Here is a 244,867-nt window from a genome sequence, read left to right on the forward strand (position 1 = left end):
TACCATGGGCTTGTTGAGTACTACGTTCTCGTCTGCTGCAGTCACACAGGGAAGAAGGTATCAGAGGCGGTGCGCAGACCAACAAATGGTGCAAATGATTGCTTTGGACATTTTTTGTGATCACATGACCCTGTTGGACATTGGTAATATAGAATACTGCAAGTCCAGTTTGTTGGTTCATTGGCGAGTCCTACAGTGGGGGAGCTCCATGGCCTCAGTTGTTGCACCCACCAAACGCTCATGATGTGGCCCCACCTGTGCAGCCGTCCAATGGACGAGATATCAGCAGTGGTTTGGGAGAGAGCGGAGGTGTGGCAGGTGCACTGGGGTCCATGCTGGGTTGGGGACTGGCCCCGAGCATTGGTGCTGCTCTCCAGTATTTGCTCGGTGGAAGAGAAGCTGGATTGCATTCACTGTGTGATGGGGAACTGCCGCGTACTTGTTCTTGCGGAAACGCAGCTCCAGGACAACGTCCCGTTCACCATCAATGTTCAGGGCATGCCTCTCAGAGACACGGGCTAATATTATTATTTCTTTTCTGTGACTGTGTGTGCTATCTTAACTACATGTGTTGTGTGCTGTGTGTGACTGTGTGCCCATTGCACCCGGAGAAAACTGGTTCATTCAGCTGTTACATATGTATGGTTAAATGGCAATTAACCTTGAGCTTGAAATTCAACTTCAACTTCCCACACTCTGTAATTAAAACAAACTTGACTTTTCTCTGTTCCAGTTCTCATGAAGGATACTTGATCTGACTTGTGAACATTTCTCTTTCCACAGATGCTGCCTGTATTGCTGCGTGTTTCCAGCGTTTACTGTTTCTATTTTAGATTTCCCATATCTGCAGATATTTTGATCTCCATCCACTCTTACGGGAACCCAGGCCACTAATGGTCTCAAGTGAAAGTAACCGGTTACAGCTCAACACCATAAACACCCACTCTATTTCACTGTACTCTTTCAACAAGTATCTTAGAACTCAGATACATAAACAATTAAAGCTTTCATTTCTTCACAAAGCTTTACTCATTGTTCTCTCTTGGGTCAAGTTGTTCTACAAATTTGGCAATTCATTTGCGAATGTTTCATCACCATACGAGGTGACATCATCAATGCGCTGTTAAATTAACAGTCCACTGATGACGTTTCTTCATATGATGCAAATGTTTGCAAGTGAATTACCAGGATTGGAGAACAATTCAACTCAACCATCAATCATACAAGCTATACATTTTCCAAATATATTTTCCTCTCTTTCCCAGCATCCATTCAACCGTAAACAAATGAAATTTCATAATGGTGTGGTGTAGACAATTTGCTAGCAACTCAACTTACTGTTTGATAGTGCCAACAATGTTTCTCAGTGTAACATATGTAGCTTAGAGGCCTTGGATTGACCTCAACTGGTTGTTATGCCAAATGCTGCTGTATCTGTCACTCTATTCAGCTCACTCATCTGCTCTGGCTCCCAATCAGCCAACACTAAGATTATCATTTATGTTTTCAATCCATCCCTAACTCACCTCTCCTTCTCTTGATCAACGTCCTCCAAGACCACACCTTCAGATCTCTGCCCCCTTCTAATCCTGCCCAATAACCCATCCTGTGTTCTATTGGCAGCCATACCTTCAGGTTCCAGGGCTTTCAACTCTGGAGTTCCCTCTCAAACACATCCTGTCTCATTTTGCTTTAAGATCCTTATTAAAACCAACCTTGGAGGCAATGTGTTTGGTTACCCGCCCAGATAACACCTTACATATTTTGATGTTGACTTAAGTCTAGTCATGCCTGGGGCATTTTACTAGTGTAAAGGTATCGTATTAAAATACTATTGTTATTTAAGACTTACTCTGTGATTTCATCTGCTTATACAGTATGTGGGCATGGGGTAGTCTCTGTGTAGTATCCGGGGTCAGTCTTTGCTCTGAGAACAGAACTGAAACATACAGTTCAGACATTAGTAGAAGCATTTTAACCTGTAAATAAAAGTACATTAACCAGGTTCAAGTTCATTGTTATGGCCATACATAGTACATATACATACATAGTATTATTGCCTTGCAGGATTTTACATACATAAATTAACCCGCATGAGCATTACATGATTGGATCTGACCCTTCCATTCACAGTCACCTTTCCCTTTCTCCACCATCTACTCAAGGATACTCTGCCCCACATTCCGCTCATAAATATCAACATTAGCTAAATTCATAGCATCAAAAATAGCCTAATATTTTTGGTCGCTCCCAGCACTGAAAAGGAAACCAGAATGGATCGGAAAGAAAAGATTACATTTACAACAGTGTGACTAAAGGTTAGGAAGGAAGCCATGTTTGAGCATAGACCTGACACCTTATCCAAGAACAACAGGAATTCTGCAGATGCTGGAAATTCAAGCAACATACATCAAAGTTGCTGGTGAACGCAGCAGGCCAAGCAGCGTCTATAGGAAGAGGCGCAGTCGACGTTTCAGGCCGAGACCCTTCGTCAGGACTAACTGAAGGAAGAGTGAGTAAGGGATTTGAAAGCTGGAGGGGGAGGGGGAGATGCAAAATGATAGGAGAAGACAGGAGGGGGAGGGATAGAGCCGAGAGCTGGACAGGTGATAGGCAAAAGGGGATACAAGAGGATCATGGGACAGGAGGCCTAGGGAGAAAGACAAGGGGGGGGTGACCCAGAGGATGGGCAAGATGTATATTCAGAGGGACAGAGGGAGAAAAAGGAGAGTGAGAGAAAGAATGTGTGCATAAAAAGGAGTAACAGCTGGGGTACGAGGGGGAGGTGGGGCCTAGCGGAAGTTAGAGAAGTCAATGTTCATGCCATCAGGTTGGAGGCTACCCAGACGGAATATAAGGTGTTGTTCCTCCAACCTGAGTGTGGCTTCATCTTTACAGTAGAGGAGGCCGTGGATAGACATGTCAGAATGGGAATAGGATGTGGAATTAAAATGTGTGGCCACTGGGAGATCCTGCTTTCTCTGGCGGACAGAGCGTAGATGTTCAGCAAAGCGGTCTCCCAGTCTGCGTCGGGTCTCACCAATATATAAAAGTCCACATCGGGAGCACCGGACGCAGTATATCACCCCAGTCGACTCACAGGTGAAGTGATGCCTCACCTGGAAGGACTGTTTGGGGCCCTGAATGGTGGTAAGGGAGGAAGTGTAAGGGCATGTGTAGCACTTGTTCCGCTTACACGGATAAGTGCCAGGAGGGAGATCAGTGGGGAGGGATGGGGGGGACGAATGGACAAGGGAGTTGTGTAGGGAGCGATCCCTGCGGAATGCAGAGAGAGGGGGGGAGGGAAAGATGTGCTTAGTGGTGGGATCCCTTTGGAGGTGGCGGAAGTTACGGAGAATAATATGTTGGACCCGGAGGCTGGTGGGGTGGTAGGTGAGGACCAGGGGAACCCTATTCCTAGTGGGGTGGTGGGAGGATGGAGTGAGAACAGATGTACGTGAAATGGAGGAGATGCGTTTAAGAGCAGAGTTGATAGTGGAGGAAGGGAAGCCCCTTTCTTTAAAAAATGAAGACATCTCCCTCGTCCTAGAATGAAAAGCCTCACCCTGAGAGCAGATGCGGCGGAGACGGAGGAATTGCGAGAAGGGGATGGCGTTTTTGCAAGAGACAGGGTGAGAAGAGGAATAGTCCAGATAGCTGTGAGAGTCAGTAGGCTTATAGTAGATATCAGTGGATAAGCTGTCTCCAGAGACAGAGACAGAAAGATCTAGAAAGGGGAGGGAGGTGTCGGAAATAGACCAGGTAAACTTGAGGGCAGGGTGAAAGTTGGAGGCAAAGTTAATAAAGTCAACGAGTTCTGCATGCGTGCAGGAAGCAGCGCCAATGCAGTCGTCGATATAGCGAAGGAAAAGTGGGGGACAGATACCAGAATAGGCACGGAACATAGATTGTTCCACAAACCCAACAAAAAGGCAGGCATAGCTAGGACCCATACGGGTGCCCATAGCTACACCTTTAGTTTGGAGGAAATGGGAGGAGCAAAAGGAGAAATTATTAAGAGTAAGGACTAATTCCGCTAGACGGAGCAGAGTGGTGGTAGAGGGGAACTGATTAGGTCTGGAATCCAAAAAGAAGCGTAGAGCTTTGAGACCTTCCTGATGGGGGATGGAAGTATATAAGGACTGGACATCCAAGAAGTAGTCAAGAAAATCGACAAAGAGATATGTTATCACAAATATATCAGGCTATCACAAAGTGCATCCAACTGGAAACTCAAGAATCTTTGGCATGTGGACAATGTGGCCACCAGTTTGCACACACAAATAGCAGTGCAAGCCCTGTTTTAATGATGCTGGTTCAGGAATAAATACTAGCAGGAAATATTGCCAGAGGATATGGTAACTTCACCCTGGAGGCTAGACTGGACCTTGGTTAATTAGACATGATCTCTTCCATCAGGGCTGTACTCCCTCATTCCAGAATCTAGATACTGTGTTTATTAGATCTGAAGTGAATCTTGAACACAAAACCTTTTAGACTGGAGATGATTGTGCCACCTATAGAGGTAAATTGATGAACTTCCCTGGTGATTAATAGTTAGTGTGCTTTTTATTGCCTCTTTTCTTTTTGTTATTCTGTGCCAGACAAGTGTTTTTAACAATCTCTCTAAACCTTGTTAGAGAAAGACCTAATGAAGATTTTAAACTATCGTAAACAACAGGAATTCTTCAGATGCTGGAAATTCAAGCAACGCACCTCAAAGTTGCTGGTGAATGCAGCAGGCCAGGCAGCATCTCTAGGAAGAGGTGCAGTCGACGTTTCAGGCCGAGACCCTTTGTCAGGACTAACTGAAGGAAGAGTGAGTAAGGGATTTGAAAGTTGGAGGGGGAGGGGGAGATCCAAAATGATTGGAGAAGATAGGAGGGGGAGGGATAGAGCCAAGAGCTGGACAGATGATAGGCAAAAGGGGATACGAGAGGATCATGGGACAGGAGGTCTTCCCAGACCTCCTGTCCCATGATCCTCTCGTATCCCCTTTTGCCTATCACCTGTCCAGCTCTTGATTTAAACTATCGTCATGCTTTTTGAATTGACAGTCTGGTCTAACAATAGCTTGCTCTGGTCCAGCCAAGGAAGCACACCAGCACCTCTAGTTCGTCAGAAGGCTAAGGAAAGTTGCCAAATGCTGATTGACCCTCAACAATTTTTTTACAGATGCATCATAGAAACCATCCTATCTGGATGCATTATAGCTTGGTACAGCAACTGAATGCATGAAATTATTGAGTTGTGGACGCAGCTCAGTCCATCACAAAAGCCACTATCCATCCATAGACTCTGTCTACACCCCTCTGCCTCAGGAAAGCAGCCAATATAATAAAAGACCCCTCCCTCCCTTGTCATCATTTCTCCCCCCCCCCCCAACTTCCATCAGGCAGAAAACATAAAAGCTTGAAAAAAATACATCTTCATGCTCAAGGACAGCTTCCATCTTACTGTTATAAATATCTTGAATGAACCACTTGTATGATAGAAACAAACTCTTCAGCTTATCATCTGTGATTGCCTACAGCACAATCATCCCATCCAACTCATCAATAAAGCTTCAAGACTTGGGCCTCAGCATCTTCCTTTGAAACTGGATTCTTGACTTCCTCATCAGCAGATCTCAATCAGTGAGGACTGGTAACAACATCTCCTCTTTGCTGACCATTAGCACAAGTGCACCTCAAGACTGTGTGCATAGCCTCCTGCTCTATTCTCTATATCAGAGGTCCCCAATCTCCGGGCCGTGGACCGATACATTGCGGCGAAGAATGCAGCGGTAGTCGGAACGCACCCAGCACATCTTTAAGAAGAAAGCCGAAATAAACAAGCTAATTAATTAGGTGCTGCCCGGCATGTAAATGTCAGCCCAGATTAGAGGGGATGCAATCAGCAATCGCCTCTGATCTGGGCCAACATTTACGTGCTGGGCGGCACCTAATTAATTAGCTTGTTTATTTCGGCTTTCTTCTTAAAGATGTGCTGGGTGCGTTCCGACTACCGCTGCATTCTTCGCAGCAATGTATCAGTCCGTGGCCCGGAGGTTGGGGACCTCTGCTCTATACACACATAACTTCGTGGCTAAGCACAGCTCCTATGCCATCCTCAAATTCGCTGGTGACATCTCTGTTGTTGGACGAATTACAGGTGGTGATGAGCCAGCTTTCCTGAGCAAGACAGGATGACTGCCCCATCACATAGATGATTGAATGAGATAGGATAACTGCCCCATCATACAGATGATTGAATGAGATAGGATAACTGCCCCATCGAAGAGCCCCATCATATAAGCTTTGCCATCTTTTCACGGCTACCATCATGCAGGAGGTAGAGCAAGGGTTCCTAGCCTGTTTTTATGCCATGAATCATTTGCCATTAAGCATTGAGTCTGTGGACCCCAGGTTGGGAACCCAAGGCAGCAAATCCTGAAGTCCCTCAACACTCGATTCAAGAACAGTTACTTCCCTTCAACCATTCAGTTCTTGAACCAACCAGCATAAACTAATCACTGGAGTTTAAATACATCATGATCAGTTTGCACTAAAGTGGACATTTTTGTTCTACTTGTGTTCTTTCTTATGAAAATAATGTATAATTTACATTTAATGTATGCTTTCTTGCCAGGGTCAACCCACGAAAAGCGGGAGGTCCTGACAACATCCCTGGACGTGTGTTCAAGGAATGTGCTGAAGCATTAGCAGATGTCCTGGCAGACATTTTCAACATCTCCCTTAGTCAAGCTATTGTCCCCAGATGCTTCAAAACCTCCACAATCATCCCTGTAGCAAGGAAAACCTGTCTGAATGATTACCGTCCCGTTGCCCTGACCCCCATAGTGATGAAATGTTTTGAACAGCTTGTCTAGCCTCATATCACAGCCAGCCTCCCCTCATCACTGGATCCTCTACAGTTTGCTTATCGTCCAAATCGCTCTGCGGAGGACGCAATGTCCACCACACTGCACACAGTTCTCTCTCACTTGGACAACAAAGACACTTATGCCAGAATCCTGTACATTGATTTCAGTTCAGCGTTCAATACCAGCATCCCACAGAGACTAGTGGAGAAACTGTCGCTGCTTGGCCTTAGCACTGCCATGTGTCTCTGGATTCTGGATTTCTTGACAGAGAGACCACAGTCAGTCCATGTTGGCAGGAACATCTCTGACTCCATCACACTGAGCACTGGATCCCCACAAGGCTGTGTGCTTAGCCCATTGCTGTTTACACTGCTAACACATGACTGTGCGGCCAGATTCAAGGAGAGAACCTGATCATTAAATTTGCAGATGATACCACAGTGGTGGGGCTCATCAGCAAGAATGATGAAACTATGTACAGGGAGGAGGTCAAACACCTAGAGAGCTGGTGCAGGGATAACAACTTGATGCTTAATGTCACCAAAACCAAGGAGATGATCGTCGATTTCAGACGGTCTCAGCCTGAGCACACATCCCTCAGCATCAGCGGCTCCACAGTGGAGAGAGTGGAAAACATCAAGTTCCTTGGGGTGCAGCTCTCAGACAATCTCACCTGGTCCAGGAACACCACTGGGATTGTGAAACGGGCCCAGCAGAGATTGCACTTTCTGAGGAAGCTTAAACAAGCATCACTCCCCACTAATATCTTAACTACATTCTACAGAGGCGTGGTTGAGAGTGTGCTGACATTTTGCATCACAACCTGGTACTCCAGCTGCAGTGCCGTCGACAAAAAAGCCTTGCAGAGGGTGGTTAGGGGAGCAGAGAAGTTTATTGGGGTCTCCCTACCTTCTGTCCAAGACCTCTTTCAGAGTTGATGCCTCCAGAAGACACAGTACATCATTAAAGACCCCTCACACCCTCTCCATGAGCTGTTTGTTCTTCTCCCATCAGGCAAACGTTACAGGAGCATCAAAACTAAAACCACAAGGCTACTAAACAGCTTCCTCCTACAGGCAGTCAGACGGCTAAATAGCTGCTCCACTTGACTCTGCTTTGGACACTTTCAACTTGCACTGGACACTTATAACTGATTTAACTGACATGTGGCTGTTGTGTTTTACTGTTCATTGTTATGTTTATTATTCAGTGTTGCGTTTCTTATGTTATGATTGCACTGCCCCTGAGAAACACTGTCTCATTCTGCCCTGCAGAGCTGATGTATGGTTAGAATGACAATAAAGTTTTTTAATCTTGAATCTTGAATGATGCCTGTGATGCTGCTGTAAGGAGGTTTTTCACTTATGCACATGACAATAATCTAAACTTCGATATAGCCTTGCACCTTATTGTCTACCTGTGCTGTACTTTTTAACTGTAACACTATATTCTGCATTCTGTTATTGTCTTGCCCTTGTACCACCTTAATGCACTTATCTTTTGAAATGATCTGTATGGATAGTATGCAAAACAAAGTTTTTTAACCATGTTTTAGTACATGTAACAATAATAACCCAATTGCCAATTCTAATTACTCCTCGTTAGCCGGGATCTACAACATTTTTACATTCATCGTTCCACTTCATCACTCTATCACTTGCTGCTTTGCCATTAGCTACCAACAAGTTCCTTCCCTGATTCTCTGCGCCCCCATTCTCTGTGGGATTTCGTGGCTCTGGAAGCAGGCAGACACGTGGTTGGTGCCTCTGTGGGGAATCGGTGCGTCGTGGGAGACAGAAGATCAAAAGCAGCACGTTGGCTGTGTGCCCAGAGACCCGAGTTCTTTGGGCACAGAGCTCAGAAAAGGCGACGCAACAGGCTTTTAACATTGGAAGTCAGCGAGTTGTTTGTTATGTCTCCCCTGTCGCTGTGAAACAGAGACACCTCTTTTTCCCTTATTAGGGGGAGAGAGGGAGCCCATGGTATGTCAAATTACCAGGTGACCGAGCAGTCTTTGGAGTACTGCAACTCTGTGTCTTTATTGATGTTTTGCTGCATGCTTGAGTGCTCGGTGGGGGGGCGCCAAAGCTTTCTTGCTAGTGGGGGAGGGGGGATCGTTGCTTTGCTGCTGCTTATGCGTGGAAGGGGGTAGCTGGAGGGGCTTTGGGGTTCTAACTTTTAACGGACATTCATTCCTTGGGGCACTCCACTTTTCGTGGCTGGTTGCGAAGAAAAATCATTTCAGGATGTATATTGTATACATTTCTCTGACATTACATGTACCTTTGAAACTTTGAAACCATTGCCTCTCTTCAGTCTTACCTCTTTGTCTAAACCTGAATTCTACCCTGTGGCTGTGAATCAAATTGACAAATCACTTGATGAGCTAAGGCTTGTTTTACTATGGGACAGGTGACACATAAAGTCAAGTTATTGTTAAAGTAAGGTGTTAGAGGGTGGGGAGTGTCTCCATTTATCAAGCTCCCTCTCAGGTGTATTAGCTTTCTGGCCGGGTGTCCATAAGAATCAGGGGTAGAAGGAAGCCATTTGGCCCATCATGCAAGTACTTTCTTTCTGAAATAGTGAACCAGTTAATCCTGCTCCCCGCTCTTTCAGCATTCAACCGTTTATCATTTACCCTCTACAAGTTCCTGTTTCAAGTAGTGTGTTCTAGATTATAAATACTCCACATATAAATTGAATTCTACTCTTCCCATTAGTTCTTATGCCAATCATGGTAAACTGGTAAAACAGTAGACTCTGGTTACTGGCCTTCCTGCTACTGGAACCCTATTCCCATTATCTTCTCCATCTAAAACCTCTGGAATACATCTGTCAAATCTCTTAACCCTCTCTGTTTTGCAGAGAAGAGTCTCACTTTCCCCGCATAACACTGTCCTAGTAAATTTTGTCTTAATGTAAAATTGGCCACAAGATTTCAACTAATAAACTGAGATTTCTGAAAGATTCTGGTAGTCTGTGGCAGATCACAGATCTTCCCTGCGGCAGAAGTAGCTACAATTTTCAAAACAATTACCAAAGTTAACAAATGTAGATCCATTAGTCACTGTTTCAGTATTGCTGGGAGTGCAGTACTGAGATTAGACCCTTGTTGGGATCATAGAACCAGCTTCATTCTTCTAGAAGTAGGAAAGTATAAACAAAGAACAACGGAACCAGATATGGATCTAAAGCCAGAGGGCAGAGATTTTGATTCCTTCACATAGATGAATGCAAGAGCTTCTGTCTCCAAACCTTATCACACTTCTGTTTAGATTGTCTACACTTAACATTTTTCTACATCACACTGAGGTGCCCCACTGTCTGTTCAAAGTGCCAAGAAAGAAGACCTTGTGTCAGGTGAAGCAGACGGTGCTGTTGCCTCATAGCTTCAGTGACCTGGGCTCAGCCCCAACCTCACGTGCTCAGTGTTGAGTTAGAGGTTCTACCTGTGATCACATAGGCTTCTTCCCTCATCCCAAAATCATGATGGCTGGCTGGTTCATGGTCCATTGTAAATTGTCCCTGGTGTGGTTCGGTGGTAGGAAATTGTGAGCAAGTTGATAGGCTGCTGAAAGAAAGTAAGTTACAGGTAAATCACATAGAACATGGAACGATATAACACAGGAACAGAGACTTCAACCTTTGAGCTCTGCCAAACTAACTAAGCCAATGACGCCTAATCCCTTCTGCCTGCATGTGGTCTATGACCTTTCTTTCTCTGTATATTCATGTGCCTAGTGCATTCCAGGCACCCAAAGTTTGCCCTGCACATCTCCTTTGAACTTATAAGCATGAGAAAATCAGTAGATGCTGGAATGCTGGAAATCCAGAGTGGCACAAACACAGTGCTGGAGGAACTCAGGTCAGACAGCATCTATGAAAATTAATAGATGGTTCATGGATCAGGGTTACCCTCTTTCTCATTAAATGTACGGTATGCTCCCTAGTATTAGATATTTTGACCCTGGGAAAATGATACCTGCCGTCTACCTATTCATAGAAACATAGAAACATAGAAAATAGGTGCAGGAGTAGGCCATTCGGCCCTTCGAGCCTGCACCGCCATTTATTATGATCATGGCTGATCATCCAACTCAGAACCCAGCCTTCCCTCCATACCCCCTGACCCCTGTAGCCACAAGGGCCATATCTAACTTCCTTTTAAACATAGCTAATGAACTGGCCTCAACAGTTTGCTGTGGCAGAGAATTCCACAGATTCACCACTCTCTGTGTGAAGAAGTTTTTCCTAACCTCGGTCCTAAAAGGCTTCCCCTCTATTCTCAAACTGTGACCCCTCGTTCCAGACCTCCCCAACATCGGGAACAATCTTCCCGCATCTAGCCTGTCCAATCCCTTTAGGATCTTATACGTTTCAATCAGATCCCCCCTCAATCTTCTAAATTCCAACGAGTACAAGCCCAGTTCATCCAGTCTTTCTTCATATGAAAGACCTGCCATCCCAGGAATCAATCTGGTGAACCTTCTTTGTACTCCCTCTATGGCAAAGATGTCTTTCCTCAGATTAGGGGACCAAAACTGCACACAATACTCCAGGTGTGGTCTCACCAAGGCCTTGTACAACTGCAGTAGTACCTCCCTGCTCCTGTACTCGAATCCTCTCGCTATAAATGCCAGCATACCGTTCGCCTTTTTCACCGCCTGCTGTACCTGCATGCCCACTTTCAATGACTGGTGTATAATGACACCCAGGTCTCGTTGCACCTCCCCTTTTCCTAATCGGCCACCATTCAGATAATAATCTGTTTTCCTATTTTTGCCACCAAAGTGGATAACTTCACATTTATCCACATTAAATTGCATCTGCCATGAGTTTGCCCACTCACCCAACCTATCCAAGTCACCCTGCATCCTCTTAGCATCCTCCTCACTGCTAACACTGCCACCCAGCTTCGTGTCATCCGCAAACTTGGAGATGCTGCATTTAATTCCCTCATTCAAGTCATTAATATATATTGTAAACAACTGGGGTCCCAGCACTGAGCCTTGCGGTACCCCACTAGTCACCGCCTGCCATTCTGAAAAGGTCCCGTTTATTCCCACTCTTTGCTTCCTGTCTGCTAACCAATTCTCCACCCACACCAATACCTTACCCCCAATACCATGTGCTTTAAGTTTGCACACTAATCTCCTGTGTGGGACCTTGTCAAAAGCCTTTTGAAAATCCAAATATACCACATCCACTGGTTCTCCCCTATCCACTCTACTAGTTACATCCTCAAAAAATTCTATGAGATTCGTCAGACATGATTTTCCTTTCACAAATCCATGCTGACTTTGTCCGATCATTTCACCGCTTTCCAAATGTGCTGTTATCACATCCTTGATAACTGACTCCAGCAGTTTCCCCACCACCGACGTTAGGCTAACCGGCCTATAATTCCCCGGTTTCTCTCTCCCTCCTTTTTTAAAAAGTGGGGTTACATTAGCCTCCCTCCAATCCTCAGGAACTAGTCCAGAATCTAACGAGTTTTGAAAAATTATCACTAATGCATCCACTATTTCTTGGGCCACTTCCTTAAGCACTCTGGGATGCAGACCATCTGGCCCTGGGGATTTATCTGCCTTCAATCCCTTCAATTTACCTAACACCACTTCCCTACTAACATGTATTTCGCTCAGTTCCTCCATCTCACTGGCCCCTCTGTCCCTTACTATTTCTGGAAGATTATTTATGTCCTCCTTAGTGAAGACAGAACCAAAGTAATTATTCAATTGGTCTGCCATGTCCTTGCTCCCCATAATCAATTCACCTGTTTCTGTTTGCAGGGGACCTACATTTGTCTTTATCAGTCTTTTCCTTTTTACATATCTATAAAAGCTTTTACAGTCCGTTTTTATGTTCTCTGCCAGTTTTCTCTCATAATCTTTTTTCCCCTTCCTAATTAAGCCCTTTGTCCTCCTCTGCTGAACTCTGAATTTCTCCCAGTCCTCAGGTGAGCCACTTTCTCTGGCTAATTTGTATGCTACTTCTTTGGAATTGATACTATCCCTAATTTCTCTTGTCCTCTCATAATTTTGTGAATTTCTTCTAGGTCTCCCCTAGGCCTCTGTCCCTCCAAATGAAACAACCCTAATTTGTCCAAACTCGTAGCACGTGCCCTCTCTTCCAGGCCTGCAGCCTCATAAACCTGTTCTGTAGCTGGTGGTGGTGGGGGGGGGGGGGCGCGGTTTAGCAGGGGAGGGAGAGGGATCAGAACTGAAGACAATACTCCGGAAGCAGCCTTAACAGAGTTTTTAAAAGCTGCAGTAACTTCCTGAAATGGTTCAACGAATAACGGCAAACATGCCATATGCTTTTTTTTAAACATCCTACAAACTGTGCAGCTAAACATCCTCTCATCTACCTTGCTCCCCGTGCCTATTGACTTGTATAGGCACTTTCAGGGAGTTATGGACATGGACCTCAAGATCCCTTTCTTCATTGAAGTGGAAAGAATGAGATTGAGAGCTAGCAGAGAGTCAATAGGCTGAACACTCCATCTCAGTCTATTAGAAATACAAGGTTATTTAATAATTATCATATTTTTACATCACATCATAAAGGCAAGGCACAGAAAATGAGTTTCTTTTTAGAGTATAACGTATACAAAAACTGATACAAACAGAACGAAACTATCACTCTAATTCTAGTAACCGAGCTAGAGGAATGATAATAAGAACATAAGATATAGATGCAGAATTAAGCCACTCAGCCATTGAGTCTGCTCTGCCATTCCATGATGGCTAATCTATTATCCATCTCAACCCCAGTCTCCTGACTTCAACTTGTAACCTTTGATACTCTTACTAATCAAGAATCTATCAACCTCTGCTTTAAATATGCCCAGATGACTTGATTTCCACAGCCATCTGTGGCAATGAATTTCAGAGATTCACCACCCCCGGGCAAAGAAATTCTATCTCATCTCTGTTCTAAATGAACATCCCTCTATTCTGAGGCTGTGCTCTTTGGTCCTAGACTCACCCAATATAGGGAGCATCCTCTCCACATCCACTCTGCATCGGACTTTCAACATTCAATAGGTTTCAATGAGACCCACCAGCCCCACAAATCATTCTTCTGAATTCCAGCAAGTACTGGCCCAGAGCCATTAAAGACTCCTCACATGTTAACCCTTTCAATCCCAAGATCATTCTCATGAACCTTCTCATGAACTAGCCCTCTCTGATAGACAGTATTCCACCCATAGCTTTAACATTTTTCACCATGGATGCTGTCTGACCTGCTGAGTATTTCCAGCAGTTTCAGACCAGCTGTGGTGTTTTACATCTTGCATTCGCAGGTCTCTATGTTTTTCTTTCCGCCTGTTCTCATTCACCTCCCCCAGGCAGATCAGTTGCAATTAATAACCGTTCACTGCTGTGCTCTCCCACATCACAAGTCTGCGCCGGCAACATTACCACTGTGACACAAACTTTTATTGAGTTCCTCTTAATTTCCAACATATCACAGAGATTCTGTTTTCCTCAGGAGGCTAAAGAAACTCAGTATGTCTCCGTTAACCCTCACTGATTTTCATAGATACCTCATAGGAAACATCCTCTCTGGAAGCATCACAGCTTGTTATTGCTCTGCCTGAGACCACAAGACACTGCAGAGAATTGTGGATGAAGCTCAGTACGTCACAGAAACCAGTCTCCCTTCCGTGGACTCGGTGTATACTTCTCCCTGCCCTGGTAAAGACATCACCCACCCCTGGACACTCTTATTCTCCTCCCTCCCATCAGGCAGAAGATACAAAAGCCTCAAAGCACGTCCCACCAGGCTCAAGGACACTTTCTATCCAGCTGTTATGAACTAATTTTGTGTGTGTTATAAACTAATGAAGGAAGAGGACCTTAGGAGGATAATGGCACCTAACTGAGACTCATTTGCTTGCACCTTCAGAAACAGCTCTATTTCCATCTTTACTATCTCTATTTTTTCCTTTCAGGGTTCTTTTGAAGACCCTGACCTGGAGTTACACACTGACTATGGTTCTTTGCGGGAATAGGATCTGCTCTTGGGGTTTCATAACTGGCTGTTATTCGGCATGCTGAGGGCTCGGCCTGAGAGCTCAGCTCGCCTTTGGAGAGCCGAGATCTCGTGGCTCTGGAGACAGGAGGATCAAAGGTTGGTATCTGGGCAGGAGATCGGTGTGTTGTGGGAGATGGAAGATCTAAAGCTGTGTGCTCAGAGACCCGAGATCTTTGGGCACAGAGCTCAGAAAAAGCGATGCATCGGATTTTTAACATCATAAACCAGTGAGTTGTTTGTTATGTTTCCCCTTCTCACTGTGAAATGGAGACATCTCTTTCTCCCTTATTAGGGAGAGAGAGAACCTGTGGTATGTCGAATACCGGGTTAATGAGCAGTCTTTCGAGTGCTGCAAGTCTGTATCTTTGCTGTTGCTTTGATCATGCTTGAGTGCTTGGTGGCGGGTGTTGATTTTTTTTTTGCCAGTGGGGGTAGGGGAGGGGAGGATCGTTGCTTGCTGCCACTTACACGCGGGGGGGCGGTCTTTGGGGTTCTAAGTCATTCATTCTTTGGGGGCACTCCTCTGTTTTCGTGGATGGTTGTGAAGAAAAAGCATTTCAGGATGTATATTGTACTGTATACATTTCTCTGACATTGAAGGTAGCTTTGACACCTTGAATGGTTCCATAATACAAGATAGACTCTTGACTTTATTATGGCGTTGCACATTATTGTCAGCCTGCACTGCATTTCTCCATAATTGTAACACTTTGTTCTGCTCTCTGTGATTATTTGTTTCTTGTACTCCTGATGTGATGAAATGTTTTGTGTGGCATGCATGTAGAACAACGTTTTTCACTGTTCCCTAGTACATGTGATGGTAATAAACCAATTTACCAATTTAATTTATTAATTTGCTCTCTACGCGTTCCCTTGAGTGCAATATGTTTGATTCCTAATATTTCCTCACTCTGATGAAAACTCATCTGGCCAAAACACTATCCCTGCTTCTCCCTCCATAGATTCTGCCCAACTTCCTGATTATTTGCAGTATTTTCTGTTTTTAGTACAGATTTGTACAATCTGACGGTTTTTTTTTGCTTTTCGAAATCTAGCAAATGGCTTAATTGAGGTGTTCGACATTGGGAAGGGCTTTGATGGAGGAAATAGGAAATTGCTTCCATCTGGGGGAATTTCAATAATCAGACGCAGCATAATTAAAAATATTTGGCCAACAAACAGGAGGGGAAATATGGCCCGGTAATGCTCTACCTGAAAGGCCAGTGAAAACGGAATTAATTTTAATTTCAGAAGGTTACAGAGAAAACTTCTTGCTGACTTGGAAAAGCAGTCAACATAATCAGAGACTCCTCTCACCCTAGACTTTTTCTACTCTCCCCCACTTCCGTCGGGCATAAGATACAAAAGCTTGAAACCCTTCACCACCAGGCTTAAAGCAAGCTTCTATCCCACTGTTAGAACAGACTTCCTGTGCTGTGCCATTAAGATGAACTTTTGACCCCTACAAGTTACCTCATTGTGGCCCTTGTACCTGCGCTTTGTGCCTGCACTGCCCTTTCTCTTTAACTGTAACACTTTATTCTACATTCTGCTTTTGCTTTTCCCTTGCACTACCTCAACATACCGACGTAGTGAAATGATCTATCTGGAATGGCAACAACCACATTTTTCACTGCGTCTCGCTATATGTGGCAATAATAGATCAGTTACCCACGAGACACGCAAATAACTCCAATAGGAAATTCTTTACTCATGGAGAGGTGAAAGGAGGGATCTCATTTCCACAGGGAGTGGTTCAGATAACAAAACAGATCCATTAAGGAGAAACAGGTAAACACAAGCGGGAGGGAAGAATGAAAGGATTATGCTGAAGAGGTGAGATGAAGTGAACAAAGAAAGACTTGCATTTAGCAGGGTGACGAAAGTGCTTTCCAGCCAATAAAACACATTTGAAGTACCGTTGCATTGCAGGGTGGGAGGAAGCACAGGTAGAACACAAACAGCAGCACAGACCACTGTCAATGAGTGACCTGTTGCTGTTCTGTTACAGCCGATGCAATTCCACTAAAATCATTCCAATTCTTTTAGTCTGTCCTGGCCTGGAGATAAATTATTGTAACTTCACTGACTCTCAGTCCTGGGTTCTTCTTCAGTAGGACTGTAACAGTTCAGGAAAGTAGCTCACTGCCACTGGTTGAAAGGCAATCAGGGAGCTGCAAAGGAGGCTGGGTAAGCTAGTAATGCCAATGCACTGTCAGAGAGTCATGGAGCACTGTAGCACAGAAACAGGCCCCACAGCCCTCCTAGTCCAGGTTGAACTATTATTCTGCCTCATCCAATCAACCATCCATGAACTTATCCACATTTTTTTTAGATGTTGAAATGAAACCCGCATCCATCACCTCTGACCATAAGACCATAAGATATAGGAGCAGAAGTAGGCCATTTGGCCCATTGAGTCTGCTCCGCCATTCAATCATGGGCTGATCCAATTCTTCCAGTCATCTGCACTCCCCTGCTTTCACCCCATACCCTTTGATGCCCTGGCTAATCAGGAGCTCTGCTGGCAGTTTATTCCACACTCCACTACTCTCTGAGTGAAAAGGCTTCCCTAATGTTCCCCTTAAATGTTTCACCTTTCACCCTTAACCCACGACCTCTAATTCCAGCATCACCCCACCTCAGTAGAAAAGAACCATATAATTATACCCTATCTATACCCTTCATAATTTGTATACCTCAGTCAAATCTCCCCCCTTCTCCTATTCTCCAGTGACTAAAGTCCTAACCTCTTCAGCCTTTCCATATAACTCAGGTCCTCAAGTCTCAGCAACATCCTTGTAAATTTTCTCTTCTCTCTTTCAATCATATGGATGTCTTTCCTGTAGGCAGGTGATCAAATCTGCACAAAATCCTCCAAATTAGGCCTCACCAACATCTCATACAACTTCAACATAACATCCCAATTTCTGTAACTCAGTACTTTGATTTGTGAAGGCCAATGTGCCAAAAGCTCTCTTGACAACCCTATTTACCTGCGACACCACTTTCAAGGAATTATGGATCTGTATTCCCAGATCCCTCTGTTTTATTGCACTCCTCAGTGCTCTACCACTCACTGAGTAAGTCCTACCCTGGTTTGTCCTCCCAAACTGTAACACCTCACACTTGTCTACATTAACTTGCATCTGTAGCGATGTGCTACACACAGCGCTAGAATAACCACACGGAGTCGGTGAGTTAGAGTTGTGATGAAAGAGCTTTATTCAAACTTCGCGGCCCGCTTTAAAGCCTTCCCGTTCCCGCCCTCCCTGGGCAGGACTACTGTGGGGAATGCATATTCCCAGACCCTTTCTGCGCGCGGGATTTTCCCCCTGCTGGTGAAGATGGCCTGGAGCCCTTTTTGCTGCCGGCCCTCTGCCTGCGCGCGCTGTTTCATGAGCCGGTTCGTGGGTGCCAGAAAGTGGGTCGCCACACATCTATCCTTTTTTCCAGCTGGTCCAGATCCCTCTGCAAACTCTGATAGCCTTCTTCGCTGTCTGCTACATTCTCTGAATAGGCTTGCTGTCAGTGAATAAAAATACTGTTACTCTTCTTCATCTGAAGCTATTGATGCAACTTTTCACTTTCCCAGCAGTAACATTAACACGTTGATGGTGATGCAAGCTTACAACTCAATATCTGTGTCTTTATCAATACCATCTACTGCCACATCACCTTCCCCCAGATGTTGAAGAAGCCCCCGCCTCTGCCAATATTCACCTCTAGACTGGCTTTCCTAATGCTGTCCTGTTTTTTAACTCTCCTTACAAACTTTATAAATGATCCAAGTATCTGCTGTCCATCACCAATACCTTTGCACACACTCGTTTCACGGCTCCCAGATGTATCGTGGAAAACTTTCTGACTGGTAGCATCATGGCCTGGTATGAAAACTCCAGTGCACAGGAAGGCAAGAGGCTACAGTGAAAGGCAAAATCAGTCAGTTCCATTACAGGTACAGCCCTTCCCACAATTTCCTGAGGCAATTCTCAGGAAAGCAGCATCCATCATCAGGGGCGTCCTCTCTTCTCAATGCTGGCATCAAGGAGGAGGTACAGGTATCTGGAGACCCACTCATCCAGATTCAGCCAGGATCAGAATCAGGATTATTACTTACAGCCTGTTACGCCACTGGCGTTTAGGGCAGCAATGAAGGTTCCTCCATCTCTGTCTGTACAGAAGGATTTCTTCATTGCTGTTTCTGGAACAAGTGTTTTTCGATCAGTCAGGGTTGTTAGCCCTGAGCTGAACCCCCGAACCTGGAGGACCGGTGGACCACTCTTAGTCTGGCCTCTATCCTTTAACCTGTTGGGCATGGGTGACCATGCCAAGAGCCAAAGCATAAAGCCCTGACTCCAGCCAACATAGCTCTCTGGGTCATTGAGGTACGCAAGCCTCCAAACCCTACGATGAGGTTGTGGTCCTTTAATATCACTGGAATATGCTGTGAAATGTGTTGTTATGTGGCTACAGTACATGGTAATAGATAATAATAAAATGGTGAATTACAGTAAATATATATGTGTTAAATTAAATAAGTGCAAAAAAAAGTAGTGAGGTAGTGTTAATGGTTCATTGTCCATTCAGAAATCTGATGAAAGAGGGGAAGAAGATGATTCTTCTACCCCGCTGCCATCAGGTTCACTAATTGCCTGAAAATCCCTAACGTTACCTCAGACTATGTATTCTCACTCTTAACCTTGCGCTAGAGTTGTTTTGTTTATTTTTCACATTTGTAGGTTATGTATAATTTATGTTAGTTTAAGTTTATGTTAATTTATGTTTATCTTCAGCTTGTAAAGTACTGTGCTATTGCTGCAAAATGTTAATGGCCTTTTGTGGCATTTACACGCCTATGAAGACAATAAAACTGAAGATAAATATTTGGCAGCTCTTGTTTTTTAAATAGAATGACTTTCAGCCCCTCTAGTCCATGCTGGGATTTGTCTATAACTCAGGCATGAAAGCAATTGAGTGAAAAAATATCACGAAAACAAGGACAGATTCAATTGCAGACACTCAGTTTGCATTTATCAGTGACAATGGTCCTAGATAAATACAAAAGTAAATCTGTTATGTCTCTAGCCGTATGGAGTAGTTACCTTATTTCTTCAGAAGTAATCTTACCATCTCTGAGACAAATTGAATTGAGTCATTTAAGTGGAACTAAATAACGACATGAGGGAGAAAGAAATAAAAATATATACTGATAATGTTCATGATCACCATTATGTGCTGTGTCATATGACATAGCCGACCATGGTCTTATGAACATGTTTGTTCTTGATAAATATTTCTACAGAAGTGGTTTGCCATTGCCTTCTTCTGAGCAGTGTCTTTACAAAGTGGGTGACCCTAAACATTATCAATACTCTTCAGAGTTGTCTGCCTGGTGTCCCTGGTTGCACCAGGACTTGTGATGTGCACCAGCTGCTCCCATGGTTTCATGTGACCTTGATCATGGGGTAGGGGGAGGGTGAAGGTTAGGCTGATGCTACACCTTGTCCAAAGGTGACCTGCAGGCTAGCAGAGGGAAGGAGCACCTTACAGCTCCTTTGGTAGAGACGTATTTCCACCCTGCCACCCTACTGATAATGTTACAAAGAATAAAAGAACATTATTGGCCTTTTATTACTGTAGTGCATTTCACATCTATTCATCTCTTACAGGATGTTTTGAGTAATTTCTGCAGGAATCCATACAGGGACCTGTGCTGTTTGTGATATATATAAATGACCCAAATGTAAATGTGGATGAGCAACACATACAAGATGCTGCAGGAACACAAAGCATAAGACAGCAACTACGGAGAGGAATAAACAGTTGAGGTTTCAGGCAAGACTCTTCATCAGAACTGGAATGTTGACTGTTTATTCTCCTGCATAGATACTGCCTGATATGGCAATTCCTCCAGTATTTTGTGTGCTGCTCAAGATTACCAGCGTCTGTAGAATCTCTTGTGTATACGAAAATGACGATGTATCGGTTAGTAAGTTTGTAAATGAAACAAAGATTGGTGGTGTTGTGGATAGTGTACAAGATTGCCAAAGGATGCATTAATTGCAGAAATGGGCAGAGAAATGGCCGACAGAGTTTAACGCATCCAAGTGTGAGGTGTTGCACTTTGGGAAAAGAAATGCAAAGGGACGTGATACTTAACTGTGTTGATGTACAGAGAGGAGTTGGGGTTCAAGTCTGTAGCTCCCTGAAAGTGGCTGCACAGGTTGATAGGGTAATAGAGAAGCATATGACGTGCTTGCTTTTATTAGTTGAGGCATTCAGTTGAAGAATCAGGAAGTTATGTTGCAACTTTATAAAACTCTTGTAATTCTGCATCTGGTGTACTGCACTCACTTATGGTCGCACCATTATAGGACGAATGTGGAGGCTTTAGTTAGGGTGCAGAAGAGGTTTACTAGAATACTACCTGAATTAGAGGGCTTGTGTTATAAAGGAATATCGGACAAACTAGTTTTATTTTTGTCTCTGGAATGGTGAGGGCTGAGGGGGAGACCTGATAGAAGTTTATGAGAGGAATAGACAGAGTAGGCAAACTGTTCTCTTTCCCCCAGGGTCAAAATGTCTCGTACAAGCAGGAATGAATTTAATGTGAGAGGGAGTAAGTTCAAAGGAGATGTGTGGGGCAATATTTTTACACAGAGATTGACGGGTGTCTGAATTGCACTGCAAGGAATGACTGTAGCGGCAAATTTGATGGAGTCTTTTAGGCACATGAAGGTGCAGAGAATGGAGGGATATGAACATTGTATGGGCAGAAGGGACTAGTTTGGTTGGGCATTTGATTACTAGTTTAATGAGTTTGGCACAACATTGTGAGCTGAAGGGCCTGTTCCTTTGCTGCTGGTCTATGTTCTACATTTTAGTTCACTGACAATGAAGGATTTTGGCAGTATGGGTATAGTTGTAGCGTGGGAAATGCAGTGGGCAACTTGATTAAAAGGTGAACTTGAGGACTAAGTAGATTGATGTTCTGTACAAGATCTCACGAGCCACAGGCACTAGTGGCTGCAGATGCTGGATACTGGAGCTAGAAACAGACGGCTGGAGGAGATTGGAATTGATGGATCAGAACGATGGTCAGCTTTTCCAGTTGAGACCATGCATCAGGACTTCCACAACCATAATATGATGATAAACAGATAACCTTTTTCTAATGAAGTTGAGTGAGGGGTTAATATTAACCAGGGTATGAAGGAGAATGTTACATTTTGCAACTTCAAAATATTACTTGTTGCCTGCATTGGGGAGCATGCCTCATAGGTTGAGTGAACTTGGCCTTTTTTCCTTGGAGCGACGGAGGATGAGAGGTGACCTGATAGTGGTGTATAAGATGATGAGAGGCATTAATTGTGTGGATAGTCAGAGGCTTTTTTCCAGGGCTGAAATGGTTGCCACAAGAGGACACAGATTTAAGGTGCTGGGGTAGGTACAGAGGAGAGGTCAGGGGTAAGTTTTTTTATTCAGAGAGTGGTGAGTGCATGGAATGGGCTGCCGGCAATGGTGGTGGAGGCAGATACGATAGGGTCTTTTAAGAGACTTTTGGATAGGTACATGGAGCTTAGTAAAATAGAGAGGTATAGGTAAGCCTAGTAATTCCTAAGGTAGGGATATGTTGGGCACAACTTTGTGGGCCGAAGGGCTTCTATTGTGCTGTAGGTTTTCTATGTTCTATGTTCTATTAAACTAATTCAAAGGAAGACACGGGAGTCCAGGAATGCGGGTCTAACTTTGTGTTTTACCTTAAGCGAGGCATGTACATATCTCATGGTAGCATCACGATGTATGCAATTCATGTATTTATACACATAACCCATAATGAATTATTTTAACAGCAAGAATGCTTAATCAACCTATATAGAGGTTGATTAATCAATCCTGGGATAATTTATTTGCATCTAAGAGAATAGAAAAAAATGTGTTGGTTTGTCACAACATTTCATTTGAAAGGCAACGCCTCGAACTGTTCAGTGTTGCGTCAGAACTGCACTAAGAGTATTGGCCTGACTTTTCGAGGTTTCGTTCTTTTTTAAACCCACAGTTTGGAATTTTATCCTTAGTTACTTGTGAAACATGTTATATATTTTTGCTTCCAGACTTTGATTCCATGACTGACAACTGCATCATAATTGTTGCAGTCAGTTTCTGGACATTAAGACAGGAAGCAGTGTGCAGTTAGTTCATTCACAGTAACACAGACAACACACAGGGCACATCCAGCTTCCTGTGTTTACTGCACTAAAGCTGCCTCATTACAGTGATGACAAAACTATCAACTGGGACATACCTGTGCAACAAGGGAGCTCGGCTTGCTTATATTCTGAAAAGAGACAAGGTCACTTGTAATGTATTTGTTGAGCATAGCTAACTTGATGGGTTGCTTTGAAGAAAAAACAATTTACATTACAGTATGCAAAGAGCTAAAAGAGGATGTACTATCTAATGTAAATTTTAAATGAACATTTTTATTTTTATTAAATGAAGAACGAACTCTTACACAAGGCAGTCATGAGAGAACATATTATTGACAAAGAACTGATTGCATAACTATCTTTAGCCCTGAACTTCAGTGTGTGCAGCAATCCTGTTGATAGTGCCAGAAAATGTTGTAATGGCACTTATTTCAATAATGTTTCTCATTTCACACGGTGCTATATGACACTTGTATAACATGAACAGGCTGTTTGGCCTAGTCAGGTAAATAGGCCAATGCTCCATCTCAGCCTCCTTCCACTCACTTACCCCAGTGATTGATCTATTTTTTTCTCACCTTAATATTTATCCATATTCCCCTTAAAAGGATTCACCTCAAACATTCCTTTGGCCAGTGGGCTCTACATCCTCACTATTCTTCCCTGAATTCCTTACTACTTGTAAACTTCTCTCCAAGTGGAAGCATTAGCTTAGTGGCATTACGTTGTGCCGGACTAGTTTTTCAATGCTGTGCCATTGAAAATGTATCTACCACGGTGAGACAGGTTAGCAACCAACTCAGGGCCATTGTATGTTGCTCTAGAAGTTTGGCTAGGCACTATTCTATTTAGTGAATTGATTCCTTGTGCAATGTTTGGGATCGCTGTGGAAATTAGAACAGATTGTACCAGTAGTGACTGTCATTGCATATTAGATCTACATAGAGCATTTCTAGGACTGAGACTTACCTTTTATTTTAGAACATAGAATAGTACAGCACAGTACAGGCCCTTCAGCCCACAATGTTGTGCCGACCCTCAAACTCTGCCTCCCATATAACCCCCCCACCTTAAATTCCTCCATATACCTGTCTAGTAGTCTCTTAAACTTCACGAGTGTATCTGCCTCCACCACTGACTCAGGCAGTGCATTCCACGCACCAACCACTCTCTGAGTAAAAAACCTTCCTCTAATATCCCCCTTGAACTTCCCACCCCTTACCTTAAAGCCATCTCCTCTTGTATTGAGCAGTGGTGCCCTGGGGAAGAGGCGCTGGCTATCCACTCTGTCTATTCCTCTTATTTTAGCTCTCCTGTTCTCCCCACCACAGTACTGGCGTCCTCGCTCAATGTCTTCTGCGCACCCCCCCCCAGCCCCAAGGTTTCCAGTTTGCTTTGAATCCAACACTCCAATTATCTGAATTCTCAACACACTAAATCTCCCAGCCTTCCAGTCCTCTTGGACTCCAAATATTCAAAACTCCCAAATCTCCCCACCATTCTTCAAAAGCTCCACCTCCTGATCCCCACAAAATCCCCTGATGCCCAATAGTCCCAGTATTTCTCTCCCCAATCCCCAACTGGCTCTCTCCAGCCAGCTATCTCTTCCTCGGAACCCTGATTGGTATGTGGCTACTACAAACATTTGCACTACAATTTTTAGCACCTGTATATACTACAGATCCCCTTGAAATTTTAAAGAGCTCCATTTGGTTATTCCTAAGGTTTCTCTATTCAGGAAGAGGACCTCCAGTCCATTTAGTCTTCCCTGATAGTTCCATTTTCTTAGTTCTGGTACCCTTCCCATGAATCATGCCTGTACATTTGCCATTGCCTCCTTGTCATCAGTATAAGATGGAAATTGGAATTCTGCACAGTGCACCAAATTGTGATTTGGTGAATGTTCTTTTCATGTTTTAACCTCTCCTAAAGCATTGAAAATATGAAGTTAACATCGGACACAGGTTTGTAAGAATGTAGGAAATTGGAACAGAAGTTGGCTGTAAGGTCCTTTGTACATGAACTGTTGTTTAGTAAGGTCAGGGTTGAGCCATTATCTCGAGTCCATTTTCCCACTAATGTCCAAATCCTTTGATAACCTTCATGTGGTGTACAACATCCTGTCAGTCACAGCCTTGAATATACTCACGTACAGGGTGTCCAAAGTTCCCTGGGTAGAGACTTATTCAGAGTTATGACTTTTCTCCTCACAAGAACTCAAGAAAATAGAAGCTGGAATGTGCTACTTGGCCCCAAAGCCTGCCTCAGTCATTACAATCATGGCTGATCTGCCTCAGACCTTCCCATCTGAATCCTAAATGGCCATCACCTTATCACAGGAATAACGTCATGGAGTCACAGAACACTAGAGTTCAGAAACAGGGCCTTCAGCCCATCTAGTCCATACAGAAATATTAATCTACCTAGTCCCATCGACCTGCACCCAGACCATAACTTTCCATCTCCCTCCCTCCCATCCATATACCGATCTAAATTCATCTTAAATGATGAAATTGAACCCACAGCCACCACTTCCAAAGGCAGTTTGTACCAGTCTCACCACCCTCTGAGTGAAGAAGTTCTCCTCATGTTCCCCTTAAACATTTCACCTTTCACCCTTAACCTATGACCTAGTCTCACCCAACCTCAATGGAAAAAGCTTGCTTGCATTTACCCTATAACCCCTCATAATTCTGTATATCTCAATCAAATTTACCCTAAGTCTCCTGTGCTCTAGTGAATAAAATCCTAACATATTCAACCTTTCCCTATAACTCAGATCCTCGAGTCCTGGCAACATCCTTGTAAATTTTCTCTGCACTCTTTCAATTGTATTTATACCTCAACATAGCATCCCAACTCCTGTATTCAATACATTGATTTATGAAGGCCAGTGTGCCAAAACCTTTCTTTATGAACCTACCTACCTGTGATGCCACTTTCAAGGAACTATGGACCTGTATTCCCACTTCCCTCTGTTCTATTGTAATCCTCAGTGTCCTACTGTTCACTGTACAAGTCCTACCCAGGTTTGTCCTCCCAAAATGCAAAACCTCACACTTGTCTGCATTAAATTCCATCTGTCATTTTTCAGTCCATTTTTCCAGCTGTGTAGATCCTGCTGCAAGCTTTGACAGTCTTACTTGCTGTCCACTACACCCCTAATCTTGGTGTCATCCACAAAATTGAAAATTAGAGTAAGAATCAGGTTTAATATCATTGGCATTTGTTGTGAAATATGTTGTTTTTGTTTCTTTGCTGGTCCATAATTATTACATTATCATCCAGATCATTGATATAGATGACAAACAAGAATGGACCCAGCACCAATCCCTTCGACACACCACTAGTCACAGGCCTCCAATCTCAGAGACAACCATCAACTACCACTCCCCGGCTTCTCCAGTGAAGCCAATGTCCAATCCAATTTACTGCCTCATCTTGAATGCCAAGTGACTGAATCTTCTTCACTAACCTCTGTCTAGCCTGAACAGGTAGGCAGCTCTCAGCCTCCACCCAGCAAACAGGAGTCACCTGCCACTCGCTTCCAACTCATCACCTGCAGCCTGTTTAAACCCAGCTCTCCACAGTCCTTTGTTCACCCATTGAACCAGCTAGCCTCAACCAGTTGCTCCCAGTCTTCAGTTACCTTGTTACCTTGTCATGTTAAGTATCTCTTCTCTCGTTTTGTGGCCCCTCATGGCCTGTTATTTTGCAGTTTATTAGAAATATGTTGTTTACTGTTAAATCGTCTCTGCTGCTTTGCTTTTGGGTCAAATCTCCTCTCCATTTCCTGTCAGGATGGGTGAACCAATGAATGCCCCAGCAGAGTATGCTCACCTAAAGGAAGTTGCCTGTTGACAGGAGCACACAATCCCAAAGTAGCAGTAAACTATTGACTATCCGCTCGCTCCTCTCAACTCCAAAAGATAAAGCTAATCAAAAGGAAAATAAGGGAACTGGAAGATAAGCCATGTAGTTCATTTTCACTTTAAATGAGGTGCATATGTATGATGTGGTGACATGATGTCGTATGCCATTTATGTACTTTTACATATAACCTGTAATGAATTATTTAAATAAAGAATGCTTAAATAACAATATATTTACAATATTACTTAAATATTGCTGAAATATTAAACACACAACACTCTTCCTTGCTTAGCTATAAACTCCAACTCAAACAGAATGCATTTCGACTTATATACCCAGTATACAATTCCACCTGTGAGTTGACTGGGGTGATATACTGCGTCCGGTGCTCCCGATGTGGCCTTTTATATATTGGTGAGACCCGACGCAGACTGGGAGACCGCTTTGCTGAACATCTACGCTCTGTCCGCCAGAGAAAGCAGGATCTCCCAGTGGCCACACATTTTAATTCCACATCCCATTCCCATTCTGACATGTCTATCCACGGCCTCCTCTACTGTAAAGATGAAGCCACACTCAGGTTGGAGGAACAACACCTTATATTCCGTCTGGGTAGCCTCCAACCTGATGGCATGAACATTGACTTCTCTAACTTCCGCTAGGCCCCACCTCCCCCTCGTACCCCATCTGTTACTCATTTTTATGCACACATTCTTTCTCTCACTCTCCTTTTTCTCCCTCTGTCCCTCTGAATATACATCTTGCCCATCCTCTGGGTCACCCCCCCCCCGTCTTTCTTCCTGGACCTCCTGTCCCATGATCCTCTCGTATCCCCTTTTGCCTATCACCTGTCCAGCTCTCGGCTCTATCCCTCCCCCTCCTGTCTTCTCCTATCATTTTGCATCTCCCCCTCCCCCTCCAGCTTTCAAATCCCTTACTCACTCTTCCTTCAGTTAGTCCTGACGAAGGGTCTCGGCCTGAAACGTCGACTGCGCCTCTTCCTATAGATGCTGCTTGGCCTGCTGCGTTCACCAGCAACTTTGATGTGTGTTGCTTGAATTTCCAGCATCTGCAGAATTCCTGTTGTTTGCATACAACTAATATATAGGCATTCACAACATAGTAGGTTTTAAACTGTCCCTTTCAGGCCTAAATATTTAATCCAGCAGGTCAGGAAGCATTTATGTAAAAGAGTGAACAGTTGATGCTTCGAGCTGAGATCCTTCATCAGGACTGTCCTTCATCAGGACTGGGCTTTGGTCTTTACTTCTACTTTTACAATCAGCTTTTTGTCTCCCACTTGAAGTTCATACAATAACCTTAATTTGAGCAAAACAGATTTTGCCGACAATTCATAATGTTACTTCTTTTCCTTCTCCTTCTTTCAAATATGGTCCTACTACCAAGCTGCAGGTGATTTGAACCCGTGATTTGCATTGTGATGGTGTGTTTTTGGCCCGATTGAGTGATCTGGCGCTTTGCTGTGTCCAAGGGAGTTCGGTGCAGTTGGAGTGGAATGTGCGGCCTGGAGACCTGGAAGTGGGATGCAAGCCCATGATCATCTCCACTGCTTCTGTCCAATTGAAACTTTGAGCAAGGCTGCAGTCAACGAGGACAAGAGTGGATTGCTTGTGGGTGTTCAGCTCTGTCTGCCTGCAATTAACTGGTCTTCCTCTTCCTCTCACTTGCTGCAGTCAGAGGAAAGTGCAGGTGTGTTGGGATCCACATTGTAAGGATTGATCGGCGAGGCTTGTGGCTGTGGACTTACTTTGGGAAACTTTGAGGCTCATGTTCCATGTGCTTCTATTTAATCTTTCTTTGCTGTTTTTGTGCGGTTTGATCAGGGTGATTGGTGTGCACTCGGGATGTTTTGACGAAGACTGGCTCTATAGTCTTCCGTCGACTGTCGGCTGTCAGCAGTTTAGTGTTGAACTGAACTAAACTAAATACTCCTGGTCTCCTGGTTTGTTTGACACTCTGTGTTGCTCACTGGCTTTTTGCTGCTTGTGCAATTTGTTCTCTTTTCGCGTGTTGGGTGTTTGCTGTTTCTATTGGACGGGTTCCACGGAGTTTCTTTGTTTTGTGGCTGCCTACAGGAGGAAAAATCGGAGTTGTATTCTGTATACATACTTTGATTATAAACCTACTTTGAATCATTGAATCTTTTGAGTAGATTCTGGTTCTTTATAATCACAAAAAGCCATATGCCTTCAACTTTCCTGAAGCTCCTTGAACTCTCTTCCAGCATAAAACCAAGCTACACTTCACAAGTAACATATCAGAGGCTTTCTCAGATATATTGCCTACAAAAAGCTCTTGTAGTCAGACAACTGCTGTCGTCACTTTCACGCTTCCTTTGAGCAGCATGGTCCTTACTTGGTCAAATATGCTTTCCAGCCAGAGGCACCTACACCTGTTTGCCCTCTGTTAGACAATGGTTCATGTTGTACAGCATGGAGGCGGTTGTGGCATTGTCCAGTATCTTTCTTAATTCACCTTCAGTTGACTCTGTTGAGGGGGATGTGGCATGCAAATGGTGGATGGCTCTCCAGTCAGGTTGTAGTTGGCTCAGCCAATCACACCCACACAATGATGGTTTTACCACATACAAGCCCAATGTGGCTTGTTGGTTGTTGTATTTCACTGTGACAAATGTTATTCCCACAGGAGTTATCTTTTCTCCAGTGTAAGTTCTTAGTTGGATATCAACTGGCTTCAGTTTAGTATCTTTGAAATGCCGTTCAAAGTCATTTTGTGGAATGACTGAAGCAGCTAAGCTAGTGTACAATTCCATTTCACTTCTTGTGTAAGCCATATTGCTTGTTTATTGTTGGTTTTCACATTTTAAATCTCAAAGAGTACACAGTCTTGTGTCACTCTCATCATTATCACATTTTTCATTTGTGCTTCTTTTTGAAAGTGCAACTTGACTTTTTAGCTTTTTCTCTTCTATGTGCAGTCCATTTATTTTTGTCTGCCTGACATGCTGTTTGTATGGGACCTACTTTGTTACATCTTCTGAAAGTTTTGCCTTTAAACATTCATTGGTCTGGTGTAAGTGAACCCCTGTAACAACAGTAACAGTAACAAGTTGTTCAGCCAGGCAGGCCTGCATTTAGACGTTGCAATTTTGTTCATGCTCACTTTAATTTCTGACTTCAACTTAATTGTGTTTCTGTTTGCTGTTTCCATTAATACAGCAATTTCAACTGTTCTTTTAAATGTAAGTTGTACTTCAGTTAGGAGCCATTTTGAATGCTTCCTTGTAAGATTCCACAAACTAAACGATCTGTAAATTAAGCCCATTATTAAACTGACAATGCTCAGACAATATTTTTTTTCAATTTAGCCATGTATTCTGAAAAAGACTCCCCTTCCTTTTCATTTCCCTTATGAAACCTAAAGTGTTCTGCAATCGAGAATGATTTAGGTTCTAAGTGCTCCTGCATTACTTTCATGATATCAACAAAGCTAATTTTGGCTGGTTTCTTTGGAGCAGTTACATTTCCAAGCAATCTGTATGCCTTTAAGCCCAAAGTACTCAGCTAAAAGCATTTGCTTCTCATTGGCTATTTCATTTGCTTCAAAATACTTCTCAGGTAGCTCATTATACATGAGCTAGTTATCCATTTTGTAATCAAACACATCAATCTTTCCAATGTAGCCAACCATTTCTGCTCTTTTTTTTATGATTATTATCATCTGGTGCTCACTGTTTATGAAACTGTGAACTCTTCCATTTTCTGCCTTTTTAAAACTCGATCATCTTCTCCTAAAGAAGCACGTGCAGTGCTGTTTTTTTCTTTACTGAAACATTTCTTGCTGTGTTGTTTTTTTAAAACTCGACCATTTCTTGCTGCGCTTTTTAAAAACTTGAAGATTTCACTGTACTTCCACAGGTAGGTAGTCGTCTCGGGTTTGCTTGTTGCCACTAAAAACATAAAACTTATTGAAAGGAAAATGAGGGAGCCAGGAGATAAGTGTGTACTTTGTTTTCACTTTAACTGGTGTGAGCATGTATGATGTGGTGACATATGCCATTTATATACTTTTACATATAATCCATAATGAATTACTTAAACAAAGAATGCTTAATCAACAACATATTTGCAATATTATTCAAATATTACCGAAATATTAGATATCCAACACAACCAACTCTTCTCAGTACAGTCCACCTCCTCCCTCAGAACCCAGTATTCTGGTGCCTGTTGTTGCATGAACAAAGCCATTGGAGAGAAGTAATGGTAGATATGAAGCAGTCTCTTTATTCGGCAAAATGAGACAGAGCAGGCATCATATTGGGACCCCTTTTGGAGGAAAAAGGCCTGCCTGGCCCAACGCTACACATTTTACATGCTAAAGATCAAAGGACAATTCCATATTTACAATGCGTCCACAATGCTTTCTTTGAACTACACCCAAACTTCATACCTCCCACTTCGCACCCACACAATAGATATTTGAATAAATTTTAATCAACATTGTATGGTCTTCGAATTAACTAGTTCATGATTCTTAGGAACCCATTGTTCTGAGCTGCATTTTAGATTTAATCCACTGTTCATACTCACATCTGAAGACTGGTGACTGAAGTCAGTTGCTGAAGTTATTTGCTATATGTGCTAACCCCAGAAATGTCCTAATAGTCCCTCCTCTTGGCCCTCCTGGACAAAAATAAATTTGCACCAGGATAGGTCAACCGTAGGGAAGATTTAGTCAAATAGGGCAGCTTGCCTCCCAATTACTCTATGTGCATCTACATCTACCTTCTCATCCCTAATGGCTATCTACAAGATGCTAAACAGACAGATTGTTCCAGAAATTTGAACAACAGCCTTTAAAAATGCATCTTGCTGGCCAATTGCAGCTTTGATCACATTCTTTATCTCCACCCCTTCATTCTCTGGTAGCTAAAACTCTCTCTTTCCAAGGACACCAGCAAGGTAAAAGTATCAGGCTCACAGGCCCTCTCATCGAAGGGGATAGGGTGGTCTCTATTTGAATGAACGCAAAGACCTCTCCCCAGTGGCACCCCTTTCCAATCTGTCCAGTCAATCGCTGGCCCAACTGTTGAATGGGGGACAGCTCATTTGTATTCACTCCCCATTCAGGTGACTGCCGTCAGACGTCGTGTGCAATCTTTCTCAGTCTGCCATGCTATCGAAATTGTGGAACCTGATGTCTCTGCTGTAACTTAAATCCCTCCCCACATCTATTTTCCCCCAATATCTTTTCTTTTCTGTGCTATTCAACTAATCATCTACTTTCAGCAACCAGCCTTCATTACAGAATACCATTACCATTACACTCTAACATGCTGTTCACAGGTTTCAGTCACACTCTCGATGTCCTCTGCTTTCACATTTGCTGTGGGGCTGTTTCCATCAACTGTGGTCGGGTCTGGTGTGGCCGGCTAGTGTTCATCTCTAAGGTTCTCTGTAATTACACGGTTATTGGGTACACTTGATCTCCCACTCTATCTGTGGGGGAAACAAGAAGACGAGTCGCCAACATGAGGAATTCTGCAGATGCTGGAAATTCAAGCAACACACGTCAAAGTTGCTGGTGAACGCAGCGGGCCAGGCAGCATCTCTAGGAAGAGGTACAGTCGACGATTTGGGCCGGGACCCTTCATCGTATGGTTTAACCTGGGTCCATGCTTCCATGGGATGCCTCGCCGAGTCTGCACATAGACACAAGTATCATTTGTCAAGAGTCCCATCTGTGGTCCTACCCATCTGGGAACAAACCTTGCCTTTTCAGGCAGCACCCTCAATATGACTTGGTCACCAGCTGTGGAAGGACAATCTCCTCTCCCCCCGGCTCTCTCTGATCAGCGATGTGCTGCTGTTGTTTTGCCTGGACCTTCAGTGCTTTACCTTGATTACAATGGTCCTTCGCATCACCATGTAACCTTACTGAATTGGCAGTTTCTGTGCACTTGTAATTTCTATTGCTTCTTGTTCTTCTGCTGCCATTTTAGCACCCGTGTCTGCCTCCTTCTTCTCTTTTTGCTCCTTACTATCCCCTTTCTGGTGAGCCTTTACTGTGATCACCTCAGTCAGCTGCACTAACAGCTCCTGACTGTGCTCAGCCCCTCCCCTTGGGACGTCCTGACATGATTCCCACACATCACCCATCTCCCCTCCCTGCTTGGAGCTGCTGTCTCTCTGTTGGCCAGGTTAGCTGCTCTGTGGCTCACACATGTTTGCTGTCCCTGTCTCGTCCATTTATTTCTCCTTTTCCTGAGTCTGATTGCACTAGCCTTACTCAGTGTGTCTGTCCCCAGGATAGTACCTTCATTGTCTGGGCAAGCTATACTCCCTCTATCTCAGGTACCTGGGGCTGACTTCTCTCTGCCCGCATTGTTGCACTTCCTGCACTGGTAATGTAAATCATCTCTCCAGTCATGGACAAGGGTAGATAAGTTAACGATAGTGACGATCCTGTGTCCACTAATATTTCACATTGCTGGCCTCCTAATAAACCTCTTGTGTACATCTGTGGATGACCACCACTGGCAACAGAGGCTGCCGTCAGCCATCTGTCTGACCTCATCAGCTCTAATACCTGGTCAGCAGCCAAATCGGAAAGGGAGGGTGCTGCTGTGGATTCCCCCTTCTGGTGAGTGATACTCACACCTTCCTCGGTTTCCAGGACGCTGCCTCCAACCCTGGCCTGAGAGGCCACAGCTGTAACAAATCATCTCCTTTACCCTCCCACATCTATTTCAGCATTTCCTTGCTACGTGCTCAGCTATTGGAACACCAAGCAAGTTCTCTGTGACAACACTGCAGCTATATTCACTACAGTCACTTTACAACTTCCCCTCCTCCTCCTCTGGTCTATCTCACTGACCCATGATACCATCGCAGAGTAGGTCAATCCCACCGCTATCCCCAGATCTAAAACTTCCTGGTTGGCTGAACTCAGGCCTTCCTTCTGCACTTTCAGGAAGACTGCGTCATCCCCCCGCCCCCGGAATATCCAACCCCGAATACTCCACATCTACTCAATATTTACATTCTGCATAATCTATGGCTGGCTCTTCAGCTCTCTGAATCACTGACATTATCGTTCCCCAGTTACTCTCACTTCCCCCCCACAGTCTCACTTCTCCTTTAAAAAAGTGATATCTCTCTTCATTGCTGGCATTCCCAATTATTGCCCATGTACCATTCTGCACTCCCTGGGACTTAGTGTCCCACATATCCCTCGGGCACTTCGCTTTTACCAACACATGGATATCTTTGGGGTGCATCTGGTGAATTTCAACCATTTCCTTAAGCTTATGTCTGAATTCTGCATTCCTGCAGGTGACCTTAAGTAAGGGCAACTCAGACAAAATGCTCTGCTTCTCCCCAAGGGCGAAGGTCATAATCAGGGTCAAGGGATCACTTGGGTCACCATGACGTAGCTTGACCTCAATAGGTGTGATCCTGACAGATATATCTGGGTAAAACGTCTCCCTGAAATATCTCCACACTGATTCCTATACAATGCAAAACATAATTGATGGATACAAGTTAAACAGTACACACTTCAAACTGTTGAGTATGTATTCCCCAACCTACCACCTTTATGCATCTAAACTCTTGATGCCTGCATCTGTTACAGCAGGGCACACATACTCGCAAACATGTATGCCAAAATACAGTTCCCGGAATGAGAATACACATCCCACTGGCGTCCCTTTGTAACCACCCTTTGCAACTGGAGGTCCCGTCTCACCAAATTAACCCACAAAGTTTAGTCTCTTACATAAACACTCATGTATGCACACACACAACTTTTATATCTGCCAATTCAGAACTCCATTGTGTTCATGGTTCATGGTACCTAGCGATCCTGTAGCCACTGACTCGAACATGTCCAAGTAAAAATACTTACCCACTGAGGTGGCTGAGATTGCTGGCTGCAGAAGGGGTCACAAAGGCAACCCGGATGAGACCCCAAATGTTGTCGTGTGAATGAGATCACTGGAGAGAAGTAATGGTAGATATGAAGCAGGCTCTTTATTCGACAAAATGAGACAGAATAGGCATCATAACGAGACCCCTTTTGGAGGAAGAAGGCCTGCCAGACCCAACACTACATGACCTTTTATATGCTAAAGATCAAAGGACAATTCCATATTTACAATGCATCCACAATGCTTTCTTTGAACTACACACAAGCTTCACACCTTCTGCTTCGCACCCACACCATAGACATCTGAATAAATTTTAATCAGCATTGTCTGGTCTTCCAAATAACTGTGTTCACATTCTGAGGAACCCATTGTTCTGGGCTGCATTTTAGATTTAATCCACTGTTCATATTCACATCTGAAGACTGGTGGCTGAAGTCAGTTGCTGAAGTTATTTGCTATATGTACTTACTCCCAAAAAAAATGCCAAACCCCCAAACAGTGTCCAAGTGCTTTGACAATCTCCAACCTGATGCTGCATGCCCCAACCATGGAATTCATGACTCTCAAGTGCTGGAATATGGTAGTGTTGCTGGCCCATTCCCATCACAGCCCCTCAATGTGCTTGAAAGACGAGAGCTGTATACCCCTGAGATGCCCACTGACCTCGAAAGTTTAATCACTCTGGCTCCCTGGATCATCAGCCAGAACCATAGTTCCATTCCTAGAACCATTTCAGTCCGCAGGACCCTGATCATCAATGCCTCCAAAACCCATGCACTTAGGTGGAGCTGTCGATCAGCCACACATCAAATGCCCACTGCATTGAGAAAACTGCATCACCAGGTAAAGACAAGGAGCCTTTTATCTGGTAGGCTCCCTCCAGCCTCTTGTTCCTGCACTGTAGCCGGACTCACTCTGTCTGTCCTCTTCCACACCCTGATGGCTCTATGCACACAGGGGCTCTGGTGAATACTGGCAGACCAGGCAAATTTCTGGATTGGAGTCTTTATGTCCAGCTTGGACTCCCTACTGAGACCATCTCTCGCCCTATATATATCGTGTCCATTGATGGTCTGGGCTGGTCAGAGCATGCACACGGCCTGTGCACATGAGCATTGGAGAGCACTGGGAATCCATTCAATTCCTTCTTGCAGACTCCTCTTATCCTGGGTTAGCCTGCCTCTCCAATCATGACCCTCACTTCGCATGGTCATCCAGTTCAGAGCTTGCAGGACCACCTGCTTGCAACTTCAGTTGACTTCACCCTGTAAATCTGTGGAGATGGAGAAAACTCCTTGACTTCACAAATTCCAACAGGAATATCAGGGACAGGGAAGCCAGTACCCTGCTGCCTCACAGACCACACAACTCTGCGATCGACCTCCTCCTGGCCACTTCACCCCTAGATCATCTGATCTTCCTCTCCCTTCCTGAGACCCCATGAATGACTACATCGCTGAAGTGCTACAGCCATGGCTTCGTTTGACCATCCCAGTCCCCAGCCGGTGCAGGATTCTTCTTTGTCAAAAAGAAAGATGGGGGTCTTTATCCCTGCATCGACTACCATGGGCTCACAAAATCACCATTAAGAACCGCTACCCTCTCCACCCGATGGACAGTGCATTCGAAACACTCTGCGCCACCCAGGTCTACACCAGACTGGATCTATGGAATGCGTACAACCTGACCTGCATCCACCAGAGGCATGAGTAGAAGACAGCATTCATAACACCCACTCGCCACTATTAATACTTGGTGATGCCTTTCAGACTTTCCAACAGTCCAGCTGTTTTCCAAGCCTTCAAGATGGAAAAGTGCCAGCTCCACACCCCAGCTATTTCCTTCCTGGGTTATGTCCTCTTACGCCAAGGCATAACCATGGACCCAGAGAGAGTGCTTCCCATTGATAAATGGCCCTGACTGCACTCCCTCAAAGAGCCATAGTGCTTCTTGGGCTTCTCTAACTTATACCACTGTCTTATCAGGAATGACAGCCAAGTTGCTGCTCCTCTCACCTCCCTTACCAATCACCTACCCCATGGATAACCTGGCCCACTGCCGTGAACCACGCTTTTGAGGAACTCGAGATACGCTTCATCACCGCTTCCTTTCTCCGCCACCCGAACCCCTCCAGACTTTTTGTGGTGGAGGTGGACTGTTTGCTGTGGACACTTGAAGCCATCATCTCCCATTGAGGACTGGACAGGAAGACACAACCCTGTGCCTTCTTCTCATGCAAGTTCAACTCTACACAGCATCATTATGGAGTAGGAGACAGGGAATTACTCACCATTAAATGGGCCTTGCAGGAGTGGCGGCATTGGCTGATGGGAAACGCTGAGTCCTTTCTGATGTGGACTAGCCACCAGTCCACACAACAGATTCGCCAACTCAATTCACGTCAGGCTCATTGGGCCATCTTCTTCAAGCAATTCAACTTCATCTCCTGCCAACCTGGCTGCAAGAGCACTAAGATGGATGCCCTGTGACAATAGATCAACCCAACTGAATCGGAGATTGCCCCTCAGTCCATCACTCCATCTTTGCAGATCCTCGCCCCAATCATCTGGGATCTTGAGAACCAGATCCACCAGGCCCTTACAGCATAAGCCTGCTCTGGTGACACACAAGCACATATGTGTGCCTACTGTTGCCAGGTTAACTGCCATTGGTGCCAAGCAAGACTATTCCAGCCTGAGCACCATGTCTGGTTGTCCACCCAAGATCTGCCCCTGTGCACCAGCTCCTGCAAGCTCTCACCACAGTTCATTGGTCCCTTCAAGATTACCCATCACATCAACCCAGCCACTTACCGTCTCCAGCTGCCACTGTCCCTCAGGATCATACCTACCTTCCACATGTCCTGCCTCAAGCCTGTTGTCCATTGACCACTCCACCAGCTGAGCTTGAACCTCCAGAACTAACGATGGTGGAAGGTGGTCCAGTGTACGCAGTTTACTGGTTGATGGAGTCACATCATCGAGGATAGAGTGTGCAGTACCTGTTCAACTGGGAAGGGTATGGCTGGAGGAGAGATGCTGGATGCCATCCAGTTTCTTCTTAGATCCATCACTCGAGGAGTTCCACCACACCTATCCAGGTCATTCTGGGCTATCAGGTGCTGGCATAGGAGAGGGGGGTCCTGTCAGTACTGCACAGGCAAGCAACTCTAGTCAACACCCAGCTAACAGGAGTCACCTGCCACTCGTTTCCAACTCATCGCCTGCGGCCTATTTAAACCCAGCTCTCATCCACAGTCCTTTTTTCACCCATTGAACCAGCTGGCCTCAACCAGTTGCTCCTAGTCTTCAGTTACCTTGTCACGTTAGGTATCTGTTCTCTCTTGTTTTGTGGTCCCTCATGACTTGTGATTTTGCAGTTTATTAGTGAAATATAGTTTACTGCTAAATTGTTTCCATTGCTCTGCTTTTGGATCAAGTCTACACTTCCTGCCAACCTCCCGTGTGGGACATATCAAAGACCTTGATAAGTCCATGTAGAGAACATCCATTGCCTTGCCTTCATCAACTTTTCTGGTAGCTTCCTTAAAAAACTCTATAGGGTTGGTCAGACATGACCTGGCATGTACAAAGTCATGCTGACTATCCCTAATCAGTCCCTGTCTATCCAAATACTTGTATCTCAGTCTGTTAGCGCACCTGCCAATAACTTACCCACTGCTGATATCAGGCTCTCTGGCCTATAATCTCTTGGCTTACTCGTAGAGCGTTTCTTGGTCAACGCAACATTAGTTATCCTCCAATCCTCCAGCACCTCACCTGCGACTAAGCATGTTTTAAATGTCTCTGCTCGGGCCTCTGCAATTTCTTCACTATCCTCCTACAGGATCCGAGGGAACACTTTGTCAGGCTCTGGAGATTTACCGATCCTAATTTTCCTCCAGACAGCAAGCACCCCTGCAGTAACCCATATACAGTCCATGAGCTCACTGCTGCTTTGACTCACTTGTATAGACTCTGTCTGTTTCCCGATTAAATGACAGATGCACAAATTTCATTTAAGATCTCTCCCATCTCTTTTGGTTCCTGCGTAGATAACTACTCTGATCTTCCAGAGGATCAATGGTGTCCCTTGCTATCCTTTTGCTCTTAATATAACTGTAGAAGCCCTTAGGATTCTCCTTCACCCTGTCTGCTAGAGCAACACCAAGCCTTATTTTAGCCCCCCAATTTCATTCTTAAATGTTCTCTTGCATTTCTTATATTCCTCAAGTATCTCATTTGCTCCTCCCTGCCTATACCTGCTATGCACCTCCATCTTTTTCCTAACCGGGGCTTCAATATCTCCCAAAAACCAAGTTCCCTGAACCTGTCATCTTTCTTTTTATTCTGAGAGGAACATTCAAGCCCTGTACTCTCAAACTCTTTTCAAGGCCCCCCACTTACCAAATGCACCTTTGCCAGAAAACGACCAGACCCAATCCACACTTGCCAGATCCTTTCAGATGCCATTAAAATTGGCCTTTCTCCAATTTAAAATCTCAACCCGATGAGCAGATTTACCCTTCTCCATAATTGTCTTGAAATTAGTTATGATCACTAACTAGATGCAAAGTTTTCCCTGCACTAACTTCTGTCACTTGCCCTGCCTCAATCCCTAATAGGTTATCAAGTATTAGAGTAAGTGTAAGCAGGCTTTTTCCACTGCGGTTGGGTGAGACTACAACTGGAGGTCATAGGTTAAGGGTGAAAAGTGAAATGTTTAAGGGGAACATAAGGGGGAATTTCTTCACTCAGAGGGTCATGAGAGTATGGAAGGAGCTGCCAATGCAAGTGGTAGATGTGAAGTTGATTTCAGCATTTAAGAGAAATTTGGATCGGTACATGGATGGGAAGGATACAGAGGGCTGTGGTCCAGGCTGGTGGGGCTAGGCAGATTAATGGTTTGGCACTGACCAGATGGGTCAAAGGGCATGTTTCTATGCTGTAGTGTTCTATTACTCTTTCTAACTGGGACCTCCATGCACTGATTAAGGAAACTTTTCTGAATACTGTTGACAAACTCTATCCCATACAGCTCTTTTACAGTATGGGAGTCCCAGTTAATATTGGAAAGTTAAAATCATTTACAATCATAACCTTATGTTTCTTATAACCATCTGCGATTTGTCTACAAATTTGCTGTTCTAAATCCCGCTGATTGGTGTGTGGTCTGCAATATAATCCCATTAATGTCGTCATCCCTTTCTAGTTGCTCAGTTCCACCCATACAGACTCAGTAGATGAACTCTCCAGTCCATCTCGTCTGAGCACATTTTCCCTGACTAATAATGACACTCCTACCCCTTTAATCCCTCCTGCTCTATCATGTGTGTCGTTTCCACGACATCTTCAAGGAGTGGTGCCTTAGGAAGGCAGCCTCCATTGTTAAGGGTCTCCACCACGCAGGGCATGCTCTCTTCTCATTGTTACCATCAAGAAGGAGGTACAAAAGTCTGAAGGCGCATACTCAGCGATTCAGGAACAGCTTCTTCCGCTCTGCCATCTGATTTCTGAATGGACATTGAACCTAGAAACACTGCCTCAGTACTTTTTTAATTTGTGTTTTTGCACTACTTATTTTAACTATCTAATAGACATATATATACCTACATTAATTCAGTTTCTTTCTCTATATTTATTTATCATGTATTTCATTGTACTGCTGCTGTAAAGTTAACAAATGTCATCACGTATGCCAGTGGTATCAAACCTTATTCTAATTCTGATGCCTAAAGCAATCGAACCCAGGAATATTGAGCTGCCAATCCAGCCCCTTCTGTAACCAAATCTCACTAACGCCTACAGTTTCATATTTCCACTGGTGATGATGCCCTAAGATCAACCGACAATACTCCTTGTATTCAAGTATACACAACTCAGAACTTTAGTCCCATCATGCTCAATCTTTTGATTCCTGACTTTGCATGTAGGCTTAACAACATCTTCCCCCACAACCACTGCCCTATCTGCTCTGGCACTCTGGTTCCCACCCCTCTGCAGCTCTAGTTTAAAAGCTCCTGTGCAGCACCAGCAAAGCTTCCTACAAGAATATTAGTTCCCCTCCAGTTCTGGAGCAAGCAGTCCCTTCTCTACAGGTCCCACCTTCCCTGGAAGAGAGCCCAATGATCCAAAAATCTGAAACTCTCCCTCCTACACCAACTCTTTAGCCAGGAATGAAATTGTACATAGCATAGGTAGATCACAAGCCTGGTGTTCCTGTCCTTTAACTTAGGATCTAACTTGCTGAACCCATGCAAGACTTCATCATCCTTCCTACCCATGTCATTGGTACCAACATGGACCATGGCCTCTAGCTGCTCACCCTCCCAATTAAGAACACTGTAGACTTGATCGGAGATGTCCCTGGCCTTGGTACCTGGAAGGCAACATACCATCTGGGAATCTCATTCTCATCTACAGAACCTCCCTTCTGTTTCCCTAATAAATGTATACCCTATCACTACGGCCCACTTCATCTGACCTGACCACTGTAATTTTCCTCTGCTAGGTCACCCCCAACAGTATCCAAAGCAGTATACTGCTGGTCTTCCATACAACCTTGACCAGGCCTGTGCCCTGGAAACCTTCCAAGGCACAAATCCATGGTCTCACAAGACTCACAGATGCCTATACGTGTTGTTGGCAGGAATGGCCACAGTGGTACACTGAACTCACTGCCTATGCCCTTTTCCCCTTCTGATGGTCAGCCAGTCACCTGTGGCCTGCACCTTATGTGTAACTACCTCCCTGTATGTCCTGTCGATCAAGCCCTCAGCCCCCCGAATGACCTGAAGTTCATCCAGCTCCGGTGCCAATTTCTTAACAGTCTGAAAGAAGCTGCAGCTGATGCACCTCCTGCAAGTGTAGTCGTCAGGGCCACTGGAGCTCTCCCTGCCTTCCCACCTTCCACAAAAGGAGCATTCCACTGTCCTGCCTGGCATCCCCACTGCTCTAACTGCGCAGTAAGAAAGAAGGAAATCTGATATCCAGTCCCAAGCTCTGCAGCTGCTCGAGCTCTACTTTACCAATTCCCTCTCAGTATACCATGTTGCAGTGCTGGGCCAAACGCAGTCTCTGGCACAATGCGTGGTGATCTCAGCTTGTGGTTTATCTGCTCAACAGCTGTGTTGCATCTCAAAACATTGTGCAGCTTCCGAATTGTATTCAGAAATATATTTCACACATGATGTCTTACAGCTTGATCATAATGGGGTTAGATTCAGATCTGATTAATTCATTGTCATATACCCAGGGTGCAAAGAAGTTCCGTGCTTGCATAATGTTCAGAGAATAAACAGGATTTGTGATAGTAATAAATGTAACATTAAATACAGCACAAAATTGTATCAATTGTTGTGCAAAAACAAATGGTAAAGTACAAATAATAGAATAACCAAAAGAGGTAGAATTAAGAGTCCAAGAAAGTCAAGTTCACTGTTATTTAATGACATACATGTATATAACCATATAATGTATTCAGAAACGAGATGTTTCTCCAAACCTGGGTGTAGCACCACTGGGAATGGGGTGTGAAAGTGGTGATAGCTTCAAAAGTCAGAGGGAAGATGCTGCCCTTTTGTCTGGTCAAATAGGCATTAAAGCTCCTGTATCTTCTCCTAGAAGGTAGAAGAGAGAAGAGGAAATGGCCGGGGTGGCAGGGATCTTTGATGATACTATTAGCCTTCTTGAAGCAATGCACTGAGGATCAAAATCAGAACCAGAATCAGATTTAGCATCACTGACGTGAAATTTGTTGTTTTGTGGCATCAGTGCAGTGCAAATACATAAATTTACAATAAATTACATAACTAAACAAATAGTGCAAATAAAGGAACGATCAGGGAGTGTTGATGGGTGATATGGACTATTCAGAAACCTGATTGAGAAGGGGAGGGAAGTGTTTCTGAATCGCTGTATTTGGTTTTTATAGTTGAGTTTCAGGAGAGGAAAAACACAGCTGGTGTTTGATCTATTGTGCAGAAACTCTAGTAAATGTTGGAAGATCAGCTTTCATGGCACAAAAATGGACTGGAAGAGTGAACAACTACCTGAAGTAATGTCAGGGAGTGAAAGAATCACCAACAACTCCACGTGTTACAATACTAACCGTTCTTCAAACATATTTAATGAGCCGTAAGGCACTTTGGAGCATCTGCAAAGGAATCTGGATACACTGAATAGAAATACAAGTCTTTCTAAGGGCTTTGTAGTCAATAATGTGTTGTAACAGATGTTACAGGGGGAATGTGTGCACAGCAAACAGCAAAAAGAATGATGACCAGTGTATGTTTTTATTGAAGCCCACTGAGGGATAAGTAGGTATCAGGCTCTGGTGAGAACTTTCTTGTTCTCCTTCTAAATGTTACCCTGTAAGTGGTACAGTAGAACCATTCGACGTCTCACCTGTATCGCAGCGAGACAATCCAACAGTGGGAGGCTGCATATTGTGCACAGGTGCCGGGGCAGGGATTTGAAACTCTGATCACTTGCCTTGGAGCTGGAGTGGTCATACGTTAGGCTGCAGAAATGTACTGATGGATTTCCTGGGATATGGAGATAGCAAAGGAAGAAGTAGCTTGGATATTAACAAGTCCAATGCCTAGAGGATTGAGTGCTGGCAGATGACTAGACATTGACACACTGAACAGAAACAATAAATATATTAAAGATGCCATGCAGCTCATTATTGATTTTGAAAAAGCAATCAGGTTGGACACAGAAGCACAACTAAGCTAACTGGCCCTTCCAGCCTCTCTGCTATTCAACAGAATGTAGCTGCTCTTACCTCAATGCCAATTTTGTGTCATGTCCCCATATCCCTTGACCTTACCAATAACAAAACATTCTGTCAATCTTGGTTGTGAATGGACACCATGTCAGAGCCTCCAATCCGTGTAGGGGTAGCGAATTACAAGATTCGCTGTCAGTCGAGTAAGGAAATTTCTCTTCATTTTGTTCCTATTTTGAGTCAATGAACCCCCAGTTCTGGATTCCTCAGCTAGGGGAAACATTGTCCCTGTATCTACCATTCTGAGCTTTCTAGGAATTTTAGAACATACTGTAGAACACAGAACAGTACAACACAGAAACAGAATCTTCAGCCCATGATGTGGTTCTAAACCAATTCAACTAGTAATTAAATGCCTAACCCCTTTTAGCTATAAAATGTCCACATTCCACCATTCTCTGTACATTCCTGGACCTATCTCATCTATAGTTTTATCTGTTTCACTGAAGTCAGCTCTCATTTTTGTAAATGTTGAAATAAACAATTTTCCCAATGCGGGCTTTTCATTGCTGTCCCTTCGTAGCAAGCACATCTTTTTATTAAGATCCAGAAGTGGTCTCACTAAGGCCTCATTTGAGACCTCTTTAATCCTGTAATCAAGCCTTCCAGTGAAAAAAAAAGCAGTTGGTACCACTGCCCAGCTCTTACCAAAATTCCTGCATTTATTAATTTGATGTCTTATTCCACTTTGCTAATGAAGATCCCTTTTGAAGTGGTATCCACTGCATCATCATGTAATATGTGCCAAGTCTGAATTTCCATTTGCAGAATAAATCCTACCTTACATTGTCTCGGGTTCTTTATGAAGTCCCCTGGGATTTTTTTCTCTGGTTTTTGGCAACAGTTTCTCCATGTTTGCTCCATCTGCTGCCCCACAAACTTACACACTTCCACCTAATTTCCTCTTGCCCTCTGCTGCTCTAAGTGAACTTGGCCTGTTTTGGGCTGAGATACGATTATTTGGCTCAAGACTCAAGTCTTTTGTCATTCAGGGTGAGTGTGGTCCCCACTATTAAAGTGGGTGCAGATAAATGTAGAGATCTTCCTCCTTCCCCAACCCATGCAAAGGTTTTAAGATTGCTTAGGATCTGCATGGTTTTAGTTGGGTATGTTTAGTTGGTTTAGTTGGGTTTAGTTGGCTTTAGTTATGGGTAGGTTTGTTGGATCAGTTGCTGTTTTACAATCTGACACTTTAAACAAGTCAAAGAATGTCAAAACCAGGAAAAAAGGACTTGCATTGCTATAGCACCCATTCAACTATCTCAAGAAATACTGGAGCACTGGCCAGCCAGAAGCCATAATTACTTTTTGACCTGCATTGATAATTGTTACTGTGGGGAACATAGTAATAAATCTACACATGGTTGGCAATGTGACTTGCTTCAGGGTTAAACATCAAACCTTGGCACTCACTGCTTGTTTGACATAGCAACACCAGACATTTATGCAAACACCTGAAATGGCAGGGAAGGGCTTCACCTGCTATTCTGGCAACATCTGCTTGAACTTTTGTGGGCAAGCCTTTAAAGTGGAATTTGAAACTGCCTTAGGGATAAGAGTATGGGCTACTGTGGGGGTAGCATTGCAGAGCTGTTAACTCACGGTCTGGAGATTTGGGTTCAATCCTGACCCCTGGAGCTGCCTGTGTGGACCCTGTACATTCTCCCCATGACCATGTGGTTTCTTCCCACACCCCAAAAATGTGCAGGTTGATAAGTTAATTAGCTGGAGGAAGCTGTTCCCATTTTATAGGTGATGGCAGGATGTACAGAAGCCTGATGTCTCAAATTACTAGGTTCCAGAACGGCTCCTTCCTTACAACCATCTATTTCTTGAACCAACCAGGACAACCCTAATCACTAGAGTTTAGCAACACTATGACCACAATGATCACTTCGCACTAAAATTGTGTTCTTTCCTGTAAAAATTGTGTGTAACTTATGTTATCTTATGAATCCTGCGTATATGATACTATGTCTCTGTGGTGCAGCTGCAAGTTAGTTTTTCTTTTGTTTTGTAATTTATTTTTTATTGGATTTCATCATCAAACATTTCCATAAGATGTATTTCAGATACTGTACATATATATCATATAATCATATTTGTCACAAATCTTCACATAATATTTATCTGAGGTATACACTTATAGAAAGGAGAGGAAAGAAAGAACAATGGAAAGAGGAAAACTATGTACAGAGTAGCCATTGCACCTGTGCATACATACACTTCTGTATATGACAATAAACTCAACTTTGACTTTGGCAGATTCTTGGGGGGGGCGGATTTGATGGAAATGTTGGGGGGGGGATTAAGAAGACTTACAGTAGGATTAGAGTAAATAGCTTGCTGATGGTTAGCACAAAATTGGTGAGATGAAAGGTCTTTTCCGTGCTTTATTATTCTTTGACAGCAGTAGTTAACCCTGGTGCATGGGTGACCAATAATTCCTACTGCATTCAGTTTGTACATATTTAGCACTGTTATGAGTTGGAGATTTTTAGTAACTAATTTATATGGATCTTCTTTCCCATCTGCCCCTGCTTTCCTGAAGGCATGTCCTGTTGCTACAAAACAGCTAAACAACTACCAGTAGTTCTGCCTCACCAGGTCAGTCACTGCTCATGTCTGGGCCTCTCTGTTGAGCACTGCCTTGCAATTGTGTCCCAGTCTGAATAGAACCCAATTCTATTTTTTAAAATTTGCCCACTGGAGTGACGATGCCTGAAGTCAGGAAGACTCTCATCTCCCTGCCCCCGCTCCTGTCCCCCATCCACTTCAAGTGCCCAGTGAGCATTTGGTGACCCCAGCTTAACACAGCCCAACAGCAAATGTGCGAGGGCATTTGATTGGTAAACTAATTTATTATTGTCAGATGTACTGCGGTACGGTGGAAAATTTTTGTTTTGCACACATTTCATCATATTGAGGTAGTGCAAGGAGGAAACAGTAACAGAATGCAGAATAAAGTGTTACAGTTACAGAGAAAATGCAGTGCAGGCAGACAATATGATGTATGACTATTACAAATTAGATTGTGTGGCCAAGGGTCTGTAGTCAAAGAAGGAACCATGCAGGATAGAAGCAGGCCCTTTGGGACAGCAAATCCACCCTCATCCAGGATGAAGGACACTGTTCTGTCACATTCCTGAAATGCGACTCGGAGATAGCAGAAAGGCTTTAAAAGGATGAATCACTCTGTAGGATATCCAGCCTCCAAGTCCTCTTGTACTCTCAGTCGTTACACTCAGTGGCCACTTTATTAGGTACACCAGCTCATTAATGCAAATATATAATCAGCTAATCATGTGGCAGCAACTCAGTGCATAACAGCATGGTCAAGAGGTTCAGTTATTGCACAGAACAAACAGCAGAATGGAGAAGAAATGGGATCTAAGTGGTATTGACTGTGCTAGACGGGGTAGTTTGACTGCTAATCTCCTGGGATTTTCACACACAACAGTCTCTAGACTTTACAGAGGATGGGGTGAAATACAAAAAACATCCAGTGAGTGGCAGTTCTGTGGGTGAAAATGCCTTGTTAATGAGAGAGGTCAGAGGAGAATGGCCAGACTGGTTTGAGTTCACAGGAAGGTGATGGTAACTCAAATAACCACACATTACAACAGTGGTGTGCAGAAGAGCATCTCTGAATGCACAACACATGGAACCTTTAAGTGGATGGGCTACAGCAGTGGAAGACCATGAACTTACACAGTGGCCACTTTATTAGGTACCTATTAAACTGGTCACTGGATGTAGGTAACTGTGCAGTTTCCGGTCAATGGCAATCTCCACAAGCTGGCAATGAGAAATTTGCAACACTACTGCTGTTGAATGCCAAGGCTGAGCGGTTAAACTTCCTTTAATTCATGTTGTCGTGGTCTAACACTTGTGCTAATTATTGGTGCATGTCCGAATTGTTGTTGAAATCTTACTACATGCTGCTATGAACTATTTCGTTAGCTGAGGGGGTGCATGATGAATTGAGCATTGCGTGATCATGAGTGAACTGCCTCACTTTTAACCCTACAAAGGTCGTTAATAACTGCTGAGGAGCTAGAATTTAGCCCGAGTATCTCCTACAATGATGTTCTGGGGCAGGGGTGACTGACCCTGAACAAACACTACCATTTTTCTTCATGTGACTCCAGTCTTTGGGGTGTTATCCCCCGGATGCCCAATGACAATTTTTATTAGGGCTCCTCGAATCTGTGATATGATGGAAATTGTCACTGGCTCTACCAGGTGGCACCAACTCATCAATAACTTGCTTAGGGATGCTCAATTTGAGTTTTGAACAAGAGCGGTTACTTTCACCTTACCCAAGGACCAAGCCTACAATGAGGTCTGGAACAAAGAGATCCTGGAGCTCTGACCAAGGATCAAAGATTGAAACTGTTCCACTTTCCGCAGATGCTGCTTGGCCTGCTGAGCTTTTTGAGCATTTTCTGTTTGTTTCAAAACCCCACATTGAGCATCAGTAAGAAAACCATTGATGAGTAATTGCTGCTTGACTGTACCATTGGTGACACTGTCCATCAGATTGTAGCTGTTTGACAGTGATTATCTGTATGTGATTTCTCCAGCTTTTTATGTACCAGATATGTTGCAGATCATTGGGTAGATGCCATGTCACTGTACTGAGACAGACTGGGCTAGGGTCTCAGCTGGTCTTAGTACGACACTTGAGATGTTGCCCGCTGCTTCAGCCATTGATCCATCGATCGCTCTGTTCTTTTCCCTGAGATCATGTGGCGGGAATGTCAGGAGGGAAGGGCAGGTAGTGTAGAAAGAAAAAGACAGAAAGGAAGCTAATCAGGAGGGTGAGGCTCTTTTGCCTTAGTCCGGGAGCAGAGGAAGAAAATTCTGGGAGAGGGAGAGACGGGCGTTGGGGGGCGGGGTTGTCAGAGAGCAAGAGACGGTCTGTGAGGGAGGGAAGAATGGGGGAGACGGATCACAACATGTTGAAGCAGACTGAAGGCATGACCCTTTATTTTTTAAGTTTAGTTCACCGGCTGTCAACTGCAGTACCTTGAGGTTCATTTATATTTAGTCACAGCCGTTCTCGAAATCTCCGGTCAGTCCCAGGGGTCACTGCTTCTGCAGAACATGAAAGATGCGCGGAGACCCGGCACCCGCCAGTGCGAGCGAGGTAAGATGAACAGGGGAAGAGGAGGTTGGCACAGCACATAAACACTATCGGGACCATACCGACCGAACGGCCGGCTTATCTGCAGCAACATTGCCCTACGGCGTCAAAAGACGAACAGCTTTCAAACTGTAACAGAATTAAGGGAAGGGGGCTGCGGCGTGAAAGGCGAGAGTGCAGAAGTGATTAAATGATAAAAAGCGAAGGTGGTGTAAAATAGCCCTCGGGCTCGGTTCTCCTGAAGCCCCTCTCGCGTTCTGTTAAACGCAGAGGTCGGACGCGGAAAAGAAAGCCTTCCAACGAAATCAGTGTGAATTTGCCGCACCCTGCATGATCATAGCAGGGCCAGTGAATGGTGCAGCTGGCTTCCACTGTATGAGCGCAGACTCCGCCTTGCTGTAAGTAGGTTGGCTCACTTCCAACTCACTAGAATCTTACACAAAGGGGAATCTACTGCCATCTCGCCCTGTCCGCAGTTTCGCCTCGGCGTGTGACTGAGTGTCTCTCCTCTTGTCTGTCTCCCTCTTCTCCCTTTAAACACTCCCCCCTTGTTTATCTCCCCGCACCTCCGCTCCTCTCCATCCCGAAAGATGTCGGCATGTTTTATGAATGAGCACTGGACTTGCCTTTGAGTCACCGCAGGAAGATCGAACAAGGAGAGCGAGAGAAGAATGCAAAGGAGCCACAGCCAGTGACCACCTGCCTACATCCAACCTGAGGATCTGCCTGCAGGTAAGTTAGAGGAAAGGGAACGTGGCCTTCTGACTGAATCCGGGGGCTGAAACTGCTCACCTGTTCTCTGCACCTTGCATTTTAGGTATAAAAATATATAACGAATCGCTGCTCGTATAACAAGAGTTGTCTAACGTGTAGGTGCATTGGTGATCTCCCGTGCAATTTGCAAACAGTCGAAGCGTCTTCCAAAAAATAACGCACTCAATGCAACCTCCGTGTAAGGGAGTGTGTCTAAAATGCTTGCTGTAGTCAAATGGCTGAGTTGGAGACCAGCTCTATACTGTATTTAAATAAAACATCGCCTTGGTAAGAAATGGGCATGTCCTTGCCACTTGATGTCCATAGTAAGACAGTTGTGGGTACCCTGCTTGTAGCGAAACTCTGCGTCCGTCCTTTCTCTGGAAAGTGAGAAATTTTATTGTGAAACGCCTGGATCTTGATATTTAGGGTTGTTCCCTAACCTCGGCGTCCTAACTTTCTAACCCTCTGGCGAACTGTGGTACCTGTGTTTGGGATGTTTTGGGGTCATGATTCAACAAGTAGGAGTGGATGAACGCCCTGGTTCCCTTCAACTTCTCTTCCACTGGCCTCGTTCAGTCATCGGGCATGGTGGGATTGTAGTCTGGGTCCATACGGCAGATCAGGAATTCCAGCCCTAACACGGCTGCTGGTGAATTTAAATTCAGCTAGCTAATTTGTAAAATATTTGGCAAACAAAGCTGGTATCGGCAACAGACGACCTCGATTGTGGCACGAACCCCCCTTCCTCCTCACTAAGCTTTAAAGAAGGAAATTTAGAATGTGCATTCATGCTAGAAATGTAGTTGACCCAAGCTACAACAATGTGGTTGATTCTTAACAGACCTTTGAAATGGCCTAAAGAAACTTATTTGGGTCAAGGGTGTTTGCAAGCGGAGAGCAAACACTCCACACAAAAAGAAACATTAACAATCAAATTGAAATGATCTACCCATTTTCATAATGGAGTGAAGTATGTTTTCAACATTGTCGACTTTCAACATTTCTTTCAGCTCTGTGATCTCTAGGTTTCTCCCAATTCTGAACTTCTGTGCATCCCCACTTTCCTGCCTAGCTTACTGGCCACTATGCTGTCAGACGCCAGGGCTGTAACCCCCCGACTATCTTTCGTTTTCAAAATGTACCTTAAAACTTTCCTCTTTATTGAGGCTGTTTGCTGTCGGCTATAGTTTCTCCCTCACAGAGGCTGGTGTCAAATCTTGTCTGATAACCACTCCTGTGGGGTCCTTGTCTTGCCCTGCTGTGGGGTCCTTGTCTTGCCCTGCTAGTGTAATATAAATGACTGTGTGCTGTGTAGCTCAGGGTTATTTTGATAATAGGCACATCTCATCACTTGCAGAATCCTGGGGTCGGAGAGATCAAGCATCACACTGGTGCTGATCCTAATTGCCATGGTTTTTTCCTATATGCTTTAAATATGTTTGAGATGAATGTTTGAAAGATAGAGGAATTGAGAGTTGTGAGGAGCTGGCACAGAAGAGGAGTTGAGGGCTGTGTGGATCAACTGTGATTGTATTGAATGATGAGGATGAGAGACCTGCTCGTGCTCCTGTTTTCTTGTGTGCTTGCCTATGGTCATTCTGCAAGGACAGACTGTGATGTTGCTGCATACCTGACAAATACTGAAGCTCAGTTATTGAGTGAGGTTTGCCAGCCCGGCCAAGATTTACTACCGTCCCCTGTTTCCCTTGAAATTGATGGTTTGCTAGGTTCTAATGAAGGATACTGAACCACATTGATTAGCCTGGAGGTCAGCCAGGATGGTTAAGGATAGCAAATGACTCTCCCTGAAGCACATTGTCGAGCCAAGTTTATTTTAATGGTGCCGAGGTAACCTCATGATCACCGGAGCTAGTGATGTGCCTTTAGTCTCCTTTTTATTCGCAGTCTGCATTTAAGTTACCCAGCTGTTGTAGTGGGATTTTATGAGATTAATTCTCTGACTTCCTGTGCTGTAAATGCACCTTTTCAACGTGACTTGAGGAAGACTGTCCTGTGCAGCACGTCTAGAAATAAATTGAAATGCAGGGAACACTGCCCAGGCAAATGGATAGAGTGCATAGGTGGAGGTGATTTGACTGCAAGTTTAATTAGCTTAATAGAAAAACCACAAAATACTACTGAAGTAAAAACAGAAAATACTGGAAGTACTCAGCAAATCTGGTAGTGACTGTGAAGGAATACAGATTTAGTGCGCCATTGACTTGAAACAGCAACTCTGTCAGCTGACTTATTCAGATTAATTTATTTATCATGTGTACATCGAAACATACAGTGAAATGCATTGTTTGTGTTCACAACCAACAAAACCTAACTATCTCTCTCTCTCTCTCTCTCTCTCTCTCTCTCTCTCTCTCTATATATATATATATATATATTGCATGCTCTCTCTCGCACACTCTCTCTCTTGCGCTCTCTTTCTCACTCTCTCTCAACCCAGGACAGGCCATCTCCAGGCCTCCAGCCTCCAGTGGACTCATGGGCTCACAGGTTTTAGGCCTTCAACTTCCCCAGTGGACTCACAGACCCAGGGCTATACCCATTGGGCCCTGACTTTTGATTGACCTTTGAACTTTGATATTGACCCCAGGACTCGCTGACGATGATGAGTGAGGACCCCAAAATCCAGGCATTGAACTCTGGATTCGCTGACGATTGGGCTCCAAATAGTAGGCCTTGAACTCCGATCTTGGAGACGCATGTATCTAGGCGAACACCATTCCTCAGAACACACACAAAATGCTGGAGGAACTCAGCAGGCCAGGCAGCATCTGTGGAAAAGAGTACAGTCGACCATTCCTCATGCCTTCAGCCCACACGGTACTCTGATTCAGGAACCCACTGACAGCCCGCTGACCTGGGGAGGCAACTAGCCTCTGTCCTCGATGGTCTGCCAGCCTATCATTCGAGCACAGATGTCCTTTGTCACATGTCCATGTCATTGGCTTTTGAATACAGAGTGGAGGTTTAGATCCTGTCCTGGCCTCAAATTCCCCCAAATACCTGTCCCTAAACCCTAATCTGACCCCCATCTCCTCTCTCTATCCCCAAATACCATCCGTATGATCCTAAAAAAAACACCTAAGCTTGAGCCATGACCTTGACGGACACCACAACTCAACGGCATCTTGCTCCTCTGTTCCCAGGACCAAAAGCATCTTCCCCCTCTCTATTCTTGTAGGAAGTTTCTCCACAATGTGCACTGCGATAAATCTGTACATTTCCTTACCTGTAGCTCTCTACTTAAATTCTGAAAAACTCTTTCAATATTGTCTCAGTGAAATATTAGCCCTTGACTATCATCTGTAGCTTATTTGGGAAAAGCAATTGTTTCAGGTAGGAGGAATATGTATTCAATTATCCAGTCCTGAAATTCAAAGACATATTAAAACAAAATCAATGCTGACACAGCAGTGCTGCACAATCAGATTTGCTGCCTTTTAGCTTTGTTCTGGTTTGTTAAGATTTAGAAGATGTCTTTGTTCTATCTCAACCATGCAGAAGAGTTATCCCTAACAATCCTCACCAATAATTACTCCTCACTATGATTAACTTGCTGCCTTTGGCAGCCTTTTGACTGTTGATTTCCAGCATTACTATGATGAATAACCTTCATTGGCTGCAAAGCAATCTCTGGATACCCTGAGGTTGGGAGAAGAGTTGTATACATGCAAGTCTTGTTTTTGCCCTTCTATTTTCATCTGGTAGAATGGAGTCATGCTCCCTGTAGACCAGGTTGTGAACGGCAACACTGTCAGAGGGTGCATGGTGATTTTAACCTTGATTTTGTTCATGGGCTCCACACACATGTGCTGAGGTTTCTGACAACATAGATCCCCTCTAAACCAATGGACAACTTGGATCTCTTCCCACATCTTGGGACTCCTCAATGACTAAATCCACCGTCTCCTTTAGGTGACAGTACAACCACAAGCTGATTGAGAAAAAGAGCATTTGGAAACCATAACATTGCACCTGTAGTCTAACAGGTGGTGACAAATCTCATTGTTTCAGAGGTATGGACAACCTATAGCTGGTCACCTCAGACCACCAGAAAGATGCCACTAATGCCACCTGCGTAAAACCCTCTGAATCCATTGAGAGCTTAAGTGATCCAGTGTCATGTCCTCCCCAGTCCAATCCCGCTAGCTTTGAGGATCTGAACCTGCTCGACAGATGGCAGTGGTTAGGCTGTAGGCTTGACAGCAGACACACGAAGTGCGCACCCTGAGTCTGAGCTTTGTTAGAGAACAACCTTTCTAAGATGGTGGAGAAAGTTACCTGGGGAGCATTCTCGGTCTTCACAGGGAAAATGCATCATTTTTGCCCACCCATTGGAACCTCTGTGAGGAATATCTGGGATGCTTGGCATTCCGACGTCCAAATAGCCCACTGTCCTGCCCCAGCAAGCACCGCTTGCCCAGCTGAAGGGGGAATGGTGGATCCCATGCAGTACTTCTCAGCCAGTTCAGAGCCTGAGAAAAAGGAGCAGAAGCAAGTCACCTGCACACCTGAAGAGGATGAAGGCACTGTAGATATATGGTGGCCAGCTTGCACTGAGTAAGATTCCACAGTCAGCAAGAGGCAATTGATTGGTGAAGTGTTTGAGGGATGGATCTTCACCCAGATGAATTCCTTTTTGTTGTCCTTTGAAACAGTGACGTCTACCTGGGAGAGCAGACAAGACCTTGGTTTAATGTTTTTGCTGAGAAGTAGATCTTTTGATGCAGCTCCTTCACTACTGAGCATGAGCTGGGCTTGGGATGGTGGTTGATCTTGTCACTTCAGTTCAGTCAGGTATGGCATCATTTAAGCATTGGTTCCAGCATGAATCTACTGCATCCTCTTCTTTCTTCTGTCCTCTTCTACAGTGGAATAATTACACTTTATTCCACTTTAAGAAGATAATCTACATCTAAACAGAGTACCATTTTTCGCAAATATTCCAGGAGCTCCATCAGTTAAAAATTGATGTACTCAGAGCTGGACATCATAGACAGTTAACCTTCCTTTAGTGATTCAGTTTCACTTCTGTTTACTGCATAACTTGTCTTCTGAAAATAACTTCTCTAATTTTACACTTAAAAAATTTATACTGTGCAAATATAGCCTTGTTTGTTGGCTAGCCTCCCAAAGCTGGATAGGTAGATTTAATTGCTCGTGGCTAGTTCAGGAACTAGGTCTGTCCTAGAGTATGTAGTGACAACTTTAATCAGTTTGCTTGTTGAAGAGGGATAATTACTATACAGTATTTAATGTACTATTGTAAAGCTATTTTACAAAAGGCAACTTAAATCTTTTTAAGCCTCTGTTGCATGAAATGGACAATGGAGCAAAATGTGCAAATTCACCTCATGCCTTCTGTTATTGGTCAACAGCTCGATTATTGTTTCTTCATCATATTCCAGGTTTCAGGAGCAGTCAAATCTCTGTCTTTTTATATCACAAGCTGAAATGTGATCATAACCAGAAAATCAGCATCAGTAAGCGAGAAATATTGGCCAGGTGATGGAAGAACAAGCATACTCTTTCAAAACAAGGAAGGAAAATCTCCTCGGGCGTTCGGTCATGTGCTCCACCTCATGTATGTGTGCGTATGCACACAGCTCTTCTCCCTGTCCCAAAACCCCCACACCTCACTTGCCTGCCATTTTTTGTGTCTGTCCTTGCAGAATTCTTCCCCATCTGTCTTAATTGGGAGTACAGGAATTGGTGTATGTCCACCTACTCTTCTGTCCTTGTCCCTACATTTAGGTAGTCAGTTTCTTATTTGTGTTCCCCTTGCCTCCCCCTTCCTCAATCTTTAAAAAAATTCAATCTGACTGTCACCTGGCTCCCAGTGCTCTTGACCTTGGTGGAGTGAGAGGGGTGGGAGTGCAGCGAGTGCCCATAATTTCTGCAACACTGTGAAGAAGCAGTGCTTACTGATTTTGCTCTCACGCAGCATTGCAATAGTGTCGTAATCATGCTGTCTGGTTCTGGAAGTAAGGGCAATGAAACAGTATGGGACAGAACAGCAGTGTAATGGCTACAGTACCGGCAACAGGGGTTCAATTCCCGCCACTGCCTGTAAGGACTTGTATGTTCTGCCAGTGACCGTGTGGGTTTCCTCCCACAGTCCAAAGATGTACTGGTTTGTAGGTTAAATGGTCATTGCAAATTGTCCTGTGATTAGGCTAGCGTTAAATTGGAGGATTGCTGGGCAGTGCGGCTTAAAGAGCCCGAAAGCCCTTTATCTCAGTAAATAAATAAATATTGCTTGGAGATGATTGTTGGCAATGATACATCAGTGTTCACTGCAGCATATGGCATTCCATAGTCTGTTGTTTTAATAGACATTAGCCTGTTGATTTAACAGTGTTAATGCCATGCAAATGTGTTAATTGATTACCAATTACCAAAAAAATTTTCGAAAAGGCGGCAAAAATACTTGGTACTTAAGCAAAATATGGCAGGGGTTGGAAATGCTGAATGACAGAGGACGTGCTGAAGTGATTTGCAAAGCCATTGTGAAGGAGTGAGATGCTGTTCTGCCTGCAAGTGTGATATTGAGCTTTCGTCATCTGTCACTCGAATTCTCCACTCTATCTCATACACTGTTTCAAAGAAACTGAATGTAAGCTGAGAGAACAAATTAAATCTAGTCGTATTTTACACTTGGCAATTGCAGATTCTACTTCCCAGATTCTATCCTACATCTAAATTCTACTTCCATCTGCATGTTTTTTCTATTAATTGTCCCATTGCCATCTTATTTCACCTGCACTATCATCCCTTGTATCATTTAACCTTTCCTGGTTGACATGCAAACATGCTCACCCCCTTGAGTGTGCTCCACCAAGCAGTAAAATGATGGCCAATCTAATTGCAACCTCACCCATACATTCCTGACGATGTACTCAGTGGATGTGCCCATGATAGAGCAGGCTAAGTCCATAGCGCTCTGTGCCCTCTTGTAACCCTGTGTATTAGTGACTCTAGACCAGGTAGTGATGCAGCCAGACAGAATGCTCTCACCATACGTCTGTAGAAACTTGTAAGACTAGTAGCAAGGTGTTGCAAGAGGATTATCAAGAACAATCTACCTCTGATGTCCGGTGCCCCATGTGAATACACCTGCAAGAAGTGCATCCATCTGCAGTTTCTAACAGACAATGTTAGGGAGTTGGAGCTGGAACTGGATGAAGTCTGGGTTATTCGGGAGGCTGAGGTGTTGATAGCACCTCTGCTTCTCGAATGAGCCTGGGTTCATCCTGTTCATCTAGGACATACGGGGAGGTGGTTGCACCCAAAGTGTAGGACACAGATAAATAGAAGACTGTCAGGAGGGGGAAAGGGGACAGGCAGCCAGACCAGAGTACCCTTGTGGCCATACCCCTCAGCAACAGGCATACTGCTTTGTATACTATTGGCGTGGGGAGGATGATCTAGCAGAGGAAACCCCAATGGACAGGTTCTCTGGCATTGAATCTGGCTCTGTGGCTCAGAAGGGAAGTGTGGAAAAGAGGCAAGCTGCAGTAATAGGTGATTAGTTGATTAGGGGACAGAAAGGAGGTTCTTTGGACAAGAATGAGATTCCTGGATGGCGTGTTGTCTTCTGGGTGACAGGGTCACGGACATCTCGGATGAAGTCCACAGCATTCTTAAGTGGGTGGGTGTGCAGCTGGAGGTCGTGGTCCACATTGGTACCAACGGCATGGCAAAGTGAGTTCAGGGTGCTAGGTGCTAAGTTAAAGGACAGGACCTCCAGGGTTGCTAAATGTGCCATGTGCGAGTAAGGCCAGAAATAGGAAGTTTAATACAAGGCTAAAGAGATGGCATGGGAGGAATGGCTTCAGATTTTTGCATCATTGCGTTTTCTTCCAGGGATGGTGGGACCTGTACGGAAGAGATGTTTTGCACCTGAACCGAAGGGGGACTACTATCCTAGTGGGAAGGTTTTCCAGTGTGGCCCGGTGGGGTGGGGTGGGGTGGGGGGTTTAAACTAGAGTTGCAGGGGGATGGGAACCAGAGCAACAGAACAAATAGTGAAGTGGTTTGAGAAAAAATGTTGTTAAGCCTACATACAAATTCAGGAATCAAAAGGTTGGCATGGTGGGACTAACGTTCTGAGCTGTGTATATTTCAAAGTAAGGAGTGTTGTAGGAAGGGTGGATGAGTTGAGGGCATGGATCAGCACGTAGAATTATGACATTGTAGGCATTAGAGAGACTTGGTTGCAGGAGGGTCGGGACTGGCAGCTCAATGTTCTAGAGTTCTATTGTCTTAGGCATGATAGAATGGGAAGGATTAAAGGGGGAGGGATGGCATTACGAGTCAGGAAAAATGTCACTGCAGTGCTCAGGCAGGACGGATTGGAGAGCTTGTATAGTGAAGCTTTATGGGTAGAACTGAAGAATAAGAAAGGTATGACCACATTATTGGGATTATATTATAGACCACCTAACAGTCCACAGAATTTGTAGAGAGGTCACATGCTGTTGCAAGAAACATAATGTTTTGATAGTAGGTGATTTTAACTTTTCACATGTTGAGTGGGGCTCCCATACTGTAAAAGGACTAGATGGGATAGAGTTTGTTAAATGTTTTCAGGGAAGTTTCCTTCATCAGTACGTGGAAGCCTCAATGAGAGAGCGTGCAATACTGGATCTGCTAATGGTGAATGAGACAGGGCAGGTGACAAAACTTTGTGTAGGGGAACACATTGCATCTAGTGACCATGATCCATTAGTTGCAAAGTAAATATACAAAAAGATAGGTCTGCTCCATGGGTTGAGATTCTAAGTTGGAAACAGGCCAAGAAAATAGGTTACAAACTGAATAAGTAATTTGCGTCATCTTCACTGAGGAAGACACTAGCAGTATGCTGGAAGTTCGAGGGTGTCAGGGAGCAGGAGTGGGTGCCGTTGCTATTACTAAGGAGAAGGTGCTTGGGAAACTGAAAGGTCTGAAGGTGGAGAAGTAACCTGGACCAGAGGGTCCTAAAAGAGGTAGCATTGGCTGATTGGCAGGAGGCAACGGGTGGGAATGAAGGGAGCCTTTTCTGGCTGGCTACCAGTGACGAGTGGTGTTCCACAGGGACCTGTGTTGGGACTGCTTCTTTTTACATTGTATGTCAATGATTTGGATGATGGAACTGTGGCTTTTTGGCCAAGTTTGTGGATGATACAAAGATGGGTGGAGGAGCAGGTAGTGTTGAGGAAACAGGGAGCTTGCTGTAGAACTGGACAGATTTGGAGAATGGTCAAAGAAGTGGGAATGGAATTCAGAGTTGGGAGTGTATGGTCATGTAGTTTGGTAGAAGGAATAAAAGTATAAACTATTCTAAAAAGAGAGAAATTTCAAAAATTCAAGGTGGAGAGGGACTTGGGAGTCCTCATGCAAAATTCCCTAAAGGTTAATTTGTAGGTTGAGTCAGTAGTGAGGAAGGCTAATGCAATGTTAGCATTCATTTTGAGAGGTCTGGAATGTAAAAGCAAGGATGAAGTGCTGAGGCTTTATAAGACATTGGTCAGACCACATTTGGAGTATTGTGAGCAGCCTTGAGCCCCTTATCTAAGATTAGATTTGATTATGAGGACACGCAGTCCTCTTTTATTGTCATTTAGTAATGCATGCATTAAGAAATGATACAATGTTCCTCCGGTGTGATATCACAGAAACACAAGACAGACCAAGACTGAAAAACTGATAAAAACCACATAATTATAACATATAGTTACAACAGTGCAACAATACCATAACTTGATGAAGAACAGGCCATGGGCATGGTAAAAAAAAGTTCAAAGTCTCTCGAAAATCCCATCATCTCACACAGACGGGAGAAGGAAGAAAACTCTCTTCCTACCATAAGCTTCCAGCGCCGCAAACTTGCTGATACAGCATCCTGGAAGCACCCGACCACAGTCCGACTCTGAGTCGTCCGAAAACTTCGAGCCTCCGACACCGAGCACCGAGCACCCTCTCTGCCGAGCACTTCGACCCCAGCCACGGCCGCCAGCAACAGGCAAAGCCGAGGATTCGGGGCCTTCCCTCCGGAGATTCTCGTTTGCACAGTAGCAGCGGCAGCGAACCGGGCATTTCAGAAGTTTCTCCAGATGTTCTTCCATGCTGAGATTGGAGAAGGTTCAGAGGAGGTTCACGAGAATAACTTCAGAAATGAAAGGCTCATCGTATGAGTAGCGATTGATGGGTCTGGGCCTTTACTCGCTCGAATTTAGAAGAATTGGTGGCTGGGGGGGAATCTTATTGAAGCCTGTCAAATGTTGAAAGGCATTGATTGAGTGCATGTGGAGAGTTTGTTTCCTATGGTGGGAAGTCTAGGACCAGAAGACACAGTCTCAGAATAGAGGGACATCTATTTAGAACAAAGATAAGGAGGAATTTCTTTTGCCAGAGTTGGGTGAATCTGTGGAATTCGTTGCCACAGGCAGCTGTGGAGGCCAAGTCTGTATGTATAGGCAGAGACTGATAGGTTCCTGATTAGTCAGGGCATGAAAAGTTACAGGGAGAAGGCAGCAGAATGGGATGTGAGGGAAATGGATCAGCCACGATGAGATGGTGGATCACTCTCAATGGGCTGAATAGCCTAATTCTGCTTCTATGTTTAAATATAAAAGGAATATTGTAAATGGTACTCTAGATCAGCAGTCCCCAACCACCGGGCCGCAAAGCATGTGCTACCGGGCCACGAGGAAATGATACGAGTCAGCTGCACCTTTTCCTCATTCCCTGTCACGCACTGTTGAACTTGACGATAGGGTTGCCAACTGTCCTGTATTTGCCGGGACATCCCGTATATTGGGCTAAATTGGTTTGTCCCATATGGGACCACCCTTGTCCCGTATTTCCCCCGCTAAGGTAGAGAATTCCTATGAAACCTTTTGTGCTGAAATGGCGTAAAATGAAGAAGCAATTACCATTAACTTATATGGGAAAAATTTTTGACCGTTCCCAGACTTAAAAAATAACCTACCAAATCATACCAAATAACACATAAAACCTAAAATAACACTAACATATAGTAAAAGCAGGAATGATATGATAAATACACAGCCTATATAAAGTAGAAATAATGTATGTACAGTATAGTCGGAAAGATTTAGCCAAAACTGATTTGTGGAAAAAAATCGGCACAACACTCATGCGCACACAGGTGCCTGCGCAAGGCTTCATGGTCATGGTAGTCTTCCTCAGGGTAAACACAAGTGTTCCGGGATTTGACTGCTACCTTATTTAGGAGTGAGAAAGTTGGCAACCCTAACTGTAAAAGTCATGTTGAGGTGAGTTTAACCCCACTTGAACACCACCCCCCCACCGCCGGGTCGGCCAGTCCGCAAGAATATTGTCAACCGCAGTGCAAAAAAGGTTGGGAACCCCTGCTCTAGATGTAGTGTTGCCAGTGTCTTTCATAACTTGAAGCAAAACATTCCTACCTTCGTATTCAATTGCCCAAACTGGACATCCCCTTGGTGTTCTTCTTCCCTGTCTACCCTTTATGCATCTTAAAATTTTCTGAAATGTCATCAGCCTAAAATGTTAACTCTGTTTCTCATTCCAGAGTTACTACCAGGCCTGCTGAGTATTTCTTACATTTTCTGATTCCCACGTTCTCTGAGGTAAATTAATTTTGGGGGTGAATGGTGCTCTATTGGAGTGGTGTTCTTTATTGAATAATTATGACATAGATGGATACAATTCAGCCACTGGGTTCATGCTGGCTCCCCACACTGTAATCCCAAGTGTCCTATTCTCCATCCATATTGCTATGTAGGCGTAACATCTTTGTAGTGTTTGTCTTTTCTCGTGTGACTGGTCGTCACAGTCTTTATGAGAAAATCAAATTGCATAATACTACACTAGGTGCAGGTAGGCCATCAGAAGTGCTAGGTATCAGAAGGAGGCAGTGAATAGAAAACACACCGTTCTACAGGTAAGTTTGTTTATTAAAAAAAGCAATATATATAAAATATAAACATGAGTAAGAACAATTTGAAATTCCAGAGGGGTCACATGGGGTCTTGGCATGGAGTAGACATGTGTCCCGGGAGCTGCGCCTACCTTCACCTTTTGCCTCACCCAAATAGCAGTTTTTAAGTTACTGAAGTGAGCTGTAACGAGCTGAACGAAATGACGAAGCCAGGTAAAGGGAAGAAACAAGAAAAGGGCGCAGGAGAAGAAGATTCTGGTGAGGGTTCCGCGAAGTTAGCGGGCCCAGGAGAAGCTAAAGCCAGTGCTGCTAGTGCCCCGGGCCCAACTACCATTGAAGAAGCCCTTGTGGTGGTAAACAAGCTGTACAGTTTGGTAGATGGGAGACGTGCAGAGCATAATAAGTCAATCATGAACCTAACAGTGGATCTAACCGAAGTCAGTAAGCGTGTTTCTTTAATGGAGGATGCCGCCAAATTGTACAACACAAATCGAAGAGTTGGAGAGGCGGCTTGAAAGCCAATATCCCAAAACACGCAGCTACAGGCTAAGGTGGATGACCTTGAAGCTCGGTCTTGCCGTCAAAACATTCGCATTTTCGGGGTTCAGGAGAAAGCCAAAAACAATGAGCCGACGGAATTTGTAGCCATGTTGCTCCAAAGTTGCTGGGGAAAGAACATTTCCACCAGCCAGTTAAGGTGGACTGTGCCCACCGGAACCTAGCACCTGTTAAAAATGGCAGGCCAAGAGCTATTATTGCGAGGCTACACCACCACCAGGTTAAAGAGTTGGTGCTACGGTTGTCCAGGGAGAGAGCTCTGCTGCTATATGACGGGCGTCTGGTGTTCATTTACCCGGATTTAACCTCGGCTACCATGAGGAAATGTCAGGATTTTCAGCACATTAAGGAGAAATGCAAAGCCAGGAAAATTAGGTGTGGATCCGGTATCCGGCGAGGTTTGTGGTTACAGTTAACAACATCACCATACATTCAGCACTGCAGCCATAGCGGAGAAGTTCCTGAGCCGAGAAGTTAAAGATTGGCATTCGGACACCGTATCAATCTAAAAACAGATTAACGCTGGGTTACTGGATTCGTCGTTGATAGACAGTGGCTTCATATGGAGTCTGTTTGTTATGTTCAGCGCATGAGGAACTGAAAAATAAGTTCACACTAAGATGTGGGTGAGGACTGATTGTTATTGTTTATTTTTATATTTCATGGTGTATTTGTGAAGAGGTGTTTCTCCCGTGTTTAGTGAGTAATGGGTAGTTATCTCACTATTCCAGGCCATGTGTTGGCTCTTGGATATAGCTTTGACTCTAGGTTAGGGGCATGGAAGTACTACTCCTGGTGTGTTTTTATTATTGGGAGGGTTTTTTGTGTGTCTTAAGGGGTTGTTACAGCACATCTGTTTGGTTAAGTTACAGTTTGTGTTATGCCACGACCATACAGCATATTTTTTTTTGGTTAAGTAGCAGATATGACATCTAATTCACATATGCACAGCATTGGTGAGACTAAACTTGTCAGCTGGAATGTACGGGGGATGAATAGTCCACTGAGGAGAGGGAAGGTGTATACACCTCTTCGTACACTCAAAGCTGATATTGTTTTCTCCAAGAAACGCGCATTAAGAAAACTGCAGCGAAAGTGCTTTGTCCCTCCTGGGCATCTCAGGTCTACCAGTCGAATTTTAGTACTAAAGCTAGAGGTGTTGCAATCCTAATTAAAAAAAACCATACCATTTATTCACACACAAACTATCACTGACCAGAGGGGCAGGTATGTAATAGGAAGTGGAATTTTAAGTTCTATACCATTGACACTAGTGAGTGTGTACGGGCCCAACTTTGATGATCTTGTTTTTTTTTCAGAACCTCTTTAAGGCCGTGCCTAATCTGTCTGACTCTAACATAATTGTAGGTGGAGACTTTAATTGCATCTTACACTCCCTCCTAGATAGACAACGTCCCCAAGTTTGTTCACTTAAAAATAGTGTAACACTTAATAATCTCATGCAATCGTATAACATAGTGGATATTTGGAGCTTTCTTAATCCCACGAAGAAGGATTTTTCATATTTCTCCGCAGTACATAAATCCTACTCTAGGATTGATTATTTTCTGTTAGATTCGAAATTGGTCTCATCAGTAGTTGGTTGCACTTACCATAATATACTTATATCGGATTATACTCCTGTCTCCCTTATACTCAAATTGAACCACAAAAGAGGTGAATATAGTTGGCGTTTAAATAATGCTTTGCTAAAGGATAAAGATTTGTCCTCTTATCTTTCAGATAAGATAGATCTATACTTAAGCACCAATGATATGGGCGGTGTTGATGATTCCACTCTTTGGGAGGCCATGAAGGCGGTTATTAGAGGTTGCATAATAGCATATGAGACAGCGGAAAAAAGAAGATTCAAGAAAAGGTTAACTGAAATAGATGATCAGTTGGCAAATCTGGAAGCTTCTTACAAAATAAACCAGAAAGCAGAAATACTTAATAAGATTACTGCCTTACGGTATGAGTATAATTCTATAATGTCCAAGAGCGTTTCAAAACTACTGAGACAAGTCAGACAGAGGTATTTTGAGCTTGGTGAAAAGCCCCATAAGTTATTAGCCTGTCAGTTAAGACAGATGCAGGCCTCCAGGGCCATACATCGTATAAAGGCGAAAGATGGCTTTTTATTGACAGACCCGGAAAAAATTAATAAGTGTTTTGCGGAGTTCTACGCTAATGTTTACCAATCACAAGGCGGTCTGGACATTGAAGCTATGGAAGCATTTTTTGACAATCTGAATCTGCCCACACTGTCAACAGATTCAGTAAATACACTTGATGCTGGTATAAGCCTAGAGGAGATCAAGAAGGTCAACTCTTCCCTCCCCAGTAATAAGGCAGCAGGTCCGGATGGTTTTAGCATGGAATTCTTCAAAGTATTTGGTCCAAAATTGTCACCTCTGCTCTCACAAATGTTGAATCTCTCTCGGATAGCTTCCAGATTGCCACCCACTTTATGTAAAGCTAATGTTTCTCTGATTCCAAAACCAGGCCGTGATCCTGAGGTGGTTTCATCATATCGCCCCATTTCACTGCTGCCCATTGAAACCAAAATTCTTGGGAAAGTCCTGGCCAATAGGTTAAAAGAATGCATTTGTTCTATTATTCATCCAGATCAAACTGGCTTTATGCCAGGTAGACATATGTATTTTAATTTGCATTGTCTTTTCAATATCTTATATACAAAACATGCTGAAGAGGCTGTAGTCATTTCATTAGATGTGCAGCGTGTGCTTGACCAAGTGGAATGGCCATATATGATGTTTGCACATAAGGAATTTGGATTTGGACCATCTTTCATTAAATGGATTGAGATAATTTATTCATACCCATCTGCTTCTATTATCACTAATCAGAATATTTCCTCCCCTTTTGCAATTCATCGTGAGACTCGTCAAGGCTGCCCCTTTCTCCGTTTTCATTTGCAGTTGTCATTGAGCCACTGGCTGTTAGCATCAGACAAGACCCTTTGATATCTCCCATTGATATGCATGGACATAAACATCACCTTTCGTTATACGCTGATGATGTCCTTTTATATATCTCCAGCCCACAAACATCAACACCCGCCCTTCTGACTCTAATTAATAACTTTGGTAGTTTCTCATGTTTCTCTATTAATTGGGATAAGAGTGAACTAATGCCAGTCACTGCAGTAGTTAATACAGCGTATTTACAGTCCATTCCCTTTAAAATAACATGATAATTTTTCCTATCTTAGTGTGACTATTACAAAAAACCCAGATAACCTTTTGCAAGTGAATTGACGAAACAAAGTTCAGCAGGTTAAATGCAATATTGACTTTTGGAAAACCCTTCCAATTTCTTTGGTGGGGAGGATTAACACAATCAAGATGATTGTACTGCCACGATTTCTTCATCTTTCAGTCAATTCCATGTTTTATTCTGTCATATTTTAAGCAATTGGATTCAAATATTATACCCTTCATTTGGAATTATAAAGCCATTAGAATTACTAAAAAACACTTGTCAAACCCCAAGGAAGCAGGTGGTTTTGCCCTACCGAACATTAAATTGTATTACTGGGCTGCCCATCTATCCATTCTTGCATGGCAGAAAAAAGGCCCACCCGCTACCTCAGACTCGTGCCCAGCATGGTTACTTATAGAGCGAGTGCCTTGTAAGAAGACTTCCTTACCAGTTCTCCTTAATAGCCCCACTGCAGTTAATAAGTCACATTTTAGTAACAGCTTCGTAGTTGGCAGCACTATAAGAATTTGGAAGCAGATTCAACTACACATTAAGGCCCCAAAAACTTATATTGACACTCTGATTTGTGACAATCATTCCTTTTTGCCTGGCCTGAATGATACTGTTTTTTTCTACCTGGAAGCAGAGAGGCATCTGTAGTGTAGGTGACCTATATATTAATGGAAACTTTGCCTCATTTGCGCAGTTACAAGCAGTTTACAATATCCTTGCATCTATCTTTTTAGATATTTACAAATTCGAGATTAGGTCAGGAAATATATACCTAACTTCGAAGTTTTAGGTATCCTATTTTTATCAGATCCTACATAATGGAGCTCGGATGAATACTGCAGGTCTTAAACAGGCATGGGTGGATGAATTGGGTATAGAACTGACAGAGGAGGTCTGGGATGAGTGTTTAAAGAGTATACATGATTGTTCGGTCAACGTCAGACACAGACTTATACAGTTTAAAACAATACATAGACTCCATTATTCCAAAGAAAAGTTGCACATTTTCTACCCTGATGTTTCACCAGTTCGTAATAGATGTAAATCTGTGAACAGTAACTTGTCACGTTCATTCTGGTCATGTTGTAAGCTTTATGCATACTGGAAAAGTATTTTTCACTGTTTCTCTGAGGATTTTGGGAAGCGGTGGGAACCAGACCTGCTCATAGTCATCCTTGGAGCAACAAGCTCCCTAACTTCAGCCAGTATGTAGGAAAAAATGGCTGTATTATTTGGAATGGTTATTGCTAAGAAGTTAATCCTGCAAATGTGGAAAATGGACTCTGTGCCTACGTACCATCTGTGGCTGAGAGAACTGGCAAATACTTTACATTTGGAGAGACTGAGACTGTGTAATGAGGACAGAGGGGACATCTGTGAAAGGATATGGGGCCCTATATTGGACTTCCTCACAGGGTGAGGACTGGGATTTTTTGGAGCGGTGCACCTCTGCTGTGTATGTTTACTTTTGCCTTTATAATTTTTCTCCCTTATGCTGCTCAATATTTAATTTGATTTTGTTATTGTTGTGGTTTTTGTGGATGTGCTGTTTTTTTGTGTTTTTTGTTTGTAATAAATAAAAATAAAAATATTTTCTAAAAAGATTTTAAAAATTCCAACATTGTGTCTTGGGTACCCAATTTCAGATATCAATTGAAAACCAAATTCATTTTTAGTTGGAATCAGTGGGGTTCATTAGAATAACCTTTATTACTCCAATTTCTTTAACTAATTGGATCTAGTGTTACTCCCTATTTAAAGGTTTATAGAATAACAATTGCCTTTCTATTTATCCCTAGTTAGTTAGGAAACTAATTGAATTCCTGTTTTTAAGTATTATGGTTAACTTCAATTTCAGTTCAGGTCGGTATGTATACAAATTCAAATTTAAATTAAAACATTATATATCTATACAGTTTAACTCCTTTCACAGCAATTCTCCAACGTCATAACTTTCAAAGTAAATCTCATTCAGTTACTTATCAAAGTCTTTGCAAAAACAATCAGTTCTTCCAGAAAATCAAATTCATGTCCTTCGAATGCAAAATAAACTTGTACATCCAATCGTATTAAATTTCCTACATGAAACGCTCTTGTTCTGTCGGCTGTGTAGGTCTAGGGAAGGCAATCTCCAGCCCCGCCAAATGTGTGAGATTGAGGTGCGAGCCCATCCTGAAACCCTCTGTTTGTGTGGATGCTGCGTGATTCGTTACGCTGTTACAAATCAGTACCACGAAACAACAGACTGTACACCTCATACAATTAAACGATTTAGCTTTATAATTCTTAATTTGACTAAAGGGTTAGTAAAGAAAACGCAAAAAAAGAAAAGGGCCCATTTTTATAAAAACAGTCTAATGTGCACAAGTTGGAGCTCACGCCGATCCTCCTTTGATCTCCTCCCGGGCCGAGTCGAATCCTACAACCTCTTCTCTCTGGAGAAGACGCCTTCACAAAAGACCCCAAGCCCAACCTTAGTGTCCCTCACCAGAGCATCCTCCCCTTAATCCGGCCATCCTAATTGGATGGAACACAGTTCTCCTATCTTCTATCTTCAGCTGTAACCCAAACAAGCAGCTCGCAGAGAACAGCACAAAAGATCAAATACAGAGCAGCATAACAGTCAAAAAAATGAAACAGGGCATTACATACATCTTGAAACATTTTGATCCTGCACTGGTTCTTCAGTCTTGGGTGGCTTGCCATCTTGTTTCTTGTTTTGTTGGATGAAATAGGGGTCATCCACGGAAAGTCAATTTACAATACTTACACAAAAAAAGCTGACCTGTATTCAACAGGATTACAATCTGTAAATTCTTCAACACATTCTATTTTCTATTTCAAAATACCCAAAATCACATTGTCAGTTCCAAGCATTTCTGAGTTACAACACTACTGAACGTATAATGAATATATTCAGAACAGTAAAAGTGTTTTAACTCACCAAATCCCTTGGTATGATTTAACAGAACTAATTCCTGGTTACACAGTAGAGATTTTGGACACTCATCTCAGCTGATATTGTCTCGCTATAGCTGCTGCTTGCTATAGCCGTAACTTCAATAAACCTTTTATCGCTATTGTCTTTCCTCCAGGGGTTTCACCCTGAGCTTTTCAAATAATTAGGATTAAGTTACTCACTATCAATTCCACTTTTAACAGCTTATGTCTTTAGTTTCTAATTGTTTGCTGCATTTCTCTCACTTGTCCACACCTACGCCAGCCACGTCTCATTCTCCAATAGCTTATTTTTCCCCAAGTTCTTTTTTTTTATAAATTTGGTAAATTTCATCAGTATATGAGTGGAGCTTTCTAACATTACATCTTTGGGTTTAATTAACCTGGGTTACACAGGACTGTAAGTTATTCTCTCTCACATGTCTGTCACCTCTTTTATGTCTCCTCTGATTCATTTGTCACTCATCTCTTTTACAGGTTAGTAGACAATAAACCAGCCAACTTATGTTTGGGATATGGGGAGAACCCTCATGGTACCTGAGGGAACTTGTAAACTCTGCGCAGAGTGCAACATAGACAAAATTCTGGAAGAACTCAGCAGGTCAGGCAGCATCCATGGAAATGAATAAACAGTCGATGGTTCGCGCCGAGACACTCCATCAGAACAAAAAAGGTGGGGGGGGGGGAGAGAAGGAGGATAGCCAGGAGGTATGAGAATATCTGCAGATACTGGAAGTCTAAGCAATACACACAAAATGCTGGAGGTACACAGCAGGCCAGGCAGCATCTATGGAAAAGAGTAAGCAAATGACATTTTGGCTGAGACCGTTCATCAGGACTGGAAAAAAAAAGATGAGAAGTCAGAGCAAGAAGTGGGGGGGAGGGGAGGAAGAAACTACAAGGTGGTAGGTGATGGGTGAAACTGGGAGGAGGGAGGGTGCAGTAAAGAGCTGGAAAGTTGATTAGTGAACAAAATAAAGGACTGGAGAAGGGGGAATCTTAAAGGAGAAGGTAGAAGATAATAGACAATAGGCAATAGGTGCAGTAGGCCATTTGGCCCTTTGAGCCAGTACCGCCATTCGCTGTGATCATGGCTGATCATCCACAATCAGTGCCCTGTTCCTGCCTTCTCCCCATATCCCTTGACTCCGCTATCTTTAACAGCTCTATCTAACTCTTTCTTGAAAGAATCCAGAGAATTGGCCTCCACTGCCTTCTTAGGCAGTGCATTCCACAGATCCACAACCCTCTGTGTGATAAGGTTTTTCCCCAACTCTGTTCTAAATGGTCTACCCCTTATTCTTAAAACTGTGGCCTCTGGTTCTGGACTCCCCCAGCATCGGGAACATGTTTCCTGCCTCTAGCGTGTCCAATCCCTTAATAATCTTATATGTTTCAATCAGATCCCCTCTCATCCTACTAAATTCCAGTGTATACCAGCCCAGTCGCTCCAATCTTTCAACATATGACTTCCCACCATCCCGGGAATTAACCCAGTGAACCTACGCTGCACTCCCTCCATAGCAAGAATGTCCTTCCTCAAATTTGGAGACCAAAAAGATGATGGAAGAAAGAGAAGGGGTGGGCAGATAAAGAAGAGAGGGAAATGGGAATGGGAATATGGTGAAGGGAGGAGGGACAATTACCGGATGTTTAAGAAATCTATGCTCATTCCATCAAGTTGGAGGCTACCGAGATGGAATATAAGGTGTTGCTCCTCCAACCTGAGTGTGGCCTCATCGTGGTAGTCGATGTGCTAAGTTTCTTGTGTTGCCATGGTCAAAACACCTAATTAGGATGTCCTGAGTTTGCAAAGCACAGATATAAATGTGTGCCTTTTGCACCTTCTGTAATCCAGCACATGGCTTTGTGATTGCTTCAGGTATGAGTAATACAAGGTGTCAGTTCAGAATGGGAGATGGCGTTGGGTTCCTGATGAAAACAACCAGGCCTTGTGAATTAGAGGTTCGAGGTTGGCAGCAGCAGGAGCAACTTGATAATTCCATTTTAATATTTTTTTATCCTGCCGGCTTCCTGCAGTGGCACATGTTGGCCATCATTTGTATTCTCCTGTTCCTGGGATGTAACCACTGCTGGGAAGGGCAGGATTTAATACCCATCCCTAACTGCCTTTGGGTAGGTGATGCTGTGCCTCTATATTGAACATCTACATACCATACTGGGCCTTGTCATTGGCTAGAAGGCCAGAAATGGGGCCTTCAGTTATAGGCCGGACTTGGCAAGGACAGTTTTTCTTTCTGGGGTGACCCATTTACTAGTTTCATAGTCATCGTTAATTAAACTAGAGCTTCAGCTCCAGATTATGTACTGAACTGCTGGGTCTCAACCCAGAATGTTGACCATCCCTTTCTCGTGACAGATGTTGCTTGACCTGATGGAGTAACTCATGCAATTTGCTTTTGCTCGAGATGTGAGCATCTGCACTTTCTTGTGACAATATAACTCACTGCTTCTTGTGCCAGTTGGTAAAGCTCCATCTTCCCCAGAAAACACTTTTGCAATTCGACACTGCCATCATAGAGAGTCTCCTCACATCAGCCATTACTGTCTGGTGTGGTGCAGCATCCTCTCACAAGTTACAACAGCTACACTCATCTGTCAGGTTAGCGGAAAAGGCCATTGGCTGCAGTACTTGTATGTGTTCAGGACAAAGAAGCAAGCAGCAAAAATCGAAAGTTCAAAGTAAATTTACTATTAAATTACATATAGGTCACCATATTCAATCCTGAGGTTTATTTTCTTGCAGTCATACTCAATTAATCCAATACTGTAACCGTAATAGAATCAATAAAAGACTACACCAATAATGTGGACATCCAGCATGCAAAAGAAAACAAACTGTATACATACAAAACAAAGAAAAAATGGAATAATAATAATAATAATAAATAAACAAACAATAAATATCGATGAAGAGTCCTTGAAAGTGTGTCCTTAGGTTGTGGGAACAGTTCAGTGATAGGGCAAATGAAATCGAATGAAGTTTCCCCTCTGGTTCATGAGCCTGATGGTTGAGGGGTGAACCTTGTGTTGTGAGTCCTGAGGCTCCTGTACCTCCTTCTTGATGGTAGCCTCAAGGGGGAAAAGAAAGCATTTTTGGACAGGAAAAATCATTGCCGGCACTCCCCACCTAGCAAGCTGCTTTTTCCAAATGCTCCCTTCTGGAAAACTCGAAGGCTATTAAAACAAAAACTTTATGCCAGATTACAAGTTTCTTCCCCCCAGGTAGTTAATGTGATCAACCTCCCTCTGTCTATTACTCCAGCACTGCACTGCATTTCTCTGTGGACACTTTAAACCATTTTTATAATGCTGTTTACATTGTAAATACATGCTGGTATTTATGTATTTATGCCCACTTTATACTTTTTATTCTTTATACTTGTTGAATGGTGCTTTTAGTTGTACACCATGCCCTGAGCAACACACCACAGCAAATTCCTAATACATGTAAGTGCATGTGGTGAATAAAGCTGTTTCTAGATCCTGACATTACAGACAGATTGCTTTGGCAGAGTTGCCCCGGTTATAACCAGTGAAAGACATAATTTAAAAACAAATTCGAAAAGTTTCCAGCAAAAACGCAAATGCTTGCAGAGGAGGATGAGTAAAGCAACATGGCAGAGCTGGGAAAATTTTACATCACTTTGTAAATGTCCCAAAACTTCAACTGCAATTTGCATGAATTATTTACCCAGCAAGGTCGCAATTATAAAATTCAGTTCACGCATGACAAGATTAATTGTGGTCATTATAAATTATTTTGAGTGTAGAGAGAGTGTATGCTTGTGAATTTTTTATTTTAATTAACTTGTGTAGATATAGCTAAGTAAATAAGTGTGATTAAAATTAAGCAAATAGAGGTTGTATTACAGCTTTTTTAAAGAGTCATTGTAAAATAATTATTTGTCTGGACTACCTATTGATATGTCAATAGTTTTGAACAGCTGGATAAGCAATAGTTTGATTCAGATGAGGCCAGTGAATGTATTGACTGCATGGTACTCCCTATGGGCACAATAAACTGCATCTCTGGTACTGGAGAATACTGAGGCTTGTTACAAGATCATTGTGTGTTCTTATGAGGGACCATCTTTCCATCTGCTGTTGGTTATCTGAGAAGCATTTGTTCTGTCTGTGTCGTTACACAATGTCGGCCTGATATTATGCTACAGAGGACCTGTCTTGCTTCTCTCAACCTCAGCAGTATCACTCAGTTCTGTCCCTGCCCATCTCACCTGCTGCTGAAACCCATTGTTGTCCCCAGTCCCGGGGCAGCCTCCCATGTTTGATCCTCTATATACTGGAGGTCTTCCAAAATTCTGCGGCACATCCCCCTCTTCTAAATCTCGCCACTCCTCACACTTGTTTGTGAAGACGTGGAGAACAGAAACTTTGGTCCAAATTTTAAATCTTAAGCCTTGTTTTCAAATCCCTCTGTGGCCTTATCCCATCCCTTGTTCTGTAATCTGCTCCAGCCCCTCATTACTCCAGAGATATTTGGGCTTCTATAACTTTGGGGTTTCCTCAAATGTACCTACTGCACCATTGGCAAATGTAGAGCTGCTAAAGCCCCAAGTTTTGGAATTCCCTCCTTTAAAACTTTTCCTTCAGACTAACTACAATGACCAAACTTCTGACCTGTTTTGCTTTTTTTTTTGGTGACAAATTTAGTTTGATGTGAAGGCTTTAGAAAGGGTGGAGGAGAAATATACCAGAGTGATTCCCAGTATGGATTGACTGGGGAAGCTGAGGTTGTTCTTCCTTGTTGTGAGGGTGTCTGTTAGAACATAGAATAGTACAGCACATTACAGGCCCTTCGGCCCACAATGTTGTACCAACCCTCAAACCCTGCCTCCCATATAACGCCCCACCTTCAATTCCTCCATATACCTGTCTAGTAGTCTCTTAAATTTCACTAGTGTATCTGCCTCCACCACTGACTCAGGCAGTGCATTCCACGCACCAGCCACTCTCTGAGTAAAAAACCTTCCTCTAATATCCCCCTTGAACTTCCCACACCTTACCTTAAAGCCATGTCCTCTTGTATTGAGCAGTGGTGCCCTGGGGAAGAGGCGCTGGCTGTCCACTCTATCTATTCCTCTTAATATCTTGTACACCTCTATCATGTCTCCTCTCATCCTCCTCCTCTCCAAAGAGTAAAGCCTTAGCTCCCTTAATCTCTAATCATAATCCATACTCTCTAAACCAGACAGCATCCTGGTAAATCTCCTCTGTACCCTTTCCAATGCTTCCACATCCTTCCTATAGTGAGGCGACCAGAACTGGACACAGTACTCCAAGTGTGGCCTAACCAGAGTTTTATAGAGCTGCATCATTACCTCGCAACTCTTAAACTCTATCCCTCGACTTATGAAAGCTAGCACCCCATAAGCTTTCTTAACTACCCTATCCACCTGTGAGGCAGCTTTCAGGGATCTGTGGACATGTACCCCCAGATCCCTCTGCTCCTCCACACTACCAAGTATCCTGCCATTTACTTTGTACTCTGCCTTGGAGTTTGTCCTTCCAAAGTGTACCACCTCACACTTCTCCGGGTTGAACTCCATCTGCCACTTCTCAGCCCACTTCTGCATCCTATCAATGTCTCTCTGCAATCTTTGACAATCCTCTACACAATCTACAACACCACCAACCTTTGTGTCATCTGCAAACTTGCCAACCCACCCTTCTACCCTCACATCCAGGTCGTTAATAAAAATCACGAAAAGTAGAGGTCCCAGAACAGATCCTTGTGGGACACCACTAGTCACAACCCGCCAATCTGAATGTACTCCCTCCACCACGACCCTCTGCCTTCTGCAGGCAAGCCAATTCTGAATCCACCTGGCCAAACTTCCCTGGATCCCATGCCTTCTGACTTTCTGAATAAGCCTACCGTGTGGAACCTTGTCAAATGCAGAATTTAAAAACACGTATGGTTTAGGCAGAGTTACTGGAGAGAAATTATTCCCATTAATAGAAGGACCAAGAACTAGTGAGATGGAATGTAGATCATAGAGTTATGGAGTGTGGAAACAAGCCTTCGGCCCAACTTATCCAAGTCAAACAAGCTGTCTTCCTGAGCTAGTCCAATTTGCCTGCATTTGGCCAGTGTCCCCATAAACATTTTCTATCCCCGTACCTGTCCAAATATCTTGTTCGCATTATAATTGTACCCACCTCTACCATTCGCCTTGCAGCTTGTTTTGTATACCCACCATCCTCTGTATGGGACAAAGTTAACCCTTAAATCTTTAACCTCTCACCTTAGTTTTAGACTCCATGTAAAGACTGACAATCCATCTTATCCAGGCCTGTTATTTCACTCCTCAGACTCCTTCACTTTGGGAAAAACAATCCCAGTTTATCCAATATCTCCTTATAGCTCAAGCCTTCTATTCTTGGCAATATCCTTGTGAATCCTTTCTGCACCTTCTTCAGCTTGGCTCAGGTGCTTGGCAAAAGTGATTTGAAAAAAGTATTTTTACACAACGTGTGATGGTATTGGGAACACTGTCCCCAAAGCCCTAAACTCATAAGAATATTTTAAGCCCTATTCAGTATAAGGTTCTATGGGTACCCTCATTATTAGGAGGTTATGTTGTAGCCACCTACTCCTCGAAGACTAGCTTACTCCCCTGTCTACTCTCTGCAGTGAGGTCTAGCTGCTTGAGTGGTGGGTTCTCCCTTCCTACCTAGAAGGAGATGCTTCCAACTAACTAAGTAGTTTTGACACAGTTTATTTTATTTTTAATGATGTGCGTTTACGTTTAGACCGACAATTTTTAACAGACATTTAAAACTCACAGAGGATTTTTGATTTATAAAATATTGCTAAATTACAAGAGAATTAAAAACTATAAAGGATTTCCAAACACAGATACAATTCTTACGAACTAAAAGAACATACCAACTGAGTTGCAGAACTGAAGGATGAAGAATGAATTTAGTTCTTTCTGTCGCCTCATCTTTCTGTCATTCCTAACAATCCTTATGCTTTCTAACATTTATACTCTTGTGCTACCAATTGAGATAATGTGAATGTGACGTTTTCTCAATACCCTGGCTGAGACTAAGTAATTCAGACAGAGGTCTAAAAGCTTAACGGGACACCCAAAATTAATGCTGTGAGGAATGGCCCTGTGAGTGCATAAATACCCCAACTATTGATTGATCTGCTATACCTGTGACCACGTTTGTTGTGTTAAGTATGAATATCAGATGGGTCTACAAACTTCCTTGAACTACATGACTTAGCCTGTGCATCTGGTTTGATGCAACTAACATACCTTATTGTCCAACGTTTGGCAGATACAGGTGAGAACATCTCATGGTCACTTCACTATGCAAACCATATCTCTGCAGGCAGTGCTGTTTGCTTGTAAAGCTGTCCTTTTAATTTTAGACTGATTATTGCTTGTGATTTACAGTAAGAACTGAAGACTTATTCTTCATTACAAGAAGCTTAGCAAGGACTATTGGTTAGAAGTTTAACTTTAGAAAGGTCATGCTTCTGTGCTGTAAAGCTAGAAACCTCTTGCACCCTTGAAACTGAAAATCCATCACAAATGATTGAGGTGCGGCATGCAATGGCATGTTGAGGAGACAACAACTGGCAGATGGCAGCAGAGAAAGGTTAGAAACTGCAGCCTAGCAACCAAGCTACTTTGTCAGTGGTTGAAAGAAAGCAGCTAAGGAGGAAAAAATGATTGAGAATTTGTAAAGAGACATAAGAGTAAGTGGAAGACGTCCTTGGAAAAACCTATGATAGATTTGTCCATGGACAGTGTTTTTAGATGAAGAATACCCTTTGCTTTGCAACAAGCTTGATGAAATTGAGTCATCAAGTGAAGCGGGAAGCTTCACAGAAACAGGTGGGTGATCTTCAGGCGATGCTTGAATGCTTGTCAGCTGAACAGAAGGGCTGGCACACAAGCAAGGTGGCCTTTCAGAGCAGGAAGTGAGAATGAAATCCATGCACCTGGGTCAAGCAGTGAAAGAGGAAAAACTGTTCAAGAAGCACTTTCAAGTCATGCCACTGACCAGAGGGGACGTGCAGCAAGGGAGATAACCCAGGGAGTGGTTCCAGAAGGTTATGTCTTATGAAGTTTCCACATAAATGTTGCTGGCTCTCTTTGATAACATTTGAGACTATCCCATGATGTTCTAATTGGTCCAGGTTCTCAGGGTGCTGCTTTTATTAAATGTAATCACTCGAGTGATAAGAATCCAATATTACTGTTGCTTCATTAGCATGCAGAGGCTCTGGGAGATCACAGAAGTGGTGTGAGAAGATGGATTATCTTGGCTTTAGACACTTACCTATATGTGCGCTATCACACGTACTCTACTCTCACATGTGTGCTATCTCGCTCATGCTAACATATTTATCTTGCATCCAGTCAGTGTCAGAATAATATTACAAGGTGTTTGGCGATGGCTAAGGGTAATTTGCAGTAATAATCATCTTGTTCTGCAGGAGAATCATTAATAATATGACTTGAACAAACACTGTCATCTTTTGTTTCTTAATGTTAACAATGCCGTTGCATTTGACATTGACTGGCTTTAAGAACTTTGTATTAACTACAGACAAATTGACAACAAACTCATTAATTTAATGCTGGCTTCTGTGTGAACACCAGTTCTCTCTGGTCTTGTCATGGGGATGTTATACCCACTGGGACACAGTGTCGGGGATCTAGCTACGCTCTATTAACATTCCATGAAAGACAAACTATGTGTAACAAATTCTCTGAGGCTGCAACTGGTACAGTGATGAAAGAAGAGCCTATGAACACAAGAACACAAGGTATAGGAGCACAGGTGTGGCCCTTCAAGCCTGCTTGCTCTGCCTTTCAGTTAGACCTTAGCTGCTCTGATTTTGGCTTTTTCTTCCTATTTCTCATAACCCTGTTTGGTTCCATCTTGAATATATTCAGTAATTCAACCTCCGCAGCTCTCCCGAGTCCTAAAGATTGATGGCTGAGAGAAGCTGTTCCACCTAATCTCCATTTTAACTGGGCTACCCCTTCCTCTGATACCATAGAACCCAACTCCAGATTCTCCCATGAAGCAGAAATATTTGTATTTATATTGCTGATTGGCATTTTACTTAAGGAGTTATTTGCTGTGTCAAATTACCCAACGCATGTGGGGTGGCAGAGTTTTGCATCAGGCTTGATCCTGCCCTCTGGTGCTGTCTGTGAGGAGTCTGGACATTTACTCAGTGACTGTACTTTCCCCTGGCTGCTCTGATTTCCCGCATCATCCCAAGAATGTACTAATTACCAGCTAAATTGGTCACTGTTAATTACTCCTAGCGTAGGTGGGTGACAGGAAATTTAGTGAGGAGGGACATTAGTGAGCTTGTTGGAAGCTGAATGAGAAATTGAAAATAAAAAAAATGCAGGTACTGGAAATCTGAAACAAGTATAGAAAATATTAGAGAGACCGTTGGTTATACAGCAACTGTGGAAAGTGATATGCCCCGGAATGTGCTGCCTGGAGTGGTAGTAGAGGTAAACATGATCGAGGGTTTTTAAAGAGGCTCTTAGATAGGCATATGAATTTGCAGAGAATAGAAGGATACAGACTTGCATAAGCAGACGAGATTAATTTAGTTATGCTTTTGATTACTAATTTCATTAGTTCAGCACAACATCATGGGCTGAAGGACCTGTTCTTGTGCTGTTCCATTCCACATTCTAGCTTTGAAATGGGGTAATGGGAATGGTAAGATTTCTCAGTTTTTTTAGTCCTCTTTCTCTTCCTAAAACAAAGTTATAGTATTAGGGGAGTCAGTCCCAAAGAGATTCATCATCAAATTCCCGAGATGCCGAGATGAGAGGCTTGTTCTACCAAGAGCGGCTAGACAGGACAGCTTTGTTCGGCCTCAGTGAAGGTATCTAAGTCGAATGCAGATAAAACTTTGAACAGCCAGTGAAACTGACACAGATGAGGAGCTGATACCACAATGTATCAGCCATGGTCATATTGATTATGGGGATTAAAGGGCCTGGTGGGCAACTCCTCCTATTTCTTTATCTTCTTTTCATAGATATGATGGGCTGAACGGCCTCCTTCCCTGTCATAAAAAGTTATGAGATCATTTGAATAAAAGATTCTCAGGATGTAAGAGGAAACTAGGGTCCCCCGAGGAAACACATTGGCAGAACATGCAGCTCTGAACAGACATCACCTGAGGTCAGGGTTGAGCCTAGGTCCTGAAAACTGTGAACCAGAGGCAATAATGAAAATAGGTTGAGTGAACTATGAGAATAGGTTGAGTGAACTATGAGAATAGGTTGAGTGAACTGTGAGAATAGATTGAGTGAACTCGGCCTTTTGAGTGAACTCGGAGCAACGGAGGATGAGAGGTGACCTGATAGAGGAGTACAACATAATGAGGGGCATTGATCATGTGGATAGTCAGAGGCTTTTTCCCAGGGCTGAAATGGCTAACATGAGAGGGCACAGTTTTAAGGTGCTTGGAAGTAGGTACAGAGGAGATGTCAGGGCTAAGTTTTTTACGCGGGGAGTGGAATGGGCTGCCGGCAATGGTGGTGGAGGCAGATACGATAGGGTCTTTTAAGAGACTCCTGGATAGATACATGGAGCTTAGAAAAATAGACGGCTATGGGTAACCCTAGGTAATTTCTAAGGTAAGGACATGTTCGGCACAGCTTTGTGGGCCGAAGGGCCTGTATTATGCTGTAGGTTTTCTATGTTTCTAATAACCACTGTGCAAGGTTGGCATACTGTAGATCAGGACTTGCACTAGTCTGAACCATAACTGTGTTTTTATAATGGGTCAGACGGATGATGGCACTAGCCTCATCCCCTTCACATTGAGATTGGCCAGCATTATTTGTGGACTCCAAAGAGTTAAATTACAAGGAGATATTACAGCAACTGGGAATTTAATTCCAGGAAGTATTGATAAAGTGGATAGAAACTAATTTTACTGGCTGGAAAGTCTTGGACTGTGGGGCAGAGTCTAAAAACTTGAACTGTGCTAGGAAGCTTATCTATGCATGGGGAGTGGTTGAAATTTGAAGCTCTTCCATAAATGGGATTCGACTCCAGTTAATTTTTAACTTGAGAGTGATAGCTTTTTATGAACCAGTGATCGCTGAGGACATGGGGCAAAGAAGGGGTATGTGGAGTTAGATCACTGAAACTTGGCTTTACCTCATTAAACTATATAACATTGTTGTGGAACTGAATTACCTCCTCCCACTTCCAAGTTCCCCACCTGAATGTAGCCCTGAGGGCTCGGAGCATGATTCTACTGTTACACCAGGGAGCTCTTCCACCTGTTTGACCTGTGGAATGCATTCATGAAACACAGCAGTAAATTGTGTAGGGTTCTGGCCTCAGAGCTGGAAACAAGTTACTGTACACATAACCTTTACTGAGACAGAAGAGTTGCACCATTCAGTTATGAGTTTCATTTCCTCTATTTTGAAAGAAAATCAACATTGAAAATTTACACAAGTACTATTTTAAAAAGATTTGTTGATTGTGCAATTAAATCTTGTTTTCAATTTGAATGTACTGTCTGAAAGGATAGTGTAAACAAAATCAGTAGTAATAAATTTCCAGTTCAAAAGACAATTGGATGAGTACTTGGCAATCAGAATCAGGTTTAATATACACATCAAAGTTGCTGGTGAACGCAGCAGGCCAAGCAGCATCTGTAGGAAGAGGTGCAGTCGACGTTTCAGGCCGAGACCCTTCGTCAGGACTAACTGAAGGAAGAGTGAGTAAGGGATTTGAAAGTTGGAGGGGGAGGGGGAGATCCAAAATGATAGGAGAAGACAGGAGGGGGAGGGATAGAGCCAAGAGCTGGACAGTTAGTCCTGACGAAGGGTCTCGGCCTGAAACGTCGACTGCATCTCTTCCTACAGATGCTGCTTGGCCTGCTGCGTTCACCAGCAACTTTGATGTGTGTTGCTTGAATTTCCAGCATCTGCAGAATTCCTGTTGTTCAGGTTTAATATCACTGGCATAAGTCATGAAATCTGTTGTAATTTGGCAGCAGTACATGCAACACATAATAAAAAACCCCTGTGAATTACAGTGTGTATATACACACAGAGAAACAGAGTTAACACTTCAGTTTGAAGACATTTCATCAGAACTGAAAAATAGACAAAAGAAGCCTGATAAGCTTTAGATGGGCTGGGAGAGATGGGACGTCTCTGACTGGGTAAAATCCAGTGACCATGGGGATACTGTATACTGTAAACAAGATTATCAGGTTAATGAGTGAATGGGAGCAAGGATGGAGACCCGAGAGACATGCAGGAATATGGAACAAAAATTAAACTGCTAAAGGCATGTGTGGAGGGAAATCTGTTGGTGTTTTGGGTTGAAACCCTTCATCAAAGGAATATAGACAGAGACACACCCTGCCTGTAGCCTCAGTTGTCTCCTCTCGGTTCTGATGAAGGGTCTCCAACCTGAAATGACAAATCTGTTTCTTTTCCCATAAATGCAGCATGACCTAATGAGTACTTTTAGCATTTTCAGAATCAGGTTTTATATCCCCGGTATATGTCGTGAAACTTGTTAATTTAGCAGCAGCAGTTCAATGCAATACGCGATAAATATAGAAAATAACTCAATTCCAGTAAGTATATATTTATATTAAACAGTTAGATTAAGAATAGTAGTGCAAAAACAGAAATCATTTTTAAAAAGTGAGGTCGTGTTCATGGGTTCAGTGTCCATTTAGGAATCAGATGGCAGAGGGGAAAGAGCTGTTCCTGAATCACTGAGTGTGTGCCTTCAGGCTTCTGCACCTCCTTCCTGATGGTAACAATGAGAAAAGGGCACGCCCTGGGTGCTGGGAATCCTTAATGATGGATACCGCTTTTCTGAGGCACCGCTCCTTGAAGATGTCTTGGATAACATGGAGGCTGGTACCCATGATAGAGCTGACTAATTTTACAACTTTCTGCAGCTTCTTTCAATCCTGTGCAGTAGCCCCCATACCAGTCATTGATGCAGCCCATCAGAACGCTCTCCACAGTACATCTGTAGAGGTTTTTGGTGTTTTAGGTGACAAACCAAATCTCAAACTCCTGATGAAAAATAGCCACTCCCTTGCCTTCTTTATATCTGCATCGATATGTTGGGACCAGGTTAGATCCTCAGAGATATTGACACCCAGGGTCATGAAATTGCTCACTCTCTCCACTTCTGATCCCTCTTTGAGGATTGGTTAATGTTCCCTCATCTCACCCTTTCTGAAGTCCACAATCGTGTCTTTTGTCTTACCGACGTTGAGTGCAAGGCTGTTTCTAGCTGGTATATCTCACTCCCGTATAACCTCTTGTCTCCATCTAAGATTCAGCCAACAATGGTTGTATCATCAGCAAATTTATAGAATGCATTTGAGCTAAGAGCCACACGGTCATGGGTATAGAAAGAGCAGAACAATGGGCTAAACACTCATCCCTGAGGTGCGCCAGTGGTGATCGTCAGCAAGAAGGAGACATTGTGCTCCTCTGGTGAGGAAGTCAAGGATCCAATTGCAGAGAGAGGTACATAAGCTCAGGTTATGTAGCTTTATGATCAGGATTGTGGAAATGATGGTGTTAAATGCTGAGCTACAATCAATGAATGGCATCCTGACATAGGTGTTTGTGTAGTCCAGGTGATCTGAGGCCGGGTGAAGAGCCATTGAGATCGCATTTTCTCTTACAATACACATCAAAGTTGCTGGTGAACGCAGCAGGCCAGGCAGCATCTCTAGGAAGAGGTACAGTCGACGTTTCGGGCCGAGACCCTTCGTTAGGACTAACTGAAGGAAGAGCTAGTAAGAGATTTGAAAGTGGGAGGGGGAAGGGGAGATCCAAAATGATAGGAGAAGACAGGAGGGGGAGCGATGGAGCCAAGAGCTGGACAGGTGATTGGCAAAAGGGATATGAGAGGATCATGGGACAGGAGGCCCAGGGAGAAGGAAAAGGGGGAGGGGGGAAAAAGCCCAGAGGATGGGCAAGGGGTATAATCAGAGGGAGAAAAAGAAGAGAGAGAAAAGGAATGTGTGTATATAAATAAATAATGGATGGGGTACGGGGGGGAGGTGGGGCATTAGCAGAAGTTTGAGAAGTCAATGTTCATGCCATCAGGTTGGAGGCTACCCAGACAGAATATAAGGTGTTGTTCCTCCAACCTGAGTGTGGCTTCATCTTTACAGTAGAGGAGCCCGTGGATAGACATGTCAGAATGGGAATGGGACGTGGAATTAAAACGTGTGGCCACTGGGAGATCCTGCTTTCTCTGGCGGACGGACCAGCCGACTCACAGGTGGTGTCGCCTCACCTGGAAGGACTGTCTGGGGCCCTGAATGGTGGTAAGGGAGGAAGTGTAAGGGCATGTGTAGCACTTGTTCCACTTACAAGGATAAGTGCCAGGAGGGAGATTGGTGGGGAGGGATGGTGGGGGGGACGAATGGACAGGCTGGGGTGATATACTGCATCCGGTGCTCCCGATGTGGCCTTCTATACATTGGCGAGACCCGACGCAGACTGGGAGATCGTTTCGCTGAACACCTACGCTCTGTCCGCCAGAGAAAGCAGGATCTCCCAGTGGCCACACGTTTTAATTCCATGTCCCATTCGTACCCTATCTGTTATTTATTTATATACACACATTCTTTCTCTCTCTCTCCTTTTTCTCCCTCTGTCCCTCTCATTATATCCTTTGCCCATCCTCTGGGTTTTTTCCCTCCTCCCCCTTTTCCTTCTCCCTGGACCTCCTGTCCCATGATCCTCTCATAACCCTTTTGCCAATCACCTGCCCAGCTCTTGGCTCCATCCCTCCCCCTCCTGTCTTCTCCTATCATTTTGGATCTCCCCCTCCCCCTCCCACTTTCAAATCTCTTACTAAATCTTCTTTCAGTTAGTCCTGACGAAGGGTCTCTGCCTGAAACGTCAACTGTACCTCTTCCTAGAGATGCTGCCTGGCCTGCTGCGTTCACCAGCAACTTTTATGTGCGTTGTTTGAAATTCCAGCATCTGCAGAATTCCTCGTGTTTGCATTTTCTCTTTTTCTGCAGTTTTCGTTTGTTTTCTTCACTTGCATAACCAGATATTTTAAGAAATATTAATGGAGGAACATTTGTGGTGGAAGGTGGTTAGGATCTCCATTGAATCAGCTGCTATAGGATTTTACATTCAGTACAGGTAGCTTTGGGAGGAGGACATATTACTCTCTACACAGAATTGAAAGTGGTGCATACTATCTAATGATAATGGTGGCTAAGGGATGATTATCTTTGCTGACTCAGAAGATTGAGAGTTCAACTATCTACCCAGAAACTTGTTCACAAAAATCTAGGCTTGTACTTCAAAGTAGAATTGGGCTCCATGCTGCTCTCTTTTAGATGAGCTGTTCCACCTGCTCTTCATTCAAATTCAAAAGAGCAAGAATAGGGAGTTTTCCCTAATGCCCCTACCAACACTTAAAACATCATTAAAGTAAATGATCTCATGATCTTACAGTGCTGGTTGTGAGATGTGTAGTACATAGGTTTTCTGTGCAGTTCCTACTTTGTAATAATGATCTATATTTCAGAGTAATTCATTTTTTTGTAAAGCCCTTTGGAACATTTAAAGGTACAAATGGTGTCTATTTTAATTATCTTTCACCCTTCAAACAACTGGGAAAATCTGTTTGAAAACTTAAAGCTTTAAGCCAACATTATGTCACCTACAAAGCCTGCCAGTTGCAGGACTGGATTCATCCTTAAACTTCCAACGTCAGTCTGAGAAAGGTGGGGGAGGAGAGGCTGTCTCCCATAGTGTAAACCCAGGGTGACAATGACAGTTGCCTGAAGATGTAAAATTCACCACTAAATCTAGAGGACTGCAATGAGCCTAGGTGGAAGATGAATTGCTTTTCCTCAAGCCTGCATTTGGCCTCATTGTTTTTCCTATTTTCATTTTGGATGTCCATCATCTGCAGATTTTATTTCCCTTCTGTGTAAGACTTATGTTCTTTTGCTTAAAATAAGATAATGTGCTGCACAATTTTAATCTTGCAGAAATTGCAGTAGATTGCAATTTCCAAAGTTGCACTGAATATTTTATGGAATTATTAAAGTATTTAAGGAAACTATTTGGCGTGTTGTATCTATACCAGATCTATGTTAGAACAATCCATCTCATCCCACTCTCTTGCCTTCTGCCCATTCCCCTGCAATGTTTACTCTTTGAGATATTCATGCAACTACCTTTTAAATACTACAATGGAATATACCTGCATTACTCACCTGACAATGCATTCCAAACCTTCACCATAAGCTGTCTTGAGGAATATTTCCCATGTCACTTTTAGTTCTTTCAATCCCTTTGACCTCTCTACTATTTTGTTCTCTATGTCCTTTATCATTTTGAATGCTTCTATTTGTATTCTTTGGTCTTCTCTCGTCTTTTCTCATAACTGAAGTCCCTTATCTCTGGAACCATTTTTGGTCAATTCCCTCTGGCCCCTCTCTAAAGCCTTTACCTCTTTCCTAAAGTGTGACACCTAGGTTTGGGTAGAATAGTACGTCCACAGCTAACTGGAGCTTTATAAATGTTCAGCATGACCTCCTTGCTCTTGCAATCCATGTCTCTATTTATAAAGCCAAGGATCCCTTTCTCAACTTGCCCTACCCCAATGCATTGGTACTCCCAGGTCTTTCTGTTTTATGTGCCTTTTAGAGCTGTGCGTTTTGGTCGACATTGCCTTTTTTCTATCTCTCTACTAACATTACATTTCTCAGCATTAAATATCATTTTCCCATTCTGTCACCTTATCCATATTCCCTTGAAATTTATATCATCCTCATAGTTCACTGCACCTTTAAATTTGTCATCTCCAAATTTGAAAATTATTGCCCATTCATTGAAATCCATATCATTGAAGTATATAATGAGAACCATTTCCAGCCTTGGGATCTCCACTGTACACTTCCCTCTGCTCTGATGAAGGACCTCCCACTGCTATTCTCTACTTCTTCTAACTGGACCCATCTTCCATCCATGCCATTACAATCTCTTTCATTTCATGGATTTCATCTTAGGCAGTGGTCCCCAACCACCAGGCCGCAAAGCATGTGCTACTGGGCCGTGAGGAAATGATATGAGTCAGCTTCACCTTCCTCATTCCCTGTCACGCACTGTTGAACTTGAACATAGGGTTGCCAACGGTCCCGTATTTGCTGAGACATCCCGTATATTGGGCTAAATTGGTTTGTCCCATACGGGACCGTACTTGTCCTGTATTTCCCCTGCTAAAGTAGAGCGTTCCTATGAAACCTTTTGTGCCGAAATGGTGTGAAGCAAAGAAGCAATTACCATTAATATATATGGGAAAAATTTTTGAGCGTTCCCAGACCCAAAAAATAACCTACCAAATCATACCAAATAACACATAAAACCTAAAATAACACGAACATATAGTAAAAGCAGGAATGATATGATAAATACACAGCCTATATAAAGTAGAAATAATGTATGTACAGTGTAGTTTCACTTAACAGAATTGGGAAGATAAAGCCAAAACTGATTATTAGAAAAAAAATCAGCACGTACATACATTCGCACACAGGTGCCCACGCAAGGCTTCATGGTCATGGTAGTCTTTCTCAGGGTAAACACAAATGTCCCGTATTTGACTGCTACTTTTGTCCCTTATTTGGGAGTGAGAATGTTGGCAACCCTACTTGAACACCACCCCACCCCCCCATTGGCTGGTCTGCAAGAATATTGTCAATATTAAACTGGTCCACGGTGCAATAAAGGTTGGGGACCTCTGATCTTAGTGACAAGCCTATTATGTAACAACTTATCCAGTGCTCTTTGGAAGTCCACGTATGCTACATCACCTGCATGAACTCTCTGGTATTTCGGCAAAATCTCTACAAAGGTTCGGCCTGCGTTTAGCAAAATCACATGGGCTTTTTCTAATCAATCCACACTCTTCCGAGTGACATTTACAGCACCTAAAAGAAATTTGGGCAGATACATGGATAGAAAAGACTTAGGTCAGGGGTTCCCAACCTTTTTATGCCATGGACTCTTACCATTAACCGAGGGGTCCGGGGACCCCAGGTTGGGAACCCCAGGTTTAGAGGGATATGGGCCAATGTAAGCAAATGGGACTAACTTAGATAGGCAATTTGGTTAGCATGGACGATTTCATTTTATTTTTGTAACTCTAAGTAGATGCTAATTCTGTCTCTGATTATTGTTTCTGGATCTCTTCCTACTATTGAGCTTAAACTGTGTTTATCAGTGATTATAGACCAGTCAAGTTAACATTTGTAATCTCCCTGTGTTCAGACACTGCCTCTGTATAGCAAGTTATGGTTAGTGTCTCAGTAATTTTTCTCACTTACTTACATTAGCAACCACGGTAAGAGCACCACAAGTGTGGTGGGACAGTGTTGCAGCAAGTAGTGCTTCTCTCCTGCCGTGATTCCAATTCAATCCTTACCTTGGATGCTGTCTGTATGGAATTTGCCTGTTCTACCTGTGACCCACGTGGTTTCTTTCTGTGTGCTCCAGTTTTAACCCCGCCTTGAAAAGACGTGCAGGTTGGTTGACCAGTGTAAATGCCGCTAGTGCTTAGCTATAAACAATCTGTAGGAATAGTTGGTTAAATATTTTATTGAAACAAATCCAAGGTTGATTAGATAGCCTCATGCAGATTGTAGGATGAATTATCTCACCATGCTGGTGAAAAAAAGGTATCTGGGTAGGAAGAGAGGAATTGCTGATGTTTCAGGCCGGAATCCTGCATCAGGACTGGGTGGTCAGGTGAGTGGTAGAATTCTGGGGCAGCCACGGGAATGAGAGGAGAATAAAATGGATATTTGTTGGTCAGCATAGACTTGATGGGCCAAAGGGCCTGTTTCTGTGCTGTATGGCTGTATGACACTATAAGGTTAATGGTGTGACTGAGAATACTCCTAGAAAATTGTAACTTTCCTTCAGTTATATACTGATTAAAGTTTCACGTACTGTATGTAGTATAGCATCTGGTTATTCAGTGAAGCATTATGGTTTTTTGGCCAGTTGTATTGGGAAATGCACTGAAAATCACACTGGGCCTGCCCTTCCCAGCAGTTTGGGGGGGTGGGGGGAAGAGTGCCAGATCCACAATGGAATTATGAGGCAGCCTTGCCCCTGGGATCAGACTCTGCCAATTTGTAGCTCCACTTATGCATAATTCATTGGGTGTTTCCCATCCATTTGTGTCATGACACTTCAGGCAATTAATCTGAGGCTACATGCACCCTGTTTCCACTGCTGATTATACATGAACTCAGTATTGTGTGCATGTGTGACTGCTGTAGTGCAGATGAAGCTGTTCATCATGAATTCTATTAACGCCTCCCCCCTGCCACTTTCCACATCGTGAAAGGAAGAAACTGCATTCAACAGAGACCTGTTTACCTGTATGGTGAGATATTTTGTCATACAATCTGCATGGGACTGTCTAATAATTTTTGGATTGTTATACTAAAATGTTCATTGAATCTCCCAGACACATTCAGGGGAAATGTGAAGCAACTAGACTGTGCTTTGAGTGGATTAGTAACACACTATTATACTGTACTCTTTATTTGCCTGTATGATCCTTCTTGGCATATCAAGTCTTTCCAATCTGTCCTATGAATTCCTATTATAATACGTGTAGAGCTTCCGGACTCTGGTATAAATTCTGCTGATCTTCATGTGGGGCGGCAGATGGGTTCTGCTTCCACTATTCTGACAGTGGACAGTCCTTGCCACTTCCTTAGAAGTTTGCAAAGGTTCATCATGACACCTACAACTTTGACAAACTTCTCTAGATGTTTGGTGGAGAGGTTATTGATTGTTTGCATCACGGCCCGGTATGGAGATACCAGTGTCCTTAAATGGAAATGCCTACAAAAAATAGTGGATATGGCCCAGTTCATGACAGATAAAGCCCTCCCCATCATTGAACACATCTACAAGGAGTCCTGTCGCGGGAAAGCGGCACTCATCTTCAAGGACCTCCACCACCCAGGCGGTGCTCTTTTCTTGCTGCTGCCATTAGGAAGAAGGTGCAGGAGTCTCAGGCTAACACACTACCAGGTTCAGGAACAGTAATTACCCCTCAATCATTAGCTTTTGGATCAGTCTGTTCCCACAACCTACAGACTCACTTTCAAGATCTCTTCATCTCATGTTCCCATTATTTATTGCTTATTTATTTCCTATTTGCAGCTTGTTGTCCTTTACACGTTGGCTGTTTGTCCATCGTGTTGGGTACAGTGTTTCATTGATTCTTTTGTGGTTTTTGGATTTACTGTGTAAACTGGCAAGAAAACAAATCTCAGGGTTGTGTGTGTTGACATGTATGTACTTTGATCATAAATTTACTTTGAATTTTGAGGTTTGCCAGTCTCCAGAGTAAGTGGTATTTGTGGATCATTTCCGTAATGAGTGAGTGAGTGAGTGTGTGTGTGTGTGTGTGTGTGTGAGTGAGTGTGTGTGTGTGTGTGTGTGTGTGTGTGTGTGTGTGTTGCTCATTAGTTTTTGATTCTCTTCAACTTTATATTTAGCGATATCTTTTAAGTGGCTGTAGATAATAAGAGGAGATTGGTGGTGAGAGAGAGTGTGGGCAGGCAATATAAAGACACTTTAGCAACGCACACAAAATGCCAGAGGAACTGAGCAAGTCAGGTAGCATCTGTGGACTGAAAAAGAAGCAGGAAAGTATAAAGGTGGGGGGAGGGGAAGGCAGCTAGCTGGAAGGTGATAGGTGAAGCCAGGAGGGTGGGAAATGTTAAGGGATAGAGAAGAAGGAATCTGATAGGAGAACAGAGTGGACCAGAGGATAAAGGGAAGGAAAAGGGGACCCAGGGAGAAGTAATAGGCAGGTGAGAAAGGTCCGAGTGGAGAACAGAGGAAGTCGGGGGGGGGGGGTGGAATTTGTTTACCAGAAGGAAAAATCGATATTCATGCCATCAGACTTTTATTCTATCATCTTTCTCCTTCCTTCTCAGGCCTTGGCCCGAAACGTCGACTGTTTATTCATTTCCATAAATGCTACCTGACTTGCTGAGTTACTCCAGCATTTAGTGTGTTGCCCTGGATTTCCTGCATCTGTAGAAGCTCTCGTGTTTATAAAGATCCTTTAACTAGGAGTTGTTCAGAATTTTAATTTTAAATATTGCAATTTTGCAATACAACTTCACTAAAATACAAACTGATCTTTCCTTCTCAAACTCATGCATTGACTTGGGACTCCTGAACTGAGAATTTGGCAAGTTGTAGGAGGCATGGCCAAGTATGTTTGTAGATGGGAGTATTTTAAACAGTCAAAGCCTTCCCCCTTGTACAACACAGCGGTAATAATTAAGTGCAACTTTCGACATAACTCTGACTTCAATCTTCACATCTGTAATTTTCCCAAAGCAGATTAAACAACTTCACTTAATTATATCCTGACTGTATTTTCTGGAACTTCCATGATGTGTGGAATTCATTTTCACATGAGGTTGTTAAATTGACCAACACTAAAGAGGGAACACGAGGAATTCTGCAGATGCTGGAAATTCAAGCAACACACATCTTTCAGGATGAGGCTTTTCATTCCAGGATGAGGGAGATGTCCTCCTTTTTTAAGGAAAGGGGCTTCCCTTCCTCCACCATCAACTCTGCTCTCAAACGCATCTCCCCCATTTCATGCACATCTGCTCTCACTCCATCCTCCCGTCACCCCACTAGGAATAGGGTTCCCCTGGTCCTCACCTACCACCCCACCAGCCTCTGGGTCCAACATATTATTGTCCGTAACTTCCACCACCTCCAATGGGATCCCACCACTAAGCACATCTTTCCCTCCCCCACCCTCTGCTTTCCGCAGGGATTGCTCCCTACGCGACTCCCTTGTCCATTGGTCCCCCCCCATCCCTCCCCACTGATCTCCCTCCTGGCACTTATCCTTGTAAGTGGAACAAGTGCTACACATGCCCTTACACTTCCTCCCTTACCACCATTCAGGGCCCCAGACAGTCCTTCCAGGTGAGGCGACGCTTCACCTGTGAGTCGGCTAGGGTGATATACTGCGTCCAGTGCTCCCGATGTGGCCTTCTATATATTGGCGAGACCCGACACGGACTGGGAGATCATTTTGCTGACACCTACGCTCTGTCCGCCAGAGAAAGCAGGATCTCCCAGTGGCCACACATTTTAATTCCACATCCCATTCCCATTCTGATATGTCTATCCACGGCCTCCTCTACTGTAAAGATGAAGCCACACTCAGATTGGAGGAACAACACCTTATATTCTGTCTGGGTAGCCTCCAACCTGATGGCATGAACATTGACTTCTCTAACTTCTGCTAATGCCCCACCTCCCCCTCGTACCCCATCCGTTATTTATTTATATACACACATTCTTTCTCTCTCTCTCCTTTTTCTCCCTCTGTCCCTCTGACTATACCCCTTGCCCATCCTCTGGGTTTTTCCCCCCTCCCCCTTTTCCTTCTCCCTGGGCCTCCCATCCCATGATCCTCTCATATCCCTTTTGCCAATCACCTGTCCAGCTCTTGGCTCCATCCCTCCCCCTCCTGTCTTCTCCTATCATTTCAGATCTGCCCCTCCCCCTCCCACTTTCAAATCTCTTACTAGCTCTTCCTTCAGTTAGTCCCAACGAAGGGTCTTGGCCCGAAACGTCGACTGTACCTCTTCCTAGAGATGCTGCCTGGCCTGCTGCGTTCACCAGCAACTAAAGAGGGAAGTTGGGTAAGTACATTAGTGAGAAAGGAATATTAAGATTTGCTGATGGGACTGCTGTGTGTGATCTATGACTGTTTGTCATTCTGGTTATGTCTTCACTTTGCCGATGGGCCTGCCATGTGTGATCTATGACTCTACTGCCAGGCTACAATTCCATTGGTCGACAATCTTGACCCAATTGCATGTAGTCTACACAAATCTTTGCTGGTATCAATAGATTATTTAGTTGTGGCGATGATTACAGTCCTCATCAGATGCCCAGACATTGTCATCCATAAAACCAGCTTGATTGTCTGCTACCAAGTCCTGTTCACTCATCAGCATGGCTCATAGTGACTTCTGGCTAAGCAACATCTTGACCTTAAGAAAAATCATCCTTATTTTCAAATCTCTGGCTTCTCGACATCTATCTAATCACATCCTGACCTGTATCTCTGTGCTTCTCCAGTTTTAGACAATAGACAATAGGTGCAGGAGTAGGCCATTCGGCCCTTCGAGCCAGCACCACCATTCACTGTGATCATGGCTGATCATCCACAATCAGTATCCAGTTCCTGTCTTATCCCCATAACCTTTGATTCTGCTATCTTTAAGAGCTCTATCCATCTCTTTTTTGAAAGCATCCAGAGACTTGGCCTCCACTGCCTTCTGGGGCAGAGTATTCCACATATCCACCACTCCCTGGGTGAAAAAGTTTTTCCTCAACTCCGTTCTAAATGGCCCACCCCTTATTCTCTTATCCTCTGGTTCTGGACTCCCCCAACATCAGGAACATGCTTCCTGCCTGCAGTGTGTCCAATCCCCTAATAATCTTATGTGTTTCAATAAGATCCCCTCTCAGCCTTCTAAATTCCAGAGTATACAAGCCCAGTCGCTCCAATCTTTCGACATGTGACAGTCCCGCCATTCCGGGAATTAACCTTGTGAACCTACGCTGCACTCCCTCAATAGCAAGAATATCCTTCCTCAAATTTGGAGACCAAAACTGCACACAGTACTCCAGGTGTGGTCTCACCAGGGCCCTGTACAGCTGCAGAAGGACCTCTTTGCTCTTATACTCAATTCCCCTTGTTATGAAGGCCAGCATGCCATTAACTTTTTTCACTGCCTGCTGTACTTGCATGCTTGCTTTCAGTGACTGATGTAAAAAGCGACTGATGTACAAGAACACCTAGCTCTCGTTGTGCTTCCCCTTTTCCTAACTTGACTCCATTTAGATAATAATCTGCCTTCCTGTTCTTACCACCAAAGTGGATAACCTCACATTTATCCACATTAAACTGCATCTGCCATGCATCTGCCCACTCACCCAGCCTGTCCAAGTCACCCTGCATTCTCATAACATCCTCCTCACATTTCACACTGCCTCCCAGCTTTGTGTCATCGGCAAATTTGCTAATGTTACTTTTAATTCCCTCATCTAAATCATTACTAAATCACTAAAACTAAATCATTTTTGCCTCTCTCATGTCCGCAGTTGCCAGTGCTTCACCATTGGTGATCATACCGGCAATTGCTAAACGGACGTGTTCTGGAATGGCTCCACTAAAACCTCTCTGTCTTTCTTCTTTCTCTTCTTTAAAGGTAGCTCTTAAAACTTCCTTCTATGCTGAAATTTTAATCAACTGCCTCCATATCTTTATCTATGGTGGGTTTTGGTTTAAAGGCTCCAGTAAGCATTGGTAGATATTTTACCAGGTTGATGGTGTTTTATTAAATTCTTATCGCAGTGATAACAGGTAAGTGCCAGTAGTATTCAGGGACAGGTACTACGGCCATTCTTCATCCGGGGTGCAGAGGTTAAATAAGGAGTGTGTGTTTTCCTCAGCTGAACTTGTCTTTTTAACTGAGTGGCACACTGGGGAGAAGGAGTGGCAAATGTGCCTGCGAAGAGGGCCAGTAAACCTGCGTGTCTGAAGCACAACACAGAGCTCAGCGACAACAGCATCTCCACTTGACCAACATGCGCAAAGTGCCGGAGGTACTCAGCAGGACAGCCAGCATCTATGGAGGGGAATAAAGGTTCTGGCTTCTGCCCTCTTTTTTTTCCAGTTCTGATGAAGGTTCTCGGCCAAAAATATTGACTATTTATTCTCCTCCATGGATGCTGCCTGACCTGCTGAGCTCCTTCAGTATCTTGTTCAAGATTTCCAGCATCTGCAGAATCTCTTGTGTTTAGATTAGATTAGATTAGATTCAACTTTATTGTCATTGTGCCGAGTACAGATACAAAGCCGATGAAATGCAGTTATCATCTAACCGGAAATGCAAAGAATAGTGTTATTTACAAAATAACTGCGAATAAAAAGTAAGTGCTACAGCACACAAATATAAAAGTACTGAGACAGTACAATAGGGATGCAATACTGCTTAGTGCTGTGATGAGAGGTTCAGCAGGGTCACAGCCTCAGGGAAGAAGCTCTTCCTGTGCCTGCTGGTGCGGGAGCAGAGGCTCCTGTAGCGCCTACTGGATGGGAGGAGAGTAAAAAGTCCATGGTTAGGGTGAGATGTATCCCTGATAATGCTTTTCGCCCTGCCCAGGCAGCGTTTATGGTAGATGTTCTCAATGGTGGGCAATTGGGTGCCGATATTCCGCTGGGCAGTTTTCACCGCAGGCTGGAGTGCTTTGTGGTCCGATATGGGACAATTACCATACCACACTGAGATGCAGTTGGTGAGTATGCTCTCAATGGTACAGCGGTAAAAGTTCATCAGTATCTTGGGACAGAGGTGAGCGTTCTTGATGCTCCACAGGAAATAAAGGTGCTGTTGCACCTTTTTGATCAGGATGGAGGAGTTCAGGGACCAGGTGAGATCCTCGGACATGTGGACACCAAGGAATTTGAAGCTTGATACACGCTCCACTACAGCTCCATTGATGTAGACGGGGACGTGAATGTGGCTCCTAGCATGCCTGAAATCCACAATGATCTCCTTGGTCTTCTGGGTGTTAAGGGCCAGGTTGTTGTCGGCACACCATGCGGCCAGGTGCTGGACCTTGTCCCTGTAAGCCGTCTCGTCATCCCCTCTGATCAGGCCAACCACCGTGGTGTCGTCTGCGAACTTGATTATGGAGATAGAACCATGTATAGGAACGCAGTCCTAGGTGAAAAGGGAGTACAGAAGAGGGCTCAGCACACAGCCTTGAGGCACGCCGGTTTTAGCATCTGTTTGGATTCCTTCTGAGGATTCTCCTAGATCTGACCTTTGACTTCTGTAAAAAAAACTTTCTTACCTGTTAAGAATTATGAAGGGTGTTGCTAAAACATATGGGTAAAAAGATATCTCCCACTGACAAAGAGGGCAGTCAGCAGAGGAGAGGAATTAAAGCATCATTGCAAAAGAACAAGAGATACGATGTGAGATCCTGGTGCACTGACTAGAGGAGCAATAGAGGAAGATTCAATATATATTTCTAGAAGAAAATTGGATGAATGTTTGGAAGAGTTGCAGGACCTTGAGGAGGTAAAATTATGGAGAACATTTTTCAAAGCCCTAGTGCAGACCTAATTCACTGAACAGCCTCTTATGCCATATCATTCTGTGAAATGGTTGCACACAATGGTGAGGCAATGTGGGGAAGTGGTTGCACTTCAGGTGAACACATTGCCAGAACAGTTCTGTGGAATTTCTGCCTGAAGGCAGAGCTGCCCGACTGGTGGAGCCCCAAACCAAAGTATAGCCCTTCCATCCGGAGCCTCTTTACGCAGCCATGACCCAAAGGAACATAATCGTTTGTGTTAGGATTGGGTGGAGTATCAAAAAGGAATTCCAGTGGCCTTGGGCCTGGGACAGGTTTGAATTAGCTAAGGTCAGCTCAGCGTGGAGTTGGATTGGCCTTGATTATTTTGGAACTGGGTCTAGTTTGGACAGGCCATGGTTAGTTCTGATTGGGTTTGGACTGGCCGTGGTTAGCTAAGTTTGGTTTAAACTGGCCTCAGTCAGCACAGATCAAATTGCATTGGCCACGGTCAGCTTGGACTCCTGTTGAGTTTAGCTCGGCTGGGGTCGGCCGGTAGTTTGTTTGGATTGTCCGAACTTGGACACGGGTTGGATTTGGTCAGATCATATTGAGGTCAGGTTTAATTTTACACCTGAGTGTCCGCTGTTGGCTGTGACGACAGTGCAGACACTTCGTGAATCCTCGCTGGTTCTAGCTGTTTGCCCCAGGTGCTTTGAACAAAAATTATTTAAATTCTGTGGGTGCTGTAGTGCAAATCAAACTCTTGTATCCAGATCGTTTGTGTCTGAGGCCTGTAACTAAACCACAGTGCTGCAACACTATGGGTCTTTACTGGGTGGAACATCTCCCGCATTTTGGACGCTTTTTCTCTCACAGTGGGTGGTGAATATCTAGAACGAGGTCTGTGGAGGCTGTTTCTGGAGGCATTTAAACAGAAAAGAGATACATGTTTTGAAAGATCAGGAAACAAGATAAGAGGCCGAACACTTAAAAATGAGATGTGGGAATATTTCTTCTCGGGAATTTTTTCCCACAAAAGCTTGTGCAGATCAGGTAATTTTTTAGATGTTCTGGCAATTGTATATGTAGGTATATGTAGGAAGCACAGAGGAAAAGCTGAAACCAGCATGGATCAGCCCCAATCATGTTGAGTAGCAGGCAGACTTGAGGAGGCTGTGACCTTCGCGCGTTCCTATTCTCTTGTGAGTGCTGCAGTCTGGCCCATTGAACCTGAGTTGACAATGCATTGTCCTTTGTGATCAGACTGTTTATCTAAATGATGTGCAGGAGTGTTCCCAGGGAATGGTTTATGGCAACTGTTTAGAAATAAGTATCTGTGATGTGGGTAAATGCAGTCCCAGAGCATATGGGTTGATCCCCGAGCATCTGGTCAAGTGCAGTGACCCCGTGCTTTACGTGAGAGTGCCAGAAGTTTGATAGGAGGTGGTGTTGGGATTTTCCGGTGTTATTGAAGTGGCCTGATCACCACAGACAGTAATAATGTTCTTTCTCTCATGCCTGCTAGTTGTATTATGCACATCATTCAAGATCTCTGGTTTCTGCCATGATTTAGAAACACAGAAACATAGAAAACCTACAGCACAATACAGGCCCTTTGGCCCACAAAGTTGTGCCAAACATGTCCCTACCTTAGAAATTACTAGGCTTACCTATGGCCCTCTATTTTACTAAGCTCCCCGTACCTATCTAAATGTCCCTTAAAAGACCCTATCATATCCGGCAGCCCATTCCACGCACTCACCACTCTCTGAGTAAAAACTTACCCCTGACATCTCCTCTGTACCTACTCCCCGGCACCTTAAACCTGTGTCATCCTGTGGCAACCATTTCAGTCCTGGGAAAAAGCCTGTGACTATCCATGCGATCAGTGCTGCTCATCATCTTATACATTTGCTGTCTATATGTGAAGAGTATATACATGTAAGGCCTTCATGGAATCTGTTCTCAGACTTCCATAGTGGCTGTATGAATCCCATTCGTGGCCATTTTATCTCCAGGCCTGGCTATATGTCTGACTCAGGAGAGTCTGCTGAAGGTGGAAATCTTGAGTAGTGCACAGGAAATGCTGGAGGATCGCAGCATTCCCTGTTATCCATCAAATCTGCACAGGCGGCATATATGGAAGGGAATAAACAGTTGACTCTCTGGGCTGAGACCCTTCATCAGGACAGGAAAGGAAGGAGGCAGAAAGCATAGAAGAAAGGGGGAGGAGTAGAAGCTGGCAGGTGATAGGTGAGACCAGGTGAGGGGGAAGTTGGGTAGGTGGGGGAGGAGGGAAATGATAGGTGGTAGAGGAAAGGAGCAGAAGGAGCAGGAATCTAATAGGGGAGGACAGTGGACCATGAGTAATGGAAGGAGGGGAAGCAGATGGACAGGTCATGTGGGGAGAGGTATGGACACCAGAGTGGGGAGAGGGAGGTGGGAAACAAAAAGGGTGTGGGGAGAAAAACAGAAGGGAGTGGCTACCAGAAGTTCGAGAAATTGTTGTTCATTTCATCAAATTGGAGACTTTCTGATCTCTTACCTTTTGCACTCCATGATAATTAGCACATTCCAAATTGGAGCTGGCAGTATTAATTCACATCTGTTCCCTGAGACCCTACAGCTACATCGGCCTATGGTCCTGTGATGTCTCCATTGCAAACTGCATCTTTCTTCCCCACTGCTCTTCCACATGCCCTCCATTCAATCACGTCTCCACTGACAGCCGTGTCTTCTGGTCCCTGGGCTCTGTGCTTTGGAATTCGCAGCATCAATTAATCTGCCTCTTTTCCCATCTCTTCTCCTTTAAGATGCTGCTTAAAACCTACAGTTTTTAAACAAACTCTTTGTCATTGGCCCTGATGTCACCTGTACCACTCAGAATAAGGAGGAGCAGAGGAACAGTTCCTCGTGTTCCATCTTGGGAGTCTACAAACCGAAGGCCTAAACACTGAATTCTCCTGTTTCGGGGAGTTGCTCCCCCTGAATTATTTTAATCTCTTGTTCTCCACTCAGTTCCTCATAACCTATCCCAGGCCCTATCGTCCTCTTTCCCTTCCTCTTCTTTCCTCTCCTGCTCCAATTTCCTTTCCTATCACACCTCCACCAGTCACCTTCTGGCCTCTGTTGCTTTTTCCACTCTTTCCTCTTCCATTTGCCAACCAACCTCCCTCACTTGGATCCACCTATTGTTTGCCAGAGCTTGCTTCACCGCTTTCCTCTGCCAGTTTATACTGTCTGTCTCTCCTCTGTTTCTCAATCCAGAGACATTTTTCCCAGGATGGAAATGGCTAATGCGAGGGGGCATGATCTTAAAGTGATTGGACGGAAGCATAGAGGGAACGTCAGGGGTAATTTTGTTTTAACACTGAGTGGTGGGTGAGCTGAACACACTGGCAGGGATGGTGGTAGAGGCAGATACATTAAGGACAATTAAGAGACTCTGAGATATTATCTGTAAGGGCCGCATGGGTTTCCTCCGGGTGCTCTGGTTTCCTCCCACAGTCCAAAGGCGTAGCAATTAGTAGGTTAATTGGTCTTTGTAAGTTGTCCCGTGATTATGAGAGGTTTAAATTGGGGTCTGGGTGGTGTTGTTCGAGGGCTGGAAGGGCCTATTCCACGGTGTATCTCAATAAAGATGGGCACATACTGTAGGTGATAGAAAAATGGAGGACTATATAGGAGAAACACACATCAAAGTTGCTGGTGAACGCAGCAGGCCAGGCAGCATCTCTAGGAAGAGGTACAGTCGACGTTTCAGGCCGAGACCCTTCGTCAGGGCTAACTGAAGGAAGAGTGAGTAAGAGATTTGAAAGTGGGAGGGGGAGGGGGAGATCCAAAATGATAGGAGAAGACAGGAGGGGGAGGGATGGAGCCAAGAGCTGGACAGGTGATTGGCAAAGGGGATATGAGAGGATCATGGGACAGGAGGTCCGGGAAGAAAGACAAGGGGGGAGGGACCCAGAGGATGGGCAAGGGGTATATTCAGAGGGACAGAGGGAGAAAAAGGAGAGTGAGAGAAAGAATGTATGTATAAAAATAAATAATGGATGGGGTACGAGGGGGAGGTGGGGCATTAGCGGAAGTTAGAGAAGTCGATGTTCATGCCATCAAGTTGGAGGCTACCCAGATGGAATATAAGGTGTTGTTCCTCCAACCTGAGTGTGGCTTCATCTTTACAGTAGAGGAGGCCGTGGATAGACATGTCAGAATGGGAATGGGATGTAGAATTAAAATGTGTGGCCACTGGGAGATTTACAGTAGAGGAGGCCGTGGATAGACATGTCAGAATGGGAATGGGATGTGGAATTAAAATGTGTGGCCACTAACATCGACTTCTCTAACTTCCGCTAACATCGACTTCTCTAACTTCCGCTAATGCCCCACCTCCCCCTCGTACCCCATCCGTTATTTATTTTTATACATATATTCTTTCTCTCACTTTCCTTTTTCTCCCTCTGTCCCTCTGACTATACCCCTTGCCCATCCTCTGGGTTCCCCCCCCCCCACTTTGTCTTTCTCCCCGGACCTCCTGTCCCATGATCCTCTCATATCCCTTTTGCCAATCACCTGTCCAGCTCTTGGCTCCATCCCTCCCCCTCCCGTCTTCTCCTGTCATTTTGGATCTCCCCCTCCCCCTCCCACTTTCAAATCTCTTACTAACTCTTCCTTCAGTTATTCCTAACGAAGGTTCTCAGCCTGAAACGTGTCCCTCTTCCTAGAGATGCTGCCTGGCCTGCTGCATTCACCAGCAACTTTGATGTGTGTTGCTTGAATTTCCAGCATCTGCAGAATTCCTGTTGTTTGCGACTATATAGGAGGGAAGGGTTAGATTGATCTTGGAGTATGTTGAAAGGTTGGCATGACATCGTGGGCCAAAGGGCCTGTACTCTGCTGTTACGTTCTGTGTAGTGTCAATCATCCATTTCCCTCCACGGATGCTCCCCTCCCCGCTTAGTTCCTCCAGCATTTTGTTTGTTGCTCCAATGTCTGCGGTCTCTTGCATCTTGAGAACGAAGGGCTTTCATTTCTTTAGTGCCTTCCCAGTGCCCTTCACACCCAGTGAACTGCTGTTGCTGTTCCGCCGGATTGTGCATAGCAATCTCCCAGATGATAACGACCAGGTAGGTTCAGATATTACATTTAATGAGGAATCAATATTGTTGGGATTTATTTGTAATAGTGACCCTGTTGGCAATCACCTGGTGTACTGCTTCCTTGTTACTGCACCTGGATTTTGAAATGCAGGAGGGTCCTGAACTCAGTTTTCAGACTCTGAGGCATAGGGTGACACACGCCTCTACAGCTCTGTGGGCTGACTCACTATTGACAAAGACTGGCATGCTAGTGGTGTGAATAGAGTGCGGTTGTTTAGAGTTGGACTGATGTAAAAATGTACAGTTTACATAAGATGTATTCAAGATGCATTGACTGCCAAGGAATTCTGACTTGCAGTAGCAGGTATGAAATAAGAGTGCTTCCGATGTGAGTTATGATCTGATTCACATTGGATTGTGTGGTATGTTGATTTGATGGAAAGGCATTACAATAGTGTTGCTACAGAGCTGGAGTTGTTCATTTTAAGATGTGTATTGGCTTGTTGCTGTTGTGTGGAGGTGCTGTGGGAATCTCAACAGAACCTAGCAGTTCTGATGCATAACTAGTCACTGTTGTAACCTAACACAATGTGCGGGCTGAATTACAAAAACCTGGTGTGGGGTGTAGTTTGCTACAAATACCAATTTCTTCAACTCTGTTGTCAGGTTTCTTGCCAGTTGGTGGTGTAGTGTCATCAGCACCTGACTTTGAGGTGGTTGGTCCTGAGTTCGAATCTGGCCAGCTCCTTGCACGCTTTCCATCGTGTTGGGTTGAGCGTCGAGCTAGCAACTTGGCTTTGTAAAATACAGTCAAATGCTACAGAAACGGCAGAAAGACGTGAAAAGAAACAACAACAATTGTCGTCCTTGCAGTGAACATCTTATCCTCCTTCCAATGTTCCCATACTTGTGAATTAATCATCCATTAAACTCACCATGCGTTATGTATAGTAACTGTAAAGCTATGTGTGCTTTTATTATAATATTTAATGTAGGGGAGATCAGGGCAAGGATTTGCTAAGGAGGTGTGTTGAGGAAAAAGCCATGGGCAGCACTGCATCTGTGTCTGTCTGCCTCTGTATCCATGTGTGTGCTAAACTGCTGGAGAAGGATTGGAAATCCAGTAATCTTGCACAGGGACCTGACTCTGTCATGACCGTGTGGTAACTGCCGTGCCACATCTATCCACAAAAACAAACTGATACAAGCATCCCCCACTCCTTAGAAATGGAGTGGAAAGAAGTCATCCTCAATCGCAAGGGACTGTGTGAGAAGAGGCGAATTTGTTAGTGACTACTCTTGTCTGAAGACTATTAAATAAAAGCATGTTGATTCCTTCAAAAAACTCGATGTGATTTTGTAAGTGTGCAGGTTTTTAGAAAAAAATTCTGTTTATTTCTCTTTCACATTCTCTCCTTTTAAATCATATTTCTTTTCCTCTTTATTTCTTTTTGTATCTCATTTATCTTTAATTCATTTTATTTCCTCCTTACTTTATTGACCCTGATATATCATTGGCTGTGGAGGTGGACTGTTGTTCCTACTGTTCACTGGCATCCAGATTTTGTTACCATCGCTGAATTTTTAGCCGCTCACAATCCCAGCAACTCTGTGGAAATTTTTTTAGTTGAACGACACAAAAACAAGTCAAGGAAGTCTCACCAGGAATTTGACAGAACAGTAAACTCTGGCCAATGTGTTTGAACTGATCTCCTGGCTGCTTTTGACAAAGAAAATGTTGCCCTTTACCACACCACACTTCATGTGAGCTGCAGGAGTGCGAAGGAGAGAGAGTGAGGTTGTTTAAATCATTGCGTATCCCCTGGTTGCGGCTGTAATGGCAGGGACAACCCTACAGATACCCTATTGTCTCTAGTGTGAAGTAAAATGGGAATTACTAGAGCAGTATTCCAGATCATGGAGTTAGATCCCAGGATCTGTGGCCTTTCTCAAACTGCCTGTTATCTGCCATCTGGATACAATTTTTCCCCCCATAAAACCTTGAGTTCCAACTGTACGCCTGTATGACAAGTAGTATACACAGGGGAACACACTCAAAATGCTGGAGGAACTCAGCAAGTCGGGCAGCATCTATGGAAGGGAATAAACAGTTAATGTTTCAGGCTGAGACCCTTCATCAGGACTGGAAAGGAAGGGGGCAGAAGCCATAATAAGAAGGTGGGGGATGGGAAGGAGTACAAGTTGTCAGACAATAGGTGAAATGAGGTGAGTGGGAAGGTGGGTGTGTTGGGGGGGGGAGGATGAAGTAAGAAACTGGGAGGGGATAGATGGAAGAGGTAAAGAACTGAAGAAGATGGAATTAATAGGAGAGGACAGTGGACAATGGAAGAAAAGGAAGGAGGAGGGGAATGAGAGGGAGGTGATGGGTAGATGAGGAGAAGAGATGGGATGAGAGGGTAAACAGAATGGGGAATGAAAAAAGAAAGGGGAGGGAGAGAAATTATCAGGAGTTAGAGAAATCAAAGTTCATGCCATCAGGTTGGAAGCTTGTCGGACAACATAGGAGGTGTTGCTTCTCCAACCTGAGTTTGGTCCCAGTTTGGTGAGTCTGAACGGGACATTGCTCGTATCCATTAGCTTGTGAATGACTGGAAGATGTAGATGTAATCAGTCAGAATGTTACGGTAAATTAATGCTTTTTTTAAAAAGACTGCAGATACTAGAAACCTAAAATAAAGAGTTTCGTCTGAGTTTGGTGTGTTTTGCAAAGTTCAATGAGCTGTATCTTCTGACATGCATTCTGTTTAAAGTACCCTTTAGTCCATCTGGGACACCAGTAGACAGACAGACAAACCTACAGTACCTGCAATGGTAAGAATCAAATGCCAGCCAGTCGTACACTCTGAGGAAAAGACAGTTACAAATGGTTCACTCTGATATTGTAATTCTTACTACTTTGTAAAAATATTCATGATCCTTTTGAATTCTAATTAGAAAAGTCTCACACATCGACACTTAATATATTGAACATTATGTAAGTTTAGCATTATATTTAATCAAATTGCTTATTCCCATCTGTAGATGCTGTCTGACCTGTTGAGCTCCTCCAGCACATTGTGTATATTGCTCTAGATCTCCAGCATTTACAATATCTCTTGTGTCCGAGCATCATAAAGTACTTGTTTTCTCTTTGTACATTTGCCTCTCTGGTCTTCTCTGGCTGTTTTAGCCCTTGTGGATTGTCATTACTTTTCCATCTTGTTTCACCTGAATGTCCTCTGATCTTTCCTTGTGCCTTCACATATCTCCTCTTTGCTTTGACGGCTCTTTGTGGTACAAGAACAAGTGCCTGGAGATGCTTTGCCAAAGCTCAAAGTTCAAAGTAAATTTATTATCGAAGTATGTTTATGTCGCCCTGTACTACCATGAGATTCATTTGCTTGCAGGCATTCACAGTAGAATAAAGGAATGCAATACAATCAATCAAAAACTACACGTGAAGACTGATGAACAACACAAAATGTACAAAATAAGACAAACTGTGCAAATGCAAAAAAAATTAAATAAGTAAATAAATAATACTGAGACCATGAGAAGTAGAGTCCTTGAAAATGAGTTCATAGGTTGTGTTCAGTGATCAGTTCAGTGTTGAGGTGAGTGAATCAATGCCAGTTCTCGAGCCTCATGGCTGAAGGGTAACAACAGTTCCTGAACCTGGTGGTGTGGGACCTAGGGTTCTTGTACCTCCTTCCTGATGGCAGGAGCAAGAAGATAGCATGACTTGGATGATAGATGCTGCTTTCTTGTGGCAGTACTCATTATAGATGTGCTCAATGGTGTTGAGGACTTTTCCTGTGATGGGCTGGGCTGTATTCACCACTTTTTATAGGCTTTTGCATTTGTGGGCATTGGTGTTTCCATGCCAGGCTGTGATGTAACTAGTCAGGATACTCTCCATTGTGCATCGATAGAAGTTTGTCAAGGTTTTTGATGACGTGCCAAATCTGCACAAACTTCTAAGAAAGTAGAGGCGTTGCCTTCTTTGAAATGACACCTGCATGTTGGTCCCAGGAAGGAACCTCTGATATGATAACACCAAGGAATTTAAAGTTACTGACCCTCCCCCTTCTCATGCCCTCATGAGGACTGGCTCATAGACCCCTGTTTTCTTCCTCAGTTTGCCTTTGCGAAGGAGGGAACAGACTGAAATTTTCAAGTCGATGATCTTTCCTCAAAGCTGGGAAACGCCTGGTAGACATTGCGATGTTTCACTGGTGGAGGATTCTCCTACAAAAGGACATTGTTATAAGGGGGCAGTCATTTAAGATGGAGGTGACCAGGTATCTCTTCTCACAGAGAGAGATGAATGTCTGCAGTTCTCTACTTCAGACAATTATAGCAACTAGATTAAATACATAACAACATACATCAAAGTTGCTGGTGAACGCAGCAGGCCAAGCAGCATCTATAGGAAGAGGCGCAGTCGACGTTTCAGGCCGAGACCCTTCGTCAGGACTAACTGAAGGAAGAGTGAGTAAGGGATTTGAAAGCTGGAGGGGGAGGGGGAGATCCAAAATGATAGGAGAAGACAAGAGGGGGAGGGATGGAGCCGAGAGCTGGACAGGTGATAGGCAGAAGGGGATACGAGAGGATCATGGGACAGGAGGTCCGGGAAGAAAGACAAGGGGGGGGGTGACCCAGAGGATGGGCAAGAGGTATATTCAGAGGGACAGAGGGAGAAAAAGGAGAGTGAGAGAAAGAATGTGTGCATAAAAATGAGTAACAGATGGGGTACGAGGGGGAGGTGGGGCCTTTAAATACATAACACTCCTCTCTGCTTACCATAAACTCCAACTGAATTGTCCCCATTCAGGCCTTCAGGCCTAAAGATTTAATCACTGTGGAAAATTTCTAACTCGTGGGATAACGTCTTTCCTGACCGGTGGGGGTATCACACTGCTTGGCAGGAGAGAGATGTGGCTGTGAAACACTCTCAGGTTATGGGGCCTCCTCTGGGGTGGTGGTAAGAGTTTACTCTGGGACTGCAGGAAGTGGTTCTGACAGCCCTGGACACCTTTCTTCTCTAACAATTGACTCTGTTCTCCTCAACTGCTTGATGTGTCATCCCCATATGACAGCAGATACAATCTCCACTGTGTAGGTGAGTGGTCCAGTTCTGTCCTTAATCTTTCCGAGCGCCCACTTTTGATCACCTCTGTAGTTCCTCGCCATCACTGCTTGTCCAACCTTCGAACCTCCTGTTTTGAGGAGTCCCCAGTTTGCCTCTGTTATTTTCCTGGATACTCCTTCTGAGATTGGGTTTGAGGAGATCCAAGCATGAGCACAAGGGACGACTGGGGAATGGCCCCTTCCTGAAGAGGCATGTGCTGCACTGTTTTTTTTCACTTGACCATTTCTTGCTGTCCCTTTTTGTAACTCAAGCATCACTGTGCACTTCAACAGTTCCGTTGTTGTCTCGGGTTCGTTTAAAACTTCTTTGTCACCACTGTTAAGTTTTGTAACTGCGAAACATAAAACTAACGGAAAGGAAAGCAAGGGAGTGCAGAATACATGTACGATAGTTTCACTTTTACTTTAGCAAGACACTGAAATATGACATGGTGGCATGATGACGTATACCATTCACGTACTTTTACATACAACCCCTAATGAATTTTGTAAACAACAAAGAATGTTTAATGAAACTATATGTTTACAATACCTTCTCAAATATTACAGAAATATTCAATGGACAACATAGATCACTGAAGATATTGAAAGAGGAGGGAAAGATCAGGGAATTAATATCCATAGGCAGTTGGCACAGTCAAGTCAAATCACTTTTTATTGTCATTTCAACCATAACTGCTGGTACAGGACATAGTGAAAATGAGACAACGTTTTCCAGGACTATGGTGCTACATGAAACAGTACAAAAACTACACTGAACTACATAAAGAAAAAACACAAAAACTACACTAGACTACAGACCTACCCAGGACTGCATAAAGTGCACAAAACAGTGCAGGCATTACAATAAATAATAAACAAAACAATATGCACAGTAGAGGGCAGTAGGTTGGTGTCAGTCCAGGCTCTGGGTATTGAGGAGTCTGATGGCTTGGGGAAAGAAACTGTTACATAGTCTGGTCGTGAGAGCCCGAATGTTTCGGTGCCTTTTGCCAGATGGCAGGAGGGAGAAGAGTTTGTATGAGGGGTGCGTGGGGTCCTTCATAATGCTGTTTGCTATGCGGATGTAGCGTGTGGTGTAAATATCTGTAATGGCGGGAAGAGAGACCCCAATGATCTTCTCAGCTGACCTCATTGTCCGCTGCAGGATCTTGTGATCCAAGACAGTACAATTTCCGAACCAGGCAGTGATGCAGCTGCTCAGGATGCTCTCAATACAACCTCTGTAGAATGTGGTGAGGATGGGGGGGGCAGTGGGAGATGGACTTTTCTCAGCCTTCGCAGAAAGCAGAGATGCTGCTGGGCTTTCTTTGCTATGGAGCTGGTGCTGAGGGACCCGGTGAGATTCTCCGCCAGGTGAACACCAAGAAATTTCGTGCTCTTAATGACCTCTACGGCGGAGTCGTCGATGTTCAGTGGAGAGTGATCGCTCCTGAAGTCAACAACCATATCTTTTGTTTTGTTTATATTCTGAGACAGGTTGTTGGCTCTGCACCAGTCTGTTAGCTGCTGCACCTCCTCTCTGTATGCTGACTCATCGTTCTTACTGATGAGACCCACCACGGTCGTGTCATTGGCGAACTTGATGATGTGGTTTGAGCTGTGTGTTGCAAAAGGCACAGAAGGGAAACTGAGGCCTTGGACAGGCCAGCCATGATTCTATTGAATGGTGAGGAACTAGGTAGCCAACTCTTGCTCTTATTTTCTTGAAGCAATAACAGAAATGCTACTTGCCCAGTTTTGTCATTTTAATCTCACCTGCCTTCCTTTCCTTCTTGCATCAAACCCTCCTCACACAAAGCAGAATCTGTTTAACATTCCACGTTGAAGGTCCTACGACAGAATTAAAGGAGCAAGTAGGTGTGGGCAGTAGAGAAGGTGGGGGAGGACAATTGTGGAAACAAAGGGAATGTCTGTAATAGTGTGAAATGATGTGACCATTGAATGAGTGGGCACTCCTTTGTCAGTGTAATGTTTATTCCTCCCATTCCCCACCCCTACTCCCCACCCTCACTAAGACCTACTAGCTTCCTCTTTCCACAATTGACTGTGTGCTCCTTCCACAGATACTACCCGATTGGCTGAGTTTTTCCACCATTTCTGTTTCTCTTTCAGATTCCAACACCTGCAGTTTGATTTGTTTTCCTGTGTTTTGTTTTGAGTGTGAGAAAGGTTTGCAGCAAGAAGAGAAAAGCAGAAGGAAAGGAAGGTAATATGGAAGGCAGTTGAGATAAAATGACAAAACCAGGGTGGGTATAGGACGGTGGAAAGAAACAAGAGATGTACAAACCAGCGACAGAACTACATCACTGGTTCCACATCCTTACCACCATTTGCACAAGAATGGGTTTTGCTTGTATTCCAGCACTTATTAATAGTAATCTTGGATTTGTGTTCCTGGCGAAGTTGTCTGTATGTGAAGCATGAGGAAAGAAGAATATGGATAAGAGTGAAATATGAGCTGATGGATTTCTCCACCTACTACCTCAGATTTTACTGAAGTATTTCAGGTTACATATATTTTCAGGCAAGAGTATTTCTACAGCATCTGTTATGACTTGAGCGCTGCCCCCAGTACGGCCTTGGACTGTGTTGGTTGTTAACATAAATGATACATTTCACTGTATGTTTCAATGTACACGTGATAAATAAATCTGAATCTGGATTACCATGCAAAGCGTTAAGATCTCTTGGGTCTTTTTCTAAGACAAGTCACTGGAGGCTGAGTGATTGCATTTGTCTAAATGCTCATCTCTACAGGTAGTGATGAAATTCATCCCGTGAGTGGTTTTCTTCAGCATGGAAAGTGTTAAATGAACTACATTGGAATCTAAAGCTAGATAGAATGTCTGCAACCTAGGCAGCAAGCAGCACTAATTGAAGCCAATTGACTGCTATATCCATGTGTGGGGTGAAGCCACCATCATTACTGACTGGTGGTTGTCTCCCCAGTTCATCACAAAAACCAACCACCCCTCCACTAACTCAGTCTACTCTTCTCGCTGCCTCAGGAAAGCAATCAATACAATCAAGGACCCGTCATTTGGTCATTCTCTCTTTCTCTCCTCTCCTGTCAGGCAGAAGGCATGCATGGCCAGGGTAAAGGACAGCTTCTGTCCCACTGTTATCAGACAGTTGAAGGCCCTCTCATGTGCTAAAATGAACTCTTGATCTCCAAATTTACAGTAAGCCAGCCGGTGGTGTGGTGGTATCAGCACCAGACTTCAAGGTGAATGCTCCTGGGTTCGAATCCAGCCGGCTCCTTGCAGGCTTTCCATCCGTGCGGGGTTGAGCGTTGAGGTAGCAAGTCAGCCTGGTAAAAAGACACAGCAAGGTTGCCGCCCGATGTGTCACAAGGCACAGAAAGAAACAACAACTAATTGACAGTACCTTGTGATGAGCATTGTACTTCATTTTCTCTGTAACTGTAACACTATATTCTGCATTGTTTTCTTTTCACCCCCTCAACATACTTGGGAATGACACGCTCTACCTGAATGGCATGCAAATGAAAGTTTCTCCGTCGTGTCTCAGTGACATTAATTATAAACAAAACCAAGAGTTCTATTCAAATGGGAGGTAGATTTTTAACGGGGCTGCATACGTCAGAAGTTGAATGTTCTGTTTGAGATTTAATCTGCACATATTGCACTGTGAACACAAGAAATTCTGGAAATGCAGGAAATCCAGCGTAACATATACAAAATGTTGGAGGAACTCAGCAGATCAGGCAGCATCTACGGAGAGGAATAAGCAGTTGAGGTTTTGGGTTGAGGCCCTTCATCAGGCATGATGAAGACGTTAGATCTTGTCACAAAATGTCTGCGCTGTATCCTGATGCGAAATTTCGATCCAAAATGTGGACAGTTCCTTCCCGCTTCATTGATGCTCCTTGACTGCTGAATTGCTCCAGCAGATTGGGAGTTGCTGCAGATTCCAACATCTGCAATCTCTTGTGTCTCCATCAAAACCTTACACACGTCACTATTATATCAATGTAGATAATGATCAAACTGTTGTTTCTTCCAGACTTGGACTTCTTGTGGTTGTCCTCTTGAATCCAGGTCTATGTAGTTCACTGCATCACAACATCCAATTAGCCACTTGTTTTCACAGGCTGTCAGGATATTTTCAATACAGCATTAATATTTTGAATAATTTGAATTCATCACCTTCACTCCCAATAGACTCACTTTAATTGTTTCTTTTCCATTGATAAATTACAGTATTGATCTGTAACCTCCAGGATGTATGACTTTTATCTTTTATTCACCCTTCCATATAAAAGGATTTAATCTCACAGGATTGGCTTTGCTCCACGAAGTACTTTATAACAAGGCCTTCTTTGTTTGTGATTCCTTCATCGATACATTTAAACTTGACTGTTCCAAGATCATGCCAGCCATTAAGTTTACCAGCCCTTGTAAATTTGATAACACCAAAAACTCTGCTGTCCAGGTCCCAAGTCCTCTTTCTCCCATCGCCTCATTGGCTTTTTGGCCTACACTGGATTTCAGTTTGGGAATGCCTTGATATTATAACAAAATATAATATTTCGGCTGTAACAAAACCCAATTTCCCTCGGGATCAATAAAGTATATCTATCTATCTATAATGTTTAATTTTCCTAACTCAGAATCCTCCATGTTACTCAGGCCACAGGGTACACTAATAAAAGCATACTGGTCATCTTTGATTTTATTGTCCCAAGCTCTGGAATTTCATCACTAAACTTCCCCATCTTTCTTTCTTAAAGGTTCTCCTTAAAACTTGTTCCTTTGACCCAAATTTTGGTTATCTGTCCTGACATGTACTCTGTAGCTATTTTATTAGGTACACCTGTACATTAATGCAAATATCTAATCAGCCAATCACGTGGCAGCAACTCAGTACATAAAAGGCGTGCAGGTATGGTCAAGTGGTTCAGTTGTTGTTCAGACCTAGCATCAGAAAGGGGAAGAAATGTGATCTAAGTGACTGTGCTTGCAGAGAGTGGCGTGAAAAACAAAAGAAAAGTCCAGTGAGCGGCAGTTCTGTGGGTGAAAACATCTTATCAATGAGAGAGGGGGAGGAGGAAGATGACCCAACTGGTTCAAGCTGACAGCAACTCAAATAACCACACATTACAACAGTGGTGTGCAGAAGATCACAGCACACAACATGTCGAGCCTTGAGGAGGGCGGCCAGCAGAAACCACATACACTGAGTGGCCACTTTATTAGGTATAGAAGATACCTAATCAGGTGGCCATTGAGTTAGTGTAGAGTAATTTAAGGTTGATCACACAGCTGTGAATTGCCTTGGGATGCAAAGACACCGAATGGATGACAGATGCTGTTGTGCCATCGATAATACACAACATCTCAGTAGAAGGTGTGAGATCAAACGTAGAAACACATTAGACTGGAATATTGGTGAAAACGAGAGCATTTAATCTCTCCAAATATTTTGATTGGGATTTACAGAGTTATAGCACACCTGGATTCAAATGAATTTATAGAAATGCACTCATTTTGAGGTTTGATAACATTTAAAGCCTTGGTTTCTATTGCAGGCTATAAAACCTAGATCAGACCTTTGTTATTGCATCAGTGCCTTGTACTAAGCCAACAGCAACATTTTTTTTGCTGGGAGGGGAATAAATGATACGAGGTAATTGGCAAATAAATAGGAAGGAAATTGGGAGCTTTTTTTTACTCAGGGAAATCATGATCTGAAATAATAAAATTGGCTGAAGCAGATTCAATTGAAAGTCTTAAGGGAGTTGGGTAATATTTTGGATAAAAGAATACTGTGCTATGCTGCTAGAACAAAGGAGAGATGGACTGCTCTGATGCTGAATACGTTGTATGTGTTGCACAGACAGAAAATGCTTTCTCTACAATACTTCTATTTGAAAATGGAACTTTAAATGGTTTGGTGAAATGGTCAGCTGAGCCCCTCCCATGATACAACCAAGTAACAAAGCCCCCACTGTTGAAATCCTAATGCATGCAGCCTCAGCTCTGCACTGAAACTGTGCTTGGAAATAAGGGACTGTGAGAGTGTCATTGGTACTGATACTGGTTTGTAGTTGTCACACTTTCCATGATACAGTGGAAAAACTTAGTTTTGTAAGCCATCCATACAGATCCTCTCAAAATGTAAGTATTTTGAGGGAGTACAAGCAGAAATCAACAAAAGAGTGCAGAATGGTGCTACATATAAAAAGAAAATGCACTGCAGGTGGACAATAAAGGTGCAAGAGCCATAACGAGGTAGATTCTGAGGTAGGAAGTTCGCCCTTACAAGGTACTTGTTCCAGTTTCATATCATTGGGATAGAAGCTCCCCTTGACCCTGGTGTCACAAGTTTTCAAATTGATCGACATTATTTTATGAAGGTGACGAGTTAATTTTCCCATTGATAGAATCTGGCCTGGTGGAACTTTAGAAAGTTGCCCCTATTCCTAATATTCCATGAGACTTCATTTTGGAAGGGGTGAGCTTTTTCTCCAGCATTTCCACTGATTATTTGATTTCAGGGAAGGTTCTGAGCGATGTCACATGGAAACTATTGCTATAGGGCAGGGGTGGCAAACCTACAGTATGCGTGCCCAGGATGGCCGACGAAAAAAATGTATTGGGATATGGTGTGCGGTGCATTTCATCAAATCTTTAAATCCTACCCATAATAAAAAGATGTGTAATGATTATCTTTACTGCCAAATGGAGCAGCAAGTTTCATTACAGCCTAAGAGCAATGAGATGTTCTCAGCGGCTTGATGCCAGCAAGAGTACACATGACATTGGGTGATACCTCTGAAATCCTCAGGGCTGGTGTACATATCAGTATTTGGACAGTGGATGTTTGGACCAGCTGATGTTGGCTTTGCTCTGCTTATATTTTTTCTTCTGTCGTTGTGAGTGAACACTGGATATTCAGTGATAATAAAGGTAAAAGCTGTATTTGGTCGCCATGAATATTTATTTTTCAATCATTTTTTAAAAGATTAATATTAATAATTTTGAACAGATTTCTAAAATGCTTGATTTCAATCAGTCTCGTATACTTTTATTAATTGTAAAACAATGAATGCATGTAAATAAGTAACAGGGCTCATCTTTTTCCCTCAGATTGTCCATAATTATTATTACTAATTCATTAATCAATAATAATCTCTGCTCAAAATTACCATTATGCACAAAATAACTTTTTCAGAATATTATTGCTAATTTGGACACACACACTCTCAAAAAGGATCGCCACCCCTGGAAAGCATGTCTAGAGTTTAATTATAGAGAATGATTTTTCATGACATGTAAGACGTACAATATATAATGACTGAGTAGGCAGTGTTTCTGTTGCCTGCGCTTGTTGGTTCAAACTCCACTTCAGGGATTTAAACGCATAGACCTTTTAGAGTCATAGAGTGTGGAAATGGGGTTCTTGGCCTACTGAATCTATGTTTACTCTAAACCCATTTTTTTAAAGTTCTTCCCACATTCCCATTACCCCCAGATTCCCACCTACACCTTAGGGGTCATTTGCAGAATAAAGAGTCGAGGTTTTGGGGTGAGACCCTTCATCAGGACTGGAAAGGAAGGGGGGAGAGGTATACAAGTTGGAGAGTGATAGGTGAAGCCAGGTGAGAGGGAAGGTAGGTGGATGGGGGAGGAGGGGATGAAGTGAGAAGATGCTCTTTACCCTTTCCACCTTAACAAGCTCCTGAACAGTCAGGTGTGGCTTACCCATTGAAAGAAATTTCTCACAGTACACCACATGCTCTGCACTGCTCCTGGATAACAGCACCTTGGTAAGTCAGAAAAACAGCTACCTTTTTTCCTTCAGGAATCTTCTCTTTTTTTATTAAGAGCAGAAGAAAATATTCTACTCTTGGACAAAATGTATCTCTAATCAATCTTTGCAATGCTGCTTGTGGGAATTTTCTGTGTACAAATTTCCTGCATTACACTAGTGACTACATTCATACCAATTTCTCCAGAGCAGTAGGGAATGGGTTGGGCATGAATCAGATTAGTACACTTTGGGAGTTTTCTTTCAATGATTATCGTTAGTTTGGCCAGTGTTGAGTATTTTCTGTTACACAGATAAAAATTCTAAGCAAACTGCAACAAGGACCTTAAATAATACCTGATCAGAATTGTGCTTTGCTTCCTGTTTAGAGTTTTTCTCTTTATTTTTCTCTCTCTCTCTTTCCATTGCTCCCTTTTTAAACACAAGGGAACCAATTATATGGCAAGGCATAATGACTGTTCTAGTTTTTTAACTGTCTCCATTATGCCCGCTCTTTGCTTCTTGTAATAGATTAACCATTACCCAAACAATGTCAAATAAGCAATGTTCGAGACCTACTTGTCTTCCCAGAAAGGGGCGTGCAGTTGAATTTTAACCTGTGCATTTTAACCTAGTGTGCAGCTGCGATCTACCTAACGTAGGAATCAGCTTTAATCAATGAGTACACACCAGTGTTAATTTGGGAGGCTCTTTTGGTGAATATGAAAGGTAACTGAGGGTGGAGTTGGCAGGGGTGTGGGTGGTTCCACTGGTCAGTGACTGGGGTTAGGGAGGGAGTAGTGTGGGTCTAACTGCATTAATTATTCTTCTCAATCTTTTTGAATAAGTGCAGTAAGTATTCAGGCGTTAGGATTAACCTTTGTACTCTGACCTGTTAACAGACTGACCTGAAAGCAGAATTTGCAAACATATTGAATGGTTTCTTTAATGTTTTTCAGCCTGTTTAGTATGGATCAAGGCTGGGGTATGCATGAGTAATGTCAGGAGTAATCTGCAAAATTGATTTGAAAGTAATATTGGCCATATTTGCCCCACCCAATGTATGACGATTTAAATTAATTGGGAAATGATACAAAGGTGAATTCCTTGTAAATGTGATACTGTAGGCTGTTCATTTTATGGAGGTTTAGCAATGTCTAAAATAGTGGCAGGAATTTCTTTTCTATTTAAAAAAAAACTCCAGTCCAAGGAATTTTCATTTTTGTTGTTAATCATTTCTTTAGTTTCTAAAATTGTGACTAAAGAGCAGGTCAGAGCTGGGCATCCTGAGCGTGTCCCTGTCTTCCTGAATCTGCACAATTTCACTGTTACAAGGGACAAGCCAGGAATATGATGGATAAGCTTCACTTGCCTATATGTCTGTAAAATAATGTCCATACAGGATAAAGTGACCTACTTAATTTGGACTCCAAACATTCATTTCCTCCATCAGTAGTGCTCAGTGGCAGTAGCATTTACAAAATATACTGCCGTTACTCACCACGGTGACACGACAGCATATTTCAATCTCGCCAATTCTTAATGACCACAAACTCTTAATGACTTGGACATTAAGAGTATCATGGCTTGCAGCGGGATCTGGATCAGCTGGAAAAATGGGCTGAAAAATGGCAGATGGAACTTAATGCAGACAAGTGCGAGATGTTGCACTTCGGTAGGACCAACCAAGGTAGGTCTTACACGGTGAACAGTAGGGCACTAAGAACAAAGGGATCTGCGAATACAGGTCCATAATGCACAGAAGGAATATGGAGCACTATGGTCCTGGTGCAGGTTGATGGGAGTAGGCAGTTTAAGTGGTTTGGCACAGACTAGATGGGCTGAAGGGCTTGTTTCTGTGCTGTACTCACCTATGGTTTATGAACACAAGAAAGGTTGCTTGCTCATCCATAGATTAACAAAAGAACCAGAGATGAAGAAATGAATCTTTTCTCACTCAGCAAGTTGTTATAATCCAGTACCCCATCTCTATTAGGATGATACACTGGCGACTTTTAAAGTACGATTAAATAAATTCTTGAAATGGAGACACTTCAGATGAATATAGGTCTACGGCAGTCAAATAGGATTAATTGCAGTGTTCTACGAAGAGGTAAGCACTAACATGACAGGCCAAGTTGGCAGCCTCTTGTGCAATATTGCGCTGTGATTATTATACCCTACCCCGTTGAAGCTGAAACTGATCAACCATTCCCCAGGACCTGAGAGGAAGTGAAGATCAATCAGAAAATATACTTCCTCATTTATTAATCTAATGCTAATAAATAATCTCATATCATTAAAATGCATGTGCCCTTTAATTTAGTACATTATAACTTGTTTATATGTGGTAGGTTGCTGAATCAAAACTATTTGACTATTCTTGCATTTTCATTCACTGATAGGAAAAGATGCTGATTGGTGACTTAAATTGGCCACTGTAAAATTGCCTCTAGAGTCTAGGTGAATGGTTGAATCTGTAGAAGGATGTAGCGGAACTTGAAAGGGATTATTATACTGTAGCTTGAAAGTTCAAAGTACATTTATTATCAAAGTATATAACCAGTGTACTTAGTGATATAATGATATAGGTCACCATGGAACCCGTTCAAAGAAAAACATCAGCCCCTCCCACCATGCTCAAAACAAAACAAATCACGTATGGCAACAAAAAAATGAGCGAAACGCAAAATCAAGAGGTGTATTTCAGTTCAGCTCAGTGTTCATTATCTGCAGGCCGCCCCAAATCAAAGATTGCCGAAAATAGGTAAATGGGTGATTGATGAATGGTGCAGACTTGGCGGGCCAAAGGGTTTTATCCCATGCTGTATCCTTCTCTGACCCTATGTTTGCAGTGTGCTTTCCACAATTTTACAATGAAGCAGCTGCATTTTCACTGTAATAAGACAATAATTGTAGCAGACAGGTTGTGCTCAGCAAGCTTTCACAAACTTTAAGATTCAAAATTCAAAATCCAAGTTTCAAAGTTATCTAGAAGTATAAAGTGAAATGCGTCATTTCCATTAGCAACGAACACACTCGAAGTTGTGAATGGGGCAGTCCACAAGTATTGCCACACATTCCGACGCCAACATGGCATGCCCACGATGCTTGTTAGAACAACACAGAAACACAGGAAGCAACAAACAACAAAACAACAGCAGGAAAAGCAAACCCCGATCAGCCTCCAGCGGACACAGATTCAGGCCTCCAGACACTGGGCTTTGACCACCCCAGTGGACTCACTGAGATTTGAAGACTCGGCTCCAGTCAACGGATCTCTACATCCCGACTTCCAGTTCGTCCTTGGGCCTTGATCCTTGGCATTGTTCCTAGGACATGCCGATTACCAAAGGCTGAGCCTCACAATCTGGGATCAGCAGTGGCAGGAACCTAAACATCAGGCATTGAACTCCAGCTTCAACGATTCATGAACCCAGGGAGTTATTGGAACTTGTTCCTCCTTCCCACATGGAACTCTGACTCTGGACCACCCCCCACCCCCCCGACAATTCACTGACCTGTGGGGGGAGAGTAGCCTTCGCCCAATCTCTGTGGGTCTGACATCCAAAATCCAACTACAGATGTCTTAACGTTCATGTTACACATCTTTGAAAACGGAGCAGAGACCTCTGGCCTGACCTCTAATCCCCCACTTCCATGTTCATAAAGTCCTTATCTGATCCCTAACTCTCCTCTCTGTCCCCAAAACAAATCTTAGAACCTAAAAAAAACAATTAAAAAATAACAATTAAGTAGTAGCTAAATCTCAGCTGTGACACAATGGATGTCACAGCTCGGCACCATCATGAACTATCCTTTTACGTATTTAATGCGAAAAGACCATGTAAACCAGTTTCAGATGTTGATTAAGGGGCTGAATGCTGGCTTGGATATTGGAGAGTACCCATGCTGTTTGGAGTGGTGATCGTGGAGTCCTTTGAGTCTTGCCAAAATAGCAGACACGACTTTGTTAAATGTTTAGAAATGCGGTTAATGGAGGCTGGGCTGTACTCATACAACACACACAAAATGCTGGAGGAACTCAGCAGGCCAGGCAGCATCAATGGAAAAAACTACAGTTGATGTGTCAGGCTGAGACCCTTCGGCAAGACAGGTCTTGGCCCGAAACATTGACTGTACTCTTCTCCATAGATGCTGCCTGGCCTGCTGAGTTCCTCCAGCATTTTGTGTGTGTTGCTTTGATTTCCAGCATCTGCAGATTTTCTCTTGTTTCTGGTGTACTCATTATTGTTTAATTGCCCTGAAGTGGGTTTACACCTCTTTACATCATAGGTTGGTTCTTGAGCCTGCTCCTTTATTCAGTAAGATCCTGACTGATTTTCTACATCCACACCATTTTCCTGCACTGTCCCCTTACCCTTTGTTTCTTCTGATGTCCAGCTATATACCGATCTCCTTTTGGAGCCCAATCAACGTCTATGACCTAGCAACACCTTCAAGGTACAAAGCAGCTCACAGGAGCAATCTTCCAACTAACTTTGACCCTATACTGAACAAAGTGGTATGAGGCCAGCTTAATCAAAAGCAAAGGTTTTATGGTTTGGCGAGAGATTTGGAGAGGCCTTGGCTGCTGAAAGTGGGTCAAATGATGCTGTTCTGGATCTTGGATTCTGGGATCCCTGCCGGGTGGATGGCTAGTAATGGGGGCACTGAGCATTTTCGGGCCTGGGGACTCAGTAGACTTGATGAGCCAAAGGGGGTAGGAAGTCAGCACTTGTGATTAGGACTGAAGCGCACGAGGGGTGGAACAGAACGTTAGGGTTTGGATGAACCTGGCAAGTCCGTGAATGGCTGTGCAGACAACAGAGTTTAGTGCAAAGATGTTTGCCATTAAAATTTGCCAGCAAGTCCGTAAAGCTTCCAGGTAATTCCTGTACAGGATCTTGACCTGAAACATTAAATTGAACCTTTTACCTCCAAAAATGCTGCTTGATTGGCTGAGTTCTTCCAGTTCTTTGTTCCAGATTCTCGCATCTGCAGTCTCTTTTGTCTGCATTTTAAGTTAGCCTGTGCAAAGTGAAGGATGGGAGCCTTAAAGTGCCTCCATGGGTGACAAGTAATGGTCTCAACAGTTTATAGGATACATAATCCCACCAATTTGTCGGGCTAATGATTACGTCAACTCACATAATTTTTGAGTGCTGCTATTTTTCACGAGCTGCCATCTGTTACTTGCTGTCATCCCTGTCCTCCTCCTCCTTAAATCAAGGTCAAAGAAAGAGAGGCATCTGTCACATCTTTCAGGGAGTCAGAGAATCCTTCATCATCAGTGAAGTCCCTTTGAAGGTTCACATAGCTGCAGTGTCAGAAATAAGGCAGAGAAAAGGAAATTGGGAGAATAATCGGAAAGTTTGTTACTGCAGATGCTGGAAATTGGATCAACAATCTGTTGGAAAAAACTCAGCTGGTTGAGCAGCACCTGTGGGAAGAAAAGAAATTTTGACATCAGGAAAGAAGTTTTTACTGAATAGGGCAGGGAAGAGCACTGCCCAGTTCCGAATGCTGGCTCTCCCCCGCATAGGACTGGGTTCCATTCCTCAGACCTGTTCATAACCCAAACAGTTTGCAGATCGGAAATGCAGCCACCTGGCTATAAACACAAGCAAGTCTGCAGATGCTGGAAATCCAAAGCAACAGGCACAAAACGCTGGAGGAACTCAGCAGGTCAGGCAGCATCCATTGACATGAGCAAACAGTCGGTGTTTCAGGGCAAGACTCTTCTTCAGGACTGAGAAGGGATGGGGAAAATGCCCCAATAAAAAAAGTGGGGGCAGGGGAAGGGGGCCAGCTAGAAGCTGATAGGTGAAGCCGGGTGGATGGAAAATGTGAAGGGCTGGGGAAGAAGGGATCTGATAGGAGAGGTGAGTCGACCATAGGAGAAAGAGAAGGATGAGGGGACCCAAAGGGGAGTGACAGGCAGCTGAGATGAGGTAAAAGGCCAGCGTGCGGAATAGAAGAGGGAAGGTTATTATATTTAAGCTAAAGCATTGGCCAGTCAGGGCAATGTATTGTTAAACAAGCGTGTTTAACCATTCAGATTTTTATGCAAGTTGCAATAATATTTTTTGTTGCAGTATTAACTGTATCCATACTCAATAACGTCTGTGTTCTGAATGGAAATGAAGAACTAGTTTGTCTCATTGGAGACACACGAGAGATCGCAGTTGCTGAGAATCTGGATCAACACACACACAAAGTGCTGGAGGAACTCAGCAGGACGAGCAGCATCTATTGAGAAAAATAAACAGTTGGCATTTCAGGGTGAGACCCGACGTCAGAACTGGCGCAAGATGGCAGTGGAGGAAAGTTACCAGGAAGGACATGTGGCTGTGGAAACGAATCTGGGTGAGCACATGGTTGAATAGCTGGAAATCACAGAGAGAGCACAGTGACGGAGGGTCTCACTGAACTCTCGTCAAAGAGAGGAGCACACCTTCTTCGGGGTAGTCCCAATCAAGATGCTCGGCTTGAAACTTCTGCCTGTTCATTTCCCTCCATTGATGCTGCCTGATATGCTGAGTTCCTGCAGTATTTTGTGTGTGAGTGCAGAATGTGTGCTCTAGTCCCAGTCGTGCACTGGAGCTGTCAGCCCAGCTCCCAGATTGCAGAAGATGCCTGCCGCAGTTGGCAAGTCCATGCCAGCAGGCTCTCAGACAGCAGCTTGTGTGTATGGGCTGTCTGTAGGATGGGGTGGGGCAATATAGCAGTCCGGAGGCAGAACTGAAAAATGCCATTTCCAACAGGCAACTGGGTCCTCGGCACGGATGCTCTGCCACTCACATACTCCTCACACACTCCCTCTGCCACTCACATACCCCTCACACACTCCCTCTGCCACTCACATACCCCTCACACACTCCCTCTGCCACTCACATACCCCTCACACACTCCCTCTGCCACTCACATACCCCTCACACACTCCCTCTGACACTCACATACCCCTCACACACTCCCTCTGACACTCACATACCCCTCACACACTCCCTCTGAAACTCACGTACCCCTCACACACTCCCTCTGACACTCACGTACCCCTCACACACTCCCTCTGACGCTCACGTACCCCTCACACACTCCCTCTGAAACTCACGTACCCCTCACACACTCCCTCTGCCACTCACATACCCCTCACACACTCCCTCTGACACTCACATACCCCTCACACACTCCCTCTGACACTCACATACCCCTCACACACTCCCTCTGAAACTCACGTACCCCTCACACACTCCCTCTGACGCTCACGTACCCCTCACACACTCCCTCTGACGCTCATGTACCCCTCACACACTCCCTCTGAAACTCACGTACCCCTCACACACTCCCTCTGACGCTCACGTACCCCTCACACACTCCCTCTGACGCTCACGTACCCCTCACACACTCCCTCTGACGCTCACGTACCCCTCACACTCTCCCTCTGACGCTCACGTACCCCGCACACAGTCCCTCTGACGCTCACGTACCCCTCACACACTCCCTCTGACGCTCACGTACCCCTCACACTCTCCCTCTGACGCTCACGTACCCCGCACACAGTCCCTCTGACGCTCACGTACCCCTCACACACTCCCTCTGACGCTCACGTACCCCTCACACACTCCCTCTGACGCTCACCTACCCCTCACACACTCCCTCTGACGCTCACGTACCCCTCACACACTCCCTCTGACGCTCACGTACTCCTCACACTCTCCCTCTGACACTCACATATTCCGCACACAGTCCCTCTGACACTCACATACTCCTCACACTCTCCCTCTGACACTCACGTATTCCGCACACACTCCCTCTGACACTCACGTACCCCTCACACACTCCCTCTGACACTCACATACTCCTCACACAGTCCCTCTGACACTCACATACTCCTCACACACTCCCTCTGACACTCACATATTCCACACACGGTCCCTCTGACACTCACATACTCCTCACATGGTCCCTCTGACACTCACATACTCCTCACACACTCCCTCTGACACTCACATATTCCACACACAGTCCCTCTGACACTCACATACTCCTCACACGGTCCCTCTGACACTCACATACTCCTCACACACTCCCTCTGACACTCACATACTCCTCACACGGTCCCTCTGATAGCCAAGCGCTCCCGACGTTCTGCCCTTCCACCAGCAAGCTCTGTCTCTCCAGCAGTAGACACTGCCTCAGCAGCTTTGCCTGAGCTGCCCTTCTGATATGGATGCGCCCTGCCAAATGTCACGAGCTCCCCTTGGCAATGTTCTCTTCGCACTCTCTCTGACAGTTTGACTGCCTTTCAGGACAAAGCTGGACTGCAAATGTGGTTAAATATAATTATCACTCACAGCCACCTGCTGAATGAGGTTTTGGAAATCTTCCTACATCCTATGCTCCTGCCCTCACCCCTCAGCACCCTGGTGAGGAGGCACAGGTGGGGCCTGGGGTTTACAGGTGTCACACTTCAGGACGTTGCTTGTTATCACAAGCCTGAGTAACAGCGATTAAAAATGTAATCGTTTCATTAGGTAGTGATGAGTTTTATGTTAATGACGAGATATTATTGAAGCACAAACTCAGCACCTGGCAAAGACACAGTGAGTGCCCTGGTGGAAACCTTCCTGGATGAGGTTCAATGACAGGGAGAACTGTGTGTATGTGGGGAGGGAAAGGTTTTGATTTGTAATTCAGGTAATTTCTGCATAATGTTTTAAGTCGAGTAGAACTCAATCTGAGAACAGGCTAAATTCTTAAAGTTGGATGTTAAGTGGAAAAATAAGTTGAAAACCATCATGGATTGCAACATGTGCAAATAGATCATCATAATAAAAACAAACTGTAGATAGGAATGACATAATTTACAGCAGCAGTTTATCTCCCGAAGATAAATCAGATTTCATAAATGAACAATAATGTATTGATTTGCTATTTCGTTCCACGTTTGTTTCTCTCTTGTGATATAGAACGTTTTGAGTTGACTGCAGTTTCCTGCCTCTTGATAAATCTGAATCATTCTGTGAGTTGTATACTTCATTCTGTAAATTTGATTCAGTCTTACATTGAAAAGTTTGTTAACTACAAGTTAAGTACATGAACAATTTAATTCAAATAAGGCTATTGCAGATCGTTTATTAATCATTAAGGACTTTGAGTGTATTGAACTTTGGTTAGACTGGATTTGGGGGTACACTTGAACTACTCTGCATGTTATAAAAAGGACTTAAGAGGACTTAAGGTGTAATGGCTTCTCAGAATAAGGCTAGAACTGAGTATTCAATCAAAATTCAATACATCTGATTCCAGTCTCTTCAAAGGAAACGGTGAAGAGGTGACCCAACAGAAGTCTTTAAAACTTGTGGAGAATCCAAAAAGAAGCCATGAGACCTCCAGTGGGGAATTCCAAAAGAGACATCATGACCATAATTTATAATATGATCCTGGGTGGAATTATTCAGACAAAGAGCTGAGACCTATTGAAAGGAAAGTAAGATAAACACGCAGGGAGAAACAAGTAAACTGTTGCCAGGGGTTGGAAGAACAGGTGTGAACCAGGCTTGTCTCCATATTGTAAATGCAATGTTCTAGACATGTGGTTGTATGGGCTGCTTTCTTTCAGTGCTACATAATTGAAAATTATTTTCCTGTGCTGAATGCAGCAACATTTCCCCCAAAATGGTGTCACCCACATGGGTGGTGCAAAACTAATCCTTGCGAGTGCTCTCCTCTCTTGACCTTCATTTTGAAGCCATACCTTGCTGATGGGCTAATGACTAAAGGTTGGCCATTCATTTAGCTGTTAACTGTGTCCCTCCCCCCAACCCCCCATCTCTGGAATTCTTGTGTCTCCCTAGCTGGCTAAATCCAGCTGGAGAGACACATGTCCTGAATTTTATTGTTGGTTACTGACCTGAGAGTTCTACTGGACCAACCATCCAATCATTGACTTGTAGGCCCTTTTAAAATAAAATAAAATCTTGATTTCGCAGTAATAGAACTGTGCACTTGAAAATGGAGATGAAGAAAACCACTGGCTTAAAATTAGTTCAGGTTAATGTCACACATTTGAAACTACATAGCTGCAAAGGTTATCGGAAATAAATGTTTTTACAGAAACTTGAGATTACCTGTTGCGTATTTTAGGATTCTGAAGCTGATGACATTTGAGAGGAGACGTGTTTAAACCAGTCAACATCCAAAGCCTTCCCGGTCAACGATTGCATCGTGCAGCTGTATTCCTGGGATTCACTCAACTTGAAACTTCTGCAAGGTTTGATCTTTTTTCCTCTAAACTTTGCATCAGGGTTTTGAAAATGATTCTTCTCACTCTTGGCAGCTTTTTGTTTGTGGGAAGTAGGGTTCTGCCCCTCCAGCAATGCTTTGAGCTTATGAGAATTACTTTCCTCGTCACTGCTGCATGCAAATCTTGAGGAGGGAGGGGTTGATCGGGAGGAGGGTTGTGCAGTGGTGGTGTTTTAATTTTCTCTGAACTCTGTTCAAACTTCAAAATAAGTTTTATTATCAAAGTACATACTGTATATATCACCATATACAACCTTGAGATTCATTTTCTTGTTAGCATATTCAACAAGTCTATAGAATAGTAAGTATAACAGAATCAATGAAAGAGCGCCCAACTAGGGTGTTCAACAAGAGTGCAGAAGACAAGAATCTGCAAATGCAAATATAAATAAATAGCAATAAATATCGAAAAAGTTAAATGAAGCGTCCTTGAAAGGAAGTCCATTAGTTGTGAGAACAGTTCAATGATAAGGCAAGTGAAGTTGAGTGTAGTTATCCCCTTTTGTTCAGGGCCCTGATGGTTGAGGGGTAGTAACTAGTCCTGAACCTGGTGGTGCTAGTCATGAGACTCTTGTACCTTCTTCTACATGGCAGCAGCGAGGAAAGAGCATGTCCTGCGTGGTGGGGATCCCTAATGATAAATGGCAGCATTTCATGTAGATGTGCTCAATGGTTGGGAGGGCGTTACCTAGGATGGACTGGGCTGATTCCGCTACTTTTTGTAGGATTTTCCATTCAAGGTCATTGCTGTTTCCATACCAGGCTATGATGCAGCCAGTCAATATACTCTGCACTAGACATCTATAGAAGTTTGTTAAGGTTTTAGATGTCATGTCGAATCCCAGCAAACTTCTAAGGAAGTAGAGGCACTGTTGTGCTTTCTTTGTAATTGCGCTTACGTGCTGTGCCCAGGACAGGTCCTCTGAAATATTAACATGTAGGAATTTAAAGTTGCTAGCCCTCTGCATCTCTGGTCCTGTGATGAGGACTGGCTCATGGACCTCTGGTTTCCTTCTCCTGAAGTCTATAATCAATTCCTTGGTCTTGCTGATACTGAGTGAGGCCATTCCACCAGACTGTTTCAGAAATTTGATGTATATGACAGCAAAGATGAAAAATAGCCTACGGTGTTAGTTGTGGAAGAGGAAGGTATGAAATCCAGTTCTTTAGGCAAAAAGAAACGTGTATTTTAGCAGAGAGCACATGGATTCATAATTATGTTAGGCTGAGTGTGAGCAGGAGTGTTGATTGCTGTGTCCCCCCCAGACTGACATAGAACAAAAGAGGCCATTCAGCCCATCACACCTGTGCCAGCACTTTGGAAAGAGCTCTCCATTTGGTTCCACATCCCTGCTTTGTCAGCACAGCCTTTGATGATCACTCCTTCAAGTAGTTATCCAGCTCTCTTCTGAAAATCGCTGTTGGATTTATTTCCTTTACTCACATCCAGATCTCAACAATGGGCTCTGTATAAATAAATTATTTCTGGGAACCTTGTAGAAGTCAGCATTTGAAATGTTTGCATCCTAATTCTTTTGCCGTTTAACTTAAAACCTTTTTTTCTGTGCAAGGTAACTCGTTATCAGAACTGCATGGGTTAATCTAGTACACAGAATATAAAGTCATTAAATGCATGCTGTGGTTGTCAAGTTCTGGTTATTGTGTTGCCTTTAAACATCCAGTCAGTGTATCCACTCCCTCAGCAGCCTTCTCTCGTCCCCTTTCACAGGTACCCCATGCACATTGTTATTCAGCAGCTCTCTTACTAACCCTCCCACATCCTCTCCTCACCTGCTGTCTCTTACCAGCCCTTTTGCACCTGCTCTCCTGTGCCTGCTGTTATTGTCCTGCTGCAGCTTTAAGCCTGAAAGCAGAGGCTCTGCATTAGACTCTACTGTTGAAATCCTTCAACAGAGCATCATTTTATGTCCATTAATAAAGAGATGGCTCAAATACTCTGAAATTCATTTGCCATGCTTTCATAACAGAGGGAGGTTTGCAGTTAAACACGCTAACAGTTCACAAAGAGTCTTTCTGGCTTCCAAGCCCTGTTCGGTTCAGTGACTGCACTGTAGCAGTGAGACTCCTGTGATACGTTGGTATGCTCTGGGCTGCATTTGTCATGACAGGTGATGTCATGACAAGTTGATGCATTGTGTAAGGAGTTGCAGCTCGTCATGTGCTGTAATATGATCGTCAAAGGGGAGAGGCCAGATCTTCTACTAGTTACTTGGACAAATTAAGCAGTTGTTTTCCTTTCATGCACCAACCCTATTTCAGGATTTATGGGTCATTTCCAGCTGTTCCAGGCACCAAACACTTTGCGGGTCTCTGCATCATTTAGACAAGGGAACCGAATCCTATCAGAGAGCCGCAGTGGAGTTTGTTCCCGAGACGATAGTCGCCTTGGATTGGATTTAAAATGTAGCTGCATTTACTCATCTATATTTCATTTTGAGTTTGAGGAGATTTGGTTTGTCACCTAAAACACTCTAAATTTCTACAGATGTACTGTGAAGAGCATTCTGACTGGCTGCGTCACTGTCTGGTATGGTGGGGGTGGGCTACTGCACGGGATCGAAATAAACCGCAGGGAGTTGTAAACTTAGTCAACTCTATCATGGGTCTAAACTCTGTAGCACCTAAGACATTTTCAAGGAGTGATGCCTCAAAAAAGTGGCGTCCATCATTAAGGGCATGCCCTCTTCTCATTCCTGCCATCAGGGAGGAGGTACAGAAGCTGAAGGTACACACTCAATGATTCAGGAACAGCTTCGCTCCTGCACCATCCCATCTCTGGATAGATATTGAAACCATGAACACTATCTCACTATTTTTTTATTTCTGTTTCTGCACTCCTTATTTAATTTAAATATTTGATATACATATACACTTAGCAGTATTTCTTCCCTGTGCTGCTTTGCAATTACGACTTGTTGCACACAGATTTTAAAAAGTATTTGTCGGAAAAATTTAAAATAAATTTATTATCAAAGTACATATATGTCACTACATACTACTGTCTGAGATTAATTTTCTTGTGGGCATTCATAGTAGATATTAAAAACAATAGAATCAATGAAAAGCTACCTACAAAGATGGACAAACAACGAATGTGCAAAGGACAACAAATTGTGCAAATACCAAAAATAAATAAATAAATAATATTGAGAAAATAGGTTGTAGGGACATTGAAAGGAAGTCCATAGTTTGTGGAATCAGTTTAGTGTTGGGGTGAGTGAAGTTATCCACTCTGTTGCAAGAGCCTGATGGTTGAGGGGTAATAACTGTTTTTGAATGTAGTGTTAGGGTCCTGAGGCTCCTGTATTTCTTTCCTAACGACAGCAGTGAGAACCAGCTTCTAACGGAAGCACAACTTACATTTAAAAGAGCAGTTAAAATAGCAGTATCAATGGAAACTGCAGACAGAGATGCGATTGAGTTGCAGTCGGGAATGAAAGTGAACGTGAACAAAATTACAGTGTCTATGCCAGGGGTTCCGAAACTTTTTTATGCCATGATCCAATACCATTAAGCAAGGGTTCCATAGACACCAGGCTGGGAACCCCTGGTTTAGACAGAACCCTGCCTGGCTGAACAAATTACGTTACCATTGTGGCAGGGGCTCACATACACCAGACCAATGCAGTTTTAAAGGTGAAATTTAAAAGAAATAAAACAAAGTAGGATGCATGCTAAGAGCATGTTGGGCAGACAAAAATGTATAAAGATAGGAAAGAGAAAAAGATAAAAAGTCAATTTGCAGATTCAAAAACAGCACTAATATGCATGCTGCTGATGAAAAATCTGATAACGATGAGAGTGATACAGGACTGGATACCCCTGAGATTGACAATGTGAAAACTAACAATATACAAGCAATATGGCTTACACCAGAAGTGAAAGGTAAGCTAATTAAAATGGAATTGGGCATTGGTGTGGCTGTTGCAGTGACTATCAATAGCATTTCAAAGATACTAAACTGAAACATGCAGATATCCAACTAAGAACTTATACTGAAGAAAAGATAACTCCTGCGAGAATGACAATTGTAACAGTGAAATACAACAACCAACGAGCCACATTGCGGTGAAAACAGGAGGGCTAGCATTTTGGGTCGTGGGTGGCTGAGACAACTACATCTTGACTGGAGATCTATCGACCATTTGTATGCCACGTCCCCTGCAATAGAATCAATTTAAAGAGAATTAGGAAAGCTACTGATGATGCCACCGTAGTGTTCAAGGACGGCATTGGAAAACTCAAACATATCACGGGTAAAATAGTGCTGCATGAAAATGCCACACCCAAGTTTTGTAAAGCTCGGCCAGTTCTTTATAGCATCTGTGATAAAGTAGCCAGTGAGCTAGATTGCATGGAGGCTGAAGAAATTCTTCCCATGTTTGAGTGGAGCTCACAGGCAATGCCAGTAGTCTCGGCGGTCAAGAAGAATGGAGATGTCAGGATCAGTGGCGAGTTTAAGGTCACCAACAACCCATCTACTGAAAGTAAATCAAAACCCTCTGCCCAGGTTAGAGGATATCTCTGCAACTTTTTTTGGAGGAGAACACTTTAGCAAAGTGGACTTAGCTGATGGAGGTGGAAGAAGGGTCCGAAGTGTTTCACAGTCACCATAGGCGTGATCAGGCTTACTTTTGGAGTAGCATCTGAACCTGCTCTGTAGCAGAAAGCTATGGACCAGCTGCTGCAAGGCTGTTTATGCCCTCAGAGTTACCTGGGTGACATCATTGTTCCTGGTAAGAATGACAAGGAACAGCTCCAAAATTACAAGACAGTATTAAAAAGATTAGAACATTATGGGTTCAGAGCACAATGCGACAAGTGTGAATTCTTTAAACCAAGCATCACTCACTGTGGTCACACCATCAATGCTCAAGGATTACACAAGTGTGCTGAGAAAATTCAAGCAGTGGTGGATGTCCCGAGGCCAAAGGACATGTTACAGTTGTGGTCCTTTTTTAGGATTTGTCAATTACTATAACAGGTTCCTACCAAACCTGGTTACTGTACACCACCCCTTGAACTCATTACTATTAGAACATAGAACATAGAATAGTACAGCACAGTATAGGCCCTTCGGCCCACAGTGTTCTGCCGACCCTCAAACCCTGCCTCCCATATAACACCCCACCTTAAATTCCTCCATATACCTGTCTAGTAGTCTCTTAAACTTCACTAGTGTATCTGCCTCCACCACTGACTCAGGCAGTGCATTCCACGCACCAACCACTCTCTGAGTAAAAAACCTTCCTCTAATATCCCCCTTGAACTTCCCACCCCTTACCTTAAAGCCATGTCCTCTTGTATTGAGCAGTGGTACCCTGGGGAAGAGGCACTGGCCATCCACTCTATCTATTCCTCTTAATATCTTGTACACCTCTATCATGTCTCCTCTCATCCTCCTTCTCTCCAAAGAGTAAAGCCCTAGCTCCCTTAATCTCTGATCATAATGCATACTCTCTAAACCAAGCAGCATTCTGGTAAATCTGCTCTGTACCTTTTCCAATGCTTCCACATCCTTCCTATAGTGAGGCGACCAGAACTGGACACAGTACTCCAAGTGTGGCCTAACCAGAGTTTTATAGAGCTGCATCATTACCTCGCGACTCTTAAACTCTATCCCTCAACTTATGAACGCTAACAGCCCATAAGCTTTCTTAACTACCCTATCTACCTGTGAGGCAACTTTCAGGGATCTGTGGACTTGTACCGCCAGATCCCCTTGCTCCTCCACACTACCAATTATCCTGCCATTTACTTTGTACTCTGCCTTGGAGTTTGTCCTTCCAAAGTGTACCGCCTCACACTTCTCCAGGTTGAACTCCATCTGCCACTTCTCAGCCCACTTCTGCATCCTATCAATGTCTCTCTGCAATCTTCGACAATCCTCTACACTATCTACAACACCAGCAACCCTTGTGTTGTCTGCAAACTTGCCAACCCACCCTTCTACCCCCACATCCAGGTCGTTAATAAAAATCACGAAACATAGAGGTCACAGAACTGATCCTTGTGGCACACCACTAGTCACAACCCTCCAATCCGAATGTACTGCCTCCACCACGACCCTCTGCCTTCTGCAAGCTAGCCAATTCTGAATCCACCTGGCCAAACTTCCCTGGATCCCATTCCTTCTGACTTTCTGAAGTCAGGCTTGTTAGACATGATCTGCCCTTCACAAAGCCATGCTGACTGTCCCTGATCAGACCATGATTCTCTAAATGCCCATAGATCCTATCTATAGGAATCTTTTCCAAAAGCTTTCCCACCACAGACGTAAGGCTCACTGGTCTATAATTACCCGGACTATCCCTACTACCTATTGATCAGGAAGAAATAGCAATGGACAAAGAACTGTGAGGTGGCTTTCAAAAGGTGAAGGAAATGGTGGTGTAAGACACTGTATCACAGATTATGATCCACATCATCCAGTGAAGTTTACCTTCGCATTACGGTATAGGTACGGTCATGTCACATGTTATGAACGACGGAAGTTAATAGCCCATAGCACTTGCATCACATTCCCTTGTTACTGCAGAGAAAAGTTATGCACAGGTCAAGTAGTAGCTTGCCATGCACTGAGCGGGATGCCAACATGTCCAGAAGCTGCCAAGAGCGTCTTGGAGAAGGAAGAAGAAAGCTGTCAAAACCACTTCCTCAAGCACGAGGAAATCTGCAGGTGCTGGAATTTCAAGCAACACACATAAAAATTGCTGGTGAACGCAGCAGGTCAGGCAGCATCTCTAGGAAGAGGTACAGTTGATGTTTCAGGCCGCGACCCTTCGTCAGGACTAACTGAAGGAAGAGTGAGTAAGGGATTTGAAAGTTGGAGGGGGAGGGGGAGATCCAAAATGATAGGAGGAGGGGGAGGGATGGAGCCAAGAGCTGGACAGGTGATAGGCAAAAGGGGATACGAGAGGATCATGGGACAGGAGGTCCGGGAAGAAAGACAAGGGGCGGGGGGGGGACCCAGAGGATGGGCAAGGGGTATATTCAGAGGGACAGAGGGAGGAAAAGGAGAGTGAGAGAAAGAATGTGTGTATAAAAATAAGTAACAGATGGGGTATGAGGGGGAGGTGGGGCCTTAGCGCAAGTTAGAGAAGTCGATGTTCATGCCATCAGGTTGGAGGCTACCCAGACGGAATATAAGGTGTTGTTCCTCCAACCTGAGTGTGGCTTCATCTTTACAGTAGAGGAGGCCGTGGATAGACATATCAGAATGGGAATGGGATGTGGAATTAAAATGTGTGGCCACTGGGAGATCCTGCTTTCTCTGGCGGACAGAGCGTAGGTGTTCAGCAAAGCGGTCTCTCAGTCTGCGTTGGGTCTCGCCAATATATAGAAGGCCACATCGGGAGCACCGGATGCAGTATATCACCCCAGCCAACTCACAGGTGAAGTGTCACCTCACCTGGAAGGACAGTCTGGGGCCCTGAAAACCACTTCCTGCCATCCCAGAGTCAACCAACCACCATGGAGGAGGCTCCACAACCTGAGATTGTTTCACAGCCACCAGTGTCGCCTACCAAGCAGAGTGACCCCGCACCCCCCCCGTCAAGAAATACATTATCCCCCAACAGTGAGAAATCCTCCCCAGTGATTAAATATTTAGGCCTAAATGGGACAATTTAAAATGTATTGTGCTGTGGATGTCTGTCTGTCTGTCTATCTATGTATCTGTGTGTGTGTTGCGATGCGTTCTATATTGAGTAGGAGTTTATAGCTAAGCAGGGAGCAGTGTTGTGTATTTATTATTTTAGTAATACCTGAGTAATATTGTAAATATTGTTTGGTTAAACATTCTTTTGTTTAAATATTTCATTATGATTACTGTACATGTATGAAGTTTGTGAATGGCATATGTCATTGCGGCACTGTGTCATGTCTGCACGCCTCACTTAAAGTGAAAAAGCTAAGTTAGACTCATATTTCGGACTCACGTCTTTTCCTTTCAATTAATTTAATGTTTTGAAGTTACAAAACATACCACTTATTCCCTCATGTTCACTCCTTTTTCAGTATCTCTTCTTTTAATGTGCAGATCAACACTCAGTCCCCAACATATTTTGCTAAGGGATTTGTCCTTCAGAGATAATAATTGGTTATCCTCTGGTGAAACTGACATGTGTTCTTTCGATGTGTATGTAATAATTAGACTGGTTTCTAGCTAATAGAAAGCTGTGGGATTAGAACTGAAACCAAACAGATTGTGTCTCTTGTGGTTAAACATAAGAAATCAAAATTTACGAGACTGGTTCAGTGTCAATGAGACATGAAGTTATAATTACTTATAATTTCCTTGTGATCCAGACCAGACTCTTTATAATTTCCCACATGACACCTTGCCATGCATGAGTGAACTAACCTCCTTATACATACAAGTTCATGTTATGCAACACATTTACAGTTACTGCAGGCACAGTAGTTTGGAAATTTTGATAAAATAGATACAAAGATATAGATCCACCTTGGGTACTAGCCTACAAAGTTCCCAGGGCACCTTCAGGGAGCGGTGTCTCAGAAAGGCAGAGTCCATTATTAAGGACCTCTAGCACCCAGGACATGCCCTTTTCTCACTGTTACCATCAGGTAGGAGATACAGAAGCCTGAAGGCACACACTTCTTCCCCTCTGCCATCTGGTTCCTTAATGGACATTAAAGCTTTGGACACTACCTCACTTTTTTTTAATATACAGTATTTCTGTTTTTGCACTTTTTTAAAATCTATTCAATATATGTAATTGACTTACTTGGTTCATTTTTAAAATTTTATTTATTGTTTTTCTCTCTGCTAGATTATGTATTGCATTGAACTGCTGCTACTAAGTTAACAATTTTCATGTCACATGCTGGTGATAACAAACCTGATTCTGATTCTGATCATAAGAGTTTCTGCAGGTGCTAGGCATCTTGAACAACACACACAACATGCTGGAGGAACTCAGCAAGTCAGGCAGCGTCTATGGAGAGGAATTACGTTTCAGACCAAGATCCTTCATCAGAGCTGAAAGGAAGTGGGCAGGAGTCAGAATAAGAAGGCGGGGGAGGGGTGTGGAAGGAGTACAAGCTGGCGAGTTGTACGCGAGACCGCGGTGAGGGAGAAGATAGTTGGGTGGAGGAGTGGGGATGAAGTAAGAAGCTGAGAGGGGACGAAGTAAAGGGCTGAAGAAGAAGGAATTTAATACAAGGGGCCATTGGGCCACAGAAGAAGCTGAAGGTGCACGGGAACTAGAAGGAGGTGATGGGCAGGTGAGGGGAAGAGAAGCATTGACAGAGCAATTATTTTTGAGCACTAAACAAACAACGTTTCCAAGTCTATATTTTGTGCTTTATTTGCAAAGTTATTAGTCCTTTGTTTTGTAAATGAGATCCAGCAGCTGCAAACCACTGTATTGCTGGGTTCCTTTGTGTAGCTACGTACGACTTTCTAACCCAGAATATTCTGGCTATCCGGATAGAGCGAAAACAGGGGCCTTCATTATAAACTAGTTACTGAGAATTAACTAAAACTATTCCCAGGCAATTTCTTTAGCCAAGGAGTGGTGAGAATGTAGCAGTGCATTTTAAGGGAGTTTTGCTGAGGCTAGTCAGATGAGGGAGGAGGGCAGTATCTGAGTGTATTTTGTGTAGGAATAAAACAGAGGAGTTAACCCCATTGACAGTATCTATCCCTTAATCAACATTATTTCAACAGATTACTTGCTGTTTTGTCTGAATGTGCTGAATGCAAATGTGGGTGCTGTGTTTCCTACACAATACATTAGCAAAGAGCTTCTCTGCTGCAGAGTGCGTGGTGACCTTCTCAGCTCAGGGGAAGTGCTCTGTGAATATGATTTCTTTGTCCGGGCTTGTGTTTGTGCTGCAGCTACCAGTGCTGGTGGGGAGATTGCTTGTGCTGTGGTCTTTCAAATGATAGTGGATTCAGCGCAGTACATCACGATTAAAGCTCTCCCAACCATTGAGCATATCTACATGAAACGCTGTCATAGGAAAGCAACATCCATTATCAAAGATCATCACCACCCAGGCCATGCTGTTTTCTCACTGCTGACATGTGGTAGAAAGTACAGGTGATGCAGGATTCGCACCACCAGGTTCAAGAACAGTTAATACCCCTCAACCATCACCCCCTGCAACAAAAGAGGATAACTACACTCATCCTGATGTCTCGGTCCGAAACATTGACTGTACTTCTTCCTAGAGATGCTGTCCTGACGAAGGGCCTCGGCCCGAAACGTCGACTGTACTTCTTCCTAGAGATGCTGCCTAGCCTGCTGCGTTCACCAGCAACTTTGATGTGTATTGCTTGAATTTCCAGCATCTGCAGAATTCCTCGTAACTACACTCATCTATTGAGGCATTCCCACAACCGATTATTGCAATTTAAGGAAGGACTCTTTACCTTGTTATTTCATGCTCCAGTTATTTATTGCTATTTATTTATATTTGCATTTGCACAGTTTGTTGTCTTCTATGTTCTTGCTCTTTCATTGGTCCTGTTTACAGTTACTACTCTATAGATTTGCTGAGTATGCCCGCTGGAAAGTGAATCTCAGTGTTGTATGTGGTGACATGTATGTGCTAGACTCGCTATCACAGCCATATATCCTTTCTTGAAACGTACCTCCGCTACCGGTTTACTCCAGTTGGCTTTAGGCCTCTCATATCCGTTTTGCCAATCAACTGTCCAGCTCTTGGCTCCATCCCTGCCCCTCCTGTCTTCTCCTATCACTTCAGATCTCCTCTTCCCCCTCTCACTTTCAAGTCTCTTATTAGCTCTTCTTTCAGATAGTCCTGACGAAGGGTCTCGGCCCGAAACGTCGACCGTACCTCTTCCTAGAGATGCTGCCTGGCCTGCTGCGTTCACCAGCAACTTTGATGTGTGTTGTCTGATAACACATTTTGACTTTACTTTCTTGAACTCTGAAGCATGGTCTGTTGCAGGCACTTATTGTCTTCCTAGATAAATAGTTTGGGAGTGCAAACAAGATGTTATACTTGAAATATTTGAAGTGACTCATCTTCAGTGCAAATATCTGAAGCTTCTTAAGTGCCACCTCTGCCCCATCCTCGCACCCTCCCAGGCACTTCCCTGGAGACAAACTATCTCTGCAGTAGATAGCCACTTGCTTGATATGCTACTTGGAAAGCAGTGCTACCCAGCAGCATTACTATCAATTGAAGAAGTCTTTATCAACAGGTTGTTTGCAGGCATTGTGTTACTGACTGGGAAGCAGAGAGCTAGACTTTGATTTTCCATGAAATGACAGTGCATATAATGAGGCACAAGACTCTCCTGTGTCAGGCCGTGTATGTTAGGAGCTCTCAGTTGTACCCATCCTTTGATAACTTCTGAAAACAATGCACTAATTGTGTGGGGCAGTGTTACTACGGTACAGCCTGGAGGAGGCCATTCAGTTCATTATGTCCATGCTGGCTCTTTTGAAGTTCGATCCAATTAATAGATTTTGGTCTTTTCTTGGTGTCCTGCAAGCATCTTGTGTTTCTGTACAAGTCTATTTGAAAATTCCTAACAAATCCACTCCAACTCACACAGCACCTCTTGTCTTTGTAAACAAAATTTACTGATTGCCATTGGTTCTTTGGATATCTGTGTGGCATAACAACAGAAGCAGGTAGCCGTTAGGAAAATGCTTATGAGAGGAACACGGTGACAGGTATTTCACCAGAAAGCATCAAACAAAATGCTGGAGGAACTCAGCTCCAACCATGTGAAGGGTCTTGACCCAAAATGCCAACTGCCAATCTCCTTCCACAGTTGCAGCCTGATCCGCTGAGTTCTTCCGTTTTTTTTGTATGTTGCTCTGGATTCCAGCATCTGTAATTTCTTGTTATCTTCAGAAAGTACATCAGATTAACAAGTTTCAAAGTCAACAATGTTGGCAGTGTGTTGATTAAAAGCACATATGAATAAAAGAGAGCATCCATCAGCCTGGACTATTGACATTGCTCAACGAGTTCTCCAAATATGTACAACCATTAAAAGAGAGGTTTAAGAGACTTAAACCTCTCTTATTCTCCGTCTCTCTTCTCCTTTTACACACATTGTTAATCTTAATACTTTGAGCAAACTTTAGTCACTTGATATCCTCTTTTGTAGACGGGTGTCACATTTTGTCTTTCAAGCATTCCTGCAAAGTCTCTTGGGATAGCTTGCCATATTGAAGGTGTTATATAATTTTGCATTGTTTTTGTCTTAATAGCTAAGCATTATACCAGCAAATGACTAATTACTAATTTTACTGGCAGTGCTGGTATTTCCTGTGTTTCCCTAATTGATCCTGGACTGATGAGTCATTTAGGAGACATATACATTGCTGTTGTTCTGGAGTCACATATAGGCTAAAATGTGTAAAGACAGTAGATCTTATTCATCTTAGTGGACAAGATAGGTTTAAAACAACAAAATAATAATTTTGTTAACCTTATTATTAAACCCGCTGATAAGGGGGGTGCTGTTGTAGTCTGGCATACTGACCTCTACCTTGCCGAGGCGCAGCGACAACTCGCGGATACCTCCTCTTATTTACCCCTCGATCGTGACCCCACTAAGGAGCACCAGGCCATTGTCTCCCACACCATCACCGACTTTATCCGCTCAGGGGATCTCCCATCCACTGCTACCAACCACCCCGCACTTCCCGTTTCTACCTCCTACCCAAGATCCACAAACCTGCCTGTCCTGGCCGACCTATTGTCTCAGCTTGCTCCTGCCCCACCGAACTCGTTTCTGCATACCTCGACACTGTTTTATCACCCCTTGTTCAATCCCTTCTGACCTATGTTCGTGACACTTCTCACGCTCTTAAACTTTTCGATGATTTTAAGTTCCCTGGCCCCCACCGCTTTATTTTCACCATGGATGTCCAGTCCTTATATACTTCCATCCCCCATCAGGAAGGTCTCAAAGCTCTATGCTTCTTTTTGGATTCCAGACCTAATCAGTTCCCCTCTACCACGACTCTGCTCCGTCTAGCGGAATTAGTCCTTACTCTTAATAATTTCTCCTTTTGCTCCTCCCATTTCCTCCAAACTAAAGGTGTAGCTATGGGCACCCGTATGGGTCCTAGCTATGCCTGCCTTTTTGTTGGGTTTGTGGAACAATCTATGTTCCGTGCCTATTCTGGTATCTGTCCCCCACTTTTCCTTTGCTACATCGACGACTGCATTGGCGCTGCTTCCTGCACGCATGCAGAACTCGTTGACTTTATTAACTTTGCCTCCAACTTTCACCCTGCCCTCAAGTTTACCTGGTCCATTTCTGACACCTCCCTCCCCTTTCTAGATCTTTCTGTCTCTGTCTCTGGAGACAGCTTATCCACTGATGTCTACTATAAGCCTACTGACTCTCACAGCTATCTGGACTATTCCTCTTCTCACCCTGTCTCTTGCAAAAACGCCATCCCCTTCTCGCAATTCCTCCATCTCCGCCGCATCTGCTCTCAGGATGAGGCTTTTCATTCTAGGACGAGGGAGATGTCTTCATTTTTTAAAGAAAGGGGCTTCCCTTCCTCCACTATCAACTCTGCTCTTAAACGCATCTCCCCCATTTCATGTACACCTGCTCTCACTCCATCCTCCCACCACCCCACTAAGAATAGGGTTCCCCTGGTCCTCACCTACCACCCCACCAGCCTCCGGGTCCAACATATTATTCTCCGTAACTTCCGCCACCTCCAACGGGATCCCACCACTAAGCACATCTTCCCCTCCCCCCCTCTGCATTCCGCAGGGATCGCTCCCTAAACAACTCCCTTGTCCATTCGTCCCCCCCATCCCTCCCCACTGATCTCCCTCCTGGCACTTATCCATGTAAGCAGAACAAGTGCTACACATGCCCTTACACTTCCTCCCTTACCACCATTCAGGGCCCCAAACAGTCCTTCCAGGTGAGGCATCACTTCACCTGTGAGTCGACTGGGGTGATATACTGCATCCGGTGCTCCCGATGTGGCCTTTTATATATTGGTGAGACCCGACGCAGACTGGGAGACCGCTTTGCTGAACATCTACGCTCTGTCCGCCAGAGAAAGCAGGATCTCCCAGTGGCCACACATTTTAATTCCACATCCCATTCCCATTCTGACATGTCTATCCACGGCCTCCTCTACTGTAAAGATGAAGCCACACTCAGGTTGGAGGAACAACACCTTATATTCCGTCTGGGTAGCCTCCAACCTGATGGCATGAACATCGACTTCTCTAACTTCCGCTAAGGCCCCACCTCCCCCCGTACCCCTTCTGTTACTCATTTTTATGCACACATTCTTTCTCTCACTCTCCTTTTTCTCCCTCTGTCCCTCTGAATATACCTCTTGCCCATCCTCTGGGTCACCCCCCCTCCTTGTCTTTCTTCCCGGACCTCCTGTCCCATGATCCTCTCGTATCCCCTTTTGCCAATCACCTGTCCAGCTCTCGGCTCTATCCCTCCCCCTCCTGTCTTCTCCTATCATTTTGCATCTCCCCCTCCCCCTCCAGCTTTCAAATCCCTTACTCACTCATCCTTCAGTTAGTCCTGACGAAGGGTCTCGGCCTGAAACGTCGACTGCGCCTCTTCCTATAGATGCTGCCTGGCCTGCTGCGTTCACCAGCAACTTTGATGTATGTTGCTAAAATAATAATTTCATAGCTGTCATTAATCAGACTAGCTTTTTACTAAATTCCAGTTTTGATTACCTAAGTTTTAAATTCAACAGGGGCACTGGTGGGATTTGAATTCTGTCTCTGCACTAAACCGTTCATGTACCCTAAAAGGGTGAGGTGAGGTGGGGTTGGGAAGGGAAAGAATGGTCACGTAGGATGCGGAGAATAATTTAAAACCAGAGCTCCAGTGAACGTTCTTGATAAACTCCTCTGGTGATGACAAGCTTGGTAAATGGATTTCTTGCCACTGTGTAGGCGTCTGGAGAAATTCCTGGATTTAATTGCAGTTGTTCTTGGAGTAGTATTTCCACTTGACCTCAGCACACTGATAGTTGGATTAGGAAGCAATAAGCTGGATCCATGCTTCAGGCAAATCTTGTTTTGTGAAGCACAATGGATGAGTGTAATATTGGGCCTGCCTGCAACATTGTTCAGTGACAATCCTGTACTTTGGAGTCAAAAGGTCCTGGTTTCAAGATGTGCTCTGTGACTTCACAGATTCCAGACTGATGTTTCTGCGGTCGACCAGTTTCTGGAGTGCCAACCTTCTCTGACACACTTAAAAATATCTTGCCTCAGTTGGAAGGGAGATGACATACTTGATCGGGGCTAATATTTACATCTCAACCATTTGATGATCTGGTCAAGATGCAGTTGCTGATCTTTGGAGCTTCCTAATTTCTAACTGGCTTGTACTGACTCCTAAATTGCAATAGGTGATTACACCCCAAATAATACTCCATTCACTTCGGAGCCTCCCAATGTTATGTCATAAAAATAGAAGCATTTCTTTTTCATTACACAGGGGCTCTCTGGGGTTATGGATGACTATGGAAATCTAAGTTTACACAAATTTACCCAAACATTTTTAAACCATTTTTAAGATGTTAATAAATACCACAAAACTTTTTATTATTAATTGGATTCACTATATATTCCAATAGTGTAAAAATGGTAGTGTTTGGGTGACTATTCAATGAAATAAAAGAATTACAGTAAATGTGTGTAGAATGATATGTATGGGTAGCTATAGAAAATAGTCATTTCCGACGTGGGGAAAAATTGGTTTACAGTCATCTCTCAGGAATTGACCCTCGGTGCTGCCTATAGTTGTCCTGATGACTCTTAGCATCTGAGCGAAGTGTTATTTGGTTTTAAATATGAGAATATACTCAAGTAGCCCAGCAAGTGAAGGTGGAGGCAAATAATTTTATTCATGAGAATCTCCTGCATACTCCAATCTCTCCAAACTGATATTTTAAAACACATTTGCTGCCTGGGATCTGTTCAATCCTGTCCCTTGGATGGGAGAGGCCCTGTTAGATGATTTAATCAAATGAGCTTATGTCTGATAAATTTCCAGTATGTCAGATGAGGGCCCGAACTCCATGATGTACTCGTTGAGACTTGCGACATCTACTCAGTAGGAACTAATTCAGAAAGTGAACTAACTGTGGCAGTCTTCCATTGAGCTTCTCAGCACTCACTGTGTGAAGTTACAAAATAATTCCATTTTCCATCCACTGCCTGGGTGATAAACAAGGAAACTGATATGAAGAATAACAGTGAAGTTAATCTAGGTATCCTGGTCAAGATTCATCCCTCAACCAATACCTCCAGAAAGGAGTGAATGGATCATTAATTTTACATTTTGCTGACTGAGTACGGTGTGTCCTGATTGGCTGTCATGTGTCCTACAGGCAGGTGCAAAGAAGTGCTTCCTCAGCTGAAAAGAACCACTTAAATCCACATCTTTCTTTTCATTCAGTAAGGTATAACTTGAGCATTACATACAAAATGCTGGATGAACTCAGCAGGTCAGGCAGCATCTACGGAAATGAATAAACAGTCGATGTTTCGGGCCTAGACCCTTCTTCAGGACTGACAAGGAAGTAGAAAGACGCCAGAATCAAAAGATGGCGGGAGCTGAAGAAGCTAACTAGAAGGTGATTAGGTGAAGCCAAGTGGGAGGGGAAGGTAAACGGCGAGAGAGGAAGGAATCTAATAGGAGAGGAGAGTGGACCACAGGAGAAAGGGAAGGAGGAGGGGACATGGGGGGGGGAGTGATAAGTGGGTGAGAAGAGGTAAGAATGGGGAATAGGGCAAGAGGAGAGGGTGGCAAATTTTTTTTACTGGAAGGAGAAATTCTATATTCATGGTATCGTGTTGGAGACTACCCAGACGGATTATTAGGTGTTGTTCCTGCATCCTGAGGGTAGCCTAATCTGGGCACAAGAAGAGACCGTGGACAGATGTATCAGGACAGGAATGGGAATCGGGGTATCATACCAATAGGTTGATGCTTGAGCATTGACTGAAATGTAAAGCAGAGCTGCTGCTGTTGATATGGTTTATTGTTTTTAAGTGCTGTGGTCAGGAGTAGAGTTTCATTATTAATTATGTAGCTGAGTGTTGACTGGGATAGAAACTTGGAAATTCTATTCCAAAATGTTTACTCTTTGTAATCTGTTTTTGTTTTAGACTTCTGATTTTGTTTCAATTGCTAATCCCTCAGAACTTGGCTTTATTGGGAAGAGCAGTCCAGTTGTGACTAATGAAAGTATTTAAAGATAATATTAGATCAAAGTGAAAAATTAATAATATTGCTATAAAAGGCCTGAGAATTGAGAAAAATATCATATTAGAGTAAAGGAGGACAAAGGTATCGAGAATGAAAGAGGAAGTAGAATGGAGAAGTGGTCTATAGATACAGTTCTGTGCAAAAGTCTAGGGCACATATACATATAGCTAGGGTGCCCAAGACCTTTGCACAGTAATGTAGTAATTTTATGTATTGCATTGTACTACTGCCACAAAAATAACCCCAAAATTTCATGACATACGTGAGTGATGATAAACCTGATTCTGATATGCATGTCTATTGTGGACTGAGTCGGAAGGGGATAGGGGAGGGAATCATGGTTGGGAAATAGGAAGTGGGTGGAAAGGACTGAACAGACATTCTGTAATTGATCAATAAACCAATTGTTTGGAATCAAGTGACTTTGACTGGTGTCTCAGGGCTGGGTGTGTCTGTACTCGTGACACCCCCCCCCCCACCCCTGTGCCTGGGTCTACTTCTCTGCCACCAGTCCCAGCCCCCTCCTGTGGTACTCCACCCTCGCCATTCCCAACATCCTAGGTTCCTGCCAGGCTTACGAACTCACTCTCTGCTCCATGTCGACAAACACAGCGCTGCGCAAAAGTCTTAGGCACCCTAGCTATATAAATGTGCCTAAGATTTTTGCACAGTACCGATGAGAAAAAGGTGTCATCTTAGAATCATACAGGACAGATCAGGCCTTCACCAAAGCATGGCCAATGTGAACTACTTTACTTATCTACACTAATCCCATTGGATATAATTTCACCAATGTGGATGTGCTACAGACAAAGGCAGGTGTAATTATTTGGGAGATAAGGACATGGCTGAGGAATTTGACATTATTTTATGTCCATGTTCATGGAGAAAGGCACTGCATGTCTGAAATTTGACTGGGGCAATGGATGCTGACTTAACAAGAAGATGAATGAAATTACCACCTGTAAAAGAAAACGTGGTATTGGAGAATTGGGATTGTCATAGAGTCATGCAGTTATACAGTACAGAAACAGGCCCTTTGTCTCAACTCATCTGTGCTGATTAAGTTGCTTAACTGAGCTGGTCCACCTTGCCTGTATTTGACCCTTACCCCTCCAACCACTTCAATTCAATTCAAGTTTAATTGCCATTCAACCATACATGAAAACCCATGAATATAGCCAGGTGAGACAGCTTTACTCCAGGGCCAAGGTACAAAACACAGTACCAACAGTCACACACAGCACAAAGCACACATAGCACATACAAGTTAGCAGGCACATGTAGGATATCAGTCACGCAAAATAAATAGAACAGACCCTGAGTCCTTGATGCAGTCGACCACGATACAGCCTGTCCTCAGCCAAGTGAACACTGGGGGCAGCACCGACTCCAGCCTGGACCCCGCACCTCACTGCCCCGGTGGGGTGCACCGGCTTCAACGCCTCTCTCATGGCGACTGCTGACAGGTGACACTGTGGCTTAAGGCCTTGAGTCCACGACTGTCCCAGAAGTTTGCAGTACTCCTATCTATAAGTCTAAGTATGTTTTAAAAACTGATAAATTTCCAGGAACTGAAGATCTGCAAGAGGGTTTGGCGCCATGCTCCAATTGAAAGGACCATGAGTAAGAGTACACCTGGAAAGTTGTGTACAGGTCTGGACTCCCTGTGTAAAGTAGTATGTACTTACAGAGGGAGGGCAGAGAATATTCACCAGGTTTATTCCTGAGATGGTAGGTACTTTATCCAATGAAAGAGTGAGCAGGCAGGGTCTATACTTTCTCAAGTTTGGAATTCTTGTTGGGTCTGACAGGGTAGACGCAAGGATAATGTGTTCTCTGGCTGATGAGTCAGGAGTCAGCAGTTACTGTCTCACAATAAGGAGCCCAGCCATTCAGGGCAGAGAAGAGAAGGAACAACTTCACGTAGAGTCTAATGAGTTTTTGGAAATTTCTACCAAAGGGGGCTGTTGGTGCTTGATCACAGTGTTTATTCAGGATTGATTTTTGGATATTAAGGGATCAAAGGATATGTTGGTCACACAGATTTTGCTTTGTGTCCTGCCTAATCTTTATCTTGCATTAAAAATCAACACCGTTGTCTGTGACACATTTTTGTTTCAGGGATATTGCTGTTGGCAATATTACTGTTACAGATGGCAATAATATTTCCTGCATTATAACAGTTGCCAATTATCAACATCAGCCCTTGTACTGCTAGAATTAGATTTATCTCTGATTCACAAGTTTTAGAGTTTTACTGTGCTTGTACAATCGTCTCGAACTTAAACCTCTGCTTAGTACTGTTGCATATGTAATATTTCAGTAACATCAGTGATTCAATACTTCCATTTTTAATATCAGAGAATATACAACTTGAAATTCATACTCTCTGCAGACATCCACACAAACGAAAGAAATACCCTAAATAATGAATGACAGGAAAATGTTAGAACCCCAAAGCCCCGCTCCCTGCTCCCCCCTCCCATGCACAAGCAGCAGTGAAGCATCAACTCTCCCCCGCCTGCTTCAGCAAAGCCTCTGCCCCTCCCCCACCACCCAGCAAGCGAGCAATAGCAAAGCCCTCAAAGAGCCCATGGTCTGCAGTCCATCAAAATCCACTGTTCACCTGACAATTCGACATGCCACAGGCTCTCTCTCACTGACAAGGGAGAGAAAGATATCACTCATGCTACAGCAAGAGGGGAGACCAACAACTCGCTGTTTGATGTTACAGTCAGCAGTGGCACCTTTAATATTTGAGTAATATTGTAAACATATTGTTTGATTAAGCATTCTTGTTGTTTAAATAATTCAATACGAGTTATATACAAAAATAAATGAATTGCATACATCATGATGCCACCACCTGATATGCATGTGCCTCGCTTAAAGCAAAGAACAAAACTTAAGACTCTCATCTCTTGGCTCTCTTGTTTTCCTTTGCATTAGTTTAATGTGTTGGAGTTACGTAACATAACAAGTACCATTACTGCTGGTGGAGTAGCCCCAAAACCACACAGAATCTGTAATTAATGTACACTTTCCACACAGTGTTCCTGCACCCTTCACTTTCAGGTACCTTGTGAGTTTTGAAATAAAAACAACAGCAGCCAAAGCAGCACGAAACAGGGAGAGCTAACTTAGCCTCTCCTCATCTAATCCACTGTTTGATCAGGTGGATGTTGATCTGGACTTTAACTCCATACACTTTAATTAGTTAAGTACTTAATACTCTTGCCTAAAGCTATCAATGTGGAAGACTGTTTCGAGATCCCCCCCACTTCCCGATCCTACCTTTGCCTCCACCTAGCTCCCCATCATCCTCGTGCCCACCAGTTGCTTCAGCTTTTTGTGACAGTGTCCAGATTTTCTCTGCTCTTTGTCTGTGTCCTGACTTCACCCCTGCCTCCCTTCCCTTTCCCTTTCCCCCCAAAATATCCACTTCCACCCTCTTGAATTCTGTAGTTGGTGAAATATTTCAGTTCGATAATGTGTTTCCTTATCGCACCTGAAGCACTTGTATGGAAGGATTGCAAGTCCAGTCAGTGCAAACCGTGATCATTACCTACTTGTACAAGCATGAGAGCAATGCTGGTGAATCTGTTACAAGTGTGACTGCACTCTTGCAGTGCTTTTTTGACTGTAACATGCCTGGGCTGATGAAACGTCGACTCTTTATTTCTCTCTATTGATGCTGACTCCCCTGCTGAGTTCCTCCAGCGTTTTGTGTGTGTTGCTGTGGATTTTCAGCATCTGCAGACTCACTTGTGTTTATAGCCTGCCTGCCTTTACATGCAGCTTCTGTTGTCGCCTTTCTCGCTGTCTTCCACTTCCAGATATTATCCCTTTTCCTTGGGCAGAGCTTGCTTGATCTAGGGATTGAAGTTCAAAGCTCATTCACAGGTATCTGAACCTAAACTGAGACTAAACCATAAATCAGCGGCACTGACCTTTCACATACACTGAGTAGCTCGTGGTGTTGTAATGTGAACAATGTCGCTGAAGTAGCCTTTTATTAACAAAAATGAGACACTCCTTGGAGGACGAGGTGTGTTTAACCCAGTATTACATGACAAAGATCAAAGGACAATTCTATATTTACAAAGTATCTACAATGCCTCCTTTGAATCACACATAACTTTCAACTCCCCCCCACTTCGTGCCCGCACTCCAGACACCCTAAATTAATGTTAATCAGCATTGTCTATTTTCTTCAATTAATTGCTGTTCACAGCTCTAGGAGCCCATTGTCCAGAGCTGCATTTTAAATTTCATCTACAGTCCACATTCAGGTCTAAAGATTGGTTGCTGAAGTTGATATTTTGCCAAGTCCAGAGTATGCCCTAAGAGTTGGTGTTTGGAAACAGTTGATTTTTCATTGCGATGTTCAGCTCCATCATGGCCACTAGCCTCTGTAACCTTCAGGACATCTGCAAGGAGTGAAGCCTCAGAAAGGTGGCGTCCATCACTAGGGGCCCTCATCACTCAGGACATGCCCTCGTCTCATTGCTGCCATCAGGAAAGAAGTACAGGAGCCCAAAGCTACACACTCAATGATTTACGAATGGGCATTGAACCAATAAGCACTACCTCAATACTTATTTTGCACTATTATTTAAATTGATGATTAAATTTATTTAATAGTTTTTATTAACTATTAAAATTATATATATATAGATAGATATAGTAAATGGGAAGGGGTCTTGAAATGATATGCAGCCAGAAGCTCAAAAATATATAATAAATTTCACGATGTATGCTGGTGAAATTAAAACCAATTCGGATTCTGGTGTAGCTATCCTCCTAATATTGAATTGAGACAAAACACAAGTAATGCAGTGGCCGTCTGAATCTGCAAGCGACCGTTGCTGACCAGTTCTCTTTGTGGCATCGTTGAGCCACATGGGTGGTTCTCTGTATCCAATTTCAGGAATGTAATTTGAGGGCAATAACAAAAGATGCTGACGTCTGGCAATTGTGGTCACTTCCAGCCGAGTGAAGGTCTGCTCAGGCGGCTGGATGTTTTGAAGCTACATTACACTTTATAGAACATGTCATCACAGGCTGAGTCACTGGGATAGTGGCTCGGGCCTGGGCTATTGATCTGAAGACTAATTTACATTGAAGACATCAAATAGGTCTGGAATTAAAAGTCTGGTGTCAGTATCTGGAATGTCAGCCTAGTCTTGGTAACAGTGAGCAGGAAGCCACTGGTTTGTCATAAAAACACAGCTTATGTTGTTGCCTTTAAAGAAAGGGAGTGGTGGTCTTCACTCAGTCCGATCCTCGTGTGACCCCAAAATCACAATAACTTGTTAAAAAAGGAACTGCTGGAAGGACAGGTGGAAACGTAGGGATGATCGAGTTGCGAACCTGCAGAAGGACTGAGAACGTGGAGGGGGAGATGACCAGTATACAAACCTGACAGGGATGGGCAAGACAGAGGCTGGTGGGTGATGGAACCGGATGAAATGAGATGATGGACGGGTTGATCCAGATGGGAGAGGAGAATGGTGGAATGTTGAAGCAGGCTGGGAACTGGAAATTGAAAAGGGAAACAAAATTAGGTGTTATTGGACCAGGTGAGGGGAGTGGAGGGGAAGGGGTAGAGACAGAGGAGACAGGTGGAACCAAAGGCAGCAGGTGTTACCCTTGTTTTCTCACTTCTATATTACCAGCTGCCTTCCCACCACACACTCCTGATGAAGGAAAAGCACCATTTCCACCAGCTTCAACACAATCTTACCCTCTCCCCCTCCCACCCCCTTCTGCTTTTGCGTTGGACTATTCACTCCCTGCGTTGGCTCCCTGGTCAGCTCATGCCTTCCCACCTCTTTCACTTCCCCCCTGCCACTGTAGGTAGTTCAACACGTTCTACTCCTGCTCCCTCGCAACCATTCAAAGACCTAACCAGCCCATCTCATGCATGCCTATATTCCCCTTGGGGAGCCAACACCCCAAGGGTATGAACTTTGAAGCTTCCAGTTTCAAGTAACCCACATCCACCCAATTCCTTTCTCTCTCTCAATACTCCTCCAGGTTATCTCTCCCCTGTTCCTTTTTCCAACCCTCCAAGTCCCCTTCCACTCCCATTACTTGACCCATTGTTCTCCCCCACCTGGTTCCATCTGCCCTTCATGTACTTGTCTATCTACCTGGGTTTGTTTGCCTTTCCTATCCCCCTCCACTAACTCTCATCCCACGCCTATCTGGGTCTATCTAGCATCCAGCAGGCTCCGTCTCGCTCCTATGCACTGTCCATCTTCCTCCTACACTCTCAGGCCTGATGCAGGATCGTAACCTGCAGCATCAACTATTGCTTTGCCTCCACAGAGGCTGCTTGGCCCGCTGAGATCTTCCTGATGTTTATTTTCAACTTTCCAGCATCTACTTTCCTTTATGTTCTCACAATAATCTGACTGATTTGTAAATGATTCTGAAATATTTGTTTGGGGTTAATTTTGAATGGACAATGAACACCAGCCTAGCAGTAAAATTCACCTCCCATGAACAAATAAAATACTACATGTAAGAAGTGTAGCGGTGTTAGACAGACTCTTAAGTCAGCAAAGCATAGAAGGATATATACTTTCTGGGATTAGTGTAAATGGACATTAAAGTTTGGTATCGGTATTTGGGTCCGAAGGGCCATTCCTTTGCTGTACAGCTCTAGGACTTTAAGTTTGAATAATAGGGAAGAATTTGTCTTCAACATGCCAAATGGACCAACCTAATTGTTGTCCAATAATCCGTCTGTGAATTATCTTGTGCTGCTTTGCTACGTTACCGGTGCTATATAAAAGCAGTTGTTGTTATATGGCCTCTCGGTTGCTAACACACTATAGGTTTTGGGAATGTTGGTTTGTAGAGTCTTCTCCATTATGTACCATGTCATATGATGTGGGCGAGCGTGGTCTTCACCAGGAAAGTTCTTGGCAGGTTTGTAGAGCATAACTATTCAAAAGTTTAAATTGGGTAGCTATTGTTTGGCTGTTGCACAGGGTTTGAAGATATTGTTACACTTTGCACAGAATCATCAAAGTGGACTCATTATTTCCTGCTGCTTCATTGCAAATATGCACCAATCAGTAAATCATGGGATATATGAAACTGGAAGATAGGAGAAAGTAACGTAAGTGCATATAGAATTCTCCTATAATTATAAAAAATGATGGGCTTAGAATTCCCGGTAAATGGTGGAGCGAGGCCCTCTCCTGTAAGATTTGATGGTCTCCGTGGCACAGACATTCCTTTTTCCAAAATCAGGCATCAGATCAAAGGAACCAGCTGATGCTTCTCTGTGATGCCATTAAGTAGGTGGCAGAGCCAACTGTATTGAGGAACTCCCACAGACAGGACAGGATGTAGAAAGCAAATTTTGAATTAATATTATAAATATAATACAGAGTTCAGAATATTCATAAGACTGAGGAATGTACAAATAAATGGTCATGGTAATAACTGAAATATCACAAACTGCAAAAGAACTTTTAATATTGCTTGATATTTACCTCATGTTTGTTTGCTTCAAGGAATGGTTGATTTGGGTTTTATTGTTAAATGTAATTCATCCCATCGTCACTAGGGGAGCTCTCCTGGATGGCATATTGGCTCAGCTATTAGAGGCGCTGCCTCACAGGGCCAGTGACCTGGGTTCAGTCCTGACCTCCTGTGCTGCCTATGACGAGTTTGCACCTTTCCCCTCGGACCATGTAGGTTTCCTCGGGGTGCTCCAGTTTCCTCCCTCATCACAAAGACTTGCGGGGTGGTAGTTTAATTAGCCACTCTGAATTTCCCCAAACTTGTAGAAGACTTATAGAATCTGTTGAGAGTTGAAAAGAAATGTTGGGAGAATTTAAAAATAAGGGTTTAGTATGATTGAGTGCTTGATGGTTAGCATGGATTTAGTGGGCTGAAGGATGGATGTCTCTATATCTTCAAAGTAAATCCATCAGGTTCTTCACATCAATGAGAGAGCAGATGAGTCCTGGATTTAATGTCTCTGCTGAAAGGTGGTACCTCCTACAGCATTGCCTCGACTTGGACTCTGTTTGAATGCTACCGAAATACAGTCTCTGGTGTGGGGCATGGACGAATAGCCCCCCTAGAGCTGAGTCAAGAACAGTCAGCATTCTGCCCACTGAACCATCATAAACTGAAACAAGTTGGCTTGTTTAGCAGCTCTGTTAGTGGGATTTGCATGTTCGAACACCATCCTGGAACCTGCTCATTAAGACAAGGTCATGTCCCTAAAACAGGTATGCAATGTTCCCCTGAGGCTAGGTTCTTCACTCAGATTCACTTGGAAGTGGAATAACTGGGCAATTCCCTCTCTGTTCTTTGGGCAATGTACTGTAGATGGTGTAGATATAATCATTTACCTGCACCAATTCAGTGCTTCACAGAAAGATGCAGATAGCCGGGTAAAAGATACTCGGCGATGTTACAAATAGAAAATGCTGGACATACTCAGCTAAGTCAGAGATGATGCAGTTCCTCCAGCTGTCCATTCCATATACAGCTGAGTAAGAAACAAGTCAAAAGTTTGGAAAGGTTGAAAGTCCTGAACTGCTGATAGAATGTCCCGATGCACTGGTAGTATAGAACTATCAAGGAGTCTGGCCAGTTCACAGAGGAGAGGAGAGGAGAGGAGCAATGTTTTTCAGAGTGCTGATAGTGATGGGAGTGGAGTAACATGCACTATGCCTGGCACTAGATGAACTGAAGCGCACAGTTCTACGAGAGCTCTGAGGGCATCTTGACATTAAGCCTTAAGGCTTTGAAGGAGCTTCCTTCTCTGTTTCAGATCAATTACCACTTGACATTTTAATAGGCATGTAGCTATGGTCAATGAGTTATAGTCTAATGATCACAAACAAGAGAAAATCTGCAGATGCTAGAAATTCCTCCAGCATTTTGTGTGCATAACAATAGTTTAATGATTATTAAAATCCAGTACATTTCTGTTGGTATCTGATAAGAGTTAGGCAAACTTTCAGAGGTTGCTTTTTTCTTGGTAAATGATAAGAGTACCTGGATTAAAAATAATGAAATTCGGTCACACCGTACTGGCAAAACATGTTCAGCCCAAATGTGAATTTGGCAAGTTTATTCAGTCTGTTCGTTATATTATTTCAAACTGAGTGGATGACTTCAGAGCAGCTTGGTTCTGTCATTTGGTATCTCTGTATAGGGGATAGTCTGTGAGGCTTTTATTTATTTTTATTTTTGTTTATTTAGAGATACAGCATGGAATAGGCCCTTCAAGCCCTTCAATTCGCACAGCCCAGCCCCCAAAATCCCCAATTTAACCCTAACCTGATCACGGGACAATATACAATGATGGGAGGCATTGATCATGTGGATAGCCAGAGGCTTTTCCCCAGGGCTGAAATGGCTAACACGAGGGGGCATAGCTTTAAGGTGCTTGGAAGTAGGTACAAGGGGGACGTCAGAGGTAAGTTTTTCAACAGAGAGAGAGGTGGGTGCGTGGAATGCACTGCCAGCAAAGATGGTAGAGGCGGATACAATAGGGTCTTTTAAGGGACTCTTAGATAGGTAGATGGAGTTTAGGAAAATAGAGGGCTATGCGGTAGGGGAACTCTCGGCAGTTTCTAGAGTAGGTTACATGGTTGGCACAACATCGTTGGCCGAAAGGCCTGTAATGTGCTGTAGATTTTTATCTTTCTATGACGGATTAACTAACCTGGCATGTCTTTGGACTGTGGAAGGAAACTGGAAGACCCAGGGAAAACCCACACATTCCACAGGGAGGATGTACAAAGACTCCTTACGGAGGATGCTGTAATTGGACTCTGAACTCCAATGCCTTGAGCTGTAATAGCTTCGTGCTAATGGCAATGCTACTGTGGCGCTCTAATTTTATAGTCGTGTTTGTGTTAAATAGTAGCTCAGAAGCAGAAAATATGTCTTTCTGATTAAACTACAATTGAACTGGGACCACACACAAAATGCTGGAGGAACTCAGCAGGCCAGGCAGCATCTATGGAAAAAAGTACAGTCGATGTTTCAGGCCGAGACCCTTCGGCAGGACTGGAGAAAAAAATGATGAGCAGATTTAAAAGGTGGTGGGGGGGGGGGAGAGAGAAACACAGGTGAAACCAGGAGGGGGAGGGGTGAAGGAAAGAGCTGGGAGTCGATTGGTGAAAGTGATTCGGGGCTGGAGAAGGGGGAGTCTGATGGAAAAGAACAGAAGGCCATGGAAGAAAGAAAAGGGGGGAAACGATGGGCAGGCAAGGAGGTAAGGTGAAAGAGGGAAAAAGGGATGGGGAATGGTGAAGGGGGGCATTACCAGAAGTTTGAGAAATTAATGTTCATGCCATCATGAACTGGGACCCATCAGCAACATTTATTGACAGTAATTTCTCTAGCATTAGTCTGTGAACAATTAGATACCTAATATGCACTGATAATGGAACCTTGCATGTCCTCCTAGCATGAGCAATGTCTGTTCAAGGACTGCCATCTGTAAGATAGGCAGGACCTTGCTGGAATGGAACAACTGACCGGTGTGCCCCAAGCATTATCCCCTGCACCATTCACTTTTCATAGCAGATTGTACAGTATTTTCCTGGAACTGGTTTTAAAGTGCTTCAAAGACTGGGAATTATAAAATTTTCTGGACCAAGGGGCCAGTGGATATCGGTAAGAAAAGGAGGAGGAAAGCAATTAGGTTTCCCTCTCTGCACATTCATTTGACCAAGAGTGTATGAAATGTCTCTGTTGTATCTGCCTTCGCCAGCACCTTGGGCAACACATACCAGTCATCCACCACTCTCTACGTGTAAAAAACAAATGCCCTACACATATCCTTTGTACATGTTTTTCTCTACCTTCATTGCCCCATTAGTTCAATGCAGTCTCTTGGAGTGAGTCAATACCACTCCATTTTCCTGTTTAAGGCATCTATGAAGTGTTTGAGAGGTTATTCCTCGGGATGAATCCCTCGGAGTGCAGTAGTGCCCTAGCTCACGGTCTATGAATGTTTATCTATCAATGCCTTATCCTGCTTACCAATTTTGTACGGCATTTAATAAATTACAAGTAAGCTTAACCAACTTGTGACCCTAGCACACTGAACGATTGCCTGCTGCTCAGTCTATAATGAATGCCACAAATTTTGCCAGAATACACTCAACGATTTTAAATTCAATTGTCAATGAAGATCATCTGTGATAATGTACAAATCCATCCGCACAGCTGGAAGCATGTTGAATCTTGTTGTGCATACCTGGGTTAGTCATAGAGAAAATCAGCAGTGCCCAAGACCAGGCAGGAGCAGCTCATCGCCTCCTCCCGCTTCACAGCTTCAGTTCAGACCTTGGATGCTGTCCATGTGGAGTTTGCACGTTCTCCATGGCCACAAGGATTTGCTCTGGGTGATCCCAAAGATGAGCTCGTGTTAGGGTAATTGGCCACCATTATGTTACTGGCCATTACACTGCTGGCGTTCAGGGCAGCAATGAAGGTCCTCCATCTCTGGTGAGGTTCAGGGCTTCCTTCACCATGTCAGCAGCTTCCCCTCAGTTTTCACTGCTGTCAGTCATGCAAGTCCCAGGTGGAGACTCAGGAATACCATCACACTCAGATGTAGAAGGATTCTTCATTGCTGTTTCCATAACTATTTTGCTTTAACAGTCAGGATTGTTAGTCCTGAGCTGAACCCCCAAACCTGGAGGACTGGTGGACCACTTTTTGTTTGGTCTCTACCCTTTGACCTGTTTGGCATGGGTGAACCTTCCAAGAGGCTCCAGCTAAGTTAGCTCTCCAGTTCATTGAGGCACTCAAGCCTCCAAACCGTAGGATAAGATTGTGGTCCTCTTGGAGGAATTGGCCACTATAAGTCACCCCTAATGGAAGTTGCTGCTTGGAGAACTGGTGGGGAGTAAATTGTAGATGGTGTTGACAGGTCTGTGTGAGGTAATACATTACAGAGGGGAGATGGCATTGCTCTGTGAAATGGCATGGTGTTAGTGGGACAACTGGCCTCCTCCTGTCATATGGAACTCTATACAGAATCCAGCTTGGATCTAATATGAAGACAAGTCCATGCTCAATTTTGGGAGTGAGATAATTCAATCCAGAAATTGGTCATAGTCATTTTCCACTGTAGAATTGAGTGATTTTACAATTCATACTGCTGATAAAACTCACCTGCTAGGTCTATTATATTTCATGAACAAGGCATAGGTTACAATGTTAAAAATTAACTTGCATTATGCTTATCACATTAATTGCACTTACAGCCACAGAGACATTGACTAATACAAACTTGTGTAAACATATGATTTAACCGACTGAATTTAATGAAAGTTTTGATTTCAAAATCAGACTTTATTGTCATGTACAATGAAAAGATTTTCTTGCAGTAGCATCACAGGCACATGGCATAATATACATGTGTGTGTAAGTGTGTGTGCACACGCATATGCGCGCGCCCTTAGCTCCTGGTGGAGTCGTCAGGTCACCGTCATGACAAGCTTTTTTTTGGTATGCTCATCGTACGGCATGTCTTGGGCATCTGAAACCTGGTGGAGCCCATCCCTCTCCAGGTTTTTTTTTACGAGGTCGAGTTTGTTAGCTCAACACTCAACCCAGGCACAGATGGAGAGCATGCAAGGGAGCCGGCTGGATTCGAACTCGGGACCTCTCGCCCTGAAGTCCAGGGCTGATGCCACTACACCACCAGCTGGCAGGGCATCATATAAAATGCATTCAAAAGAAAAACGCAAATTAAACATAAGCAATTTTTAAAGAGAGAACATAAAACCAAAAACAAACATCATCCATTTTAGCCCAAAGTGATTGTTGTGTTGCTAAAATCTAGTGATTACGGTTGTGCTGGTTGGTTGAAGAACCAGTTGGTTGAAGTGAAGTAGCTGTTGTTGAACCTGGTGGTGGGGGGTTTCAGGCCTCTCTACCTACCCAATAGTAGCTGCAAAAGGAACGTGTGGCCTAGATGGTGGGGATCTTTGATGATGATTGTTGACCCACTGATGATTGTTGATCTCCCTCCTCTAGATACAGCTATTGGTAGGAAGGGATGTGCCCGTGATCGATTGGGCAGAGTTGATGACTCTCTGTAGCCTCTGACATTCTTGTGTATTAGAATTGCCATCCCAGACCGTAAAGCAACCAGTCAGGATACTTTTAACATCTGCAGAAATTTGTCAGTGTTCAATGACAAACTGAAGTTTCTTAAGAAATTAAAGACACTGGTGTGCTTTTCTTGTGATTGGTTCTCTCTATGTGCATGGCCCAGGACAGATCATCCAATATGTTAAATTCCAGGAATTTAAAGCTGCTGACTCTCTTCTTACACTTTCATGGTTCAAAAGGAAACTCTAATAAAGATGTTTTATTTACATAGATCAGGACGTGATAAGGGGAAGGTGTATACAAAAGAAAAGAATTGGAGGTACAAGAAATTTGAAATAAATTCAAAAGATATAAACATTGGACGAGTGAGCAAAGGATATCAAGTTCTCTTTGTACAACACCTTTTGCATATTGAAAATGCCTTTAATTAATGCACAAGAGCCATATCAAGTAGAAAAAGCCAAAGTGCTCAAGCAGCTGGTGGGGCAAGTATCCAAAAGCTTGGCCAATAGGACTTTCTATGGAATATCTGAAAGGTGTAGTGAGTTGTGAGACAGAGAGGTTTTGGGAAGGGTTTTATTGCAGTTTACAACTCAGACAGTTGGAGGTACAGCACAAATAACAGGACAATTAAATCCTGGGTTGATTGACAGGACTGCAGATAGTTCACTGGAACTCTTTACAGAAATAGTGAGGAACAGAGCCAAGGAAGGATGTGAGGAGAATTTTAAAATTGAAGTCTTGTCTAGCTGGGGCTCTGTACAAGTCTGAGAGTCAGGGTTTAAAACACGTTGTAGGATTTGGTCCAAGGTTACCCGTAGTCAGCAGATATTTTGATGACCTCTAGTTTGCAAAGGGGGGATTGATGGGAGTTCAACCAAGAGAACATTGGAGTAATTAATACATGTATAAAAGTTAGAACAGCAGGTAAGATTAGGCAGGGCTAGAATTGAAGATATTATGGATGTAGAAATGAGTGGTCTTACAACAAAGTGAATGAGGAAGGGGTGATTATGTATTTGGCATTGGAGGAAAACAAAGAGCAAGAGGGGAGTTCTGTGATAGGGCAGAAGGCAGGAAAGTTAAATGATAAAAGTGGATGATATCATAAAGCAGAAGGATGCAGTCACAGGAAAGAAGAAATGATAGATAAATGGGGACTGCAGAATAGTTGAGTCCAGAAGGCTCCGATGTGTTTTTTAGTCAACCAGAATTTTTAAGGTTGTTTGCAAAAGGTTCCAAATGGGGATTCTGCCTGTGGGAACTGTTTACTGTGAATACTGAGCATGGAGCTGACAAGTTTGTACACTCAGCGGTCACTTTATTAGGTACAGCTGCTCATTAATGCAAATATCCAATCAGCCAATGATGAGGATGCAGCTCAAGGCACAAAGTCATGCATACATGGTCAAGGGATTCAGTTATTGTTATCAGAATGGGGGAGAAATGTGATCTAGGTGACACTGATTGTGGAATGATTGTTGGTACCAGACAGGGTGGTTTGAGTATCTTAGCAACTGCCGACCTCCTGGGCTTTTTATGCACAACAGTCTCTAGAGTTTATAGAAAATGGAGCGGGAAAACAAAATACATCTAGTGGGTGAAAATGCCTTGTTGATGAGAAGGAACATCAGAAGAGAATGGCCAGACTGGTTCAAGTTGATGAGAAGGTGACAGTAACTTAAATAAATGTGTGCTACAACAGTGGTGTGCAAAGACCACTCTCTGAACAAAAACTTTGTGGATCACGAAGTGCCCATTTGTACTGATCTGACAGTTATCCCATTTATATTTCCTATATTTCCATCAACTCTCCCTCCCAGCTTCTCCAAAGGAACTACATGATAGGGGTAAATTATAAGTTGTCAATTACACCACCTATCTGCGTGCCATTGGGATGTGAGAGGGATCTGAAGTGCCTTGAGGAAACTTACGATCATAGGACCAATGTGCAAATTCCACTCAGATAGCACCAGGGGGTCAGGATTGAACCCAGTTGCTTGAACTTTGAAGCAGCAACTCTTCCCTTGGAAATTTTTTGAACAATTGTGGAACCACACATAACATTTTGTCTTTTTTTTGAGTGGTGATGGTGGTAATGAATTGTTACAGTCGGTGGAAGGGCAGGAGAGATTAAATGAAGTGGAGGGTGATAATTTGAGTGGTTAGTAATGGGTAGGTAAAGAAGCAAGAGATTGTCCAGAAGGAACAGGAATAGTCATGAGACAAGTAAAGAAACAAAAACTGGGTCAGGAAGAGGTGTAAATGGGAAATGCAGAATTACATCTAAAACTGTTAATCTTGTGTGTTGCCAATGGCAACAATATAGGAGTTAAGCAACTCAAAAAAATGCTGGAGGAAACAGTTGACATTTCATCAACGCACATCAGAGTTGCTGGTGAATGCAGCAGGCCAGGCAGCATCTCTAGGAAGAGGAACAGTCAACGAAGACCCTTCGTCTGAAACGTCAACTGTACCTCTTCCTAGAGATGCTGCCTGGCCTGCTGCGTTCACCAGCAACTTTGATGTGTGTTGCTTGAATTTCCAGCATCTGCAGATTTCCTGTTGTTGACATTTCATCAAGACCGAAGAAGGGTCTCGGCCTGTTCCCTCTATTCCAGAGGTGCTGCCCAGCCTGCTGAGTTCCTCCAGCATTTTGTTTATGTTGCTTTGGATCGCCAGCATCGGCACATTTGCTTGTGATTTGTCGATAATCGGTATTATCTGTGTTTCACACTCTTGCCTCTAAGTTCAAAAGTTAATATCACCGACATGAGGCATGAAATTTGTTGTTTTGTGATAGCAGTACAGTGCAAAAACATACAAATCTGTAAATTACAAACGTAAATATTTCAAAGAAGGGAACAGTGAGGTCATCTTCATGAACCGTTCAGAAATCTGATGCCAGAGGATAAGAAACTGTTTGTAAAACGAGTGGATTTTCAGGCTGCTGTACCTCCTCCGTGATGGCAGAAGGGGGCATGTCCCAGATGATGAGAGTAATGATGAATGCCACCTTATTGAGGCACAGCCTCTTGAAGATGCCCTTGAAGTCAGGGAGGGTTGTGTCCGTGATGAGCTGGCCGACTCTATAACCTCTTCTGATGCTCCATACCAGGCAGTAATGCAACCAGTTTGACTACTTTTCACTGTACAGTATATCTATAGAAATTTATAAGTGACACACCAGACCTCCTCATACACTTAATGACATAGAGCTGCTGGCATGCTTTCTTTGTGAGTGGATCAACATCTTGGGCCTGAGATGTTGAAAAACAGGAATTTGAGGATTTAATTTCCAATTCAAAGATTTCCTGGCCAAGGCTCCAGTGCTTTGTTGGAGTGCTGCACTGTCAGTAAGTTCAATGCGATGTTAAACCAGGGAGCAAAATACTGTAGTTGCTGGAAATTGCACAATAGGTCATTGACCTGAGATGTCTCGGTTTCTCTCTGCACAGATGCTCTCTGGCCTAATACACACAAAATGCTGGAGGAATTTAGCAGGCTAGGCAGCGTCTATGGAAAAGAGTAACAGTTGATGTTTCGGGCCAAGACCTTTCATCAGGACAGATGATATGAGTCCTGATGAAGGGTCTCGGCCCAAAATGTGAACTGTTTACTCTTTTCCATGGACACTGCTTGGCCTGCTGAGTTCCTCCAGCATTTTGTGTATATTAATTTGATTTCCAGCATCTGCAGATTTTCTATTGTTTACTCTCTGACCTACTCGGTGCTTCCCACATTTTATGCTAAAATCAACATAATTTGAAACATAAACACAAGAAAATCTGCAAATGCTGGAAACACACACAAAATATTGGAGGAACTCAGCAGGCTAGGCAGCATCTATAGAAAAGAATAAACAGTCAACGATTTGGGCTGAGACCCTTCACCAGGAAATCGTTTGAAATCGATGATTTGGGCTGTCTGTGGTTCTTGCTATTAGCAAATTTGTTCTGCTTTTCCCACATTAAAACAGTGACAATAGTTGAAATGCAATTCATTAACTCCAATGAGTTTTTGATTGACTTGAATAGGTGTTGAAGATCCTTTTACAAATTAAATCCCTTCTTTTATGAGATCAGTAATGATCTGTTGAAGGCAGATAAACATGATGCAAATTACAACTAAAGGCTGATTTATACTTCTGTATCAACTCGACGCCGTAGGTACCATGAACCCTACGCAGAGCCTACGCGGATTCCTACGCCGTAGCCTGACGTGCACCTCTCCCAAAATGTAACTACGCGTCGCAGCAACGCAAACCGCAACAGCTGTGATTGGTCCGCTTGGTAGCATCGCATTTCCTCCTACGCTGCAATAGCTTCCCATTGGCCGACTGAAGGGCAGGGAAGGAACTCTGGCTGTAATGCTTTCCATAAAGCTTTACAGACCTCCGAAATTATGGAGGACACATTTCACTTTTACGAAAAAAGACGCTCGCTTTAAACTTGTTTACCCCGAGAAAGACTACCATGACCATGAAGCCTTGCACGGGCAGGTGTGTGCACATGTGTAATATGCGTGAATTGCAGAGTGATGCAGACACACCAACGCACAAGTATAAATGCTCACAAAACGTGTAGGCCATTTACATAGGTTACGGTGTCGAGTTGACGCAGAAGTATAAATCAGCCTTAATACTACTACACTGCACTGCTCTAAAGACCACCAAATGAGGCCATTCTTACCCTTGGCCATTAGGCTCTATAATGAGTCAACTGAGAGCTGGGGAAGTGATAGCCCTCTTCCGCCCCCCCCCCGATAAAACTATTATTAAGCAACACACAACAAAGTTGCTGGTGAACGCAGCAGGCCAGGCAGCATCTCTAGGAAGAGGTACAGTCAACGTTTCAGGCCGAGACCCTTCGTCAGGACTAACTGAAGGAAGAGCTAGTAAGAGATTTGAAAGTGGGAGGGGGAGGGGGAGATCCAAAATGATAGGAGAAGATAGGAGGGGGAGGGATGGAGCCAAGAGCTGGACAGTTGATTGGCAAAAGGTGTTGTTCCTCCAACCTGAGTGTGGCTTCATCTTTACAGTAGAGGAGGCCGTGGATAGACATATCAGAATGGGAATGGCATGTGGAATTAAAATGTGTGGCCACTGGGAGATCCTGCTTTCTCTGGCGGACAGAGCGTAGGTGTTCTGCGAAACGGTCTCCCAGTCTGCGTCGGGTCTCGCCAATATATAGAAGGCCACATCGGGAGCACCGGACACAGTATATTACCCCAGCCGACTCACAGGTGAAGTGTCACCTCACCTGGAAGGACTGTCTGGGGCCCTGTCCCTTGTCCATTCGTTCCCCCCCATCACTCCCCACTGATCTCCCTCCTGGAACTTATCCTTGTAAGCGGAACAAGTGCTACACATGCCCCTACACTTCCTCCCTTACCACCATTCAGGGCCCCAAACAGTCCTTCCAGGTGAGGCGACACTTCACCTGTGAGTCAGCTGGGGTGATATACTGCGTCCGGTGCTCCCGATGTGGCCTTCTATATATTGGCGAGACCCGACGCAGACTGGGAGACTGCTTTGCTGAACACCTACGCTCTGTCCGCCAGAGAAAGCAGGATCTCCCAGTGGCCACACATTTTAATTCCACATCCCATTCCCATTCTGACATGTCCATCCACGGCCTCCTCTACTGTAAAGATGAAGCCACACTCAGTTTGGAGGAACAACATCTTATATTCCGTCTGGGTAGCCTCCAACCTGATGGCATGAACATCGACTTCTCTAACTTCCGCTAGTGCCCCACCTCCCCCTAGTACCCCATCCGTTATTTATTTTTATACACACATTCTCCTTCTGTCTCCCCTTTTTCTCCCTCTGTCCCTCTGACTATACCCCTTGCCTATCCTCTGGGTCCCTCCCCCCGTCTTTCTTCCCAGACCTCCTGTCCCATGATCCTCTCATATCCCCTTTGCCAATCACCTGTCCAACTCTTGGCTCCATCCCTCCCCCTCCTGTCTTTTCCTATCATTTTGGATCTCCCCCTCCCCCTCTCACTTTCAAATCTCTTACTAACTCTTCCTTCAGTTAGTCCTGACGAAGGGTCTCGGCCTGAAACGTCGACTGAAACTCTTCCAATAGATGCTGCCTGGCCTGCTGCGTTTACCAGCAACTTTGATGTGTGTTGACAGATACCAGAATAGGTTTGGAACATAGATTGTTCCACAAAGCCAACAAAAAGGCAGGCATAGCTAGGACCCATACGGGTGCCCATGGCTACACCTTTAGTTTGGAGGAAGTGGGAGGAGCCAAAGGAGAAATTATTAAGAGTAAGGACTAATTCCGTGAGACGGAGCAGAGTGGAGCAAACTGTTATTAAGCTCTGTTTAGCTGTGTTTACTACATCCTGCTATTGCAGACAGACAGTGCAATACTACCATCACTTCTTATCTGGATGGTGTGAATGTGCAACCATTGCTGAATAATATTACAATAATTCTTGCACAATCATCTTATCAGTGTGAACTTGGAAATCTTGTAAATCTTGTCATCTTTGACTTGTAAATCTTGTGCATCTTACTTTTAAGATAACTTTTATTTATTCTTTCTTACTTAGAATGTTTGGACATCTGTGCACTTGTAATGCCACTATGATGCTGTAATTTCCTTTGGGAAGAATAAAGTATTACTGTATCTATCTTAAAACTTTAATTATTCAATAGTTCTTCAGTCTGATCCAGTGCTGAAAAAGCCTCTTTAAACATTTGTTTCCCACCTACAGAGTTCTGTAAATGTTGTTCTTAACACCCTATTGTTTGCTAATGTCCTTAACATCAACCAATGCTTGATTTGGTGTTTGTCCTCAAATATCCACCAATCACCAATAAAGAATCCAATCAGAGACCAGATCTGTGTACAAAGATTAAGACAGATTTTAATTTTTCATGAGCGTATGAAGCTTATTTGACAGTCTCATTGTCTAAGGATCCTGTAGATGCTGGAAATCATGAGCCATGCACACAAAATACTGGAGGAACTCGGCAAGTCAGGCAGCATTTATGGAGGGGAATAGACAATTGACTGTTCGGGCCGAGACCCTTCATCAGGACTGGAGTCAGATGTCTAGTGCTGATTAAGAGAGATTACTGAGAGAGAGAGATTAGCTTTATTTGTCATATGTACAGTACATGGAAACATACAGTGAAATGTGTCATTTGTTAAATCAAATCACTGAAGATTGTAAACACGAGGAAATCTGCAGATGCTGGAAATTCAAGCAACACACATCAAAGTTGCTGGTGAATGCAGCAGGCCAGGCAGCATCTCTAGGAAGAGGTACAGTCAGGACGAAGGGTCTCGGCCCGAAACGTCGACTGTACCTCTTCCTAGAGATGCTGCTTGGCCTGCTGCATTCACCAGCAACTTTGATGTGTGTTGCCTCAATGAAGATTGTGCTAGGCAGCCCATAACTTTTGCTACACTTTGCATGCATGATAGCATGCTCACAACTTACTAACCCTAACCTGTACGTCTCTGGAATGTGGGAGGGAACTGGAGCACCTGGGGGAAAACACATATAGTCACGGGGAGAATGTACAAACTCCTTACAGACAGTGGTAGGAATCAAACCATGCTCTTATGGCTGGCTGCTGTAAGGTGTTGCGTCAATGATTATGCTACCATGGCGACCAAAACATTGACCCTCCATAGATGCTGCCTGATCTACTGAATTCCTCCAGTATTTTGTGTACATCGCTCATGAATGCAAATATCACTGTCTGCCTCTGAAGAGGTGCTCATTTACACATGATAACCTGTGCCGTGGACACACAATCACTTTGATGCAAACTGGCAAGGGCCTAAAGAGTGCAGCACCTCCTTAACTATCCAGCCCTAGCAAATGCTCTCTGCTTCACGTTTCAATGAGTGTGTGAGTCCCTCATTAGTCACCTTCCAGCCAGAGAGACAAATCTTAATGGTTTGATTTCAAGGGGCTGCTGAGGGAAATGATGCACAAATAATCAAATGTTGTGCTATACAGTACTTCAGAATACCAAGAGTCCTATGGGTATTAATCATCATGTCGAAAGAGTTCTTGTGCAGGAGGTCATTCTCCCAATGTGCACATGCTAGCTGTTTGAAAACCTACTCTCCTTCTCCCTTTCGTTACTCCCAATCTTTTCAAGTAGTTACCTAGTTTGTTTTGAAAATTCACTTGAATCTGTTTCACTTTTCCTTCAAATGAGAGTAATTTGCTGTGACTCCCCCCCGCCCCACTGAAATTTTCACTGCTGGTTACAACCTTGGTGTTCTAAAATTAAAATGGAAAATATTGGGAACACTCCACATGTCAAGCTGCATCTGTGGGAAGAGAATCAGTTAGCCTTTCAAGATGAAGAACCTTTGTCAGAACCACACAGGGAATGTGGGCTTCTCAGGCTGTGTCAGCATTTTATTGTTCATTCCTAGTTGCCCTCGAGAAGGTAGTGCTGAGCTGCCTTCTTGAACCACTCCAGTCCAGTGTTAACTGTGCATGGTTTAAAAATTGTGACTTTCCCATCTCTTTGAGAGAACGCTAACTTCTGGGAGAAAAGAAAACTGCGATTTAGAGAACCTGGAATAAAATCAGACAATGCTGGAAATAGCTGGTAAAGCAGCAGAACAGAGCTCTGAGACCCTCCATCACACTTGGCCAAGCTGGGGACGGGATGGGAAGAACAGTCTGCCACAATATAGTTTCATTCTTCAAGACTGGGGCAGGAAATTACATTAAGATAGGTAATTTTGAAACGAAATATAGCTGTTTTTAAATGGAAGACTAACACAGTAATGAGCATCCTAACTGGTTGCATCATCGTCTGGTATGGAACGGCCACTGCACAGGATTGGAAAAAAACTGCAGAAAGTTGTAAACTCAGCCAGCTGCATCATGGGCACTAGCTTTCCCAGCATTGAGGGCACCTTCAAAAGGCAATGCCTCAGGAAGGCAGCATCCATCATTAAGGTTCATTGGTGCAAAGGTTTATCTTATTGTCAAAGCATGCACATACAACACAACTCTGGTATTCATCTTCTCCAGATAGCCATGAAATACAGAAAAAAAATGGGAGTCATTGAAAGAAAAGACATCAACCCCCTCCCCACATGAAATGGAAAAAGAAACAAAACTTGCAACCCCCACCCCCTCCCTCACACAAAAGCTAACAGATCGCCCACATAAAAATTGGCAGCTAGAACATTAAACCCCAAACCCCCAACCCCCTCCCTCACAAAAAAAGCAAGAAGAGCAGCAAAACTCCAACCCCTCCCTTGCAGAAAAGAACAGCGACAATAATGTAGAACCTCCAACCCCCTCTCTCAGACTCAAAAATTAACAGATCACCCACACAGAAAAACTCACAAGAACATCAGACCCCAAATCCCCAACCCCTCCCTCTCACAAAAACTAATATATCGCCCATTCGGAACTTCAACCCACCAATCAGCAACAGGAAGGAGAACACAGAAAACTGAAGGAGAGCAAGGTGGACTACAGTCCAATAATCACATAAATCTTAGAATTTTGAAAACGTCCTCCCATCAGAATCAAAGGACCCCATCACCCAGGACATGCCCCCTTTTCATTGCTACCATCAAGGAAGAAGTACAGGAGCCTGAAGACACACACTCATTGTTTCAGGAATAGCTTCTTCCCCTCTGCCATCAGATTTCTGAATGGATAATGAACCCTTAAACACTACTTCACTTTTTTTTTCATTTTCTGCTCTCTTTTTGTGCTACTTATCAATTGTTTTATTATTATGCTGCAAATCAACAAAGTTCATGACATATGTTAATGTTATTAACTCTGTTTCTGAGCCATGTCCTAACTTTACCTGTACAGACACTGACTTACCTGCTGTACAGAGTGAGCAGGTTTTCATTTGGTTTCAGAATTTCCGTATTCACCACATCCTCTGTGAGACTGCTAAGTGTTAAAGACCTGGCTGTGTTTCTGTTCCTAATGTTCCAAAAGAAAGTCTGTCAAATTAACTTTGGCACTGGGAGAAGGGGAATTAATGGTTTATCTTTCATAGATATCAATAACATTCCTTTTTATGCTCGTATCAAGCCTCTGCATAGTTGGCCCAACCCTATCTTCTTCAGTTCCACAGCCCTTAAATCACAGCACCACTCCAATTCCAAATCTGGATTACCCTGGAAATTCAGTAGCTGTGTCTTCTGCTACCACTATCCTGAACTTCTGAAATTCACTACTTAAACCTCTATCAATCTCTACTTTTACCTCCTCTAAGTTACTGTTAACAACCTACCATTTCATCGAGACTTTGCTCAACTACCCTTGTGCTTAGGTAACAATTTATTCCGATAATGTCCCTGCAAAGCCACTTGAGATGATATTGATACATTTAAAGGTGCCACGTAAATTGTCATCTCCTGAGCAGGTATTCCCAAGGTAAAGTGGAGCTGTGTTTATTCAAAGCCTCGAGTTGAAAGCTTATCTTGACAGGAATGAACACACCGTAATAATATGCTCTGCAAATAAGCTAATTGCATTCTTGCAGAAACCTCAGCAGAGTATTTCCAACATTCTTCTGCCCACAGTGTTGCAATGGAGGATGCTGGTGGCGGACCCAAATGCAAGGCACAGACACTGAAGTACTAGGACCAGGACTATGGTGCAGGACCTGGGCTAGGACATGGACTAGACAGGGAACCCAGACAAGGAACCATGAACTAGGAGCCTGGGCTTGGGAAAGCGGGACCAGGACTAGGAATAGGAACCATGAACTAGGAACCTGGGCTTGGGAAAGCGGGACCAGGACTAGGAACCATGAACTAGGAGCCTGTGCTTGGAGTCCGAGCCACAGACTGGACAAGGACCCAGGACCTGGGTCTTGCCTCGGGCTCAGACCCCAGAACTAGGCAAGGACATGACATGGCTACAGGACAGGACCTGGCTGGGGTCTTGAGGCTTGACGCTGCAGGCTGGGGTCTTGGAATGCAGAGGCCAATAGCTCGGAGGCTGGAGCTTGGAGACAGACTGGGAACTGTACATCAACATGGAGCCAGGACTTATCCTTTGAAAAGCCGGGACTCATCTTTAACATGACACTAACTTGAGACTGGACAGTACATAGACATAGAGCCTGGACTGATCCTTAGACAAGCCGGGACTCAACTTTATCTCCACACCAAGGTGGGACAGGTCCATCCGTCGGGTAACGCCAGAATGGCTGGACTTACCCAACAGAGGCAAAGACAAGACAAGACAGGTCCCCCCGCAGGGCAACAGCAGAACGGCCTTACTTACCCCACAGAGGTGAGGACAAGACAAGACAGATCCCCCGCAGGGCAACAGCCGAATGGCCTGACTTACCCCACAGAGGCGAGGACAAGACAAGACAGATCCCCCACAGGGCAATGACAGAATGGCCTGACTTACCCCACAGAGGCGAGGACAAGACAAGACAAACACCAAAGAACAACAGACAGTTCCATCTCTGCATCGAGGTTGCTTCGAGTCGCAGTTACGGCGAGCAACCTCTGGCTATGGAGACAGCCGGACCCCTACCTAACTCAGGGTGGCTGATGGCCACTCAGCTGGCCCGGGAAACAGCCGAATCCATACCGCAAAGACAGCTCCGATTACCGATAGCAAGGCTCCATGAAGCGATGGTTCTCCAACACAGCCTAAAGATGGCAAGTGGCCGCTCTAGCCTTCCACCAGCAGGTTGCTCCCAGGGAATCTTGACAAGACAAACCAGCAGCCCACATTTGACCCCAAGACTACTTATATTCCAAGCCCCAAGATGGGAATCAGGTGCCTATGATTAACCCAACTGAAACAAGGGACAGCTGGAAGGCCCAGAGTCCTGAGTCCACGGACCGGACCGTGAACTGGAATGCGGACTTCACGGACCGGACCATGACACTCAGTCCCTGACCATTTTTTACAGATCCTTTGCCAAAAGGACGATGTCTCCGTGGTAAGCCCTTTTATCCATGTTCCATGACATTGGACTGAAGAATGGCTTTCCACTGAATTACCTTTCCACACAGAATCAGAATTAATAAATTTGACATACGTCGTGAAATTTGAAGTCACTTCAACCATTATTGTGTTACATAGAATCAACTTTTAGCTTTATTTCTTATTTCTCTGTGCCAGGTTACATTTTTTTTGTTTCTATTTCATTTCAGAAAAATATTCCTACCTCGGTACACCAATCACTTTATTTCATGGGGATTGCTAAGTGTTGTGGTAGATCCCATTGCTCTGACTCCTGTCAGAATCAGAATCAGGTTTAATATCACCAGCAACAATAAATACATAAAATCTGTTTATTAAATTAAATAAGTAGTGTAAAAAAAGTGGTGAGGTGGTGTTTATGGGTTCAATGTCCATTCAGAAGTGTGACAGCAGAGGAGAAGAAGCTGTTCCTGAATCGCTGAGTGTGTGTCTCCTCCCTGATGGTAGCAATGAGAAGAGGGCATGTCCTGGGTGATGGGGGTTCTTAGTGTTGGATGTCATCTTTTTTGAGGCATTGCTCCTTGAAGATGTCCTGGATACTACGGAGGCTAGTACCCATGATGGAGCTGATAGAGTTTGCAACTTTCTGCAGCTTACTTCGATCCTGTGCAGTACCCCCTTCCCCATACCAGATGGTCTCCTGAGTTTATGGGGTTAAACCCCACACTAGGGAGCAGAACAAAAAAAATTATACCACTGTACTGCACCACTGTGGGAGCAATTTCACATGATGTCCTGTCTACCCTCACAGGCGGATGTAAAAGTTTCCCTGGCACTATCTTAAAACAAAATCGAGCCTGGGTTAGATCCAGAATTTGCACATTGAACCAACAGATTGTCTGGTGCTGGTTACATTTGGTGAGTTTGGCTGTTGTGAGTGTCACATTACAACTAACTGTAGCACAGCAGGTAGAGACACTGCCTGGTGGAGCCAGAGACCTGGATTCGGATGCAACCTGTGATGAGTTTACATATTTTCCATGTGCTAATTGTGCTCCAGTTTCTTCGCACATCCCATAGATGCGTGGGCTGATAAATCCACTGATAAATGAGAATTGGTCCGAGCATGTGGGTGAGTAGAATATGGGAGGAGTTGATAGGTATGTGGGGAGATTTTTTAAAAAAGAGATAACTAGGAAATAGCCTAAATGGGTGGTTGATGGATGATATGGACTCGGTGAACTGAGTGGGCTCTTGCTGTTTGTATTTCTCTATGAACCTGTAACAATAATGTTAACATTGTCTTGGAGCTATGAAAGGTACTATTGAAATGATGTAGACATTGTCCTAATGTAGGGAATAGAACAGCCAAAGTAGACATAGCAAGATCCCAATAACTGTAACGTAACCAAAACTAACTTTAGTGGTATTGATCGGGGAACAAATGATGGCTCAGTCAACGCTCTGAACGCGCGGCACAGTCGTGTGCCCGGCCCCCGGAATGACAGCGTCGCACTATAATGTGAGACCTTTGATACAATTGCTCTTTTCGCCCTCTGGAAAGCACATAATTGCTGTCGTTGAACATGGCCCCGGGCTCTGGGGCAAATAATGTAATATCGCACCAATTTACAATTTTGTTGAATGGTTTATTGCAGTACGTTTCGGCGCGGTACACTTTCATCGGGAATCCTTGTGCTTTGATGAAACCATGGGGATAGCTAATTGTGCTGTTTTAAGCATGAGATCGAGGATTTCTCGGAGAGTTTTTTTTGCAACTGGAGAGGTGAGGAAGAGAGTGAGTGCGCTAACCCCCCTCCCCTCCCCCGTCTGAATTTCGCAATGACTCGCTCACCTGCTCGGCCGGAGACTCCACCCTCCCCAGGCGTAGCCGCAGACGAACGAATACACACACATACACACCCCACACACATAGTGTTCAAATCAACCTGTGGCTGGCGTGATCGCCTCTCTGCGCTCCTTGAATGGACTTTGTTGCGGTAGGGACTCAAACGATGACCCTTGACGGGGTGAGGCAGGCACAGTGAGAAGCCAGACGCGTCCCCTGGATTATTTCTTCCTATTTCACTCCAGTCCCCATTCGATCGGCGCAGGGTAAGTGCGCGCAGCATCGTGCCTTTCCTTTGTGAAAGGGATACGTGGTCTGGCTCTAGACCAAAACGGGTTGCACATTCAGTATTTAACGTGTCTATAGCGAGCAAATGTGAAATCTCTTGTGTTTGTGAAATTATCTGTGTAAGGTATAGAACACTCAGTTATATACACAACTTGGGGAAAGTACGTAATTGAAAGGCCGGTAATCTCAGTGTTGGGACTCATTAAAAGATTAATCTTATTCTACCAGTTTCCGTCCTCCTAGTTTAAGTCCTGCCGCGGTAAATGGGCCGTTTGGGAGTCTCGAAGGTGTAGACTTGGGAGCCGTGTTCCCCCCTGCCCTCTTGCCAGTACGGGAACTGGGGAGAAATGGGTTGATTCTTCGACTTACCATATTTCATGAAACAGAAAATGACGGAAGAAACTCCCAGCGGTAAATGAAAACGAGAAAACATTTCTGGCTTCTCCCCTTCCTTTCCAGTCCTGATGAAGGGGCTCGGCCCGGAACGTCGACTGTTTACTCCTTTCCATAGATGCTGCCTGACCTGCTGGGTTCCTCCGGCATTTTGCGTGTGTTGCTTTGGATTTCCAGCATCTGCAGATTTTCTCGTGTTTGTAGCATTTCTGGCACTAATCCTTTTAACTTTGGGCAGAGCAGAAAGCCGCGGATCGCAATCAGTTTTATTATCACTGGCATTTGTTGTTTCGTGGCAGCAGAACAGTGCAAGACATTTAAAATAACAATAACAGGATAGGAATGAAAAGCGCGAAAGAGGGTTAAAAAGCTATGTTCATTTGGTTTCAGAAATCTGATAACGGGGGGAAGAAGATGTTCCTAAAACGTTTATCACACCTGACTACCTCTGCCCCGTTCTCAGCCCTTAAGCTGCCTTTTAAAGTCTGTTAATTTTAGTTACCAGCGTTCATCTCTCCTCTAAATGAACGCTAAATTTCGTGTGCAAGTTGTTCCATTTCCCTATATAATGAAGGAACAATAATATAGGGCGACCCGGTGCGGGTTTTTTTTTGATCATCGTAGTGCCGAAAGTATCTTCTCTCAAGCCAAACTTTTTAAAGAACTCGCATCGCTCTGCACTTTGCGTTAGATCTCCATCGAGCAGTAAGAATAACTAACACCCCCTATTCTAAATCACTGGATGGAAAATATATGCTAAGAAATGGTCAAAGTTTCCTTATTGTTAGTCAGCTCGTTTGTTTGATTGCAGCACTTGCGGGCTGCCGCCATCACAATGCTTGCTGACTTAATTTGATGCAACGGCACATTTCACTGCATTTCCATGTACAAGTCACCAATAAAGCTAATCCTTTTAAAGTAGATGTACTGTAAAATTGATGAGTAATTGCAACCAAAGGTCAGAGCTGATTTGGTCTAATGTATGAAATATATTGGACGGCTATAAATTACACCACAGTGAGAAATCACTTTGGCAATCTTCACAGCATTTGTGTCTCTGTATGTGGGTGTTTATTTTAAAACTTCATTTGATTGAATTGCAAATTAAAAATCTGATTTTTGGTGCAAAACTCGTGTGGTTGTGTTTTAGAAACAGGGGCCATCTCTCATACATTGTATCATTCAGGACAAGGTGCCTTATCCACCACCTTATATAGTTCACTTTCACACTTTGCTGTCTGCCGTGACTGACGACTGGCTTCCTGAACCCATTTCACTGTCTGGTGGTGGAGTGCTGTCCACCCACCTTCAACAGGTGCAACACCATCCAAGACTATCTGCCCTGATCACAAACAAGAGCAAACCTGCAGACGCTGGAAAAGAGTAAACAGTCGACATTTCGGGGCAAGACCCTTCATCAGGACTGGAAAAAAAGAATGAGAAGTCAGATTACGGTGGTGAGGGGAGGGGAGGAAGGAGTACAAGGTAATAGGTGATAGGTGGATCCGGGAGAGGGGGAGGGGTGAAGTAAAGAGCTGGGAAGTCAATTGGTGATAGAGATAACGGGCTGGAGGAGGGGGAAATTGACAGGAGACAACAGAAGGCCATGGAAGAAAGGGAAAGGGGAGGAGCACCAGAGGGAATTGATAGGCAGGTAAGGAGATAAGGTGAGAGAGGGAAATGGAAATGGGGAATGGGGAAGGGAGGGTGGGGGCAATTACTGGAAGTTCAAGAAATCGATGCTCATGTTGTCAGTTTGGAGACTACCCAGACAGAATATAAGTTGTGGCTCCTCCAACCTGATTGTGGCCTCATCGTGGCAGTGGAGGAGGCCATGGACTGACATGTCAGAATGGGAATGGGAAGTAGAATTGAAATGGGAGCCACCAGGAGATCCCACTTTTTCTGACGGATGGAGCGTGGGTGCTCAGCAAAGCAGTCTTCCCCCTTCTCCAACCTTTTATCTCTTTCACCAGTCGACTTCCCGGCTCTTTACTTTGCCTCTCTCCTAATCCTGGTTTCACCTACCACCTACTACCTTGTACTTCTTCCTCCCCTCACCCCATCTTCTTACACTGACTTCTAATCCCTTTTTCCCAGTCCTGATGAAAGGTCTTGGCCAAAAACATTGACAGGCTACTCTTTTCCACAGATGCTGCCTCGCCTGCTGAGTTCCTCCAGCATTTTGTGTGTATTAATCTGTCCTGACTCAGGACTTTAACCAACACTCCCCTGCCCCCATTCTGTTCCTCCAAAGGGCCAAGTTTTGCTCCATCCAGGGAAAGGCAGCTTGCTTGCTCTTGTTGTCCAACACCTCACCCATTCATTCTCTCCACCACTGGCAGTGCACTGTGGTTCCATTACAAAATGCAGTACTTGTTCAACAGCACCTCCTAGATCTATGCATATCAACATTGAGGGGATCCAGAACTGCATACATACGGCGATCTGTAAGCCAGATCCAAGAGACTCACACCACCTGGATTTGGAAACATTTTATTATTATTTTTATTGAGATACAACATGGAATAGACCCTTCCGGGGAGCCACGCCACCCAGCAATCCCCCGATCTAATCCTAGCCTAATCATGAGACAATCTACAATGACCAATTAACCTACTAACCGTAGGTCTTTGGACTGTGGGAAGAAACCCATGTAGTCACGGGGAGAACGTACAAACTCCTTACAGGCAGCAGTGGGAAATTAACCCGGGTTGCCTGTACGGCAATGTGTTATGCTAACAACTACGCTACCCTGCCACCAGGGTCGAGTCCTAGAACTCCCAACTTGACATCACAGAGACAATCCATCTAACACAGTCTAGGTAACCATTATCACAGTGCTGCTTGTGGGATTTGCTGTGCGCAAATCAGCTACTGTATATCGTTCCTCCTGACACTACCTTCACTTCAAAAGCACAGGGGATTCCAGTAAATTGGCACATATCGGAACTAGTAGATTTTTGCCCAGTTAGGTGGCTGACACAATTAGCAGAAGTTTCATGGAAATAGTTAAAATGGTAAAAAGACAAACTACTGTTCAATTGAGCAACAAATTATGTATTTAAATGAAATGCAGAACAAATTACAATACTATCAATACTATTACAGTGCTATAAAAATGTTTATTGATTCCTAATAGTTGTCGACGGAGGCATTATCCAGTGCAGGCTGCCACGTTCTTTTGATTTATTGTAAAGGAACAAAATAAGTGCAGACACCTATTGCAGATAATGGACTACGTTCATACAATGCTATTGATGATTGTATCCTCCAAATCTTCATTTTTATTTTAACATTCAAGATGATTGCTGATACCTTCTAATTCTTTGTAGACCCTAACTTGTTGAAGTAGTGAAATTGTTTCATTTTCACACCTGGGAGATTCTGGCATCTCCAAGCCTGAATGCCTGAAACTGCAGTGAGCAAAGCAGTTCTGAATTGTCTTACTGCTTATTCCTTGCCAACTATGAGTGACAAAAATCAACACTTTTGAACACAAGTGCACACAACTGATGCTATTTAAGAACTGTTCACTGTAAGCACGACATAGAGTCTAACGGCCACACATGTACGTGTGTCTGACACTAGTTAGAAGCTGTTCAGCTACAGACATCTGCCCCAATTAAGTGGCATAGTGCCCCCCCCAAAAAAAGGAATCCCAGCTATTTTGTCGATTAGATTTTGTTCTTTGAAAGTTGTACCAAATAAATGGCCGCTTCAATTAACCTGAAACCACTCTCTCATTTGTTTCCTAATGGCTTGAAATGTGCAAAATAAGTGCATATCTTTTCCTTCTCTCTGTTGGCCATTGTCTTTCCATTTTATATATATTTTTTTCTCTCTCCTTTTCTCTTTTACTTTCTGTTTGTCAGTTTCATTTCTGGCTTGGAATTAAAAAATGTTTTGACTGCATCTTGTAAAAATGCAGTTTTTCAGGAATCATTTGGCAAACAGTTTTACTCATATGCGATGAAGTGATGCCAGCCTCATCTATATGCATCTTTGTTGGCATGTGATCTCACTGGGATAATGGCAACACAAGGCACTGAACTGTTTCTCCTTTCTGAACAGTGGGAGACTTGCCAGAACCTTTGTCAAGACCAAGCCCTTCTTCACAATTAATACATTTTTTTTTGGTTGCAACAGTACCAAATGTGTGTACTTTGTGGCCAGGGAATGGCCTCCAATTTGGACCAGATACATTCCATTAGAAGACAACAGTTTACTTCTCTTTGGACAGAGAGCATTCAACAAAAACAGTCTGTACTTATGCAGTAAATGGCCGAGGAGTGTTGCCAAATAAATTTGAGCCACTTGGACAATATACATGCGAATAATCGAAATCATAGCCAAAAGATTAGGTTTTAAGTGGGAGGTAAAACTTAGATTTATATGGCACCTTCCACAGGATTGCAAAGTGCATCAGCACTAATGAGTAACTTCTGAAGTAGTTACATTGTTGTAATGTGGGAAGAGGTGCAACCAATGAGGTAATTATCTCTTATTTAGTTGGAGTTGATGTTCCACCTAATAGGCAGCAGGGATACCCTTTTCAACTCCTGCATTCAGATTTATTGCCTGCCTCGAAAGTGGTTGCAATTACAGAGTCTCTGAGGGCGATCCTTTTAACTCAAGCTGTGAAATTGTGACTGAGGTGCTTCAGCCCCCAAGTTTTAGAACTCTCACCAGGGCTGGTATTTGTTCCTTTGGCCTTGAATTGGTATGTCAGTCTCCTCAGCTTCTGCTCACAGGTGGTGGTGGAGGAGCTGGACCAGGTAGACCTCGTGTTAAGCACAGAGTCCCGATTGAAGGGTTCTTCCAGCTGATGCTGACAGCCTCTCCACTCCCTTCCCCTCCACCTCTCTTCTTAGCTACTGAGCCCTTGGATGTTTGGGTTGTAGATGGACTTGGCAGAATTTGAGAGAGTGGGCCACATACTTAACATCTACAAAACCGAAATCCTCTACTAACTTGCTTTTGCAGTGCAATACTGCCCTCCAGGCAATACAGGTTCATGATTAGACCCTGGAAGACGTGGACTGTTTCCCAGTTCTTTGCTATGTTTCCGTGAAGGCAGATCTTAGTGATGGAATTTAGCATAAACTGGGAACAGATATACTCATGGAAATGCACAATGGAAGTGTAGAGGTTCTTTAGGGAGCGCATGCATGGGATTCTGGACAGGTTTGTGCCACTGAGGCAAGGAAAGGATGTTAGGTGAAGGAACCATGGTTAGCAAGATCTGGAACATTTAGTCAGGGGGAAGAAAGAGACATAATTAAGGTTTAGGTAGCAAAGATCAGACGGCTCTTGAAACTTATAAGGTAGTCAGGATGGAGCTTAAGAAAGGAATTAGGAGAGGTAATAGAAGATATGAGAAGGCCTTAGTGAGTAGGATTAAGGAAAACCCATGGTGTTCTGTGTATAGTACCTGAAGAACAGGAGGATGACTAGAGTGAGGATAGGACAGATCAGGGATAGTTGAGGAAACATGCTAGAGGAAATCCTTAATGAATACTTTGCTTCAGTAACAAGGACCTTGACAAATGTGAGGATGATGTAGAACAGACTAATAAACTGGAATATGTTGAGGTTAGCAAAGACGATGTGCTGGATGTTTTGAAAAGCACTAGGATAGGTAAGTCCTCAGGGCTGGATGGGATATATCCCAGGTTACTGTGGGAAGTGAGGGAAGAAATTGCTGTGATGTTCTTGATGATCTTTGTATCCTCAATGGCCGCAGGAGCAGTAACAGAATACTGGAGGGTGACAATTTCCTTTGTTCAAGAAAGAAAATAGGGATAATCCTGGAAATTATATACCAGTGAGTCTTACATTAGTGGCAGGCAAACTATCAGAGAGGATTCATGTCAGGGCTTGCAAGCATTTGGAGAGGCATGGTCTGATTAGAGTTAGTCAGTATGGCTTCGTAAGGGACAGGTTGTGCCTCACCAGCCTGATCGAATTCTATAAGTAAGTGTCAAAAACAAGTTGAAGGTAGAGTGGTAGATGTGGTGTATATGGATTTTATTAAGGCATTTGACAAGATCCCTCATGGTAGGCTCGTTCAGAAAGTCAGAAGTCATGGAGATCCAGGGAAACTTGGCCTCATAGATTCAGAAGACAGGGTGGTAGAAGATGGAGCATATCCTGCATAGTGGTTGGTGACTAGTGATGTTCTACTGGGATCTGTTCTGGGTCCTCTGTTCTTTGTGATATTTATAAATGACTTAGATGATGAAATTGAAAGGTGGTTTAGTAGGTATTCAGATGACTCAAAGCTTGGTGGTGCTCTGTATAGTGTAGAACGTTGTAGGTTACACCGTGACATTGATAGGATGCAGACCTGGGCTGAGAAGGGGCAGATGGAGTTCAATTGGAAAAGTGTGAAGTGATACAGTTTGGAAGATCACACAGGGTTAGCAGGATTCTTAGTGGTGTGGAGGAATAGAGGGATCTTGGAGTCTTAGTCCATAGATCCCTGAAAGCTGCAATGAAAGTTGATCAGGTGATTAAGAAGGCAGATGGTGTGTTAACCTTCGTAATTGGGGGACTGATTTCAAAAGCTGCTGAGTAATGTTGCAATTCTATAAAATTCTGGTTAGACCATACCTGGAATATTGTGCTCAGTTCTGCTTTCATCATTATAGGAAGGATGGAAAAGCTTTAGTTCAAGTCTATTGTCATTTGACTATCTATGTACAACCAAATGAAACAACATTCCTTTGGACCATGGTGCACCCACAAAACACATCATACGCAGCACATAAAACAAAGTAAGTTAATAAGATATAATTCAAAGTGCATGTAGTGCGTAGCACAGGTAAACAGTAAACAACTCATTGTCCTAGTGATGAGGCTTTGGTGGTGGCAGAGTATTCATTAGTCTTATAGCCTGAGAGAAAAAGCTGTTACCTAGTCTCATAGTCCTAGTCCTGATGCTCCTGTATCTCCGTCCTGACAGTAGTGGGTCAAAGGGATGGTAGGGATCCTCAACAACGCTTCAGGCCCTTCGTATACAATGCTGTTGATAAAGGCACAAATAGCGGGGAGGTAGATCCTAGTGATCCTCTCAGTGCAGACACCCCACCTCTCCCGGAAGTTCCAAGAGTCTCCCGCATATTAATAACAGCTCCCTGATGCCAGCAAATTATATACAATATCCTGGAAATAAATTTTTTTGAGAGTGAGAGAGCACGCGAGAGTGAGAGCGACCACAAGAGAGAGAGCGAGAGAGCGCGTGAGAGAGAACCAGTGTGAGAGTGACCACGAGAGAGAGCGACCATGAGAGAGAGTGAGAGAGCACGCGAGAGCGAGAGAGAGTGTGAGAAAGAGCGAGAGAGCACGCGAGAGCGAGAACGACCATGAGAGAGAGAGAGCGAGAGAGAGCCAGTGAGAGCGACCATGAGAGAGAGCAAGAGAGTGCGAGCACGAGAGAGTGACCACGAGAGAGAGAGAGAGAGAGAGAGAGAGAGCGTGTGAGAGCGAGCACGCCATGGCAGAGTGTTCCAAAAAAAGAAAATATAAAACGTCCTGCAAAGGGTTCTGGCCGGAAACATCAACCGATCTCTTCCACGGATGCTGCCCGACCTGCTGTGTTCCTCCAGCATGTTGTGAGTGTTGCTTTGATCCCAGCATCTGCAGATTATTTTGTGTTTAATCTAAAACGTACGTCACCCCAGACTACGCTAAAGTGTACCCCTGCCTAATAGGGGTTAAAAATAATGACCGTGTTGCTCGCTGCAGTGTTTGCAACAGTGATTTTTCTATTGCTCATGCTGGGTTAAGACTGTAAAAGACATGTTGAGGTGAGTTTAACAGGTATCATTCGTTCATTAGCATAGCTAACGATATTTAAACTAGCTGGCTAGTTGCTAAGGAGCTACTCTATTGTAGACATCCCACCTCTCCTGGAAGTTCCGGGAGTCTCCCGCAAATTGTTGGTGCTACCTCCCTGAAATGAGTTTTTGCAGGGTGGGATGCCTGTCAGTGGTTCTTGCAAAACTCTGTATAGTCTTGTCTGAAACCTTGCAGCTTCTGTAGCACACAATGATGTAGCCAGACAAGACACTTTCAACGGTGCTCCTGTAGACAGTTGTAAAAGTGGAGGCAGGAAGCCTTGCATGTCTCAATCTCCTCAGAAAGTGTAGACGCTGTCTTGTCTTAACTAATGAGGAGGCATTGTGGGTCTAGATTAAATCATTTGTTATGTGCACACCAAGAGCCAATGATGTGCAATGGAGAGCAGTTGACCTGCAGTTTCCTGGAAATTGTCTGTTTTTGTCTTGTCCATATTGAGACTTGGGTTGATTTTCTCACACCATTTGACAAGCCTCTCTACCTCCTCTCTGTATGTCATCTTATTGTTGCCAATGAGGCCAACCACTGTTGCATCATCAGCGAACTTAATGATCTGTTTGAGCTAGATCTGGCAGTGCAGTCGTGAGTCAGCAGTGCGAACAGCAGCAGGTTGAGCACACAGTCCTGGCGGGCACCAGTGCTCAGCGTGATGGAGTTTGAGGTATTGCTGCCAACTCAGACTGGCTGGGGTCTTTTTGTCAAGAAATTCAAGATCCAGTTGCAGAGAGGGGTGTTGAGTCCCATCAAGGATAGTTTACCCACCAGACTCTGAGGGATGTTACCCACCCTGTTAAACGCCAAGCTGACGTCGATGAGAAAGAAGCTGGTGCACGAGGACTTGTTTTCAAGTGGGACTGGAAGGAATGGAGAGCCAAGGCACCGGTTTGAGCTGTAGGCCAACCGGAAATGGTCCAATGTAGTTGGAAGGCAGGGTTTTATATGATGCATTACCAGCCGCTCAAAGCACTTCATGATTTTGTGAGGTCAGTGCCACTGACCAGAATCGATTAGGCACTCTCTTGGGTTGCTACCTTGAAGCTTGCAGGGACGGTGGATCGTTAGAAAGAGATATTAAAGATGTTCTGTTGGTTGGGCTGCACAGTCCCTCAGCAACTGACCTGGTATCATGTCGACCCCACAGCTTTGCATGGGTTTACCCCGGCTAGGGTCCTCCTCACATTGGCTGTGGCCAGACAGGGTGCCTGTTCCTGGGGAAAAGAGGGGGCTTTCCTTGATGTCACATCATTCATTGTATCAAATCGTGCATAGAAATCATTCATCTTATCAGAAAGGGAGGTGTTGCTGTCGCTGATACACAGGGTGGACTTGTAATCGGTTATGGTTTGTACACCTTGCTACATGTGCCGCGTGTCCCTGGTGTCACAAAGGTGTCTGAATTTTCTGTGAGAACTCTCACTACGTCTTCCTGACGGCACGTGAGAGCACAGCTCCTGCTGACCTTACAGTCATCCTATCCCCCGATCCGAAGGCAGCTTTGCCGAACGCTAACCCGTGTACGAACCTCTGCAGACAACCATGGTTTCTGGCTTGCCCTCGCAGCGCCTTGTCTTGTTTATTCACAGTAACGTCCCCAATGCACTTTCCAATGTTGCCAGTCACCAATACATTCATCAATGTGACATGATGATCATAGGTAGCCGCCTCCCGGTCCGTGCTTTGGGAGCAGACCGGCAGCGCTGAGGTGACACCTTCTGACCAGGTCCTGATCTCCCTGTGAACTGGTTTGACTTGTTTAACCAGTGGTCTGTATGCAGGGATTATCAAAATGGATACGTGGTCTGAGTGCCCAAGGTGAGGGTGGGTGCAGCCTTCTAGGCTCCACAAACATTGGTATAAACCAGGTCTGATTTATTCTCTCCTCTGGTTGGAAAGTTGACATGCTGGTAGATCTTTGGCAGGACTGTTTTTAAGTTGGTGTGATTGGAATCACCAGCAAAATGACAAAGCCGTCGGGGTGAGTGGCTTTGAGATCGCAGACGGCACTGTGGAGCTCCTGCAGCGCTTCTCCAGCACGAGCACGGAGGGAGGGCGGATGTGAGCAAGCAACAATGACAATGGCAGTGAACTCTCCCGGTAAGTAGAAGGGCCTGCACTTCACCATTAAAAAATATCTGAGGTGAGCAAGGGGCCATTACTACTGAGGCACTCACCCATCAGTTCTTATTGGCATAGACACACAGACCTCCTCTGGTCTCCTCAGACTCCTCCAGGGTCTTGCTGGAGAGCACAGCATTTCTGTCCATCTGAAAGGAGACTAGGCCTCCTAGCTGGATGGCCGAGTCTGGAGTGGTGGCTTGAAGCCATGTTTCTGTCAGGACGAGTACGCTGTTGTCCTTCATCTCCCGCTGGTTCAAACACAAATCCATCTTATTTTCTAATGATCGAACATTAGCGATTGAACTATTGAGAGCGTGGGCCTGCAGGGATCCGCTTTAAGTCTGTTCAAATACCAGCAGGCTTCCTGTCCTCCTGCATCCTTGCACACCAGTTCCAAGGTCCGCTTCCCTGAGTAGCTACAGCAGGCCAAGGTGCAGGGCGAGGGCCCGCTCTACGCGTTAGGCCGTAACTGCGCAGCACCTTTGTTATCACGCTCACCACTTAGGCGGACTTGAAGATTTTAGTCTTATCTATGATCAGCCGTGTTTTCCGATCATAGAAAAGATGGACAGGATAAGAAATTTCACCCTTGACTTTTGAGGCCACTGCGATTGTGTGTGCTGCCCTCTTGGAGGGTGCTGAGCAGATTTACTGCCTCAATTAGAAAGTATGTCTCATGAGAAAAGTTTGAGTGCTGGGGCTTCTCCCTTTGGGGCAAAGGAAGCTGAGAGGAGATTTGACAGCAATGATGAGGGGTGTAGATAGAGTGTATGGCCAGTGCCTTTTCTCCCAGGGCGGAAATTGCCAATATGAGTGGGCCTAATTCTAAGGCAACTGGATGAATGTATAGGCGGGATGTCAGAGGTAGGTTTTTTTCACACACAGTGTGGTGCATGTGTGTAACACACTGCCAGGTGTGGTGGTAGAGGCAGATACATCAGGATGTTTAATAGGTAGGCACATAGATGGAAGCAAAATGGAAGGCTTTGTGGGAGGGATGAGTTAGGTTAAAAAGATGGCACAACATGGTGGGCCAGAAGGCCTGTATGGAGCTCTGATGTTTTACTTTCCATATGCTCTAATTCATAGAGGGATCAAAGTTCCTGGCAAGCTGTCTTGTGCTAGAGTGTGGTCAGCCAGCTCTTGCACTGGGTCTGGTTGATGCAGAAATGGCTTGCAATTTTTTGTGAAATTTGATTTTTTTTATGTTTGTTCTGCTTTAAGCGAGTGGAGGAAGCCGATTAAATAATAACCTAGAAAAGAGAAGTAGGTAGACATTTGAAGCAAGAGCATTTTAGGACATTGTGGGAAAAGTAGTGGATTAGAACTACTTGAATAGACACCTCAAAGAACCAGTATTGTCATAATGGGCTGAATGGTCTTGTCCTGTGCTAAGTGCTTTTCAGATTGCATTATTAGATTATTCATTTCAATGAACTTTACCATTACTATGCGGACTTTATATAATTAGAAATGAGCTTCAAGTAATGCAGATATTTCCTTGTGGAAATGGTTTCTAGGCTGTAATTATACCTCCGGTCACCTGTGAGCTGGTTTGCTTTCTCCTGTTAATCATGGCTCCCTTTAATGAAGCAGAATTTCCAAGGCATCGCTACAGTAGGGGAATTGAATCCACATGGACCCCTTGATGGCGCTAAGTGTGCCAATGCCAGTGTCACGCTGCTAAAAGGGTTATATTTCCTCTCTAGTAAGAAGATAGCCTCTTTAATTATTTACTTCCCCGTGGTGATCTAGTTTGTTCTGTGCTGAAGACTGTGCTGGGTCCTATGGCAGTAGATCCCAGAAATGTTTCATTTACTTTCTGATTCCCTGTGATGTTGAGACCATCTCTTAAGCCTCAGACACCTCTGTGCCCACAGAACCATGAGAGAGAGCTGGGTAAGTTACGGGTTCAGACCAGTCCCAGACACTAGACACCAGGTTTTGATGGGGAAATGTATTGACCATCTCTTGATTTGCCTGGAAGTTTCCTGATATTTTACAGTAAGTTGTCAGGGCTCCAGGGAGTTGGAGGGATTCTCTGGTTCTGCTTGTTTATCAGGGGTAACACTCAGACAAGCACTGTTCCCAGAAGAGTACACAATCCATCAGCCTTGCCCCTGGCAGCTGAGTTAATCTCTTGCTGAGGTATCGACTGTAATAAAAAAAATCCTCGAGGTATCACAAAGGTGTGGCTAGAGGTACTGCTGCCCCCCACCTCCTGTGTCTGGGATTCAAACCTGACCCGGGCGCTCTCTGTACAGTTTACATTTCCGCCCGCATCACGATTGTGTGCGTATTTTTCCAGATCCCCAAAGGTAAGTGTGAACGTTAGTTGGCAGATGTATATTGGTCCCGGTGGGTGCTAGAAGCTGTTGGAAGTTGTGGGGAATAAGGGGAGAATAGAATAAGATTAGGATTCGTGTAGAGGGTGTCTGGTCTCAGTGGGCTGAAGGGGCTATTTCTGTACTAGATAATTCTATAAGCCATGTAGTGAGGTCTGAGACATTTTATATTTTAGAAATAAACTTCCATTCAGAATTAAATATATACAAGGGAAGGAACTTTTACATTCATGGATAATGCATTCAGTAGTGTTAACCTCATTTTTAAACTGTAACGCACTATTTCAGTGTCTGAGACTCAGCCCCTCCATGTACAGTAGTAGAAGGAGCTTAAACTGTGGTCATTCCCCATAGAGTCTTTGCAGTGGCTGTACTGAGCCTCAGTGCATCCCTCAGCACAAACTCCTGCGACCTGTAATATGTCAGTCCGTACCTGATGGACATCTCACTGTGCTGGAAGACCAGCGAATTTTGGGCAGTCTAAAGGACTGAGCCGATGACCTTCCAGCAGCACTTGGTGTCTGTCTCAGTGTATCACTCTGGGTTATATTGAGGTCAGGGTTCAAATGGTTCAATTTGACATCAGAGAATTGATACAGTATACAACCTGAAATTCTTACTCTTCATAGACATCTATGAAAAAATAAACCCCACAGAATTAATGATAAAAACATCAGAACCCCAAAGGGAGGTAGCTGCATTGGACAATGACTGCCTAGTGGTGAAGGCCCATGAGTGCTGATAGCTTTGTCCTCCCTTCTTAGCAAATCTAACTCCAGATGGGGTGGATTCCAGGCAGAAATTCAAGTGCTGCACTGAGGAGAAGCTGAAGGCTTGAGGTTCTCTACTTCAGCAAAATGATGAAACTTCCCTAAATCAACCAGGCTGCACCTTGCCTGAGTTTCAAGTTCTCTCAAGCACATTTTTGTTCCAAAAATAGAATGATGCAATATTTTAAAGAGAAAACCATGTTCCTTCTGCACAGTTTCAATTAGAATTAAGAAGAAATTAGAATTAGAAATAAATTAGAATTCTCACGATAACTTTATACTAAGAGTGCATTTCAAACCTTAATCACTATAAAGTGATGCTAGGCACAGGGCTGTCTGTCCATGAGGTAATTCTGACAGCAGATGATGAAGTAGTGGTGGTGGGGTGGGGGAGGAGAAGGGTGTGGAGGGATGGATTAATGGGTGGAAGTGTTGATCAGCTTTGCTGCCTGGGGAGAGTAATTGTCTTTGAGTCTGGTGGTCCTGACATACATGCTACACAGCCTCCTCCCTGATGGGAGTGGGACAAACAGTTCATGAGCAAACTGGCTGGTAGGCTGTTGACGGTGATGCGTTGGGCAGTTTTGACTACCCGTTGTACAGCCTTCCTGTCTGCCGTGGTCCACTTTCCAGTGCTGCACGTTGTTAGGATGCTTTCTACTGCGTATCTGTAGAAGGACGCGAGTATCGATGTGCATAGTCCGACTCACTTCAGATAGTAGAGACATTTTTCAACCTTGAACTAACACATTGGCAGTTTGATTAACGTTTTCCTGTCTGCCCGTAATTCTGTCCTTCCTTCTGTTCCACCAACCCATTGGTGGATGTGTTTCTTTGATAGATGTGACAGCATTCCCAAGCCTATCAGATATTAGTTGTGCCTGTCATTTTGGCTGTAAAGACAGCAAGAATCACTTAAGGTTGGCATGGGAATGATAAAATGCCAGCTTCTTTCAAGAGGATGCCATCTGGAGAAAGGATGGTCTTTTAAAATTTGCATGTATTACAGGTGCATGTATTAAGAATGTCTGCCAAAGCAAGAAGCACTCAACAGATCAGGCAGCATCTGGGGAAAGAGAAGCCTTTGGCCTGACATTTTTAATATTGTTTTTCTGCCTTCAGAGGATGGCATTGCTTTACAGTGCCAGGTTCAATTCCCACTGCTGTCTGCAAGGAGTTTGTGTGCTCTTCCTGTGACCGTGTGGCTTTCCTCCGGGCGCTCCGGTTTCACCCACATTCTAAAGATGTACGGTGAGGGTTAGTTAGCATGCTATGTTGGTGCTGGAAGTGTGGCGATCCCAGTAAAATCCTCACTGATTTGATTTGACGTGAACGATGCAGCTCACTGTATGTTTCAATGTACATATGATAAAGGAAACTAATGGTAATCTTTAATCTTTCCAGTGCTGCCTGCCTGAGTGTTTTACATCATATCTGTTTTTTTTTCATATTTCCAGCATCTGCAGTCTTTACATTTCCACACTGTGAGCTCTTCTCTTTCAGTAACGTTTGGCTCAATCAGAGCCCTTTGTTACAGTGTTTTCGTTGTTCAAGTGCCGTCTAGGTATTTTTGACAGACTTTACTGTGTGAGTTAGTGATATACTGAGTGGCCCTGCAAGTCAATAGTGAATTCAGCCATTTAAAAAAAAATATGGCCACAGTAGAAAAACTGTTTTGTGTGCCATCTATACAGTACATTGAGGTGGTGCAAGGGAAAAGCAGTAACAGAATGCAGAATGAAGTGTTAAGAGTTACAGAGAAAGTGCAGTGCAGGTAGGCAATAGGGTGCATGGCTGTAACAGAGCAGATTGTGATGTCAAGGGTCCATCTTATCCTGGAGGTCAAGATCGCCAGATCTGTAAGTAGATTTACAAGAAAGTTATTAGTAATTCTTCAAGTCATAGTATTTAGAGTAAAGCAATTATCATAGAGCCAATGCATAGACTTGCAGAGAGCAGCTCACAGCCAGCTGCCATTCTCTGGCATTGTCTAGCATTCGATGTGCTTTCTCCTTAGTTTCCAGGATTTGGACAGTCTGGCCACAGGGAGAGGAGTTTAGAATTGGGCACACACTCACAATCAGGGCTGAGATGGGGAAAATGTCTTCACTCAGAAGGTGGTGAGTCCTTGGAATTCTCTGCTCTGGAGGGCTGTGGAGGTTTGGTCCGCGGAGTTAACTCAAAGGAGAGGTCCGTAGATTCGGGGCTATCAGGGGTTCTGGGGGAAGTATAGGAAAGTGGAGCTGAGACAGAAGACCAAGTGAAATCTTGATGAATGGTAAAGCAGCTTGAACGGGCTGGAGAGGTGGGAGAAGCCCAGAGCCAGAGGAGTGCAGGTTTGTCAGTGTTATCAGGCTAGATGTTAATGCAGGTGGAGGGATATGTGTGATTATACCCGATACAAGAACAAAGAAAGTAATGTTCCCCGCGATTGTTGGTGTTTCCACTTGCCCCTGCATTCATTAATGGAGGACGAAGAAAAAAATGGGACAAGGTTAGGAGACAGGATACCTCAAGTTGACAGCACTAGGAGCTTAACCAGGATATTGGACAGACTAACTGAACAGGTAGTTTTGTGGCAGATGGAGTGAATTGTGGATCTCATGTCATATTCATTCTGAATGTGAGGAAGGCAGATGGGAATCATTTCCTTATAACTCGGTTCTAGGAACCATGAATGAGTAATGTGATTTCAGTTCCTATGTACAAAAGACACTAAACTGTAATGTATGGGCACGAAAGGGGATTGAAGAGGCCAACATGACATTGATCTTTGTGTCAAAGGAGAAGATAGTCACAGAGAGGTGACGTTGAATTGCCTTAACTAGATCACTTGTAGGGTAATCTGCTCTCAGTTGCACTTGGGTTTTCAGGATAGATACTGACCTTACTATTTGTCTGAATCACAGAAGGTCTTAAAGAGAGGCATTTATTCTGATCATATCTTTGATGGTGGCACAATATCCCAGACTGCTTTAGAGATGCTGATCCACTGTTAGAGTGCAGCCACTCTCACAGTATACAAAACGCAGCAGACTATCTGCACCACAGAGTACTTGCAAACTGCACTGTGACCGTGCTATTTGTATAATGTTGATTAAGAGACCAGTCTTGGCAGAGGACATTGAAATGCCCTTGAAACAAGCTGCTTTGCACAGATCAAAGAGACCTAGTCATGTTCAAAGTTCAAAGTACATTTATTATCGAAGTACGGGTACAGAATGCAACCTTGAGGTCCATCTTCCTCAACACAAAGAAACTCCGTGGAACACTATAAAGTCTGCAGATGGTGGAAATCCAAAGCAACACACACAGCATGCTGGAACTCATCAGGTCAGGCAGCATCTGCAGAAAAGAATGAACAGTTGACGTTTCAGAACTGAAAAGGAAGGGGGAAGACATCAGAGTAAAAGGGCAGGGGGAGGGAAAGGAGGCTAGCTGGAAGGTGATGGGTGAAGCCAAGTTGGTGGGAAAGGTAAAGGGCTGGAGAGGAAGAAATGTGATAGGGGAAGCAAATGGACCAAAGGAGAAAGGGAAGGAGAAGGGACCCACAGGGAAGTGATGGACATATAGGAAAAGGTAAAAGGCCAGAGTGCGGAATAGAAGAAGAGGGGAGAGGGAGGGAATTTTTTTTACTGGAAGGAAAAATCAACATTCATGCTATCAGGTTGGAGGCTGCCCAGGCGGAATATGAGGTGTTGCTTCTCCACCTTGAAGTGGCCTCTTCTTGGCACAGGAGGAGGCCACGGACAAACAGGCCAGAATGGGAACGGGAATCGGAATTAAAATGTTTGGCCACCATAGAGCCCATTTAAAGAAACAGCCACCAAGTCAGTCAGTTCAGTGCCGTGTTAATGGTTGCAGATCCGTTTCTGCACCAAAGTGCCTCTATCAGATCGCGCAAATAGTAAAATACGTTCAGCGCTGAGGACGTTAAGCATCAAGCCGCAGCCTAAGGTGAGTCCACGGCAACGAGCCGCGAGCCGATGAGGTGATCGAACCTTGCAGTTTGGTTACCCAAGACTCCTGCACCATCTGGCAGCAGCAGCGAGAGGGCGACCAGTCAAATGCAGGCAAACGGCGCTGATCACCAGTTCATCCTCGTCGATTTTAATCTTGCTCGACACTTTGATCAGCGTGGGGTAGTGGAGGTTCATGTTCTGCCAATCGGAATCAATACAGCCCACTCCATCAGTGACAGCCACAGTTGCCTCCACACCGAATCCCTCAGGAGAACACAGAAAAGCGTCAGATCATTCAGTCAGCCCCAAAAAATACATTCATAGAAGGGAAATTATAGGCTGCAATCGATCACAGTTCAGAAGAAGTAGTAGTAGTAGTATATTTAGAGGAAGAAAAGTATCTAGTTGTTTTGTAAGCTGCCTGATGTCGCTGTTAGTCACTGGGTGCCATCTTGCCGGAAGTTTGGGATCTCATCGGGTCTGCAAGTCATGTGTCTGTGAACTCTGGATTTAGCCTGGTGTTTTCATTAATACGCGGCTACCGGCTATTGATGACAACGTTTACTACAGCACAGAGGTTCATTTGTCCATTGTGGTCATATGATCTAACCTCACCAGCACAGCCTGTTCTGAATGGAAGTGAGTTGGTGGGGGTTGGGGCGGGAGATGCAGCCGGATACACAAAGTAAAGGATCTTTCATGACCTTATTGCTGTGGTGGTGGTTATGTCTTTAGCTGTCTGGGTTCTAAGCTCTGGAGGTTTCTCTCTCTCTTTCTTATAAAACAATGCCTATTATATGACTCTTTGAAAGGCTTTTGTCCATGGCCATCGAAAGATCTTGGCCAGTTTATTTTGAGGAGAAGATTGCTCCATATCACATGGAGAGAACAAGAGCAGCCCGACCTTTCAACGCTGGGTCCTGAAGCTTGAGCAGAGACTGAGAGACTACGAACATGTGGTGTGGGCAAACACCCGAGTAGGGAAGATGTTTGTGCTTGCTCAATAGGAGGAACCATTGTGGAAGACACTGAAAAAGATGGATGGAAAGGGTTAAAGAATCCCTCCACTCTGCAGCTACTTGGAGTCTGAGTTTCTGGTAGAAGGGAGCCGATCAGTACAGGAGAGAGTCACCTGAAATCAGCACTGACTTTGTGCCCAGTGACAGGATTGTGATTAAACAATTTGATTAGTGATCCAGCAATGTGAATTCAAACTCCTTTGAAATGAATTCCTTTAAATAATCCAGAATAAGCAGTTAGTAATGCTGACAATGTAACTCAGTATTAAAGTAAAAACCCACCCACCATTTCTGTCTCTGACTCGGATGTGTGGTTACCTCTGAAGTTACTCTGCAAAAAAAAGCAATTAAGAATGGAGAGTAATTACCTCTGTGTGAGCATCCTGTGATTGAAGGAAACATGTCCTATACTTGTCCCTATACTTCTGTAGCTCTTTGTTTAACGATTCCTGTAAGTTGCCCAGGCACGTTAATTCTCAAACTCTGTTTCGACCGTTTGATTGTCCTTTCAGATGTCATGGCGACCCCCGTATTACAGCTCCAAGTTTCGCCACGTGTACGGGAAGCCGGCCAGTAAGGAGAATTGCTACGATGGGGTTGCCATCACCAGGAGTGTCCAAGACAACTACTTCTGTTCTGTAAACCCAAAGTTCATCGCCGTTGTGACCGAGTGTGCAGGAGGTGGAGCTTTCTATGTCATTCCCATCAATCAGGTATGAACTGAAACCTTTTTGGCATGAGGTGTAAGAATGTGTTAATGACTGACTTATGACAGAGAGCATGCTGATTTGTTCACTGCTCACTCACTTTCTATTCCCTCTCCACCTACTCCCAACCCCGATCTGATCTTGATTCCCCTTACGTACATCGCTGCCTTTTGTATCCACCACTTTCATGGTGAGCACACTCCATGTTCTGCCCACTCCTTGCTTGAATTCTCCTGAATTCTCTTTCAAATTTTTCAGTGATAAGTTATTTATCGCCCCCAAATTCTGTCTCCTCCACATAATTTCTGTTCACATCAGCCCTGTTGTTACTGTAGAGACATATTTCACATCTTCTTTGACTTCTGCTTTGTGATCTCAATTGTTCGAAATGTAATGAAATGAATCATCATTTTGATGACAACTAATGCTGATGTGCAGGCTAACCTGGATCCTCGTTTCACAGTCTGAAGTTCATTGCAGCAGTTGATATTTTTGATTGGCAACCTAATGCCTTTTAGTACGCTGTAGAAGGTGACAGTATTCTCTGATTAAGGCTTGAATTGGGCTAATAACCTGTTAGTCACCTGCTTTGCTGGTGTCTGGCCACCTTTCATCATTCAGTGGGAGGCCAGAAGACGTTCTTACATCTGATTTCCAGTGACTGCTTCGTGCGTGTCCCAGTCCTCCCAGGCACAAAATTAATATTTGATTGGATTCCAATCCCAACCCAGCCCCGGCCCAAGGAGGTAATTTTTTATTTACTGATACCTAATTCATCCCTGACACAGATAGTCAGGCCCCTGTGGCTGTGCTCTGTCTCTGAGCAGCAAAATTGGTAACCATGGTATTAGCTGAGGTGAAGCCTGATGTGTGTCTTCAGAAGAAGGCAGAGGAGGGATACATTTATAGGATAAGTGATGGGGTTCCAGTAAAGTATATAATAAAGGACTATTTATACAGAATGGCCTATTTTCTGTGTAAGTTCTAGATTCAGATTTTCTGCATCGATCAGTGTGGTTTGGTATAATATGCAGCAAAAGAGAGTTAATGTTTGCTTAATACTATCGAAGTATTTATTTCAATTTATATGGAGAGTGGACAATGCTGTCAAGGCCAGCCTTTGTTGCCCTCCTCTCAATTTCCCCTTGAACTGAATGGCTTGTTAGTCCCTTTCAGAAACGAGTTGTGAGTTAACCAATTGTAATGAGTTGGAACTTGCATACAGCCAGTGAGTTAACACCAGTGTCTAAAGATCCTTAATGACTAGGTGCACTTTTATAATACTCTGACAGTTTCACAAGTAGCAGATTACATTTGTACTACAGAAATGCCGGGCATCAGCATCTGTGTTGGGTGGAGGGAGTCTAATCATCCATTCTTCGTGTTTTCGCATTAATATTGCTGGGTTCCACACCACCAACAGCTTGGCTTTCATTAAAGACCCTCACCATTTGGACGTGCCCTCTTCCATTACTACCATCAGGGATGAGGTGCAGGAGTTTAAGGACCTACACTTAACATTTTAGGAACAGCTTCTTGATTTATGAATGGTCCATGAGCACTGCCTCACTATTCCCCTTTTGCTCAATCTATCTGTCATAAATTATAGTAATTTGAAATTTTGCACTATACTACTGCCTCAATGCAACAAATTTCATGACAAACTGAATGTCAGTGATAATAAGCCCGATTCCGATTCTGATCTCTTGTTTAGAGAGCTATGACTCCACCCACTAGATTGTTTTTCCATGGCCCATCAGCTTCAGTTTTACTAGGGCTCCTTGAAGCCATACTCAGCTGCTGCCTCAGTGTCCCAGACCGTCACTCTCACCTCACCTTGTTATTTAACTCTTTGGACCTTTGTTTGCCCAAATCTGTGGTGAGGTTGGGAGTTGAGTGGCGCTGCCAAAACCAAAACTGTGTATCAGTGAACAGGTTAGTGAAAAGTAAGGGGAGCTCAATGGTGTTGTTGAGAGGACACTGGCTGGCTGGTAATTAGCTGAACTGGATTTTTCCTGCTTTTTAAGAACAAGACATTCCTAGCTAAATTTTCACATTGTCCAGTAAATTGCCAATATCTTGACTAAGGACTCAGTTAGTTTTGGAATGCAGGTCTTTGGGCCCATAATCATGATGTTGTCCAGTCCTGTAGCTTTTGCTGTGTCCAGTTCTCTCAGCCATTTCTTGATATCATTTGGACGGGGACTGGCTTCTCTAATGGTGGGATCTGAAGAGGAAACTGAGGTGAACCATGCATTCAGCACATTGGCTGGGAATTGGTTTGCTGTTGTTGAGTGTGACGTTGTTCTTGGAGCTGCCTCCTGTTCAATTGTTCACCATCATTGACATGAGTGGACTGAGATCTGTTGCTTGTGCGATTGCTTTGCTCTATCTGCTGCAAACTTTTCAAGTAACATGCTTTAGCCTGAGGTTGCTGCTTCTCATCTCATCATAGACTGATACTTCATCACCTTGAAGTACATCTGGGGGTGCTGCTGGCAGATCCACCACGTGGCTTGTGACTCAAGTCGAAACCAAACCTATGCAGATTTGCCAGAGTGATTAGGGCATTCCGTGCTGTGAGTGGACATGATGTTCACTCCTGGGTTAGCAATGTTTTTGTAGACTGTACCCCAATATGGAATTTCCAATCTTGCCTTGTATCCTTAGAACTTCACCCACAGTACTGATTCCCCAGTTCCCTGTCATCTCACCCCAACTTAGAACCTCAACACCTGCCATCTCTTCTACCCGAATCTCTAGAGATACTAGATGCCACATTGTCTTTGTGTGCTGCAGGAGTGGAAGATTAATGTTGGTTCAACAGTGCTGTAGAAATTTGTAGTATTGCGAGAGTGCTCAGTGATAAGCTTTTAAACTAAAACCTACAGGTTAGATACAAGTAGGGATCTCACAGCGCATTTTCAAAGAAAAAGGGTGTTCTCCCCAGTGTATTGTCCATGTGCTACCCTGGCATAAACAAATGATGAAGTCGTTACCTCATTACTGTTTATAGAAGCTAATGAGCTGCATTTCCCATCTTCCCACAGTGAGTTCACTGAAAGGCGTATATTATTGGCTATGAAATGATTTGAAATCAGAAAGATGCTCTTTTTTTGTTAGTCTGGAGCTTGTTTACACTGTAGCTTGGCCTATTTTTTCCCCTCAGGTCTCTGTGGAGCTCCACACCCTGATGTAAATGCTAAAATAGATTTAAGTTGTCCATCATAAACACAATTGTCAATACAAATTTGGCATCTGCAGAAATAGATCTTAGTCATAATCTGCATTAAAGGGTGCTTAATGAGCCTGTGATAGATCCTGCAAAAGCATTCTAAAACTATCGTGAGTAAGCGTTGTGGTCAAGTCAGTGCAAACTGACACTACTGTTGTTCTGACCTTTCTTTTGTTGGATCCTGGTGATCTTGTAATCCCAATGTTCTTTGGAAGTCAAGAATGAGCATAAAACTTGTTGGATACGGGAGTTTTATTAAATGTTGCAAGAACAAAGATCAAGACAAAGAGCAAAGAAAGTGTGTTGTCTTAGACTAAAAACTAGCTCAGACTAGATGTACTAGTGAAAACTATAACCTATAAAATAGCCAGATTCAGTGATGTGACACCTATTGCAAAGAAATTTCTAGAAAAATACAGAATCTAGTATACTACAATTACTCAAAATTCACATGTATGTCAGTAATTATATAAAAATGCAAGCAAGGATAGGAAAAAATCTGTGAGAAAAATAACAATTTGACAGTCTAATTGAAAACTTTTAACACGTAACCTCTACTGTTGGCTGGCCATTTGGTGATCACATAAGGTGAACATGAGCAGATGAGTCTTTATTTCATCTCTGTACTTCACCATGAGTTTGTTGAGCAAGGGATGCTAACTTGAATGTCGTTCTGTTGATAGACAGGAAAGATCGATCCACATCAGCCGAAGGTCTGTGGTCACAAAGGGAATGTATTGGACATCAAATGGAATCCATTTGATGACTGCGTCATTGCTTCCAGTTCAGAAGATAGCACGGTGAGCTTTTGGGTTCTGTTATCTCCGTCCATTTCTGTCCAGCAGGGAAAAAAGGGGAGAACTTTGATGGCATCATTTTATGATTTAATTTGGTCTGGAAGGCTTTTTGACAACATTTCACATGAAAACTCCACTTCAGTAGGATTCTGAGGGATGGTTGGGTGTCCTTGGGAAATGGTGTAGAGAAGAACAAGAATGATGTAAAATACAAACAAAATTAGCTGGAATAATATAAATAATTAAGTTACTTAATTTGTAATTTGATAGCGGTGATAATGTTGGTCTCAACAGTTAAAGTGCATTCATTGTCATAGAGAGATATAGCACTGAAGCTGATCCTTCAGCCCTCAGGCACCATTTAAAGTAACTTGGACTAATCCTATGTTAAAATTATTTTTATTCTTTTCTTATTTCCATCAACTCCACGAAGTTTCTACATCTCAGCTAAACAATAAGGGCAAGTTACCTACTAACTGGTACATCTTTGGAACGCGGAGAAAATCAGGCACTCGGGTGGGAGGGAGAACATACAAACTCCACATAGGTCAGAATCAAAAGCAGGATACTGTCCTGGGGATGAGGCTGCAGTGCCACCTGCTGTACCAGTGTGCCAGTTCATCCCCTTGCATGTTTATTCCACTGAAGGAGCTATGTGCATGGCAATTGTTGTGGGGTTGTCTAAAGGATGAGTGAGTGAGCTGAACCCAGGCTATAGTTCTGAGCTATTATAATGACCAATTGTAATTTCCTTCGACAAATCTCTGATGAGTGATTGAGGGCAACTTTTTTGCCAGCCAGTCTTTTCCTGATGCAGTCTTATAATTTTGTTTTGTTTTGATGGACAGATTAAGATCTGGGAAATTCCTAAACACGGCATCACCAAAAACATAACTACTTCAAAGCAAGACCTCCTGTCGCACTCACGAAGAGTAGGAATCATAGAATGGCACCCAACAGCCAGAGATATCTTGTTCAGTGCTGGATACGATTACCGGGTAAGGAAGGAGCATTCAGAGAGATCTTTGTAGCTCTCTAAAGTGCCATGTGCTTGTAAAGTTAGAAATGGATAACTAATCAATTTTTCCAATTTACATTTTGTTTCCAGGTAGCTCATTGAGTTACACAGTAGCAGTCCTGTTTCAGGGGTAGGTCATTTTTTTGCCCTTGAATTCTGTCTCTCGCAGAGCTGAGGCTGGGAGTTGGACACTGGAAAAGGCAAAATCAGAACTAATGACCCTTGCCAGATGTTGCTACACACCTTCACAGTGCCCTTCTCGATGGGCAGCCCCTCTGCCAGGCAGATGGTGCTACCATGCTCTGCTGAGTACATAACCAGTGTCTGTCAAAGAGATGGTACCGCTATGCCTGGCTGAATGGCCAGTTCATGGTCTGAGCTAGGGATGGCTTTAGATTTATAGTTCAATTTAGAAGTGGTCTGAAATTCAGCCAGTGGGTGGGGATTATTACAGGTGTTTAACAGAGACAACTAGAGCATGGTCTGGATGCCAGAGGTTATTTGTGCCTTCACTTATGAATGTTTAATTTTTCATTCTTTCAAGAAAATATTCTTCTACACGCTATCTTGCATTGGATGCACATGCAGTGGCAATCCGAGCAGGAATGGTTTATATATCTGTGTTTGGTCTGACTGAGATTTTACTCTTTTTTGCTTTGAAATTCAGCTCAGTCTGTCCTTGAATATTTACAAATAGCAACTCCCTTCACTTTGCCTCTCTGTATGCTTGTGTATACATCTCGTTCTGTTTGCCTGATTGTGTGAGTGTGTTTGCATTTGCAAATGTGTTTGTATTTGAATGTCTTTCTCTTTCTTTCTCTGTGGGTTGTGTGTGTCTGTAAGAGGGAGAGGGAGAGGGGGAAGAAGGAGAGACAAAAAAGGTGGGGGGGGAGGGCACGTCTCCCTGCCCTTATCTACCCTCCTCTACAGTGAGTGGTGCCTGGCTCTATGCAGACATCCCACCTCTCCCGGAAGTACCGGGAGCCTCCCACATATTAATAGTGGCTCCCTGATGCCCGCAAATTATATATAATGTCCCAGAGAGCGAGCGTGAGAGAATGCGCGAGAGAGTGAGCGCAAGAGCAAGAAAGCAAGCGTGAGGCAGCGAGGGCGAGTGACAGCGACCACAAGAGAGAGAGAGAGCGAGAGCAAGAAAGCAAGCGCAAGAGAGCAAGTGCGAGTGAGAGTGACCACGAGAGAGACCACGAGAGAGAGCGCGAGAGAGAGAGCGAGAAAGCAAGCATGCGTGCAAGAGAGAGCGACCACGAGCGACAGAGCGCGCGCGCGAGAGAGAGAGAGAGAGAGCAAGAGCAAGAGCGAGAGAGTTCCAAAAAAAGTCAGAGTGGCAGAGTGTTCCAAAAAAATATATAAAACGTACATCACCCCAGACTACACTAAAGTGTTCCCCTGCCTAATAGGGGTCAAAAATAATGACAGTGTTGCTCGCTGCACTGTTTGCAACAGTGACTTTTCTATTGCCCATGGTGGGTCAAGACTGTACAAGACATGTTGAGGTGAGTTTAGCAGGTGTCATTCGTTCATTAGCATAGCTAACGTTATTTAAGCTAGCTGGCTAGCTGCTAAGGAGCCACTCTATTATAGACATCCCACCTCTCCTGGAAGTTTTGGGAGTCGCCCACAAATTGATGGTGCTACCTCCCTGAAATGAGTTTTTGCAGAGTGGGATGTCTGCTCTATGTCCCGGTCTTTCCCTTGACTCTCTCAGCAATGATCATTATTTGCATTACTGTCATTTGTTCTTCTGCTGGCCCATATTTAGCCTCTGTTTTCTACATAGTAAAGAAAGTAGTAACCAGGTTCTCTGATCTGATTTCCTTAATTTCTCAGGATCTATGGGGTAAATGCAAATGAGTGTCTAAAGGGCTGTATTTTTCTGTGCCTAATTTAACCTATCAGAGGGACTAAGCAAAACCATCCAGCCATCAGATGAAATTATGACTGATTTTTGATCTATCCATGTACCTTTATTTTAAACATATTCCTTAATATCATTAGTATAGGTCTTCTATATATCAGATTTAATGTTCACACTTGGCCTTGCATGAGCCTCTGTTTGTGGAGAGGAGTTCCAAATTTTTACTATACATACCGTAGTGTAGAAGTGTTCCCTAACTTTACTTCTGGAAGGTTTGGCTTTTGATTATACTCTGTTCAATAGTTCTAGACTTCCTAAACAGCCAAACTAGTTTATTTCTGTCTGTTTTATCAACGTTTGAGCTGCAAAATACTGCAGATACTGGAAATATGAAACAAATCAGAGAGTGCCAGAAAAACTCAGCAGGTCAGATAGCATCTGAGGAGAAAGAAAGTTGGAGTTAAAGTTTCAGGTCAGTGACTTTCAATCAGAACTGGAAATATTGATAAAGCAGACATGTTTTAAGTTGCAGAGAATGGGGAAGGAATGAGAGGAATGTTTGTGATAGATGAAGACTAAGAAAAAATGAATGGCGCAAAAGTGAGAGTCTTGAAGTTAATTGCAGCTAATCTGTCTGGAGAAGAACCCTATAGGTGGTTCACAGTTTCCAGTAGTTGTCACTCTGATTCTCCATCCACCTCTACTCTGATCTGTGTCTGCAGCCTCTCAGTGAAGCCCTTCATAACCTTTTGAGGGTTGTAACTGACTTTATTGATACAGCTGTGGATGAGTGTATCCCCACTAAATTACTCAGAGACTTCCACAATCAGAAGCCCTCGATGAACCATGAGATCTGAAATTTGTTGAGGGCCAGATCAGAGATGTTCAAGTCTGGAGACGAAGAAAGCTGCAAGGGGTGCAGGTATGGTCTCCAGAAAGCCATTTCACGGGCAAAGTGGAGATTTTGGACCAAATTTGAATCAACGAGGGATGCTCTCGCCTCCTTCAAAGTTAAATCAAGCGACATGGGAGACAGCAGGGCTTCACTTCCAGATGAGCTCAATGCCTTCTCTGCTTGCTTTGACTGTTGGAACATGTAGGAACCATCATAAACCCCATATCTCCCGAGGATCCTCTGATCTCACTATCTGAAGCTAAGGTGCAGGTTGCCTTCAGGAGGGCCAATCCATGGAAGGTATCCAGACCAGACGAGGTACTAAAGACCTGTGCTAACCAGCTGGCTGGTGTGTTCACTGAGATCTTCAACCTCTTGCTTCGACAGTGTGTGGTACCCACCTGCTTCAAGCAGACTTCAATGAGAACGGTCCCCAAGAAGACTATCGCCCAGTTGCACTTACGTACACAGTGATGAAGTGTTTTGAGAGGGTGGTGATGAGACGTATATCAGGTCCTGCCTGAGAGGTGACTTGGATCCACTGCAATTTGCCTAACAGAGCGACAGATCCACACAGATGCCATCTCGCTGGCTCTTCAATCAACCCTGGAACAGCTGGACAGCAAAGATGCATACATCAGGATGCTCTTTATTGATTACAGCTCAGCATTCAATATCATAATCCCCTCAAAACTAACTAATAAATTCCAGAATCTTGGATTCAATAGATCCTTGTACAATTGGATCCTTGATTTCCGGACTTGTAGACCCCACTCAGTTTGGATTGGCAGCAGCATCTCCTTCAGAGTCTCCATCAGTACAGATGCACCACAAGGTTGTGTGTTTAGCCCCTGCTCTACTCGCTTTACACTTTGTGTGGCTAAGCACAGCTCCAACACCATATTCAAGTTTGCTGATGACACCACTGTTGTGGGCCGTAACAAAGGTAGTGATGAATCAGTACACAGGAGGGAGATTGACATTTTGGCTGAGCGGTGTAATAACAACAGCCTCTCACTCAATGTCAGCAAGACCAAGGAACTGATTGTAGACTTCAGGAGAGGGAAACCAGAGGTCCATGAGCCAGTACTCGTCGGAGGATCAGAGATGGAGAGGGTCAGCAGCATTAAATTCCTCAGTGTTATCATTTCAGAGAACCTGTCCTGGATCCAGCACATAAGTGCAATTGGGAAGAAAGCACAGCAGTGCCTGTAGTTCCTAAAGAGTCTGTGGAAGTTCAGCATGACATGTAAAACTTTGACAAACTTATATAGATGTGTAGTGGTGTGTGTATTGACTGGCTGCATCACAGCCCAGTGTGGAAACACCAATGCCTTTGAATGGAAAATCCTACGAAAGGTAGTGGATTTGACCCAGTACATCATGGGTAAAGCCCTCCCAACAACTGACAACATCTACATGAAACACTGTTGTAGAAAAGCAGCACCCATCGTCAGAGACCCCCACCACCCAGGCCGTTCCCTTTTCTTGCTGCTGCTTCAGGCAAAAGGTACAAGAGCCTCAGGACTCACACCACCAGGTTGAAAAACAGTTATTACCCCCCCAACTATTAAGCTCTTGAACAAAAGGGGAAACTACACTTGCTTTCCCATCCATTGAGATGTTCCCACAACCAATGATCTCACTTTGAGGATTCTTTATCTCGTTATCTCATGTTCTGGTTATTTATTGCTATTTATATTTGCATTCACACAGTTTGTTGTCTTCTGCACTCTGGTTGATCTTTCATTGATCCTGTTATAGTTACTATAATATAGATTTGGTGAGTCTGCCCACAGGAAAATGAATCTCAGGGTTGTATGTGGTGACTTACATGTACTTCGATAATAAAATTTATTTTGAACTTTGAGGAACAGCATTTCATCTTCTTCCAGGTAGTCTACTGCTCAACATTAAATTCATCAGTTTCAGTTCATTAGAAATGGTGGGTTCTAATACCAGAGAATGGACTGCTGAGGCTACATGGTAGCTCAGAGGTTTCTGTAGAGAGCAGGACAAGGTTGGCATTTGGGTTGATGAGGCCTCGTGGTAAAGGACCTGAGGCATTGGCTCAGTTTTCCTCTCCATGGATGCTGTCTGGCCTGTTGAGTGTTGGTGGTTTTAGTTTCTGTGTCAGATTTTTGATATCTGTCGTTTTTGGTTTTCAGTTCCTGTCCTGTTCTGATGTAACTCAGTTTTCTACACCCTGCAGTTGCTCTCTGATCAATTGGGTACCACCCAGCATTTCATTTATTTCACATTTCTAGCTACTGTTATCCTTGCTACTTTGGAGTCCCAACATTCCTATTTTGCTTCACTATCCTTCACACCTCTTCCAGTCAGATTTGCTGCCATCAGGAAGACTACACCACTCACAGTCTGTCTGATCCATGTTTTTTTGTTCTCCACGCTATGACAGACATTCCATTTGCTCTTCCCATTCCTCTCCAATTGTTGTGCCTTATAACATGCCTACTTTCTAATTTGTCGAGGTTCTGATGAATGGTCAATCACCTGAAACGTCGGCTTAATTTGTATCTCCACAGATGCTGGCTGAACTTCTGAGTATCATCAGCACTTTCTATTTTTTTTTATTGAGGATTTGCAAATTTTACTTTTAGATGAATTAAGTTCCCTCTTAACTAAACTTCAGGAAATTAGTCTGTGCTCCTAATTTAATTTCTGGAGTTCCAGTATCTTTCTGCTGACTCCAGGGTGGGCTCCCTGATAGTCAATGCGAAGTTAGTCGTGGTCAGTTAAATCCTTTCTCATCTAACTCTACTTTGTCTCCTTTTCTGCAGATTATGATCTGGAACCTGAATTCAGGAGAGTCACTAATTAGAAACCCTGTGAAAATTCTGGATTGCCACAGAGATGTTATTCTCTCCATGTCCTTCAACACCAGTGGCAGCCAATTTGTGACTTCTTGCAGGGATAAGAAGATTCGAGTGATTGACAGTCACACAGGAAAGGTTTTACAGGTAGAATTGAAAGATTACTCTTATTGCAACAGATAAAGAGAGCTCGTGTTTTCCGTGATTTCTAGATCATGGAGAAATGGAGAAATTTGTATTTGTACAGTGCCTTGAATTATGTTACCTCTGAACTTTATTATTCTAACACATTCTTGTCCAGCTTCCTGTCTTCTACCTCTAAGAGGTGTAAGTTAACTAGAGAGTAAATGATAGAGCCATGGGGGCCCTGGGGAGTCTTATCTAACAGAGAGACCTCGGGCGACAGGTGAATCAACACAGGTAGTAGGCAGAGTGGTGAAGAAGGCACTTGACACACGTCACCATCGGTCAGGGTTGCATCGTCAGAGCTGTGCACTGTATTCTAAGTGTGGTCTCACTAACAACTGTACAAACTGTTGGTATGATCACACTTGGAATATTGTGTACAGTTCTGATCAGCCGGTGATAAGAAGGATATCATTAAACTGGAGGTGATGCAGAGAAGATTCATGAGATTGCGACTGGGACTAGAGGCTGGATGGGCTGGGACTTTTTTTACCTAAAGCTTTCAAGGCTGATCTTATTGAAGTAGATAAAATCATGAGGGGCAAAAATAAGGTGGATGGTAAAGTCCTTTATCCAGGGTAGGGGAGCCTAATATGATGACAGGTACTTAATGTGAGAGGGGAAAGATTTAAAGAGGCAACGTAGAAAGTGCTGGAGAAACTCAGTGGGTTGGGCAGCTTCTGTGGACAGAGATGGACAGTGGACATTTTAAGTCGAGACCCTTGAATCGTGACCGTCTATTTCCCTCTGTAGATGCTACCTGTCCTGGTGAGTTAAACAAGCAGACATTTGGGAGGCTGGCAGCATGAATGGGAATGGATCTGTGGATTGCATGGGTGGGAGCAGGGCGTACCCTCATTCCTTCTTTCCCCACTTCACCCTTCCTCTGAGCTACAACTACAACACTTAGGCACTGGGTGGAATTGAGCCAAGCTAGTGAGGCTGGGAGTGCTAATCAGACTCACTCATTCACTCACTGAGTCAGTGAAGCCAGCTGATGCCACTCTTCCTGTGCCTGCTTGCTCTCCCGTCACCACTGTTTCTGTGATCATACTCGTTCATTTCCGACTTACGAACACTTGTCAGGAATGGAACTGTGTTGTGATCTGGGGGACAGCCTTTAAAATGCAGGATAGCTTTGGAGGTTTTACACAGTGGCGTGTTCTGTAGGTGCTGATGGTCACTTCCACCTAACCTCCTGCCCACCCACTTCTTCCTTTGGTTACAAGCCTTCTTCTGATCATTTTCAGGAAACGGGTTGCATATCCCACAGAGCTATCAAGGTTTTGTATCTGGGCAACTTAAAAATGATACTGTCAGCGGGCTATTCCAAGTGGAACAACCGACAAGTCATTCTCTGGGATCAGGTAAGCAGACGTGTGGGATGTCTGATGGGGTCAGGGCCTGGTGCCGGGGTCTGGGAGGTGGATGAGGCCCAGCAGTGGTACATTCTGTGGATCAAGAGAGCAGCCTGGTGGTGTGGGGTTAGGTTAAGTTGGGGGGGGGGGCGGTGGTGGAGATCTAATGTTCTTCTCTCTGCCTTAGTGATGGATGATCAGCCTGAGGATGGGCTTGTTGATGTAGGGCGGGATCCCACATTCTCCGCCATATTGACCTGCAGTCCTACTCTGCCATGTGGTCCCCCGTCTGCCTTGCCTTCAGACTGGTCTGATTATTTATCAATCCACTGTCCTTCCTCTTCCCCATAAACCTCTACTTCCAACAGAACAAAAAATTGTTTTAGATTCGTAGGTGCACAGAAACAAGATCTTCATCCCACCATATCCATGCCAGCCTTTCTTGATAATCCCATTTGCCCACATTAGGACTGTAACCTGGGCTCTGCCTGTTCAAGTGTTTGTTTAAAACCCTGAAGTTCAAAGTCTGAAGTAAACTTATTATCAAATTACGTGTGTTACAATATACAACACTGAGACTTATTTTCTTGTGGGCATACTCAGTAAATCCAGTAACCATAATAGAATCAATGGAAGGCCACGCCCAACAGAGCAGACAACCAGTGTGCAAAAGACAACAAACGAAAGGAAAGAAATAATAAATCAATAAGCAGTAAATATTGAGAACATGAGATGAAAGGGACTTCATAGATTGTGGGAACAGTTCACTGGTGGGGCAAGTGAAGTTGAGTGAAGTTATCTCCTCTGGTTCAATCGCCTGATGGCTGAGGGTGGTAACTGTTTCAGAATCTGATAGTGTGAGTCCTGAGGCTCCTGTACCTTCTTCCTGATGGCAGCAGTGAGAGAGAGCATGGCCTGCTTGGTGAAGGTCCTTGATGATGGATTCTGCTTTCCTGTGACAGCAGTCCATGTAGATGTGCTTGCTGGAGGGGAGGACTGGGCCTTATCCACTACTTTTTTTTCAAGGAGTTAGTGTTTCCACACCGGGCTGTGATGCAAACAGTCAATATACTCTCCACAACGCATCTATAGAAGTTTGTCAAAGTTTTAGACGTCACGCTGAATCGTCGCAGACTCCTGAGGAAGTAGAGGCACTGCTGTACTTCCTTCGTAATTGCAGTTACGTTCTGGGCCAAGGACGGGTCCTCCGAAATGATAACACCACGGAATTTAAAGTTGCTGACCCTCTCCACCTCTGATCCCCAATGAGGACTGGCTCATAGACATCTGGTTTCCTCTTCCTGAAGACAATCCAATAATCAGTTAACACACATCAAAGTTGCTGGTGAACGCAGCAGGCCAGGCAGCATCTCTAGGAAGAGGTACAGTCGACGTTTCAGGCCGAGATCTCTTACTAACTCTTCCTTCAGTTAGTCCTGACGAAGGGTCTCGGCCTGAAACGTCGACTGTACCTCTTCCTAGAGATGCTGCCTGGCCTGCTGCATTCACCAGCAACTTTGATGTGTGTTGCTTGAATTTCCAGCATCTGCAGTATTCCTGTTGTTTGCCAATAATCAGTTTCTTGGTCTTGCTGACATTGAGTGAGAGATTGTACTTGTATCTGACTCCACCACCTTCTCTGGAAATGTTGCAGATATCAACCATCCTCTGTGTGGATAAAAAAGCTTTCCCCTCAAAAACCCCTTTAAAGCTTCCCTTTTCACCTTAAACCCAAGCCCTCTTTTTTCCTGATACCCCTACCATGGGAAAAAGATTCTTGACCGTCATGTTCTGAAAATGAATATCTTACCAATGGCAAAGTTTTCGTTTATAGTTCTTCCCTCATTGTCCCCTGATCTGTATCAACAAAAAGAACAAGTGAAGTAAGACAAGGTCCTGTTACTGTATTGTGTACAAGTCTGTGTATGCACAGGTGCTGTGAGAAATACAGCAGCAACACAGGCACAGAGAATCATATAATGACCATTCTCAAGAAAAGCAGATCAGAACAAAAATTTTCTACCTTCAACCTTCAGCCAACTGGTGGTGCGAGTTGATTCAAGAACCAGTTGGCTGAAGGTTGAAGGTAGAGAGACACTAGCATGCTCTCCTTATGCTTGCAGGTACGTGCTGGGTCTAGGCAAGGTCGTGTGATATGTTAATGCACAGGAATTTAAAGCTGCTGACTCTCTCCATCACTGATCCCTCAATATCGACTGTTCACCTTCCTTTCTGCTCCTGAAGGCAGCAGTCAGCTCTTGGCTTTGCTGGAGTTGAGCGAGGGGTACTTGTTGTGGTAACCCTCTACCAACTGTCCCATCTCACTCCGAAAGCTGATTCATTCCCACTTGTGATTCCTACAACAGTAGTGTTGTCAGCGAATATCAGGATAGCGTTGGAGCTGTGCTCAGCCACGTAATTATGTGTACAGAGAGCAAAGCGGGGGCCATGCAAGCACTCTGTGTTGATGCTCAGCGAGGGGGAGATGTTATAAGGATTAGCCTTACATGCCACCTGTACATCGAAACATAGACTGAAACACGTTGTTGGCATTGATGGAGGTAGCCTGCGTCTGGCGCCATTCTTCCAGCAGCAACATAGCATGTCTACAGCTTACTAACACTGTGCAGCTTTGGACAGTGGGAGGAAACCAGGGCACACAGAGGAAACACACGCAGTCATGTGGGGAATATACAAGCTCATTATAGACAGCGGTGGGAATGGAACCCCAATCGTAGGCGCTGTAAAACGTTATACAACTGTTACTCTTCCATATCACCTGATGTTGGTACCAATTCTCACTGACTGAATTCTGCCAGTGAGGAAGTTGAGTATCCAGTTGCAGAGGGGGGCACAGAGGCCCAGGTATTGAAGCTTGACAATAGATTTGACTGGCTGAATGTGAACTCCAAGCTGTAGTCGAATACGTATTCAAATCTAGTGCGTGCAAACGCTAATTAAAGATTCCCCACCAAGCTGCATGCTTTCCTGACTTGGAAGTAAATCACCTGCACAATGCACACAAAATGCCAGAGGAACTCAGCAGGTCGGGCAGCATCTATGGAAGAGAAGGAGCAGGCCGAGACTCTTCAACAGGACAATACCACCTGACCTGCTGATTTCCTCCAGCTTTTTGTTTGGGTGTTGCTAAGGATTCCCAGCACCTACAATCTCTCGTGTTTAAACTAAATCACCTGTTCTTTTTCATCGCTAGCTTTAAATCCTTGAACTTCCCCTCCTAAAGCACTGTGGACTATAGTGGCTCACCATACCTACTCGAGGACAGGTATGGATGGGCAATAGATGCAGGCATTATTAATGACACCCAAATCCTGAAAATATATGAGAATAAAGTGTAGGTGAGCTGTCTTTACAAATCACAGTGAAGGTGCTCACAATGTTGTTCAGTGGTGAATTATAGGATATTTGATTAGTGATGAAGGAGTACTAGTGGCTTTTGTGTGTGTGTGTGTGTGTGTGTGTGTCTAGACAGACTCGTGACCATTTTGTCAGAGCTCAAGCCCACACAAGCAGTATGTGAAAGTCTTGGCTTTGCCAAAATCAGTTGTCTTAAAGAAATCTATTACAAGTTGCTGTAAGACCTGCATTCTGGAAATAAGAGTATTACAAAAATTAATCTTATCTCAAACATTCAAGTGCTGGCACTTTTTGTATTGTTAGTGTTTTTGGATTTTAGCTCTGAGAGTTCAGCAGATTATTTGTGCCTGTGACGGAGTATGAACAATATTGTTCGTAAATTTATTATCAGGATAAGGAAACTGTACTGAGGAATATAAATTCTGGGAACTGGCTTATTGCATTGCTGATTGCTTGAAATCCGATTGGCATTAATATCAAAATAGCTTTCGGCAATGGCTTTGTGTTCTGGATCTAATTGAGTTACTCTTCTAATTGGTTAGAGCCCAGGATTAAATTCAGTGATCTGGAATATATGCTGAACCCTTTCTTTGTCACTTTAATCCAATTTTCAGTTCAGAAAATGCATACAGAGCTGGATGTTAAAGGGAAAAAATAAGTTCAACTTCAACTTGTGACATTAGAGGATTAGATGTTAGAGGGCAAGTTTTTGCCGTTAGGGTTTGGACTGATTTTTTCACTGATGGATTGTTACTGCCATTCGTTGTTGGATTACTGATTGTTAGTGTCTTGGATTGGTTAGTGGAGCACCAGTGCCACCTACAGATCATGGTCTGAAATCAGAACCATTTACTCCGAGCTCCTGTTCTGTCAGCCAGTGAGTGCTTCCGTGGGTGACCATCTATGCTCTTTTTCATAACTAAATCTTGATTAATAGACCTAGAGAAACACATTGGCAGTGCTTAATCATACAACACCTAATAAGCCATCAGGAAAAGTCGTCGAGAGATAAACGATAAATATGGCTCAGAAAGCCAGGGAGAACTCCCTGATCGCCTTTGTTAGTGCCATTTTGTATCCATATGATAGACCTTGGTGTAATATCCTCTTGGAAAATCTCCTTTTGCAGCAGGAGACATAAAACAGGATAGTACAGTGCAGGAACAGGCCCTTCAGCCCATCCTGTCTGTGTTGAATATGATGCCAAATTAAAGTACATCTCTCTGCCTGCACATGATAGAAACATAGAAACATAGAAAATAGGTGCAGGAGTAGGCCATTCGGCCCTTCGAGCCTGCACCACCATTTATTATGATCATGGCTGATCATCCAACTCAGAACCCAGCCTTCCCTCCATACCCCCTGACCCCTGTAGCCACAAGGGCCATATCTAACTTCCTCTTAAACACAGCCAATGAACCGGCCTCAACAGTTTGCTGTGGCAGAGAATTCCACAGATTCACCACTCTCTGTGTGAAGAAGTTTTTCCTAATCTCGGTCCTAAAAGGCTTCCCCTCTATCCTCAAACTGTGACCCCTCGTTCTGGACCTCCCCAACATCGGGAACAATCTTCCCGCATCTAGCCTGTCCAATCCCTTTAGGATCTTATACGTTTCAATCAGATCCCCCCTCAATCTTCTAAATTCCAACGAGTACAAGCCCAGTTCATCCAGTCTTTCTTCATATGAAAGACCTGCCATCCCAGGAATCAATCTGGTGAACCTTCTTTGTACTCCCTCTATGGGAAAGATGTCTTTCCTCAGATTAGGGGACCAAAACTGCACACAATACTCCAGGTGTGGTCTCACCAAGGCCTTGTACAACTGCAGTAGTACCTCCCTGCTCCTGTACTCGAATCCTCTCGCTATAAATGCCAGCATACCGTTCGCCTTTTTCACCGCCTGCTGTACCTGCATGCCCACTTTCAATGACTGGTGTATAATGACACCCAGGTCTCGTTGCACCTCCCCTTTTCCTAATCGGCCACCATTCAGATAATAATCTGTTTTCCTATTTTTGCCACCAAAGTGGATAACTTCACATTTATCCACATTAAATTGCATCTGCATGATCCTGACATTTCCTGCATATCCACGTGTCTGTCTAAAATCCACTTAACACCTCTGTTATATCAGCTTCCACCACTCCCCTTAACAGTCCATACCAGTACCTACCACACTGTATGTATGAAATAAAACTTGCTCCGCTCATTTCTTTTAAACTTTCCCCCTCTCACCTTAAATGCATGTCCTCTGGTATTTGTACCAGAACCCATGGATTAAAAAAAACACATTCTGATTGTGCAAGACTTCAGCTATACTGCATTGGGAGTGTTGGCTCAGAATTATGATCCCAAGTATCTGAAGTATGACTTCATTACCAACCTTTCTAGAGCTGAGAGTATAACCCATGAAAATTTATGCAGTAAAATCATGGGAACCTTAGCTTGCACTCAGACCGTGGTTCCTGTGCTAATGTTCTGGAAGTCCCTCTCTGGCACCATCAGCACACAGGAAGTGGTCAAAGTGGAATGGCCACAGGAATTAGTTCAAACGACCAATGGATGGGCGTTAGAAATGCAACTTACAGATCCCCCAGGTTACAGACACCTGACATATGGTCACTCTGTACATATAACTGAGTTTTTGGAAGCCGGTAAGATAGACTTGCTAGCTGCTGTGTGGCTGCAGGCCTCTTCTGCTGAGTGAGAACAGGGCATCTCTGTGTTCCTTCTCTCCACCCCACTGAGCCACAACTGAGAGAAGGCATATTGAGACTTTCCCATCTAGCTGCTTTTGCATACTGTTGGGGGGATGGCCTACCAGGGAGAAGCTGCAGCAACTGGGTCTCTGGCACTGACTCTGGCTCTCTAGCTCAGAAGGCAAAGAGGGAGAAGAGTTGTCCAGGGGATTCCAAAATTAGAGGAGCAGACAGGAGATCCTATGAACATGAACGAGACATGCAGATGATACGTTGCCTCCCAGGTGCCAGGGTCAAGGATGTCTCTGATTGGGCCCACGGGTTTTAAAGAGGGAGGGAACAGCTGGAAATCAAGGTACATATTGGTACCAACAACTAAGGTAGGAAAAAGGACAAAGTCATGAAAAGAGAATATAGGGAGTTATAGAGGAAGCTGAAAAGCAGGACCTCAAGGATAGCAATCTCTGGATAGCTGCCAGTGAGGGTAAGAATAGGAAAGTACCATACCTTCCACATTCAGTATTCTCCTTACAAAGGAAGAGACTAACACAGAATGATGGACCATTTAATTTTTAATAGTTCAGAAAGGTAGCACCCCACAGTGTATCAGTACCTCTACAGCACTTGATGGACTTACAAGTACTGCCTGGACTTGTATCCTCCAGTCTCTGGAATGGGCACTTGAACCCACAATAAATAACACTCCTGATGGGCCACAGCTGATGTGGAACCAATCAATCGGGTGCAATGCTTTGCATAATATCCAATGTGCTTCTTCAGTATGTTGCGTATGAGAGCGAGGTACATGGTTGAGTGGTGTCGCAGCAACAACATTGCACTCAGCGCTGGTAAGATAAACAGAACTGATTGTGGATTCAGAAAGTGTAAGGTGTGAGAACACAGTCCAGTCCTCACAGAGGGATCAGAAGTGGAAAACGTGAACAATTTCAAGTTCGAGTGCCCAACGTATTGATGCAGCTACAAAGAAGGCACAGCAGTGACTATATTTCATTAGGAGTTTGAGGAGATTTGATATGTGACCAACGACACTTGCAAATTTCTACAGATGTAACATGGAGAGCATTCTAACCGGCTGCAACACTGTCTGGTATGGGGGGGGCACGGCAGGGTGGGAGTGGGGAGGGGCTACTGCACAGGATCGAAGTAAGCTGCAGGGAGTTGTAAACTTAGTCAGCTCCACCATGGGTAATAGCCTCTGTAATATCCAGGACATCTTCAAGGAGCCATGCCTCAAAAAGGCGGCATCCGTCATTAAGGATCCCCATCACCCAGGACGTTGTTACTATCAGGGAGGAGGTACAGGAGCCTGAAGGCACACGCTCAGTGATTCAGGAACTGCTTCTTCCCCTCTGCCATCTGATTTCTGAATGGGCATTGAACCCATGAACACTACCTCACTGTCTTTTTTTGTACTTCTACTACGTTTGTGTATGTATGTATATATATATATGTAAAATATGTGTGAGGAATGTGAAGGCTGGTAAATGTGACAATCCCTTTTCAGAATCTGCTTTAATGTCACTGGCATATGTCGTGAAATTTGTTGTCTTTGTGGCAGCAGTACAATGTAGACAACAAATTTCACAACATGTGCCAGTGACATTAAAGCAGATTCCGATTCTGAAAAGGGAGTGTCACATTCCTGTAATCGTTGCTGTAGTCCTTGATGCAGTGATGGGAGGCTTGATTCACACAAATGGTCCAATCCATTAACAATCACCTGTTTTTCTGAATAATAATAGGACGACCTGTCTGTGCCTTTAAGGGAGGAGGATTTGGATGGGTCTTTGGGAGTGCTTTTTCCATTCTATGATCCAGACACGCACATGCTTTACTTGGCAGGAAAGGTAAGGCCATGACTTGCGTTTGTTGGTTACTTCGTGTTGGTGTTACAGGTACAGGGAAGATACAGAAAGCTCCAGTGATGATAGTTGCTGGGATCGAATTCCCCTTGATATCTTAAAACCATCAGTGACATCACCTCTATGATGATCTTAGTTTTGTAAAGGGCTCATGGAGTGTGGGGAGGGAGTTCAGGGTGGGGGGGCAGTAAGGGAGTGGGGGCTTCATAAGATGTGGGAAAAACCAGTGTTCCCAAGCAAAGAAGGTGATCATTTTGCTAGCTGTACTTTATGCAAACATGATATCTATCAGACTCTTGCAGTCAATTTGCTACGACATTCTGAACAAACCATTCTGCATTGTTGATTTTCCTATCATTTATTGAGAGAGAGATAGCTACATGTATATATCAAGAGATTGCAGATGCAGGAGAACCAGTCTCAAGGAAGGGTCTTGGGCTTCAAGGATTAACTTGAACTTAACTTAAGGATTAACACTTTCTCTTTCCACAGATTCTGCTGGACATGTTGAGTGATTTTAGCATTTTCTGTTTACAACTCGAGTCTGGTATTAGATGTGGGTAGATGTGGTAGCTGGGGGCAAGGCAGGGTTTTACATACAGGTCAGCCATCTTCATAATGGAACAGGTTTCATGGACTACGTGGTTTCCTATGTCTCTCCCTATTAATGCTATATTGATTCACCTTCTCCAGGGTGAAGCATCTACAATCTACTCTGAAAGCAGCTTTCCAGTTCTGCCACCTCTACTTCAGGTGCATGGAATACCACCAGCCGCCGGCCCCCTTCCAAGTTCTGCACTATCCTGATTGAAATGAGATTGTCAATCATTCAGCACCACTCAACACATAAAGAATGAATAAACCTTGCATTATCTCCTTCATCAGAATGAAAGGTCTTGGCCTGAAATGTTGACTGTTTATTCCCATTCATAGATGCTGCCTGACCTGCCGAGCTTCTCCAACACATTGTGTGTCTTGCTTTAGATTTCCAGCATCTGTAGTACATCTTGTGTCTTGCATTACTTCCTGTGATCTAAATGATCCCCTTTTGTACTTCCAACAGAGACTATTTCCAGTTTACACTTTTTCTTGACGTATTTTCTCCTAGAGCCATGGACCATGACAGCTCAGAAACAGGCCCTTCTGCCCATCTAGTCCAAGCTGGCCTGGTCTTCTGCCTGGTCCCATCAACCTCCGGTACATCCAGACCATACCCCACCATAACTCTCTCATCACTCATCTACCTTTCTAAACTTTTCTTAAATGTTACAATTGAACCACAATTTTCTGATTTTATTGAGCCTTATGTCCAGTGCTGAATGGTCTACATCTGTTTCTGAGGAACTGAGAAATTGTTTGTTAAAGTTAACACCTCCTCCCTGCTGCCAAGTGAGAAATAAATTAAACACGGCAGCCCCCAGAATCAGTGTGTGGTTGCACTTCCCAAGTTCAGACTCATAATCCCAGAGATGGAAAGGTTCCCAGAATGACTTTGATGCTGCAGAATTATGTGGTTCCTCTCCTCTCCAAACAGCTTGTCCCCATAGTCCTCAACGCTTGGAAGTTCCATCAAATAATTATAGGACTCTAGCATGGAAAAGAATGATCAAACTTGATTGGGAGTTATAATGTAAACCACATGAGACTCTTGGTTGAACTGTATTTTGATCATTGAGAGCTAATTGCCCTGACAAGGCTGTTTGGCCCATTGTATGTGCATGGTATCCTCCGTTGGGAAAAATCCCACATCCCTGAGACTATCGCATGAGAGTAATTCAAAGCCTAAACCTCCATCCATTGTAATTCCTTCTGAAAATGCATGGTACCTTTATACCTCTTCTAAGATTGGTTAGTTGTTGCTTTCCAGTATCTAAACTTGCATCATTTGTACCACTGTTGTTGTTCACAGGGTGAAGGTAATATACGATACTATGAACTAAGCTCTGAGAAGCCTTATCTTCACTTCTTGATGGATTTTCGCTCTTTACTTCCTCAGAAAGGAATGGGTATGTCTTATCTGGTTTAAGATCCGCAGTGGGGTGAAATCTGCCTTTTGGTCACTGGCTGAGTGATGGCTGCCCGTATCCCTTTAGGTTGGTGTTAAGCAGAAGAGGGGAGGGAATTCCAGAGATTTAAATCCCAATCAGAAGAAGGCACAATTGTCAGTTACAGAGCTATTAAGCTTGCAAGCGCACACGGGATCAGAATTGAAAAAGAGAGTATTAGAACTCTGTAGGTCCTTTTGCAAATGATAATTGATGTTGGGACAATTCTTAACAAAATCTGGGTTGACTGATTTTTGTTAACCTCGGCTATTAATACGAGTGTATTTAATTGATAGGTGGTGTTAGAACATTGATTATACAAGATCTTTAATATTAAAGGGCAGATTAGGCTTGAGGGTATGTCTGTATCAGGATGCAGGGGGATGTTTTGGATATGCTGGTGCCAGTCAGTCCAGGAGAAAATTCTGGAGTTGATTAGCTATGGACATAAGTTTTAGGATCAGGTGAGTTGAGGCTGAGATAATGCTGTAGTGACACAGGCTGGATCTGTGTACCTTGGAGGGAAAATGCAAATTCACTGGTTGTTGGCTCGAAGAGAGAAATGGAGGCTAAAAGCTGGAATTGCATTAGATTAGTTTAGTTAACTGTTATATACACCGTGGAGCAACGAGATTGCTTACTTGCGTGAAACTCACAGAGTAAACAGTATGCATGGTAATAATGAAAACAATTACAAAACAGCAGAATTTTGCAAAGATTGTAGTGCAGTCTGAGATCGTGCAAAAGAAATGCAGAGTGAAAATAAGGGATTATTGAAGAGGGGTAGAGTTAAGAGTCCAACAGTCCACACCACTGGGAGAGGGACGTGAAGGAGGAGGTTGTTTCACAAGTATGATGGCAGTGGGGAAGAAGATGTGTTTAAGTCTGGAAAAGTCAATTAGTCTCCAGGTCTTGAACAAGTTTTATTTTCTTTATTACAAGGTATCATGCCAAAGAGAGGCCTGGATGTCAGTGCCTGCGAAGTCTTCAGGTTCTACAAGTTAGTGACAGTCAAAGGCCTTATCGAGCCCGTCTCCATGATCGTCCCTCGGCGGGTAAGGGAGTAAACATAAAGTGTAACACACGGGGTGGGCCATTCAGCCCAACTGACTGACCTCTGCATTTATGATCCAAGCCTTCTTCATCTCAGACACAACTCAGAATGCTGGAAGAACTCAGCAGGTCAGGCAGCATCTAAAGAAAGGGATAAACTGTCAGTTTTGGGACGAGCCCCTTCTTCAAGACTGGAAAGGAAGGAGGAAGATGCTAGAATAAGAAGGTGGGAGGAGGGGAAGGAGGCCAGCTGGAAAGCGATAGGGGTGGGTGGGAAAGATAAAGAGCTGGAGAAGGAGGAATCTGATTGGAGAGGAGAGGAAGAAAGGGAAGGAGGAGGGGACCCAGGGGGAGATGATAGGCCAGTGAGAGGAAGAGGCAAGAGGCCAGAGTGGGGAATTGAAGAGAAAAGGGGGAGGTAATAAGAATTATTTTACTGGAAGGAGAAATCAATGTTCATACCATCAAGTTGAGGCTACCTAGACAGAACATGAGGTATTGTTCCTCCATCCTGAGAGTGGCCTCATCATGGCAAAAGAAGAGGCTATGGACCCATATATCAGAATGGGAATAGAAATATAAATGGTTGGGTGCTGGGAAATTCCACTTTTGGAAGATGGAGTGGAGATGGCTCGGCGGTATGATCCCCAAATTTACTCCGGGTCTCTCACCAATGTAGCAGAGGAAGCATTAGGTGAACTGGATACGATGGAGCCCAGCAAAATTGCAGGTGAAGTGTTGCATCACTTGAAAGGATGGTGTGGGGTCCTGAATGGAGGTAAGGGAGGAGATAAATGGGCAAGTGTAGCATATCTGTCGTTTGCAGCAATATGTGCCACGAGGGAGATTAGTGGGGAGTGAGCAATCCCTCTAGAAAGTGGGGATTTGGTGGGTGGGGGGGGTAAAGATGTGCTTAGTGGTAGGATCCCATTGAAGATGGCAGAAGGTACAGAGAATGATGTGTTGGATGCGGAGGCTCACGGGGTTGTAGGTGAGGATAACAGGAACTTTATCCCTTTTACGGCAGTGGAAAGATGGAGTGAGCGTGGATGCCTGGGAAATGGAGGAGATGTGGATGAAGGCAGCATCAATGGTGGAGCAAGGGAAACTCTGTTCTTTGAAGAAGGAGGACATCTCTTGATGTCCTGGAAAGGAAAGCCTCATCCTGGAAACAGATGTAGTGAAGACAAAGGGACTGAGAAAAGGGAATGGCATTTTTACAGGAATCAGGGTGGGAAGAGGTATGGTCAAGATAACCGTGGGAATTGGCAGGTTTATAAAAGATTCGGTAGACACTTTGTCTCCAGAGATGGACATAGAGGGATTGAGAAAGGGTAGGGAAGTGTTAGATATGGACCAAGTGAATTTAAAGGCAGGGTGGAAGTTGGAGGGAAAGTTGATGAAATTAACAAGCTCAGCATGGGTGCATGATACAGCAACAGTGCAGTTGTCAATGTAGCACAGAAAGATTTGGGGAACATTACTGGGGAGGGCTTGGAACATGGACTTTTCTATGTAGCCGACAAAAAGGTAGGCATAGCTGGGGCCCATGCAGGTGCACGTGGCTATACCCTGAGTCTGGAGAAAGTGGGAGAAGCCGAAGGAGAAATTATTCAGGGTGAGGGCCAGTTCTACCAGACGGAGGCAGGTGAGAATGTGGAACAAGCTGCCAATCCTAGTGGTGCATGCGAGCTTGATTTCAACGGTTAAGAGAAGTTTGGGTAGATAGATGGATGGCAGGGGTATGGAAGTATATGGTCCTAGTGCAGGTCAATGAGAGTAGGCAGCTTCAAGGGCTCAGCATGGACCAGATAGGACAGTATTGCTGGGATATGAAGCAAGAAACGTGCAAGCATGCAGAAATTGGGTACAGTTTAGAAATTGTTGGGCAGGTAAAAGGTGATGATGTATCACTGTGCTAATGGGATTACTCTGTGTCCAATGCATCTTGCAGTCAGATTCATACCAGGATGACATCTACCCGCTGACAGCAGGGGCACAGCCAGCAATGACTGCGCAGGAGTGGCTAAACGGATTCAATAAAGGTCAGTCTTGATACTTGTTGTGCTTGTGTAAACTCCGCTCCTCTTTCACAACTTCTCTCTGTGATTTTACACATCAGGTGTCAGTTTCCCCTACAACCATCTGTAGTGAACGCCCCGCTCCGGCCTCCCATTGGACTGGGCAAGGGGGAGATTAAAGCAGCTCCATCTGTACTGCTTCACCGTAACGTACGAGCGATACCCGCGACACCCACCACCCAACCTCACCAACGTGGCTGCTGTGGTCCTTGGGCATACACCCTTCAAGTTGCTTCAGTCCTCGGCCTGATCCTTCCCCTCTTCCTCCCTCACAGTAATTTAACTCCCATGTTGCTCCCAGCAGTTTCCAGGAGGTTTTATTTGATACTAGAAATAAAACCACCTCCTGCCCTTTCCAGACCACCTCACCAAGGATGCAGGAGATAACTCTGATGCTCGTCTTGAAAGCAGAAGAATCAGATCTTTTCAGGCCACCTGAGACAACAGCTGCCAGGGGCCTTGGCTTAACTCCTCATCTCAAAGACAGTGCCTCCAACAGTGGTATTGCCTCATATTGCATTGGAACATCAGCCCGAAATGTTATGTTCTCATGCCAGGAGTGGGAATTGAAACCCTAATTTTCCACTGGTCAAAGCTCTGAACAGAAAAGAATCTGCTTTAGCTAAAGCATTTGGCTCCTCACTTAACATTGTTTTAATCACATTTTTCACTCTCTTGGTTTCAGATCCAATACTCATATCCTTAAAGCCTGGTTCTAATAACCAGCCGTGCATTCTGGAGAATAAAAGCACTGAGCTGAGCAACATCCCTGATTCAATGAGAAGAGAACATGTGAACGCAACACCGCAAAAACAGGAGCAACGAAATACAGAGAAAGGCCAAGAGCAGAAAAAGAATTTTATATCAAATGGGTACGACCTGTCGCAATGTCCACCCCCAAAAACAGAAAATGAGGTAAACAATAACATTTGTTTCTGAACTTAACACCAAACTCATGATTCTTACACTTAACACAGCCATAGTCACGCACGAAAGCAACCTTCCTATTAACTCAGCCGGCATGAAACATTCTCAATCTCTTAATACATCTGTGTCAGGTCCAGAGTATCGACTTGGCTTCTCTCTGACCAAGTGACCCAGCAACATTTTCTCTCTATCTTCCAGCCCCCTACTTCTCCAACTGCAAACCACTCCTAAGGTCACCTGCCATCCATCTGAGGAGACAGCAAACCAGAATTTTTTTTTTCATGCAATGACATTTGTCTTGTTTGGGCCATTATGCCTGAGAAGACTCTACTCTTTTCCTCAGCCCTCCAAATTTCCACTCATTGTTTATCCTATTTTTTTTTCAAGTTTCCATTGAATACACTCATGCAACGAGACTTGCGATAGTAAGAAAAAAATTCTCAGCTTACCAGTTTCTTTTACCAACTACCTTTAATGTGGCCTCTGGTTCTGACTCTGTTGCTATGCAAGATTTTTACTATACTTAGTGTTTAAAAAATCTTTCAATCTGAATATGATATTGAATACCCCTTTAAACTTTTCTGCTTCAAATAAAGAACTCCATTTTCCCCAACTGAAGTCACTCAACCCAGGGGCACTTGCTTCCAACACTGTGCCATTCCTTCTGATATGTGGAGCCCGGAATATGACATTAAGCCCAGGATTTAAAAGTCCTGGCCCTAATATGACTCTGTAAACCCAACCTCACTTGTCTGTTTGTAATTGACAACATTCAGTCCGTTTTGATGATGTTGGCTGCAGACAAGCTGTCCAGTAAACTTCCACTTAGCGGCTTTCAGTCCACAGCCTTGCCAGTTATGGTGCATCAAGTATGGGATGGCACAGTAGCGTAGTGGTTAGCAGAATGCTTTACAGTACAGGCGACCCAGATTCAATTCCTGCCACTGCTTGTAAGGAGCTTGCACATTCTCCCCGTGACAGCATGGGTTTCCTCCAGGTGCTCTGGTTTCCTCCCACAGTCCAAAGACGTACTGGTTGGTAGGTTAATTGGTCATGATAAATTGTCCCATGATTAGGCTGGGATTCAAATGGGGGGATTGCTGGGCAGCACGGCTCGAAGGGCCTGAGGGGCCAACTCTGCACGGTATTGCAAATAAATAAAAAGATTAAAAAAGTACTTTACAATATACCAAAGGTTTTTGTTTCCACCACCCTTTTGTGTAATGTTTCAGAATTCAACAACTCCCATCTCTGCTTCCTTAGTTAAATAATGAGACAAAATCTCTCTTCAGTCTCCTTCATTCCAAGGAAAACCGTCCGTCACAGCAATGTTTCTCCATAAATAAAAATTACCTCATACCCTCATAAATGTTCCCTTTCTCATGCCCTTACCCCATGGAGACATAGTACTCAAGCTGTGGCCTGACTGGTTTTAGTGTGAGCCCCTGCTCTTGCATGCTGTGCTTCAGCTAATAAACACAAATATCCTACATTCATTAAAACTTTATTAATCTGTTCTGCTGCTTTCAATGATGTGCACTCCCACATATCTCAGTACCCTATTTTCCTGCTGTCTTCACTTGTTACCTAACTCAGATACGTGACATTTAATATGTAAAACAACTGTTCACCACCTCTGGCTGATTTTTGTCCTGTGGTTATTTCACATCCACATAGCCTCTTAAGCCCAAACTTTTTGTTTCATAACTAATTGTGATCCTTGGTAGGTTCAAGCAGTCTGGGCATTTTTGTAGGTAACATCTCAAATAGTTGATTTAATAAAAAAAAATTAATTCTGTTCTTTCTCTCCAATCAGCTTCTACAGATGTTTTACCGGCAGCAGGAGGAGGTTCGGAAACTACGGGAACAGCTGGCACAAAAGGAAATCCGAATTAAACAGCTGGAACTGGAGATAAAAAATGTTCGATTCAGTTCCATTAATTACTGATGAAGCAACAAGGAGGGGTGGGGAAGAAACTATGGCAAAACAACTCGCCCTTAAAATGGGCTCCTCAAGGGGCAGCAGTCTACTTGAATATAGTTATATTTTTTATTGAGGGAAAAAAGATGTTTAATTTGTAAAACTTAACTTACTGTACAGGATGTACACTTTTTTTTTGTTTCTTATTTATCTTTTATATGATAGTGTAAATTGATTTTTTAACCCTGCTACTGGCTTTAATATGATCTGCAGTTCAGAGCTTTACAATCACATTGAATCTCAATTACTCTGGTGGCTACTGTAGTTTTTATGGTGCAAAAATATAAATACATCTCTTAATGCTTAAAATCCAGTGGCTAATTTACACGTTAACCAGGGCTCTTACAACTGTGGTAAGGAATGAGCTAAATGTTATACCCAAAAGTTTGAATTGGGTGAAGCAAATTATCTGCAAGGATATTGGTTGGTCTTTTTAAAAAATATCTTATGTGTGTTATGATATTTCTTCTTTATTAAATTAATAGTTATGGTGATCTGGAAGATTAACTCATCAGCTTTTAGCCTAAAATATTGTGCACATCTGATTGGTTTTCTTCAATAGTTTTAGCAACTTCTGTTCACCACTACCTGCTTGGATCACAAGGGTTCTGCAGCATCAGATTTCCAGAACCTGCCCTTTTGCACTATGCGTAGGCTGCACTGTTGACTTGGGCAGGTGCCTCGTTGAAACGGGTAGCCTTCATTTCAAGAAAAGGCTTTGAAAACAATGAGAATTGTGTTAGTTACCTCAGCCTTCCTTTGAGTTCAAGACTACTTTTGTTTTAATGGAAGAATTTTTTTTAAGAAAACAAAAAGGAAAACATTTTTAAAACAATTATGATTCTTTTTAAAAGATTTTAGGGAAAAAAAACTACTAATCATTCCTTTGATCAGTCAGATATTAAAGATGGAAAGAGACACTATACTGGCTCTTGCAATATAGAACAGCTGACACCCACAGCTAATTTTATTCAGCCCAAAAAATGTTCAGTGTGACATATCGTACAAGCCACATGCAAATAGGTTTTCCCTTTGTCCCATTGCATTGCAAGATAATGTAACACAGTTTATGCATGATACTGCCAATGTGAATTTGGGAGTAACACCAGACAATGGACCAGTGTCCCTGTTGCAGTTCCATCTTCACAGCCATACTGTTGTTTTCAATATATTAAAAGCTGAAACTGGTAGAAATACTCAAGATCACTTTGGAGAGAGAAAACAAGTTAGACTTTTTAAGTGGTTTCTGAGCAAATGCCATTGACATAAGCAGTTTCTCTCTCTGTGGAACTACATACCTGCCGGCCATTTCTTTTCTCAATTCGTTCCTTTATTCTTTCCAGAATACATACATGAATGCATTTTATATAGAACTGTACTGTGGATTTTATATTCCCATTATTCACATTAATAGGATTTGATAGAGATATTCTTTTACTCTGAACATCTTTTCATAGCAAACTGATTCTACACTGGATATGATTGATCTTGACATACTGGGAGAAATTGTTTATGTTCTCTCTTATCTCCCCACTGATTTTGTCTTGCTGTAAGTTTGAGATTTTCAGGTTTGATGAATGATTAAAAGATTTAAAAAAAATTCGCCTACATTGGCTTACCAAGTAGTTTTTGAGATTCATGGATCTAAATGGTACTGGGCAGAGTTTTTTCCATACAGCGTATTTTGATGATTCATGGATGGTCTAACTTTGCTGATCTGTTCGTACCTTCGGGTAAAGAGATTAGGCAGCACGTGATTGTCATCTCATTTGTCACTTATGATTGTGATTAATTTAGGATTTGCAAGACTGTAATGACTTTAATGACCTCAGAACATCCCAAAGTGCTTTCTAGCCAATGGAATACTGTTTTGACATGTAACCACTTGCAGTGTGTAAAAAAATACAGTAAGCAATTTGCCCTTAATGAGCTCCCACTAGCAAATATAAAAGCAAATTGATTCAAAACCACTTCATGTTTAAATGCCTTAATATTATCCATTGCCACAAAAGTGGCCTCTGATTTATGCTTTTGCAATATTTTGTGATCAAAGTAAGTTCAGAATAATGCAGGACTTCTAAATGACTATCAATGATGTCTGTCTACTAGTTCATTCCTGGGGAATGTTCATTTCAAACAGTTTGAAAGGATACCAACTTCATGATAAAGAGCTGATCGGTGTTTTTTTGGTTTAGTCGTGCACAGGCAAATGTGCAGAACTGGAATGTGTGGTTATCGGGTGTGAAATCACTTCACAGAGTACCTTTCTGGGTCAGGTCCTGTGCCTTCACTTTTTAAATGATAGGCTGCCACAAAGTCAGGGTTAAGCAATGGAAAATGCAGCACAAGTGAAGCCATTTGGCCAGATCAGTCTCTGCAAGTGTTTTTGCTCCACTGGGGCATTTACCCTTGTGTTTTAAGAGCTTCCCTTAAAGACATCATGTGCTATTTTCCTCAGTCAGGTTGGCAGCGCCTCTTTCAATGCACCAAGCTGGTTGCCTGCCATTGATTTGTAACACACTGTTAGCCCTCAAGATTGCTGATATAAACATTGGCTCACTGTTCCTGCAATGGCAAAATTTTATGTATATGCAACGTGCTGTTATCGTCATTAATAGCTTTGTATTTTCCTGCCATTCTCATCAAAATCCCACCACTGCTGCTCATGGCAATTAACTGGAAGCAATGTAGCCAATGTAGCGAAGGGCAAAGGCACGGAAACCTTTCAGCAGTCCCCCCACAGGGGTTTCCTAGTTAATGAGAAGTACTTGATTGAAAAGGAGGCTTTCTATGTAACAACTTGAACTGACACATTCTGTATTGAACTGTAATCTGTCAGGAATTTAATAAAACAAGTTTCCTGTTTAAAACGTGCAGTGTAATGCCATTTAAATGAATTTTTTTTGCTATTTATGCATTGTTCAGACATATGAGAAGCATCAGGCATTTTTATGACCAAATTGATAGCAAGTGAAGTATAGTAATATTGCTAAATGTAATTGCCAAATCACAGATCTCTTTTTTTCTCTAAAAGAGATCAAGATAACGTGGGTAATAATTGTTTTCATTAGTAATTATACTTCCTGATCAGAACTTACTATATAAAACTCTAAAGAGCAGAGATGGTTCAGGGCAGATTGAACAGGGGTAATGAAAAATGAATGAAGTTTTGCACTCAGGGGATTTTGGTAATCTGATGATGTGAATCTGAGTTAATTGACAAAAACAGCAGAGGATTGTCCATAAGGTAGAGCAGCAGAACTACACCTTTTGACCTATCAAGTCTGCTCGACCATGGCTAATACATTTTCCTTCTCAGCCCCACTCTCCCGCCTTCTCTCTGCCCTGACTAATCAAGAATCTACCAATGTCTGCCTCAAATACAGTTCAATGGTACTGTGCTCAATTCTGGTCGCCTCACTACAGGAAGGATGTGGAAACCACAGAAAGGGTGCAAGGAGATCGCCTGGATTGGGGAGCATGCCGCATGAGAATAGGTTGACTGAACTCGGCCTTTTCTCCATGGAGTGGCGGAGGATGAGAGGTGTAAAAGATCATGAGAGGCATTGATCTTGTGGATAGTCAGGCTTTTTCCCAGGGCTGAAATGGCTAGCCCGAGAGGTCATAGTTTTAAGGTGTTTGGAAGTAGGTACAGAGTGGATGTCAGGGGTAAGTTCTTTACGCAGAGAGTGGTGAGTGCGTGGAATGGGCTGCCGGCGGTGGTAGTGGAGGTGGAAACGATAGGGTCTTTTAAGAGACTCCTGGATGGATACATGGAGCTTAGAAAAATCGAGGGCTTTGGGTAAGCCTACGTAGTTCTAAGCTGAGGACATGTTCGGCACAGCTTTGTGGGCCGAAGGGCCTGTATTGTGCTGTGGGTGTTCTATGTTTCTAGTTCCACTCAATATCAGTCAATGTATGCAGTATACAACCTGAGATTTCTGTTCTTCGTAGACATCCAGAAAAACAGAAGAGAACCCCAAAGAATGAGTGACAGTAAAAACTTTAGAACCCCAAAGCCTCTCCCAAGCACAAGCATCAGCAAAGCAATGACACTCTCCCTCCCCCACTTCCTTCAGCACCCTCAACCCACCAAACAACCAATAGCAAAGCCCCCAAAGAAAGACCATGATCTGCAGTACAATTAATAACTAATTGTTCAGACCAACAATTTCACATACCACAGGCTCCCTCCCTAATAAAGGGGCAGAGAAGTGTCACCCTTTTACAGCGAGAGGGGAGACATAAACAACACATCTCGCTGATTTACAGTCCCGAGTCACTTTTCTTCCCCCACAAATTCTCTGACTCGAGAACTAACTCTCTGCCCTACTAATGAGAGAAAGAGAGACAGCATGCGATTTGCCGAGTACAGAGCCTCCGACAGCTGATCTGCTATGCCTGATGTTCTGTTTTCTTCCGCGACGCTTCAGTCAGCGGTACCGGCTTAAGGCCGATTTATACTTCTGCGTACGGGCTACGCCGTAACGAGCATGTGTTGGTGTGTCTGCGTCACTCTGCAATTCACCGCCAAAACGCTAGTTGGCGGTGGGGTTTCTATGCCACTGTGTTGAGTTTCTACGTGAGAAATATGGACAAGGAAATGCATTTCAAATATTTTCAGATGTTGGCAGGTAGATTTGACAATTTGATTCATGGTCTCCAACCATTTATTTCGCATCGGTGTACGCACAGTATGCCTACAGACATGGCGGAGAAGAAGCAACCAGAAATGCATAGGAAATGCGATGCTATCAAGCGGACCAATCACAATTATTGCGGTCTGCGTCGCCAAGATGCATGAGTTAATTTTTTGGGGAGGTGCGCGTCACCCTACTGCCTAGGGTACATGGTACCTACAGTGTAGATTTGATGCAGAAGTATAAACCAGGCTTTAGAATCAGCACATCCCCAGGGCTGCAAAGCCTCTGAACCCCGAAGACACACACGCCTTCTGGGCCGTGTCCTTGGGGTATGAAAAAATGATCACAAAGAACCAAAGTTCAAGTGTAGCTCCAGGCCAGGGTCTTCAACAGAACCCCATCCACCTTGAAAAGGAAAAGGAAAGAGGTTAAAGGTAGAAATGAAGCTGATTCCGCAGATGATCTCAAAGAAGTCGCTGCCAAGCTCCATCGTAGCTCTGCCCAATACACCCAATGCCTTGGCCTCCGCACCCACCTGCGGCAATGAATTCCACAGATTTATCAATCTCTGGTGAAAGAAATTCCTCCTCATCACCGTTCTAAAAGAACACACCTCTATTTGGAGGCTGCGTCCCTTGGCCTTAGACTCTCCCACCATAGGAAACATTCTCTTCGCATCCACTCTATCAAGGCCTTTCAACATCTGATAGGTTTCACTGAGGTCACCCCTCATTCTTTTGAATTCCAGTGAGTACAGTCCCAGAGCCAGCAAACGCTCCTCATACACAAGTATTTCAATCCTGGAATAATCTTCGTGAACCTCCTTTGAATCCTCTCCAATGCCAGCATACCCTTCCTGAAGTAAGGGACCAAAAACTGCTCACGATACTACAAGTGAGGCCTCAGCAGTGCTTTATAAAGCATCAATGTTACATTCTTACTTTTATATTCTAGTCCCCTTGAAATGAATGCCAACATTACATCTGCCTTCCTCACTACCGATTCAACCTGCAAATTAACCTTTAAGAAATCTTGTACGAGGACTCCCAAATCCCTTTGCACCTCAGATTTTGTATTTTCTCTCCATTTAGAAAAATAGTTTACCCTTTTATTTCTTCTACCAAAGTGCATGACGATACACTGTATTCCATCTGCCACTTCTTTGCCCATTCTCCTAATCTGTTATATGTCCTTCTGTAGCCTCTCTACTTGCTCAAAACCATCTGCCCCTCCACCTATCTCCATATCATCTGCAAACTTGGTAACAAAGCCATCAATTCCATAAACCAAGTCTTTGACATATAACACAGACCCCTGTGGAAACACCACTAGTCACTGGCAGCCAACCAGAAAAGGCTCCCTTTATTCCCACTCTTCGCCTCTCTTTATTCCCACTCTTCGCCTCATGTCAATCAGCCAATACTTTATCCATGCTAGTATCCTTACTCTAATACCATGGGCTCTTGGCTTGTTAAGCAGCCTTATGTGTGGCACCTTGTCAAGGGCCTTCTGACAATCCAAGTACACAATGTCCACCAATTCTCCTTTGTCTATCCTACTTGTTAATTCCTCAAGGAATTCCAACAGATTTTTCAGGCAAGATTTTCCCTTAAGAAAACCATGCTGACTATGGCCTGTTTTATCAAGTGTCTCCAAGTACCCCAAAACCACATTCTTAACAATTCACTACAACATCTTCCCAACTACTAAGGTCAGACTAAATGGCCTATAATTTCCTTTCTTCTGCCTCTCTCCATTCTTGGAGTGACATTTGCAATTTTCCATTCCTCTGGAACCATGCCAGAATCAACTGGTTCTTGAAAGATCATTACTAATGCCTCCACAATCTCTTCAGCTACCTCTACCAGAACAGAGGTGTATACATCTAGTCTAGTTGACTTATCTACCTTCAGACCTTTCAGTTTTCCAAGAACCTTCTCATAGTAATGGCAACTTCACAGATTTCTGCCCCTTGACATTCTTGAACTTTCAGCATACTTCTATTGTCTTCCACAGTGAAGACTGATGCAAAATACTTAGTTCATTCATCATTTCCCTGTCCCCCATTACTACCTCTCCACTATCATTTTCCAGCAGTCTGATATCTACTCTCACCTCTCTTCTTATACTTTATGTCTCAGAAGAAACTTTTGGTATCTTCTTTAACACTATTGGCCAGCTTACCTTCGTATTCCATTTTTTCCTTCTTTATGAGCTTCCTAGTTTTCTTTCTGCTTGTTCTTAAGAGCTTCCCAATCCTCTAACTTCCCACTATTTTTTGCTCTATTATACGCCCTCCCTTGGCTTTTATGTTGGCTTTGACCTCTTGTCGGCCATGGTTGTGTCATCCTGCCTTTAGAATATTTCTTCCTCTTTGGGATGTATATATCCTACGTCTTCCAGATTGCTCCCAGAAATTCCAGCCATTGCAGGTCTGCTGTCATCCCTGCTAGTGTTCCCTTCCAATTAACTTTGGCTAGCTCCTTTCTCATGTCTCTGTAATTCCCTTTACTGCACTGTTTTACTGATACATCTGACTTTAGCTTCTTTTTCTCAAATTGCAGGGTGAATTCTATCATATGATCTCTGTCTCCTGAGGGTTCCTTTACCTTAAGCTCCCTAATCAATTCCAGTTCATAGTACAACACTCAATCCAGAATAGCTGATCCCTTAGTGGGCTCAAGCATGAGCTACTTTAAAAAGCCATCTCATAGGCATTCTAAAAAATCCCTCTCTTGGGATCCAGCACCAACCTGATTTTCCCAATCTGTCTGCATATTGAAACCCTCCATGATTATCGTGACATTGCCCTTATGGCATGCATTCGCTGTTTCCCATTGTAATTTGTACATCTTTACTACTGTTTGGAGTTCTGTACATAACTCCCATCAGAGCTTTTTTACCCTTGCATTTCCTTAGCTCTACCCACAATGATTCAACCCTATGTCACTTCTTTGAAATGATTTGATTTTATTTTTACCAACAGAGCAATGCCACCCCCTCTGTCTACCTGTCTGTCCTTTCCATACAATGTATATACTTGGACGTTAAGCTCCCAGCTATAATCTTTCAGCCACGATTCAGTGATGTACACAATGTCATACATGCCAATCTGTAACTGTGCTACAAGTTCATTTACCTTAATCAATATACTATGTGCATTCAAATATAACACCTTCAGTCCTGTACTCAGCCTTTTTGATTTTGTCTGCCTCTTACATTGCAACCCACCCAGCTGACTGCAATTTTGCTCCCCTCATCAGCCTCTCCATGCTAGAAGCCTTACTACACACTGCCTCTGTTTGTAAATCAACTGCCTCATCTTCAGCAGAATCACACAGGTTTCCTTCCCCCTGCCAAATGGGGTGAATTTCTCTATTCAGTCAGTCGTGTTGATCTGGAGAGTACTGCCCGAGAGGTTGAAAAGAAACTTTCAGCAGAGAATAGAAACATAAAGCATTGACACATTCAAAGGTCACGCAGCATCTATGGAAAGAGAAAAAGGTTCAGCTTGAATATTTTTTGTCTAGACTCAGTAAGAGAAAGCAAGCGGTTCTAATTTGAAGAGAAGGCGGGGGGTGAGGGATAGAAAAGACGAAGGTAATAATACTGATGGGGCAAGGCTGTGACTCTGTTTATATTTCAGAAATGTAGAATCTGCAGTAGCTTTTGATTGTCCATTTCATTAAGGAATTGGACCAATGATTGAAAGAGTGGCACAGTAGTGTAGTGGTTAGCACAGGGCCTGTTCCGTGATGTATCTCAATAAACAAACAAATAAATGAGTAAAATGAATATTTGCAGGATTTTGTGTGAAGATTGAAGATTGAGGCAAGCACCCCGCCCCCACCATCACAATTTCATTTTACAGGAGCATCATTGAGAGCGCCCTGACAAGTTGCATTCCCATTGCATCCCCAAGTTGTCTACAAGAAGGGTCAGAGCTGTCCCTATTTCCTGAGGAGACTGAGGTCCTTTAACATCTGCCGGACGATGCTGAGGATGTTCTACGAGTCTGTGGTGGCCAGTGCTATCATGTTTGCTGTTGTGTGCTGGGGCAGCAGGCTGAGGGTAGCAGACACCAACAGAATCAACAAACTCATTCGTAAGGCCAGTGATGTTGTGGGGATGGAACTGGACTCTCTGACGGTGGTGTCTGAAAAGAGGATGCTGTCTAAGTTGCATGCCATCTTGGTCAATGTCTCCCATCCACTACATAATGTACTGGGTGGGCACAGGAGTACATTCAGCCAGAGACTCATTCCACCGAGATGCAACACAGAGCATCATAGGAAGTCATTCCTGCCTGTGGCCATCAAACTTTACAACTCCTCCCTTGGAGGGTCAGACACCCCGAGCCAATAGGCTGGCCCTGGACTTATTTCCATCTGGCATAATTTACATATTATTATTAATTATTTATGGTTTTATATTGCTATATTTATACTCTATTCTTGGTTGGTGCAACTGTAACGAAACCCAGTTTCCCTTGGGATCAATAAAGTATGACTATGACTATGAATGGGAGTAGTCAAGCATCGGACCAGAAGTCCCTACAAAGGACTGTGAGAACTGCTGAGAGGATTATAGGGGTCTCTCTACTATCCATCAGGTACATTTATCAGGAGCGCGGTGTATGCAGGGCCCCATCTATTATTAAGGATCCCACCGATCCATCCAGCATTCTCATTGTCTTTCTACCATCAGAAGAAACAAGAATAGTCAGGATAAGAAACATTTTCTTCCCCCAGGTCATTCAGCTTCCCTGTTGCATTGTCTTTGAAGTGTCAGTGGTTAATCTGTTCCAGTACAATATTTAATATTAATGCACTTTAGTTTGTTATTCATGTGTGATTCATCTGTAGATTTTATTCTTACCTTCATAAGTTATCGTGTGTTATGTGTACGTCAGTGCTTTACACCCTGGTGAAACACAAAATAATCTGCAGATGCTGGGGTCAAAGCAACACTCACAATACGCTGGAGGAACTCAGCAGGTCGGGCAGCATCCGTGGAAAAGATCGGTCGATGTTTCGGGCCAGAACCCTTTGTCGGGACTGTAGAGGGAAGGGGCAGAGGCCCTATAAAGAAGGTGGGAGGAGGATGGTAGGTTCCAGGTGAAAAACCAGTAAGGGGAAAGATATACCATGAGGGAGGTGATAGGCAGCTGCGGGAGGGGGCAGAGTGACATAGGGCTAGGGGAAGGGAGGGGGAAGGAATTACCGGAAGTTGGAGAATTCTATGTTCATACCAAGGGGCTGGAGACTACCTAGACGGTATATGAGGTGTTGCTCCTCCAATCTGAGTTTAGCCTCATCACGGCAGTAGAGGAGGCCATGTCTGAATGGGAGTCGGAAGCAGAGTTGAAGTGGGTGGCTACTGGGAGATCCTGTCTGTTTTGGCGGATGGAGCGGAGGTGCTCGACGAAGCGGTTCCCCAATCTGCGTCGGGTTTCACCGATGTAAAGGAGGCCGCATCGGGAGCACCGGTTGCAATAGATGACCTCAACAGACTCACAAGTGAAGTGTTGCCTCACTTGGAAGTACTGTTTGGGGCCCTGAATGGTTGCAAGAGAGGAGGTGTAGGGACAGGTGTAGCACTTGCGCTTACAGGGATAAGTGCCAGGTGGGAGATCAGTGGGGAGGGACATGTGGACCAGTGAGTCACGGAGGGACCGACCCCTGCGGAAAGCGGAGAGGGGTGGAGAGGGAAAGATGTGCTTAGTGGTGGGGTCCTGTTGAAGGTGGCGGAAGTTGTGGAGGATAATGTGTTGAATCCAGAGGCTGGTCGGGTGGTAGGTGAGGACAAGGGGAACTCTGTCCCTGTTGTGGTGGCGGGAGGATGGGGTGAGAGCCGAAGTGCGGGAAATGGAGGAGATGCGGGTGAGGGCATCATTGATGACAGCAGAAGGGAATCCACGATCCTTAAAGAAAGAGGACATTTGGGATGTCCTGGAACGGAAAACATTATCCTCGGAGCAGATGCGGCAGAGACGGAGGAACTGGGAATAGGGAATGGCACTTCTGCACATGGCGGGGTAGGAGGAGGTATAGTTGAGGTAGTTATGAGAGTCGGTGGGCTTGTAGAAGATGTCAGTGGACAGTCTGTCTCCAGAGTTGGAGACCGAGACATCGAGAAAGGGGAGAGAAGTGTCCGAGATGGACCAAGTGAAATTGAGGGCTGGGTGGAAGTTAGAAGTAAAGTCGATGAAATTGACGAGCTCAGCATGGGTGCAGGAAGCAGCACCAATGTAGTCGTCAATGTATCGAAGGAAAAGTTGGGGAGCAGTACCAGAATAGGTTTGTAGCACAGACTGTTCCACATAACCAACGAAGAGGCAGGCATAGCTAGGGCCCATGCGAGTTCCCATAGCTACACCCTTAGTCAGAAGAAAGTGGGAAGAGCCAAAAGAGAAGTTATTGAGTGTGAGAACCAGTTCCACCAACCGGAGGAGGGTAGTGGTGGTGGAGAACTGGTGAGGTCTATTATCCAGAAAGTAGCGGAGGGCTTTGAGGCCTTCTTCATGGGGAATGGAAGTGTATAAGGATTGGATATCCATAGTGAAAATGAAGCGGTCGGGACCGGGGAACTGAAGTTATTGAAGCGGTGGAGGGCATGGGATGTATCCCGGATGTAGGTGGGGAGGGACTGAACTACGGGTGACAAAATGGAGTCCAGGTAGGCAGATACAAGTTCGGTGGGACAGGAGCAGGCAGAAACTATGGGTCTACCGGGACAGTCAGGCTTGTGGATCTTGGGGAGGAGGTAAAACCGAGTGGCACGGGGCGTGGGGAATTATGAGTTTAGTGGCTGAGGATGGAAGGTCTCCGGAGTTGATAAGGGCGGTGATTGTGCGGGAGACAATGGTTTGATGTTTTTTGGTGGGGTCCTGTTCCAGGGGTAAGTAAGAGGAGGTGTCAGAGAGCTGCCGTTTGGCCTCAGTGAGGTGGAGGTCCGTCCGCCAGACTACTACAGCACCACTTTTGTCTGATGGTTTGATGGTGAGGTTGGGATTATTGCAGAGAGAGTGGAGGGCAGTGCGTTCAGAGAGAATGAGGTCAGAACAGGAGAGAGGAGTGGTGAAGTTGAGATGGTTGATGTCTCAGCGACAGTAGGAGACGAAAAGGTCGAGTGCAGGTAGAAGGCCCAGGTGGGGTGTCCAGGAGGAGGAAGAGGGTTGAAGATGGGAGAAGGGGTCCTCAGTAGGAGGAGGGGAATCCTTGCCAAAGAAGTAGGCTCGGAGATGTAGGCAGCGGAAGAAGAGTTCAGCATCATGGCGGGCACGGAACTCACTGCGGTGTGGACAGAGGGGGACAAAAGTGAGGCCCTGGCTAAGGACAGAACGTTCTGCCTCAGAAAGGGGAAGGTCAGAGGGGATGGTGAAGACACGGCAAGGGTTGGGTCTGGGGTCGGAGGAGGGTGAAGGGTGGGAGGACTCAGGAGGGAGAGGGGGGGTTGGGATATTCCGGGAGAGTGGGGTTAGGGGAGGATGAGGGATCAGAGGAATGGAGGGGCAATGAGGGGTAGAGGGAAGGTTGGGAGTTGCGGGGAGGAAAGGGGGTAGTGGGGGAATAAGACGGGCGGTAGGACTCAGCGGCAGTAAGAGCGGTCCCAGTCTGGAGAACAAAAGTGAGGTCCTTGCTAAGGACAGAACGTTCTGCCTCAGAAAGGGGAGAGGGGAACCCTGGTAAAACGTTGTCTCATTTCTATACACATTACATGGTTATATCTGTTATATACACATATATAGTTAACTGACAATAAACTTGACTTCACTTGACTTGAAAAGTAGTTATAAGTGATAGCATGAATTGGAGAGCTCTTTCAAAGGGCGCATAACTATAAAGAGATGAATGTCCTTTTCCACTGCTGTTTGATGGGAAATCCTCTAGCATAATTTTTCACTTGACTTTGGAACTGGTGTGCAGGAGTTCTGGAAATCTCAATGTTAATGTTAACAGTTGTAAAAAAATCCAATTGCATCATTGATATCAGTGATTAGAACCAGTGCCAATCATTGTTCAACGAGCAGATGGATTTTTATGTATTTCCAATAATTTCATGAACACTATAGCTAGATTTGCTCACTTACTTGTATCTAAAATTGTGAACTGCTTTGGTGAACAGTAAGCCTTGACAGGGTTTTCCAATCAATTGGAACATAGACTTGAAATGTCAACCATACCTTTGCCTCGACAGATGCTGCTTGACCTGGTGAACTTTATCAGCAGTTTATTTACTGCGTAGTTACGTCACACCCAATGACATGGAACTGGTTTATTGTTACCACGGATTCCCTCCAGTCTTGTAACTGTCTTGTAACAAAATATCTTGAGCAATTTCTCTCACTCAGTTAATGATTGAGTTTCTCTGTTGTTTTCTTAACCACTATAAATGTCATCAGTGTCCTGTAAAAGTTCAGTTGCTGGTTAGAGCTGAAGGTTAATTAAAGGCAACTTGTGACAAAAATTAACAGAACAGTAATCATTTAACGCTTCAGGTGGCTGGACATACCTTTTGTCCCACCACACCCAGTTTTCTGACAATAAGATCCCTATGTCCAGCCCCATCCTGGGAATAGCTGCACTTAATGCGTTAACCTTTGCGCATTCTAATTATATTTCACTACTATATATTATTAGCCAGCCAGTGGTGTAGTGACATCCAGATCAGACTTCGAGGCCTGGGGGTTCAAATCTGGGGGTCGGCCCTTTCATGCTGTGTTAAGGGTTGAGCTAGCAACTTGGTCTCATAAAAAACTGAAAAATACAAAAGAAACGCTAGAGTTGCCACCTGATGCGTCACAAGGCAAGGAAAGGAAAAACTATTACAGTATACAGAATATTAAATACAACATAGAACTATACTGTCATATCATCTGAGAAGTTGTTAATAAAAGTCATTTATTTCTTCCTGATGATATTTTCTTGCATCACTCAAAGCTGGAAGAACTCAACAAGTCAAGCAGCGTCTATGGAGGGAAATAAACAGTGAAATTTCAGGTTGAGACTCTTCATCAGTACTGAAAGAAAGAAGGAGAGGTAGTTAGTATAAAAAGGTGGGGAAGGGGGGGAGCCAGAACTGACAAGTGATAGGTGGATCCAGGTGAGGACATAGGATGATGAGGGTGGGGGAGAATCGGAAAGATGTCAGAAGCTGAATGGTGATAGGTGGAAATGACAAAGCACTGAAGGTGATGGAATTTGATAGGATAGGAAGGTGGATCCTGGAACATGGGGGTAGGGAGGGGAGTTGGTGGGCAGATGGAGAGATGGAGAGGGTAGGGGACGGGAAAGTGATAGAAGGTGATAGGGCTAGATGGATCAGGAGGCAAGAGAAAAAGGAAAATGGAACAGAGGAAGAACAGAAACTGGAAGGTTTGTGAATTAGATGTTTTTACCGCCAGGTTGGATCAGCCCAGGATGAATATGAGGTGCTGTTCCTCTCCTTCCGTAGATGCAGCTTGATCCACGGAGTTCTCTCAGTGCTCGGTGAGTTGCTCCATATTCCAGCATCTACAATCTCTTGTCTCTCCACCTTGCATTTTGCAATCTGGTTTCAGGAGTAGTAATATATGGTAATTTGGTAATTACTTTCCTGAAGGAAAAGAAGAAAAACTCAGTTGCAGTGCTGTTAAACTTCATCACAAGTTGCCTTTAATTCACCTCAGTTCTCACCAATGTCTGAATTAGAATTCCTGATGCAGGATTCCACACAAAACATGAAAGAATGCCTTTCAGCCAACGATGTTGCATGATACTCTCAGTTCCTCCAGCAGATTCATTGCTGCTACATGAGGAACTCAATGGATTCCTATCACTGCATATACAGAGCCTCTCTCAAAAAGTACTTCTTGGCAAAAAACAAAAAGTTACCGTTACATGATGTTTGATGTTTCCGATGGGTTGTGAACAGTTGAAGTGTACTGCGTCATTGGGTACGTGCTGGATGTGCCCAGTGCAGGTGAGGTACATGAGGCAGGTGGTGCATGTCGGGTACATCAGGCAGGTGATAAAGGTCGGGTACATCAGGCAGGTGATGCAGGTGAGGTATATCAGATAGGGGATGCAGGTGAGGTACATTAGGCAGGGAATGCAGGTGAGGTACATCAGGCAGGTGATATAGGTGAGGTATATCAGGCAAGTGATGCAGATCAGGTACATCAGGCAGGTGATACAGGTGAGGTACATCAGGCAGGTGATGCAGGTGAGGTATATCAAGCAGGTGATACAGGTCAGGTACATCAGGCAGGTGATGCAGGTGAGGTACATCAGGCAGGTGATACAGGTTGGGTACATCAGGCAGGTGATACAGGTCGGGTACATCAGGCAGGTGATGCAGGTCGGGTGAATCTGGCAGGTGATACAGGTGAGGTACATCAGGTAGGTGATGCAGGTTGGGTACATCAGACAGGTGATACAGGTCGGGTACATCAGGCAGGTGATGCAGATCGGGTGAATCTGGCAGGTGATACAGGTGAGGTACATCAGGTAGGTGATGGAGGTTGGGTACATCAGACAGGTGATACAGGTCGGGTACATCAGGCAGGTGATGCAGGTCGGGTACATCAGTCAGGTGATGCAAGTGAGGTACATCAGGCAGGTGATACAGGTGAGGTACATCAGGCATGCGATACAGGTTGGGTACATCAGGCATGCGATACAGGTTTGGTACATCAGGCAGATGATACAGGTGAGGTACATCAGGCAGGTGATACAGGTGAGGTACATCAGGTAGATGATACAGGTCGGGTACATCAGGTAGGGGATACAGGTGAGGTACATCAGGCAGGTGATACAGGTGAGGTACATCAGGTAGATGATACAGGTCGGGTACATCAGGCAGGGGATACAGGTGAGGTACATCAGGTAGATGATACAGGTCGGGTGCATCAGGCAGGGGTTACAGGTTGGGTATATCAGGCAGGCAATACAGGTGAGGTACATCAGGCAGGTGATGCAGGTTAGGTACATCAGGCGGGTGATGCGGGTCGGGTACGTCAGGCAGGTGATGCAGGTCGGGTACGTCAGGCAGGTGATGCAGGTCGGGTACAGCAGGTAGATGATACAGGTGTTGTATATCAGGCAGGTGATACAGGGGAGGTACATCAGTCAGACGATGCAGGTGAGGTACATCAGGTAGGTGATGTAGGTGAGGTACATCAGGCAGGTGATACAGGTGAGGTACATCAGGCAGGTGATACAGGTCGGGTACATCAGGCAGGGGATGCAGGTTGGGTACATGATGCATATCAGGTACATCAGGCAGGTGATACAGTTTGGGTACATCAGGCAGGTGATACAGGTTGAGTCAGTGGTGAGGAAGGCAAATGCCATGTAAACATTCCTTTTAAGAGGTCTAGAATATAAGAGCAACGATGTGATACTGAGGCTTTGTAAGGCACTGGTGAGGCCTTACCTGGAGTATTGTGAACAGATTTGGGCCCCTCATCTTAGAAAAGATGTACTGGCATTGGAGAGGGTCCAGAGAAGATTCACAAGGATGATTCCAGAAATGAAAGGGTTATTATGCGAGGAACGTTTGATGGTCTGGGCCTGTACTCGCTGGAATTCAGAAGGATGAGGGGGGATCTCATTGAAACCTTTCGAATGTTGAAAGGCCTAGACAGAGTAGAAGTGTAAAGGATGTTTCCCATGGTGGGAGAGTCTAGGACAAGAGAGTACGGCCTTAGGATAGAGGGTTGCCCTTTCAAAACAGAGATGCGGAGAAATTTCTTTAGCCATAGGGTGGTGAATTTTTGGAATTTGTTACCACATGCAGCTGTGGAGGCCAGGTCACTGGGTGTATTTAAGGCTGACAATGATAGGTTCTTGATAGGACATGGCATCAAAGATTACGGGGAGAAGGCTGGGAACTGGGGTTGAGGAGGTGAGGGAAAAAAGGATCAGCCATGTTTGAATGGTGGAGCAGACTCGATGGGCCAGATGGCCTAATTCTGCTCCTATACCTTATGGTCTTATGTAGGGAGAAATCCTACAGGAACCAGCAGTGAGAGACCGAGAAGTTAATAAAGAGGGAGAAAACTGGCAGATGATAGCAAAACAATCAACGAGGGGTTTTATGAATATAGAAAAAGCAAGAGGTAGCTGATGTAAATGTGGGACCTCTAGAAAGAGAGAGAGATTGGGGAATTAACATGGACATGGTAGATAACGTAAATCAGTACTTTGCATCGGACTTCCTGTTGGATGACAAGGATGTCAGATGAACTGAACCCAATGGTAGAAATGACTGCAGTGATAGTGGAAATATTGGTTGAACTTTATTTTTAAATCTCTGAGTTCTGGGAAGAAACCAATGGATTGTAAAACTGTATGTGTCTAAGGTAAGAGGGAGATAAAAAGCAGGAAGCTACAGGCCTATTAGTTTAACATCTGTTGTTGTCAAGATGCTGAAGTATTATCAAAGAAGAAGTGCCCATTTATTTAGAGAGGCCTGATGTCATCAAGCCAAGTCAATATGTTTTTTTGAAAGGTAAATCATATTTGACAAATTTGCCAGAGTCCTTCAGGGATGTAATAAAAACAGTACACAAATTTGGATTTTCAGAAGGCACTTGATAAGATTGGTGTGCATGGTATTAGGGGGAGCACGCTGGTTATGGACTGAAGATTGTTTATCACACAGAGAGTTGAAGTTACCAAGACTTCCTTTATTTCAGACTGGAAGGGTATAACTAGTGGGAGTGCCCTAAGGATCAATACTCGTTCTATAATTATCTATGATTAAACTAGAGGAGGAGGAGGAGGTAAAGTCCATAGTACACAGGCTTGCCAATAAGGACGGCATGGTTTGGTGATATTAGGACTTTGTGACGCTCATATAAATAGACTGAGTGAGTGGACAAAAAAACTTGGCAAATGTCATTAGATGTGGGGGAATTGTGAGGCCATCCATTTCACTAAGGGGAGTATAAAAGTGAAATATATTCTAAATAGAGAATAAACAAAATACTGAACTATAAGACCATAAGACATTAGAGCAGATTTACACCATTTGGCCAAGGTAATCTGCTCTGCCATTTCATCATTGCTGAACCAATTTTCCTCTCAGCCTCTCCCCTTAACCCTTCATACCCTGACCAATCAAGAATCTGTCAACCTCTGCCTTAAATATACATAAACACTTGGCTTCCACAAAGAATTCCACAGATTCACCACTCTCTGGCTAAAGAAATTCCTCCTCATCCCCGTTGTTAAAGGATGCCCCTCTATTCTGAGGTATCTGGGTGTTCTTATGCCCAAAGCTCAAAAATTTAGCAGGCAGGTGCAGCAAGTAGTTTGAAAGGCAAATGCCATATTGATGTTTATTGCAAGAGGGTTAACATTTAGAAATAGGGAAGTACTGATAAAGCCAAGCCTGGAGGATTATGTACAACTTTAATCCCTTTGCTAAGGAATGGACATAAAGGTAGTCCAAAAGTCCAAAAGATATTCACTAGGCTAATTACTAGGATGATAGTGTTGTCTTATCATTCAGTGACTAAAGAAAATATAGTTTGAAGTTGAGAAAAAAAGAGGAGTGATTTCATTAAAACATAACATCATGAAAGGACAGGATGGGGTAAATACTAAGATGTTTTCACTTGGGAGCATATTGAATGCAACCCACAGGTATAAGACTAGGGGCGGTGAGTTAAATCTGAGATGCATAGGAACAACTTCTTGCAGTGGGTATTAGGTCTCAGTAATTCTCTACCTGAAGGGTTACGGAGACTATGCCATCAGTGCGATTTAAGAAGTAGTGGGCAAATGTACGAAAGATGTATGAAAGACTGGGGAAGTGAAACTGGCAGAAAAAGTGAGTTGATCTCATCTGCCCAGTCCGCCGGAGCTAACTTTGCATGTCCCTATCTCAGCAGAGTATGAGGCTGCCAGCTACCCTCACTTGGTTTAGCCTGCCTGTTGAAGAGATGTACTGGGGTCTGGCTGCCATCACATGCAAACAGCTACTTGCAGCCATAGGTGAGAATTGAGCATCCAGTGGGAACCAAAGGTGAATAAGCTGCCCCAGAATGGACGCTACAAGCTCCTTCAGTGGTTCTGCCCCTCACTGGACACCCCACATACCCCGAACTATTTACATTAAGCCTGCATTAATGCAATTAATTCTCTCATCACTTCATCCAGATTCCCCCACCTGAGGGCAGGTTATGGTGGCTAGTTCATCAACCAACTTGCCTGTCTTTGGGATGAAGAAGGAAACCAAAGCACATGTCGATACGATCACAGGGCGAATGTCTGAATTCCCCACAGTTAGTTACAAGGTCAGGATCTGGTGTTCTGATGCAGTAACTGTGCCAGCTGTGTCACTCTGCTCCCTCTTGTTATGTCACTATTCGCGCTGCCTCCAATTCCATCCTTGCTGACATAAAACCAAACTTCATAGATACAAACTACAGCTTTTGTTGAAAAGTCAGGAAGAATCAAAAAGGGCATCATTTTGAAATTCCCACTTTGTCCATATTGTGATGAATAGTTCCAAAATCTGCCCAGACCCATGCAAGGCTGATCCAAGTTATTTTATCAGTCACTCTTCCTGTTCTTTCATTGTTTGCAGCCTTCTAATTCCATACATCTCATTGCATCATACTGCAAACTCCTCTTCACTAATTGTCCCACACCTCACTGAGCTGTAGGCACCCACGTTGTCAATGTTGCCCCTCAGACAAATTCCATCTATGTCTCAGCCTGCCCAGTCTGTCACTGGTCACCTGCGCTCAGGATAATATACAGTAACCAATTAACCACCAACCACCTTCTGGATTGCCAGCAAGCTGGATTACCCAAGCAGGAAACTCCTCCAGTCATGCAAACACTACAGTCACTGAAGCTACAAAGAAGCGGGAGACAAAAGAGAGTGCAGCCGCTGGATTCTGAAGCAACGATCAATCTGCTGGAGGATCTGTGGAGGGAGATGGGTAGTCAATGTTTCTCCACGGATACTGCTTGACCCGTTGAGTTTTTTCCATCAGATTGATTCTTGCAAAGAAGCACCACTATTCTCAGCACTACACTACTTTGCTAGTGCTCAGAATACATCTATCTGTCCCGTTTCCCCACTTACCTCCGTGGAACATATTTTCTCTTTCAGATGCCCATTAATTTCCCCCAGCTCTTCTGCAACCCATTCCTGTGAAATCTCTGCTACCACACACTACCATCAATTGCATCATCACAAAACAGGAATACTATGCTTGATTCTTTCCCTCCAACCTGAACAACATCAGTGACTTCAAGGTCTGGGGACCCTTTGCAGCCTGGGCTTCTGATTACGAGATGTTCAGAAGATCTGGTGACACTACTATTACCAACATCAGTTCCAAACAACCCAAGTGGACCCTGGATTCCATCGCCATCAATGCCAGTTCCTACGACTCCGGACACCGTCAGACTGCAAAATTCATGGCCCCTAGTTCCAGCTCCAGTCTGAGCCTTGATCGTCAGCACCTCCTAGCCGAGACCTTACTTGCTGCTGCTAGATGCCCAGTCCCCCCTTCCCCAACCACCACTCTGCAACCCCATGTCTCTCAAGCTGTACAATCAGCTCTTGGGTTCTCAGAGACTCCATCTTCCTCTTGCCCCACCTCCTCTGAACATCCCAACCTTCCTTTCAACTTTGATACCACCAGCTCTAATACTAGCCGTGTCTTCATCATTCCCTCCAGCCTTCCTTCTCTGAGGCAGTACTGCATGTGAGTAAGAGCCTCACATTTGTCCCCCTTTGCCTGCACCTCAGTGAGTTCCACACCTGCCACGACTCAGAGCTTCGCTTCCACTGCCTCTGTCTCCGAGCCCACTTTGGCAGGGATTCCACTCGCCGCGCTGATGGCCCCTTCTCCCAACCTCAACCCTTTTTCTCTTGGTGGACCCCTGCTCTGGTTCTTTTCCTGCTCTGGATCTCTCATCTCGACTTGCAGATGAGTTATCAACCATTTTGACATGAGCACACCTCTCTCCTTCTCGAACCTTCCCCCCTCTGAATGCACTGCCCTCCACTTTCTCGGCACCAATTCCAACCTTACTATCAAACCCACAGACAAAGTGGGTACTGTTGTACAGAGACACACTGACCTCTACCTTGCTGAGGCCAGGCAACAACTCGCAGACACCTCCTCATACCTACCTCTCAAAGAGGATTTCCACTCCAGACTATCAGAAAACTGTCGCCGACACCATCACTGATTTCATCCACTCTGGAGAACTCCCAGTCACTGCCACCACTTCCCTTACCCTGCACTGCTTGCTTCTGCCTCCTACCCAAGATCCACACATCTGACTGCCTAGCTAAGCCCACTGTCTCCGCCTGCTCCTGTCCCACTGAACTCATTTTCTCCTATCTCGATTCCATTCTATCCCCCCTTGGTTCCAACCAACATCCCTTCCTACCAACATTCACAACTCTTCTCATCTCTCGATCTCTTCAGTAACTTTCAATTCTCTGGCCCTGACCACCTCATTTTCACTGTGGATCTTCTTCCCCTTACCCCACCTTTTTATTTTGGTATCTTCCTCCTTCCTTCTCAGTCTTGAAGAAGGGTCTCGGCCCGAAATGCCAACTGTCTACTCATTTCCGTAGATACTGCCTGACCTGCCGAGTTCCTCCAGCATTTTGTGTGTGTTGCTTTGATTCTCTAGAAGATGTTGCAATTTCTATCTCTCCCAAACACACCCTCCTCCAAAACTCACCCAATCATGGACTCCAGTCCAAATCTTCCATTATTCCACTCACCCAACCACTCTATTTAACTCTGACTCCAGTCCTCCTTATAAACTCCCTTCCTGACACTGAACATTATTAAATGCCCTATCTACCCCTCTCACTCAACCACTCTCCCTTCTTGCCAACCCAGCCCAGAGCCCAGGTCCCCCAGCCTATGAGTTGTTTGGCACTCTCTGCCTCTGCACCCGCCATTTTCCTATGTGCAGTGTCAGCACTGGCTCTGATCCCAGGTAGAACATTTCATCACATGGTTTTAATCATAGTCATAGTCATAGTCATACTTTATTGGTCCCGGGGGAAACTGGTTTTTGTTACAGTTGCACCATAAATAATTAAATAGTAATATGTAAACTATGCCAAGAAATATGCTGGGATTATCTTTTAAAAGTTTCCTGCCAAACAACATTGTAAAAATGTATCTTTGTTGGCAGAAATGAAACCCATAAAAGAAGATACGAATGCACCTGTGTCAATTTGGTTCAAACTTTGTGTTTGTCACTCTATAATAAAAATGAACTGCAGATGAAGATTGCTCCCTGAAGTGGAGGACAATGATAAGTGGTGTATCTCAGAAGTCACCTGTAATGAATCTGAGAGACCTTGTGCACTGTTCATTGAAGACCACATCACAGGGTAGAGAGGGTGATGAAGAACAGGCATTTAACATGCTGACATTCATCAGCCGATGCATTGAGCATAGGAGTTAGGACATTATACTGCAGTTTTATAAGTTGTTAGTGAGGCTGTGCTTGGAGTACTGTGTACAGTTTTGGTCTCCAGTTATAGCAAAGACAACGCTAAAGTGGAAAGAGTGAAGAAAAAAATGATGAAGATGTTGCCAGGTTGAGAGAGCCAGAGTTACAGGGGCAAGTTGGCAAGTCTATGTCTTTATTCTTTGAAACATGGAGAAATGAGTGTTTGAGGCAGGTACAATAGTATCATTTAAGAAGTACTTGAACAGGTAGATGGAGGGTTTGAGCCAATTGAAAGAAATCTTGACTATCTGTTGGACAACATAGTTGGCATAGGTTGATTGGACCAAAGGGCCTGTACTTGTGCCGTGTTGCTCTGTGACTCTATGACATGGCCTGGTTAATAAGTTAATAAGTTGGTTGAGTCTGGGGAAGCATAATGAACAGATCACAGAAAAAGCAGGATTTCCCGGTGGCCAGCTATTTCAATTCTACTTCCCATTGCCATTCCGACATGTCAGTCCATGGCCTCTTCCACTGTCACAACGAGGCAACACCTTATATTTCATCTGGGTAGCCTCTAACCTGATTCCATGAATATCGATTTCTCCTAGTAATCAAATTCCCCACCCGCCTATACCCCACTCTTTCTTACATCTCCTGACCTATCACCTCCCCCCTGGATCCACTCCTCCTTCCCTTTCTCCTATGGTCCACTCTCCTCTCCTATCAGACTCCTTCTTCTCCAGCCCTTGAACTTCACTGATCATCTTCTGGCCAGCTTCCTTGCCCTCACTCTCACCTTTTTATTTTGGTATCTTTCCCCTTCCTTCTCAATCTTGAAGAAGGGTCTCGGCCCGAAATGCCAACTGTCTACTCATTTCCGTAGATACTGCCTGACCTGCCGAGTTCCTCCAGCATTTTGTGTGTGTTGCTTTGAATCTCTAGAAGATGTTGCAATTTCTATCTCTCCCAAACACACCCTCCTCCAAAACTCACCCAATCATGGACTCCAGTCCAAATCTTCCATTATTCCACTCACCCAACCACTCTATTTAACCCTGACTCCAGTCCTCCTTATAAACTCCCTTCCTGACACTGAACATTATTAAATGCCCTATCTATCCCTCTCACTCGGCCATTCTCCCCTCTTGTCAACCCAATTCAGAGCCCAGTCCCTCAACCTATGAGTTGCTTGGCATCCTCTCCCTCTGCACCCCCTACTTTCCTATGTGCCAGTGTCAGCACTAGATCTGATCCCAGGTGCAACATATCACCACATGGTTTTATGCTGTGATCATCCTTTAAGTTTCCTGCCAAGAATCATTGCAAGAATGGGTAATAAATACCTTTGCTGGTAGAAATTAATCCCATAAATGATAAAAATGCACGTGTGTCAGTTTGGTTCAAACTTTGTGTTAGTCAATCTATATCAAAAGTGAACTGGAGATAAAGTCTAAACCAATGACAATATACCACAACCCTTTCTCTAGTCTCTGCTTTCTTCAACATCAGATTTTTGTGTTTTCCCTTTCACTTCTGTGCTTTCCCATTAAATCCTGTGTCTTCTGGCTTTCTTGGCTTGGTTCATTACCAAAATGGCTGCACTTCAGTTGATCAACATGAACTTGTGAAGGTCATACTGAAGAATTTTGCAGGAATATATCCACAAGTGTTATTTCTGTGCAATTCCATAAGGCTGTTTATAATGTCCACCTCAAAAGGCTGCCAAGTTGAAACTTTGTGGAACTGAAGATGAACCAGTGTTTGTTTCAGAAGGGTTACAAGAACAAGCCAGGGGACTACAGACAGGTCAGACTGACATCAATAGTTGGGAAGTTAGAACTTAGAACAACCAGTGTTTGTTTCAGAAGGGTTACAAGAACAAGCCAGGGGACTACAGACAGGTCAGACTGACATCAATAGTTGGGAAGTTAGAACTTAGAACATAGAACATAGAAACTTACAGCACATTGCAGACCATTTGGCCCACAATGTTGTGCCAACCATGTAACCAACTCTAGAGACTGCTTAGAATTTCCCTAGGGCATAGCCCTCTATTTTTCTAAGTTCCATGTATCTATCTAAGAGGCTCTTATAAGACCCTATTGTATCCGCTTCCACCATTGCTGCCGGCAATGCATTCCACGCACCCACCACTCTCTGTTTGAAAAACTTACCCCTGACATCTCCACAGTGCCTATTTCCAAGCATCTTAAAACTATGCCCCCTTGTGTTAGCCATTTCAACTCTGGGAAAAAGCCTCTGGCTATCCACACGATCAAAGCCCCTCATCATCTTATACACCTCTGTCAGGTCACCTCTCATCCTCTGTTGCTCCAATGAGAAAAGGCCAAGTTCACTCAACCTATTCTCATAAGGTATGTCCTCGAATCCAGGCAACATCCTTGTAAATCTCCTCTGCACTCTCTCTATAGTGTTCACATCCTTCCTGTAGTGCGGTGACCAGAACTGAACACAGTACTCCAAGTGGGGACTGACCAAGGTCTTATATAGCTGTAACATTACCTCACGGCTCTTGAACTCAATCCCATGGTTGATGAATGTCACACACCATACGCCTTCTTAACAACACTGTCAACCTGCGCAGAAGCTTTGAGTGTCTTATCAACACCAACTCTAAGATCTCTCAGATCCTCCACACTGCCAGGAGTCTTACCATTTATTTTATATTCTGTTTTCAAATTGGACCTACCAAAATGAACCATTTCACATTTATCTCGGTTGAAGCCCATCTGCCACTTCTCAGTCCAGTTCTGCATCTTATTGATTTCCTGCTGTAGCCTCTGACAACCCTCCAGACTATCCACAAACACCACCAACCTTTGTGTCATCAGCAAACTTACTAACCCACTCTTCTACTTCTTCATCCAGGTCATTTATAAAAATCACAAAGAGAAGGGGTCCCAGAACAGATCTCTGCGGAACACCACTGCTCACCGACCTCCATGCAGAATACGAACCATCTACAACCATCCTTTGCCAATCTTTGCAAAGTTAATGGAGGAAATTCTGAAAGATATAATCTACCGATATTTGCAGGGACAAAGTTTGCTTTGGAGGAGACAGCATGACTTTAGGCATAGAAGATCATGTTTGATGGATTATTTAAGGTTCTTATTTTGAAGGGGTAAACAGAAGGGTAGATGAGGGTTGACCATAAGATATTGGAACAGAATTTGGCCATTCAGCCCATTGAATCTGCTCCAGTAGGGCAGAGTATATTGGGTATTTGGATTTTGGAAGACTTTTGTCAAGGTCCCGCTTGGCAAGCTGATCTGGAAGGTGAAGTTCCTCGGAATCCAGGAAGAGCTAATTAGATGATTCAACATTTTCTCAGTGGTGGTCGAAGATGGTTTCCCGCAATGGAGGACAATGATAAGTGGTGTGCCTCTGGAGTCAGTTATTGGGATCCGTGTTATTATGTTAGTGGTTTTGGATGCAATTGATTGCACGAGGCTCAAATAGTGAGTTTTCAGATGGAATGAAATTAGAAGGTGTTGTTGAGAATGAAGAAGATTAGCATAGATGATGGGGGGTCTTTATCAGTCAACAAATTGAGCCGAAAAGTGGTAATTGAATTGCAATCCAGGTAGGTGTGACGTGATGCATTTGGGAAAGCCAACCCAGCATGGAACATTTACTATGAATGGTAGGACACGACAGAGCATCATGAAACGGAGCCACCGAGGAATACAAGTGCACTGTTCATTGAAAATAGGGTTGCCAACTTTCTCACTCCCAAATAAGGGACAAAAGTAGCAGTCAAATCCTGACGAAGGGTCCCGGCCCGAAACATCGACTGTGCCTCTTCCTATAGATGCTGCCTGGCCTGCTGCGTTCACCAGCACTTTTTGTGTGTGTTGACGGGACACTTGTGTTTACCCCGAGAAAGACTACCATAACCATGAAGCCTTGCATGGGCACCTGTGTGCGCATACATGACGTGTGCATGCGTGTACGTGCCGATTTTTTTCTACAAATCGGTTTTGGCTTAATCTTTCCGATTCTGTTAAGTGAAACTACACTGTACATACATTATTTCTACTTTATATAGGCTGTGTATTTATCATATCATTCCTGCTTTTACTAAATGTTAGTGTTATTTGTTATGATTTGGAAGGTTATTTTTTGGGTCTGGGAACGCTCAAAAATTTTTCCCATATAAATTAATGGTAATTGCTTCTTCGCTTTACACCATTTTGGCTTACGAACCGTTTCATAGGAACGCTCTACCTTAGTGGGGGAAATACGGGATAAGGAAGGTTCCGTATGGGACAAACCAATTTATCCCAATATACGGGATGTCCCAGCTAATACAGGACAGTTGGCAACCCTAATTGAAAACCACATCGCAGGGTAGAGAGGGTGATTAAGAACAGGCATTTAACACTCTGCCATTCATCAGTCAATGCACTTGGGCATAGGAATTAGGACATTATATTGCAGTTTTAATAAGTTGTTAGTGAGGCCATGCCTGGAGTACTGTGTACTAGTTACACGAAAGACATTGCTAAATTGGAAAGTGTGAGGAAAAAAATTATGAAGATGCTGCCAGATCAAAAGAGCCAGAGTTACAGGGGCAAGTTCTCTATTCTTTGGAACATGGGGGAAAGAGTGGTGACTTCGAGAAATTTTTAAAATTATGAGAGACACAGGCAAGGTGGATGATAACAGCCTTGTCCCCAGTGTAGGGAAGTGTAAAACTAGGAGGCATAAATTTAGGGGATGGTTTAAAAGCAACCTGATGGGCAATGTTTTCATGCAGAATGCAGAGAGTCCATGGAATGAGCTGTCAGAGGAAGTGGTTGAGGCAGGTACAATAGTATCATTTAAGAAGCACTTGAACAGGTATGTGGAGGGGATGAGCTTGGAGGGATGTGGGCCAAATGCAAGAAATTTTGACTATCTGCTGGACAACATAGTTGGTATGGGTTGATTGGACCGAAGTATGTGTATTTGTGCTGTGTTACTCCATGATATGGCCTGGTTAATAAGTTAATAAGTTGGTTGAGTTTGGGGAAGGATAATGAACAGATCTCCAGAAAAAGCAGGATTTTCCGGTGGCCACCCATATTAATTCTACTTCCCATTCCCATTCCAACATATCTGTCCATGGCATCCTCTACTGTCGCGATGACATCACTCCCAGGTTGGAGAAGCAAGATCTTGTATTCCATCTGGTTAGCCTCCAACCTGATGGCATGAACATCGATTTCTCGATCTTCCAGTAATTGTCCCCCCTTCACCATTCTTCCATTCCCATTTCCCTCTCTCATCTTATCTCCTTAACTGCCCATCACCTCCCTCTGGTGCTGCTTCCCCTTCCCTTTCTTCCATGGTCTTCTACCCTCTCCTAACAGAGACCCCCCATCTCCAGCCCTTTATATCTTTCAGCAATCAACTTCTCAGCTCTTCACTTCACCCCTCCTCCTCTCCCAGTTTCATCTATCACCTACAACCTTGTACTTCTTCCTCCTCTCTCCCCACCTTCTTGTTCTAACTTCACAACTTTTTGTCCAGTCCGAATGAAGGGTCTTAGCCCAAAATGTTGCCTGTTTATTCTTCTCCATACTCACAACACGCTGGAGGAACTCAGCAGGTCGGGCAGCATCCATGGAAAAGATCGGTCGACGTTTCGGGCCGGAACCCTTTGTCAGGACTGTAGGGGGAAGGGGCAGAGGCCCTATAAAGAAGGTGGGGGGAGGGTGGGAAGGAGAAGGCTGGTAGGTTCCAGGTGAAAAACAGGAAGGGGAAAGATAAAGGGGTGGGGAAGGGAGGCAGGGAGGTGATAGGCAGGAAAAGTGAAGAAAGAATAGGGGAAAACACAATGGGTAGTAGAAGGAGGTGGAACCAAGAGGGAGGTGATAGGCAGCTGGGGGAGGGGGCAGAGTGAAATAGGGATAAGGGAAGGGAGGGGGAGGGAATTACCGGAAGTTGGAGAATTCTATGTTCATACCAAGAGGCTGGAGACTACCTAGATGGTATATGAGGTGCTGCTCCTCCAACCTGAGTTTAGCCTCATCATGGCAGTAGAGGAGGCCATGTATGGACATATCTGAATGGGAGTGGGAAGCAGAGTTGAAGTGGGTGGCTACTGGGAGATCCTGTCTGTTTTGGCGGACGGAGTGGAGGTGCTCGACGAAGCGGTCCCCCAATCTGCGTCGGGTTTCACCGATGTAGAGGAGGCCGCACCGGGAGCACCAGATTCAATAGGTGACCTCAACAGACTCACAAGTGAAGTCTGGCCTCACTTGGAAGTACTGTTTGGGGCCCTGAATGGTTGCAAGAGAGGAGGTGTAGGGACAGGTGTAGCACTTGCGCTTACAGGGATAAGTGCCAGGTGGGAGATCAGTGGGGAGGGACGTGTGGACCAGTAAGTCACTGAGGGACCGACCCCTGCGGAAAGCGGAGAGGGGTGGAGAGGGAAAGATGTGCTTAGTGGTGGGGTCCTGTTGAAGGTGGCAGAAGTTGCGGAGGATAATGTGCTGGATCCGGAGGCTGGTGGGGTGGTAGGTGAGGACAAGGGGAACTCTGTCCCTGTTGCGGTTGTGGGAAGATGGGTTGAGAGCCGAAGTGCGGGAAATGGAGGAGGTGTGGGTGAGGGCATCATTGATGACAGCAGAAGGGAAACCACGATCCTTAAAGAAAGAGGACATTTGAGATGTCTTGGAACTGAAAACCTCATCTTCGGAGCAGATGCGGTAGAGACGGAGGAACTGGGAATAGGGAATGGCATTTTTGCATGTGGCGGTTGGGAAGAGGTATAGTTGAGGTAGTTATGAGAGTCAGTGGGCTTGTAGAAGATGTCAGTGGACAGTCTGTCTCCAGAGATGGAGACCGAGAGATCGAGAAAGGGGAGAGAAGTGTCCGAGATGGACCAAGTGAAATTGAGGGCTGGGTGGAAGTTAGAAGTAAAGTCGATGAAATTGACGAGCTCAGCATGGGTGCAGGAAGCAGCACCAATCTAGTTGTCAATGTACCGAAGGAAAAGTTGGGGAGCAGTACCAGAATAGGTCTGGAGCACAGACTGTTCCACATAACCAACAAAGAGGCAGGCATAGCTAGGGCCCATGCGAGTTCCCATAGCTACACCCTTGGTCTGAAGAAAGTGGGAAGAGCCAAAAGAGAAGTTACTGAGTGTGAGAACCAGTTCCGCCAACCGGAGGAGGGTAGTGGTGGTGGGGAGCTGGTGAGATCTATTATCCAGAAAGTAGCAGAGGGCTTTGAGGCCTTCTTCATGGGGAATGGAGGTGTATAGGGATTGGACATCCATAGTGAAAATGAAGCTGTTGGGACTGGGGAACTGGAAGTTATTGAAGCGGTGGAGGGCATGGGATGTATTCTGGATGTAGGTTGGGAGAGACTGAACTATGGGTGACAAAATGGAGTCCAGGTAGGCAGATACAAGTTCGGTGGGACAGGAGCGGGCAGAAACTACGGGTCTGCCAGGGCAGTCAGGCTTGTGGATCTTGGGGAGGAGGTAAAACCGAGCGGTACGGGGCGTGGGAATTATGAGTTTAGTGGCTGAGGATGGAAGGTCTCCGGAGTTGATAAGGGTGGTGATGGTGCGGGAGACAATGGTTTGATGTTTTTTGGTGGGGTCCTGTTCCAGGGGTAAATAAGAGGAGGTGTCAGAGAGCTGCCGTTTGGCCTCAGTGAGGTAGAGGTCCATCCGCCAGACTACTACAGCACCACTTTTGTCAGCCCCTTCCCCCAGCTGCCTACCTCCTCCTCTTGGTTCCGCCTCCTTCTACTACCCATTGTGTTTTCCCCTATTCTTTCTTCACCTTTCCTACCTATCATCTCCCTGCCTCCCTTTCCCCACCCCTTTATCTTTCCCCTTACTGGTTCTTCACCTGGAACCTACCAGCCTTCTCCTTCCCACCCTCCCCCCACCTTTTTTATAGGGCCTCTGCCCCTTCCCCCTACAGTCCTGCCGAGGGGTTCCAGCCCGAAATGTCGACCGATCTTTTCCACGGATGCTGCC

The 244,867-nt window shown here is 44.0% G+C and overlaps 1 protein-coding gene across 4 annotated transcripts; it reads left to right on the forward strand.

Annotated features, from left to right (window-relative positions):
• The first annotated feature begins 49,298 nt into the window (after positions 1-49,298).
• Positions 49,299-217,646, forward strand: LOC134347028 (coronin-2A-like). 4 transcript variants are annotated; one of them, XM_063049021.1, is made up of 13 exons: positions 49,299-49,580; positions 122,744-122,870; positions 186,337-186,537; positions 190,450-190,566; positions 191,412-191,561; positions 197,154-197,333; positions 198,623-198,739; positions 206,572-206,676; positions 208,601-208,697; positions 209,679-209,791; positions 211,744-211,834; positions 212,556-212,785; positions 214,614-217,646. In XM_063049021.1, the coding sequence occupies exons 3-13, from the start codon at positions 186,337-186,339 to the stop codon at positions 214,743-214,745; spliced, it is 1,533 nt and encodes a 510-aa protein (XP_062905091.1). In that variant the 5' UTR covers positions 49,299-49,580; positions 122,744-122,870; the 3' UTR covers positions 214,746-217,646. The 4 variants fall into 4 exon arrangements, with proteins under 4 accessions (XP_062905091.1, XP_062905089.1, XP_062905092.1 ...); XM_063049022.1 differs by lacking the exon at positions 49,299-49,580 and adding an exon at positions 112,596-112,613; XM_063049019.1 differs by lacking the exon at positions 122,744-122,870.
• Positions 217,647-244,867: the final 27,221 nt, after the last annotated feature.

The sequence above is a fragment of the Mobula hypostoma genome, chromosome 5, assembly GCF_963921235.1.
Source record: "Mobula hypostoma chromosome 5, sMobHyp1.1, whole genome shotgun sequence".
NCBI classification, from domain to species: Eukaryota; Metazoa; Chordata; class Chondrichthyes; order Myliobatiformes; family Myliobatidae; genus Mobula; species Mobula hypostoma.

What these genes read in the sequence shown, in the direction of transcription:
- LOC134347028 (XM_063049019.1), top strand. Translation starts at nt 49,458, where the DNA reads ATGAGCACTGGACTTGCCTTTGAGTCACCGCAGGAAGATCGAACAAGG. An exon ending in CCAGTTCAGAAGATAGCACG is followed by an intron (nt 190,567 to 191,411) that starts GTGAGCTTTTGG and finishes TTTGATGGACAG; the next exon opens with ATTAAGATCTGGGAAATTCC. An exon ending in GCTAAACGGATTCAATAAAG is followed by an intron (nt 211,835 to 212,555) that starts GTCAGTCTTGAT and finishes TCTTGGTTTCAG; the next exon opens with ATCCAATACTCATATCCTTA.